At 38.9% G+C, this 258,997-nt stretch overlaps 24 protein-coding genes, 3 long non-coding RNA genes, 1 other non-coding gene and 1 pseudogene across 36 annotated transcripts in view; 12 read left to right on the top strand and 17 right to left on the bottom strand.

Annotated features, from left to right (window-relative positions):
* The first annotated feature begins 9,798 nt into the window (after nt 1-9,798).
* Nucleotides 9,799-14,350, top strand: LOC116252559 (lysine histidine transporter-like 8). Its single transcript, XM_031626907.2, has 5 exons — nt 9,799-10,880; nt 11,888-12,021; nt 12,101-12,528; nt 12,629-12,760; nt 13,743-14,350. The coding sequence occupies exons 1-5, from the start codon at nt 10,411-10,413 to the stop codon at nt 14,226-14,228; spliced, it is 1,650 nt and encodes a 549-aa protein (XP_031482767.1). The 5' UTR covers nt 9,799-10,410; the 3' UTR covers nt 14,229-14,350.
* Nucleotides 14,351-15,978: 1,628 nt separating this feature from the next.
* LOC116252560 (uncharacterized) lies at nt 15,979-26,011 on the bottom strand. 6 transcript variants are annotated; one of them, XR_007573161.1, is made up of 5 exons: nt 25,823-26,011; nt 25,225-25,733; nt 25,055-25,095; nt 17,506-20,995; nt 15,979-16,677 (listed from the first exon to the last, which is right to left on the bottom strand). It is a non-coding gene; the product is annotated as an uncharacterized LOC116252560 (long non-coding RNA). The 6 variants fall into 6 exon arrangements; XR_007573160.1 differs by lacking the exon at nt 15,979-16,677 and adding an exon at nt 17,165-17,391; XR_007573159.1 differs by lacking the exon at nt 15,979-16,677 and adding an exon at nt 17,165-17,310.
* Nucleotides 26,012-30,537: 4,526 nt separating this feature from the next.
* Nucleotides 30,538-33,099, bottom strand: LOC116253016 (dof zinc finger protein DOF3.1-like). Its single transcript, XM_031627722.2, has one exon. It carries the CDS (start codon nt 31,633-31,635, stop codon nt 30,919-30,921), a length of 717 nt encoding a protein of 238 aa, XP_031483582.1. The 5' UTR covers nt 31,636-33,099; the 3' UTR covers nt 30,538-30,918.
* Nucleotides 33,100-37,527: 4,428 nt separating this feature from the next.
* Nucleotides 37,528-45,815, bottom strand: LOC116253724 (uncharacterized). Its single transcript, XM_031628699.2, has 9 exons — nt 45,643-45,815; nt 45,010-45,207; nt 44,187-44,284; nt 42,044-42,134; nt 41,764-41,967; nt 41,419-41,675; nt 39,204-39,294; nt 38,897-39,116; nt 37,528-37,887 (listed from the first exon to the last, which is right to left on the bottom strand). The coding sequence occupies exons 1-9, from the start codon at nt 45,775-45,777 to the stop codon at nt 37,679-37,681; spliced, it is 1,503 nt and encodes a 500-aa protein (XP_031484559.1). The 5' UTR covers nt 45,778-45,815; the 3' UTR covers nt 37,528-37,678.
* Nucleotides 45,816-48,468: 2,653 nt separating this feature from the next.
* Nucleotides 48,469-51,364, bottom strand: LOC116253753 (CCG-binding protein 1). The gene is made up of 3 exons (XM_031628735.2): nt 51,081-51,364; nt 49,232-49,305; nt 48,469-49,012 (listed from the first exon to the last, which is right to left on the bottom strand). The coding sequence occupies exons 1-3, from the start codon at nt 51,298-51,300 to the stop codon at nt 48,695-48,697; spliced, it is 612 nt and encodes a 203-aa protein (XP_031484595.1). The 5' UTR covers nt 51,301-51,364; the 3' UTR covers nt 48,469-48,694.
* A 4,474-nt stretch (nt 51,365-55,838) lies between these two features.
* Nucleotides 55,839-73,673, top strand: LOC116252506 (uncharacterized). 2 transcript variants are annotated; one of them, XM_031626818.1, is made up of 16 exons: nt 55,839-56,063; nt 56,172-56,577; nt 57,076-57,253; nt 57,350-57,489; nt 58,865-59,366; nt 59,469-59,720; nt 62,457-62,557; nt 62,782-62,926; nt 63,009-63,077; nt 63,212-63,257; nt 63,990-64,435; nt 67,529-67,608; nt 69,414-69,549; nt 71,676-71,859; nt 72,686-72,768; nt 72,846-73,673. In XM_031626818.1, exons 1-16 carry the CDS (start codon nt 55,973-55,975, stop codon nt 72,957-72,959), a joined length of 2,973 nt encoding a protein of 990 aa, XP_031482678.1. In that variant the 5' UTR covers nt 55,839-55,972; the 3' UTR covers nt 72,960-73,673. The 2 variants fall into 2 exon arrangements, with proteins under 2 accessions (XP_031482678.1, XP_049933308.1); XM_050077351.1 differs by having other exon boundaries at nt 57,076-57,255; nt 57,337-57,489.
* A 10,126-nt stretch (nt 73,674-83,799) lies between these two features.
* LOC116252741 (uncharacterized) lies at nt 83,800-88,033 on the top strand. Its single transcript, XM_031627238.2, has 2 exons — nt 83,800-84,039; nt 84,315-88,033. The coding sequence occupies exon 2, from the start codon at nt 84,436-84,438 to the stop codon at nt 87,355-87,357; it is 2,922 nt and encodes a 973-aa protein (XP_031483098.1). The 5' UTR covers nt 83,800-84,039; nt 84,315-84,435; the 3' UTR covers nt 87,358-88,033.
* Nucleotides 88,034-90,618: 2,585 nt separating this feature from the next.
* On the top strand, nt 90,619-94,734 carry LOC116252417 (B3 domain-containing protein Os12g0591400-like). Its single transcript, XM_031626663.2, has 5 exons — nt 90,619-90,950; nt 91,776-92,139; nt 92,449-92,612; nt 94,250-94,557; nt 94,713-94,734. Exons 1-4 carry the CDS (start codon nt 90,846-90,848, stop codon nt 94,544-94,546), a joined length of 930 nt encoding a protein of 309 aa, XP_031482523.1. The 5' UTR covers nt 90,619-90,845; the 3' UTR covers nt 94,547-94,557; nt 94,713-94,734.
* A 195-nt stretch (nt 94,735-94,929) lies between these two features.
* On the top strand, nt 94,930-107,472 carry LOC116253197 (uncharacterized). Its single transcript, XM_050077596.1, has 9 exons — nt 94,930-100,499; nt 102,234-102,712; nt 104,349-104,466; nt 104,539-104,821; nt 104,919-105,605; nt 105,656-105,669; nt 106,439-106,572; nt 106,791-106,880; nt 107,172-107,472. The coding sequence occupies exons 2-9, from the start codon at nt 102,447-102,449 to the stop codon at nt 107,287-107,289; spliced, it is 1,710 nt and encodes a 569-aa protein (XP_049933553.1). The 5' UTR covers nt 94,930-100,499; nt 102,234-102,446; the 3' UTR covers nt 107,290-107,472.
* Nucleotides 107,473-113,559: 6,087 nt separating this feature from the next.
* On the bottom strand, nt 113,560-129,332 carry LOC116253196 (uncharacterized). The gene is made up of 10 exons (XM_050077595.1): nt 128,874-129,332; nt 126,772-127,128; nt 126,289-126,568; nt 123,247-123,353; nt 122,753-122,888; nt 120,467-120,572; nt 115,538-115,549; nt 114,808-114,892; nt 114,308-114,682; nt 113,560-114,044 (listed from the first exon to the last, which is right to left on the bottom strand). The coding sequence occupies exons 1-10, from the start codon at nt 129,105-129,107 to the stop codon at nt 113,808-113,810; spliced, it is 1,929 nt and encodes a 642-aa protein (XP_049933552.1). The 5' UTR covers nt 129,108-129,332; the 3' UTR covers nt 113,560-113,807.
* Nucleotides 118,221-121,482, bottom strand: LOC116252419 (uncharacterized). Of its 2 annotated transcripts, none has more exons than XR_004172162.2 (3): nt 121,063-121,482; nt 120,353-120,572; nt 118,221-118,752 (listed from the first exon to the last, which is right to left on the bottom strand). It is a non-coding gene; the product is annotated as an uncharacterized LOC116252419 (long non-coding RNA). The 2 variants fall into 2 exon arrangements; XR_004172161.2 differs by lacking the exon at nt 121,063-121,482 and adding an exon at nt 120,705-121,046.
* On the bottom strand, nt 122,513-125,009 carry LOC126409994 (uncharacterized). Its single transcript, XR_007573176.1, has 2 exons — nt 123,136-125,009; nt 122,513-122,888 (listed from the first exon to the last, which is right to left on the bottom strand). It is a non-coding gene; the product is annotated as an uncharacterized LOC126409994 (long non-coding RNA).
* A 2,578-nt stretch (nt 129,333-131,910) lies between the features above and the next one.
* LOC116252418 (B3 domain-containing protein Os11g0197600-like) lies at nt 131,911-139,542 on the top strand. Its single transcript, XM_031626664.2, has 4 exons — nt 131,911-132,312; nt 134,781-135,141; nt 135,347-135,540; nt 139,121-139,542. The coding sequence occupies exons 1-4, from the start codon at nt 132,175-132,177 to the stop codon at nt 139,409-139,411; spliced, it is 984 nt and encodes a 327-aa protein (XP_031482524.1). The 5' UTR covers nt 131,911-132,174; the 3' UTR covers nt 139,412-139,542.
* Nucleotides 139,543-142,547: 3,005 nt separating this feature from the next.
* LOC116253195 (putative B3 domain-containing protein Os03g0621600) lies at nt 142,548-144,624 on the top strand. The gene is made up of 4 exons (XM_050077664.1): nt 142,548-142,980; nt 143,744-144,124; nt 144,266-144,445; nt 144,528-144,624. Exons 1-4 carry the CDS (start codon nt 142,825-142,827, stop codon nt 144,531-144,533), a joined length of 723 nt encoding a protein of 240 aa, XP_049933621.1. The 5' UTR covers nt 142,548-142,824; the 3' UTR covers nt 144,534-144,624.
* On the top strand, nt 144,563-145,493 carry LOC126410024 (B3 domain-containing protein Os11g0197600-like). Its single transcript, XM_050077594.1, has 2 exons — nt 144,563-144,568; nt 145,182-145,493. Exons 1-2 carry the CDS (start codon nt 144,563-144,565, stop codon nt 145,491-145,493), a joined length of 318 nt encoding a protein of 105 aa, XP_049933551.1.
* Nucleotides 145,494-146,136: 643 nt separating this feature from the next.
* On the top strand, nt 146,137-148,484 carry LOC116253612 (pentatricopeptide repeat-containing protein At1g71060, mitochondrial-like). Its single transcript, XM_031628528.2, has one exon. The coding sequence runs from the start codon at nt 146,378-146,380 to the stop codon at nt 147,959-147,961; it is 1,584 nt and encodes a 527-aa protein (XP_031484388.1). The 5' UTR covers nt 146,137-146,377; the 3' UTR covers nt 147,962-148,484.
* Nucleotides 148,485-149,104: 620 nt separating this feature from the next.
* LOC126410048 (putative B3 domain-containing protein Os04g0347400) lies at nt 149,105-152,868 on the bottom strand. The gene is made up of 5 exons (XM_050077683.1): nt 152,856-152,868; nt 151,396-151,734; nt 151,071-151,234; nt 150,165-150,500; nt 149,105-149,227 (listed from the first exon to the last, which is right to left on the bottom strand). The coding sequence occupies exons 2-4, from the start codon at nt 151,682-151,684 to the stop codon at nt 150,195-150,197; spliced, it is 759 nt and encodes a 252-aa protein (XP_049933640.1). The 5' UTR covers nt 151,685-151,734; nt 152,856-152,868; the 3' UTR covers nt 149,105-149,227; nt 150,165-150,194.
* Nucleotides 152,869-154,294: 1,426 nt separating this feature from the next.
* Nucleotides 154,295-159,042, bottom strand: LOC126410023 (B3 domain-containing protein Os06g0194400-like). Its single transcript, XM_050077593.1, has 5 exons — nt 158,835-159,042; nt 155,642-155,846; nt 155,475-155,566; nt 154,621-154,793; nt 154,295-154,543 (listed from the first exon to the last, which is right to left on the bottom strand). Exons 1-5 carry the CDS (start codon nt 159,040-159,042, stop codon nt 154,295-154,297), a joined length of 927 nt encoding a protein of 308 aa, XP_049933550.1.
* Nucleotides 159,043-160,910: 1,868 nt separating this feature from the next.
* Nucleotides 160,911-161,696, top strand: LOC116252967 (uncharacterized). The gene is made up of 2 exons (XM_031627629.2): nt 160,911-161,071; nt 161,237-161,696. The coding sequence occupies exon 2, from the start codon at nt 161,239-161,241 to the stop codon at nt 161,599-161,601; it is 363 nt and encodes a 120-aa protein (XP_031483489.1). The 5' UTR covers nt 160,911-161,071; nt 161,237-161,238; the 3' UTR covers nt 161,602-161,696.
* A 2,946-nt stretch (nt 161,697-164,642) lies between these two features.
* On the bottom strand, nt 164,643-166,021 carry LOC116253089 (early nodulin-93-like). The gene is made up of 4 exons (XM_031627849.2): nt 165,575-166,021; nt 165,345-165,406; nt 165,172-165,247; nt 164,643-164,881 (listed from the first exon to the last, which is right to left on the bottom strand). The coding sequence occupies exons 1-4, from the start codon at nt 165,891-165,893 to the stop codon at nt 164,796-164,798; spliced, it is 543 nt and encodes a 180-aa protein (XP_031483709.1). The 5' UTR covers nt 165,894-166,021; the 3' UTR covers nt 164,643-164,795.
* Nucleotides 166,022-168,957: 2,936 nt separating this feature from the next.
* Nucleotides 168,958-169,076, bottom strand: LOC116253758 (5S ribosomal RNA). The gene has a single exon (XR_004172526.1). It is a non-coding gene; the product is annotated as a 5S ribosomal RNA (ribosomal RNA).
* A 19-nt stretch (nt 169,077-169,095) lies between these two features.
* Nucleotides 169,096-174,619, bottom strand: LOC116253487 (early nodulin-93-like). Of its 2 annotated transcripts, XM_031628311.2 has the most exons (5): nt 170,208-170,439; nt 170,021-170,082; nt 169,854-169,929; nt 169,395-169,497; nt 169,096-169,282 (listed from the first exon to the last, which is right to left on the bottom strand). In XM_031628311.2, the coding sequence occupies exons 1-4, from the start codon at nt 170,308-170,310 to the stop codon at nt 169,412-169,414; spliced, it is 327 nt and encodes a 108-aa protein (XP_031484171.1). In that variant the 5' UTR covers nt 170,311-170,439; the 3' UTR covers nt 169,096-169,282; nt 169,395-169,411. The 2 variants fall into 2 exon arrangements, with proteins under 2 accessions (XP_031484171.1, XP_031483480.1); XM_031627620.2 differs by lacking the exons at nt 169,096-169,282; nt 169,395-169,497; nt 169,854-169,929; nt 170,021-170,082; nt 170,208-170,439 and adding exons at nt 173,548-173,748; nt 174,025-174,100; nt 174,203-174,264; nt 174,368-174,619.
* A 1,832-nt stretch (nt 174,620-176,451) lies between these two features.
* LOC116252961 (early nodulin-93-like) lies at nt 176,452-177,516 on the bottom strand. The gene is made up of 4 exons (XM_031627621.2): nt 177,176-177,516; nt 176,975-177,036; nt 176,804-176,879; nt 176,452-176,689 (listed from the first exon to the last, which is right to left on the bottom strand). The coding sequence occupies exons 1-4, from the start codon at nt 177,273-177,275 to the stop codon at nt 176,604-176,606; spliced, it is 324 nt and encodes a 107-aa protein (XP_031483481.1). The 5' UTR covers nt 177,276-177,516; the 3' UTR covers nt 176,452-176,603.
* Nucleotides 177,517-180,640: 3,124 nt separating this feature from the next.
* LOC116252250 (early nodulin-93-like) lies at nt 180,641-181,795 on the bottom strand. Its single transcript, XM_031626394.2, has 4 exons — nt 181,498-181,795; nt 181,266-181,327; nt 181,101-181,176; nt 180,641-180,991 (listed from the first exon to the last, which is right to left on the bottom strand). Exons 1-4 carry the CDS (start codon nt 181,598-181,600, stop codon nt 180,906-180,908), a joined length of 327 nt encoding a protein of 108 aa, XP_031482254.1. The 5' UTR covers nt 181,601-181,795; the 3' UTR covers nt 180,641-180,905.
* A 2,482-nt stretch (nt 181,796-184,277) lies between these two features.
* Nucleotides 184,278-190,363, bottom strand: LOC116252252 (early nodulin-93-like). Its single transcript, XM_031626396.2, has 4 exons — nt 190,151-190,363; nt 184,668-184,729; nt 184,507-184,582; nt 184,278-184,363 (listed from the first exon to the last, which is right to left on the bottom strand). The coding sequence occupies exons 1-4, from the start codon at nt 190,251-190,253 to the stop codon at nt 184,278-184,280; spliced, it is 327 nt and encodes a 108-aa protein (XP_031482256.1). The 5' UTR covers nt 190,254-190,363.
* A 2,959-nt stretch (nt 190,364-193,322) lies between these two features.
* Nucleotides 193,323-194,413, bottom strand: LOC116252251 (early nodulin-93-like). Its single transcript, XM_031626395.2, has 4 exons — nt 194,060-194,413; nt 193,839-193,900; nt 193,674-193,749; nt 193,323-193,564 (listed from the first exon to the last, which is right to left on the bottom strand). The coding sequence occupies exons 1-4, from the start codon at nt 194,157-194,159 to the stop codon at nt 193,479-193,481; spliced, it is 324 nt and encodes a 107-aa protein (XP_031482255.1). The 5' UTR covers nt 194,160-194,413; the 3' UTR covers nt 193,323-193,478.
* A 15,769-nt stretch (nt 194,414-210,182) lies between these two features.
* On the top strand, nt 210,183-224,303 carry LOC116253194 (caffeic acid 3-O-methyltransferase 1-like). The gene is made up of 4 exons (XM_031627965.1): nt 210,183-210,655; nt 211,063-211,490; nt 211,819-211,883; nt 223,956-224,303. The coding sequence occupies exons 1-4, from the start codon at nt 210,399-210,401 to the stop codon at nt 224,301-224,303; spliced, it is 1,098 nt and encodes a 365-aa protein (XP_031483825.1). The 5' UTR covers nt 210,183-210,398.
* Nucleotides 224,304-227,787: 3,484 nt separating this feature from the next.
* On the bottom strand, nt 227,788-230,403 carry LOC116252916 (caffeic acid 3-O-methyltransferase 1-like; annotated as a pseudogene).
* A 27,128-nt stretch (nt 230,404-257,531) lies between these two features.
* LOC116253193 (caffeic acid 3-O-methyltransferase-like) overlaps nt 257,532-258,997 on the top strand; it is a 2,828-nt gene continuing 1,362 nt past the window's right edge. Inside the window, exons 1-2 of the mRNA XM_031627964.1 lie at nt 257,532-257,839; nt 258,661-258,997. The exon at nt 258,661-258,997 is cut by the window's right edge and continues 82 nt beyond it. Of these exons, the coding sequence (XP_031483824.1) occupies nt 257,532-257,839; nt 258,661-258,997 (645 nt within the window). The remainder of the gene's footprint in view (nt 257,840-258,660) is intronic.

Genomic DNA, 258,997 nt, shown 5'->3' with positions numbered 1-258,997 from the left:
AAAAGACCGCACGTGTGCCGTACAAACCCTAGAAGATCCTACTGCAATCTACCGTCTGCACCGTTCAGATGAATTCGGGTACGCTTCCACTATAGTTAGAGTTTCAATTCAATGATTTAGTATGAACATGATCCTGTTTAGGGCATATTCGTTTTTGTGTATGCATGAGGAATCTCCTCTTTAGAGCTTAATTTATATCTCTCATAAATTCTTTCTACCTTTTTGGTATTTTCGATGCTCACTTACATCCAATGACATGTTCAGCCACCGCTATTGGCGAGGCTATAACTTCATTTTACATAGCTAGAACCTAAAATTTTTTAGAGCCCTGTAAAGTACATCAGTTCTTTATCATGTTCAAACTCTGCAACAAAAGCGCTAAAAAATTCGATATTCTCTAGCGCATGATCTAGTTGAATGAAGATGCATTATGTTCATCAAAGAAAAGCAAATTGGACTGTGATCATGACTTTGTTGCTAATCAACACCCAACCCACAGGTTTGATGTCAAAAAGTACGCTTCAAACAATGTTTAGAAAGGGCAGCAGTGGCAGACTACCGGAAGGGGTTGAAGATCCTCCCAGTTGAAGATCCTCCTCCTATTTTCCCCTTGTCATTAAGGTCTAGAGCTCCTTTAAAATTTACACCTACAATTAAGGGAGCCACTGGACGTGATATTGGTATCTCTTTGTACTTTTCTATTTTATATCATATTCATCAAATGAGACGGATTTTTATTGAAAACAATGTTTATTAAAATACATATTTACCATTTTCTTAAAACTTTGACCCAAGGAGCATAGTGTAGCTTGTGAGAATGGAAACATCATTTTTATTCCTATAAGTGGTATTCCTCTAGCCTTATAGGGTAGGGTATAATACCACATCAAAGGTGCATTGTTTTCACTCATGTCCCAAAGCAACCTCGGACCATGGTGGCAAAAGGAAAACGATGAAATTCGGCTTCTGGTGCCAATTTGGCGTCATTTTCTTAAACTCATTCCACAATCTTCATGATGACCTCGTTCTTTTGTTTAATTATTTAATCTACATGTGTTTTTGGGTTATTAAGTATTAACTGATCTTCATTTAACCTCATATGTTTTGCTCCTATGGTAATTGAGGATGGGTGAAAGGAGGAGTTTGTTCAAGTTTTCCAAGGTGTTTGACTACAGTGATAAAAACATTATTGGGGCTATGTTTTCTAGATCAAGAGTCTCAAAATGGTGCCCCAGTTCAAATCTGTGAGTTATCATGCTTAGGCATGGGCACCAGACCGCGCTGCTGCCAGGTACTCGGTGTCTGACCCCACCCGAAGATCAAACGGGCCAGGCATCGGCGACCCGCTCCAAAACCCCAAGTATTTAATGATACAAAATTATCGGGCCGAGCTGGCCCGATGCCCGCATGCCTACACTTTATGGACTTTTTAATGTGATTAATATTAGCATTGGGCACCGTGGATGTGGGCTTATATCACATTTTTTCTGTTTGGTGCATGTAAAGTATTTTTTTTAATTAATTTTAATATAAAAAAGGAAAAAAGAAAAATGAGGTAACCCCATATCAACCATGCATCGTATCGGCAAGGAGCCAACACAACAAAAAATCATCTTAAGATATAGAACATCAAAGAACAAGCTTAACTTTGGATGGAACATAACCGAACTTAACATGAGGAAAAAGAGAAAGTTCTTTGGCTCTTGTGCGGTACATGAACCAAAAAGCGTATCTGTGGACACTGTTAGTCCGTGATTTTAAACGCGGAAAAGCCTTTTTTTTTTATCCTCGCAAGCGCTGGGATTTAGAACAACTAAATACATCGGAAGCTGTGTCTGCAGAGTCTGGTTTGATGGAAAAAATATAATTGCTGTTTGCCACTTCTGAACTGTTCCCCCAAGAAGAACGGCAGGATTTAGTGAGACTCATTTTTGTCGACGAAATCTTTCTGGTTAAGAGATCGAAGATAGGGAAATCATCACCACCACTTCCAAACATTCTTTGGCCGATCTTTGGAAGTGGGAAAACATTCACTAAACAAAAGTTTCTTTATTTATGTTTGAACTTTTGATTGATAAGATGAGTGTGTCAGTGTTGTATATGTTTTATGAGAAAAATAGATGGGAATGTGAATCTGTTTTATGCGTAGAGGCTAATGAGAAGAGATTTTAAGGGGAAAATGACAGTAAGCTGTAAAGACAACCCCGAGGGGTAGTAACAAACTGGGTGGCAAGGTGGTCCGGCTCATATAAGGACTAATGTTCGAATCTTAACATGGTCACTGTCACGTTTGAGTACATTTTACTTTTGGACTGTAAGGTTTTTTTTCTAGAAAAATGAAGCTTCTAAGTGAATTTTGGTACAGATGTTAGTGAATCTGGTTGAGAGGATTTGGTTTGAAAGTCGGATTCGGATTTGGTTGTGAACTTAAAAATAAGTTTTGGATCCAGATTATGAATTTGGATTCAGATATGGCATACACGTCTCTTCATTTGAACTGGACCAGAATTTGAACTTCAATATTTGTACATCCTTTAAAGCGGATATGCTAAAAGTTCATCTAATTCAACTCTGATTGATTGGCATCCCTAATTTTTTGGAAGCAAATACAACATATTATAAAATAAAAAGCTTTTTTGGGAAAATTTTTCAGATGGAAGAACTTTTGCTGGCTCATAAAAGCCGCTGGTTTTCGAAATTTTTTTGCTAGGAAAAATTTTTCTGTCGTTGAAATCCTTCAAAACTTTCCCATCGATTTTCCACTGTCAAATGTGCCTTGACTCTGGAGCCAAGCACCTCTGAAGTCGATCCATTTCCAGAAAACGCATCACGATTTCGCTGCTCTTCGTTCCTTATGCCATACTACTTACTACTCTATAGTACCTTTCTTCCCTACTTATTTCTTCATGTCAAACAAGCAAATCTGGTGCTAGGAAAATGTTTCTTTTCCTGGTAGACAATTTCCCACTTTCAAGCACATCCCCAAGTTCATCAAACGCCCACTTCCTGCATAGAAGTCACCTCCACTTTCTTGTCGATAGTGCGTGCACCCACGGTATGACTATCTGCTCATAAATGTCAAATAGTATTGCTGCTCATCTGATATGGCGAACATGATGATTAAATATGTAGAAATTTACTTCCGAATGTTCATGCACCACCGAAAGGTGAAAGTTACATGGCAATTTTTTTTCTACAGACAAAATGCTTGCAGGATAACTTTTTGCACTAATAAAATGATAAAGTTTGTTTGGAGTTTCAGTACTGCTGTTCTTAAGAGTAAGAGTGGGGATGTTAAAATATTTGATTTGAATCCGATATCTGATTGAACTATTCTGAAATAATTGGATATGAAAAAAAGTTAATATCCGATTCAAGATTAGATGGTGCCAGAAGAAAGCAAGAACTCGTAAGAAAGTGAAAGACAATTGGGATAGGATAAGAAAACGAGGTGGGAAAGCCGCAGTAATTCTTTGAAAAAGCCTGGTTAAGAAACGACATTCGATCGGATTTGGATCTTACTTCAGTTCGGATTTAGTTTTAAACAAATATACTATCTCCAATGGACTTACATTGTGAAAATTGACTAGATTCAGTTCAAAGTTTGGATTTGAATATGACTTTTCTTTGTTGGTATTCAAATACAAATTTGAATCTGAATATATGAATATTTGAAAAAGTGAATATAGTTAAGTGTATATCTCATTCGAATCTCATCCTATTCAAGCTTTTCGTCTAAAAAATTAGATCACCTTTTAAGGGGTGTTTGATAGTGAGAGACAATCTTTCCCTAGTGAGAGATCGAATATCGTCTAAAAAATTAGATCACCTTTTAAGGGGTGTTTGATAGTGAGAGACAATCTTTCCCTTGTGAGAGATCGAATATCGTCTAAAAAATTAGATCACCTTTTAAGGGGTGTTTGATAGTGAGAGACAATCTTTCCCTAGTGAGAGATCGAATGTTCTTCCCAATGTGCTACGCGAGTCCAACTGTTTTACTGCCGCAACTCATTGGCAGTGAAGAGCACCACAAAGGAGATCTCGCATCGTCATCAAACATCTCTTTAATTATCGCGACAACAAAGACAGCATTTGCTACAACTGCTTTGCACATGTAGCTGACTATCAGACTTTTAAAAAACATTGCCTGAATCCGATTATGAGGAATCGATTTAATCGGTCTTATTATTATAGTTTTCCAACTTTTTTTTTCTCAATCTCTCATTTACCTTCTCCCTCCTTTAATTTTTTATATTTTTGTTTCTTATGTGTGGCAGTGGCAGAGCCAGAAAATTTTTCTAAAGAAAAATACTTGTACTCATTCACTTATTTTTACATCTGAATGGCCACTCATATACATAACAAAGCAAATCTTTAATACACTAATTTGAAAATAAAGAAGCATTGGAAGCAGGTATAGGCAACTGCCCACACCAGCCCACATGCACCTCGGCCACCGCCACTGTGAGTGTGCGTTACTTGCACCCTATTTTTTTTATCGTTCTAAAAGGACCAGTATATGAAAGGGTCATTCATGCTTCATAAGAACATGATAAAAGATACACGGTTGGTTGGACAACTCTAAAGTATAAATGGACTTTAGCACTTTTTAAAATCTCCCTCTCTACACTCTCTCTCTCTCTCTCTCTCTCTCTATATATATATATATATATATATATATATATATATAACTTTTTACCACTATAGAAGGACCACCAAGAATGAAAAGGTCGTTCATGCTTCGTAACGTGATAAAAGGTAGCGGATTGGGTCAAATGGACAACTCTAAAGCATAAGAGGTTGATGAAGCTTTTGAATTCCTTATTATCATTTAATGGCAGCGAGGCGAAGTTGTCAGGATTGGCTGGGTGAGATGTTATAAAATAAAAGGCCATCATTTTCGTACTGTTGCATTGAATAATTGAAACCTCGTGAGCTTTACATAAATGCATAATTGTTCCACATATAATTTATTTCTTTGGTACGTCACACCAGAGCTTCAGTTAAATATAATTTTGTACAACGGTTGACTAAGTAATTAGTTATAATTTAGTGAGAGAACCAATGTGAGTAAGCATTATGATATAGTGTGACCCCAGTAGAGTCTTGCTATGATATTCGATCTTGGACTTGGCGTTGGCGTTCCATTTTATTTTATTTTATTCTGTTGAAGAATTTATAGGTTAAGTTTTTGAGTGTTGTTAAGGATCGGTTCTTGAACAGAATCGGCAGTGCTGCCAATTTAACTATTCAGTTGCATATTTGTCAAAAGTTTTTAAAAAATAAAAAAGTCACAAATTTAAATAAGATAAAATTAATAGTTAAAATATTTTAATACCATTAAATCGGCTAGCAAATTGAGACTGTTTCCAATAATATACAATTGGTTTTACATGGTAGAAGGCTGGTCTAACAACACTATGGATAGGCTCGAGGGGCGTAACATAACTGGTTGGCTTGAGGAACACATAAGTAATGTGCCATCAATTTGATTCACGTGAGTACTACTTTTCTGAAGTGCAAAAGATGATATATGCAACACTCAAGTTAAAGGGTGTATCATAAGACTAATAAGATCTACAAGCGAGGATGGAGTGGTTTTGCTTTTTGCATATAACTAGTAACATTGTGATGGTGAACTACAAAAGGATGTCTAGAAAGATGTGAAGCTCAAGAACCAATATTATTGGGTCCTTACAATGCCATCCTTTAGCCTGACCTTGTCTCATCTTCAGTTTTCTCTTTTTAAAAACTTTTTCCTCGTTCAAAGAATTAATAACACATTAAAATTGTTTAGTGATAATAAAAACATGCTTAATTTTTTGATATTGTTTAGAACATGCTCATACTTTTTTATTAACTATTCAAAAATTAAGTATGTTTTTAACAATATAAACATATTATAATTATCTTCGATCTTGTAAGTGTCAACAGATTTCCTAAAACGAATATAGAGAGCTGCAGTCTAAGTCTGAATTTATTGAGTGAGAGATTGTTGGTTCTTCTGATTCCGATTAATAATGCGCCATCCATCACTGACAAAATTCAAAAGATAAGAACTAAGAAAACATTTGAAAGTGTGAAGGGGCCCATAGGAAGACACATGAATCTTTGTGTTTGGTGCTGTTGGATTGTGATCTATCCATTCGCTAATGCTTTCAGATCAAACATCAATAAGGCTTGAAAATCGACGCTTCTTCCGTCGTCGTCTTGTTTTTCTTTCCCTGTTTCGTTTCTTTACGAGCCGCCGATGGAGAAGTTGGTGAGAAGGCAAGTTAGCTTGTTTCTTGTGCTGAATCTGTAAAGGGTTCAACTTTTCTACCTCCATTGTAATCCGGTGTGGTGGCACTGTTACTTTTCTTTATCTGCAGGCAAGTGGATCAGAGAGATGAAATTCATTAATTGGCTCTCTCTCTCTCTCTCTCTCTCTCTCTCTCTCTCTCTCACACACACACAGTCTCTCTCAGAGCGTGTGTTCATGCGGCAGACAGGCTTCCAAAAGTCAAGGATGGGCCAATCGGTCTAGACAAAGACTTTTACTTGTCCTACCCACTTGCTCACTGTCCCGTGCAGACCCCCTTATATATATATATATATATATATATATATATATATATATATATATATATATATATATATATATATATATATAAAGAGAGAGAGAGAGAGAGGGAAGCTGGTGCATGATAGATATTTAAATGTTATATGTACAAGGAACAATCTCACCTTTTGATCTTTGTCAAATTGATGGTTGAAAGAAAAAACATTAAGAAAATGTGAGAAATAATGCTTTATGAAGCAAATGTTGCATACCTTTTTCTCTCAATTGCTGATCTAAAAAAAATCAAGAGCTAAGATTTTTCTTATCCATAAGCATACAAGTGTCTAACACTTAAACTAGTTTTTGTACACGCACATACAAAAGAATGAGCAAGGTCAATCTTAAAGTAGAAAAGATTGCAATGCAAAGTCTAAGCAAAAAAAGAAAAAGAAAAAAGAGAAAGAAAGATTCTGAAAAAGTTGGTTCTAGTTCAGGCTACTTGCACCATTGAACTTAGCAATATGAACTATAAGATTGGGGTGTTTTTGGGTTCAAACTGCCTAATATGACACTCTCCATGGAATATATAAAACAAAAAAGCATATGTACAAGCCTACATATAAGGACCACCGCAATCTTAGTGCTTGTTCTGATCATATTTCACCATGCAGATGTGGCCTAGACGAAGTGAAGCATAAATGAGAGACATCTACTTGAGCTGGCGAGTTTGAGCTCAGTTTTTGCAGATCCAAAAACCCCAACCGGACCCAATGCCACTTAAAATGGGTTCGACCAAATCGAACTCAGACAAGAGAGTTTGACCCCAATCCTGTTCATGGCATGAGGTCTCATCCAACCATTTCCAGTGCAGACTGCGGGTCCTATGTGGTTCGGACATCGATCCGGTCCAATCATGTCCAGATCTGACCCATGGCCCCATAAAAAGGGAACTATCAATATCACTGATAGGCGCAATCCTGACCACCCACTATAAGTAAAGGAACGGTGGAGATTGTAGATCACTTTTAAAGGGTAATCTGCCATACTTCATGGGGCCTGGTGGTGGACCAGAGGTTGGTCTAAGTTGGGGCATTAGCTAAAGAAATGTATCTGCTTGATATGTCAACCTCACCACTCATGCTTTTGGGCCTCATGTCTGAAATCATGGAGGGGATGAGCCCTTTCTTTTTCTTTTAACTTTGCTTCACAATGACAGCACAATGCAAAGCCCTTCATCCTTATCATGGCTTCTTTTCATGTGGGCCCACACTCCCCACATGAAATGGAGGTACCCCCCCCCCATGCACATGCATTGTCAAATATTTTGATGGTGGGTCCCACAGCCTCCTATTCTTCCCCTTGGGAGGAAAAAAGAAAAGAAAGGGTTGGTGAGTGGGGAAATGAAGACCCAAACCCTAGCACACATGAATAAATATAATTCCTTGCTTAAAGGGACCTACTGCTTCTTCTTAGTATGGGGACTTGAAGACTATGAAATGACTAGATTGGCCTTGGCTCAGGCTTTGACCGAGCCTTTGACCTTTATTTTGGTCTGAACCGGTTTTGGGTCGGGTCTGGATTCGAACTATGCCGGGCAGAGCCGCAAATGTGTCTGATAAGCTAAGGGGAGCTTCTGTTGTCTTGGATCCGAACCGGATCCAAAGTTTGCTAATGTGTTTAGCTAATCTGTATCTCACCCATGTGCAAACCTAGTGTTGGCATGGACAGCAGCCCTACCCAAGTGGGTTAACAGCTGGATGGTGTCGTTCCATGTGATCATATGTGAAGCTAGCAGAGGCAGGCCAGGTCTAGCATGACCCTTGTCGGCCAGAATCCGGTGCCGGAGTTTGGTGGAGTTTCTCAAAGAGGTGCTGGTCAAGGTGGAGCTTGAATTCATGATGGTGTCAATCCATGTGATCATATGTGAAGCTAGTAGAGGTAGGCCAGGTCTAGCCTAACACTTGTCGGCCGGAATCCGGCGCCGGAGTTTGGTGGAGTTTCTCGAAGAGGTGGTGCTGGTCAAAGTGGAGGTTGAATTCATGAGAATTGGTCCATGGAGATCACGGGAGGAGCATGGCGGTCCGGTACCATAAATTAATGCAAGGCACCGACGGGCTGGCTAGTTTGACCATGGGCTGGGCAGTGAACCATTGGATTCCAAATGCCAAGAAACAAGAACCAAAATTATCACTTTGGCATTGTTCTCGCCCACGTACAATTTGCAGAATATTAAAAAGAAAGTGTCTGCCATTTTTCCAGAGATCATATCTCATCTGAGTCGGACTTCCATTGTGTTTAGCTGATTGGCATCTGAACAGTTTACGCCTATGAGTTATTCTCCATGTTTCGAACTCCAGCTTCACTCACGGTCTTGATAAAGGAAAAGCTCCAGAACCTACATATCAACTTCCTTAGGAAGTTGGGCTGGTTATATATATATATATATATATATATATATATATATACACCAACTTTTTTTTTATTCTTTGCCATCCAGCCAGTTCTCACAAATCTGAGTACATGGGTGTGATTAGATTGTCAAAAACTATATGTTTAAAGAAAAAGAAAAAAAGAAATCCGAACTTTAAATTAGATTATATGTCACAATCAACTCAAAAACATTAATTTTTTAATTTTATGAAATTTGATTTGTATGTTAGTTTTCATCGTATCTTTTCCAGCAAAACCATATCCATGCGGCTAGATTTGCCAAAAAAGTGCGCCATCATAATGTCGCCACATGGTAAGAGGACAACTGAACGACCATATGAGTGAGACGGCAAAATCGATGGATCCTTTATATATTAAGGCTCTGTTTCTAACGTTCGTTAGTTGAAACGAACTTTTATCCTTGAGAAAGATGCAACGCGAATCACTTATTAAATTCAAAATCTTAGCTTTTTCATGAAAAGATGGGCCATACTTCCCTGGAAGCAAACACCCCAAAATCCTATTCATAACGAGACATATTCTAATTTAAAGAATAATAAGTTTAACAGTAAATAATTGAATACTTTAACCGGTATTTCTTGTCCGGAAAAATATATGTGCTTCATATGCATAGTTATCCATTACAAATCAGATCAATTATTTGCTATGAACTGAAGAGCCCAAGAAAGTTCCTTAAGAATTGGTGATGAACTTTCTCTAGTTTTCTGCAATTTCTCCTCTTTTTTTTTTACTTAATCTAAGAATGGGAAGCTCCGCCGGTGGATTCCTTTCCAACTCCAGCCAGCCCACTGGGTTTGGTAGAGGGCCTTCCTGGCCACCGACATATGAAGAATCGACTCCATGAATGACTCGGTCAGTCACTGTGACATGCTGTTCGTGGCAGCACGCGTGCAGCGTGGCTTCGGGAAGAAGAAGAAGGAACACATGAAAAGGAAGAAAAAGGAGCAGTAAGAATGGCAGCAGAGCAGGGTCATGTTCGTGGACAGTGATGCGTGCCGACGACCCATCCCCAAGATCTCCTCAAATCACAATAAATTTGTCGGGAGGAATCTCTATGCTTGTTCAAGGAACCGCTTCTCTCTCTCTCCGAGTCGCAATCAGACTCGGTCTGCACTTAGTATAAGTAAGTTCTAGGGAAGATCCATCAGTGAGGAAACCAGGGAGATAGGGATTGATCGAGAAGGACTCGGTTTTTTTATTCATCCTTCACTTTAAACTCTGAATCGGGATGTGACACTGGTACTCTCATTAAGCGCCATTATTTCAAGTACCCCCACACTCTCACCACACCACTGCTCAGCGCACTGCTGCAAAAGTGTAGTCACCAAGCTACCTCAGGGAGAGAGAAGAGAGAGAGGAAAGGGGTAGTGAGCAGGTCGTTTCAATCTGATCAGAAAGACAGAGACAAAGACAGGAGGATGGAAGAGAGAGGAGGAGGTGGTGGTGCCGCTGCTGGGGGAGAGTCTGAGTTGGTGTCGATTCCGGCGACCCCACGGGTGGCGACGCCGCCATTCACGCCGGACATCCTGTCGACGTCCCACTCGAGGGCGCTGACGCCGTCGGGGCAGCGTTCCCCTCGTCAGATGTCCTCCTCCCTGGTGTCGCCGGCGGGGGGTGTGAAGACGCCCAGGACGCCGTGGACGCCGTCCTCCCTCATCTCCCCACGCTTCCTCAGCCCGATTGGCACCCCCATGAAGCGCGTTCTCATCAACATGAAGGGCTACCTGGAGGAGGTTGGACACCTCACTAAGCTCAACCCGCAGGATGCCTGGCTTCCCATCACCGAGTCCAGGAATGGCAACGCCCATTACTCTGCCTTCCACAACCTCAATGCCGGCATTGGCTTCCAGGCCCTTCTCCTACCCGTCGCCTTCGCCTTCCTTGGTTGGTATGTCATTCTCTAAAACATATCAGTCCTTTCTGATCTGGATCATACTCGCACAGAGACAGAGAGAGAGAGAAAGAGGTTTTATTAGTATCATTAACTCAAGAACCCACTCGACAATGTGGGGAAGTTGTAACTATCATCTACTAAAATCTGTTAGCTCTTACTTAAGCACATACTAAGTACTTTGGGTAATTTTTCATGTGTTTAAGTTGGTGGTGAACTTGTGTTGTATGGTCGTAACTCACTCTCTCTCTCTCTCTCTCTCTCTGTTCCTTTTTTCATAAAAAAATGGTTCATAAGTTTCTTTGATCAAGTACGGAGTTTTAGGAAAACCAGTTCTTCTTATTCTGTTAATCACCTGTTAGATGTGTGCTCAATATAGTCAAGTCCATGTGAGCGACATTCGAATGTACCCATGCGTTGAGATACTAGTTGTCAACTTCACTCATCGTTTCCTTCAGATGATTCTTTTCCAGTTTTGAGAGGAAAGGAATTTTTTTCTTGTAGTCCATATTTTTTTTCCCTTTTCCCTTCTATGTGCCTAGTTGTAAACTGGTAAACTGCTCTGTTTGTTGAATACCTGTTCCGTTTCAGACACCGATCTTGAGTACTAGTTTCATGTTATTCCATTAATCACTCATGATCTCGTGGATTTTGTGTTTTAATTGCAACTTGTTAAGAATTTGTCCTTGGTCCTCTTTACATATTATCTACCCTTATGTGTGGGAGATTACTTTATGGTTTGTACTTGTATTAAATGTTGCTATTTTAATAAGATAGGTGGTTTATAATTTGAGTGGCTTAAGTACCCAAAAGTGGTTCGTATTCTTGGATTAGGCCATGGCGCTTTTCCACTGAGGCCGTTTGGGGATGTGATGCATTCCTTTTAGTTGCTGTTCTTTTATTCATCGATGCTAATTTCCTGGGTTTGATTTATTTTCTCTTTTAGTGAAAGTAACACTGCTTGATTATTCCAAGTTAATCCTTCCTTCCTGTTAAAATCTCAGGACATGGGGAATTTTATCTTTAACCATTGCGTATTTTTGGCAACTTTACACGTTATGGTTGCTAGTGAGATTGCATGAAGCTGTTCCTGGAAGGAGGTATAACAGATATGTCGAGCTAGCACAGGCAGCTTTCGGTAAGCTAACTTTCTTCAGTTAGACACTTAAACAGTCAACACCCAAAAAGATTAACAGAGAAGGTATCAAAACTTGCAGGGGAAAGACTTGGTGTCTGGCTTGCACTCTTCCCAACAGTCTATTTATCTGCGGGGACAGCAACAGCCATAATCTTGATTGGTGGGGAGACCATGAAACTCTTCTTTCAGATTGTCTGTGGTCCTGTTTGCCAAACCAACCCTTTATCTACAATTGAATGGTATTTGGTTTTCACGTCACTCTGCATTGTTCTTTCCCAGCTACCAAATCTAAACTCCATTGCTGGCCTGTCACTCATTGGAGCAGTGACTGCCATTACTTATACTACCATGGCTTGGGTTCTGTCTGTTAGTCAACCGAGATCCCCTACGATCTCCTACCAGCCCCTTAGCCTTCCTTCTTTCTCTGCCTCGTCATTCACAGTATTGAATGCACTTGGCATTGTCGCCTTCGCATTTAGAGGTCACAACCTAGCGTTAGAGATCCAAGTAAGAACTTCCTCTTTTCTAATATTTTTAGTTTATTTGTGACCCTTGTGTAACTGGTAAGTAACAACTGACCTACGGCTAATGCAATTTGGGTGTGCAGGCAACAATGCCATCAACATTCAAACATCCAGCGTATGTACCAATGTGGAGAGGAGCCAAGGTAGCATATGCTTTCATTGGCATGTGCCTCTTTCCTATAGCAATTGGTGGATTCTGGGCCTACGGTAATCAGGTCAAGCCTCTCCCTCGCTCGCTGTTCTTTGCTCTTATTTTGTCTGCGGTCCCTTTTTGATGTTTTTTGCATCTTCTTTCATCTTTACAAGAAATAAGCAGACGACAAAAATGGATGTGATTTCTTTGAACACTGCCACATTTCTTTTGCCACAGAAGGACCTGCGGTCCCTGCCGGCATAATTAGGCAAAGGACCTAAAAGGTCCTGTCTTGTTACAAGAACTTTTACTCCATCAGACCAGTCAGCCAGCAGGAAGACCTTGGTTCACAACCAAATAGAACCAAAGTTAGCCCCGGTCTGATACGACTTGAAATGGGCTTCTGCCAACTGGAACAATGAGTCCAAAGGGTAGAGCAGTGGCTTTTGCCGGTTTTGGAAAATGCCTGCTGGGCTTTGCTAGGCAGGCCAAAGACGCTGAACAAGAAACCTGGTGTAGCGTTGCCATAGAGGGCTAACTACAGTAGGTGAGGTAGACCTGCTTCACCCATTTGCTCCTTACTAGTGTCCAAGATGAATAAGAGGATTCTGTCGGTTCCTGGGTGCATGGGCCATGCCCTACTAAGGAGCTGAGACATCCGTGCAACTTACAGTGACTGTATGCTGCAGAATTATTTACACAGTAGTAAATATATTGATGAACAATGATGCAGTACGGCGTCATGCATCATTCTCCATTGCCATCTGTATGCAAAGATGGCTTGAACCTATGTACTCCGTAGTGGTCCTGTTAGGAACGAGGCCATCTCTCTCTCTTAAAGAAGAGAAGGAAAAAGAAAACACAAGGATTTTCCTACGTCCACAGCCACAACAGAGTTTTTCTCTACCAGAGAAAGAAAGTGAATACAAGAAACCGCCCCCCGTTTAAACATAGGGATTTAAGGCAAACCTGCAAAATGTAAGATTTACATAAATTAGCTAAGCCTATTAAGTCTATATTTCGGCTTGACAATTGACAAGGGCTTCCTTCCTTTCTTTCTACAGATGCCTCAGGGGGGCATATTGAGTGCACTTTATGCTTTCCACATCCAGGACATTCCTCGTGGGCTCCTTGCCACCACCTTCTTGCTAGTGGTATTCAATTGCTTGAGCAGTTTCCAGATCTACTCAATGCCGGTTTTCGACAGCTTTGAAGCGGGCTACACCGGCCGAACCAACCGTCCATGCTCACTCTGGGTCCGGTGCGGCTTCCGAGTCTTTTATGGCTTCATTTCCTTCTTCATCGGTATAGCTCTTCCCTTCCTTTCTAGTATTGCAGGCCTGCTTGGAGGCCTGACCCTGCCGGTCACATTTGCATACCCTTGCTTCATGTGGGTTCTCATCAAGAAGCCCCGCAGATACACCTTCAATTGGTATCTTAACTGGACCCTTGGCATACTTGGTACTGGATTTAGCTTGGCCTTCTCCGCTGGTGGTGTGTGGAGTATGGTGAACAGTGGGCTCAAGCTTAAATTCTTCAAGCCAAACTAAGATTGTGTTTATCACCATATTGAGCTTGTATGCACCACTTTGCCGGGTGTTTAATCTACATTCAAGATGCTTGTAGTACCATCGTATAAATAAATATCCACAAAGAAGTTGCTGTGTTTGCATACCTCTCTCTCACAACCAGCCCTATATCTTTATATATGGGTAGGTACATTAACGGCACCTCGGTAGAATATTAAACATTCTTCAAGCCGGCCTTTTGACCCCAAAAAATAAGACAGATCTGATTTAATTAGATATACCCTTAGGTATATTTGTTTTTATGTATATATATTCACATATTTGGATTCAAATACTAATAAAGACCTATCATATTTGAATTCAAAATCCAATTTCACAATTCGATCCGATTTTTATATTTATATTCCAATTTAAATCCAAATTTTGAGTTCTTGTTGAAAATGTAAAAAACATAGGATATAAGATATTCATTTAAAATTTAAATTGGCCCAAATCCAAATCCAACCAGGTATTTATGTACATATGAATCAGTGGCTTCTTATTCTTCTAATAGTTGGACGGTTACTTTTAACTTTTCTAATAACAACAGTACAATTACTTGATCTAGGCCTGGGCGTCGTGCTGGGAAAAACCTGACCCGGGCTGGGCTCAGGTCAGCTCGGCCCGACCTGTTTAGATTTTTTTTTTTGTTTTAATAATATATATTTATTATTATTAAATATATTTTATATTTAAAAAATTATTTTAAAATTTTAAATGAGCCGGGCCGAGACCGGGTCAAGACCGGCCGGGACCAGGCCAGCCCAGCCCGATCCACCCTTAGATATCTGGGTCAAAACTTAAACTAACGGCACGTATATTGTTTTTATAAAAAGTGGCCGTCAAAGTTGGGCTAGCGCTTTCCAATCAACAGAAAACCCGTCAAGAGGGACGTGTAGCACAGGGAAGTCTGGTTTATTGAACCTGCTTCCGAAGGTTCCAGTTCTAATGCAAAACAATGAACTTGATCTTCAAATAACTTACTCTGCTTTTGACAAATATCAGACAAGTAACTTAGAAAGAGTTGTTATATGAGAAGAGTTTCGTTTATTTATTGTCTTTTTAAACTAAAAAGAAAAGGCTTTAGAAGGGCATTAATTTCACACTGTGTAATAGTGTTCGCCTTTACAAAATCATACTTACCGTTTGAAGGAACAGAAGGTTGGTGCACTCTCACATTCGAAGCTTCTCCATTAAGCTGCTTGAATTAAACATGAAAAAGTGTCCAAGTGAGACAAGTATGAAATTTTCTAGTATTACTAAAACTTAGGTGATTTTCTGAGTTTTGCGCTTTTACTGGGTTTGTCGTCGATAAGTATATATGATCAGGTTTACTTTTCAAATTAAGGCTAAACAGATGGACCTCCGAAGAAACTTAATTTCTCACAAATTGCTAATTACCTCGCCCTTAAATATTTAAGTTGCAATGAAAGTCTTTCACTGGAAAACAGAGTCATCCATCCACTTACAGCGCTGAATTACTGAAACATGGTGTTACTTGAACCGTGACATAATTAATAAAATTGAACGTTTTACAACATGCCAAGAACATAAATTTTTAACAATAAAAATAAATTTGTATTCAATAAAAAAAAAATCAGAAGTGTGAAGAAAAGCTCTCGAGCCGATCCTCGTACGTGCTAGTTTTTTTTTTTCGTGATTTTTTTCTAAAATATCTTGATATTTTGCTCAGTTAAAGCAAAAACTGAAAGGTTGGTAATCGATAGGGATATACAAATGACGTATCCGGAGTCTGGGCGGCCCGATAAGCCCACCTGAATAGTTTAGCTCGTTTAAATTAAAAAATATATTTTTTAAATTTTTTTGTTTTAATAATATATATTTAATATTAATAAATATATTTTATAATTAAAAAAATATTTTTTAATTTTAAATGGACCCGGTGAACCCGGGCTTTCGGGCCGGGGCCGGACCCGATGGTGCGGCCCAGTGGCGAAAGTTGAGATGGCGCCCCAGTAGGTCCAGACCCGGTTTGAATGTTGATAAAAAAACATTCCACACACAGACGCTTCCACTTGGTGTCTCATCAACACACGGCAGTCAAAATGAAAGACCAACGGACAACACTTGTGGCCGCCAGCGGCGATGCATGACTCCTACTAGGTGACTTCATCACCTCCTAGACTTAGCAACCGAATCGCCAGAGGCAAGTCTAAGCCGGTGAAAACTAAGTGGCTCAGGTCCAGCTCAAGCCCGACAGTGATCAGGCCAGGCCCGAATCAAGATTGAACCTTCCTTTGGAGGGTGTCCGCCTACCAACATCAACCCCTTAACAACCCAAACGAGCCAAAGAGTTACATCTCCAACAACTGCCCGCGGCTTTGCTGAGCTTGCTGAACCCACTCAAAGGTCAGCCAAACAAAACCGTGCTCAAAGTATATTATCCATCCCTACATCCTGCGCTTTGAATCTACAAAAGAACAATAGAAATCGTCAGCTCTCTCATTTTCTTTTCTGTTTCGAAATAATCCCGGACTTACAGGGCAATTAACCAACTATTCTTGCCCTTATTATGAACGAACAATTGCTCATTCACATTTTCTTTCCCAGAACAAATATTTTCTTTTGCAAATTTAATCCCGATAGTTATCTACTCGACGAAATGAGCTTAGATTGAAACGATTGTTTCTTCTTTTCATTTTGATATATACGCAATTCTGTTAAAGGAAAACTTTTTTTTGTTTTTTTGTTTTTTTGTTTTTGACAATCATAACTTGAAGAATTAACTTTTTAAAAGGAACTTCAAGAACTAACACTTGGGAATGCTCCAGAAAAGGTCGGGATGGATTTTTAGAAAAATATATCCATGTTAATAGCCCACAGTGCTGGTAAAAATCTTTAGAATACACCGGTTCAACTTCACTTGAAGCAGTGAAAACGAAGCATCGGGCACATGACTAAAAGAATCATTGTTCTCATTTTCCAAATATAATTCCCGTATTTATTCTTTAATAATGATTACTTATACATTCTTACATACATGATCAAGCTAAAAGGAATACCGTACATAAAGTTTTCCATCTCCTCACATTTTCTGGCATTTCTGAAAAAAGAAAATCAATCATTTAATTTCCCCAGTTTGAGACTGATCATCGTTCTGTTCGATTTGCTAATTTTCTCAATCCTTGTAGAGAAAATAATTCAAATTTAGTATCCTGAAATAAGAGAAGATGAAGCTACCAATGGCTGTGACTGTGGGAGATAGGAACTATGTCTTTCTAGGCGACGGTTTGCTTACCATGTGCTAATGCAGTCTGCAGCCTCTGCACCAGCACAAGCATTTCCTTCGTCTCTCTCTTCCTCCTCCTGTGCGGTCCTCCTATTAGCCAACCCAAAGACCATGCCCTTTTAGGGAAAAAGAAACAGGAAATTTTTTTCTTCCAGTGTGCTGGCTGACAAGCTAACAGGGATCTCCCTTGAAAGCCTGGCAACGAGATTCGCCCTTAATGACAACCATTTTTCTCTACTTCATCCTTTTGAAACTCAGACACCAATAGATATTTACTGTCTAACTAAACAAGCATTTACCTATTGGTTTGAAATCATAATTCATAAATTTCTCTCTAAAAGGTTCAGCGCATCTGAGATATGATGATATTTGGTTTCTTGACATATTCATGGGCACAGTAACATTTTTAGTGCAAACTACTACAGATTTGGAATCTATTCTACACTCCTGTCCGTCTAGTCTAGTTCTTCGAATAGCTAGAAAAAAATAGCAGAGAATTTATAATAAAATTATAAAGAAGGAGAATTGAATGAAAACATATCAGAGGGCAAGATGGATGGATCTTTTTATTCATATAGGAAACCAATGTATTCGTCATATACAAAAAGATACGTTTATGTATTTTCTTTTTATTTTTGTGATACGAAACTCGCCTTCGTTGGCCAATATTTACATTATACATGTGAATCTGTCTTTATCGGCCGATGCGTGTCTATGGATCCTAAATATCGGCTGATACAGGGTTTCAGACATCAGCCAATACTTGACCTATGTCGGCAGAATCAACAGTCTCAACCTTTATCAGGCCCTTATTCAATAAAAAGGTAAAATAATAATCATATAATCTTGGTATTTTAGAGTAAAACTATCACAAAATAACAGTACAGGGCTACAGGCCGGTTAGATGGCGCCAGGTCAGGGTACTTCTTCTGTATCTTTTGCAAAGGGATTCCCCTCGAATACTACCATTGACAAAATTGTTGTGGATAACTGTCATCTGGAAGTCTAATTTAAAGCCTGCCATCTTGACATATGTAAAATTTCTAGTTACAGCCTATACATAAATTCCAAGAATGTAACTTTTTCCTTCAATTATATAGCACGCAAATTTCCCCAGAGCATAATCAGAGAACGTGTCAAAGTCCTGCAAACTTTGTTCAGAGGCCACTCTAGGTTCACATAATCACATCTCATGGCAGCATGCCCAACAAGACAGAGACTCAAATAAAGGCTCTGAAAATCTCTCACTCGCACATCTCATGGCAGTATGGCCAACAAGACACAGACTCAAATAAAGGCTCTGAAAATCTCTCACTCGCACATCTCATGGCAGTATGGCCAACAAGACACAGACTCAAATAAAGGCTCTGAAAATCTTTCAGTCGGATGGAGAAAAAGAGAACGATTCCACCTGAAAAGCAATATTCCACATGGCGGAAGTGTACATCAGGCCTAAGACTGCCGCTGGTGCACCTCTTATCAAAGGGCCTACTGAAATGACATCCCTGCCTTGCTAACCTGACTAGTTCTTCCTTCTCAGAGACCGATCACGGTTCCCCGACTACGTCTTGGGGCAGTGTCCTGCCATGGCTACCATGAAGGCAACCATTTAGTTTTAGTAGGTATCATTACTCATTGTGCAAAAGGAAACTAAGCATACAACTTAGGGACCGAGAAGTAAAGCCACGGGATTTTACTGTTCTTCCAAGAGATCTCAGGTCTGATCTTTCTTTCAAACTCCTCGAGGCCTATCTGGTTACTTGAGATTTTAGATACATAAACCTCAATGGCATGCTTTTGCTTAATTCATCCCTATCTGGTTGCTTGAGATTTTAGATACATAAACCTCAATGGCATGCTTTTGCATAATTCATCAAAACTATTCACACTTGAAATTTTCATTTTAATTTTTGCATTGAGAAAAGATAGAAGATCAAAGGAGAAGGCCTAATCTTAGATCCATTGATTTCAAATCCTAAGATCACATATCAGAACGGATCAACGGCAAGCAAATGCTCTAAAGGAAAGACGGACGAGGTGCCTTGGAGCATAAGCAGATTTGCATGTCCCAACGTCTGTCGGATTCATAATATGGAACGTGCAGCTCCGGCTCGTACATCATATATAAGCTGTACAAAATGGTACATGGTTGGGCTCTTCTTGGCTTTAAGTAGGATATTGTGTTTGTGTTACATGCGATTGCATTTACAGGTCTGCGGTCCAAATATTTAAAAATATCTAGAAAGTAAAGAAATCAGGCTGCGCATCCCATAAATCAGATACCGCGTAATTCAACTTGGTGCTGGACTCAGATGCAGCATACTTAATCCAATTTTTGACATATAATTAGATTCAGATATCTATCAGATCCGTAGCAAAAACATAAAAAAGAATATGTTGCCTACAGCCGCTTTTTCAAAGTGGATGGCATCTGATCCATTATCCCCTGACAAACTTTAAAACACCAATCATACACACACAGAGAGAAAGCCGCAGGATTCTTTTCTAAGTGGATGGTGCCAGACCCATTATCCCCTAGCAAACCTAAAAACCAACTCTCAGACACACACACGCAACCCATTTTAAGAAAAAAGTCAGCTTGTGGCCAGCTCCTAAGGTTTCATCCTTAATGAGCCCGGGCTCAGTTTGACACCACTCAGGTTTTGACTAGTTCATGAAACAACTACAAGCAAGGATTTCACCATAACAAGCCTTACCCAACAATCTGATCTCAGCTGGTTCAGCTGGTATTAGGTCCTAAGTCCTAACTAAACCACGTACAACCTAGTCTAAGCTGCTGATCTTTCTTATGTAGTTTGGATTTTATTCAAGTGTCGTGGTTTTGAATTCACAAATACTGCATGATTTCCAATCTTACCTAAACAACCCAATCTCAGCTTGTTCAGCTGGTCTCGTCCTAAGTTCCTAACTACAGTATGCACACAAGCTAGCCCAAACTGCTGAGATATGGACACACATGCATGCACACATTTTGGATTCTTTCAAGTTCCACGCCTTTGAGTTCAAAATCACGGCATGATTTCACAGCCTAGATTGAAGGAAGAAAACAGATTGGAGAAATCGAAATTAAGCCTCAGGAACTGAAATTGACAACAGTAACAGAAGTATTATCATTTGTGAAACATGGGCCACACATATTCTTTCTACACTCAAAGATTTGACTTTGTATGACTTTATCCTACTATTACCCCTTAGAATATTGAGGACAAAACGAGGTGAATAATTTCAGCTTTACTTTCTAAAAGCTAAGACTTTAACAACTATTGTAATGAAAAGCAAGAAAAGGAAGAGGACAGCTCTACTAAAGCTACAAAACATCAATAAAGTTACCTTTCCATCCATAAGAAAGCATCTCAAAGAAGTGCGTGAACTGACCTCAGGATAATCCACGAGCCCACTTTGGAGATCCCAAGAAAAGTTGATACTGTTGCTCAAGACAGAATTGCTCCCTTAATAAGCATGCTGTCACCATCCGCCCCTGTGTGTATGTCAGCGAGAATTTTACTTTTCATCCCACTTCAACATTCTTGTTTTAAAGGTCAATCAGAATGCACAAGAATAATGTGCTTTAAGTTCAAGATACAATTACAACCAAAAGCTTCCATAAAGAAAACAAGGCTCACAAATCACCACTGATCATTGACATCACAATAACCTAGGGTGGGAAAGGGCTTAATTGAACAAACCATCAAACCACAACCAAAAGCCTATAAATACCAACCTCAGCTGGGGAAACAAAGAATAACCATGTTTCTCTTAACCAAGACCTCTTTCCTCAAAAGCCTCCATTTCTTTGTACAAATCAAACACATGGTTCCTATGCATAGATATTGCTGTGAAATACATGGGTTTGTGGTCTATTCCATCTCTTGCACACTGGAACTGCAAAATCAGAGCAGACTGGTGTGCAGGAGACGGAATACATCATCTAACCATGCAATTAAGAGGGCATCAGGTTAAACAATAGCGAGAAAGCTATGTCAACACGGGGCCCACCAAGGTAAGCTGTTTCTGTTTCATAAGAAAAAATAACATTTATTTGTGGGTTTATTTGCTCTCTGTGTGAATGTATTCTTAATCTCTTTTTCAGTTTGTGAATGCATGTTTAATCTCTTCTTCAGTTCTGCTTAGGAAGTCGAATAGCAAGGGAGCATATTAATGGCACTTGTGCTATATTAATCTAAAGCCAAGGAATGGAACGAAATGCCACCACCTGCATCCAAGTCATTGAAGATACTGCCAATAAGCAAAGAAGGGCATCACAGAAACTGTGGCACTGATTTTTGTTTAAAAGGATGCATTAATACCATGTCTTGATGGTGCATATCTATGCACTGGTTGTTAAGCTGGAAAATGGATTACAGAAAAGTAATTCACCAGAGCATCTGGCTAAGTAAATATACCTTGTAAACAAGCAAAATTGTGAAGTATGCATTTATCTGCAGTAACGCTTGGTAGAAGTATGTCAAACGTTCACAAATATACAAGTATTCAGAATTTCCAACATTCTTAAAAGGGGACAGAGAAACAGTTTGTAAAATTCAAATCAAGGTGAATTTATGGTAAATACTTGTTTCAATTTTAGATGGAAAATCATGTAAAGTTCAAGTAGAATCTCCAAAAATTACATTACATATTCAATGATCTCTGATTACAATAAGCAAATAAAACATCTCATAATCATTAGATAGAGATTCATCTTCACAAAGTCAACTACTAATCAAGGGAAGAGAAAGAACATGCAGTAAAGCTACACTTACAAAAAATAAAATAAAGAAAAAGGAAATCATGAGAAATTACAACATGGCAGCACAAATATTAAGGACAAAGTCCAAGCCATGGGGCACAATCAATCAAAGTAAGTTCTGATTTTTCATCAAGAAACACAATTAGGATCCAATTAAAAAACAGGATGTCTTTGGGAAAGCAAGAAAATGGCTTCCAGCATGTAAAGTTATTCTCACACAGCACATATTGCAACTAATCTCAGTTAAGCTTGAGAAGTCCCCAAACTCAGGTCAGTTTATTCAACACTATCATCTTCTAATCCAGTCATGCATGTGCACACACGGGGGAGAGAAATAGACAGAGAGAGAGCTGGTTGGATGGCATGCTTGGTTTAACAAAGCACCAGCTGCATTTTCCCAGAGAAGACCAAGTCTTCATTTTCTGAGATCTGAATATCCAGAACCAATCAATACATTCAAGTTCAAACGTTCCATTAATCTTGTTCCCTTTCCAAAATAATGCCTTCACAGTGCAACATAATTTCATATTCTGCCCAACTTCAGAGAAACAAGGCCTTTTCTTTCAGCTCCCCTCGTCCCTAACTTTATCGCTCTCTGTTTTTGCTTTTTCCTTTTCTTTCCATCGATTCACCAGTCTTGGTTAAATGAAGGAAAGGCCCTGATCTATATTGTAATTTCCATTGATGATTTAAAAAAACAAAGCAAAATATATTATTCTAACAAAGTACAGCAGGTTTTATATGAAGAAAAATCCAGAAACAAAGGAAAGAAGGAAAACAATTACCCATTTCCCATATTCATCTCTGTTGCTCCACATTTCTTGTCATCCTTGGTACTAGTTTTAGAAAAAACAAATGAAAAGTGCTACTTTATTGTTGGTTAATTGCATTTGTTTATTCCATTCTTAACTGCCCTCAAGGATTTTAAGTTTAATTTGGTAATCTCCTATGTCTCACCAAAATAGCATGATTCATTTATAACTTGCAAGCTGAGCATAAGTGAGATGTTGCAGTGTCGAGGATTTTCACAATTCTATAGATGGATGAAAGTGAAACACATAAGCAACTTTCAATATAAACAAACAAACTCTTAGTACAAACTATATGCTGTTCAAATTTTCAAATTGCAGCTTTGTATACATGGCCAGGTGTGTTTGTGGACAAGATTCAAGTTGAAGAAGGTCATGAATTTGATACCTGGGTGTCCTTTGCATGGTCTGTTTGTCAGGGACCTGCCAAGCCCCAGCTTAACCCCAAAAAAAGAATAATAATAAAATTGATATAAAACATTTCAAGCTATACCTGGACTTGTCCGTGAAGCAAAAATTACACAACTAGTAATTGCGGGATCATAGAAACCCTAAACATATCACATATGAATTTTCTAACCATACATCTTCAATCAAGAGCCACGAACTTGGCCAACACAAGCATCTTTAAGTTCACCATCTTAGTCATTATTTGGTAGTTTACACTAACTGCCCTCCTGGAATAATTGTGTACGCGTGCACTATATTTCTAATGCAGTTTTTGTTGGAAATGGGTTACTTTACATCATCTGTATTTTCAAAATAATTTTCACTTTAAGTGGGAGAGTTAAGATAGCAATTATTGTCTGATCAAAGTAGATAACTCACAGAGAATGGATCCCGTAAAACAATTATTCCTAATGATTTTTATTGTTTGCCTATTTTAACAATTAAAACAATGCAAAAATACTACCAACTCTAGGTACAATCTATGTTTAAGAATCCACTTCCATATCCCACACTAGGTCAGATGCAAAGACTTCCTATTCCCCTGCGGCTTGCTCCTTCTAGACTCTCAGGCGTTCAGGCACTTTTCCTGCCATCCTCAATCAACAACTTTGTGCCATGATCAAATGGTAGAATTTTGTCCATGAAACAAAATCCTGCTTATAACTTTGTAAACTGGAACACATTTTTTTTCTATGAGGTCCCATTTGTTGATCTTTAATATCAGAATCCCACTTGTGTTGCTATCAGCTACTTAAGCTCCAAATGGATCAACATTGGTTGTTCTTCCATCAAAATCACTATGGCATCACTTCCACGAGTTCGGAGCAATATAGCATGTTGAGTTCAATGTCGCTGGATTCAGAATGGCCACAAGTAGTTTCTTTTTAATCTCACAATAGAAACAGCAACCACCTTGGAAGAGGCTGCTCAACCATTCATCATTGTGAAACACGAAGTAGGAACGTAGAAAAAATTCACTGAGTTTTCCCGTGGTTTCTCGTTTGAAAAATATTGTGAACAATAAGTTTGTGTCTTAGTGGCCAAAAACTTGGAAAACTTCATTTAGTTTTAAGGGGTCTACCGATTAGCCACCAGCTAGTGCTTTTGACTCCATGCACACGCACATACACACTAAAATGTGATCCAAAGGCTCTTTTTCTCCGTATTTGAGCGTTGTATAAGTTATCATCTACAGTTCAGTTAGCAACGAATTTTAGGTTATAGAGTTTTGTAATTTGCATATGCTTTCTATCATTCTATGCCACGGAAAACCAATGGCATAAATGCATCTATGTATTACGACATACAGCCCGGTCATCGTCAAACATAAAATATGCAGAGAAAATAAACTCCGGGTTTTGTCTGGATTGCAGATATGGAACAGGTTTTACCACTGAATTTTGGGACCTGAACATCGATTTTCTGATTAACATATGCTTCAATAAAAAGCCTTAAGTGAAATACGACAAAAGAACTAACGATTTAAATAAACAATTAGAGAAAGAGACCAGAAAGAGAGCGAGAGAATTACTACGGAATGTTACTTTACTAATTGAAGCTTGCCTCGGCTCTCTGCAAACAGAAGACCAGAAAGTAGTTAAGAACAGGAAAGCCTAAACTCTAGAAGCACATACTCAAATACTCCAATTGCTCGAAGGAAACACAAAGGATCCCGGCAAAATAATGATAGACAAAACGTACACAACAGAAAACATCGGAAACAGGGCCGCAACTCCGCTTCTGAACAGATCTCTCCGGTTCGAACAGCCATTTCACCCAAGATTACCAGATTTCGGATTGAAATTGAGGAAGCAGGAAACCGAGAAAGGCGAAGGAGAAGTCGCCACCGAAGAGGCTGAATGAGCACTATTCAAGATAAGTTTCGGAGTCTTTCTCCATTTCGCCGTAGTCGCGAAATAACTGACACCAAGTTAAAACGAGAGAGGGACAGAGATGATTGAAAACCTCCGACGACGAATTGTGCCAGCCCTTTCGACTGCCGTGGATCGCCGGGAAACGTGCCCACCGGTATTAACGTTCATCTGACGCCGTGAGGCCGTTCCCTGCCTTACGGCCAGACTGACACGAGTTCAATGCCGCCAATTTTTGGGGGACACGCAGCGGGAATTCGAGTCACCGCTTCCCGCGGGAGAAAACGCGCGCCCTTTTACCCCCACCCGCTGGATCATCTCTGTTACTTGGACTTGGCTCTGAATGGAGAACAATAAATCGGTCAAAGTGTCGCGCATCAATTGTTTACAATTCACACAAAAACAATGCTTATAAACATTAAACTGACTAGCAAACTTTCACCGCCGTTCCGTTCAACAAGCTACGTTATTCTCCTCCAAGCAAAAGATTCAAAGTCGAACACATTAACGGTTAAAACCTTCCGGCCTTGCATTCCACCTCGTTCTTGTGTTTCTTTTTTCAAAAATTTCCCATTTTTTTTTGCTTACTTTGTCATCTTTTTACAAGATCCTGTAATTTTTTTTGTTTTATAAAGGAAGAAACAACTCCCGTCATGCTTTCTCGTTTAGAACATCTCTTTTATTTTTCATGTGAAGCGAACTGATTGTGCTCTTTAGGCTATTTGCTGTCCCGTCTCCGAACATTGTTACCTAACCTTCCGATTCCTAAGGGCGAAATCTTTTCAAGAAAAAGAACTCCGTCTTTGATTGCAGCCGAAGCGTTGGAGATAAGATTTGAATAGAAATTGCATCCCCTGATAAATCAAACGCACTTTTAGGGATCACAAGAGAGAGAGAGAGAGAGAGCGCTTTCATTTTATTTTATTTTATTTTATTTAAACATCAATTTTTTTCTAATTATGCTAAAATTAACTGTACCATACATGTTCTAAAGCGATCTAATTTTGGACCAATACTGGTATGAATTAGTGCTCCGACGACCAAAATTTTTAACTCCAATACTGGTATGGACTACTCCCACCGAATCTCACTGTGAATATAAATAATACTTTGGGATGTTTTATTGGTGATCTTTCAAAAGTAAGAGGACCAATCTTGTCAAACTATCAAAGTACTAGAATATATGAATGTTTATGGGGTTGCTAAGTGGTTGTTGGTTGTCTTGGTTTCTATCTTTTTAAAGTTGAACTGAGACTGCTACGAATATATGGATGAGATTGTTATTGCTGGAGACAATGAAAGCGCCATTACAGAAGTGAAAATGTATCTCAATCCAAAATGAGTTTGACATCGGAGATCCAGTAAGGCTCAAATATTTCTGAGGAATTCAGGTTGCAACATCCAAAAACATATTCTTATAGCAATTGCGGTATATCCTTGATGTCCTAAAAAAACCAAGATATTGAGAATCAATTGGAGCAGAGGCACCCATGGAAACGAACATGAAAGTAGAAATGGAAGAAAGAAAACTAACTGAGGATGTCAAAGGCAAACTCATCATAATATACTCCATTAACATTCTAAGCCCGTTCATGCATGCCCACAGGACACTCCACCTCGAGATGGCACACTGGTTGTGTTAGGAACAACACACAATAAACTCTCCTCTCTTACATTCTCAAGAGGGGGTTAGAAGCAATAAGAAAGAAGACAACGATTTACGTGGTTCGGAGCAATAATCTCCTACGTCCACGGTCACACAGACCTCTTTTTTTCTCACTATTGGAAGAACACACAGACGGACACTAACAAACTGCGGCCATCCTCAAAACATAAGGATTAGGGCAAACCCGTATTTGTACAAAATGACATATATGCCCTTACATAAGGAAAAAAATTTCATCGAGGACTAACGCCCCCGAACCCCCAAGCAAGGGGGCGCTGCCCCCTGCAACCTCCAGCCAACTTACCACGAAATTGGATCCGCGGTATTGTAAATGAGTGTTCCGTATGGATCAAGTTCCATACACCAACAGGTTGCTCATGTATTTGAAAGGTAACTAACTCTAAGAAAGGCATACTCATGAAGATGGAAATCTAGTCGCATGGAAGAGTAAGAAGCAAAGGGTTGTTGCTTGATCTAGCACAGACACACAAGCCAAATATCGAGCAATGGTGCCAGCTACCAACGAGCTTACATGAAAGAGATCAATTCCCAAGGGGATGAACATTTGCACCGTCCAATGGAAGAGTAAGAAGCCAAGCATCGTCGCTTGGTCTAGAATAGAAGCCAAATCTCATCAACTACCAATGAACTAACATGGGTGGAGATCAATTCTCAAAGAGATGAACATCTGCACAACCAATCTCACGATATCAAAGCTTGTTAACAGTGTCGCCATTTACATCGGCGCTGATCCGGTTTTCTACAAAATAGTGGAACACATAAAGGTTGACTATCACTTCATGCGTGAAATCCAAACTTACGAGCACATAGAAAATGAAGAGTGAAGAGCAAGCAGCCGACAGATTCACAAAGGCCACAGGCCGAGACATGGTCTTAAGGAACCTCAGCAAGTTCGGGGTCGTCGAAATCCACTTCCATCTTAAGTGGGGTGTTGAGGAAGAAGGAAGCTTCCAGCATTGTATTTTAAAAACTAGTGGGGTTTGAGAAACAAAGTTGTCCACAGAGGGGAACAGATTGTCCTTGGACAGATCAGGAATGCTTGTCAGGTCTAGTTGGTGGATGCTTTCATGGCCCAAAAATGGAATGTGGTGGATGAAGCTGTAAAAGTGTGGATCGGCAGAGGACTGGTAGGAAGGTAACCGGGGAGAACTGCTGAGGAGGCAGTGGAAGTGCAGATGCTTGTCATACGTGATGGATGGGTACCAAGACGGTATCAGAATAGAAGACCTTCCCTTTAGCTCGAATGAGCTGGAATGGAGCCCATTTCGAGGAAGATATCAGTGATGATCACCAGCAATGTTTCACTTGAAGTGCAAGTATGTGCCTACAAGTAATTGTGAAACATTATACATTATGCACCACTTGTAGGAGATGGAGCTGGTTATGGGTGAGTGGTGGAGATTCTGGGGACACCTCACCTAGCATAAGGCCTACCCAACCCATTGTTCCCCTAAGGTAGCTGAACGTACCAACCAACCCTTCGTCCCCCTAAGGTATGGGACTTGGTTTCAATGCATCTGGGTAGTGTGTTTGCATCTCTGTCTTCATAGTGCTTTAGTTTGCCTGTCAGTTTTTACAGCAGTTGAAAACAAAATCCCCATAATTGGAAACAAAGACTGACAGCCTACCAACCTCTACCCCCTTCGGGACAAGAGATAGAGTTGCTTGCTTTCTCCTAAATAAACTTGAGGGAGTTGGATTGGTCAGTGATGCAAAAGGACAAGATGGCAATGCAACTCCTCTCCCAAAACTATAATTCACCGCTGTTTTGAATGGATAATCAAAATAATGCACTGCTTTTGTGACTCAGCGTGTTGTAAGAACATCATTCATTCTTAGCAACACCAAGGTACAAACTGAAAACTAAAAGGTGACTCGTTGGAATAACACATTAATGCTCCTCCTAAACATAGCCTTATTGGTATCTATCTTATAAAGACGTTAAAACCAGGTTTTAACCAGCCAAGCCGAGACCAGTAACTACTGCCAAGTTCATTTGCCATCCCCACATTGGAGAGTAGTTAGTCTACCAGCCCTTCCAACCGCTTCCAACCAGCAAAGCCACCTCGACCGTTGGGTTCATTTACCAGCCCCCTACCATCAAAAGCTGTTCATCTACCAGCCCTCCCATGGATAGAAGCTGGCTTACTTTTTGATATCAGAAACAAAACCTAGCAGTTTACCAAAGATTGAAAGTGTGAGAACTAAGATCAGGTACTGATCATCATAGCTGCACTCCATGGAGGAAGCTGGGAACTGAAATCGCCACTCATTGTTCTAGACAATCAACAACCATGATCTTGACAGACAAACAAATCTATTTTCACATTGTCAAATAATTAAAGCATGTGACTTGGGCATAGGTGGCCAAAATAAAAAGAAAGCTAGGAAGGAGGCCTTTCTATAACTTAGGACAAGAACCAAACTGTTTCTAAGAATGAGGACAAGGGAAAAAGATCAAAACCCAGATGGATTGGAAGAAGACAACAAGCGCTAGAAACTTCATATGTTGGAACAAGTATGTATGTGTTAAAACTCAATACGATCAATCCTTTTTCTGTTTCCACTTTTATCATAACTCATTGTGAAGTACGAAGCCAAAGATAAGGTCAGCATGAACACCCATATCAGGATTGAGAACCACCAAGATCCAAATAGAAATTATGCCCAAAAGACACAACGAAAAGGCCCATTCAGCACCAAGACTAAATCTCCTGGTGCCTAACATGTGGATCGTGTGTACACGAGGCAAACCCAAGGAGATGACCTGATTAATAACTAGGAAGGCGTCATCACTAGGCCCAAACACGGCAGATGGAACAAGGACTAGAATAGAGAGAAACTAGGCCCAAACATGGCAGATGGAACAAGGACTAGAATAGAGAGAAAGACAGACAAAGAGAACTATAGAGAGAGAGAGAGAGAGAGAGAGAGAAAGAGAGGCTAGCTAGTACATGCTCATCCACAGTAAAGCTACCAGGCTAGAATCGTCCACTTCTAAGCAGATGAAGGCCAAATCCTCTTCACCATAGCCCACGGTAGAGCCGTACCCAGATGCTAAAACTGCAAAACCGACAAGACTATACCAGGCTGAACTAAGCCTACGTCCAAAATCAGCTGAATACACCAAACCTTGTGAGGTAGGCATATGAAAAATGGGTACCAGAAAATTCAGCAATGTAGGCGCCGCTAACAAGGAAAAGGAAACAATGTGCCTCAGTCCATGAAACCTGACACGCCCATGGCAGACCTGCAACGCCCATTGAGATACAGTAATTTGCCTGAAATGTCGTATGAGGAATACCAAGTTTACATGGAAGGAATTATGTCAAATTGTCACAGCAACCTTCGTTCGGGTTGCTTCGCTTTCTCATTCACGGTTACTGTGTTTTAATCCATTAAAGAATGTGAGGGTCGATAACCATCAGATGAAGGATAGATCATCAAGTTTTCAGGTGAAAAACAAACCACAAAATCGAAAGGTTTCATAAGCTTGGACGAGAAACAACGATGATGCTAAAGTGGAAAAGGTTTTACAGTAGGCGGACGCGAAAGAAGGTGAAACCAGAACGACCATTACACCCATTTCTTTTCTTCATCAGTAAGAGTGAAACGAAGCCCGCCTTCGTATTGTAACACAGACACCAAAAATCCTTACGAGAGATCTTGACATATAAATCTCCTTCACTCTCTCTGTCTCTCCCTCGCTCTCGCTCTCTCTCTCTCTCTCTCTACAAAAATAAAAAACCACCAACTCTATAGACAAGCAAGGGAGTAGAAACCAAGGCAACTAAAAAGTAGCGCTTCAGTTTCTCTACGTTCCCTACAAGGACTGTCTCACCGACAGCTATTCCTAGGAGCAGGAATCGCAAAATCCGACCACCCGTTCGCTCCCCAATACTCGCTTTCAATTATGTCGCCTCCTACGCCTTGCCAGAACGCTCCGTCGTCGGATTCCGGCAAGCCAAAACAGGATTTCCCGATACCCACCTCGTCAAACGTCGGCGGGTGAACGTCTAACATGCTTGAGGGCCATCCAAGCAATCCGAGCGGCTCGCTCAAGCTTCCGCTGGATTCCAGCAGAGAGCTGAAGGTGCCAGTGATGTCAAGGAGACTGTCGCCGCCTAGCTCGTCGGGAACGGGCGTTCCCACCATGGAGAGATCGTATCCACCGCCGGCTTTCGGGGGGTTGGACGTATATTGAGTAGTATGAGGGGACTCCTTCATTTCCTGGTCCTGAGAAGATTGCTTGGGCTTCGTCCGCCGCGAGTTCCTCCGGCTGCCTCCACCTACAGGAATGTTTCTCAGCGCGCCACCAAGAGTCCAGTACCGCCGGCAAGACTTGCAGAAGTGACGCGGCTGCGAGAGATTGTAATTGTTGTAGTAGCAGAACTTGGTGTTGATGGAGTGGCAGCGCGGGCACTTTTGAGGCTCCTCCTCCGGCACGGGCTGCGGCTTTGCCAGCCGCCGGTCACCCCCACCATCCCCCTGCATTTTGCCACCTCCAGGAGGCATGAGAAGGGGCAGATGCGGATGCATTTCTACCTCACCCATATCACCGCTCTCTCTCTCTCTCTCTCTTGTGTGTCTGTCTCGAATGAGGAAGTGGGCACGGGCTATTTAGTACAGTGATGTCATTTTAAAGATAGGGGTTGAGTGAGGAGAGGAGATTCTGTTTTCTGAATATCTTGATGGGAATGTGAATTTTTGTGGGGAAATTGTTTTTTATGAAGAGAGAGAGAGAGAGAGATAGATCGATCTATAATTGAAACAGTAAAAAACATATAAGTTCTGAATACAGATAGAAATATTTATGATACAAGGGGAGAGAGAGACTGTGAGAGGGTTTTGATTAGAGATGGAAATAAAATGATAGGTGATCAAACATTCCTTGATTCACGCAACCACAGGCGGCAAATGCTTGAAAGCAGAGGTGTCTAGAGATAGGGTTCAGAGGACTGCCTTAGAAAAACAGATACTGTGACTCACGTCTACACACGCAATGCCCTTCCTCGGGCTGCCCTAAACCCCGCCTGCTAGGCGCCCCCAGAGCAGCTGCTTCTTCTAGCTAGCCTTTCCTTTGACAGTGACATGGCCTTTTGTCCTTTGACGCATTTGGCCAACAACCAAACCGACTCTCACTGAATCAGCAGGCCATTTTCTCTTCTTCTTTTTCTCTTTCGGTTGGTAACTGTAAAAACACAACCGAGGGCTTGGTTTGGTGGCATAATGATCAAATCATATCCACGTATTTGCTTATGATTTGATTTCTAGGAGGTTAACAAAGACAACGCATATGAGGTTCTTCCCATGCTCAGCACGCGAAGACCAACCTATTCAGAAATTTGTTTCCCCTCTTCATTTATCCCATATGCATTCAAAGGAACACATGGATTTCAATCCTGAAGAAGGAAAACGAAAAGAAATGTAGCGATGGCAGGAACAGAGGGTTGGCTTTTAACGCCTGCGGAGAGACTGTCAAGGATGGTGCGGGAAGTGTAGGACTCGAGGCCGACCTAACCCGAGACAATAAGGCAGGTGAGTCAGGAAAGAGAGAGAGAGGTCATTCTGAGCTCTCTGAGATCGAGATCATGGTGAGATCCGAGAGAAAGAGAGAGAGGGATCATTCTGATGATCTGAGAGAGAGGGCGAGGGCGCATGCGCTGGGAAAATCCAGAGAAAATAAAATTGTGAAGGGAGAGAGGAAGTGAAATCTAACCATCGATAAACAGGGTTGGCTGCGAGCCGACAACTTCATCGTGTCGGGCAGTGTGGGGAGGCAATTATTGGGCAGTCTCAACTCTCTCTCTCTCTTCCTCCTCTGTGTTCTGACCGCAACATTCGTCTCTTGTCTCTCTTCCCTTCATCTCTTCGTCTGTTTTGAACCAGACACTGAGCTATGTCTCTCTCCCTCTATACAGATACTGTATCCCCATCTCCTCTCTCTGTTTCTGCTTTCCATGGACGAGGATTGTAACTTCGTTTAGGAACCATTCCCTGAAAACTGATCCCTCCATGTTGTCTAAGATCGATATGAATAACACGCAGTTCGGCGTTTCCTGCCTAATAAAAAAAATACTTTCAGTTGCCTTCATATAAATCTAATTTTCTGAAAGAACTATAAATTCTTAGTTATGAATTATGATTGAAGATTCCTGAAGTTCCTGGAGTGCTCAACTCGCTGTCCATAACTGAATGATTGGTAATGAACAAAGCAGTTGACGTTCAAACGGATAAATTTTAAGAACACAAAAGTGAAAGCCCAATGATACATATAACTGCAGAAATCAGGCACTAAAAACCCTGTCTAACTTAGAAAACAAACCCACCTCTCTCTCTCTCTCTCTCTCTCTCTCTCTCTCTCTGAGTCATGCATCAACCGTGCAGAATTTTTTAGAGAGAGAATATAAGGGCAGACAAAACACTGATCTAGAAAAAGAAAGAGGGTTCGTACTGGAGATGGCAGGTATCTTGGTTAACGTGAGGCATTGGGGCAGGTGGGGAGGGAGAGCGGCAGCCCCTCCCCGCCCGTCCAGTTGCTCTCTTGGTCAGGAAGGAGGTCTGCCCGTGTCGACACGCGTCATCACGGGCAGAGCGTCGGCCGTGGATTTCGTTGGATTCTGTCGGCCGGATTTTCTCACGTCCCTTTCTCTATCCCCACCACCACCGTCCAATCAATCCATTCGATGCCGTACTCCATCGCTTACCTGGTGGCGCTGACGGTGGCGATACCGGCGGTGGTGGTGGCGGTACGACATCCATTCAACAGTCCGAACGAATTCAGATTCGATTGGAAGAAAGAAAATGAAATTGGACTGATGCTGAGGTTGAAGCTTTGATTCAATAATCAGTAGAGGGTAGCGTTTAATTTAGATCTTCTTGAGGTCGCTTGAACCCTTTTCCCATACTTCTGTGAGAAAATATCTCTTTGGTATTGCTTTTCTCTGCTCTTTTGGAGTTTATCTGTTGAATGACATGCACCAACGTTGACAGAAACGGTTTTGGATGCGCTTGACAGGAATGAGGAATCTAGATTCGATGCCAAGCAAATAAAAGAAAGTAGTGATCGGATGAATTACTAAGGGGTTGGAAGTTGAGAACATTTCGTTGCTCGAGATCTTGATTTGATTACCTTGAGATCTGATTCCAGATTTTTAGATGTACAAACTTAAACATCACATGTTCCCGCTTTCATTCTGATCAGACACTTTGGCAACGCGGAAGAACAAATGAGGTTCTTAAATGTAAATCTTTGATCCGATATGAGACGAATAGTTTGTTAAGCTACAAATTTTAGTGTACAGGGTGTCGCCAGATTATATCAATGGGTTCAATGACGTCGGCTTTCATGCACAACTGGAAGACTTTTGTGAAGGTTCGGGAAGACGAATGATCACGTACCACCCCTCTTTAACGCAGAGCAGAGCGGTTTCCTATTTGTTATTATTAGAACATGAGAGATGAATTCAGTAAAAATAACAGGCAAGTACTTTTTCAAAGCGCATATAAAAAATGAATCCATCATCAAAACGTTTAACATCGAGTGAAGAACACTTAAGTTCTTTTATGGTTAATAAAAATGCTCACAAGTTTATTTATGCGGAGTCAGTTGTTGAGTAACTGAAAAAAAAAACATTTTATTTTGCAGATAGAAATAAGTTTTTTTTTAATAAGTAGTGAATTAACATATATAATTAAACATCTTTGAGGGAGTTGACACAATGATTGGGAAAGGCTGGTTGGTCAGTCTTTATTTCGAACTTTCCGTGCTTCATAAGTTGTCACCCGAGGAGCTTTCCGTGCTTCATAAGTTGTGACATCACCCGAAGCACCGAAAGCAAGTTTAGTACGGAAGGTTATGAGGGAATGGTGGAGTTTGACTCAACTGTTGGGTGGTAACTTATGAATGTTTAAACATGACTTGACTGTATGACTCCAATGCAAACTAATCAACATGAAATTTGCTTAACGATGAAAATTTTCACAGGTTTTAGGAGTATGAAAAAGTTAGGTCAATTTGTTATCGCCAAAAGTTTAGGTGTATTCTTCAAAATTTTGCAACTCTCTCTCTCTCTCTCTCTCTCTCTATATATATATATATATATATATATATATATATAGGATATGCACTACCATTTTGGCCCAATAATTTTGAAAGACACCATATCTGGCCATACTGGTAGGAAGCATCGACCGGATTCTAGGGAAGATGATATGGGCACCGATAGTGGCAGCGAATACAAGTTGCAGGATCAGAGGCGTTTTATATAATAACGATAGAGGGAGATAACTGTAGCCTTCTCCAGCAGACGTAAGACTGAGCCATGAACAAAGCACATAATGCCAGCAACTGAGCTTGCTTCCTCCACAATGCAATTGCCTTTTAAAAAGAGAGGCACCATGAATGCAATGGCTAAGGTCGGCAATCAGCACAGAGAATCGGATTCTGCCCAGCTAGAAAAAGGCAAAACTCCTATATTGGATCTGATGCAATGTCATGGGGTAGAACATCTACGAGTTCAATTTTCAACCTTTCACCTTCACGTGAATAGTGGTAAAACCTGACAGCCGCATGACATTTATATAAAACAAGATGCCACTTATTTAAACTGTTGAATAATGATATCGAAATAATTGTATAAGCATTAGAATATGTTCAATCTCAAACAAATAATGCGCCTGTCATTTCCCATATGAGCAAAGTGATAGAAAGACTCTGCCGTAGGACGAGAAGTTTATCAAGAAAACGGTCACCAGGAAGTGGAGCCATACGTGGGATAGTGTGAACAGTGGCCCACAACATCCGACACAATTTATTTCCTTACATATTAGTTGTTTCCAACCACTTGCTTATTCGTATGTTGGTGTCTTTGGGGGGTGTTTGAAAAACAATAACAGTTCATTACTGTTTTATGAATATAGTCAAAGATTTGAGCTAGAACATTGTTAGGAGTGTTCTACCAATCTGCCCAATCTTTCCTGGGACAATAATAATCTGTTCTCATTATCAAACAGCCCCTGAAGGGTCTAAAGATTTTTTGAATTAGTAACTCGGCCAAAAGTCTGCGGCTACACCTGTCAATAGGACCATTTTGTTTCTCTACCATAAGAAATTCATCAGCTATTAGTAGTATATTAGCAGAACTGTCAGGGAGAGATATGTTGTCTGTAGTGCAAGATACGTATGACACAAGGTGACCTCATGCCTACCCTACAAGAGAGTGGATGGCTGGGTCAAGTTGGCCGCGTCTCTATCTAATCTCCACTTCCCATCTTTTGCTTTGTCTGCTACGTAGTTCCTGTTGGAGCTCGCTCTAGGTTCATCTCCTACTAGTCCATCAAGTGGTTGGATCTTTATCTGGTACCTTGTAAAACAAAATAAGAAAGCATTTGTCGAATTTCAAAAAGATAGTCTCTTGTGTGATTAGATTCTCACCTAGTCGTGAGCAGGCATTGCACAATTTGCACAGCGTAAACTGCCTTTGAGAAATAGCAAAAAGAAATTGCCCGCTGGTCCTTTCCAACGGTGCTGAATGGCAGTAGATCGTTCTGAAACATGTGTACAAAACAGACAGTAGCATCACTGTTGTTGATTAATTCAGAAGGAAACCTTCGGGAAATAGAGGCTCCAATAGAATGTATCAGTTCAGGTGCACATAGGACCGAACAAGTGGGCTGGCCAAGCCAGGCCAGGTCTGAATTCTCCCTTTTGGAAACCCGGGCTCAACTGAAGCGCACCTGTTAGTTTTAGGCTGTGGTAGGCCTGAGCCAGCTTTGCACATGCACTGTGGTAGGTCAATTTCCTCCAGTTCTTCGGCCTGAGTCGATGCCCACTCCCATGTTCAAGCATGGCCCGCCCGTCTTGACTAAGGTGGTTTTCTCTGCAAGAACAGTTGGTTTTCCACCCTATCTTTGCGTATGAGAAAGGGTTTCCAAAAGGCAGAACTGTGACATTGACCAGCAGCAGGCAGAGCTTATACCTATCGGTTCAGAATGTTCACGTATCGAAATCAGGTTTACCTCGTGTTGAATACCACTGGCACCATGAATCTTATATATGCCAACAGCTCGCCAGTACACTTGGAAGAAAAATGAATGATACAGCTGACAGTTCACATGGTTGAATTGCAATAGTAAGTGAACTGATTTAGAAGCATTGAGTTAAAATACACGGTGAAGTGAAGTACAGTCACTGCACATGCAGTCAAAATACCGAGTGACCGATTTGACTCCCTGTAGTGGACTCGTACGTTAAGTCATATTTGGTGTTCTGCTTGTTCAAGGCCTAGTGACAAGAGTAGGACCTCATTACCAGTTCGGCATTTGGCGAGTTCCCTATTGGAAGAACATCGACCACATATTCTTCAGATAGAAAGCTCAGAGAGTGGTTTCACTACGTATAAATTTGCGTATCTAGCTGGCGTTAAGGCCAAAAAGAAGCCCATATCTGATATTTTTGCGCAAGCTAGCAACAAATAGTAAGCAACTTTCCAATGTACAATATAATGGAACTGAATCGATGGATGCAAGTAAAAATTATATACACAATGCACGGAGAATCGTGACAACATAAAGCGGTGGATTGGTTTAACTTCTTTTAGGCAGTTGTCATGGAGGTGGAAATGACAATATATGCCAAATATTGCAATCCATCCTGGATCTTGTCAATCGCAGTAGCTTTGTCGGCATGCAGGTAATCAGAGATAGCATGAGCTTTATCATGGATGGAGCTATTTTGCAGAAGCCCACTGTCGGTAGATGCCTTCTTTACTGCAGCTACATAGGCTTCTAGCACATCTGAAATGCCTGCACAATTGCATCTTGTTATATAATGAATAAAAAAAAAACAGCCTACCATTCAACAATCAATAAACTTGCATGTTCCCTCTGAATAGATTCAGATAACAATATCAAGTAAAGCACTAGTGAGATTACCAACAAACTTACAAGACAACAAAAGGCAGCATGCTGCTTCAGCTCCTCTCAGTGCCACTCAAAGAAATGACGATGTTTTCGAAGAAAATGGACTATTAAATTTATTAAAGACAAGTAGACATGGTCTAAAGATGCCATGGACAATGCACAAGTAAAGTTTGTAAAGCCCATATTAACCAAGAGACTATTATTGGACCAATATCCTTTGTCTTCTTAAGCATGCTTTACATAAAATGGATATTTCAGTTGGTTATTAAAGACAAGAAAAATAGAAGAGCTCAATCCATGACAAAAATGATACCATCAGAGCCCTTTATGTATAAACTCCAGACATTGTTAAAATGGCACAACCCAGACAATAATACTCAGCATTTGCTTCACCAGAAGTAAATTTCCTCACAAAAGCTAGTAGGATAGTTCACCATGTGGGATTCTCCCGTATCAACTAGGGACGTATTACTAATCAATAATGAAGCCAATTCTTTCCCCACCTGAGGACGCCTAATCATATTCTTTCCTACCTAAAGGATGATTATCTTTCACTTGAAAAGTGTTCTAATACCACACACGAACAAGCATTCACCATAAATATTCTAATTAAAAATTTCACTATTGAAAGGCAAAATCACAGTTTGACATGTTCCTTAATTGTCCACACCTGTTGCCAGGATATTAAGGTTGTGACATCATGAATTTGTTGATAGGGTGAAATTGTCTATGTTATTGAAACTTGTTGCACCAATCAGAACAGGCAATGAATAAAAGATTCATCAATGATTTTAAACTTGGAGCAGGGTTTGAACCATTCATATAAAGAACTTCACATATCAAACAACTGTTTAAAATGTATAGTCAAGACAATTACATGGCAACAACTTACCTGTTACAAAACTGTTAGAGACTGCTGCCACATCTCCAGTGATTGCCTGTGCTTTCAACCTAATGAGCTTTGCTTTCGAGATGGAATCATTAGGCCACTCAATTTTGTCACCACCATCCTCCTCAATTTCATCATCCTGTGACTTGTTAACACTTGACATCATAGATTTTCCAAGCATCAAAAGTTGTGAAACTCCAAAGCAGCATAGTTCTGAGAGACGCTGCATAATGACCCAGAAAATTCCTTTCAGCATATAGCACATGCAAAAAGAACACAAGATAACCAAATTACAACATAAGCAATTTACATGTACGCCCTCTGAATGAATTGCTTCAAGTCTGCCTGTAGTGCGCTGAATTATTTCGTTTGCAGCAATTCCCTCAAGAGCTGCTGCAAACCTGCACAAATGACGATCAGCATATGACATCTTTTAGCAACCGTAAGAAACAAAACAATTGCACATCTAAAAACACACAATTTTTTTAGTAAATAAAAAAATAGATAAAAAATAAGATCCAGATTTGCATTTGATGTATATACAAGTATTCCAAAGTGATAAAAATGACATATATAACAGAATCACAAAAAGTAATTTAAAGTGATACCAAGCATCATGTGACATAGGATTGTCAGTCTAAAGGAAACAAGAAAAGGAAGGCATATACGTAAAATCACAAATATCGCAGAAAAAAAAATACTAACACAAAATAATGTAGAGAAAAGGAATATATGGCATAACAAAGAACACAAATTTAGCCACCACATTCCATCGCTTTCTCTCCACCAGCAAGTCTACCATGACAGAACGAGTTTGTTCTTCAAGAATAAAATTTGATTTGCATGTACTAGCATACAGCTAGTAGGATTAAACCCTATGAGGTGGACTATGCCTGGTAAAGGTAGAATGCAGTGAACCAGAAGCACACTTTAAAAATAGTTGTAAAATTTGCAGCACGTTTTGTGTGGCATAAGGTGTTAAGAACAAATCCCTCTTGCACCCTCGAGATTAAGAAGAAGAGATGGAAGCAAACACACAAGAACATCAGGTTTTTGTGGTTCAGAAAGACTAAGGTCTTTCTACATCCACGGCCAGACTCAGTTCAGTCCCCACTATTCCACAGAACAGTTAGAAGAGACATAGCCCTCTAATAAAGCTTAGGGCAACACTGCAAAAGGGAACGAATTACAATAACGCCACAGGGGAAGACTCTTAAGTTGGGATCAGGCTCCACACTCTAACACAAGGTGGTATGGATTAAGAAAGAATTAACATCAGCATAGAGAACTAGCTCCAGAAACAGAGAAAATAAGATAAATTCTCACCATCAAGAAAAGCCAAACAAAACAATAGAATGAGGTAAAATTTAAAATGGTGGTTTTATAGTTCTTCTAGACAAATAAATTATCCAAGCAACATACTTAATGTTGGGTGGAAATTTCCATAAGCTATGATTTGCTTTTTCTATGAACCATATAAAAACTTTGGACTCACTGACAAAGGGAAAATAGTGTCAAACCAATGTTATATGTATTGCACTATATGGAGCCATATCATACAATACATATCGTATAGGTTGAAAAAGTTTATACGATATGGGTACGATACACAAAATGCTTGTGTATTGTGCCTGTATTAGCTGTACCTTATAATATGGTCCCTGTATTGTACGGTACAGCCGATACGGTCTGTTTTTTAAAAGAGGTTTGATTCTCCTTATTTTGAGGTATCTATTGAAAAATTGTCTCTCCTTTCATTTTCAATGTTCCCAAAAGCTGTGGGAAAAGGGAGTTTTTGTCATTTTAAAGAGAAATTGCCAAGAAAGCATCAATTTAAGAGAGAAATCACCAGTTTGAAAGGATGATGATGAAGATGAAGAAGACGATAATTATTGTATTGATTGATGACAATCATGATGCTAATTAATCATAATTTCAATTCTTATTTGACATTGAACAATTATGAATTGTATGTTTTATTGGTGATGTAGAAGACTTTAAAGTTTAAACTTTATTTTATTAGTGTGTCGTTACTTATAAATGATGAATCATGAATATTCATTATTTGTGTGATAATTTTTTTATATAGAACACATTTTATTTATTTTTCAATATTTTTCAATATTTTTCCATATTTCTCCTATTTTTTCTGATCTTTTATGAATTAAAAAAAAAAACTTTAGGATACATTACGATATGAGTATAGATCGGCCTAACCGATACATGTTACAAATGCCTTTTACAGCATTGGTGCCAACACTAGACAGCGCAGAACTGATAATATTTTTATGATAATTTGAACAAAAAAAAAAATTCAAGAAAAGTGTAAAAATCAAATGCAGCAAGTACAAATACAGGCTTAAAAGTTGTACATAAGGTTTCACGTGCACTTATCCAGAATATTTTGACTTTGAAGTTTCAAAATCCATACTATTGTTGCTTCATGTTGGAAGAATCGTTAACAGATTTTGGTGCTTACAGAAGAACCAAAAACTTTTCCAAGTAAAGATGGTGGAAGGGCTTACCCAGCAGCCATTTCAGCAGCTTTGCTGACACTTGATTCACATAATGCTTTCATCTCACTACCATCAGCCACCTCAATCGTCTCAACCGTCTTTCCCTTGTCTAGATCCAAGCTGCTACCATCGTTTTCAGTATTTAAAGTTAAAATCAGTTTAACCTGCTTGAGCTCCCCATCATACAAGGCCTTCTGCGCAGGTGGCAATTTTGTCTTCTTACGGTTAAACAGAAGCATGTGATGATTGGATAAAGCTTCAAGTTCCTAGCATGCACAAACAAATTTGTCATCTGACTGCTTCTGGAACCATCAGGTATGAGGGTTCAGTCAATAAAGGTTCTAAGTTTCTAACCTCGAGCTGCTCCGGACCACCATAAATGTAAAAACATCGATCAAATGAAATGTCATCAGAAAACTGCTCCTCTTCATCATGTTGCTCGGCTTCACTCGGGTCCTTATCAACTTCAATCCCAGTTTCATCAATCAACAAGTCTATAGTCTCCTTGCCAACAAACTCTAACACTTGCATTCCCTTTGCTGTAAAAGCTTTCCCAGTCTAAAACACAAACAAGAGTGTAACTGGTAAGCTTGGCTTTATAGAACAGCCACAATAACAGAAAAAAATATAGTACCTCTATTATAGAAGGTGCAAGGGAAGACGCATTTACAGGTAGACCACCATGTTGGATGGAATCAGCAAGGTTTGTAGCAGAACTCTCAAGCCTGGAAATCAAATTAACCTAATCATTAAGAAAAGCATGATAAATTTAACCAAAGAAAAAAAATTACAACCCACTCCCAAAAAATTGGAAAATGCTATATAATGGAGTGATGTAAAAAAAGAAATAATTCATCACCACCAGGCCATCAAATATCAAATGTGGATACTGCTTCTCAATCATATATGTATCCAAAAGAAAAAGGAGAAAAAAACACATAAAGAAACCATGTTCATGTCCAGCTAATGCCAGATATATTCCCGTCTTTTGGCAGAATTAGAGTTATAATCTTGAAAGGTACCTTAAAGAAGAATAAGATTTTGTTCCCCTAAAATAAAGCACAAATATCAACTTGTTTGAAAAATGAAATAAACAAATTTTTCAAAATCTAGATGTCCTTAACCTGTTCTCTATATTTCCTTGCTCTAGGATCGTTTTCCTTCAGCAGTTAGCTTAGTTGTAAAAACCCCCACTAGTCAGCCAACCAGTTCAACTAGTCAATTGAGTAAGTTATCAACCAACCTGTGTTCAAAATTCAAACCAGCAACTAGTTGGCCAAATTACTTAATTAGTCAACCTCATCATTGGTCAACAGACTACTTTCTGACCTATAACTACATACTTGCATTCTTTGTATAGATATAGTGATATACATGTTTCAACTCGTTTCTGCATAGTATGTGTTTATTTATTTATGGTCAATTGGCTTGGAACAAGTCGTCCCAACTGGTCCCAATTGGTCCTTTTAGGTTTTGTCAACTTTGACTTACATTTTTAACAATTTAGGTGGATAGCATCCTTCGGCTTTTATCTTTACTCCCATTCATTTTTTAATATGCAAAGGAAACTCCTTAAAATTTCCTTCTTTAACACAGATGAATTTTCTTCATCAGCTTTTATCAATTTATTTGATCAACTGGAACAACCTTAGTAAGATCGTTGTATCAATTTTACATATAGAAAGGAATCACATCACCATTTCATACACGACAAAGAAACAAACAATCTAAAAAACTCATCACATGTTGATATTTTTAAGAAGCTTTGCTAGTTCATACACACGACAACATCATGATTTCATCATTCAATTTGATCAAGCATTTTCAAACCATATCAAAGGGTCAACCTTACGAGATCTTAAAAGCTTTTCTGTTATTTTGGAAGAATATCATAATATTTCATCATTCAATTTGATCAAGCATTTTCAAACCATATAAAAGGGTCAACCTTAAGACAAAAATCATGACATTGTTCCAAGAATATCATAATATTTTGGAAGAAAGTCCTATATATACTTCAAGTATATGTTCTGTTTTTCTGTTATCTCCTGTTTAATAACTCTAATAATGGCCTTTTATGTCTTCAATTAAAAATACTGTTCTGAGCTGTTTCTAATTTTACTTACATTTTACATTCATGGAATATCCAATATATGCAGAAAAAATTGTTTTTTGGGAAAAAAACCCAAAATGCTAACGTATCACATTCTAAATTTCTTGAAAATGTACATATTATTGAGAACCAATGAACAAAAGTACTAACTTATCAAAATTAACAAAATTCTGAATACAGCACATTTTTATCTGTTGAGGTCTTTAAAAGTAATTATTCGGTTAGCCATTTCTTATGCTCTTTGAACCTTTTATAGTTTTACAATTCTTCAATGTTTTTTTTCTTCCTTTTCACACTTTAAACAAGTTTCTGTGAACTTCTTAAGCATAAACAGTATGAAGTCTAATCAACCAGTGCCTATTATTAGGTGCTATGAATCTAACACTCAATGAGAACAAAATTCAGTTCCACACCCATGTATATGGTTTCTGGGGACCTACACTGTAATGAAAGTTTTCCTCAAAATGTTCAAGTTGCAATTGTTGTTAATCTCACACGTCCCTGTGTTTTCTACTTTGTTTGACAGGAAAGAAAAATAGTGCAATATGAATAATAAAATAATCAGGGATAATCATTACGTGAGAAATGAATCCTATGCCCAATGTAGCTAAACTAAAGACCATTATATCTACCATCAAACTAATGAACGTTGCATGGTACTTACTTGTGCACCAAAGTTGAGCCACCTTTCCAAGCACTGCTTAGTGCTTGCCATGCTCCAGATGTAATGTTTTCAACTGAACTATCAAGAACTTTGAGCCCCTGCAAATGAGAAAGGTTTCCATAAAGTATATTAATCAAAGGTTGAAGTCTGCTAATGCTCCAGCTCAAGAGTACAATTAACAACAGAAACCAGCAACAGTCATAAATCAACTTGACTCCTGCATGACAGAATGAGCGCAATGACCCAGGGTATTGCCTTGTTAAGCAAGGACAGATTGGTTAAGGAGTAAGTAGTTAGGACGAGCAGACAGATGGGTGGCCGGAAAGGCCAAGAACCCCATAGATTGGTGAGTTTGGAAATGATGATAATGCACAAACTCAGCAAAGAATCTGAAGATCAAGTTATAAATATGCATATGCTGCTTTTGTCTCAAGGGCAGGACAGCAAGACACCTGGCATGTAAGTTGTATCAAGCTTCTACACGCAAGGATAGATAACAATGAAACACTAGAGACGCATATGTGCTAGGAAAATTGCAAACGCGAAGTTAATACCACAATCATGGTACGATGTTGAAAAGGATAAATTTTTGCACTACTTTTTCATCTTAATAAGAACTGTCAGTTGCTAACCCGACTAATAATAAGACTAGACAAGAAAGTCAGTTTCTGGATTTATTACGATGAAATGCATCAGTTAATTACAAAATGCTACAACAATTTCTACCTATTAATTAATTTCGATATCTCAATTTACGACGAGAACCAATTAGAAAGAACAGGAGCAGAAAATTCATGTGGACGGGATTCCACTCAATACTTGCCTGACTTAAAACTGAATCTTCACTAGCCTTCTCAAGCTTGTCTAGAGCCAACTTCCTCAATTTTTCCGTTTCACTTTCTGCGGCCTCTTTGATTTCACTTTCCTCCGATTTTCCCTCAGCCAATAATCCAGGCTCGGTCTCAGCAACACTCTGCAATTCCGAGATTCCCTTCGCTGCAGTCTTCGCAACTTCAACAGCCTATTGCCACCAAAAAGATAAAGAAAGACAATTATTATAATGGTAAACCTTGAGCCAAGTTCCTAACTTAATGGATACCGAAAACCAAACCACACCAAACTCAACTAAACCTCCCTCCAATCCTGCACACATATAAATGAGTTCCCCTTTTCTCGTTCAACAACACTCCATCACATTGAAGTCACGCCAAAGGAACTTTCAAGTCTTAACGGTTTCACCATCCCAGAGACACTGATAAACCAAATACATTAAAGAACCAGACAATGGCGTTGAACACGAACTAATATCGATCAGTAACAAGAGGAAAAAAGACACCTAGTCCCGAGATCTGAAACAAGGGCCACGAATGAAGAGAGAACAGAGATCGATTGCAAGAACGAGATCCAAGAAATCAAAAAATGGAATCCATCGACAGAAAACGAAGAGAGGACATACGTTCTTGGAGATCTCCTCAGCGGCATTGGAGGCAGCCTTCTGGATGTCGGAGAGGACAGCGAAGGCAGAAGAGAATCCCCACCCTCCCCATCCCTTTGTCGGCTCCTCCAACTTTGGGGAAGAGCTATCCGCCATTCTCTCTCTCTCTCCCTCTCTCTCCCCCGCGACTGATATTTCAGGGAACGGCGAAGTGCGAAAGAAAAAAAAAATTGTTGCTACAAGGAACTAACTTCATCCAATTTAACTGACATAAACCTTGGATTCTAGAAAATTTGAAAAAGTGCTCATTTTTTTGTGAAATTGTTGAATATGTGTTTGTTTGTAATATGGGTCGAAGATTGAGAGGCTGGCGAGGGCCTATGAACTGCTTTGCTAGATATCTGTATGTTCTTTGACATTTACAGGTTATGCTAAGTTGCTAACAAAAAAATGCAGTTTGTATGCTAAATTTTTAACCTTTAGGACAGATACATGAAAATGTTATTGTTGCGAAATACCCCCAAGTAGACCATGTCCTAACTCTTAAAGTATATAAGGTGATATGAACAGAGATTGTTTTATCATACACATGAGGGACTATAGTCCTGCTGTTAGAAAACTACCTCCACTTAAAGCATCTTTAAACATGTCACTAATTCATGTTGCATTTGTTTTTCTGTTTCAATCTCAATCCTCTAACCATAAATAGGGCTGGCACATAAGTTGAACAAACCAGACTAGCTTTGCGCAAGCTTACACACAGTGTGCATAATACTTGTCTGTTAACTCATATGATCAGTGCTCGAAGTCTATCAAAATCAACTGTGAGCAAATTAGTTTTTCCTTGACCAGTTTAACATAGAAAACATACATATATGTATACAACTGCTTAAATTAATCATAGATGCGACTTAAACACATATATAACACACATACATACACACACAAATACACCCTGACAATGAGGGCGGCTAGGATTTTGTGCACCCCAAGTGCAACTAAGTCTCATTACCCAACTGCAGTCTACTTGTATAGGAAACAAAAAGTGTATGTCAAAATTTAAACAAAGTTTAAGCGGGTCTCCATAATTGTTGAAAGGAATCAGAGGATCCGGAATAAAGAGTAAAATATTGGTCTGTTGGTGAAATTTAACTGTTATCTTCAATTTCGCGACCTACCGTGCTACCGCCTTCAGCTAGTTGACTTCAGATGCCCCTGACGTTCTCTTAAATTACTAAATGCCCGGCCCCCTGCGGCCCTGCGTCCCGTGCTGTGCGAGTCACGGCAAAGTTTCGAAAAGTAGGGTTCTTTGGGCCTTGACTTTTGAATTAATTGCTTAGAACAAAAGGAATTGAAATGGATCGGATCCCAGGGACAGAAGCTTGATCCGACTAACTTTTTCTCATTTTTTTGTTTGAATTGCTTGATTATTGATAACAAAATGCACACAACTTACGATCAGCGCATTTCGATATCAGTATTTTCCAAAGTTTCATGGTAAACAATTGCGTGTTAAGTCATTCCCCGGTCGTATAATGCCATGTGTTTTTTTTAGTATAATGCCATGTGTTTTTTTAGTGGTTAAGGTATTCTATGGTCGTAGATGAAATACCGTTAACAAATAGTCTATTCATGTATAAGTGTGTATGAGCAATCAGGAACGGAGTCATGATTTTTTTCAGGGATGGGCAAACAGTTCAACCTCTACATCTGGGTGGGTCAAACTAAATATGAATCCACACAATACATGGCGCAACTAAAAATTTTCACTTTTTTAATGTAATTTTTTATTTCAATTGGCTGGGATGGGGCCATGGCTTAGCCAGACACTTCCGCCCCTGATGTCTTGCGACAATTTACTTATTTATACATTAAACCGCTTAAAGTTTAAATTTAAATTAGTATTCGACCTTAACTATAGACTTTAAGCTCTGCCACTAGTAAGTGATGAAAAGCTAGAAAAAATAGGTAAAACAGTTAGGCCATCATGAGGCTACCATAGATCTGTGGAGATCTTAAAACTGCAGATCAAACCTCAGACCTGCAGCTACGATGAAATCCTCACGGCTTGTTTAAGTCGTGGATTGCACTTAATGTGGATTTGGATGTCAGCCTCCCTATCAAGCATTAGCTAGCCTAAGCTGAGAAATGTTGATACTGTTCAAGTAAATCTTGTTGCTTGAGAGGAGAACATCCAATATGTTCTGCTTGTTCTGACAAAAACAGAATGGAATGTCTTGTTTCGCTTGTTACAAGAACAGAGAACGAAACATACTCTTAAAAGTGAAGGTCGACCGGACATCGTCTTAAAAAGGGCAGTAATAGTTTCTCAAATTGGGTCTCTACCTGAATTGGCCGATTGCATCACAACACAATGCCTTACCGCAGATACGAAAGCAAATCAGCGAACTTATTCGTAGATTAGATGACACTTAAAAAGGTAAAATTTGGTTGTTAAGTGCGGTAATACACTGGGTTGGGAGAGCTAAACAAAAAGTAAAACGATCTCAATTCCATAGCCAAAAGGAAATTCACATTTCCCCATGAACGCAAAGCTCCCACACAAAGCCTTTAATCATAAAAAAACCGGCAGGCTTCGACTAACCAGACTCAATTCTACTGCTTCCGGATTACCACACGTCATTGAAACTTACATAACATATTGTGGATTCGCTTTACTAAGTTTTGATAACACCACAGTCCCTTTCACCAAAAGATTGACGAGTCGGTGCACAGAAAACCCAACCAGTTGGAACGGCCGGTTAAGTGACACAACCGAACTTGTACTAAGACTAATTTAGTTCAAAATCAAGAGAGAGAGAGAGAGGATAAGGATGAAAATTAGTGTAGACTAAGAAAGGCAAAAATCCCTGCACTACCAGCCAACTAGATGGGACACCTAACCAGCTGTATGGATAATTACAGAAGGCGCCTGTACAATGACCATGTGGGCCAATCACCTGAATACCAGCTCACAAATCAAACATGCAAGACAAGCCACATGGATATTCTATATATATCATGTATATACGTCTCAAACCAGGTAACATTTTGATATCGTCTGTAACAAATTCTAGTCGGTTTCATGGTCAGGAGCCTGAGAATACCAAGCTGGGTGCCGGCCCTTGCTGCGCAGAAGCCTGGTGAAGGGAGAGTCGGGCATTCTGGCAGCCTCCTCTTCCTCAAGCTCCTCCTGTGTCTTCGGTAACCCGTCAGGAATCGGACACGTGCTGTCTGCGCGCTTTCTAGGCGCAGGCTTGGTCTCGTTCTCGCGAATTTCTGGGTGAGGTTTTTCGCGTGCTGCAGTGACAGCATGCAGGCAACCGATAAGGGACTTGACTCCCTCCGTCTGAATCACCAGCGACTCGACTTCGTCCTTTGGAAGTTGCTTCTGCACAGGCAAAATTTTGTTTAGAATTCGTTCATGTTACAGGCATCGCACTTTTGGATGCTTTAAATTAGAACTCTGCATAGGGCCCAAGACATGAAATAGAGGAAAACAAGCATCATCAACGTGTTGGTGGTACTAGCCTTGCACCTTCAAGAGGGGAACTGAAATTTGAAAAAAAAGTAAGAAACAGGAACATGGCAGAGAAACAGAGGAACTTACTTCCAAATCCTTGAGCTCAAAGTACGCTCTCCAGCAGCGGTATGACTCGTCCCCTTCAAGAGTGGAGCAGTAATCTGCAGAATACAGAAAGAGGAGCAATCATTACATTTGCACAAGGCATACTGGACAGTGAATAGCCACCGCTTAGACGCACGAAAGCCACAAGCACGTTTCACGTATGGGTGTGAGAAAATGATACAGAAAGGTGGAATCGAAAATAAAAGGGCAAGTCTCTTACTATTTCAAATATAAAAGCAAAATCCCGCTGCCAAAAACTACTTAGAGCTAGAAAAAGATTCTTCAATCCATGTTGAGGTGGGGTCTGTTCTGGCAGAACTTCGTACTATGTTATCCCTCCTATCGTGTTTTGTGGATCCTACGGATTTTTTTTCCCTATCCATTTATGCCATGTCAACGATCAGAGATTTTTTCAACTGAAAAGCTCTGATAGGAGAATTTCTCTTTTCCAGAATATTTTCTCACTAATACGCGAACTTAGAAATACCAAATCCCAGTAAACAAGAATAGCGTTGTCCAGCGGCTCTCAAAATATCGATCGACATGGAAAGAGTAAATTGATCAGTTGACTTCTTTCAAGAAAAAGAAAGAAAACCGTCCATGGAAACAAACAAAACAGACACAAAACACGGTATAAACCAGAGGTAAAGATGAACACGAATCATCATACTTGAAAACTTGATCTACTTGCATATGTTTTCTTAATTAATCCTACAAATAGACCAAACCTCGAAAAGGAAAGAAATTTCTCGGAAAAATATACGAAAAGATAAAGCCCCTGTTTCACCTCCACGGCTCCACCCACAACCGCTCTAATTTAAAAACACCAGAGCTGCCTCTCAGAACTTTACGGCGGTTATGAATCAAACAGAAACCAAATTAAAGGTGTTGTTGTAACATCACAAGTCACAACTAGTTACTACAGAGAAAAAAAATAACAATAACAAAACTAATTTTGACACTCAAATCAAGCTTGGAACAACTAGCACAGTTTTCACGAAATCACCCGAAAGCAGGCAGTAAGAATCTATTCGGAAGAATTAAAATAACCAAATAAACTTAGAAAGATCCAGGTTTGCCCCTGTGGTTATGGTGTTAACCAAGAGAGGCTTTTGACGGAAAAATATCATCTTCCTCCAGAAAAGAAGCCATAGTAACATCCCGTATTCTCCCCTCTGTCATGAAGGACAACTATTTCAAGGAAGAAATAAAAGGAAATAACAAGGAACACGAAAGCCAACGTTGGCTCGGGGTTCAGATATGAAAGAAACCATGAAACCACAAAGCGAATTGGCAAAATTCACGCAAAAACTCAGATCGAGGGGCCCGTGATTGATTATTCTTCTAATTTTGTTCATTCTTCATGTAAATTTCCAGTGATTCCTGTATTAACTTAGTTTAACATGGATCAGGACATGGTTTGCAAATCTGGCTCAATCTTGGAGCATCGAAACAAAAAGTCGATAAATTTCGAAAACTGAGGGTTTTCCTTTAATTCCTTCTTATCGCATATTTGTTGGATATCTATTTAGCCTAATTGAGTAGAGCTCGACCAATACTTTTCCGGATCTTCGTGATCTCCATGTATCAAACAAAGAACTGTAAAAAGTTGATAATTCTTTGGTAAAAAACGGCTCAAAACCAACAAACTCTTTCTTGACTCCAAGGAAAAGGAGAAAATAAAGAAATCTCGAGCAAGACAGGTCGAAATCAACAAATCCCCCCTAAAGTATGAGCGGAAAAGCAAAAACGAGACAAAATAACAAGAAAAGATAGAGGAAAAGGAGAAAGAGGAAGTCGAGAGATCTATCAAGAGCGCCATCAACCGTACCTAAAATTGCGTTCTCGGACTTCTGAAGGAGAGAAGGCTCCTTGAGTCCCCTCTCGATCTTGCTCCTGCTGAAGGGCTCGAGCTTCGGGATGGCTTCGCTCCTCCGCGCACTGCAGATGACGGAGGCCCGCGCCGTCGAGGACGCCCTCGACTGGCGATCGAACGCCTCGAGCAGGCAAGCCGACGACGCTCTGAGACTCAGCAACCGGATCGCACTCATACTCGTTCGCTTCCTCTTCCTTCTCCCACGTTCGGTCTTCTTCAGGGCAGAAATAATAAAGAGCGGTAACGGAAGCGGAAGGATTTTTATACGGAGCAAAGCCCCCAGCACACCGGATAAGGTTGGACTTTTTAGTCAAATTACTTATCCATCCCCTTCTCAAAAGACATGTATAGCCTCAAAGTCGACCAAAATACCCTTGTGAAATGATCGAATGTCCATGCACATGACCGGCCGTTCTGCAGCCGCCTCTTTCAGTTTATGGATAAGGACGGAGGTATAAAAAGAAAATCCGATGCACTTTTTCTCATTTTGGTTACTTGAACTTGGTCCGGATCTGAGACAACGCAAAGAGTCCAGGAACGGAGCGTCGAGAAGGGGAGCTCGATGACATAAATCTTTTAAACAAGGGCAAAATCGCGATCTTAGGGGCGTAATCGTCTTTACGGTAAAAGCGTCCCGAAACCGGAGGCAGCAGGAGGCCGATTCTGAATCCATTGTTTGATATTTTAGAGCCCCGCGTTACTTTTCCAGATGCAGGGCCCGCCCCTGGATATTTTTCCCCTCCCCCACAACGACGAGCTCCTTTCACACGGATGACTCCCCTACGTTACAAACGTCCGGACGTTTTTCTCCCTTTAGATCTTTAGATGAACGGTGGAAAATCAATCCTCGATTGCTTGCGTAAGGCATGCGCGCTATAGAAACGGGTTGTTTGGGCTCGCGGTTTTGTACTAAAAGAACAAAACCACGGTCTTGACCGTCCGCATCCCGCGCGATGGACGGCTGGCGTGCCTCCTGTTTTCCCTTAAGCCGGTTTGGTGTGATATCTGTGGGTTGGTCGGGTCTCGGGTCGGTCCATTGGAGTTTATTTCCTGGGGGCCACGGAGACGTGCCTGAGTGATTAATTAATTCAAACCACAGTCTGAAGTGTAATCTGTTTGCTGATTGCAGCAGATTATGAGTGAATAACTAACTTATTTAAGTAATCATTAAGACTGCTTTAACAATTAACCATCTTTGTCTTTATTGTATTAATTTATTGCCCAGCAACACGAATAATTTAGTTTGATTCAGGGTGCGAAACCGTACCTCCTTTTCAAGATTTTGCTATAAAATTTTAGTCAAAGCAGAGAAGGAGAGATCGCTCCTTTATTTAATTAATTATTTATTTTTGTAGTTTAAATGAGTAACAGAATCAAACTGAAGATTTAACATTCACCAGTTACCAACCTAACCAAGCTATGCTCAACGGAATGGTAAAAAAAATATATGGTGTTTCAAACGCAAGATACCATATTATATATATTGATACACTAGTTTGCTTGCTTTTTAGTGTATAAATCTTTTTGGCATGATTTACTCACGATGGTAATAAGTTTAATAAGTTTTAGTGAACTAAAGAATTTTGGAATTTGAGTATGTTGTAAGACAATAGTTAGAAAGACAAATTTAGTTTAAAAAGTCGGACTTATTTTGATACGTAAAAATAATGAGATGCCAATCACGTACAAGAAAAGAAAATGTCATGTGAAGGTACATCATGGTAAAAAAAGTTTACTGCTTAATGATATAATTGAGCTGCAATCCCCATTACTCTATGTCCCCCACTTTTTTCTATAATTTTGGGTTTATGTCTTGCGGTGGCAATTTAAATGGTAAATTGAACTCAAATAAGCACTTGTTACCAAAAAAGTAAATAAAATAGAAAGGTTTATAAAACTATGTTTTTATGCCATATATGACTTAATTTAACGATTTACAAGAACAAAGTAAAGGAATTTCAGATAAATATTATTCATGGTTTTGGCGCCAAAAATGGGCGTTAAATATAGCATTCATTCAACAAAGCCATACCACATGAATACAAAAATCAAACGCAGGGCCTTTGTTCTTATGCATGTTGTAGATAAGCTTGATTTCCCTGTCACGTTTTGTCAAATATAATGCTCATGGAATCTCATATGATTTGACGGTCTGATGAGCTCTTCTCTATATGTGATAGATTAGTTTTCCCTTTTTAAAATCTTTCAAAATCTTTCAAGCTACAAATGGGTCTCAAATAAGTCATCAAACTTATTACTAGATTAGGTATAATATATTCATTGTTAGAAAGTTAATGTATCTATCCATGCTCGTGTTAGAGGGGGTAGCATAACTGGTCGGGATAGTAGGCCAATAAAAGATCAAATATCAGTTCTATTTTTATGGAAACTATTCCTTTAAACTACAAATGGTGGATGCGCTACTACTCAATTGATAGATGTCTTGCTTCCCAACTAAGTCCTGAAGCAGCGTTGAACCTCTAGGGTAGGGATTTATATTGATAGTAGTTTTGACCTCTTATTGAATCGCCTAATGTGTCTGCTCATGAACAACATCACTATTTGCAGTCACTTAGTCAGTTCCAATAAGTAGCTTTGCATTCTTGAGATGCCAGTTCCGATGTCAACAACACAACAACTTTAAACTAATGCTTCATAAAAGGATGTAAGCAACCATTGGTGAGATTGCCATCTTCTCTAAGGGTCTCTTTGGTTGGTTCCCTCCATTTCCCTCCAACCAAACAGGGCGTAAAACAAACGCCAAGAATTTACAAGGCCAAATCAAACCGAGTGTTTGAAATTTAACACCCATATATTTGTGAAAGTTTGGCAATGGAAAGGTATTGATATTTCTCAATAGTTTTGGTGCCTTAGCTCGATGTTCAGAACTGCCATAGGAGATTACAAAGAGCAACCAATAATTGAATGTAAATATAACGCAGTTTGGTATGAATTTCTGGAATATGCTGAAGTAATCTATTCACGTTGAATGGTTGAAACACAAAAGCCCAAGCAGAAGCATACCTGAATCCATCTACGAGATAGTAGTGGCAGAAGTCTATATGTAGTATAAAGTCTCTATCATATAAGAAAGACAAGACCCTGAAAAAAATGTATTCCTCTACATATGACCTAGGGCACCATTACCCTTTTTATATTAAGAGCAATTTTATGTTCAGCCCATCATAAAACTCAAAAATATGCACAAGTATCTATATTTATATATATGAAATTTACCATATTCCATATGAAATGACCGAATGGTCAACTTAATTGATCATTTAATAGATATCCCCACATAATGTCCGAAATTGCGCTAGCGCTAGACATACACATAATGATTCCAACATTTTGTTAAAAAAAAATGAACTAACGGTGGTGGATCTATTCAAATCGATGGTGATCATCACAACAACAGATATTTCGCAACAAGATTACTTGTTTACATAACAATAATATCCCATCTGCACAAATCTACGAACATTAGCTATCTATGTAATGGTGCCCTGTCTACCATCGTCAACCATAGATTGGCCACTGACGATGAGGCTGATAAATTAATGCCTGAGAATACATGTATATATGATCTAACATATAGTTTATAGATGTGTTTCCCTCTCTGAGATTGCGTGCGTGCTATCATATGACTCAGACAAGTGATGCTGTTCTCCCGGGTCAGTCACAACTTTTTAAATCTGTACTCAAAAGAAATTGTTCAATTTCTAACTTTATATTACATAATTCATATAATTTTAAGATTCGAACCTGTAAAGAAGATTCATTTCTGCATCTACAATTTTGTACATGCTCCATCCAACACTGGTAACATTCACAGAAGACAACTTGTGATAAAGTTAAACAACAAAGATTATCAATGAAGAAACTGCATTCGGTCCAAGCAACAAGATAAGATTTGGGCTTTTAAGCTTTTAAACCTGCTCTTGAAGTATCTTGGTTGATTATATTGACGACGAGTGTAATTGATGACCATGATGAGTTACTCGAGTTTTTATTGAATCATATTGGTTAGTTATTTTTTTTTAAATTTACATCTAAATTTTAGAAATTTTATTTGTTTTATATAAAAATTTTGAAAAATGATATTTCGAGTTTAATCAAATTTAGAAACTTTTACTTGATGAAAAATTTTTGCCTCCAAAATGACATCAATGTGAGATGACTTGTTTATGACTGAAAGGATAATAAGTAAAAATGACTCGTTACTTTAACTCAAAGGAAAAAGACAACATGAAAGAGTTCATGGGACTTCCCCTCACAAGTAAACTCGGCTACTCGAGACAGTTCCGGTTCATGTCTGACCTGGAAAACACCAACGCAACACGCTTTTGAGTCGGCCTCTCATGTCAAGTCTTCCATATTCTATTTTACATTTCGGTGCCTCTCCTACGCCGTAATATGAGGAAACAAGTATAAAAAATCTATTGTATGATAGTTAAAAAGAACATTTTATTTTATTTTATAGACTTATATTCATATGCATTCACTGAAAAAAAGTTGCCAATGTTGTTTCGTTTAATGCGTTTTAGTTTTGCGAAGAAAAAAGCAGGGAGGCTGCCGGAAAAGTGTATGCACGAAAAGATTGAGGAAGCCAGGATTTCTTCGGACGTTATTCGTAAAATGAAGGGGTCGGAATGAAAAATTCTCTATATCATGATGCTGCGAGGGAAATGGGGAAAAGGTTTTCGAGGGAAAACGGGAATAACGCACATCTCGTCGTGGCCATTCCGGACGTGATTTGCGACGATGGTGATGGCCTGAGAGGGTTAATTTTCGTGAGGGAATTCTGCGCGGGAGGAATCCCGAATCCCTCAGGCAAGACGAAGGCCATGGAGTCGCTTCAGGATCTGATCGAAGAGGCCAAGCTCCGAGTTGTCTGGTGGGCCGTCTGCATCATCTTCGTCTCCTACATCCTCTCCTGTGAGAGCCCCCCATTTCTCTCTCTCTCTCTCTCTCTCTCTCTCTCTTGCTCCAAATATATGAGAACCAGCGTTTTCCGCGTCTGAATATATTGGATTTGTGGCGCAGTAACGAGCCGATCGACGTGGATGAACATCCCGATCGCGGCGATCGCTTTGGCGGTCGTCCGGATGCTTTCGAGGGAGGTCGAGTTCCGGTGGAAGGCCCGGCCGGCGCCGCGGAAAGGATACCTCGCCCACCTGGAGAAGAAGCAGCTCGCTGTGGACGATCCCATTCTTTCCACGTCGCCTTCGGTGGCGATCAATTGGGTGCGCAAGATCGATTCTCCGTTGGTCGAGGCAGCGCTGGACGAGTTCATTGGCAAGGTTTTGAAGGATTTCGTGGTCGATATGTGGTATTCGTCGATCACACCGGATACGGAGGCGCCCGAATTAATCAGGGCAATCGTGAACGACGTGTTTGGCGAGATCGCTGAGAGGGCGAGGGATGTCAATCTCGTGAATTTGTTGACGAGGTAGGTTTATTTGTATCCAATTCTTTGTATTACACCGATAAGAACAGATACTACAGATGGTGGTTTAATGGCGTGAGTGTTTAGTATCTAATATGGATGGTTGTTTCGCACTATCATTTTCTTGAGAAAACATTGTCAGAGCTGTTAATGGAATCTTGATGTTTAGTGCGGTTTCCGGAGTCTTAGTCTAGAGAGAGTCCAAAAGAAACAGTACGAGTCGAAGACTCACCGTTCAAAACTTACTAAATTTTTTATTTTCAAAAGTTTGTTCATGCTTTTATGTATCACTCTTGTGGCTTAAAGCGCGAGAAATATAAGGTTTTCAACTTCTTACGAGCTTTGGATGCTCTGATTTACCGTTTGAAACTTTTCACTGTTGTCCCTCTGGCTGGAGTATTGACTATTAATACCGGATAATCACCGTCGTCATCCTTTATTGCCATTTTTCTTGTTGCATTATTCTGTTGTTTGATAATAAATGCTCCTTTGACGTTACAGGGATATTGTGAAATTAATAGGGAACCATCTAGATCTTTATAGAAGAAACCAATCGGCAATTGGTGTAGAACTCTTGTCAACATTGTCATTGGATGCAAGAGATGAAAAGTTGAGGCGCCATCTTTTTGCTTCTAAGGAGCTTCATCCAGCTTTGATATCACCCGAGTGTGAGTACAAGGTGTGAGTGGGAGTTCTAACAAATGCTGATGTCATCTTCCTTGTTTTTAAGGCAGGTAGTTGATTTTGTAATTTGGCTAATAGAGACTTTAGTCAGGTTCTCCAACAAATGATGGGAGCAGTGTTAGCTGTAGTCTTGAGACCACGGGAAGCACAATGCCCACTTGTTCGATGCATGAGTAGAGAACTTCTAACCTGCTTGGTCATGCAGCCTGTCATGAACCTTGTGAATCCTGGGTAAGCCTCTGCATAGTTGCTAACATGCACCTTTCACCAGTTATTAATGTTATTGATCAAATACATTCTTTGAGAAAAAAAATAGAAGAGTCCTTGCTTATATTTGTGATAATTTATCTGTCCAAAGTCCACTCTTAGGTTTTCTATTTTGGGTGCTTAATCGAAAGCAAGATAAAGTGAGAAATCCAAAACTTTGGTTGCTTACACTAAAAGTGAAGGATTCATTATTCTCTGAGGAGTAAAATGAATAGGCTAATATTTTTTCTGTCCATATGAATTATTTTGCACTGGATCTCTTGACTCTTCGGTTTTTGGCTTTAGTGAAAATGTATGGTGCTCTTCACCTTTTAGATAGTTAAACTTTTTTTCTCCTACTCTTAGAATACTATAAAACATACTCTATTTGAGATGTTAACCACAAAACAGAAGAGGGTTTTTCCAGTTATGGATCTACCTCATAAGGGCTCAATAAGAGAAATAACCATTTTGTTTGTTGTTTCAATGTTTCTTGAGACGATGATAGTAAATACTGATTGTCATCTTAATTGTATATTGAACTAATTGTAAGATATATATTAATGTATCTGTAGCAATTGATTTGGCTATTTCCCTTTGTGTTCCTCTTTCTTTGGTTGGCCTTTACTACTCAACTTCAACTTCCTTTGGTTATCTTTTTCTTTCTTTCAGTCAAGATGGACCTTCTCTGAAGTTAAAGGCAATATTTTTCTGAATATTGTTTTATTCCTGTTTATCTTTGAGTTCACTGAGCTGCACATAGGCTAGATTGTCACCCACATTGCTAATCTTACTTCTTTTTGATTTTTTTTTATACTAAACTGGTTTGTCTCAGTATGCCTTTCCATCCCATAATACATGGAAACTCTGCTACGCAGCTGATTAATTTTCCACTTTGTACATGCTTGTTCTCTCAATAGTATTATTAAGGGTTATATTCAACATGACATAAGCATGCTCTTTATAACATCTCACAAAGAAGAACATTAGTTCAAATGGTAACTCTTGTGTGAATGCATAATGAAGACAGCCAGTTCGTGATGTTTATGAGCATCTAAAGCATTCATTCAGTATGGCTATTGTCAAGGTGAGAAGCTAATCGAACTATCACCTATTCATCCTTGGGGGGAGGATTTTCGTCATCCTCTGCCCTGTGTTGCTGCATTTTTATGAGTTGGATCCATTGCTTATTTTCCAGCAGTAGTCTATTTGGTGCAAAAAGATGATAAATTCAAAATAGACCAATGCTTCATGCATAAAAGAAGATGCTGATATTCTTCCCAGTAGTTTTTTCGTCACTTTCTCTCTCTCACTTTTTTCAGTGCACTGCAGTTTTCAAATTTAGAATTCTTTCTGTCAGGTACATCAATGAGTTAATTGAGTATATTCTTCTCACAAAAAAGGATGATAGAGAATTAGATGCTGGGAAGCCATCTCATGTTGCCAGCCAAAATGAACAAACTGCTATGGCATCAGCACATTCCAAAGATAAACGAGATCCTGGAGAACTAGTATCTTCTGCTAACCAAGGGGATCTGGCAAATTTAGTTAGAATTGATGGCAGTGCTGAAGCTTCCTCAAGTATGGCGAGTCATGTCAAGTTAATCTCCTCCCAAACAGAATCAGAGCATCATCTGCCTTCACGTACTGCAGAGTGGGCCAGAGGATTTGAAGCTGCAAGGGAGAGAAGAACTGAAGTTCTTGCTCCTGAAAATCTTGAAAACCTCTGGACAAAGGGAAGAAATTATAAAGCCAAATTTGATGCTCATGATAACCCAGGACCTAGAGAAGCAAAACCACCAATTAAGGCTGCTGGAAGTTCTAATATCACAGGCCATGAAAGGAACCTGGAGAGGGAAATGGTGAGCAATGCACCCTTAGTTAATATGAATTGATAATTCTTTATCAGCGATATGCATAAATAGTGAATGAATGACATGATGATCAATCCTTCTATTGTACAGGGGAAAGAAGGATCTCTGAATGTGAAAAGCAGCAAACCTCAACTTAAGCGTTCAAAAAGTAGTTCATTTATTACTAAGAATGATGTGGGGATTTGTGAAGCATCTACCTCTAGAATCAGTCATGCCGTGACTTATGAAGAGTCTAACTGCATGGATTTGGGCAAGCCTCATGAAGAAACAAATCCAAAGAGCACCTCTGAACTAGTGTTTAATAAGGAACAGTCATCATATCTACCAAAGTTCAAGTGTCGGGTGAGAATTTGTCTGGATTTTTTCTTAAAGTACATATTTAATTTTCTAATACAATTTTCTTAAAGATGATAAGCCTACATTTTTTCCCCTTGGTGAATGTGGATGACTGGATATCATTTATTGTCTTTGGTTGTCTTCTTGTATCATGCAAATCTTATTGATATCCTTCTTAAGATGCTTGTAAATGTGCTATGCTTGGTTTTCCATTTTTGTGCATATGGATGTGTAGCTGTTGAAAATGGTGTAGCTTACCTTTTATATCTTTATCGCATTATGTAGTTCTATTAACTCACAGGTTTCGAATTTTGATTGTAAACCATGGTGTCTGTTATAGACCCATTGTTTCAGAAGTTGATTCAGCCAACTCAAAAGATCTTTATCTTCTTCTCAGCAATTTCAATTGTCCAAAGACTCCAACCCATATAGAATGTGTGACCTTTCCCTAGCCCCTATGCAAATGGAGACTTGTGTATCATTCTCACCACTACCATGTGTAAATGGACCAAGTATCTCAAACGTGTTTAATATCCAAAGATGCTGTAGAGAAGGTTGAACTTGTAGGTAGAATGCATAGGTCTGAGAGAGAGAGTGTGTGTGTCTTTGAATGCAGGCTAAGTAGTAAAAAACAATGTTGTAAAAGGCGAATCATAATGGGTATCGGTCGGGCCGACCTATACACTATATCGTAACGTATCGTAAACGTAGCGTAGCACATTGTAAATTAATTTTTTAATTCATCAAAATTTTAAAAATAGAAAAAATAGAGAAAACATTTAAAAAATGGTAAAATCAGGAAAATAAAGAAAATTTAAAAAAAAAAGTGTTCTATATAAAAAAACTCATCATATCATTCATAAGCCATAATATATTAACAACACATTTAGAAATGAGAAATAAGAAATTCATAATAACGTAATAAGCATCCATCACAACTTTAAAGTTTAAACTTAGAGTGGTTTAGATTACATTACAAGTTCACAACATATAATATATCATGATTATCATCAATCAAGGTCTCAGTCCCCACAAGCCAGAAGGCCACGAGCAAACCTTCTTCTCCAGAAGCGACTTCTCCCCTAAATCGAAAATTTATCACATAAATGGGCAATTTGTGTAGAAAAACTAGTAAAACTTTCCCCTTTCACAATTTTTACATCTGTTTAGAAAGAGGGAGAGAGAGGTTTCTTTGGAAAAAAACATAAAAATCATCTTATTCCCGTATCGTATGATACATGGGTGTATCGGCCGTATCGTACGATATGGGCGATACGCCTATGATACACAAGCATATGGTGTATCGTAGGCATATCGTAGGAAATACATATCGCACGATATGGGCCCATATCGTGCGATAAAGATAACACTGGTCAAAAACACTACTTCTGGTACTACCCTGGATCTGAAAAGAAAAATCAACTTAAGAAGCTAGAAATTCCAAGAGCATAGGTCTTGCCACATCCCATTTAGGGGTAGAGATGTCTCAGAAGTCAGGTCAGATCCCTGCTGAAACTATATGGTTCAGAGTTCAAACTCATGTCCAGCTAAGGGATATGGTTGCTGCAGCTGGATCCAGATCCGGTTGGATTAGTCGCATCTAAGAGTACCATGCCTGGGTCCGATGATGTAAAACATACCCAGCCTGTAGCCAACAGAAAATTGATTTCCCTTTTTCTAATTGAAAAAGTTTCTGATCTTAGTTGGAACCACAGTTGCAAATATTGTTCTCGGAAAGATTTTCCTCAGAAGTTCATTTGAATTTTCTTTTTCTCAGGAACATCTTTAGAAAATCTTGAAAGTCCTAAAATTTTAGAATATCGATGATAACAGAAAAATTTAGTGCATGTCCACATTAGTTGTCTGCCTGCTAGGTATTTTACTGTATGGGACAAGACAATGGAATGTAGAAGGAAGGGAGTAAGCAATGGTTGCATGATTATGTGAGGCATTTGTTATAGATTTCCAAAGAGCTAGTCTAGAAGCTATTCGAGAAAAAGCATATGGATTTCAATTACTTAAAAAGTCTATGATGAGGACGAAGGATAGAGATTCAATTTGGACATGATGGCTATTTATATCTTGATGAGCTGGGAAAAAATTTTGTGCACAAGAAGTTTTTGAATTTTTCAGCTGTCTTTGTAGACTTCAGATTACCAAATGTGTTGGAAAGTTTCCTTGGTCTTCAAAGGAAAAGGTGGCCATGATTGGAGTTGGAACGACTGGTCTGTCTGTATCATTAGTATGGTTGTTCATCAGTAATTTGGTCTTGGTTCACGATTCTATCTTCTTCATTTCAGAAGCCACTTTAACAGTAATTAACTTTATCCTTCCTCGGAAAGTCCCGAATACTTCTGGTCCTAGAGATTTTCTTTCCACTCCTGACAGTCCCACAGAAAGATGGTCATTCCATTCAGTCATCTGCTGACTGCTGTTAGCCTTCCTTTCGACCAATTTTCATCTCAAGTTCTAGCGTAAGATATCATGATTTGTTCTATTTGACCAAATGTACTTGTATGGATTTAGTGGTTGAAGCCCAATTCATGTGATGTTTATGATTCCTTCTCTCTGCCTTTTATTTTGAATAAATCTTCTACCTTTTTGTATTTGATGAAAAATGATTTTGTTGTTCTTTCTTTCTTTTTTTCAATAAATCCTCTGCTTTTGGTAATTTGATGAAAAATGATTTCGTTGTTTTCTATTGCTTTATTACTTCTTAACACTCACATCCAATTTTGGCAGGTTGTTGGAGCTTATTTTGAAAAAGGTGGATCTAAATCTTTTGCAGTTTATTCAATTGCCGTGGCAAGTGTAGACAATGAAACATGGTTTGTCAAAAGAAGGTAGTTGCTGCATTTGATGTTTGAGTTAATAAGTAAAGGAATATTTAGCTTGCTAAGTTTTGCACATAACCATATTTCCTGGTTGTCATTTTTTTTCATTTTATAACAAGACTAAAAATGTAATATTTGATAATGAAGTTTACTCCAAAGTAATTTATGCAATAATGATTTCTTATATTTTTCTAGGAGATCTGGCTGATCCTTTGATGCTTCATAACCTACAGGTACAGAAACTTTGAGAGATTGCATCGCCACCTAAAGGATATGCCAAACTATTCTTTACAACTGCCCCCTAAGCGGTTTCTCTCATCAAGTATTGATGACTATTTTGTTCATCAACGTTGTATTCTGCTAGACAAATATTTGCAGGTTTGCTCTAAAATGTGTTTTCATCAAGTTGATTTTTTTTTTTTTTGCTTTCAGTTGCTCTTATTTGTCCTGGGTATTGCAGGATCTTTTGTCAATTCCCAATGTTGCAGAACAGCATGAAGTGTGGGACTTTTTAAGCGCTTCATCAAAGGTTCCTTTTCTCCTCAGTGCACCCCTCATCTGCCGAAATTCAAGTCAAATTCCTTTCTGTTAGGTTGGTTATGGACCTACGGTCATCTTTTGAGCTGATGCTTGCAATTATATCTCTTTTTCCTCCTTCTACAGAATTACTCGTTTGGAAAGTCAACATCAGTCATGAAAACGTTGGCAGGTTTCTGATTCTCTTTCCTTAGAACTATTTTCAGTTGTGTGTGTTTTTGGTCCACTCTGTTTCCTTTATGTCACACTTTCCTTTTTTCTAGTTGCGTGTCATTAAGCATTATACCTCCTGTTACTGGTCTGATTATCTCAATAACAGTTAAATGCTATATCTGCACCACAGTAAGGATACCATACTTAGCGTTACTATTGTTACAGAATTGTTCCTTTATACTGCATTCCACCTTTGTTCAAGATAATTCTATCTGCTTTCTACTACTCAAGAAGATATCTTTATCTATGAGCAAAATAAGCTCCGAAGTTGAATCATGCCTTGCACGATTACATTTGTCACTATTGGAGTATGCCATGGTGTGTAGATTCTGAATCAACTTTTGGTCCACTTGAACAATTGGCTTGTGTTCCTTTCAATCATGTGATTAATTGCTTCACTGCTTGCACATGTAATGCTCTAGGCTCACATGTAAATTAGACTTATACAGCATCTGGACTTTTCAAACTCAAATATTAGAGTAGACTTTTTATCCTCTTATGCTACTAAGCGTGGTGGCACTGACCAAGCATGAATGCTGACGTATGGTGCACCTGTTTTTCATGTTCGGATCCTATTTGTCATTCAAATTCAGCAATTCACAAATAGTGCTTGTTCATTAGCATCCCTTTGTTTGATTAGTTTCACCTTTCATATTTTCAAACTCAAGTCTTTGCAATTTGCATTGAGCAGTTAATGTAGATGATGCAATGGATGACATTGTTCGTCAGTTCAAAGGGGTGAATGGACTCATACGCAAAGTAGTTGGTTCACCTGATAGTTCTTCATTAACAACAAGAAGTTCTGGAATCTCTCTGACTGAAGACCTACAACAGCAAAGCTTAAGCTATAGCCAGAGGGAAATATCTCGTAGTGCATCTGAAGATGAGGACCATGTAAGTGGGGCTACCCTTGAAGAAATGGGGTCAAGTTCCCGACCTAATGGATGGCACTCAGACAATGAATTGGATTCTAGGCAGTTTCCACCACGAGTAGTCAAACGATATGATAGTTCAAGAAGATATGATAGTTCAAGTAGCATGGGCTCTTTGAGAAATCAGCAGTCTGACACACATCGTGTAGTAGATACAGTTATACCATCCCATCTTTTGGAAGATCCTACCAGAGTACCACCTGAGGTAGATATGTTCCTTAAACTGTAAAGTTTATTGATTGAGCAATGCTTTTTGCATTGCAGTTTCTGTTCTAATTTCTAATACAAAGACATATAAATCGTTTTGTTAGAATGTTCTTCACTTTGCAGCTATTGTATATCTGTTTCAGTTCTTGTAACTGCACGTTGAAATTTCTTGAGTGCTTATGATAACATCATTGTCTTATCCATAAAAAAAAAGGATTAGACTAAAAGTCACTCATCCATTTTCTTACCCTTAATTTAGACAGATAATGCATATCATATTGACAATTCTTTTGGCAACATTGTATTTTAGCTTTTAGCAGGTTAAAAATTATCCATGGGTAAGGAAATTGGTGCAACCTATAACCCACACCATGAGTGGATGTTTGTCAAACGTAAGACACAAGAACCACATTTGAATACTATATATAATATAGTGTTTGAGCTCCAAATTATTATTTTGCAACTGAATAAAGATAATCACAGTTTACATATTAAGAATTCTGAGACCAACTAATTTTTAATTGACTTCAAAATGAATGACATGATCATGAAAGGGCAGACAAGTGTCTAATATGGGTTTAATATTCTCCATGAAGGGCTTGTCTAGGATCTTTGTCAGTTTCATATTTGCTTCAAGTTATATGCATGCTATATCTGCATGACGTGGATTTGTGAGGTCAAATATTACATATTAGCTATGTTCTAGAGTGGGTGTGGCATGTAATTCCAAGATGACCTTCTGTTTGGGCACATTTTCTCAACTTTTTCGAGCAGTGCAATCATGGGGGACAACATGGGTATGAAGATTGAAATGGATGACCATCAAAATCTTTTGAAAAAAAAAGTGCGGAGGCTAATATGGGAATATAATAGCTGCAAACATTCACACAGTGGATGAAACTTTGATTACTTGTTTATTTACATGGGTGTGGATGCAGATACGTAAGGAACATTTTCAAGGACCTTGGGTGTGGGGACACTTTACATACAATTGTAAAAATAAGATTTTGAAGTTATTAACAACACATAATAAAGAAGTCGTAATTAAAAGGTTGAAGAAGATAATAATAGAATGAGTCAAAATAATATTAAAAGGTTTCAGAAAAAAAGTTATGCGAAAAGTGGACATTGATCCTGGATAAATTTGAATGAAGCTAACATCAGAAAAGAAAATAACTTGGTGCATTGGTGCTATCAAAGATGGCTTTGACCATATATTGGCAGTGCTAAGGGCTGCACCTATGTCCCAAAAAGTTGACATAGGTGTGTCACCCTTTTAGGAGGAACCACATGAATTTAGGTTGCAATTTTGTTCTCATAGATCAGGTCTACATTGTATATATCTGCATCCAATAGGCATTAATGTTTGTATTGCTAGATTGGACGCATGGGTAGGTTTTTCTAGTGAAAATTCATGGCTGTAATTCCACCAAAGTTTCATGATGTTGAAGTGTTTCTATTGAAAAAGTCTAATGCAGTGGTTAGTTTCTAGTAGACTTTTATCACACTGAAGATTTCTGTACCATCTGATTGAGTCAGTAAGATGCAGTCACGAAATGCAATGGTTCTTATATAGGATATATTTATTTATTCAGAACTAATTCATTGAGATCGTGCACCTTCTCTGTTATTAGATTGCAATAGCAAAAGATGAAGTGCTAGTGGTTGATTCCAGCGTATTGAAATACACAACTCACACACACTCCCTTTCCAGAAAAGATCAATACACCATACACTAAAGTTAAATTCTTAGATTTGTTGCTACTATGTATCAGTATTAAGCCCAAAACTCCTGGCAGATGGCCAATGGCCGAAAAAAGAAAAAAGCAAAAGAATCGGTAAGATTGTTCATATGCTCTCCTTTTATTTTATGGAGAGGAATAGGACTAACAAAATAACAAAAAGATCATCCTTGTTTGAAACACTTCATTCCTATGATCACTTCTTCCTTGAGTCATGGCTTCTCAGCTAGATTATAGTATTATACATTTATCAGTTATAACAAATGTCACATGTTTAGGTGTATCTTTGAGACTTCAAGGATTTTACAAATTCCGCGCAGTTATGGTGCATTTTGTGAAATCCTCCAACTGTGAAGTTATTGGATGTTGACCATAAACTGAAAGCTGAAATACATTACTAACAATTAATGAAAAGATATATAATTCACTTGAACCCTTGTCATCCTGCATGTTGATCAAAGCTGGTCAGTGAAATGGTCTAGTTATGGTTTCAGATTCTGTTAATCCTGTAATATCATCCTTGGTGACACCATACCATGTGAATGCAAGGTCCTATGGAAGTAGTGCTGCAGCCCGGTCAGATCACACCTAAATACATTTGTAGTCAGGTCGGAACTAAATCCAGTACAAAAAGGAGTGATGCAAATCTTATACTACATCTGGCCCATTTGCAACATGATGGAGAAGTGCCAATATAGTATCAAAAATAGTTCAAGGAGTTTGGAAAAGAGATTGTAGGATTTAGTTGTATATGAAGTTATGAACATATTGTCTTGCATATAGTTTCAAGTAAAATTGGTTTTCACATGCTTGGTATCTATTTCCTTTTAGCATCATGTATGTATGAGATGCAAAGGCAATTCAGTTTGGGAAATTTACTGTAGCAAAGAAAAGGGTCATTTTAAGATCTATTAGCTGGTCAGAAAAGTAGAGTGATGCTGCTGTTAAAAGCTCAATTCTTGATCCAGCTAATATCTAATATAATATAATCAAATGTTTAGATTCTATAGTCTTTACATTATATGAGCTTCCTATGACTGTTTGTTGTAGAGAATGTAATAATTAATAACTTTGACTTATCTGTTTTACGTATTCATGGTAATGTATTAAGTTTGACAAGATTCCTGATATAAACAAAAATTTGTTTGTCCTCGTAATTCTTTGTGCCTTAGCACCTACTTGAATGTCCGAACATGCCAACCAATGATTTTGAGGAAAAAAATTCTTCCTATATTGCTTCTATACATTCCAATCACTCAAATGTATTTTTAATATTACCTCCTAGAAGTATTTCTGTTGTGATGCTTTTATGTCTTTTGCATTGCATTCTTACATTCCTGTTCTTCCAGTGGACACCACCTAATGTGAGCATACCGCTGTTGGATCTAGTTGATACAATCTTTCAACTTAAGCAGCGTGGTTGGTTGAGGTGAGGCACGCTTGGTAATGGTGACTATCATGTTAATGTTATTTTCGTGTGTATGCTGGGCTGTTGGTGTTATTTTGAATGATGATGAATAAATTTTTCTGGATGATTCATGCAGCATTGGGGCTAAGTTTGGAACAATTTGCATATGGTTAGAGGCTATTCCTTGTTGGTTCATATGATAGGAGGCAGTTAATGAATTGTTCAGAAATGGCTGTTGGTTTTCTTTGCTTGTTGATGGACCGTGTTCTCTTCTTTCTGAGTGGATTTTACAGTTAGATCAGTTTGCAGCTATAAGACATATGTAGCAGGTTTTAGTGGCCCATTTTTGTTTAAAGCCATTCTGGGGACACCTGTAGGAACATATACCTGTAAACCTGATGCGTAACTAGGCTCTTGGCCACTTAGTTATGGTGCTCTTTCTAGGTGGTATTGGTACCTCGTAGTATGCATGATGATTCATGTTCTATGCCAATGCTTGTCATGTATTCTAGAGGAGTACAAGCCAAGTACAAGGGGGAAACCAGATGAAAAAAAAAAAATTGTTCCATTGGAATCGAATTGTAATCCAGTACTTCCAGTCGCTACTTAGGAAGGCATGAAGGGTGATGAAGAAATTTACTTTCTGTTCCTTGGGATAATCATTCACATAAAATAGAATCAATAAAAAGGGAAGCTAGAACATGAATGAAGTGTCAGTCAGTGAGATATGGGAAGAACCAAACGTTAAATGCAGGAATTGTATTCCCAACACAACATAGTAAAAAAGAAAAGGATTCTGATCTCAAAAATGGATACTGATAGCTTGTGCTTCTTCAATTATCAATGGCCAACTTCATCCATAATGATATGTATTGTATGCTGCTCTCGGTTTGGTAGTATTTGCAGATATCTCAGTTTTTTATGAGAATAGATCCTACTACTTCTAGTCCCAAAATCTCAACAGTTGTGGAAAAAAATTCAGGGACTTATTTTTTCAAATCATTGGTCTGCTACTAGATGTAGCTTACCCTGAGGAAGATGCCCAGTGCTTGCAACTCTTTGGGTATTTAAGGGCAGGATACCACTTGTCAGGAAATTAATGTGATTGTGTGACACACAACAATTATTAGGAAATGGTTGAGCTAAAAAATATCTTTAAGTGCTAAAAATGGACTGATGAGAGTAATGTAAGTGATTGACATCAAGCCTATTTAAGTGTTCCACTTGTTGGGGCTGCTCTAGGATGAATTTTCAATGTACTTGAAGAACCTGTTGATAAATTTAGGTTGTCTAGGTACTTGCACAACATGTCCTGTTCATAGACCCAACTCAGTTGAGCAAATGAAATTATTGCAATGAACTTGTAATTTTCAATAAAAGATTTTTCACATTTTCTGGGTTAAAAAGTGGAAATGTTGGGTTTTTAGGCATATCAAAATCTTTATTAATATGATTATCTTATTATACTTTATAATCTCATTGTTTTTGTCAAACTTAGAGTTCAAGCTTTCTTTGTTTTTCTATCCTAGTTTCGAGTGAACGTAGCATAGGGATGATTTCTAGGGTGTTTCATCCATAGGGATCTGTATTATCTATGCCATTCAATGGACCACCGTTGCTCCACCATTAAATTGAAAGAAGCAGTATTTCAGAGTGGTTGTAGATTTGTTTTTCTAGCTTTTGTGCCTTTTATTTGAAACAAGTTATGATTCTAATTTATATTTGCTGAACACATGAATCATAAACATCAAAACAAGTAAAGAAGTGCTTTAAGCAAGGTTGATCTCTCCTTCAATGGGTGACTGTACATGTTATATGCCTTGCAGAAGGCAAGTTTTCTGGATGTCAAAGCAGATTTTACAGTTGCTGATGGAGGACGCTATTGATGATTGGTTGTTGAGACAAATCCATTGGCTTCGGAGAGAGGATGTTATTGCACAAGGGATAAAATGGCTTCAAGATGTAAGTCTGTATGTTATAATGTGTTCAACTTCTTATTTTCTCGTAAAGCATTTTGCTACACTTCTAAATTGTGCATCATAAGCATATCCTTGTCATGTATAAGCTGTTATGTTATAAGAAATGCATTGCAGCGTCCTCTTGAAAAAGACAATATTGTAGTGGTAGGGATGTGCGTCCATTGCATGCTCACTTTTATAAATGACAAAGTTATAGACTAGTAATGGCTTCTTATCTTAATGGAATGGTGCTAAAATCCTGAAATAAGATAGAGATGGGCCCCTTGCAATTGCATGGTTGCTCCTTGCTGTTTAGAAGGGACCTCAAGCTTTTGTATATCTTTTTAATATTGTGGACTGGAGATTATTACTTTGATGCCTGCCGACGAGAAATCCTATAAGGATTCTTACATAGGCTTTCTATGCCATCCATGCTTTACCCATCTGTTAGTTATTGGAGGTTTTTGCATCTTCCATGGTTAAGAATAAGATAATTGGGAAGGAAGAGAAAGAATAAAAAACTCTAGTGCCCATGTTAATGGTAGACCAACAATACCATAAAATCGGGTAAATTGTCCATTTATTATTGTGTAGCTAATTTAGCTATTTAAATAAATTGTTACACAAAAGTTTACCAACATACTGTGCACCTAGCTAAGATTAAAAGGAATAGCTACCCAACTCAGGCCCGCTAAGTCAATCCAGTAACACCACAACCAACCGGTCCAAGCGGTCCAACCAGTCCAACCAGTAAAAGACGTTTTGATTTATCTTGGTAACTGATGAGTTGGAGCCTAAAAGGGTAAAGAAACAGAATGAAAGAAGAGAAGTACATGACCATTTTGTGGCTTGTGACTAACTTTAGATGATGGGGTAATATCCAAGCAAGATGCTTTCTGACCAATGAACAAAGAAATGTCTACATGTCTTCCAGGGAAAAAGGGAAGACATTTGATGTGTTCTGGCAGAAAGCTTAATGGCAAAGGGCTAGGTTGATGGCCTTCATGCTGGACACCTCCAGCTTGGTCATTTTGTAGCTGGTCCAGCAAATGGTTAATATATTTCTGGCCTAATAATGTGTGTTTACAGTTTACACACAGCCACACATGTTTGACACTGTATAAGCAAATTCTTTGTGGCCATTTTCATCTAGTGGCCATCTGGAGCAACACTTTTGTGGGAAGCCAGTGCCAATCTGACCATATGCCAGCCGATGACGTCTTGCATCCATAATGGACCTAACAAAAACTGTTTGTAGCTAATCTAATTATTTTTTTCCCTTTCCCATTTTGGCTTCATTAAGAATTTAAGACGCACTTGATTGGCAAGAGAAATTGTCTCGGACCACCTGCATGACCACAGCTCGACCTATTTGCGTTTAGCCACTTGGCTTCATTGATTCAAAAGTTGGTTAAAGAATAAGCTCATGATTCTGGGGAGGCTCTAAAACTGCTCAGAGTACCCAGTTGGTTAATTCAATGATTTAAAACAGAAGGTTGGCCTCAAAAATGTTCTGAAACAAGAACTGCAATTGCTAAAAACTAGTCGTATGCTTTCTTATTCTTCTAGTCATTCCACTGATTCTGTTTGCTTCGTCGTCTGAGGGTCAATTGAAACTTGAACCGATCAGAGATGAGAGAAGATGGAAATGGAAGGTGGGCACTGTCCAGTCTGATATGCATCACTCAGTTAATTTTATAGTTCATTTTATATCACCCCACCACTACCTCCCACGTCTCCATTCAAGTCTTTTGTGATCTTCCGCTTTTTTTGACTCCATTGAGTACAACCCATCTTATGGTGCTATGGTAGGTCCTAAATATCCTAAATATGAAAGTATTTCTGGCAACCAAAATGGTGTTTACACACACACACACACACATATCATAGCTGCACACACAGTGCAGTTAGTGCACATGGTACAGCAGACTATTTGCAGCACCTGTATGGCATGGTGCCAAATAGTTCGCTGATAATGCCTTCGGTCTGTGTTGGATGTTATTCTGGATGATGTATGAAGTATGTGCAATGCATCCCATCGTTTTCCAGGTAATTATGATTGTGATGGAAAATGTTAGAGCCTTTTGCATCATCTTCTTATTTTTCTTGCTAAATTGCATCCATTCCTAGGTTCTGTGGCCCGAGGGAACTTTTTTTCTGAAGCTGCGCAATGATGAAGACAAAGACAACGGGGAATCTTATCAGAGCCTTGAGAAAACTGGAGGTTCAAGTGGTAGTAATTCTTCACCTGTTTCCTTTGAGATGCAGCGTGAGGCTGCTCGCAGGGCAAGTGATGTTAAAAAGATGATCCTTGGTGAGTGCTTATATACGATCTTTGAGATGTATTTAGTTGTTGTAAACTGCCATTATGGAGCTATAACTTCTAGGTCTTGTTTCCTATAGAGATTGGATTTTTTAAATCTCTGAACATATGTAGCTGGTTGGTGATCATTATCTTTGTGACTGCCGTGATTCAGAAAAAAAGAAACGTGAATAAAACATGAACCTTTTTGGCTAAGATGTTGGATTCAGTTACTATGCTAGATCTAGGTCGTCAGTTTATATGGGATAAATTCCACGACGATGCCTCTATAGCCATTTAGGGCAAACTGAGCTTCAATCTTGACTGAAGGTAACAACACAAATAGTTCAACACCTGTAACCATCCTGCAGAACGCTTATGCATCAGTCATTCATTTTGTGTGTCTAGTTCCCCTGCATACCGTGCAGATACCTTTCAGAATTAACTGGTTTTGTGCTTGCAACGTTCTTTTAGCATGTCCTGTGTTTGCCACTTTATGTTAGTGCTCACTGCTCAAGCATGGGTACATAAGCATGGTACTTCAACTAGTATAACCTTATAGTTTTCTTGGCATTAACTTCATGTCTTCACAGTTTTAGCCACAGCCAGAGCTCTAATTTTCATGTGAAACAAATAAATGGAAATGTGAATGATGCTTAGACATTCAAGTTGTGAATTAGGAGAAAATGTTCTGAAATTTGTCACGAGTCCATGACATGTTCATGCCATTGTTTTGTCCTTATATTTTTTTTACCTTTTTCCTTTTCCTTTTTCTAGTTGAAACAGAGCAAAAGCATAAAAAATCAGAATTTGATGTCACTTGTTTTACGGCTGGCAGGAGGTGCTCCATACACTCTGGTCAATCTGATAGGGCAGAAACAATATCAGCGGTGTGCAAAGGATATTTACTTTTTCCTGCAGGCAAGTCTTCTTCGGTTTAATGGTATCCGTCAAGTGTCAATATTTTTCTCTTGACCCTGTGTTTGTTACATTACCAGTCTACAACATGTCTGAAGCAGCTAGCATACAGTATTTTGGAGCTGTTATTGGTTTCGGTGTTCCCTGAATTGAATGACGTCATCCTAGATATACACAAGAAGGCCTTTCACTAACATGACTTGCCTAAGGAGTTGGATAGAGCTATGTTGATAAGAGAACTAGATCCTTCTCGTTCCATTTAGTTAGTACAGATGATAAAGTTGAACTTTGATATCTTTGCGACGTGCGACAGAGCATCTGCCATTTCCTATCAGTTGATTGGCTCTTCTTAAGATCCCATTTCCAAGCCATTGCAAAAATGTTGGAGCAGAGAAGATTTGGTGCACTGGTTTGCTGATGGAGAGTCATGTGGCTGTGCGAGGAATGTTGGAGTAGTTACTTGATGACTGTCGTTCCAATTTTGTATGTCATGCTTCACATCTGTATACTAGCACAGAGAGGTGGTGGCCAAACAAAACGGTGAACCTATTACTTTGTATAGGGTAAAAAGCTTCCTTGTATGTGTTTCGGTTAAATTTGTTTCATTTTTTTGCCTTGGGCTTGTATATTTATGTAACTTTATGTACATGAATTGCTAAATGCAGCTTTTGGAGTATCGAAGGATGGAAATGTTCGCATCCACCATAATAACATCCTTCCCTCGTCTGTTCCACTCTACGGAATTCTTAGTAGCTGCTCTTACACAACCTAGATCGTGGAACTGAGATCTTCTTTGGCCTGCGTGCCTAGATGGCTGTGTTCGTCCCTGAACTTCTATATGTACCACCAACTAGATTAAAACAAAATCTCCAACAGTTGTGAAGATACATTATCCAGCTTCCTTGTCATCCATCTCTTAGATCAGATACCTTTTCATTTCCATTGTGTCATTTGATGTATATCGTTGCCTATGAATATCCAGATATGTTTAGGAACTTCACATTTCAAGAACAGATGTCTCGCCTTCTCCGCTTTTTCTTCACGTAGGCCACATCTCGATGCCATTTGATACCCAAGTGTTTTTAGCCGATGTTTAGTAAGCGACTTTTGCAGCATAAAGAGAGAGAGGCCATAATGCTCTCAGGTGTTGATGGTTGACCCATATAAGTGGCCGCCATTTTCCACCAGCTGCTTCATTTCTAATTGTCTCCCCAAAACTGCTTCTCTGGGTCTTCTTCCTTCCATGATTTGACTAAAAAAAAAAGTTTGACATCTACGCCAGATACAAGGCTTGGAAAATCTTTCGCTGTATTCTTTCCTAGAAGCCCATAAATCCAATTTATGGAGTAAAGGTTAATCATCTCTTCATTGAGTACTTCATAGTGGCTTCCACTTGTTGGTACTTCTTTCCTAAAAAACCGTCTATATGACGCGTATCTAACCACTTGTATGCCAGAAGCTGACTTTGCTGCGAACCCCAATTTTCCAAACTAAACAATTATTTGTCATTTTCCAAGCTTTGAGAAAAGCGCTGGAAAAACTATACTTGGACCAGAGTTATAGGTTTATGATATTTTTTTTAATAACCGTTGTATTATCCTAAACTTGTCACCTCCTTCCTCCTTTGGCTTGCATTACTTGTCCCAGCTAGGCCTGGACCACGGGTACCCGGCCCGGGAAAACCCGGAACCAGGCCGAGCCCGGGCCCGATGGTGTGGTCCGGCCTATCTAAATCCAGCCCATTAACAATTTGAAAAATATTTTTAATTATTTTTTAAATTTAATAATATGTATTTTATTATAAAAAATAAATTTTATATTATAAAAAAGTTATTTTATAATTTAAAGAATTATTTTTTTTTATTGTCAAACGGGCTGGGTTGGGCCTGGGCCGAGATCCGGGATATCAGGCCAGGCCTGGGCACGGGCCGAGCCAGGCCGGCCCAACGCCGACCCTTAGTCCCAGCTGATTAAATGAAGTTGTTGACCTTCAGGAAATCAACACAAAGTTTATCTGAGTAGTGTTGGCAGGTAGCTTCAAGACCATACACCAATATTCTGGCAACTTAAGCAAAACATGCGCGATAAGACAAGCCCTACCTGTATAAAACAAAACATTTAGTTTCCAACTTGCTGGCCTTTTCTCTACCTCTTTTTTGAATGGAAGGCAAACATTGATCATCCTTTAAACAATCAGGTTTTAACAGGAGACAAAAATATTTTTGTGGAAGCCTTGCAGATGTCGCGAGATTTTCAAAAGTATCACGATAGTCATGAGAAAAACAAATAAAATGAAAATATCAGGAAAAGTTCTTGAGATTTTGAAAATCTTGGCAAAAATGAATCTCCTGATTCCCTTGTGATTTTCTCATGATTTTTAGATAAAATTTCACTTATTAATTTTTAGATTTTTTTACTTTCTAAAAACTTACCGAGATCTTTTCTGAAATTTTTATGAGAAAAACAGCTTAGCCAAAAAAAATCAAGAAAAACCTTATCGGCATTTTCCTAAGAACGATGTTTGTGACAATATTTTGAAGAAATTCCAAATTCATTGACAGGCCAACTCCAAATTCCGTCTCGTTTTATGATTTGCCTCGCATAATCTATACTCGACCTATTTGTTTTGACAATCATCAACATAAAGTATTGCACCGACCTTCTCACTTTTAGTTCCAAAACCAGTACTTTAATCCTCTTATGTTGAATTTTAGCCTCCAGACTTTTCGAAAGCATCTCCATAGCTATTAGAAAGGGCATAGAGATAAGGGGTCAATTGCTGGCCCCTATTTGTTAGAAACTAGGCCTGGGCCAGCCCGGTCGGGCACGGGATCGGGCTTGATGGTGCGGCTTAGGACAGCCCGGCTCGGTCCATTAACAATTTAAAAAATATTTTTTTATTAATTTTATTTTAATAACATGTATTTTATTATAAAAAATAAATTTTATATGACAAAAATTTTATTTTATAATTTAAAAATTATTTTTTATTGTCAAACGAGCCGGGCCGGGTTGGGCCCGAGACAAGACTGGGGATATCGGGCCGGCCCGACAGGCCAACCAGGGCCGAGTCGTATCGGGTTGGGCCGGGCCGGCCCAACACCCACCCTTAGAAGCTCAATCTACTTAGAAGCGATTTTCAATCTAGCGATGCCTGATGCTTGGGCGCCAATTAAATCTTAAGGCTTGGCATTTAAGATTAATTTGCAAGATGTGATACTTAAGATAATCAAAGTGTTAAAATGTAGGACTTATGTCGATGCTACTAAAATTGGTGTCTATGTTAACATACCAATTCATATCGCGTGTGAGGGCCCATTAGATATTTTACTTTGACATGTAACTCTAGTCGCCATCTTCATATCTGGTTTACTTGTAAGCTTTGCGGGGTATGCCTTATATGTTGCTTTAGGGCAACCCTCTACAACAACTAAGAGATCCATTTGAGGAACATGGGGACTACTTATCAATTGAGATGATGAAAAATCATTTCATCTTTATTGTCCCTTAAATAGTTATACCAACTAAGAGGACGACCCATCAAAGAAGGAACTATATGTGGTTCATATAGTAGTTATCCCTTCAACATATGTCATCAAAAGGATCTTGGATGACTTCCCAAAGCACGAAAGCCATGATCTTTGGGAAAATTAAATTCCTATTAGAAGACTGCATCGATAAGTTCATGCCAACCCATCAATTCGGGATCCAATTTGGGATTTTCCTCGAGACGTATCGGGAAAGAATTGAATGTTATAATATTGATTCTTATAGAAGAAAATTGATTCAAATGTTGTACCTATGGGATAAATTCCTCATTGGTAGCGAATATGGGATAAATTCCTCATTGGTAGCGAATGGTTCTCCATTAAGCGGGGAAACAATATTTAAAATGCAGAAAATTATATTGATGCTCTGAAAAAGCTCACATATTTGCTTTCAAGTTAATTATCTCTAGGCTGTAGCATGTCTGGTGGGATTGGCAGACTAGCAAAGATTTGGTTGTCATTTCGATTATCAGGGGCACTATCCTCACTTCCACCTCTTTGGATTATTCCCCCACAACGAGTTATTTTTTTCAGTTGAAATTAGCTTATAAATGTTTGAAATAATAAAAATTGTTTTCTAGCGTATAAAGTTGAAAATTTGCACCTACATTTGCTAATCAAGGGGAAAAATTTGAATGAGCTAATAAAAGTTTTCTTGTTTCTACATTTGCTAATCAAAATTCGCTTGTCAAAACCCTCGATCTAATTGTTTCAGGTGAGCAGGAGGTTATTCCCACCACCCAAGCGAAGGCCAACACTTTCCCTCTCCTCCCCACCACACTCACCCACCACCCACAAGGATCAAGGGCTGCTTTGTGGTGTCTTAGGGATGCTTCCACTATGCTTTAACTTGTATATTGATAACCCCCTTGTAGCACGAAAGATTGATGTCATAAAAGTTTAAAACAAAGACTGACCACCTACCAGCCCCCTACATGGCCGTCGCACCAACCCTTAGAACTCACTATGGTATTGCATGGGAAATTCAATAACAAGAAGGCAACCTAAAAAGTGAAAAAAAAAAAGTAAGTTCAACTCATTTATAGACTGTATTGCGTACTACTGTTGGCCTTTAATCACGCTTGAAAATCTATGCAGAGGTACCTTGTCCCGTCCTAATCTGGATCCGTCATTGAGGCCGCTCCTGACCTGCATTTATCTTTGGACGCGGGACCTGAACTGCCGACTCGTGATCTGGTCTAAAGCGGGTCTGGTTCCGCTCAAGGCATGCATGGGCTTTAGAATTAAAAGGGGTGTTTGGATGACATCCATACTGGAGTTTTGGAGGAAAAATCTATTTTTACTTCAAAAACCAGGTTTTTCGAGTGTTTGAATGACATCAAAACTGAGTTTGAGAAAAACTTAGTTCTTACAAAACCTTGTTTTACAAAAGGGCGAAAAACTTGACCCCCACAAGTTATTTATGAAAAACTAGGTTTTGAATGGGTCACACAAACAAATAAACTAAGCATTACAAAGCTCATTAAAAGACTTGTTTATCATAAAACCAAGTTTAGACTAGGATGTCACCCACACGTCCCCTTATGTTTTACACCACAAACAAGCAAAGAAATTTCTCAACCCAAGTGTGGTTTCCCACAAAAGAAACTTGAACATGAAGCTGGGTAGGGTTCTGTTACCTCAAGTCCTTGCGTTTAACTTGAGATTCTTGGTTTGATGAACTTGGACTTTGCAAATCTCTTTCGATATGAGCAATATCAGGTCACATTAAGTTAAATACATGCATGTAGTCTGTGAGTTTCTACTATAGACACGCTCTTTTTTATAAGCCCTTAAACCAACCAGCTATGATATTTCCCTTGAATTGTGTTGCTTTTTTTGAGAATATGAAAAATCCAATGACACACATCATAAAAAAAAACTTTACATCATGAAACATTATGAATCCTGTTTTTTTTTTATTTACTTAAAAAAGGAAAGGACTCGGTATTAAAAAATCATGATCTAAATCATGTTCTCTTTTAAACGAATGGAGAAATCCAACAGTTAAAGCACGATTAATACAAGAGTCACCAGCCGTTGTTTGTCAAAAACATTACAAGTTGCTTTGGTTGCACAAGCCAAGCAATGGTAGAGCCAAAAATTTTTATCAACCCAATTATATAAGCTTTGAGACCAAGAGTATTTCATCTGACTTGGCTTACTATTGAAAATAAGGGTTTTTGTGTATGAATGAATATTTCTGGTTTTTTTTTTTTTAAGTGTGAATGGTTCATTTCATCGCTCTTAAGAGAGGCCACTGGCCCCTTTCATGTACCCGCCCCCCTTGGGTTTTCATAGAGCATGTTTCAAGACCTACGGTCCATAGGTAAAGTGCATGACGTGACAGTGACTACTTCAGAACTCTAACCTAAGTTCTTAAAGGAGTCGAACCACCTTGATGCCCAGTACGTTACCAATAAATATAGACAAAAGATTTCCAAACAAAAGATGAATGATGGATGGGAAAAGAAGGGGCATACTTTTGTGCAGAACAGTTTTGACATTCAGTCGCAGCATCGTGTCATTAAATTGTCAAATTAGAATTTGCAAGCCCTACCGCTGGAGTGAAAGCTGACTCTCCCTTTCCAGAAAAGCTTCATTCACCTAGATAAGAAGTTACATCTAAAAACAGGTTCCAAAGTTGAGCAAATTACTCACACCCCACATCATTCACCCAATTAAACTGTCAACAAGAGCCCCAGCCATCTAGCAACTCCTTTTACCTTTTTAGAAAGAGGTCAAAAGTTCAATAATTGAGGGAATCATTAGTAGGAATCTGCCTAACTGCAGCTTGGAAGGGTCAATTATGCATGGGTATTAAAGTAATTGCAGCACAAAAGCAGGTGGGCTGAGTAGACTGTAGGAAAATTGTGGTGGCGTTTGTTTGCCTGCGAAATTTTCGGGATAAACTTTCCCAACGGGACAAAACAGCGCGTTGACAGGTGGTTTGGGGTTTGCTGGCATTTTCATGATCATGCTTGTTCTGGGGGCGCTTTTTTATATCGAATTTAACGAGAAAAAAACAAGTCAAAATGGAACACAGCATCAATTTTATAATCATTTTATTACTCTTCCCCATTCAAAGTTGGATAGGATCCTCCCCATTCTGTCTACCATGATCACATGAAATGTGAAATTTAAAAAGAAAAAAAAAACCGCCGTTGATGTTGATGATGAACGGCCACCATTATAAGCGTTGGTGACAATATATTTTTTAAATATGGAAGATGAGATAAATTGGCCTTGGAGATTTTGTCCAACTAGTCATTGAACTCGAGCGTACTCTGGTACAGAAAGATGGAAAGATTGAATTGGGGATTGGAATTGAATAGGTGGTAAACTGATTTAGTTTCAATATGTTCGATTCCAGAGCGTCTTGTTTCGGTCTTTACATTTTTTAATAATTCAACAATTCATTATTTTTTTATTATTTTCAGTATTATTTTATTCATTTTTTCAGAAAATATTTTAATTATCTTCTTACTGATTTTCAATGGGAGTTTCACCGTATGGCATGTCCACCCATTTCTTCATTTAAAGAAATCGATACTCTAAACTAAAGACCACGGTAGGCCTTAATTGGTATAATAAAACTAAGATTAATGATATAATAAATGCACGATCAACGCTGCTCTGGTGTTTGATTATTGGTTGACATAAATAATGAAGTGTCAAAAGAATCTACATTTTGTTAATATCAAAATCATATTGGGCATAGAGTAAGTAGCATAACATGATCGATCCATTGCATTGAGGTTTACTATTACATGGTAGAGAGCCAACAATTAACATGCCCACTTGATATAGTTTAATCATCAAAATAAGAAAGAAAAATTTGCAATTTGAGTAGTAATAAAAATACTGACTTCTTGAAGTAGATTAAACATGCCTTAGTTTGCCTATGGTTAATTAAGAACAATTATGAGTTTATTTATGTCAGCTCACCTATGAACTCATTGAAGAATGCAACGAACATGCTTTACTTTACTTGAATGCAGCCAAGGTTTATGATCTTACCTAATCTTCTAGCATTATAAAAAAAAGTAATCCACCTAATTAAGTTAGATACTGATAAAAAAAAAATAACTTGAATATAGTTTAGTATGCACTTTGTTGGGGGTAGTTAGAGAGGTTAATGCAAACTAAGGACCAACCATTAAATGAAGCAGTTTATGTTGAGAGGCATCTTAATTTGTCATCTTACTCAATTTGGTCAACTTCGTTAGTGGTAAATAGGAGTTTTTTTTATTAACAGTTCAGGAGTTCTGAGTAAGCGGAAGGTTAGGCCACTGCCTAGAGTCAGGCCCCGAAGGCCCCTTCATTCTCTCCTGCTTCTAGGGTTTTGGACTGCATCTAGGTAGGGTACGGTACACCCTTTAGCTTGAGTGTTGCGATTCTACTTTTTACGATCCAAAAGAATAGCACACATGAGAATTGTCACCTGCCTCCTACATGCTTTCCTATCAAACCAACTATGTTACACCCTTAGCCGTTCAACAGTTAAGGTGTCTTTAAGAGGCCAAAAAACCAGGTTTTGTTTTCATATATATATATATATATATAATTTTTAAATTTGTAATTAGTTGGGCTCAAGCATTGGTAGGGTTAGATGTCTGTTAGGCTGCGCACTAGCAATCAAATTAACCATAACTTCAACTGAGAAGTCCTGAATCTAGAGAGGCATATATGCTGCTAGCCTAGCTTCCATGTGAGTCCATTACCATAATCCATATTAACTCAAAAACCCTGGAGGCATATTCCTATGATCAATCAAGCAAGCATGAGCCCAGTTTGTGTTTCTCCAGCTTCCCTCGGTTCATGGTAGGGCTTGAACAACTGTTCGCTTCATTGGGGCTTGTTCACCTGCGCTGCAGTTTTAAGAGAAAATTTGCAGCAGCAAGGAGACATAATAGTACAATTTAATTAACAAAGAGATTAACGGCCAAATCATAGCTAAGGATATTAAAGAAAGCAATATTATTAGTTAATAATTTAAGTGACTAACATGGATCATCCATGGCCTCAAGGGGCATAGCGTAGCTAGTCGGATTATGGGTTTGTCTCTAGTTTGATTTCCATGGGAGTTATGTTCCTATGTGTTAAGGTAGTAGGGCGCGACATCCAAGTTAAAGGATTATGTTCCTATGTGTTAAGGTAGTAGGGCGCGACATCCAAGTTAAAGGATATACTGTTACTATTGCTGACATCGACACAACTCAGAACCCTAAAGGCAGGAGGAATGGGGGAGCGTTCGAGCCTTTTTTGGTCGGTGAGATTAATACCTCTCGCTCACCAAAACATGGGTCATCCGAGAACTAATCAATTCAGATCCCAACAAAACAAAAAAACTATGATAGAAAGATGACAAGATATTGGATCCCAGTGGACGCCACAAAAAAAAGTCTTTGTTTCATGGGACCAACTTTTTGCCATTAATTCCACAAAAGGGTCTCACTTGATTTTTTTTATAGGGAGACATAAAGCTTTGGATGTAGAAAAAAATTGGAGCGGGATAAGGCACACCTTTCACACCTAACACAGGAATGTCCCCGAAATGATCCCTCACATATATGTCTGCTATATGAGATCGAGTTGGGTGCACCACGATGGTACATGCAATATATGTGCACCAAAAAAAAAAAAAAAGGAAGAGGGGGGTTGGTGTTTGAAGATTTTTCAACAAAAAAAAAAAATTATTTTTTTTGGTCCTATTAACTTTTTCACTACTTGTTTTTTTGTCCTTGTAAAATTATAAGGCTCCCTTTTTTGCTGGCTAGAGGGTATTATGGTCATTACTTATTTGTCCTTCTTCTGGTTCTACATTGGTCTTTTCATCCCCTTACTTTGGGATCCTTTTTGTTCTTCTTTGGTTTTTGTTCATCTTTGGTCTTTGTTGCAACAAAAATCTGTTGTTTGAAAGCAGTGGATCAGAAAAAACTGCACCTTTTAAAAATTAGAGATAAAATGTTGCTTCCAAATGAAATCTTTTGGCATCTTATTATGATTAGTTCAATCAACTTCCAAGGCAGTATTTAAAAAATATAAAATGTACGCATAAAAAAATGAAAGTTTTAGGTTCTGACATTTTGCCCCTACCGTCAGGCACCAAGTTCATGGATAGCATCCCCTTATTTTCTATGAAGAGAGATCTTAGATTATATCATCTCGGAATACTGATCCTCTGAAATTTCATTATTTTATGCTTTCACGTTGACACTGTGTATTTATTCTTATTATTGTTATTATTTGAAAACTTTGCTCGAAAGGTAAACTGAATCGATAAAATAAGTTTTTATTTGATGGTCATGAAAACCCAAAGTCAAATTGAGAGACTTAGGGCCTTCTTTTAGATTTAAAAAAATCTGAATGCTAAACCAAGAAAACTCTCTTAAAAAAAAAATTGGTTGCCTTTCTCATAGCTTCCAAGGAAGTGCAAAAGCAATGCTTTGAAGAAAGAAGCCGAAGTGTAGACAAAAACACAAGAAAAAACGTGCATGTCCTCTCTGTCTCCCTCTCCCAGCTTCCCCAAAACCAATCCTTCAAGAAAAGTAATTTTTATCTAATATTTACAATACATTATGGTAGAAAGAAAGGTGTTAAAAATCATATCTTTTGGGATGCGTATCAGCCAAGGTTGGTAGTCTTAGTTTCACTCATATACCTTGGCAAATTTGCATGTGTCAAGATTCAAAAACACTTTAAATGGTAAACTGTTTTATAAAAATCATGTGTTTACTAAAAAATGAGCTCGAATTCTCTTCACTTTCTAATGGGTCATTTGGCCATAAGAACAATAATTTGTCCCATAGATTATGACATAGTTATAGTAATATATTTATAAAATAATTTGTTACTGTACCAACTGCCAAACAACTCCTAAAGATTAAGATGGAGCCTAAGAGAAGTTGTGATAAATATACAGTTGCCAACAACAAAAATTTTAGTAATTTGGTTCGTATGTTAGCTCCCATTTTTTAAAATTCCTGTTTTTGATCCCGTTAAGATTCGTCGGTTTTAAAGCCTTAAGTGGATACCTCTCAGCCAATAAACCCAGATCTAGTGGGGAGCCCCTCACCTTTAAGAGCCGCTGTGAGTAGACAAAAGTGCAGAATATAGCAATAACAGTAAATGCCAAATCCGCATAAATGACCTCATAATTTGTTTCCTGAAGATGGCCTCGTAATTTGTTGATAGACTCCAGATCCTGACATCCAACTTCTAACAAGAAAGCCAAATGCCGCGAAAGAGAGGGAGAGAGATTGGTGGACAGAAAGTAGCTTTTTAAAGAATCAAGAACGCCATTTTGACTTCCCTGGCAGCAGAAACGTGCCAGACGCACTAAAGAAGGGTAATAATTTTTTATTAGTAAGCAGTTTAAAATATAAAATAATTGTGATAGATTGGAAAGGAAAAACCGAGATCGAACTGTGGAAGTCAATGTCTTTGTTTTGTTTTTTCTGAAACTTTTTACTGGTGGGGGTAAAAGGCAAAGAGGCGTCCTTGCAAGATCTGTGATTAACAGAGAGCGGGGAAATCAAATGCAGACCTGTATGGATTGGCCATGGGAGTGATGAGGCTGATTGTGGAGGGGGTTGCCTCTAATTAAGTCGGGGAAGGGAGTCGTTGGTGGTTTGACTGGTGCAAAAAGGTGAAAGAGGAAGAAAAGATCCAGAGAAAGAGAGTTCTCTTTTTTCTTCATTTTCTTCCGGGTGTCCCCTGTCGGGTAGGTGTCATTTGTGAGTTTTATCTCTCCCTGAAGGGCTCCCTTCGAGTTCATTTCATTTTTCGTTCTGTATTTTGTTTTTTGGGTGGATTTTGTTCTTAGGATTGGAAGGGCCGAATCCTTTGTTTTGGTTGGTATACATTCAGCTTTCTTTGGTATGGACTGAATCTAGAGTTTGAGCTTATAAGAAAGTCGGGAATCTTAGATGTATTCTCGTTCCATCTTCTCTGCATTGTCTGTCTTACATTTTTATTGTTCATATGGGTGGAGAGCAGGGTATTCTTTTGTTAAGAGACAGAGGTTTTTTGGGTTTCAATTTTCTGTCATATGCGATGTTGAATGGTCTGAAGGTTTGATTTGGATATCTTGGTCGTCGGTTTTTCGAGGGTAGCATTTATGCATCTCCCACTATGGAAGTCCATATCCCTCTGTGCTGCCCTTATCCTGGACAAGGGGAGGAGACATATAGACAGGGGTTTGACAGAGGAAGGCAAGAGGAAGCCCTCAATCCTGAGGCAGCTGCAAGAGCACAAGCTCAGGGAGGCCCTGCAAGAGGCATCTGAAGATGGGTCACTGGCCAAGTCCCAGGTTATGGACCCTGAGGGCTTTGGCAATGACCAAGAAGGCAGCTTTGGCAGGTCGAGGTCGCTAGCGAGGCTTCATGCCCAGAGGGAGTTCCTCAGGGCAACTGCCCTTGCTGCTGAAAAGATATATTACAGTGAGCATTCTATTCCTGACCTCAATGAGGCCTTCAACAAGTTTCTTACCATGTATCCGAAGTACCAAGACTCAGAAAAGATTGATCATTTAAGATCTGAAGAGTATTGGCATCTGACAGATATGGTTGCTAAGGTATGTTTAGATTACTGTGGTTTTGGGCTTTTCTCTTACACACAAGAAATGCAGTATTGGGAGTCCTGCTCATTTAGCTTGTCTGAGATTACCGCCAATCTCAGTAACCATGCGCTCTATGGTGGTGCTGAGAAAGGCACCTGTGAACATGACATCAAGACTAGGATCATGGACTACCTGAACGTACCTGAGAATGAATATGGTCTGGTTTTTACTGTTAGCAGGGGATCAGCTTTTAAGTTGCTATCAGAGTCTTACCCGTTCCAAACAAATAAAAGGCTTCTCACAATGTTTGATCATGAGAGTCAATCTGTGAATTGGATGGCTCAGAGTGCGAGAGAAAAGGGCGCTAAGGTGTATAGTGCCTGGTTCAAATGGCCGACCCTGAGACTCTGTTCTTCAGAGTTAAGGAAACGGATCTCTACTAGTAGGAGGAAGAGAAAGCAAGGTTCGGCTGTGGGGCTGTTCGTGTTTCCTGTACAGTCCAGGGTCACTGGTGCAAAGTACTCTTATCAGTGGATGGCATTGGCGCAGCAGAACAATTGGCATGTTCTGGTTGATGCCGGATCTCTGGGTCCTAAAGACATGGATTCGCTCGGGTTGTCACTTTTCCGTCCAGATTTTATTATCACTTCGTTTTATAGAGTGTTTGGATCAGATCCCTCAGGTTTTGGATGCCTCCTGATTAAGAAGTCAGTCATGGCCAGCTTGCAAAACCAGTGTGGAACTGCCGGTACTGGAATGGTGAGGATTGTCCCTGATTATCCACAGTATCTTAGCGATTCAATGGATGGTTTGGAAGGTTTGGCTGGAATTGAAGTTGAAAGTGATGATGGAAATGGAGAAACGCCTGAAAATGTTAAAGGAATGCAGTTGCCTGCTTTTTCAGGTGCATTCACGTCTGCACATGTTAGAGACGTATTTGAGACTGAGATGGAGCATGAAAACAGCTCTGATAGGGATGGGACGAGTACCATATTTGAGGAGACGGAGGAGAGTGCTTCGATTGGTGAGGTCATGAAAAGCCCTGTATTCAGTGAGGATGAGTCCTCTGACAACTCCTTCTGGATTGATCTGGGCCAGAGCCCATTTGGTTCTGATAACTCTGGACAGTTGAACAGGCCAAAGTTTGGATCTCCCTTGCCTCCCTCATGGTTTTCCAGCAGGAAGAATCATAAACGGCTTTCTCCAAAGCAGAATTCAACAATATCCAACAGCCCTCGCTATGACACCAGACACCTAAACTCAGGACCACGTGGTGTACTGTCATTTGATGCAGCGGTGCTATCAGTTTCCCAAGAGTTGGATCGTGTCAAGGAGGTCCCTGAAGAGGAGCAATCTTCGGAATTCGATGTTATACCAGAAACTGGCATAAAAGATTCTGAGCCAGATGCCCATTGCACTCGTTCTGGAATGCCAAACTCTGAAAATCATGGTCATGCTAACCAGATGTGTGGTGGGCAAGATGGTGCAGAAACAATTTTTTCTTCTGATGAGATCAGAGAGGAAACGACTTGCACTGGTGATGGTTTGCCTGATGTTGCTACGAAACCAAGATTTGATCATTGCAATAACAGTAACAGCTGTGATTCTACTGAGATATGTCTGGAGGGGGTGGAGGCTAAAGAAAGTGCGATAAGGAGAGAAACAGAAGGAGAGTTCAGGTTGGTACATAGGAGAGAATGGAACAAGCTTGCAGGGGGTAGATTTTTTGGTGTTGAGGATACAGAAAGAGCGGTGAGCATGGGAAGGAGGGTTTCCTTTACCATGGAAAACTACAAGGGAGGCCTGAGTCTTTCAGAAGGTGCGGAGGCTTCTGCTACCACAATGAATGATGATGATGATGCTATTAGCGATGGGGAAGCAAGAGACCAGGAGTGGGACCGAAGAGAGCCTGTGATGATATGCAGGCATCTCGACCATGTTAATATGTTGGGTCTAAACAAAACTACTCTTAGGCTACGATATCTGATCAATTGGCTTGTGACTTCATTGCTGCAACTCCGGTTACGAGATTCAAATGGTCGAACTGGAAGGTCATTAGTTCAAATTTATGGGCCTAAGATCAAGTATGAAAGAGGTGCAGCTGTGGCATTTAATATAAGGGACAAAAATGGACATATAATCAATCCTGAACTTGTTCAAAAGCTGGCAGAGAGGAGTGGTTTATCTATTGGCATCGGGTTTCTTAGCCATATTCGGATTATGGAGAACCAGAGGCCACTGCAGAAGTTGCTTGATGCTGAAAACATGTCCTTATGTGGGCCTATTTCAGATGATCATCATAATATGAAGAATCCCATGGTTCGGGTGCAGGTTATTACTGCCTCACTGGGCTTCTTGACAAATTTCGATGATGTCTATAAGATGTGGGCATTTGTGGCCAAGTTTCTTAACCCATCTTTCACTGTGACTGATGGATTAGCTACCATCCCCGAGTCTGGAGAAAACTCAAGTGTGTCCTGATGCTGTGATTTCATGCTTGAAGGGAGATTTAGGTTCTTCTCTTCTATCATCTATGCATATGAGAACCTGGACACTCTGAATTACCTTTTTTTTTTCTTTGTGATGTGCTTTTCTGCATGAAAGCAGAGGAGAAAGAAGTGAAGAGCTTTGCCCCTGGTTATTCTTTGTATATTTACTGCAACGGAATTCCTCAAGGCAGTTGTGCTTGAATTGACCAAGGAGCAAGTGGTGCCTGACTCGTTGAATGGGGTACATTCGTTCATTCTTGTCTTCATCATATGTTCTTTTTTTTTTGTATTCATGTAGATTCCACGTTAGGAATGCCTCACTTGGGGTCCTCTACAGTCTAATGTGGTTTGCAGGAAACGACAATCAGGAGGATGGACAAATGCATGTTGTTTCATAGAAAGAACCTCTTATTGTATTGATTACTCTTAAAAACCTGATTTTTCTACCGCTCACCGTTTCTTCCAGTTGTCTCTAATCATGGTTTCCGCTTCCTTCTTGTATCTCTGTGGCACTATTATGTGCTGGTAGCAGGACAATGAGCTCTGAGATTTAGGGCAATGCTTTCTTGATGCTCATGTAGTCCGTACCTGGTTTTGCTTTATTTGCATGTGTGGCTGCTCCCGTAATCTAAATGACAAGGTTGAGCCCTTCTCTTTTACTTGTCCAACTACGGTTTCTCCTTCCACTCGATAACCTTAACACCCTTCACAAGAAATTTGAAGATCTCATCAGTTCTCTATGCCCTTAGCTGTTGCAACATTGCCAAAGGCTAATTCATATGCTGTTTTGTGTAATCAATTTTTCTAATTCATTTGGGTTACTTCACGGGTGGTTCTGAAACAGTAGTTGTGCTCGTCACTGGGTTGCATCCATGCGGCAAAGAAAGCTTAGTGATTTTTTAGTGTTTACATGCGGGAGTTTGGAGTTCTCAATAAAGGTATTTTAGATTCTGTTTGACTGAACGGGGAGAGGCAAGGATGCATAGATTAGAATATGTTTATGTTTGATGTCCTGGCTGCTAGCCTGCTACAAGTTGAGGACGGTATCTGAACTTTCAATTTCAGTGTGGTAGCGTGATCGGCATTCTGACCCCAGCAATGATATTTCCTTGTTCATTTGTGTATCGATGCTTGGTAATAATAAGCAAATTTGTCAACTCTGTTGATGAAGTTTCTTGATGCCTGGCTACTACAAGTCGAGGACGGTATCTGAACTTTGATCGGCATTCTTACTTCAGCAATGATATTTCCTTGTTGATTTGTATATCGATGATTGGTAATAATAATAATAATAAGCAAATTTGTCAACTCTGTTGAGAAAGGCTCAAGACTTGATAAAGCACTTGAACTTGTGACATTCTATTGTTCTAATCTGGAGGCATATTTGTTTGTGCAAATGGTGAAATTCTCAATCTGCCGATGCAAGAACGTGGACAAAAGTCCTGAGGCGGGCTTTTCCTGCAAAGGGCTGGTTAGAACTCATTTCTCAGTACTCAGAATCCAAGAATCTGCTGAATTGAACGTTTAATTCCCTCTAACTTGATAGTCTTCACTCTAATGTGTTATTTCGTCACTCAATGACTCTATCCTACTGTCTCAACTTCGAAGGCTTAAGCAATCATTGATTGGACTTAGATGAATGCTCAATAACTGAATCATATAGGAAAACTGACAATTCGTGATACACAACCACCCCAGCAACTTAGCTCCATGTTCTTTGATCTTGTCAGTCAAAGCTCTGCTCAATCTTGTGCTCAAACAACGCTCAACCAGCCCTTGATAGTGGATGCTAGTGGAAGAGTTAAGGACTTGTTTAAGCTCATATATAATATCGAATGCATTCCACTACCTGTCACTGCTTTAGTTATCTTGCTTTGTTCATTAAGGGCAGGTGAGGTGATTTATGTTTTAAGCCTCTCCTTTTTTCCATGCCTCTCTGTTCTAAATCACTTCCTTGAAGCTAAGCTAAGCTAAGCTTGACAGCCTTGGCTTCACTGCTGCTCGGATCTACTCAAGTTGGAGCTGGAGCTGACGTTGGTTTTGTATGACGAACCATTTCTTGGAATGCTTGGTTGAGTTTAGGCTTTAGCTGTGTCCACACGCATCTTGGTTACAGTGGTGGAAGGGTACAACACGGTCCATTTTCATTAGTTCTGTCTGCCACATATAGCTTACCAAGTTTTACTAGCTATGGATATGTTGCTTTCTGGTGCACTGCTGGTTTCTTCAGCCTATAAAGTTGCTAGAGCTGCCTGTCTAAAAGGCTCTTGACATGCCAAAAGTAAGGGGCCTCTTCTCAACACCATGCTGTGAACTCGTTTCAGATGTGCCAAAATGCTACAGGTGCTGAATAAAGTAAAGCACCTGCTGCACCAGGCACTGATCTGCTTTTCCTTTTCACTGGATATTCGATGCTCTGTTCAAGATTGTCGTCTTTCTGTTAATGGTCAAAAAAGAAAAAAAGCAAAAGAATTTGATGTCTTCGTTCAAAATGAAAGATCTTTGCTCTCTCTCTCTCTCTGCCCCCTACTATTGAATGATCTCGAAATGACCCCATCAAGGGGATAAGGGTGTAAATGCATTTGGTCTAAATCAGCTAAGAATGCGGAGTTAGACTCAAATGAGATATAGTAAAAAATGATAAAACACCACTTGGGCAGGAATAATTTCAGCGGTTGAGTCCTATTTCCACCGATCCTTGCCTTCCCATTGTGCATATGATCTTTGACTGTACATCATGTGCGCCATGAATCTGCACAAATGGAATGTAGGTTGACCTTCAACAGTAGTTGGGTGAAGATCCCTGGTATTCGAGTTTTTTTTTTTCTTCTTTTCACCACGAGCTCTCGTGAATGCATTTCTTGGTAATTGGAATTAGATTTGGAGAGTTTTATTACTCGGGAGGACGGTCGTCAAATAAAGTTTAGTAGTGGAATGCAAGGTGCGGCTGTCGCTTTTAAATTGCTTTTACTTAACTCCACGGCACGCTTCCCAAGAGGAGTTTGGCTTTGAAATTTAGAAAAATTAAAGTGTAAATAATTGTTTTTAGCTTCTAGATTTTGTATTCAAGAGTTGTTTTTTTGTTGTTGGGGTTAACAAGCACAAAATCTAGGAAAGGGTGTCGCTGACGGGTTCATAACTCGACGTAGCAATTCAAAAATTCGAAAATAAGGCAGTGTAAATAAGCGCATAATGATACGCATGCATCAACGTGCCATACTGGTGCCTATATCAACATTTACAAATGTTGCCGTGTCCCACAACATTCTGTTCCCACGGTTCAGACAAGCCGGTCAAAGAATGAGAACCGGAACATTCGTTCAAACGGGACCTCTGTCCCTTGGGTCTTCGCCATCGTCTTCTTCCGGCACAAGACGAGGAGCCTGAGTTCTGCAGACGGCCGCCTCCTCTCTCTCTTTCTCTTTTGTACTGAGGGATCGTGTTGCGAGTTCTGGCCCTCCTTTCTTTGAGTGGGGTGTTATGGTTGTGTCTCGGAAGATGAGGGAAGCAGGTGACTCTGATGGCTGCGTTCGAAAGGAACCTCATTTCTTCAAAGTCATCCTAGAGGGTTCCCGGGAGAAGCTGGTACTCTCGCTCTTTCTATGTCTTCACTGATACGAAATGTCAACTTAGCCTCAGTTAGGATGCTGCTTATATCTGAAGATTTTTTTGTGTTCTTTCACGACCTCCTGTCCTAAAAGGTTTTGGACATGGTGGCTTGGCAATGTGGATGTTATCAGCCTCTATAAAATGAACTCCGGTTTCCTCCTTTTTTGCTTGGATCCTGTCTTGGGCCATGCAACTTATAGTGCAGCAATGAAGATCAATGTCTTAGTTACTTTTTCGTTTCTTCCTATCCGTAGAGCAAGAGAAAATTCACGTTTATACCTTGGAGCTAGCAAAAAGCTATGGAAACGGATCCTTTGGCTGGCAACCCGAATAAAAGAACAAAGTTAACTTGACTTTTAAGTAAACTATGGTAGCAAAAAATTTGTGGTTCTTAGTTTATTTTTCAACTTTGCCAGCATGGGTATTTATAGTATAGTTTGATCTGACAGTCATCAGTCCGTCGACTTAATCTGTTCTACAGGAATATCTATTTCAAATCGTCTGTCGTTTAGAGAAAAGACAATGATTGGCATGATCCCTGAAACGCTTACTATTTCTCAAATGGCAGAAATTTCCACCAGTCCCCGTTTCTTTTCCGCAACTGTTTCATGAAAATGGTGATTGTTTCTAGGCATCAGAAAGTCATGGTTTAGGTTAAGCATATCTTTTATTTTATTATTTTTATTGTTCTTTTTGGTTGTGTTCTTGCGTTCACTTTGAGCTCCCTTTTAACGAATTGATACAAAAACTACATGCCGTTAGGTATTTCTGCTGAAACTAATTGCCTCAGTAATCTTGCAGATGATCCCGCCTGCATTTGCTCATCACATCGAAAAGGAGTCTTCACGTGCAATATTGGAGAGCCCAGTGGTAAAAAATTGGCCTGTTGAATTAGTTCATGATGGGAATGGGTTAGTGTTTCGGAATGGTTGGAAGGAGTTCTTTAATCTTCACAGTTTGGAGGTAGGGGACTTTCTGGTATTTAGGTATGATGGCAATATGCACTTTACTGTACGTGTATTTGGTAAAAGCTGTTGCGAGTACAATTATGCTCTTATTGAAGAGCATACAGATGCTATTGGTCGTATAAGGCAGCCAGTTCGTATGCCAAGCCAGCATCCTGCACGTGATTATTCTGAAGCGTGTGAAAATGTTCATCATGTTGGTATATATTTTTCCTTTTTTCCTAACAACGCTTATTATTTTTTTGGTTAAGTTCACTAAGATTTATTGGGATCTTTCGTACTAGAAATTCCTGGTTTTTAGTATTTCTTGAAGTAAAAAAAAAAAATTGATGCTAATTATGTTCTTCTTTTGATTTTATTGAGGTTCACGTGGATCTAATAGGACCTTTGTTATTAGAAACTATTGTTTTGATTATTTCTTGAAGAATGAATATTTGGTGCCAACTTCTGTTTTCTTCTTTTCCTTTTTCACAATTGTTATTGAATAAAGAATTGTTATTCTTTGGCAGAAAATTTGAACCTATTCAGTGGCAATGATATTGCACATACCCATAGAAAGATTGTGAAGAAGCCTGATGTTGGGGTATCTATGAAGACTAGACAACTATTATCAGAAAATGATTCTTTTAAAGTTGTTATGAAACGGTGGGGAGGAAGAGTTCAAAGTAATGTGGTACGATTTTACTTCTAGCTCATGCACTGATGTATTTATGTGCATTTTAGGCTATACTTTTGGATTGTTATATCAAAATATGTTGTTTTTACAGCTTGAATGATGTAGCAAATCATATCAAGAACCATTTTAGTTCAAAGTGTATGTCTATGTCACTTGGACTTGCCTCATGTTGAAATGGCTCGATATGGATGCAGGACCCAGACACATATCTTATGAATACAAATTATAAATACATGTCTTGTTTTCTTTTCTACACAAACACACACACACACACACACACACACACACACACATGTGCACAGGTACATACTTTCTGGAGTATTTATTTGTCCTTGTTCATATCTATTAATGAGATAATGCCATCTAAATTTCAAAATACTACTTGAGATTTCTCTCCTTTCCTCTCATATGTTTGGATTTTGTACTTTATGGACTCATATTTGATCTCTTTCTGTATGGTGGATAGATTCTTATCAGCAAGCCTTGCTTATTTGTTGTTCTTCTTTTGTTGTGTATTGCTTTTTCTAGGAAGCATGAGAAGTAGTACTTTCTTTCCTCCCTTTTATTCTGATTAACAATCTCATATTTCACTAGTTCAATCGTGATAGGCAAGAGAGGTGCAAGCTTATGTGCTTATTGGATTGGATATTTCGGAGTTTCTGTGTTCCTCCATTTGACATTTTAACCTTAAACATGTTATGTTTTTCTTGTCTGAATTATTTACTATTACATGGGTGTTAAGAATTCCTTGAAGGAACTTAACCAGTCAGATCGGAAATTGTGAAGTTCTTGATTCCATCAATCAGGTTGTGGGTGCTGGGTTCTGTTAATTCTCTCACCAAATAGTTCACATTTCTCACATGATGAAAAATGAAAATAGCTTCATGACTCATGACTGTTTGGCACTGCAAGTCATGTGCTTATATTAACTCACAAAAAATGGGTATAGATCTCCTCCTCAATTTCCAATCCCGTGCTAACATTGGTGCTGTCAGTTCTTATACCAATAACCCCATACCAGCATCATGTTACAACAAGTGTAGCATGTGTTAACTGCATATTCTGACTACATCAAGCTGCATATCACAAAATTCTACTCATAATACAAGTGCGTAAAAATGGGATCCTTGACTGGTAATATTTTTAAATTCATATTTCAATCCACAATTAACGATCTTTTTTTTTTTATTGTGATTCACAGGCCTTCTACATGCCTGGTGCCTATCCAAAGGATGGCACTTTCTATACAGATTTAAATAGGAGACAGAGTCCAGTATTTCATGTGAAGTTGCCTATGAGTTCATATTATTGATGCATTCTCTGTAACTTAAAACATTCTTGCTGGTATCCGTTGTAGATAGACTGTTTCGCAACTTCTTGTGTTGTGGAAAATGGAATAATATTTTTCATTGAATCAAGATATGTTTCTGGTAGAAAATGGAATAAATATTTTTTAGCAAATCAGGATAACTTTTTGTTTATGTTATTTTTTCTATTTATGCCCTAGCAGAACTATTTTTACCAACCTTTTGTTGTGTCTTGTATGATATGTTCCAACTGAATTTTCCAGGACACATGGTCCTCATTCATAATTTACCAGACTAATTTAGTAAGTTCTGTTGTATCTACTGCAGTACGTTCCAGTAGGATTTACTAAAAAAATTGAAGAGCTAGCCCCTTCCTTCAAAGCTTCTCGAGGTAAAGTGATGGAAATTGACCTGTATAATGTAAGTGATCCAAGTGCCGAAGCATGCAAGGTTCACATTATTCCTAGAAAGAGCAAAGAAACGGCAGATGCGTATAAAATCTGTGGTGGTTGGCTCAAGTTTTGCAAAATAAACAAGCTGAAATATGGAGATGTATGTACCTTTGAACTTGATAGGGAAAGATCTCGGATTAATGTCTATATCAGTCGATATAGACCTAAATAGCATACTTCTTGGTAAGGCTCATCTCTTGACTATTTGTATGCTTACTATCTTGTGTTACTTCTGTTGCTGATGATATAATATCTAGATGGATGAACTCTCTTAGGTTGTAAATGTGTAGTTACTAACTTACTATTTTGACCTTTTCATGATGGAATGAATATTGCAGCTGGTGCTGCCAATGGACTGGATTCAGTGTGTCAATTTTACAAATTTTAGCTGTACTATCCTGGTACCATGTATTATCTGTTCTGTATCTAATTTGTAGCTGATCGGAATCCGATCCATATGCATTCTGTCTGGAAGGTATGGGGGTGCAACATGACGACGATCCATTTGCCTGTTCATTGCATGTGCGCACTATCTTCCTGGAGAAAGGCAAGAAGTCTTCAGGCTTTAGTGATTCTTTTTATTTCTTGTCTCCCTTCCTCACACAAGGTGTATCTGCATGTGCTTGTCCAGACATGGTTCCCTCAAATAATTACAATTGATAGCTTTTGAGTTTTGATCAAATGATTTGGATGTCCACTTGACACAATTTTGAAGTTTCCTTTCTCAGAGATAAAAAAAGGAGAATTAGAGGCATGTGCTTTTGGAAGGTACATTTTTTTTTTCTTGAAGAAAACAGGTTAGCTTCCTCATAAGTATGTAGGCATTCAAAAAACTGATTTGAAAACTCATGACAAGGGGAAGGGTACTAAGATTTAGAATTTGGATAATTTATGCGTATCTTTATCTGCGGATAGGGATTTGATTGTTATTTAAACAATGAGGTTTTTCTTGGGTATAATATGTGAAGCTTAAAAAAAGAGAGGAAAAAAGGTAAATTTTTAAAAATAAAAAAAAAACTAAAAATGGTGGAAAAATAAAATAAATGAGAAACTAATAGCACAAACATCAAAAGATAAGTAGATTTGCAACATATAAAAAAAAAATGAAAAAAAACTGTTTGGCATTAAAAAAATGAGAAAAGTGAAAAAACGTGAAAAAACACGTTTTTTCGTTTTTAATTTTATTTTTCAAAAAAACACGTCTTTTTAGTTTTAAACGACAATTTAATTTATTGCATTTTTTTCGAAAAAAAATGCGTTTTTTGTGACACTGGTTATTTATACATTTACATTGATGGGGTTGGTAAATCTAGCGCTTTACATATTAATACCTTCCAAAAGTGTTTTGGATGGACCAACTGACAAGATAGGATTTTAATAATCTGAATCTCCTTAGGAGGCTGATATAAGAAACTGTAACTTGAGGGTTTAACCATTACAGATGCAACGCCATTTCTGATTTCTGCATTTCAGACTAAAGATCCAGCTATTCGAACCATATTTATGATTTTATTGTATGATAACCTGATGGCTGCCTTCAGGTTATTCCAGGAAGTTCACATGTTCAATTCATCTGGCTTTTTATGAGTGTAAGATGACTTGTCAACTTTTACACCACCTTATACAGAAACACTAGCAATATCCACACAATGCATATAATTGGATTGATGATAACTAGTGGGATGTTGTGCGAGTAGTAGACGTCGCCAAGTTGACTGCAGTTTGTAGATTTATTCAGGTTGGTGCTTCTTTTGAAATTCTAGACTTTGTTTTTAGCTTCGCTTAGGGGGTGTTTGGTGTGGTGGGATTCTACTGTTAGTGGAAGAAAAATCTAAAAGTTGAAATTTTCTTCCTGCTGCAACAAATGGAGTTTCCCTATCAAGATTTTTGTTGAACCCCCTCTTAATCCAGAAAGCTTTATTAGCCTGTTAAGGCTGGGTTTTCTTTCTCCATCAGAGGTGTCCCCTATTCCTATGCAGCTGCACACCCCTCTTCTCCAGCTCTTTGTCCAAAAAATATTTCTGCTTGACTGCTTCATCTCGTTTGTTTTTCTTTTTCCCCTGTTTTGTTTCTTTCTTTTTGCTGATTGTGCCTCTTTATGTGATGCTCTAGAGTGGATTACGTTTACTTAAAGTTTAGATAAGATGCTTTTGTCAGAATTCAGACCTTGATGTCCAAAGTCATTCACCTGTGAAAAAGAAGAGACAAAGAAGGGATTCATTCTCTCACAATGTAACAGCAGCCTAGTCAGAGGCATGCCCTAACTTTGATTAGTTATAAAATAGAACTTTATGTGACTAAGTGATTCAATGTAAAATACAAAAATTACAAGATTGCCCCTGTCTACACATATAAAGCAAACACAACACATGATGCATGGTTTGGATCCTAAACAGAACAAATCCAAACCCAAAAATTCTAAACATGGCTTTTCACCTTCTACCTATGTCACATGGTTGCGGGTGCTGATGCAGCGGGGCTGTATATATGTGTGTGTAAATTATTTGTTACATTGCTATTTAACTGTTTAGTGGCCTTATTTATCTATGTTTACACTTTACATATAAATTTTTGTATTAGAGATAATTTAGTTATGTGCACATTTAAAATGGCCAGTTTTGACTCGGTTTGGCTGACCGAACCAAATATGCTGTGTCAGAGAAGCACCTGCACCAGCATCAGCACAGGTGTGGCACCATTTAGAAGCACCCATGTGACATAGCATTCGATGTTTTTTTTACAAAATAAGCATAAGAATAACATCTTAATAACTGAAAAAAGAATAATTATTTTCACACCAATTACTATGAGCAAAGCAAGGAAATATGCACTCACCTGTAAGGCCATCTGTTCAATTTATTCATTTTAGAGAACTGTTTAAACCAAGAAAGTACAGATGGTACTGAAAATATTTTCAGATGAAAGGTAAAACTGAAAATATAGTCGGCCATATTAGTGAGTTTGCCAATCATAACAGTATTTCTGTTTAACATATTTCCAACAGTAATTTCTTTTATCCTAGAAAACTTCTTCAGGTCCAACAAAGTTGCAAACAGAACAAATGACATTATGGAATTCTTCTTCCAGTATATCAATCACACCTTGCATTTGGAAAATGTCCAACCTTTTCTGGGCCATCAAGCACCCCCTTGGAATTCTGGGATTTGTTAACTTGATGAGGTAAAAAGTTGAAATGAAAATAGAATTTGAGATCATCTAGAAATGTCATCCTTCCAAAGGTTTGCATTCAATTGAATCATGGGACTCCAGAAATTCAGAAGTTACTATTTGCAATAATTACACAGTATTCTAGGCTTCTAGAGTTTCAACATCAGGTTACTACAAGACCTGGTTTCAAGTGTTGTCTAATGTTGCCTGATTCAAAAGCTTATTTTGGTAGAGTTCATGGTTCTGTGTTTACTTCTCCTGATTTGGCTCATTGGTGGATAAAAATTTTGACCTCATTTGTGCTTTGCAATTGATGAGATTACATTAAGCCTCATGAAAGCTAAAGTTCTGAATGGAAATCACATTGACTTATCTGTTTTCTAGCAAGCGTTGACTGTATAAAATACATAAGTGCATTTTTATGTTTCCAATTTGGGAAATGGATACCTTAAAATCTTAAAAAGTGGGAAGCAAGGAATGAATTGGAAGAAAATCGTGCATTAAATTAGGAATGGATTAAGAAGCAGACCGGAAGTTAATTAGGAATATAATTTTAAGGAATAGTATATGTTTTTGAACTTAAAGGAATATAATTTTAAGGAATAGTATATGTTTTTGAACTTGCTTGTTAGGCAAGAAAGTGAACTCCCATAGGAGAGCATGGGTGGAGGCAAGGTTCTTCCAAATGGGGAAGCAAGAAAGGAAGCATGCCTCCTCTATAAAAAAAAAAAACACTATACACCATGCCTCGGAAGAATTGGCTTTTGGTGACCCTAAAGGTATCCTGAGTTTGGGGCTGATTCATGGCCAATTTCAGCTCAGCTGGATGGGCTATCCTGAGCCTATGATCTGCCCAACTTGTTGCCCTCCCTCAAATTCTGCCCTCTGCTGTCCCATTTGAAGAGATTTGATGCTTGGCTTTTATTCTAGTAGGCTATTACACGTCTAGCATGTACTTTTCTTGTTCTAGATATGGAAAAATTCTCTCTTTCTGTTGCATGTACGGGTGGACTTCTTAATGAGTGCTTGTTGAGGTATGAATTTATTCTCTTTCCTCGGTTAATAATTATTGAAAATGAGCAAATGCTTCACTTTTTCTGTTCTAATTCAATATTTCTTTCTTTGCGTCATTCTTTCTGGTCGTTTTGGTGGAACCACAATTTCTTTCATACGATTTCAACTATTTTCTTGCCATCCCAAAAGTCTTTCCATGCTGAACAAGCTTACCAATAGTTCTATTGTTTGTGCTTTCAGTTGTCATTCATGTGTATCTAAAGTTGTGGGCGTATGGTAAGTTTTGGGTTCTTTTCCTTTCTTTTCCTCAGGATACTAATGTTTGTGATCTTCTGCAGCTATTTAGACTTGCATCTTCACTATGCAACCGATTGTCAATCTGCAGGATGTGCTTGTTGCTGATTCTCTCTCCTAGAGAAAGAGAGAGATTCTGATCTCTTTGATTTAAGTTTTGTTGGCATACATTACCCCCAAAGCCGTCATCCAAAGTTCCAAACCCAGTCTTCTTGACATCTAAATGTTGCCAGAAACTTTGCATTATGTGATTTACTTGAGATAATGTGACAGAGGTTATACTTTAGGTGTTAAAGGAAACTCCTGCGGTGCAAAGCAAATGATTGTTTTGATGAATACAGGAAATTCTATGAACGTGTGTATGTCTGCACACGCTCACTCATGCATGTCTTTAGCATGCAACGAAATTGCTGATACCCCTGCTAATACTACACCTGGGGATTTGCCTGATGTCATTCATGCATGTGATGAGTGATTTGCTGCAACACAGTTTCAGTTCTTGTCCTGGGCTTGCACACAGAGGGTTTTCATCATGGTGCAGGCCAAGGCATTTAGTGTGCAGTCGCTGTTCAACCTCCATGGGCGTTGGACGCTTGCACAAGCCTAAACATGCCTAGACCTTGGGTGCGGGGGGATGGTCCATTAGGTTTGCTATATTTCCAAGTTTTAGATTCTATATAGAAAGATTTTTCTAATTTTAGCTATATCCGTATCTAATTTTAAAATTTTAAGCAATGGACATTTACATTGGCACATCTATCATTGCTTTTTACTTGTGCGTTGAACTAAGCTTTGACAAGTTAGAATTTTTTAACAAAATGTGGATACTTCAAGGGTGTTTGCAAGAACATTGTATTCTTGGTAACACACATTTCAAAAACACTATATGTTTGTTTCAAGAACCATTATGTATCTTGTAACAAAAACCTGGTATTTTTAGATCATATATTGTAAGAACGTGTTTGAAGAACATGATGTTCTTATCGAACGCTTTCTAAGTAAATTATGCAAATTGCAAGCAGCTAATGGAATGACGTGAGTACATTTCCAAATTATGGAAACTCGTTTTCCTAATATACATTTTCGCTTACAATAATGCATAGATGAATGTATGATTGCCCATATGTGTGGTTACCTTCTAAGTGAAGTTCTAAAAAGCCGCTTATTAAGTGAAGTTTCTTCACTTCAACATCTCTGCAAAACTCTCCTTTTACCACTGCACTTTCCAAGGATGTGTGTGAAGTTTTGAAAGTGTTCCCAAGGCAAAATTCCAACCAATTTTAGGAATCTTCGCTTGCACCAAGTCAAAACAAGTTCGAAACTTTCAAAGAAATAGTGTCACCAAAAGCTAATTCTACCCTAAAATTTTCCACATCTACAAAAAGTTTAAACGTTTCCTAATAGGCCATTTTCTTACTCAAACGCAATAAGGTTTACTTCATTCAGTGTTATAAGATTTTTGAAATAAATTATAAATCGTTCATGATAATTTTGATTGAATCGCCAAGTAAAGCCTTCTTGAAAGCGCTCTTCTGCTGGCAAAGAAATCATTTTTTGGAGGTGTAATTTTTGGTGCGGGGTGACAGACGAAGGATTTAGACGACGTGGGTGGCCGTCGGGGACAGCAAATCTGAGCGCTCTTCTAAAAGGTCGGTTTTGTAGGCGGGGCTTTCGGAAAAGCTGTTGTGAACCATGCCCTCTTAGTCTCCCTCTTGTCAATCTATTTCTCTCGCTCTCGTCAATCTCCGACAGTGCGATCGAGACTTCCGACGAGGCGACCTATTAGTCTGGCCGTTCCTCCGGCCATACGCCCCCTTTTGGCACCCTCTTTGCCTCTTGTTTTCGGCTATTGTGATATCCCACTTTTTGTGATTATTTTACGAGTTTTTTTCTGTTGGGCACACCTTCTGAAAGATCACGCTAGAATGTTGGTTCTTGGGGTTCTTATGCATCGCTTTCGTTTTGCACAAATAGATCTCAGGGGCAATTGAAGGCGTTACGATGCCAATCAAGGCCTTCCTCTAGAAACTTAGGAGAAATTATGCCTTCGGAAAATGGCGGAAAATCTACTTATCGAGGTTTGCAATCTCGAATATATGATTCATGGAAAAAGTAGGAAAAGAGTGATGGAAACACAGATATTGTGTGTGTGTGTGTGGCTTATTTCTTTTTTTTTTTTTTTTTTTTTTTTTTTGCCGGGGTGTTTGGTGGGGGGATGGGGTGGGTTTGGCGGGGTTGTCCCAACTGCGGTTCCATTGTTTAATAGACTTCATAAACCATAAAAAATTTCCTTCGTTCGAATGTACGCCTCGGATATCTGGTAGTGTCTCATAGACCACGGTCGATATTTTTACTCCTTGTGATGTTTTTGTACTAATTTTCAACTAATGTCGTACGTCTTTGTGATCCATCAATGCTTTTGGTTTCTTAGAATGTGAACGTTTGATTCGTCTTGAGGCTTTAAATAGTAAAAATCTTCTAGAGGACATTCACAACTTTGTCAACCAGAGGTGGATTGGTTGCAAAGACTTTTCAAAATTCTCATGCTCACCTGTTTTGTAACGACAATCAGGTGGATAGGATACATGCTTGTAGTAAGTGTCCTTCTGTTTTAAGTGTATATGCTGTAATTTGGGAAATTGTACTTTTGAGCATTCAAATAGCCATAGCTGTATTCATGTCTGCTTCACAAAGTAACGTTAGATCTGCTTACATGAAGGTTCTAAAATTTGGCTTGGAAGTTCTTTTTGGAACTTAAAGGAATATAATTTTAAGGAATAGTATATGTTATTTGTGAATATCTAATGAAATTTTGCAGACTGGGCACATTATTATCCGGATAACATTTTTAAGAAACCAGGAGATATGTGGGGTATTAGTTGCTCTCCAAAATCCAAATACTATTCAGGCTCAGAATGTATTTTCACTTTGTTGAGTACACAGTTTCTAGACAAAAGTTTTACTTTCAAGGAGACCGATTTTCTAGAAAATGAGTTTTTCTGGGGCTGCCACTAAAAAAGGGATCAATCAGTTTCTAGAAAAGAATTTTCCTAGGGCTGTCATTTAACAAGGGGTTACCGGGTTAGTCTCAACTGCTGGAGGACCCTTTTGACTCTTGAATCCTTGATTGCTCCTATCTCATATTACAAGGCTTCCTTAGTAGCAACTATATCAAAATGTTCAAAATTTGCATTTGATAGTCTTGCCTTTCACATTCACAAGCAAGAGATAAAAGAAAATCAGTGGGATGGCTAGTAATGTGCATTAAATAAGCAATCTAAAATTGCTCTTGTTTTCTTTTCCTGAACTCATACTTACATCTTGTGATTATTCGGAAATTTCTCTCACTGACCATAGTGTATCCAACATTTTTATTTGGTTAGTCAATGCACGGGTATCACAGATTTGCAGCATACATGCTTGAGATCAGTTGAGAAGGTTTTGATGGTTATAAACCAATGCGGGGACCTGATGGATATGCAAGCAGTTTTCTGGTTTGACATATGAATCATCATTTTTTCCATGAACCTTTTTTGTGCTTGTGTACTTAAGTCTTAACATATTGTAATTGGTAATAATTCAGTTCCACAAATTGGATGTTCGTTGCAGAGAGTGATAGAGAGTTGGATGAATATGAAGAAGATGAACAGTACAAAGACAATGACCAGTATGAAGAGGAAGAAGAAGAAGCGGCATATAAAGATGAAAATAATGAGGAAGAAGATCCACAGCTCACCAAGGACCAGTTGGAATATTTGGAAAGGAGACAAAAGCTGAAGGAAATTGTAAGGCAGAAAATGAAAAAGGAGAATGACTTGGTTTTGGTATCAGCCAAAGAGAAGAAATCATCTTCCAGAGATAGGTATCACCCATGGCCCTTTTTGTGCTTCTGAAATGTGCCATCTTCTTTTCTTTCATTTGTATATTTTGAAGTTGGCTTGCATGGTGGAGGACTGATCTTAGTCTAGCCAACTAACATTCTTGTGTGGTGAATATCTTGCACTTGTTTTGGCATCTCTGCGTTTCTTGAAACCCTTATATGTTGCTTGCTGGCTAATGCACATGGATTTACAGTGAAATGTGAATATCATTCTTTTATATTTCTTTCTCCATGTTAAATTGGTACCCCGTCATCTTTCATGTAGGATCTGTCAAAAATGTTGGGCTTGTGGATCTGCAATTTAAACTGTATGCTTTGGTAACTTATATTAGTTCATGTTTCATTTTTGTAAAGAGGTTAAATGCAGAAGCCCAAAGACCTTTTTGTACATTAAAATTGTGAATGAACTGCCAAATTTTTTCTTCTGTTGGACTTGCCAGCCTAGGATGTGCATGTTGACTGCACAATGTACATATAAAAGATGTTATCTGTTCCATTGTACATTTTATCCTGAGGAATCAAAGGTGTCTCCTTTTTGGGATTCTGACTGGAACATTCTCAGTAAAAACAATTACACCAGACCAGAAAATGGAGACATTTATGAGAAATAAAACATCCGCTCTTATTCATGTACATACAATTAGACAACACATATAAGTTATAACCAGCTATGCTTTTCATCTTCCACTTCTCGTTTTGTTTGTCTATCGAGGAAAACTCCAGGGTGCGCTTACCTTGCCTATGAGGAGGTCTCTGGAGGAACCCTAGAATTCAATGCAGGTATGTACCCTGTGCCACAAAGGCCAAACAGGCTTGAAGCTGACATACCTAACCAGGTAATTTGCAGCCTTATGACCCTCTTTCCATAGCTGTGTGACAGAAAGGTATTTCAAAGTCTTGTTGTCTTCAGAGGATTGTTTTTCTCTCATCTGGACAGAAATAATAATTTCATGTTTGTAGTTCCTTTTCCTTTATATAAGCAAGCAACACCATCAGCATATTGGGGCATTGAATTTTGCATATCATCATAAGCTTAATTTCCACAATTGGAGTATGGACAGATCTTACATGATTTATTTTCAGAAGGGGCATTCTTGGATACAAATGAGATGGACCCTAACAGATCTCGCTGTTCCCTTGTGATGGGACTTGATTGGACTATGCAAGAAGATGTTCCGCAGCTTGCACTTCACACTTGATTCTTGCTTCTGCAATTTGATGAAATGCATAGTGTATGCATAGACCATGTGGATACCTAATTTTTACTACCATATTATACCACCTTATGTATAATGCGTGGTATGCAATTTCACCAAAATGTTGTTCTCTCATCTTTAGTCCTGTGAGATAGATAGTCTAAATAAAAAGTATCACTGTATGATGGTATGAACCAATTGCCATAACTTGCATTTAGTACTCCCTAAATAGGCTGGGCTTAAGGCTTGTGATTTGTGAATATAAAAATTTCATAATTTATTAAAATTGATAATCAGAACTTTGTGATAAAACCTTTATCATGCTGAGTATTGGTTTCTTTCTATCAATTTTGACATTAAGAAATAGTTTGTAATGATTATTTTATTTTAAGTTCCAAACTGATGACTGTTCTATTTTGCAGCTTTGGTTCTTTCTTTGGGCCTTCTCAGCCTGTTGTTGCAAAAAGAGTGATAGAAGAAAGGCGTGGTATGCTGGATTTACATCACATTACAATCAGTGGATCAAAGGCTGCTTCACAGGTATGAATGGGTGAGTGTGATCATTAGTTTGCATGTAACTGTCCTGCTGACTCACCTACTGAATGTTTCCAGCAGCAAAACAAGAATGTCCATAGCATGGCAAATGCACATAGAAGATCTACTGAAAGTAGGCCACCACCTAAGCCTGTTGACAAGGTATGGTGGTCAAAAAGGACTTGCCTACAACGATATGTAAATTTTACCTTGAAGAGGATTGCTCTGTGCTTGCAGACCAAGCTGAAAACACAGAAACTTAAAGAAGCCAGAGATTATTCATTCCTGTTGTCAGGAGATGCAGAATTTCCTGCACCTGCAAAGGATCCCATCCCTCAACCAAAAGTGCTTCCTACTTTTGGTGTGTTGATAGTGACGTTGTGTCCACTATCTTTGAGTTTATTCTTTCTTATATATTTTCACCAGGAGGATTTATTTAAGTTACTCTGATGTCTAAGATGCTTGGTCAAGCCAAGTGACTGCCAATCGAAAGCCATCACTGAGCAAGCCTGCGAACGCACTGCGTGCTGTCCATGGTAACCAAGAAACAGTTTCAGCTGGTAGGCTTCCACTTCACTTTGGCGCAGAAAAAGGTGCTCCTGCGAGCAACCTTAAATCATCTGGTGGGACTAGGAAAATTCCTGCTAGTATTTCTGGCAATGGTGAACCTAGGAAGCCTCCTGCTGGCAATGCAGGAAATGGTGGACATAGGAAGCTTCCTGCTTGTAATGCAGGAAATGGTGAACCTAGGAAGATAGCAACAGGAAATGGTGAACCTGGGAAGCTTCCTGCTGGTAATGCAGGAAATGGTGAACCTAGGAAGATAGCAGCAGGAAATGGTGAACCTGGGAAGCTTCCTGCTGGTAATGCAGGATATGGTGAACTTAGGAAGCTTCCTGCTGGTAATGCAAGGAAAGGTGAACCTGGGAAGCTTCCCGCTGGTAATGGAGGGAATGGACTTGGCCGGCCCATTGGAACAAAAGTGCCAGGTCAAAAGTTGCGTGGTGCTACATTGGACCACAGGAAGGCTATTAGTGCTACAAATAAGCATAAGCCTTCTGTTAGTGCACCAAAGACACCCTTACCAAAGCAGCAGGTGGTGGTTCAAAAGCAATACATAGAGCAGAAAAGGCTGAGCATGCAACTCCTAAAATGACTTCTCAACGACCGTTGCCTACAACCCAACACCCAAAAGTAATAGGAAAACAGGTTCTCTGACTCTCTCTCCTCTCTTCCTTACCACCCTCTCCTCTCTCTCTCTCTCTCTCACACACACACACATATGCTCATGCTTGCATGTATATATGCACATAATTTGTTTCTAAACCTTACCTAGTAACTTATATTTAATTGCATTCCATGACTGCATTTTTTCTCCCTCTCATAAGGAGTTTTCTTAAATGCTTCACTGGTTTACTTCTTAAGTGCATTTTGATGCAATAAGATTATGGAGATGCCGTGACTACTGCTACTAGGCTTAAGCACCTAGATTTTATACAGTCTTCTAGTGCATTTGTCCTGCCTTCTTCCGAAAACTTATATAGCTGGTCAGAGGAAGCCCTAAGGATTGCCATTTCCTGCTTAGTTAGTTGTTGGTATTCCATTTCGAACAAACCTGAAAACAACTGTTTCCTTCTTGTCTTTTGTTTATATTCCTGGAAACTTTAAATTAATTTTCAGACCTCAGAATAAACAGTTCGGGTGCTGTCATTTATTCACTTCTTTGGAGATATGTGCATAGTGCAAAATTGTGGAAGATTTTATGGAGAAAGGATGTTAATTTTATGTGGCAGCAGAATACAACTGCAAATGTGCCTGTGACTTGTGTTCTCTTGCATGTCATGATCTTGTTAGATAGATATGTAACTTACATAAAGGTGTGGGTAACTATTCTGTTATATTCCTCTGCATAGATGGCTTTAGCTTCTCTCTGTCTCTGTCTTTCTATCTCTCTCATCTAACTGTATTTTTCTTGTAGAATGGGAACCCTCAAAAGCAACTCCCTTCTTGGCCTACAAGCACCAAACGGCCAAAGAAGAGGCCTGCAGATGAACATTCTGATGACGAAGGGAGTGGAGGGGATTACCGAAGTTTGATTAGGCAAATGTTCAGGTATTTGCTTTTATATTACTTTAAAAATCAAACCTCTTTAAGTTGCTTCCATGAAAAGAATAAGCCTGTCCTGGAGCTTGGGCATTGATACTGGTCTGATCAGCCAAGTCTGTATCGCATTATCAATTCATAATTTTGAATCATCATAAATTTTAAAAATGGGTTGACAATGTATTTGGCTGACCTGTTACTCGGTGGTTTTCACGGATCTTGTACAGGTATGATCCTAATAGATATAGAGGGATGGACGAAGATGACAGTGACATGGAGGTAGATTTCAGACGCATTCAAGCAGAGGAAAGGCCAAGGTAATCACTTGCTCGTTTTATCTTGAACTTCTGACCTTGTTTGTTGTCATGTACTTGATCTTTCCAATTATGCAAAAAAGGAAGCCTGTAAGGTTTTATTGATGTAAAAGTAGTTTCCCGATTTTTTGATTTGTTTACCTGATGGTGTAGGACTTGGACTCGCGATGGTTTTGAGAGAAATCAGAAAAGTTAAGAACACATGTTTTGTTTGCAAGATCTGCAATCTGCAAGTTGAGATTGATAAATTTCTCCATCAGATTGATGAATTCATTTTCTCTTTTGGGTCTTTAGCGCAAGGATTGCAAAAGAGGAAGACGAGAGGGAACTTGCCCTCATTGAAGAGGAAGAGAGGAGAGAACGGGAGAGGAAGGAAGCAAAGAGGCGCAAGCTCATGAGCAGTCGGAGGTGAAGATAACACTGTAAAACAAGGGGGTTAATTTAACTTCTTGTGTTCCTGTAATCTCCGTTGAGAGAAGGCCAACATGCATTAGTCCGACTTCACTGTAATTGCACATATTTTTTCACTCATTTATGGTTGTAAACTTCTGTTTCATCCTTGAATAAAGAAATGTATGATGTGATTAATCTTTTATTCATTCCCAGTCTCTATCGATTGTTATTCCTTGTTGTTACCCTTTGATGCATTGCCATTCTCTATCCATTGATATTCCTTCTTGTCACCCTTCCATTGGCACATCCATCTGGAGGGCAAAATGCGGCTTTTCAATTGTTGGTTTGCTTGTTTCTTCTTTTGACACATGAATACATACAAAAGTGCAGTATCACCAAATTACCGACGGTTCTTTCCACCCTGTTTTGGATGAGCAAGGTTTAAATAAATGCTGCGTCTCGTCACGGCTCCTCTTTCGGGGAGCCGCTAGGTTGCACGTCAACTCGCTCTCGGGGTCGCTAAAGACAGTGTTTCCGTTCAACACTTGCCCGGCTGCATTGGTGAAGAGAAGGATAAAAGAATGAGTCCAATCCGATTCCCTTAAGTAACGCCTTAGCGAAATCGAAAAGCGGGCGTTGCGTATCCATTTCGGTTAAAATTTCGGGAGCTCACCATAATTGAATCCTCCCAGGAAGGCGTTTGCGGTGGGCTCGTGCTGCTGCTGCAACTCGGCAAGCAACGCATCCCTCGACCTGCGGACCACCAAGCAGAAAGCACAGGGTTAAAGAAGAGGAAGCAGGAGCAAAGCAATCAGGGAGGAATGGGTGCAATACCATTTTCTGAAATCGAGCAATAAAGAGTTGGACGCGTAGTATTATTTCCAGGCAAACCAAGTTCATCCAAAACAGAGTGGAAAGAACCATCGGTAATTTGGTGATACTGCGCACTTTTGTATGTATTCATGTGTCAAAAGAGAAGCAAGCAAACCAACAATTGAAAAGCAGCATGTTGCCCTCCAGATGGTTTGCTTGGAAATAATACTAAGCGTCCAACTCTTTATTGCCCGATTTCAGAAAACGGTATTGCACCCCTTCCTCCCTTCATTTCTTTCCTCCCTGATTGCTTTGCTCCTGCTTCCTCCTCTTAACCCCGTGCTTTCTGCTTGGTGGTCCGCAGGTCGAGGGATGCTTTGCTTGCCGAGTTGCAGTTGCAGCAGCAGCACGAGCCCACCGCAAACGCCTTCCTGGGAGGATTCAATTACGGTGAGCTCCCGAAATTTTAACCGAAATGGATACGCAACGCCCGCTTTTCGATGTCGCTAAGGCGTTAATGGAATCGGATTGGACTCATTCTTTTATCCTTCTCTTCACCAATGCAGCCGGGCAAGTGTTGAACGAAAACACTGTCTTTAGCGACCCCGAGAGCGAGTTGACGTGCAACCTATAGGCTCCTCCGAACAGGAGTCGTGACGAGACGCAGCATTTAAACCTTGCTCACCCAAAACAGGGTGGAAAGAACCGTCGCTAATTTGGTGATACTGCACTTGTGTATGTACCCATGTGTCAAAAGAAGAGGCAAGCAAACCAACAATTGAAAAACAGCAATTTGCCCTCCAGGTGGATGTGCCAACTATACATCATTGACCGTTTCCGGACCAAATATGTGAGACTGGGAATGAATCACATCAAATATTTCTTTATTCATGGATGAATATTTTTAGATCATTGAAGGAGGGCCGTGTAAGTTGGTGGTGGGCAAGTGAATGCCAATTTTTTCAATTCTTTTTTTTTCATTTGCTTTAGTTTTTAAAGTCTGTTCTTAAATGAACATAGTGAAAAATAAACAAATTCACCCTCAATTCAACGGGGCTGATACAGCACTATCTTACGTATCATTTCATATAATCATATGCCTCTAATACGGATGTTGATATCATTGTAAGTTTTGTTTTCTTTTAATATTTACTTGTGGAAAAACCTGCAATGTGAAAATTTTAAATTAAATCATACCCTAACATTATGAGGTCTAGTAGACGCATCATCTGTGTGTTGCGCTTACTATCATTTACAACTCAAAAAAGTAACATGCTAGAGGGTGACTGCGACCATAGAATTCAAATCTCATATCCCTTTAAATATAAGTTGCCTTGTCACCCAAGTACTTTACGCATCAAAGTTTTGGTGGTAATATATGAAAATATTAACATCAAAATAAGTGAAGTTTGTAAGGTTAGGGTGACAAATGCTCACACTAGCCACCATGTGGCTCCGCCACTGCTTTGTTGGTGTAAGCGTTTGTCTTTTTCCTTTAATATTTATTTCAAACATTTTTCCTTTTGGCAGATGCAAAAACTTGTGATACCTTTTGTTCATCAAATGGTGGGTTGTATATATGGGTTTAATGTCTTTTATTAAACGTGCATGGTTTGTCACCATGAAAAGCCACCATGAGTGTTGGTTAAAATTGTTGAAGTTCCTATAATCTTGGCGTTGAAGTTCCTATAATCTTGGCAACGATAAACTTGAGAAACTAAATCTGATTTTTGTGAAAAGATTTTCTTTTTCTTTTATCATTAATTTTGAATGATCTTGCTGGGATTCTTTCCTTGAATATCTTTAGAATGGTTGTTTTTCAACTTTATCGTTAACATCCTTTCTCAAATTGGATGATGGATCTAAAAGTCCAAGTTTGCTACAAAACTTTGTAAAAGGTGATCATGTCGTTTCTTTGGCAGTGATTCGGCGAGCCCAAATTTGCTTCATGAAGTTTTTGTAAAGGTAGATCGTGCTTTGTCAGCGATTCGAAAAACCCAAGTTTGATTCCTCAAGATTTTCTTCATAAGATCGATTCTTCGCTTTGGTGAAGAAGGCATCGATGTATTTGGTCATCTGCAAGTCATCTATGAGCTTCATTCTTATTATTCAAGCATCATGCTTTGATACCAAGTAAGAAAAACAAATAAAAACCAACAATGAAAAGATTTTTTTCATTAAACGTGCATAGTTTTTCACTATAGAAGGTCACCATGAGTGTTGGTTACATAATGCATAGAAAGAGTTTAAATAGTTAAAGTTCACAACGATAAACAAGGGAAACTAAATTTGATTTTTTGTGGAAAGATTTTTTTCCCTTTATCATTAATTTTGATTGATCTTATTAGATTCTTTCCTTAATTTCTCTAAAATGGTTGTCTTTCAACCTTATCTTTAACACTATAATCTTGGCAACAATAAATATAGGAAACTAAATCTGATTTTTGTGAAAAGATTTTTTTTTAATCATTAATTTTGATTGATGTTGTTGGGATTCTTTCCTTGAATATCTTTAAAATGGTTGTTTCAACCTTATCGTAGAACAAGACAAGGGTAGCATAATATATTTACTTTTCAAAAATTACTTAGCTTTTTGGATATGGACACTCTAAAGACGTGGGAAGTAGGATCAGGTGGACACTATCAGAAATCAAAAGAAAAATCTCAAAGTGCTTTCCTCTCACCATCATGTCTTAAAAGGAATGGTGTTCTTAGAGGTCAAAATACGATCTCTTCATATAACTCGGGCGAGCCGATAACTGTTGTTTAACATACAAAACGTTGGATCATTCCTAGAAGTTGCACATTGCCAATAGTGCTGGTCGTTTACCCAAACGAGTTAAACTTACCTTTTTGAAGCTCTCTCGCAGCTCAATTTTTGGAAGATCAACAGGAGCTGATTTTCTTTAAGGTTTATCTCTTCTTCTCACAAAACTCACTGCATGTTATATATATATATATATATATATATATATATATATATATATATATATATATATATATATATATGATTTTTGAATTTCTCCATCCAGATTTGAGCATCTTCTAGTTAAACCCACCCGAACATGGGGTGACTGTATTTAATCTGGCTCGAGCGCAGCCATAGGTTTCTTTAGCAGTACAAGGATATCCAAGTCAAAATAAGGAGGAAAAAACAAGGTCTAATGGTAGGTACTTGCTGCCTGTGATATAATTCTTCAACGGGCCATGTCAATGAGCCTTGGACACTCAAACCAGTGACCACTTATGATCTTCACCATCAATGGAGGCTGGAGCCACAACCCAGCCGATAATAGCACTTGCGCCCAGTGTAAAAGATGAGTCGGCAGCCTGAAACAGAGAGCCATCTCATGTCGCATGTCCCAGCGGCGGATCGGCGGATGTTGGATCACGATGACAGAGAAAATCATAGCATAATGCCGATAGCAAGTTATCGGTATTGATAGACGTCAGCATAAAGGCGCTTCTACCTTTACCCATCCCATCCCATTTCCACGAAGCTTTTTGCGGAATGCATTTCGGCGGGAAAACGGCGTTTTGATGTCTCCTTGATTATCAAGAACGAGACGGCCACAACGAGGTACTAACTGTAGCTTTGTATTGTCATAGTGAATCTGTAGATTTACCAGCAGTTACGACAAAATGGGAACTCGGTCGCTTTCCCCGGCCGCTCATCTTAAGCGCAACTCCAGACTGAGGGTCCAAGCTCCCTGTCTTTTTTGGTTTCTCAAGTTCCGAGTAGAAACAAGAGACAGAGAGTGCACGGAGGAGAGAGAGGTAGAGGCAGATAATGGCAGCGCCGCGTGCGTCCTCTTCTTTTCTTACTATAGCTGCCGCAGAGAGACTCAGAGAGGAGTGGAAGAAAGAAACTAAAAAAAGAGATCCGGTGCCGTCGATGGCAGCGCCGCGTGCGTCTTCTCTTCTCTTGCTGCTGTAGCTGCCGCTGCAGGTCTGCTTTTATTGCTACAGCGACCTGCACTCTGCCACACATACTCTCTGTCTCTGCAATTGGCTTCTCCCGGAGAAAGAAGTGTTAGAAATTCTGCAATTGGTATGTCATTGTTCCCTTATTTTGGCTTCCAGTTAACCTTTACATAGTTATGTGCGATTATCAGGAAAGGTTCTCGTTTTATTGTCTTTCTGAGGAAACGAGTGTTTGATGCCAACCTTTGTGCTTCTTTTTGCTTTCCTTTTCCCTTGGCAGAGCAACGCATGCCAAGTTTCCAACCTCTGGGAAGGTTGTCAGAAAGGCTCAGCTTGAGGCTGCTCCTCGGTCGAACACTTCTTATCAAGCAACCCTTTTTTATTCTTTTAACGTTGTCATTAGATGGCAAGGCTCAAGCGTTCAAAGATATGTGGTATGCTTTATCAGCTAACCTACTCTATGCATATATACGCACATACATTGTGTGTTTATATCATAACATGGAGTTAGAAGCCACGGTTTCAAACTAACCTATAGCTTTGATTATTGGAGTGTGGAAGCTCCATAGCAGGCTCCATATCAGACCTACCAGCTGGATTTCATTTTCTAGGATGGTGCGTGTGTTTTTTGAGAAATGGGGATCTTTTCTTCTAAAAGAGCATTCTGTGTTTGACAAAACATGGAAGCCCCGCTAGTTGTTTCCATTCCCGTCCGCGTTTATTGGCTACAAAAAAAAAAAACTGCAAATTCTATGCAATATGAAGCATTCTATCTGGAACAAGTTGTGAGGTATAAATTATGTCCTGGAAACTGCATGTTGTACAGTAAAATGGAAAAATTCGGCTTAAGATGAGGATATGTTCTGGTTATGCTATTCATTTGTCCGACTAAAATTATTTTTAACAAGTATTCTTTTGTCTTCAACACTAATAGTCCGGACAATTTTTTTACGAGTTACACGTTTCTTTTTATTTACAATGTGCCAATATTTATTTTGATGCATACTTTAGTGCATCTTGTACAGCATATCCCGATCGAATTTGCAAGGGAACTTGGAAAATTGGCACCTAGCACAGAGTCTACAGTAACTTTAAGTCTTTAACACTGCGACGGAAGTACTCCAGGCGTATAGGTATTTAACATTAGACTTCTTCATAGGATAAGGTTCAGGGCATCTGTTCGTATAGTCACCGGTGGTTGGACCACGTTTTGCAAAGATAACATATGCTAAAAGCTGGAGACAAATGTATCTTCAAACTCAACAGCAAAAAGTCAGGCACTAATGCCTATATCAATCGCATGAGCCTAAACGCGGATGGTTCCTGCTCTGTGGGACTTGAGCCTGAGCTCCCTTAGATGCAATATTCTTTTGCAAAAAACTCATCTTATGTATACCTGCTTTCTGCAACACCCCTATAGCTGATGAAGAAATACAATCAATTTTCTCTTTCTTAGCCTGTGATGCTACAGTTACTGCTCTCTCTTTTTTTATCAGATAAACAAATAAACAATGGTATCACCTTGCCAAACAGGGCTCAGGATCTTTTCTTTCTTCTAACTTGTGTCATGTTCTTGAAGGATATAAAGTGGCATGAGCCCCATACAAATCATGTCTGTAAAATTTCCCCGTCAGTGGAATTGGTTCAATCTTCCGAAACATGTATAACGAAAATATGTGAGAAAGGATGGGAGAGATGATTGACATGCGAAAATAAAAGTTGTGTATGACAGAAGCTAATGAACTATAAGTTGTGTATGACAGATGTCTTCTTCATTGAACGGAAGATGGGAGGCCATAGTCAGGCTTTGCGTAGAAAATGGACCCTGAAACTTCTCTGCCCGTTAAGCTCAAACACGCAGACATCTCCTGCCTTCAAGTTATTTGCAGTGCAGAAGGCGTGCCAGCCAGTCCTTAGTGAACTTCTTTTTGTTGAATAGGCATATGCAACACTCCATTCCTTGCCGTCAGAATTCTGGAGTTTCAGCGAGCATGGCTCTTTAAGCAAGTATTCGTCTGAAAAGTCCTGGGGAATGTGCTGAAATTAAATAAGAAAAATGTGTAAGCTTTTGTCTCCTGAGATAAGTTTAAGCGTTGGCAACTTATACTTGGCTATACTGTGTGGAACTTTTCAAATTATTATTACAGATCATCAGTAAAATTCCGCTTCATTATCCTTTGTTACGATGCTTCAGGTTACTTAGCAAGAAATTTTCATTCACTAATGTTTAGTTTATTAAGGAACGGCCGTATGAACGTTGTGGGATATGTGAACCAAAGAAAAGATGCAAGAACACTAACCAAAACTTCATGCTTCAAACCTCTGATCTTCTTCATGAACGACGGCTTTCTAGTTTTGAATGAGTTGGCTGCATCCCGTGATTTGGCATTTCTAGAAGCCTCACCGACGTACACTTTTTTCTCACAGTTGCTGTGATCGAAGACCCGAGCCATGAAATTAAAGTTTCCGTAGTATTGAAAGACCAGGAAGTCTCCGATCTCTAGCCTGTGACCCATCACAAATTCCATCCAACTTTTTCCTGAGAGTGATACCGAACCATTGATCGTCTTCACCAAGTCCATGTGCCAGAGTTTACCACTATGGTCTTCCACTGTGGCTCTTTCAGTGGATCCATTAATTTTCAGATGGTTCAAGACAAAGGCTGGTGGGAGTTTCTGTAATGGCAGAGCAAAAGCATGGATGCCGTGAGAGAGAGAGAAAGAGAGAGAGAATGAGCTGCTATGTTACCTCGAAAGAAAATCTATCATGGCGAAGAGGAGAAAAAATGAATGGAACTTACCAGAGTCTCCTTATAGCCATCCATCATAACTTTGAAGAATTTCTTCGCCTTCCAAGGGCAGGCATCACAATTTCCTTCCATAGTTCTGCTCATAACAAAAGCACCACTTTGGAGCTTCAGTATCACGTCAACCACAAAATGAGGAAGGCAATAGAGGCACATGATGAGAAGCAAAAACACACGCACAGAGAGAGAGAGAGAGAGAGAGAGAGAGAGAGAGAGAGAGAGAGAGATGTCAATGACTCAAGGCATGTGTCAACAGTCAAACCACATTCGCTCACCAATTCTGTACTTACCATACAAGGTTTTAGAATGTGTCAGGTTGTAGTGAACCCATGAAACCGGAAGAAGAGTTAAGCGGGGGCCGGTTGCCATGTTCAGTTGGCAACCAATCAGAGTCCCGAAGTATATTTTCCACGTAAAACTAAAGAATGCAATCTTTATTTCAAAAAAAACATAAGAATAGGCTCAAAACATGTTTCTCTCAGGTGTGCATATACAATTTTATCAGCCAAAAAAGTTTCCGGCAATTAATTCGTGGATTTATACAAAAATCTAGTGTGCACATCAAAGCAGCATATGATATTTGTGTCGATTCCTGGCCTTGCAAATATGCAGATCACATCTACCTAGTTTGTTTTTATAAAATATCCAGTTGCTGATATGAAGGTTCAGCTTCAGGCCACGTATCCTGTTTAAACTTTAAACTGATCCTTTTGCAGTAGCTTACAGTAAGTTCGATTAAGCAGCCTTCAACTCAGTCGTCTGCAAACTACTCCCAACCAGCCTCATCCCTTCTTGCTTTCATGGTTCCAATGTTGATGGCACTGTTGCCTTCTGCAAAGTCATGAACAGTAGAGCATTTCTAGGTAACTCAGAGTCTCTTCAAGCTACTCTCGTATAATTAAGCCCACCCAATTCTTTTCCGTCTTCGGAAGTTGTATAAATAAAAAATTCTAAATGAAGAAACAAACCGATATCATTTATAGGAGCCACTGCAAAAAGGTGGCTTTACATATCAAGGACGACTTGCACTCATTTACAAATGTAACATGTTCTTCGCTTTAGCGAAGGCATATTTTTCTGATAGTCTTGCCACACATTCTATGGTAGGAAATTAAGGTATTGAATTTTCCGGCACATACCTGGAGTTAATTCCCAAGCAAGACCCTTTTGATTAAATTTGTGTAATTAGAAACCAGTGGAAAACCTGCAAGACTGCAACCGTTGCAAGCCTTAGTTTTGTGCTTCAGTCTTGCGAAACGCGCGCCCTTTTAAACTGCAAAAGAAAAACAATGAAAGGAGCATTTGTCATTTCAGAAACAATCGATAAAGTTCTAAAAGATAATTGGTAAAATATTGGCGTTTTCAACCTTACCGTTTACACCAGAGAACTAGTAATGAGGCCCTCCTCAATCAATATTGTAAGAGGTAATTGATATCATAAAATAATTTGAAGCCATTAAAGCGGACTCCATTTTTTATTTTTCGGGAAAAATTCCAGGTACCAAACTGAAAAGTAGGACAAATTTGAAAATTAGCACCATGTTGCAAGGTGTACAAGGAGGACACATTTCATCTGCCGAGTACACCATGAAAATCTTCTGGTCTCTCCGGTAAAACTCCTGCCGGAGGAACAGGCCCTCTTCCTTTTACTGACCGAAAAAACAGCTATTTACATGAACAAGATGAGACTCGCACGGAGGAGCAGAGCCTACAGTGTAGCCTCTGATATGGGTTCCAACTACTATCCTAGAGAACCCCGTTCCTTTAAACTAAGTATTTTCTAACTTCACAAAGGTAATGCGCATACATACCTCTAGCGACGGAGCTGCAGCGTCTACCACCATCCTCCTCCTGATTTGCGACGTACCTGGTTGTTCAGATCTCCGGCAACAGTCATCTCTTGTCCTCCTCCACAACCAGCCCTTCCAGCTTATGTAGCTTGACTGGATTAGAATTGCGCCTAGCTTCTCATGGCAACCTGTTGGTCCCTCTCAAACGCCCCATCTAAGGACATACTTTATGGAAGCAGGTGCACAAGAGAATCCCAGTTATAGCATACAGGTCTACAACTGCAGGAACAGATGCACATGAGAAACCCAGCTATAGTATCCATCTGCAACCATGGCTTACCCACACAACATGGTAGTGTCGCAAAAATGGGTCTGCCATGGTAATAAGAGGTCTGCCGACTGCCATTTATAGTTCCAAAACATCTGAATCTGATACTATTCTGTGTGTCACTCCGAACCAATTTGCACCTCCATCTTAGATACTTCAAGTTGATGATATTAACGCTAAATTTGACACCCTTATGCGTGCATGACATAATCTGGTGCTATATCGTCATTTCATCGGATTATGCAATTCAGAAGAACCATTTGGAGGAGCAGTTGAGCGGCTTCCAAAAGCATGGACTCAGTTTATGGAAAGTGGAAAGGGAAGCAGAGGAGTTTCAAGTGAATGGGTACTCTGAGATAGAACAAGAAAAGTTTCCATCTAATCAATGTATGCGATTAGAAAGACAAGTGAAGCTTCAATTTGGCGGCCCATTTTTGAGGCAGGAACCTCAACAGCAGGTCTTGTATGTCTGGATCTACAGATATAGGTTTTACCTTTCACTAAGAACATCAACTAGTAGGCTGCTTTTATTGTTGCCATTGTGTGTCAGGTGAAATACAAAAAACATAGGGGTGTAAAGAGTTGTTGATTTTGATTTATAATGCATTTAAAAACATGCTAGCGGCGGCTTCACCACTCTTTCAAGCTTCGTGGTGGACATTGCTACTCTTGTGAAGGTAAATAGTTACTTGTTTAATTTGATTTATAACGAACATTAAACATGCTAGTGGCGAACGGCTTCACCAGTTGATATGTGTTTCATCTTTCAAACTTCGTGGTGGATGTTGCTAATCATGTGAAGGTGGAGCCGGCAAAGACATCCCTCCGTTGAAGGCTTGCCTGCAAGGCCCTGGCGTCTTCACTGGTACGTATCATTATCAGTTACATACAAAAGGGTATCAAACATAGGAAAAAGGAGGAATAGTTATCCAAGGAGCTGTCGTTCAATTGGACTTGTGGAGGTCAGACTGTAGAACCTGAAAATTTTCTTCAAGATTAGGCCACTCAGGAAAAAGAAATCAAGTCATGAAGCACACCTTTAATCTTATTTAAGTTTTGCTTCTTCTCATGTCAGAAATCTAGTCAACCATGTCCTTTTATTGCTCAAGTTTCTCCATAGTTTTTTTTCCTCATAAGAATTGGTGGTCAGAACTCCCTGTTGTCTTAAAAAATTTGGCAGCAGCAAGCAGGGTCCCGCACAACTGCTTCCTTTAGGCCCAACTGGGCACCTCACTCCAGTGACACCAACTGCCATGAAAAGAGAGAGAGAGAGAGAGATGATACCAGACTTTCACAAGTCAAAAGGAGTTTACTAATCCAATGCAAATGGAAGATCATGGATCCACATTTTGCATAGTCCTCTTGCAGGTCGCAAAATGCCACACAGAGGCACTAAAACAGGTCAAATGGTATGAGAATGCAAAATCCAATCAAACTCTTGCTAACCTCCTTTATATGTAGGATTTTACAAAATATACAACACTCAGATGCAGAGATACTCATAGAGGTAATATACAGCAGCAAGCTTTTGGTTGCATTACTGACAGGAGCTTGGATTGTAACTCGCATGCATGACGCATTCATGTTGCACTGTCACCAAAGATATGAACATTGAATTCGCGCTCTCTGTTTATTAACTCAAAATCGCAGACAGGCCTTTTCTTCAAGTGATTTTCAAGAGAGAAATGTTGCCACCCAGTGGTTAGTGCTCACAATCTAATGTTGCATTTGACGTCCACAGTTCCACTGCATACCATGCTGGTTTCGAAGCTTCACCCAATTTTTTGCTAAGTATGCAGATGAAAAGGAAAGAGGAACTTTCTGCATCAAGCGAAACGAAGAGATCAGCAACAATAACTTGACGTCATTTAGGATCATGAAAAAAAAAAAGAAAAAGAAAAGATTAACGGCAATGGACAAGTATCCATGCCGTCTAATATGGATCAATCTTCATATTGATGACAGTAAATCTGTATGTCTCATGCTTGCAGTCCAAGGCACTCAGGTAGCAGTAACTGCAACACTGCTTCAGAAAATCACCTAACGTTACATGCTCGTCCTTTTGGCTGTAGTGTGGCGTTTTACTGTACACTAATTCTAAATGTGATCAAGCATTGCTCCATGTAAAGGGACAGGTTTCTACAGCATTGTTTTGTGCATTTTCCAGTATGTGAAATTTAGAAAAAGAAGGACGAATTTACTCGATAAACAAGAACATGCTATTTATACAATAAACATACGATAAAAACAAGCACCAAGTAGCACCAATGTCATGATGAACAGATAGACCATACAGTCAAGAAGCTTTGGAGAACATAGAGATCCTTCTAAATGGATGGACCTTCGCCAGTTTGAACAATCCTGTACTTTTTCGCTCCAAAAGAAAAAATAAAATTAAGACAAAGAAGAGTACAAAGGGAAAGTAAAGACTCCCCGTACTGTAAGTTTGTAACCTCTGGGTTCTGTCACCAACTTCTTGAAAGTAGGGCTAGCACTTAGCAGACTTGAACGAAGGAGCTGCATCCCAAGCGTTAGATGATGCAGATCTTCCCTTTTCCTCCTTATGAGATGGTTAGAGCGTGTATTCTCCATGGTCTTGATGATGAATGAAGTCAATACTAGGATTTCGCAGAAAAATCACCACTATTAGGTCCTTTCCGGCAGGCGCCTTTGTAAAAAAAATAGTGACCGTAAAACGCAATTCCCCCTCATATCGGAAAACCAAAAAGTCCCCTGTTTCCAAGTCATTCTCTCAACAAATTTCTCCCACCCTTTTCTGATCATATCATTACCATTTACCAGCCCCAAAAATTTCAAAGCCCCAACATCTACTGAACTGGTCTTTTACCACCGCTCTTCCTGATTCCTAAATTGCAAGATGCTTCATAAAAGCAGGTGGAATTCTCTGTCACAGCATGCAGTTACCAACATTTATGATCAACCTAACCACCCACTAGCGGCTCAAAATTCAAATAAATTCATTCTAATAGAAATATAGAATGGCATAAGGAGAATAAAAGAATGAATGAACAGTCGACCAAAATGAAGGACTACAAGGAATCGAAAAGCGGAACCCTAGGTAATCCATGAAACGCACCAACCACTAGAACAATAAAAAAATACGTATGTCTTTGGTAGGGAATTGACCGGAGATTCCATAAAACTTAAGTCCTAAAAAACCATTCCCCTTCTCTTTGTTTTAGGAAAGGATAAAAAAGATGGACAAACCAGGAAGTGAAGCAAAAAACTAAAAACAAAGATACTACTAATAAGAGAAAATGAGTAGGCATAGCAACTTAAAAGATTGCAGAAGAAGCAAGCAAGATAATAACGTGGTGCAAGCACTGAAAAGGAAGAAAAAACAAGAAGATGAGGAATGATTAATCTCAGAACGGAAAGAAGAAAATGATAGAATCATCACCAGTCTCTCTTTAAAATCTCCAATCAGCACCTTGAAGAAGTGTGGCTTCTTCCCTGAACATCCTTCGCCTTGGGTTCGATCTTCCCCTCTCTACCGTCTGTGCTTCGTTCTTACAGCTCAGGAGGAAAGGGGCGGCCAGAGAGCACTGTCCCACCACCCTCTACCTCTGCTTCTGCCTCTCTCAGTCTCTTGCGCTGGAGCATTTCCTCACATGCATCATCTGTCACAGAACACGAAAAGATGCATTCTCAGTTCACACCGCAAGATCAAATCGCCGTCAGGATTCCTGACTGCACGGAGATGCAGCCGAACACCATGAAAATTATGATAGGCCAAACTTTTACGATAATACCATGTCAGAAGCAAATTTCTTTGTGAATCATCTGACATACACTTGTATTTTTCCTGATAATAAAAAATATTGAAAGAAAGAACTTCGTGTTAAACTTCTGCTAGAAACTCAACGACAGAAACCAAACTAGAGAGCGTTGAAATCCCATCGATGTCTCTGGAAATAAACTCCATGCATATCGGAAGACGATCGAATCTGAACAGATTAAGATGAACCAGCACTCACGAAATGCAGATACATCAAATCTGGAAACTATTGGGAATAGCAGTCATATTGAGGCATTCAAAACGATGTAAAACTATTTCCAAACCTATAGGAGAAATCAAAGGACACAGCAGCAGAGAAAAGATATATAAACCTTCTCTGGTACAATTAGAATCCTATCTCTCTGGTCCAATGGTGGGAAAGATCGAAAGGAATTGCGGCCTCGGGATGCAGCTTATCTACATTCACTATTGCTTAACGAAGATTTTTTTCCCATGGATTTCTCAAAGGTCTCCTTATATTCGAGCGGGTTATATGTTTAGGCATCAATGGAAAATGGTGATGTTGAAATCTCTATGGATATCAGATCCCAATATTAGAGGTCCAAGGTGCAAAGCTGCCGGTAGAACATATTTCGGAGACTCAGTCTGACAATATCAAGTTTTACATTATGATATTTGGGAGAACACAGAAATGCCAGCACGCTAACTCATGCTCAACTTGTATGTGAATACATCCACGGAGCGTTGCCAATGATTATGTTCAAATGCTATCTAAAACACATTGATATTATCTATGGATTTTTGCCACCGAATCGTTGGAGACAAGAATCAGAACCTTCTATGAGATGATTCAGTTAAGATCAAGAAAGCTATTACTGATAGGTATGGAGCTGTTATTGATCCTGATAACACAACAAATAATAGAAACAAAGCAGCAAATAGTGAAGAACATCAGAACTATTGTAAAATCGCCTAAAATCAAGGATCAATGACCATTAGTAACATCCCTTATATCTATGAGGGACTTTATCTACTTGGATATCAAGGCTAAGCCTTCCATGGTGAAAAAAACGATGCATGATTAATGAAAATAATCATTTTATTTCGCTTATTTTATTTTTTTCAACATGGTATTAGAGCGGGGCTTCCTGAAGAAAAACTTGTGTCCCAAATGAAGGCATTTTTTGGATGATGGAAAACGATCACCGACTTCTTCACCAAAGCAATATTGACTCTATCCAGTTTTACAACAAGACGCAAACTGAGACTTAGCAATGATGAAGGCATTGATGCTGCGCATGGGCTCAATGAAAATGGTAAGTCATATGAACAGCGAATGAATACGTTCAAACGCTGTTCGAGTGATCCTATATAAAGATGCAGATCTTTGTTGACAAATATTTTTCTTCATACTGGTCGATTGTTTCAAATGATAAACACTATCACCTGGCACTTTCATATTTGTATAAAATTGAACGTATATACTTACAAACACTGGGATGTGAACAGAAAATAGCTGGTTCTTAAATCCCATACTAATCATGTGGGATTTAAGGACTACTTTCTCGAGTTACTTTCTGTTTGCATCGCTAATGTGAAGCATGCGTGAATTAAGAACTCTTTCTCGAGTTGCTTCTGTTTACATCCTGTAAATATGCTAAATTTTATAATAATATGAAAGTGCTAGGTAAAGATGCTAGGTGCCAGTTAAGGTTTATCATTTGAAACAATCGGAAGAAAAATACTTGGCAAAACAGACCTGTATCTTTATATAGGATCACATAAACAGCATTTGAACATATTCAATGGCAAAAAGTCACAGATAATAACAATGTCTTTTAGATAGCATTTGAACATAAGCACTGACAACGCTCCACTGATATATGATCGTCATTCTGTCAATTAAATTGCATACAAATGTTCATTATGTTCCGTCCCGAAAAATGTGGACATTGAATAGGTTCTTTCCTGCTATAAATTCAAAAACACAGACATCTCGTTTCTTCAGGCAATTTTCTTCAAAGAAGTTGCGCCACCCAGAACCCATTGATCTTCGCATACGAGGCAATGCATGAGCTCGCTTGGAGTTGATACCCATCATGAATTTAACGGGCCATTGCCTATCATCAGGATCCTCAAGCTTCACCTGACAAGTCTTATTTGGCAAACTTGCATTTGGAGCGTCAGCTGGAATATGCTGACAAAAGAAAAAACATACAACAGTAGTTTACAGATCATTTGATCAAGAAAAAAAAAAGAATAGATAATGGGGAATGGTAGACAAAATTCCTGGTTAAATTAATGTTGAGCATAAGAAAGCAACTGTAAGCATTCCCACACGTAACAGGAGGGAAGGAGGAAGACCATCACCATCACTGTGTCAGTGCAGTGAATGCTTACCAAAATGAAATTGAAAGAAGACAGCCACAGGAATTGACGCTTACCATACGATATGAGTCGCTTTCTGTCACCATCTTCTTGAATGTTAGTCATTAGTGAAGATGCAGCATCCCATGCTTCCGTTCTTGTGCATTTTTCTTCCATGTCCACATCACAACAGACTGCCAATGCTCTTCATCAGCAATCAAATCCGCAGTGGGAGTTGCAGGAGACTCATCAACACATTGAAGCTTCTCACACGAGCTTCTGTCGAAGATGGTGACTGTAAAATGCAACTCTCCATCATATCGGAAAGCCAAAAAGTAACTTGTGTCTAAGCCATTCTCCTCAACAAATTCCTTCCATCCCTACTCAAATATTATACGGTCACCCACCCTCAACAATTTAATATTCCAAGATCTACCAGAATGGTCTTTGACAATGGCTGCTCCAGATTCACCAACTCTCAGATGCTTCACAAACGCCGGTGGAATTTGCTGAGAAGAAATAACTAGAAAGCTTTATAATCTCCTGGAATGGAACTAGTAGCACACCTACCGAACTGAAACTCTATTCTAGGCAGGGGCAGAGCCAAGATTTCTTGCTTGGGGGGGCCGAGCTGTCCACAGACAAACCATAATACGCACACAAAAAAAAACATATGTATAATCAAAATATCTAGAAAATATATACATATATAATATATGCTTCTCATGTGTCCAATTTCTCTATTATTACACTTCTTATCTCTGCCTTAAATAAATACTAAAAAAGTTTCCATGAAAGAACATAATGAAAGAGGGTTCCCCAGCGTATGTGTACACTATAAATGTCGGTGTTTTGTGTATGTGAATATTGACTTTGTTTTCATATCTTTTCTCCTTAAATGCTAAGCAAAAACTATTTCAGCAACCAAAAAATAAACACAAGTGACTATCCACAGAATGTGTCGCACAGCATGATCTGCAAGAAACATTTTCCTCGTATTGCCTAAAACAATAATGGCTGTTCCTCTCATGCCCACAACCGACAAATTGCCTAATTCAATTAGCACCAAGAATAGAAAATGGCTCACAAAACAGTCTATAAACAAGAAAGAGAAGCAAAAAAGAACGCAGAAGAGAACCCAAAGGCGGCGAGGGCTAAAAGCCGAAATATGAGAGTTCAATGTTGTTTTCCAGAGGCTGATGCAGTGCCACGGATGTTCATAGAAAAAGCCACACTTCTTCAAAGAGTTGGTTGAAGATTTTCGCGAGAGCTTGGTGATTGTAAGGACATGATTGTAAGGACAAGAATGGAGACAAAAGAAAAAATGAAAAAGAGATAAAAACAGATAGGAGGCAATCCAGAAATTGAGGAGTAAATTAGTAAACAAGATGAAGGAATAACAAAACAACCACAAAACAATCACCAAGCTCTGGTAAAAATCTTCAACCTAACTCTTTCTATGAACATTCTCCTCGTTAGCCTTTAAAAAACAACATGGAACTATCGTTTTTCACCTTCTTACCCTCACCTTTTTGGTCACCCTCGCCTTTTCCGACCAACTGTCTCTCATGTCCGCTGGGGTGGGGTGAAGAAGAGGAGAAGGAGGGGAAGAAAAAAAGAATGCCGCGCGTACAACTGTTCATTTTTTTGCCGTCGAGTAGCTTTCGCTCAGCAGGTGTACGGTGGATGATAATGATATGACCGAAAGAAGAATCGGCGCGCGAAGTGTTCATTTTTTGTCATCGAGTAGCTTTCGCTCAGCAGGTGTGCGGTGTACCGCCGTTAATCCCATGATAGTGATGATGACCCACTACCGTTTGACTACAGGACCATTCCTTCCTCTTTATCCGGCGAATACCTTTCGTCGGCAGGTGTACGGAGTATACCGCCATTTGTCCATGATGGTGGTATGGAAACTGAGAAAAGCAAGAGATTCTTTTGTTGGCTACACGGAAATTGACATGTCGAGCTCGATTAGGTGCCGTTGATGGCAGCTAGGATAACACCTTTTTTTCAGTCGTGGAATTGGGTACCCACAAGGCAGTGGCGATCCCATCCTTAGAATATTTTTGAAACCTTTTGGTAATTGTCGATTGTTTGTTATTTTTTAGATTACTGCTTCCTTCCAAGTTTTCCAAATTCCTGGCTCACTCGGTCCTAACTTGGGCGGTTAGTGAAGGAAAGAAAAAGGAATATCTTATAATCTCTCCTCGTGATTCATACCTTAAGCTAACCGAAGCCAGTAATACCAACGAAATGGGAATTCAGTTATCACGGGGACAAGATGTCCATGCAGCTAACAAAGGCAGAAAAAGAAAACAACACGGAGAGACTTTTTTGATGGCATGCGGGTGAGCTCGACAGGCGCGATAAATGAATACCACTCGAACACTTCTGACAAAAAAAATGTATTTTCATCATGAAAACAAAAAAAAATGAAAAAACATTGAAATGTACATAAAATCCCACCCACAAGAATTTGATTTTTCAGCTTCAACATGAGACGTGCATAGCTAGAAGTAGCATGCTGCAACCTAAGATTCCAATCTGAGGTTGATTTTTGAAGTCTCCATCCACCATGACTTTGATATCGAATAATGCACGCAGAGCCAGGATATCAGGGTGCTCTGGTGCTGCTGGTAGAGTAGCCAGGAATACAAATAGTGTCAGGAAAGAGGTTGCTGGGGGAGCAGGACCCCCATCATCATTTTATTTATCAACAAAATTCATGCACAGAAAAAAAAAAAAAAAGGATCCCAAAAAGGTGATCTATACAGATTCAAATACCATCCTTTGTACACCATTCTGTTAACGCTAGACCAAAATTTTCAATGAGGATCATCATTGCCTACCAAAATCTCCATTTGAAGCTCAGCGCCTAGATTTGGCAGATTAGGTTGGCCTTGATTTTTGACTTCTCCTCCAGTTCATGTTGTTGGTAACGATCAAAATGCCGCCAGTGATGTCGTCATGGTATCATTCTGCAATTCTCTCTTTACTGCAGAGAGGCACTCCTTCAGTATATTGCCTTCCTTTGTCATTAATACCTGTTCCCTCCCACGAAACGCATGCATAGATGGTTAAACTTTACAAAAGAAAGCGAATCACTTAAATAACATTTGACATATTCATCGGCACTGTTCTATTGATATATTCATATGTTTTAACTAATAGCACTTTAGATAACGATACGGTATTGATGCTTCATTACCGTTGTGTTTGAGCTTAGCATAAAAGACGTTGATTCTTCTCGTCTGGAAAAACATGGACTTTGAATACATTATTTTCTCTTATAAGCTCAAAAACTAACACATCTCCCTTCTTCAAGCAACTTTCAACAGAAAATTTGCGCCAACCAGCACTTAGTGATCTTTGCACATGATCTCGGCCATTACGGGAGAGCACGGTCTTCATGTATTTAACAAACCACTGACGACCAACCGAATCTTCAAGCGTCACCCAACATGATTCCTTTGGCAAATTTGCCACTGGAAAACCACCAGGAATATACTGAGAAAACAAGAGGGGTTAGCACCCGTTGGTCAGAATCATTTGATCATGAGAGGAAAAAAGGTCAATAAAAATTTGTAGGGAACATTCAACGATAAACTGTGAATGTAAGACAGCAACTCCAAAAGTTCTCCATATAAAAGATGCAAGGGCCAAATTATGAAGGAGGAAGGCCATCTCTGAGTTACTGTAGTGAACGTTACCAGAGAATAACGGCGATTCGTCATCACTATCTTGAATGATGGATTAGTGGTCTTGAATGAAGATGATGCTGCATCCTGTGCTTTGATTCTTGGGCACCTTTTTTCCGTGAACTTCTCACATGAGCTTTTGTCAAAGATAGTGACTGTAAAGTGTAAGTCTCCATCATATCGGAAAACCAAAAAGTCCCCTGTTTCTAAGTCATTCTCCACAACAAATTGCTTCCATCCCTTGCTAAATATCATACCATTATCCCTCCTCAACAATTCAAAATCCCAACACCTATTGGACTGGTCTTTGACAACAGCTGCTCCAGATTCCCCAACCATTAGTTGTTTCAGAAATGCCGGTGGAAGTGTCTGCCAGCAAATAACTGGTGAGTAAGATTGCATAATGGAAGACAACAAACTAATTCATCTTCACAAAATCCAGCATCTCCACATCCTTTATGCATTGCATGATCCAAGATAACCGCAAGACCATGAATACTAGAACATAATAAAAAGCCATAAGAAATATTCAATCCATTCCTTCCCCATGGAAAGAATACAAATCCATGGACTGGATCATTCATAGGTTGTTGGTTGAAGCTTTATGTTAAGCATGAAGAACAGGTGCAGATTAAACAAAAGAGAGAGAAACACGAATAAATAGAGATGTGGCTTAATTAGCAGTATTCTCTCCCCTAGAAAAATTATGTAAAACATTGAAATAATTAAAAATGGGAAACAAGACCAGTTATCCAGTTGCCAAGCAGTTATCTCAAGAAAGAATGGATGAATGTTCACTAATGTTGAAGAGATCAAAACAGGTGGTCTAGCAGCATCCTGCTCCCAGAAAAATTATGTAACGTTAAGAAATCACAAAAGAATGGGAAATAAGACTAGCTGTCAGTTGTCGTGAAGCAGTCATTTTAGCAAAGAATGGATAAATATTCATTAATTCTAAAGAATAGCTCCAGCATTTGTGATACATCATGGTCTCCTCCATTCAAACTTGTAAATCTCCAAAAGCCACGTTTCAGTAAGGAACATTCACCTGTTGTTCTGCCAACCTCTTGAAGACGAGGAATCAAAAGAAATTCATCTGATAATCTTGCCATCAAGGTAAAGTCGAGCATCGAAGAACTGAACAACTTAAGACTTGGAACGATACCTGCCATCTTGTTAGTTGTTACAATGCCAAAAACTAAGAGGATGGGGATCAAGCAGCCTCTGTAAAAGGAGGAGACAAAACTTCAGCATTTTATATAGCAGATTTCAGCACCATGACTGTCTGGCTGTTGCTTGTTGATCTGCTTATCTACAGTATATGTATTGCATTCATTTGGTGTTACTCAAATAAGTTACATGGCTCACTTGCTCAACCTCGAAGCAACAATAAAGACGATTATCCTCCAGACAGGAATACATGATTGCAGAGATCATCTTCCGTCACAAGCACGAGGCATATCTCAATCTCCACAATGCACAGCAGACTTACTAGGTGGCAGCGCAGAGTAAGTGATTAAGGTTCTTATCTAGATGGATATTCAATATTGAAACGTTTTTTAGGGGCATTTGGTATATAGGTGGATTAATATATATATTGTTTGAGCCTTGTTATGATACTATTATATAAAGAATCGCCTGAAGGGACCTGAACTTAGACGAATGACGATGCTATTGCTTAGAGAAATAACTCAACGATTGAGCGGTTAATGACCACATAAAGAAATTACATGATTCGTCTATCTAGATCTATGATTTATGCTAGTGCTATGTTTTCTTTAAGCAGTGCTATGATTCCCTAATCATAGCACAGGTTAAAGAAATCAGTGAACTGTAAGCTATCTGCAATATAGATAAACCATTACTCTGTTAGTATGTTTGTTGACAATTAAACGACATAGAGGAAAAAGGAAAACCTACTTATCCGTGTCGTAAAGACAACAATCCTAAACCAAATTAGTATATAATATTTTAAGAAGAAACTATTGAGCAGAAGGAAGGTTAAGGGGAAACGAAAACAAGAGGAAGCAATGAAGAAAGGAGGAGGTGGGGAGTGAGAGTGAGAACGTCGAAAGAAGACGAAAGATGACGAAAGAAGAAGAAAAGGCCATCACCAATCTCTCGCGGAAAGCTCCAATCAACACTTTGAAGAAGTGGGGATTCTTCCACAAGCATTCCCTGCACAGCTGTCTCTTGTCAGCGTCTGCTAGACGACGTTGAACTCCCATACCCCAGCTTCTGGTTTTCGGATTCTCGGACCAGTTCTTCCTCTCCTCTGGTTCCACCAATAAGACGGAAGAAGAAGAAGCAGAGGGAGAAGAGGAGGAAGGGCCGCCCTTGCGTTTCATCTTCACCTTTGAGTGATTGTCACGAAGCGGTGTGCAGTGCCCCCACCACCCGCTTCTCTCTCTCTCTCTCTCTCCCCCTCACTCTCTCTTTCTCTTCTTAATGCACCATTTCTTCTTCATGGTCAGACGAAATCCATGGTGGATTAATGGTGGTGGCGAAAACTTCCCCGAAAAGCTAATGGATTCTGTCGTTGGCATCCGCAGAGTCAAACTCGTTCGGGTCCTGTTGACGCTTGATGCATTAGGGGAGAGGACTTTCACACCAAAGTGTCGCTTTTTAGTTTTCTCCATAATGATACCTATATTTTAATAAATTTACTTCATTTCGAGTTTTGATTCTTGAAGCTCATTCACCCTTCCGTCCAAAACTTCGGCTGCTTAGTATAAAAGGAAACAAAAAAAAAAGGAACTTTAAATCCTTCTTCATATTAAAAGTTTAATGAAGATTAGGGTTGGACGAAAAATACAAGCACCGAAACTCTTTTTGTAGTGCGTGAATTGTATATTTATTTTGATGAAGAAACGTAAGATTTAATTACATGTACAAAAATAATGAAGTATGTTCTTGAAGTCTCTTTTACAGTTCTTGGTTCAAGTCACCCTCTCTCTAAATATTTAAAGCATTAACATGCCATTCTCATATATCACAGAGTGATTAAAAAACTATGTAAAAGCCTTTTCTCCTGCACAAGTATCCTAATTGTTTAAGTGTATTGTACTGTTGTTATGATGATTGTTTCAAGTCACACAAAATGTTTTTTAGTAAAGCATGAATGATGAACGATCTTTCTTTCCAACAACTTTCAACCCTCGATCATATCTTGCAACTACATGTAAAGGAAGTGAAGGGTCGAACACTGGTGTAGGAAGTGAAGGGTCGAACACTGGTGTGTGTGTCTAAGAGTAGACATGTAACGCTCCAAAAGTTTAGTATTTAAAGATTGTGAAAAATCTTCAAGGACTTAAAAAATTAGTAATTGATGAGATTTTTGAGGCTAGAGCCGAAACTATTAAACCAAGAGCTCAAACATAGGAATGAGTCAGGTTGTTACAAGCCAGCTCGAGCCTCTGAGTTGTGGGTGGCCAAATTTTCTTGGCATCAACTTGATTTTCATGGGCACTACTATGTCTCCATACCAACCACATATAAATGCTATATTATAAACTCAGACTTTATAGCCGTTAAAGGAAAAGAACAAGAGAGCTTTCTAGTTATTGCTGGATGAAAAGGACTACACTGTTTCAAGGCGAGCTCTCACCTGCACGAATGACAAATTAATATCAGAACTTCAGAAGGCGTAGAAAAGAATTTTACAAAGACACTCATCCTAAAAATGGAGACAGAAGATCAATTCTGTCTTCTTAAAAGCTCTCTAATACAAGGCTCTCCTTATGCATCCCTTTGTCAAGAAGTTTCTTTTCCATGTTAAGATTTTACAGCTCCTGAAGAGGTAACAAAAACACGTTCAGCTTTGAATATGCTAGACTTAACCAGATAAATTAAATTTAAGAATTTCTTTGTTCTCCCACCTGTTTTCTATATTTTTTATATTTCTGGAACAAGGAATGTATATTTAATGAGACGCTTGAGTGTCTTGAAAACTGTGCTGTAGCAGCCCCTACATCAGGTGGTATACGACTGACAACTATAATGGCGCATTTAATTACTTCGGGTTTGAAAACCATGAATTTTTTTTTATTGATATGACAAAGGATCTGTGATAAAAGTTATGGTGCATCAAACTAATTAAGAATCTGACATAAGGTTCATATTTAAGATTCCTATTTTACTTCTTTGCATTGAAACAAATGTAAGATATAAAATAAGAGGAGAAAGGGTCTGATTTTAAATCCACTGTTCTTAAATAGAATGCCATCAAACACTCCTTAAATCTCCAGTTTTTTCTTGTTCTGTCTTAAATGCCATAAAGGCTTAAGCGTGGGCAAGCTTGATCAAAATTGATTTCCTTGTTAACAATTTTCACAATGACATGATGTCCACTAAACAAGTCGCCACTCAAAATTGCTCAAATTTAAGTTATTTTACAAGAGTAATAACTCTTCATAAATGCCATAGTTCTCTTTACCCATGGTAAGACATCGCCCTAATGGGATTTATTTGAAGTGTAAAGTTAGTTAATATCTAATTATTATGAACAAGAATTTTCCTCTTTTAAAGTAAAAACGCTTTCGAAGGACAACGGTAAAGTAATGGGTATAGAAACCTACAAAGGTAAAACTTTTGGGCCATCTATAAAAGTGAAATCTCAGTGCAATCTGCAGTTCCCTGTGACCCTAACATTTTAAGAAGAAACATCATCTTCTTTCCGGCGGTGTTCAAAAGGAAGTAAAGGTTTTTTCTTTTTCCAAAAAACGGTGAGATGAATGTGAGCAGGCCCTGCAACATTATGTACATCGAGTCCAACTGGTAGTACGGACAGAAAAGAAAGCTCAGTAACTTTTTGTCATGTTCCATCCATTTGCAAGAATATATTCATGGCGTGTTTGAAAACTTGGATTTTCCTGCCAAGATTTGCCGCCGTGTGCTTTTGCTTAAAGAATGCTTAACCCAGAATCATTTTCGTGGCCCTTTTTTTTTAATTTTAAGGATTAAAGCCTGTATAATCGCAAAAAGAAAATCTTGGATAAAAAGGTATTTGTTTGAACATTTATATAGCGGGATAATCTGTCACGAATAGGAGGTTATGGCATAGCGAAAACTATTTTTTGGTTATTTTTCTACTACTTTTATTGAAGAAATTTAACATAAATTGGTGCACGGCCTGTCCCTCGCCGTGCTCCTGGATTATCCTTAGCCTATCTCACCTCGCGGGCGTATCTGTCTTGTTAATTGTCAGCGCGACAAGGAGCCCGAGCTCGCTAGTCTCGGCGCTTGTCCACGGTAAGTCTTAGGCCTTAAAGTTGGGAAGGAGAGCGGGAGGTGAGGTTCTTTTGCAAAGCCTGGTGAACTCGCTTGGTGCACTTGTTGTTGTTGGTCCATCATATATCCTTAGGGGGAAGAGTAGAAGCCCTGCTACATCGTTCTCTTGTTGTGGGGCTGGGGAGGATGCCGATGCCGCCAGGTGATGATCATGGTGATTCGTCTGTGGACTCGGAGGAGATGCAGGCTCGCTTCTGTGAAGAATGCAGGGAAGACAAGCCTCATTTCTTCAAGATCATGACAAATGGCTCTGCTAAGCGACTCGTTAGCATCTCTTTCTCTCTATCTCTCTCTCTTATTTTTTGCAAAATCCTGCCATACACATTTTACCATTTGTTTTCTGTTTGAAGAGCTACAAAATAACCTTGAAAGTTCATGCATTGCTCATGGCATATTTTTTCTCTGGATTTGAGTGTTGATTGGGTAGGGGACGTCGTCTTTGGGGGCCTAGAGAAGGTATCTGTTATGGTCCGGATATTTAATCTTCAAATAGATTTGATTTTGATAGATTCTTGATTTGCCGAATGTGCTGGTTGAGTAAAAGTTTCATTCTCCTTTAGCAACTGCCACTTTCTTGTTTGGGACTAAAAAGCAATTGCATGCTGCAGCTACTTGTACCTTCTGATCACTAGTTTGCAATTTTTCTCTCTACTTATTTGGCTTGGTATGTTTATCGGCCAAGATGAAAGCTTGGTTTAACAGTGACTAAACAAGACGGGGTGGTCTTGGGTTCTCTGTGGTTGTGTCGAAGGAGTTTTCTTGCAACCCTTTTCCCGTGGACATCTCTTTGGGGAAATGACAGATCATGCTTCGATAGAGGAGTCTTTTTTTTTTTTTGGAGCATGCATTTGTGTGGTACTAGAACTAGATTTGCTTCGTAAAGAACTTATGAAGTTGCAGATATACATTTTTTCCTAAGCTTTCAAAGAGAAAATGGGTACCTGAACCCTCTTGGGAGCAGTGCTAAAACCTTCTAGATGCACCTTTCTAATTTTGTAAGCTTTGGCTTGCGCAAAAAAATGAGACTCTTGAAGCCCCGGTCCACCCAGCTTTTTGGTCTAGATGCATAAATGCTTAAATATGTTATAAGAGTTCAGTTTTTTAATTTCTTCGTGAAGTTATGACCATGTGATCCATCGCTAATTTAGAATTTCTTAAAAATGTGTCTGAACGTTTTGTTAGGTCAAGGCAATCTCTCCCTGCATATTGACTAGTCTCTAGTTGAAAAAACCCTTGCAAGCACTCCTTCTACGAGGAATGTGCTCAGCCTTGTCCTTGTGGTAGAGAAACCCCCATTTTGAACTCATGACAGCCCATCACTCGTCTGATATTCACAAGTTGGCTTACCAGATGAGTGGAGCCCTTGTGAGCAATAGATTGGAATTTCACCTTGTATATAAGCAAGTCAAACTGGTTACTTTTTCCTATTTTCTTTAGTTAAATTTCTTTTTCTTAGGAAGCTTTTTTTGATATTGAGCTCATACTTGATAGTGGTTGGTGCAATTGCTAGCTGTGACTGTAAGACCATCACAAATACTAGTCTTTCCAGGGGCTGCAGTGAGGAGAAACGACCTCATTCTTAGTGCATTCTCAGATGAATTCTGCAGATCCTTTCCTGAAAGAGTGAAATGTTTACATATTTCTGTGACTTGGTCTCTAAATTGTTTCACTACACATTTACTACCATGTATATTGTGCATATCTCGTGCATGTCAAGTAGGCTGATTCCGCATCAGCAGTAAAGTGTTTTGGTATGGCTTCTGAAACCTGATTTTAATATAAACAGGCTTCAAATATTTTCTTTTTCATCACTGAAAGTTGCAATTACGCCTGGGAATCTCCTGTACTTCTGCTTAGATATGTATTTGATATGGTTACTTTTTAGATCTTAAAATACTGGAATTATCCCCACCCCCAAGACGTTCATTGCAGTCAAGACGATGGTAACCATTCTTATAATCGAACTTACCTACATGTTTCTTTTAGAAGTTATTTATGGTTCATGTGAGAAAGACTCATTGAGTCACTGTGATTCATAAATTTGGAAACCTCCTATAACTCCATCTTACTAACAAGAAGTCAAGAACTCTTCAAGAAAGTTGCTGCACCTGAGTCGATGCAGAGCTTGTTAATTATTAATTTTGTTGTTTGTGGACAACCATATAACAAATTATTTATTTGTTGCTATATATATACATGCATGCCATACGTACACACACACATACACACATATATACATACATATGTATGTGTATGTTTATATGTATTATATATGTACATACTCTCCACATGTTCGCCCTATGCTTCTTGAACTATGATGCACCCCATCCTGCAGCTGTGTGACATAGAACTCCATTTATAAATGTGCTTCTGTTCCAGATCCTGAAGTACTGTTTTAGCCATTGGGATTTGCAGTATCCATTGCAATCAACAAATAATAGTGTTAATGTTTGTGCATCACTAAGTTTCAGAGCAGTCTATGTATTTATATGTATTTTCCACATTGTTATAGGGCCAATAAACAAAATCTCAATCTAATCTAGAGATTTGGTTTTTTTTGTGGTGCACCCAATATTGGAGCATGGCACCCTAGGTTTCTCTTTTACTCTCAATTTTGCGATGCAAAGTTGCACATGTATGGTTGTAACTATATTTTGTATATGTGATATTTGTTGATGTGAAGTTCTGAGTACTGAATTTACACATAAAAAATTTGTGATTATGTTTTGCAGAGGATACCACCTTCATTTTTAGAACATATTAATGTATCTTCTCATCACGCCATATTGAAGGGGCCAAGTAATAATATCTGGCGTGTGGAAATAAAGCAAATTTGTCATGGCACGATCTTCAGGAAAGGCTGGAAGAGGTTTCGTAGAGATCATTGCTTAGAATTTGGTGATTTTCTAGTTTTCAGATATGATGGCAACATGCATTTTAGTGTTCAGATATTTGATAGATCTGCATGTGAGAAAGAAAGTGCATTTCATGTGAAAAATTCAAAAGGAAATGTCCCACCCACAGAATGTCAGGTTGGATTTGAAAGTGGAAAAAACATGCGAGCAGCATACTGGGCATCAGAACATAAGAAAGGTACTTCTCATTTTTTTGTGGAGCCAAATGGAGACAAATATAAAATGCCATGTCATGCTAGTTAATCTGTAATGGTCTTGCTATATTATTGTCATCTTAAATGGAAGGATCTATTCTTGTTGTTGCTATTATTTCTGCTTTTTTTGGCAAGCTACCTATGAAAGCATTTCATTGAGGAACTAGAAAGATCTTTTCCTTGTCTCAGGTTCAAATGGTACTGTAGAAAAATCAAAAGAACAAGCTGAACGCCCCCTTCGACGTGGTATTATTTCACAAAGGAGAGCTATCACAGATGAAGAAAAAGAAAGGGTACTTGCAGCTGCAAGTTCATTTCGGTCAGATAGGCCTTATTGTAGAATAGTTATGGCGCCATCTTATGTTTATTTTGGGTTTTTTATGGTAAGAGCTTTGGTTGACTTTTTTTTTTTTTTTTTTTTTAGCAAGCTTCTTCCACACATGCTTTGTAGTTCTAGTATCTGTTATATTTGTTCTAAGTTTATGTTCTTAGAAGCAAAATATGTGCTTTATTTTCCCTACATCATTCAATCTTGTCAATTGTCAATACTATGTATTTGTTGCTTGTTTGTGTTCAGAACTATTATGGAAGGATAGGACATAGGCTGTCTCACATGGGTACAGGTATGATTCGGGTAGGGGTACAGAGATAAGGGTACTGACACAATAACTTTAAAAAATGTGGGTGTGGGTATGGCAGGATATATATGTACATATGCAAAATAACACAAAAGAATCAAAATGAAAGCAACATTTAAATAACAAGTGATATAACTAAGTGCAAACATTATATGTTAATGAACAATAACTCTAAAATACAGAATGAAAACTGGGTTAGAAAAAATTAAATAAAGTAAAATAAAGTATTTTGGATCAGCGTCGAGCTAAAAAGTACTTAAATGTGCCCAAGTTCCCACTTTAGCTACGGGTGCAATGCCATGGGTTGTGGACCATACTGTAGTACACATGTGACTTAGGACATAGGTATTTGCTAGTTATTGAATTATTATTTTCAATATACATATGTTGCAATCCAAGAATTAGACTTTTGGTGCTTCTGGATTCAGAGCTGGCTTTGTAATAATATAGTTGATTTTTGAAAGAGAAGGATAATTTTAAAGGATCAAGTGTAAAAGTAAAATAGCATTGGTTTATTCTGGAATTCTTGTCATGCAGACACTATTTATTTGTATTACATGTTTTCTCTCAATTTTGTACAAACAAAGGAAAATTTGCAAGGGAATTCCAGGCGAATGATAGTAGCGAGAGAGACAGAGATAGAGAGAGAGAGAGAGAGAGAGAGAGAGAGAGAGAGAGAGATGTATATGCGGGATGCTCACTTCCCAGATGAAAATGGAGCCGTTGGATTTGCTATTATTAAACGGCTGATTTTAAGGGCGCCCCTTTCTACTTTTTATTTCCAGTTTTACCCACTAAAAAGAGGATAAGGGAACCCCTTCTTTTCTTCCCTATTCTGTGTAGGCTCATGTATTCTCCACCTCTCCCTCCTCGTTGCCATTCATGCAAGTATATGTCTCTCTCTCTCTCTCTCTCTCTCTCTCTCTCTCTCTCTCTCCCCTTGCTTGCACCATCAGATATGGCTGACCAAAATCCCAAATTAGGAGCCATACTTAGCATTTCATTACAGAAAAAAATAGCTATGGGTTGTAAATTTGGTTACTGTAAAAATCCCTTAATAGACCCAATGGGTTATCCAGTTTCCATTACACTGTGATGCTAAGTTCTGATAAACTAAGGATACTCCAAATGTTTAGTTGATTATTTAGTCCAGTCATTCAGTCTTTCTTTTATACAACGGTTTTCATATGTTGATTAAGCAGCAAAGGAATGTAAATCTGTTGTCCAGTAAGAAGGCTTGAAGGAAAATATACTTGGTCAATTTTAAAGCTATCTCACAATATACATCCAACGGAAATGTAATGCATCCCACGATCTGTTCTCATCTCTTCCCAGCAAAATAAGCTTAAAAAACTTAAAAGGTTTCATGAAATCCAAAAATTGCTGTGAGTGTTGGTTAGACATTTTCTGTTGGACAAAAAAAATAGAGGCGCTCTGTCAGTGTGAGGGCTGTGTTGAGAGAAAGGGAGAGAGAGAGAGAGAGGGAGGTAGCCATCCCCTGCCTCGCTGCATTGGGCATTTGCATCGGCACCCTTTTGCTCTTTAAGTAAGGGAAACCAGGACATGAAAATAAGGAAGGGGCACCCTTAAAGTCAGCCATTCTTCCATGACAAATCCAACGGATCAAAGGGTTTCATTCTCATCGGGGAAGTAAGCATTCCACATATACCTGTCTCTTTGAAATCCTTTGGCTATCTGTCCATCCAGATGTCCCATACATGCAGCCCTATGCAATGCATTGGGCTGCATGTGAGAGACATCTAATTGGCCAGATGGCCGGAGGAATCCCAATATATATATATATATATATATATATATATATATATATATATATATAGGCAGCCATGCCCATGCAACAAAGCAGGACACGGACAAGGTCAAGGCCATGTTGGCTGCAGTTGATGCATTTTGTGCCTTTCCTGCCCTATTTTAGAATAATCCTTTTAAAACTACTTAATGTTCTTTCCATTTGGTCAGTTGTATTTTTGTTTCCTGTTTAGAACTTTTAATCAATATTGGTTTCATGCTACATAGAGTAAAAGGTATGAAAGAGAGAGCGTTTTGCTAATTAGTAAGTTATCTTATGTTAAATCATCTTTTCATGCTTATTTATTTTGAAATACTTTTCATAATGGAAAACAAGTATATTTTTTCTCCTTTGCCTCTTGGCTGTAGGATTAAATTGGATTCAACCACTTAAAAGAGGATCAATGCAGCAGGAGCGCCTTTATATATATATATATATATATATATATATATATATATATTATAATTATGTATATATTATAATTATATATATATACTGGGTCTTGGATTTACTCATCCAAGGCAATCTGCCTGCTGTTTCATCAGGTATTTTGAGCCTTTTCTTAAAGCAAGTCTAACTGCTAGATGGACCCATGTTATATAGATAATTTACTGGACAGTTGAAGATGGCTTTGGTCAACTTGCAGTCTGGGATCTTTTTACAGTTAACAGGTTGTTCATTTACGTGCATCAAGGTTCCCATGTGGGATAATTAATTAATCTGGTGTGAGACCTTGTCAGTCAAGGAGTCATTGATGCTAGTGGGATTTGGAAAGGTAGACCTCATTGTAGAAAAAGTGTTTGAGCATGTACAAATTTCAGCTTTAGGGCCTTCTTTTGATTGCTAGAGTTCCAAGGGTAGTGTACAGTAGTCAGAGGAAAAATTAAAACTGTTCTTTTGAATCAGCTAAAAAAGATAAATTTAGAATTCCAGCTGTTAGGGAGAAATCTCTCTTCTAGTAGGTCAAGCTCCTTGTGGTTTTCTCAGACAAGCTACTTTTTAAACTATGACCGGTCATCTCTCTTTCTAAATGTATGCGATATTTTTTGAGATTTATATTTTCTCGTACTGATCAAAGTGTGGGTTATGGTAAAGAAGCAAGTTGCTTCATCCAGTTTTGCACTAGCATTTTCAAGGCGAGTTGAAAGTAGAAACTGTAATTTGTGATCATGTTGGCTTCCTTTGGTTGTTTTTGACTTTGTTTTTGCCTACTCTCTGCTTTCTAATCTTTTTCTGGATTTTTTTTTTTAAATAGATGCATCTCTTTTCTTTCATTGTTTGCTGCTTGTCCAATCAGTAGATCTTAATCACTAGGCTTTTATCTGTAGACGGTTAAATGAGCAAATTTTATGTGCACTTTCTTGTGGTGTCATGGACACTGTCTAAATGTAACATGTTTGGTTGCTTTTGTTATGAGAAATGTTATGCTGTGCAACTATCTATCTTTCAATACATGTCTTCTGACACACACTTTATGTACTTGAAACAAGTTCACCAATACTTTTGTTGTGAATGCAGCATCTTCCTACCAAGTTTAGAAACTATCTTCCTTCCACTGCTAGTGATTTGACTCTTTGGGACCCGAGTGGAAAACCATGGCCTGTACGCTATGTATGTTCTTCCCTTTATGGAGGACTAAGTGGAGGATGGGTAAAATTTACTCTTCACCATAACATTGAAGAGGGAGATGTATGCATCTTTGAGCTTATTAAAGAGAAGGAGTTGAAAGTGCATATTTTCCGAGTTGTAGAAGAAATTGTTCCTCTACAGAGGAAGAGGAGCACCCGCAACCATTGTTTCGTTAGTTGATGCTTTTGCTAAGCCTTCCAATGGTGTTGTTTCATTTGAAAACTGCATGTTAGTCTTCTAAATTGTGGTACTTTCTTATTGATGTGAAAATAAGCCAATGAGTGAAGTCTGACTAGGCTTTTATTAATCAATTTTTTGTGTGCTTTTTTGAGTCACAACCTTTTCTGCATTGAAGGTTGCGACAGTTTCTTGTAAAAAAGGGGTTTCTGCAAAAATGTCTCTATGATGGAACTGTGCAAGTTTAGTTTCCTGTTTGTCCTTTTCCAGGTAAGGAGGTTAACAACCCATTACCTAGAAAAGTGGCCTGAAGGACCTCGGGGTCTTGGGCCATGTCAGTACTTGGGTGGGGTATGATATACCTCTCAACTAGAGGGTTGCAATCCCACCATTTTATAATGCAGCGGAGTAGCATCCATAGGAATTGAACTGATGACATGCTTTGGCCGCCTGCTCGGCCAGGTACCTTGGGGCTTCCTATTTGTCCTTTTAGTTAAAGGTGCTGCGCAGGGATTTGAACAAAATGAGCAGTCTGTTTCAGTACGCTTGCACACGCATATGCATGCTTGGCAATTTCATAGCTAAGGTTCTTCTTAGAAGTTTTGTCAAAATGTGGTTTCCTAAGAAAAACTTATAACTTCTAAAATTGAATGGCATGATAATAACCCCAAAGTTATGAATATTAGGTTTTGTTAGTTGTGAGAGAAAGCAGACACTTAAATATATGAAATTAACACAAAACGTGTCAAAAATACATTGAGATAACGAAAATATGTGTAGCGATGCTTTAGATATCACTATATTTTGCCATTAGTGTATGGGTACATCAAAAGTAATGGAGATACTTTCCTCCCTCAAACGACTAAAAGAAAACTACTTTGGTTCTGTGGATCCTTCAATGATTTTACTATTATCATTTTCAATGATTTTACTATTATCATTAACTATGCATCACTTGTAAATTATCCATATAAGAGCTCATGTGGGTGCGACTTGCATGTTATGCTCCGTTAAATATTGTTTAGCTTTTGGAACACTCACATGAATTTGGCTGGGGCAGATTTACCAAACACTTGGTTGTAGTGTTTCTTGGTTGGTTGTATTGTTTAGCTTTTGGAACAGTCACATGAATTTGGCTGGGGCAGATTTACCAAACATTTGGTTGTAGTGTTTCTTGGTTGGTTGTAGTGTTTCTTGGTTGTAGTGTTTCATAAGTCTGCGCCAATCTATAAAAATATATTCGTATTCATATAACACTCAGTGTTTCAGTTGCCAAACAACTCCCCACGGAACGTGTCTAAGGGTTGCATCTGAGGTGCTGCCCCTTTTCATACTTTTCACACTGCTTTTCACAAAGAGCATAACAAATAACCTGCTCCCATTTCATGCAACCTGGCTTCAGGAGGAATATTGGGTGATGTAGCTGATCTAAGCTTTTTCTTTGGATGTGAGGTATCGAACTTCCACTGAGACGTTTATTGGCATCAAGCCCATTGCAAGTGGTCTGAGATCTAAAGACCTCTCTAGTCTCTTCTTCCCTTTGCTTTGGTAGATATCACGTCAGCTTGCTGATTTTAGCTTTATCTGACTATGCGTCTGCTTCTGCCTGATGAAACATATCCTCATTCTGACAAGAAAATCAGAGGTCATTTATTTGACAAACATGTGCCAAATGCATCCATCTCACAAGTTTCACTTGTCAATTTTAACTACACTTTTTGTTTCACATCGATATGTGAGTGCATTTGAATATCTGCACATTTATCTGTCCCAATCGACCCATGCAACTGAGCTTGATCAGGGGAGGCTTGAATCCTTTCTTAATTGCGAAAGCGAAGCTGAAGCTCATAAAGAAATCAGGTTAAACGAGCCAATCTTGGGCGACTTGTTAGAAGAATCATAATTTTCTTAGTTAGAAATAATAGTATTTAACTTTGCAAAACAAGTGCTTCCAAGTTATTTTGCATCAATATCATATATAAAAGTGTTAATTTATCCAACGAGCTTGCACAAATTAAAACGAACCAAGCACCGCTGGCTGTTGAGCTCATTTTTTGCGTTTGAACGACGACTCTGAATCAAACGCGGGTCAAGCCATGGGCGTCAGTTTTTTCTTTTCCAGCCATTGATGCAATGGCATGAGATTTAATTAATTTTGGGTCGCTTTTCTTCCACAATATTTCGTTCATGTCAGAATTATAGAAAATATCGAGTCAGTGAGAAAGTAATGCTTTCTCACCAACTTGGAACAAACATTCCGGTTAATCCAGTTTTTTAATTTCGAGAAACAGAGAGCTTATATACATTGAAAAACTAGCGTTCGAGTTCAGTTCAGGTCAATTAAACATGTCAATCAAGCTGAAGCGGACGAGATTAAGCCAAATTGGTTTCAATCTTTTCGGAAGCCGTAGGAATTGTGAACGACTGGTTTATTGTATCTGTATAGAACTCGATCTCGGTTTCTCTTTGCACTCAAGTTGAAAGTATGAGCTCAAACTCGATTAGTTTAGCCAAAGTACGCCGTTTGTTGATTTGCAACATTATCCCATCTTTTTAAGGAAAAAAGAAAGTAAACGAAATCTCCATTAGCTAATCAAATGGGGATTGAATCAGCTGAATCTTTTATGAAGCAGCAGAAGACATTATTATGTGGATTCTATAAATAAAAAAAAAAGAACAGGAAAAACAATTAATAAATAAAAAAAACTTGAATGTCAACGACATAGTCGTACGTCATGGATCTGATTTTTATAAAAAATTATTAATTTGTGTCATCCGATTTGTGAGCTTTGTAATTCTGACGTCTAACACTCCAAACTGTATGTGGTACAAAAAAAAAAGAAACACCGAGCGATAAATTATCCAAATATCTAAATATAAGCAGATTTATTGAAGAAGAGATTTAGAAAATGAGTACTTGATTGCATTAACATAGAATCACAACGAAGAGAAATGGGACGAATAGCGTTCATTGTCTAATGGATAGGACAGAGGTCTTCCAAACTTTTGGCATACGTTCAAATCCAGTGGTTACTTCATAAACGGTGAATGCGTGTAGGACGTGTGCGTGGCCGGGCCTGTCCCGTGACCGGTCAAGTTGGTGAATTGGGGTCTTTTCAGTTCAATTAGGACCGACGTGAACTCCTCTGTTGTTGCAGAGGTCTGCATGGACATGTGGAACATGGAGTCTGATTTTTAAGCTGCAAAATCCTTCAGGTCGATCCTCACGTCCCTTACTAGGATTGATTCAGACACTGAAGGTGATTACTCGTCTTACTGTCATGGCGGATTTCCCTCCATGAGTGCTTAGATTCTCGTGGGGAGTCGAGCTTTTTGAAATCTGAGCTCTGTGGTGGAGTTGGGTATAAGAGATTTTGGTGCGAGGTGGAGTTGTCGCCATTTCCTAGCCTCCGGTGATGGTGAACTCCCAAAGAGAGAAAAAGTCTTTAGGGAATGTCGGGAAGAAACGCGGAGAATGTGGTTGGTTTGCAGAAGGGATCCAAAAGAAAGGGAAGGAGGCGGTGGGAATGTGCTTCTTTAAGATTATGATCGGGGATTTTGCTTCCAAATTAGTAAGAAAAAGAATTGTCACATCTCCTGTTTTCTTTCATTCCTAACTTTTCTGAAATACTGAATGTTGGTCTCCGTTGGTTTCCCTGCAATTTCTGGGTGGTGGTTGTTTGTTATTTACTTCCTTCGGAAAGCATTTCCTGGAAATATGGTGCCTGTGTGATATAGTGTTTTGATATGTCATGGGAAAATTTTATGCATCTTCAAGCGTGTCTGTCTTTTCCCTTTGTAGGCAGTGAGCTTTTAGGTTCTGTCTAGTTAGTAACTCAGTGCAGATGCATTTTGTATGGCTATTTTGTATATATTTGTTACTGCAAGTGTATCATGTATGCTTTTCTGTTCGGCTGTTAGCAGCTAGGTTTTAGTGTGTGTTTTTAATGGTTAGTAACTTAGTATAGAAGTATTACGTAGTAACTGTTTTATAATGTTATATAACTTAGTATAGATGTATCGTGTTTAATTTATACTAGTAGACATTTTGTGGTATGAAAAGATAACACCTATAAATTATTGTAAACACCATAAGTCTATACTAAGTACTATAAAATGATATAACTTTGGCTACGTAGCAATTTAGTATAGTAAGTTATATAAAATCAAAATCTTTCATCTTAAAGAACCGGTCATGATGATAGTAACCTCAAATATTACTTCCTGTCTCAAAACACTTGATGCATGTAGCATTCTAGATCAGATGAGAAATCTGGATATATGTGATATGGATCTCACCTTCAGTGTTAAATTGCTTGCTTTTTGCTTTTGCAGTGCATTCCTCCAGCCATGGCAAAGCACATCAAGATCTACAGATTTGCCAACGCCACCATAAAAAGCCACACTGGTAGCCCCTGGCCTGTGAAACTGTACAGATGTAACAGTGCTGTCTTCATTGGCAATGGTTGGCCAGCATTTGTTGCATGTCATTCCCTACAATTTGGAGACTTTCTAATGTTCAGATACAACGATTACTTGGATTTTGATGTCAAGATATTTGATAGGAGTGGATGTGAAAGAGCACCTGCATATCTTCACAAGAACGTCAGGATAGGCAAGAAGGAACATGAAGAACATTATGATCCACGTGGAGATCCTTCAAATGGCCTTCGTGTTTGGAGAGGAACTCAGAGCGAAATTGTGAATCATCAAGAGGTTGAAGAGACCAACTAGAAAACATCTTGTCCTGGTGCTTTTATATTTTGAAATTGATAGGTTTAGTATGATAAATTTTCCTAATTAGCAATTCAGACAACCAGGGAAAATCTTCTAATTTGAACTTGCTTCATCAAATAGGTACCTTGTCATTCTGATAAACTTGCGACAATGGGATCATATTGTTATGCTTCAAAAAGACAACCTGTGATTCAGAAAGAAAGAGACAGAGCACTTAGCGCTGCCGCATCATTGAAGCTAAGTCGGCCTCATTTTCTTTCTAAGATGGTTCGGACAAATGTCTATGAGATTTTTGCATTGGTAAGTTTTCCCTAAATGCCTTCCTTCTTGCAATATGCTCCATTTTTGCTTCGAATAAAGGTCAATTCCTCATATTTTGCAGTCATAGTCAACTTACCTGGCCCTATTAAGTACAAGATGTTGGTATGCACATGTACGTGAATTTACATTGGCTGCCAAATGGGAGCTTTTCTGATTCAGAGAACAAGCAGCAGAAGTTGATTCTGCATTTTTTGAAAGGTTCTACTCGTATGTGGCTTACGAAAGAGAATAAGCTCGTCTTTACACACAGAAATAAGTTTGGTTGACAGATTGAAGTGTTAGTGGGTAGGGTCCTGCTGAAATCAGAATAAGGAGATTGGCAGAAACTAGGCTTGCAACTACACCAAAGTGCAGATTATCAGTCTCGTTCACTTCATTGCCTGCTTCCACCTTTGGTTCTTGGATTGATGAGTCAATAGTTTTGAACTCCACCTTACTAACATTTTGAACTCGGGCAGCACTCGGGCAGATAGGATGGAATCTTCAAAATCTATTTCTGACAGTCGGTTCCTTGCTATATGTTTGGCTGGTGGCAGTTTCTATGCTGCTAACTAACAAGAAAAACGCCCTAGAGCAGATCTTCACTTGAGCAGTTCATGTGTTGAACTTTTTATGTCATTCTTTTGCTGTTTACCTGAATGATGAGCTTGATTCCTACTTCTGTCTTTCTCTAACGAGTTCTAACTGTTACTTGAACAATGACATTGTTCTGCAGAACATTCCTAGATCATTCTTGCGTGAAGTAGACTTGAGGCACGGTGCTGCGGTAGCTCTTCGGGGTCCTAGTGGCATGAAATGGGCAGCTAAAGTTTCTCGAAGGCCTTCTGATCATCGTGGTCAGATTCGCCATGGCTGGGGTCCCTTTTCAGTTGCTCATAATCTGGAAGAAGGGGATGTCTGCGTCTTCGAATTAACTGAACATGTGTACCCCATGATCGATGTGCATATTTTCAGGGTGGTGGAAGAAATAACTCCACTTCAATTCAAAGAACACAAACGTGGACTCAGGGCAGGAAACAAAAAATGATCGACGTGTAATGTTTGTGAACATTCGCTTAATTTTTTGGATCCAATTTCACTGCAGATAGTTGGTTTGCTGCATGCTGTTATTTGGTGGTTATTTGTCCCTTAGATCTGTAGTTATCTGCCTCTCCTAGGTCTGTAATTATCTGTTTCTACAAACAGCTGCTCTGTTCTATTATCTCTCTCTCTCTCTCCCTACCCTAATTATTCTTTGTTAACATGGGGTTTGAAATTACTAGGTGATCAATTTTCTCTACACATCCACATCTAAGTATCATCGAACTAACTACTTATTGATTATATTTGAAAATCTAAGAAAGTATTGATTTATTGAAAGTTCATGTAACATGAGTAAACCGTTAACATTGTTGGTGTACGGCATCTGAAATTACGAAAAGCATAGGTCTCTCGTCTCCTCGAATAGTTAAAACTAGCAATAGAGAGACCTTGATTGGTGTAATAAACTTAGCTGAAATGCTACTAACGAATCTGATGGGTTGTTTGTTCCATAAATCTAAGGGCAGATTCATGAACACCTAAGTTTAGTTCTTTACGCATCTACTCCGATTGGGGTCGTTTGTTCCATAAATCTATTCCAAGATGAGGCCAGATTCAAGAACGAATACACAAGTTTGGTGCTATAAGTATCTACTCCAACCATTGGGTAGTGGAGTAAATTCATAGAATCATTGAGTAGTGAAGTAAATTCAAGAGTCCTCAGAATCAATCCCAGTTGTCACTTTTGGGCATTCATCTTCAACGCTCGCCCCGAAGTTTTTATTCTTGAAGATTTCTTGTTCATCAAATGAATTGTAAAATTATTAGTTGTACACCAAAGTGTTGATAATATATCGAAGAGACGAACCAATCTCTCTGGTTTCAGCGAAGATGAGGCGTTTTAGGGTTTCCACCGTCGTCCGCTGTCTCCCCAAATCGTCCTCCTTTTCCTCTGTCTCTCCGTCGTCTATCCTGGGGCAGTCCTGCTATCCCGCTATCCCTGCAAACCCCATCAAAACCCTAATAGTCCACCGAGAAACAGCGGCCGTACATCTGGAGCTTGGGTTCCCTCCCCGCTCTTTCCATGGAGTTCCTGAGCGGCCGGAGGGTTCCATCCCCGAAGACGCCAGTGGCATATGCAGGTTGCTGGCGGGGCAGACAGACAGCGCCGGCGTCGCCTCGGTGCTTGACCGGTCGGGCGCCACCGTGAGCACAGAGCTCGCTGAGGAGGTTCTGAAGAGGCTCGGGAATGCCGGGATGCTCGCGTTGGGGTTCTTTCGGTGGGCCGAGAAGCAGGCAGGGTTCCGTTACACGGCCGGATCGTTCCACGCCCTGATTGACGCCCTCGGCAAGATTAAGCAGTTTAGATTGATCTGGTCCCTCGTGGAATCCATGCACAAGCTTGGTGTCCTGAGCAGAGACACCTTCCTATTGATCGCCCGCCGGTACGCGCGGGCGAGGAAGCCTGACGAGGCCGTCCAGGCTTTCGACCGGATGCGGGAGTTCGGGCTCGAGCCTGGGATCGCCGACTATAACCGCCTCATCGACACGATCGCGAAGTCCCGGAACGTCGCTAGGGCTCAGAGGGTCTTCGAACAGGCCAAGAAGAAAGGGTTTCAGCCCGATCTGAAGACCTACACGATCCTGATGGAGGCGTGGGGGAGCGAGAATGATCTGCAGAAGGTAAGAGAGATCTACCGCGGTGTGAAGGCCGCCGGTTTCGAGCCCGACGTCGTCACCCACGGCATCCTGATAAACGCCCTCTGCAAAGACCGGCGTTACGATGCTGCCGTGCGGGAATTCCGGCAGATGCAGGCAAAGAACCGTCAGCTGAGCCCGCACCTCTACTGCACTCTGATCAACGGGCTGGGATCGGCGAAGCGGCTCGACGAGGCGATCGGATTCTTCGAAGAATCGAAAGCGAAGGGATTCGTTGCTGGGCTTCCTACATACAACGCGCTCGTGGGGGCTTACTGCTGGGCAATGCAGTTCGACGACGCGTTCAGAGTGATAGCGGAAATGCGGAATTCAGGCGTTCCGCCGAGCTCCCGTACCTATAGCATCGTTCTGCGCCATCTGATCAAGTCAGGGCGATCGGCAGAGGCGTACGAGGTGTTCAAGGAGATGGAAGAAGGCGGGTGTGAGCCTGATCTGGATACGTACACCATGCTGGTGACCATGTTCTGTGGGGCTGAGCAGGTGGACATGGCAATGAAAGTGTGGAAGAAGATGATTGAAAGGGGCGTAATGCCGTGCATGCACATGTTCTCGGCGCTGATCGGCGGGCTCTGTAACGAAAATCGGATGGAGGAAGCCTGTGATTACTTTCAGGAGATGCTGCAGAAGGGGATTCGGCCGCCAGGGCCGATGTTCAGCAAGCTGAAGCAGTGTCTCTTGGATGATGGAAAGAAGGATCTGGCTTTCAATCTGACCATGAAGATGGAAAGACTGAGGAAAGTCCCTCTTTATGGTTGATTACTAATGTGAGTAATTCTGATGGGCAACTAAAAAATGAGACGAGGATGAGAGTTTTGGGATCAGAGGCCGTTCAAGTTGCTCCATTGATGATCAGGGAAGCCGCCTCTGCAGGCAACTCCGATAAAGGAGTCAAGAAACAAGGTAAACTCCTTGTTCTTCAGCGTGGAAGGTGACCTGAGGTAGCAGGAGTTGCATTCTCTCCGATGCAACCAGAAGGGCCAAAAATGGGGATTTTTTTAGTTTAGCAACACGAGGAAACCTCTCCTGCTGGTGGCGTAAGATCCTCAGCCGGACGTTCATGGAAGCCTAACCACGTCGATGGGAATTAGGACTGCTTTGAATTAAGGAAATTATCAGCAAAACCAGGGTAACTTGAGATTTTGAATGGTGTATGTCGCATGATCTGACTATGTTGGATTATGGTCATGTCTTGAATCCTTGGTTGTGAGGTGTAGTTGCCCATTTACTTGGGTAAGTGAATTTCACGAAAAGAAATATATCACCAATGCTTCTTTAGTTCTTTTGGGCCTTTGGCGTTTAAAAACAGCGTGGATAGCTCGTGATAGTCTTTGTTCATGATGTGTAATTTTGCAAATCGAGAAAGATGACTGAAAAAATGGCAGAAGCAAAATATAGAAAAAACGAAAAAATTTAGCAGGTTTTCAGTCGTAAGCACTTTCATTGCTTAGAAGAAACAAAAGAATGCAAGAAATGAAGGTTTGAGAAGCCATGATATTTGTAAGATGAATAAAAGGCCGAAGAGTAGATGGAGTGCATCTATCGGGACACTTCTCTACCATCTAAACTTGGCGTAGCAGAAGGCAGCTGTTGCTCGCATTCGCACTCTTCACATTCTCATGGCGCGGATCCATGCATAAGCATGCATATACAGGTATTGCATCCATACTTATGAACACAACAGTTCGTTTCAGTAAGACAAGCTACATTGATGCTCCACCATTGGAGCTTCCTAAAACAACCAAAATGAGGACCTCCATTACAAGAATCCGTTCAAGCTCAGGAAAAGACAAAAGCTTCTCCATCCTTCACTCCCACCATGACTGCTGAGACCTGGCGGATGGAGGTGTCTGACAGGATAGTGAACAGCATGTAGCTAAAAAGCCTTCCGCAGAATGTACTGACAAACTTGTTGCTTTGACTTGTCGAAAACGCATTCAAGCTTTGAAGGAAAGGCGAACAACACCACAGGAACATAAAAGACACCGATCGTGATATATGCAGAGGTGGACCGCATCGAACACTCTGAGGTCAAGTCAAAAGCACCCAAAACGGAAAGCAGGATAGCAGTTAGACAGCACACAAAACGACTACGCAATCCAAAAACCAAGCATAAGTATCTTGGAGAAAGAACAAGCACTAATGTCAATGTCGAAAGTTCAGATGGTAGCCTTATTGACCGAGCTAATATTTTATGATAGTTGAACAAAAGCCAGCAATTTTCGTTACAAACAGTTCTTTCACTGGAAGGGTTTTTACAACAAGAAATTATCATTTCCACTCATCAAAAGAAAGATGAACCTTGAAGCCAAGTACGAATCTCGGAGGAAGTTCAATAATACATAGAACAGGACAGTTCAAGAGTCGCATTATCATCATAAGAAACCATGCAGATTCGAACAGGAGACCAGCAAAAGCAGCAGTCATACTTTATTGGTAAAGGAAAGCTATATAAACACGCCAAGAAAGTTTCAACCTTTTTTCCAATATGACACAAAAAAAAATGGCAAACGCATGCTCATATGCAGCATTAAACTTCTTTGTTTACTTGCATATATGAAGTACAACTAGAACAATTTCGATTTTCTTCTATAATCTGAATCTGTACTCGTACTTCATATCAATTATCTTCTCAAATCTTTATTTGCTAAGCTTCTAAATTGAGATGGTACTATGTTGGGCTTTTCCTGTTAATGCAGCAACAGTAAAAATGTAAGCAGACATGGCACAAAGCAGAGCAACTTACCCTGCTAAACAAACATGTAGCATAATGATATTCCGAAGACAATTAGAACAAAAATTAGTTCAATTTCCTTTATTTGATCACTATATGTTTGTGGTTAATAGGGTGAAATCACTAACTGTTCTTCATCAGCCCTACATGTAAACTAAGCTTGAGCATACATGCACCAACAATTGAAGAGAGTATTGCATCCAAAGATGGCTACGAGACGAGACTTACAAACGATATAATCAACCAGAAGTATTTCTGTTAGCGTCTGCCCCGATGAACATAAACATTAAAGCCTGATCTTTCACCAGTGAGTTCGAAAGTGCATGTGTCTCCACATCTTAGCCTGCTCTTCTTGCAAAATTTTGGCCAACCACCAGAGATCCTATAATCTTCCACCTTGTATTTGGTTGTTCTTGCAACCAGTCGAGCATTGCAAACTTCAACACTCGGATCACTTTGATTACAAAGGGTTACTTTAACTGCCCGACGTCCCGGTCGCTTTTCAGTGGGTTTGGGTTCCAGTTCTCCGACCATGTATTTCCTTGCGAATGAAGTTGGAACATACTGTAGAGGACACGTAAGCATTACTGAAAGAAGCCCTAGCGTATTATCAATTGACTGTACAACGTAAACAGGAATTTGTCTTCATTGCTACAGGAGATTCCGCTGGTTTACATAATGCATACTTAATAATCCAAAGAATTCAGTTTTTTGTGGAACAAATAGTAAGAGCTTCATACAAAATACTAGAAGCATCCGAAATGTGTGCATATACATTATCAATTGAGTGTACAACTGAAATTGTCTTCATAACTGCAGGAGATTCTTCTGGTTTATCCTAATCATTCAAAGAACTTGCACTTTCTGTGCAACAAATAGCACGAGTTTTATGCAAAATACTAGAAGCATCCAAAATGTGTACATGTACTGATGTACATGAACCACTACCATAAAGGACAAGCTACGAATTCATATTGCTGATTTAGATAGGCTGCAGGAACATCACTCAAAACAAAACTAAGCCACCATTCTATGATTAGCTGCATGAACATATGTGTATGCCATGTTCATCAAACTCAATGCTTACATGCCATAACATATTAATTCAATGATTATCAGTGAAAGAACACATACCACATTCCTTTGAACGTGTTCGCCTTCCCGCTTAAGAACGATTTTGAAAGAAGGATATCCTGGCAAAAATTTTTTACGATCAACCGAGGCCTTGGAGTCTGGCTTCTTCACAATTTTACCACTTGCGCGCGCAATGCCACTTCCACGGCACGTGCTGCACAGCTCTGGAAAAAGTAAATTTGGCATGAATGAAAGTGAATGAGACAGAATAAGCACACATACTGCAATCAGTATGCTTTTCATGAAACAAATATTTCAGAACAGAAGTTTCTCATAAGATCCCGAAGCTGAATAAATTTGAATAATAGAGATAAATAACTCATACCAACACAATCATCTTCATCATCACCGCCTTGTGGCCTGAGACTTGGCAGGTGAACTGGCATGTCCAAATGGTTCATACCTCCCTGATGTTCATCCGTAAGAATATAACTATCCTCACAATAACTTCTACCATATATACGAACGCTAAAGTGCATGTTCCCGTTGTATCTGAATATCAGAAAATCACCTGTCTCCAAACTATGATGTTTATAAAAGTCTTCCCAGCCATTCTTAAATACCAAACCACTGCTATCATTGGTTAACTCAACTGGCCAGCTTTTAATAGCCATAGTTTCAAGTATGACAGGTGATGACACCTTCCCAATATGATGGGCAAATGCTGGGGGGAGCCGCTGAAAGATAAAGATTAGTTTTGAACCTTAAATTAAACCATACTGCAACAAGAGGAATAGCGAAAACGTTTTCAAAAATATTACATCAGGATAGAATTCTGGGAATGAACATAAAGTAACCAAATCAGCTGCAGAGACGGATTTCATAAAAGGGAAGCAAGTTTCTGTGACTACGAGCGTAACATGTACCAAAATGTTCATGACCAGTCCAAGAAAGAACAATTTTCTCACAAAATACATTAAGATTCGAGTAAATGAGAACTAGACAAACTACTTTAAGGACTCGAGTAAATGAGAGAACTAGATCTTAATAAAAATATCACGAAGTTACAGGGGGTTTAAAATTTAAAAACATGAAGTTTGCATGAAACGCAGGGCATGACAGTGCAACAAACATCTGTGAGAAACTTCACCAAAACGTCACCTAGGAGCAAAACAAAGGTCGGAAAGCAATATTAAAATTTGGTAAATAAACAGAGTTGGAGGATCCGACAGCCAAGTCGGTAAGCGATCGATGGTACAGTTCAAATTACGCAAACAACTCATTTTGTCCAATCGCGATAGCAGTCTTTTCCTGCCCAATTTTTTCTGTGAATTTAAACCAAAGAAAAGTTTCACATGCACTGTGTCATTGAGGTAATTAAGGTTTCACTTCATCATTCAGGGAGACGAGTAAGAGAATATGCACATCCAACGCTTAACAAAAGCATGCGCAGAAAATATTAGCTGTAAGAAAAATCCACAATGTTTTCGTTTCTGAATTACAAATTCAATGTGATGAACAGGGGATGAAAGAAAAAAAAAAGGAACACACCAAAAGTTGGACGCAAAAGTTGGTTCCTGGCAAACCATGTTCAAAAATGAAAGCGACATTCTTCCTTGCATGAAACGTTTGAGATGAGAAGCAACGAAAGAAGCTATCAAACTTCTTATTTGACGAAAGGAAAAAGAAGAAGAAGCAAAAGAAGAAGAAGAAGAAGAAGAAGAAGAAGAAGAAGAAGAAGAAGGAGAAACCCCGGCATGGTGTGCCGGAAATTGTTGTTTTGGCGATTTTTATGTGACATTCCCGGAAAACCAAATGGCGAAAAAAAGAAAAACTGGATGGTACCAGTTGCGCCCGGGAGGTCTCTAAAAGGACTTTGAAGAAGTGAGGCCTCTTCCTCCGCACGCAGCCATCACATTCACAAGTTTCCACCATTTCTCTACCCTGAATCCTCTCCAAGGCAATTCACCACGAAACAAAAAGAGAAAGCAGAAGGGTCTGCCTCTCACATCAAAGAAGTAATAAATAGCGAAGGTCGAAGGCTGAGAGAGAGTGAGAGGGGAGATTGTACTAATAAATGAAACCATTAATAGAAAGAAGCTCGTGGTAATTATGGCATGGTAGAGAAGGCGGACGGGAGACACTTGCTAGAGAAACGGAAAGAAGGAAGCGATTCTTCTCATCATCATCATGGTTTAAGGGACGGTTGTCTTCTACATCACTTCTCCTGCCAGACAGCCGTAAGAGGGAGGATCTTGCCTTTGGCCTCTGTAATTCAGCGTTCTGTTTTGGCGGGTTATCCTTGGTTAGTTGGACTGAAGCGACAAACCATAAGTATCTCCCTCCCTCCCTCCCTTCCTCTCCCTCTTTGATTAATTTTGCCATATTCATCCTTGTTAAGTTCTTTCCAAAGTTTTATGGACATGTTTTACAATTAAAGCTCATTTTTAAAAATTTGGACGCTAGATCTTGGCCAAAGGTATTGAGGTGTTAATATATGTCTGTATTGAATTTCTTCATGAAATTTTAATGAACTCGACACAAGTTACTTAAAATTCTGTCCCATCATTAAGCGAGCGACGTGAATGCTCACCAGCAATGATGGCTTAACTATTTTCATCATTCACCTTTCTTATAAGCACTATTTTGATAGCAGCATATGTATAAGCTTTTTCAAATATATAAATCGATCGAACTCATGTGGACTAATAATTAGCTATGCGATCAACCTTATTGAAAATTGTTAATGTTTGATAGGCAGTTTATGTACTAGTTTTTTGGAACACGGAATTAATTAAACATAATGATTATATAAATTTATAATTAGTTATTCAACCAGCTTGATTGATGGTCCTTTAAGTGTTATGTGGTTGATAATTCATAAATTGTTGAGAAGATTACCTTGGAAAGATTATTGGGCGGGTTTCACTTACTATGGTTAACTGGGTGGTGGTCAGTGCGAGCAGTCCTTTGAAAATTAAATTATAATGTAGGCACCTAAATATAGTTTGCCAAAGACTAGTCCTGCAAATATAAAGTAGGCTACATGTTGAGCTCATTTTCGTAAAATTTTCCAAAATGTTTTGAAAAAGCAGCAAGGTTTTACGTTTCCAGCATAACAGATACTTTAATTATAGTAATGATGCATGAGAAAGCAGCAAGATTTTACGTTTCCAGCATAGCAGACACAATCTGAATTTGCAGTCTGATCAATGTCAAAACAAATGTGCGAAGCATAACAGAAATCTAAGCCATTTAGCATTCTCCTCTACACGAGCATAGTTTCATCCTGCCATTCTGTATATGATGACATTCAGAACCAAACCTTCTTCTTCAAGAAGCTCGAAAACACAAGCATCACCTTCCACCAGAGAATGTGCACGAACAAAACCTGGCCAGCCCGCAGACAACATATGTCCTCGTTTCTCGTCATAGTAGCAGGAAACTGGCCATTCTCCGGACATTGCATTTCGAAGGATGCCTTTCGTGTTCTTCATAACGAGATGCGCTTTAGCAAACTTGGCTGGTATATGCTGCAAGTGCACAAAAGCAGGAACATCAAGGTAAAAATCTTTCATGGTGGAGACAGGAAGAGAAGCAAAGATGTTACCAGCTTAAATGGGTCGGAAACACTTGATCGGCGCATGGGAGAAATAAAGAAGGGATGCCGAGAGTGGAAGGAACTAGCCATTATCAGAGTTCTTGATTTCTCTTCCATAGTTGCAGGTGGCCTTATAATTGACAGGGAGGAGGTGCCCGTTTGGTTCTGCCGACCAACTTCAGCTGCATCAGAATGGAAACAAATCCTAAAATAATTTTTATAATGATTTGAATCCCCATAAACTAATTCTAAGTTCTGAGATGTGGACACTGGACTCATAAAAAACACGGTCAAGGATATATAGATAAGCCAATCACCAACGGACCAGAAAGAAAATCTGAGAATCAAATAGTAGATGGATTGTGGCGTTACAGGAGCTTGACTAAAGGGACCTGCTTTCATATATCATAGCTTGTTATCCTTAGAAAAACTCAGTGAACAAAAGACAAATAGTTAAAATCCCCATTATGGAAAAGTATTGACCCATGGTTGATATGGTTATATAGGTGTATGCTTTCTGCATATATTTGCATTCACAGGAACCCAAATGAAGAATTCCATGCGTTGTTCAATTCAAGATTAAAAGCTCGACTTCTGAAGGGAAATTTTCTCAAGGACTGATGACTTAGTTGCCTGCTCATGAAACTACCAACTTGATGAAAAGGTGATTAGATTAAATATGAGTCCTACATCTTTGTAGATGGGAGAAAGTCTTTTATTTATAGTTTGACTTCAGCAGTACACGTATCGTCTTTACTTGACTAACACTCTATGGCACGAAAACTGATCATATAATTCCTGATTTTGTTATTCATCCTCTAGTAGGTGTTATTTTAACGTGATTGAGCAAAGAAATTTCATACCGCCAGATGCATATCTGCAACCAACTTTTGCAACTTTCTCATTTTCTTTCCACCTTTGGGATCTATAAACGGGATGCTTCCTGCAATCTGATCTGCAAAAGTCCACACATGCCATCATTTTCGGAGAATATCCACACAAGACTTTTAGCTTAGAAACCAATGAATACCTTTCGGATTGTTCACACAAGGGATTAATGTAATTGTCTCTACCCTGCAAAGCTGCTTCGTCTGGCTTCGGGATGACCTCCGATGAGTATCCGCTTAGTTTTCCTTGCTTCTGATGGCTACTGGTTTCCCCTCTTCCCATTGAGATGGAATCAACATAAGCCTCATTGGATATACTTTTCCCTGCATTCTGCCGCTTGTTCTGTTCTTCATTTTTATCCGCATTTGCCCTGTTTCTAACAAAAATGCGTCCTCTCTCTCACACCCACTGCTGTCAAATATTAGCACATTAAATTCCAAAGCATCATCATATGTGAACATCAAAAAATCCGCTGTATTTAGTCGATGTTGTCTGGCAAATCTTTTCCAACCCTTTCCAAAGAAGAATCTGCAACCCTTCCTCTTCAACAAAACATTCCAAACATCACCACCAGGACCCCTTAAGATGGCCCTGCCTGTTATGAGATAGTCCGCAAAACATGGTGGAATCCACTGCATGAGAAGATGAAGGTTACAATTCTTTCACTTAACAACAATGAGATAAAGCTGCAATTTCTAATAAAACTCAAAGCTGCGACCAACATCTAATTCGCGCGTTGCTACGTAGCATACACAGAAACCGGGAGAAAAGCTGACTTACCAACTTCTTTGTGAAATCGCCTATAAGCAATGTGAAGAAGCACGGTCGACTGTCCCGGCCATTGCTCTGGGAAGAGTTGCCTACCTCTTTCCTGCAATCCATGCAGCACCTTCTCATGCACACTCGTTAGGCTGCCCGCCAAGGAACTCCTTGAAAATGGTGGACCGTGTCCTTTAGCAGAACAGAAAAGTTCCTTCAAAAATAGAAGAGAAGCATCGAGTACAGCCACCGCTGGTGCGACCCCTCAAATAACCTCCCACGGTACAGTCTCTCGTACGAGGAATTTTTTTTAAAAGAAAAACTATTATCCAACAATTTTCATCTGTCCAATTTCAGATCCTTAAAAGAAAGTCAGATTTGAGGGCCACCAATATTAATAAAGTAAATTGTATGGAGTCATTAACATATAAATAAACTAAATTATAAGAGCCCACCAGCCTCTGACAATATTATTGTTACTACTGGCCTCAGATATGGTTTCCATGTAAAGGCGATGCACTTCATGTTGCCTGTTAAAAAGAACGCCCTGCAATTTCTTCTACACTATTCTTACAGCTCAACAATTACAGCTGTCAACAGGTTAACAAATGAAGGCTAGAAGGCTCTCTGCAACTAACCAAGTTAAACGCTGTTATTGCCCTGTTTCCACTCCATTTCAGTTCAATGCATAATATAGCACAGAACTTGTCATAACTCAGCCTTGTGCTTGTCTTGCTTGTTACACAACACGGAAGATGTCACTACAAACTACCAGTCTTCCAAACGTCATCATGAATCGACACCATGCTTTCATAAACTTCTACATAATAAAATTAAGAAACCAGTCTCTGGCTATACGGGAAAACACATACACATGCAAAGACACGTATATGCGTAGATAGATGCAGTTTTTTAGGACTTGGGCAATCCTCTAAAACAGTTTGAAGCAAATAACAAAGAAAAACATGAAGCTCAGAAGAAGTTGAAGCAAATAATACAGAAAAAGATGAAGTTCAGAAGGAGGAGGAGGAGAAGGGTGAAGTAAACATGGCGGAGAAAAGGAAGTCGGCGGGAGGCCCTACCTCACACACCAGGACACAAGGTCCCTCCACTTTGCTGTTCCGTCGACTGTCAATACATGAGAATCGCAAGGAATATGCCAAAGACGCGCTTCGCGTGACCCGTAAACTTGTTCTTCTAGGAAGCAATGCAGACGATGAGCGCCTCTTTCCTTTCTTATCACTTCACTTCTTTCCCCTTTCAAGTCTCTTCATACACAGACTCCCCACATGCAGACCTACGCTTTCTAATCGCAGGTACAGAGCACGTCCTCCGGCTGGACACAAACAGATACATCCTCGCAGTTGGGATGTAATCGAGTTCGTGTCCGAAGTTTAATACATAGCAACTCGGATTCTGTAAAAAAGAAACCAAAATAAAGGATTCTTTTCAGGTTTATTTCTGTTTTCTTCTTTTATCGGGACTTGGTGTTGCACCAAGATAAAGAGACCTGTAGAGAGCGAGAGAATCTTGAATTTATACATGTTTTCATTGGTTTAAAGCCTTAAACAGCTGCTACTTGTTATTACGGTGCTTGGTTTAAATAATAGGGATCATGGTAAGATTAACAAATTCACTTATTAATATTCACTTGTAAGACATTCATGTTTTTGTTATTCTAACGATGAGACTCTATCCCTCTTGGCTCGAACCCGACGCCAATCACAGCTGAGCCAACCCAAGCCAAAGTTTGATATGGCAGTTTCCTCCCTTTATTTAAATTGAGAGCCTAAATCTTATTTTTATTAATATAAATTAAAAGATATAACTTGGAATTCTTTTTTTTTTATGATTTCTAAGGAGCAAGGCCTCCTTTCCGATTGAGTAATGGACATTTGCCTGGAATGGAAGGTGTTGCACAGGAATCAGCACGCATCAGTCAGACGGTGAAAATGGAAATGATGCAGAGATCTGGCGGGTGTCTGTGGAAAAATATTCCTCCTGTCCCTCTCTCTCTCTCTCTGCGCCAGAGGATGCGGATCGTGAATCAGGTTGGAGGCCAATCATGAGTCATGACAGGGGACTGTCACGGATTCGCAGGACTCTGCGCCACGATCGCGTGCCAATCAGAATCAGGTCGGAGGCCGAGAGGAACAGAAGCGAGGCAGAGATGGGCAGCCACGCGATCGGCCTTTATGGCAGGCGTCGGCCAACATTGCTTCGTACGCCACCACCTCGCAATCTGAAATTCCCTTTCTCCGATCATAAAACTTCGCAGCTAATCGATCCTTCCCAGGTCTTAAAGGAACAGTGCCGACCGAATGGATTTTCAGCTGAGCTTTTGCAAAGGGGCGCCGGAAATAGCAGGTCAAATCAATTTTTTCTGTTTCATCGAAAACATTGCGAAGGCATTTCCGTGGTTCATGTTAATTTTGGATAATAAGATGATGACTAGAGACCAAATTTCACGATTTCGTCCTATATGTATCCTTGGTACAATACGGAAAAGTGTTGGAATGGAGGCGTAGACCACCTGTTTCACAGCTTATTGCCCCACTACAATTGCCTTTTCTTACCGTCATAGAGAAGGTTTTCTGATGCCGTAGGAAAATCTGCCAGTATCATCCCTGATGAGTCCAGCAGCACCAACTTGACCATCACAGACCTTACAAACCAGAAGCAGGTTGAATTGAACATTTCCTTGCAGGTACACAGTCCCCATGGTAGACCTAAGTTCCTAACTCCGGCCAGTCCAAAATTGGCTTCATCTGTTTCCCCTTCCATTACCCGGAAAGAAAGTGCTCTTGACGCAACTTCCAGGCATTGTTGACACTTGACAGCATCCATAGAGATGGCTTTCATAAGCAAGGGTTTATAAATGCCATAGAGATGGCTCACTGCATGCAGTCTAGTAGGCGGCCATAATGTATGCTAAGGATTGGCTTTTTCAGGTCTGGGCTTTTGATTCCTCATCGTCATCATTTATCTTGTTCGTTATCGACATTTGCCGGATGAAGGAAAGCTAGGAGCTCTGTGCGGTTCACCATGCTTTCCTCGGTATCGTCTCCAGAGGGTGTAGGACTGCGAAGGAATGGAGGAAAGCACCACCACCATCAATTAAAAGTTGGTGTGCGAGAAAAGGGTTGTTGAAATTCTCAATCTTCTTTTTTTGAAAAATTCTCAGGCAGACTGCATTAAAATTCTCAATCTTCGGTACCAATTTCTATCAGGCCATCGACAGGTGAAGCCAGACTACTTTCTACTCAATGTCATTAAAATCAGTCGTTATTGAAATCAATTTCTAAAAATTTCAAGTAATCAGCCGAATTGATTCAAAACTGAAGTTATGTTTGAATTGGGAAGAAGCCATTTCCGGACTTTTTCAATTAAAAATGAATCCGCAAAAGATAACATCACAAAAGTCAGATTGCATTAAACATTCTCAAATCGAAAAGTACAACCATATTTTTTATTTAACAAGGATGGGAACGACACGTCGATTTGAGAGATATGGTTTTAACATTATACTTGTGCTTCAAAATTCATGGATCTGGAAGTAGGGTATAACATAATCTCCATAAATTTCACAATGCAAACCCAGTTAAAGCAAAAAGGTTGCTTTCATGCTAAAACTTAGTTACTATCATGATTCACAAATCATCAGTCATAATTAATTTATAGTATGGCAAGTTCTCTTAAATGTTCATATAAAACAAATGACAGTCTACTGCGTCCTCGCTAGTTACAATCAGCTGGAATCAATTGTAGGCAAAACTTCACAAAATTTTGACGACTGCCAGAATCAGGTAGACGGAGATGGAGTGAACCAAAAAAAAGATTAAAAAAAAAAAAGAACTTCTGCTACCAACGATTCAAGAACATTACTGAGCATCAACGAACAAGCAGTGAGGATGTTAAGGTGCTGATAATCTACAACGAGATACATGGTTAGATACTGAAAACATTGGATGCCTGCACAAGACTATACCGAGTGTCTTCCGAAAAGAAAAGGGATAAAGAAACTCAGCCTGTTACAAACATGGCTTAGTTATAGATCGAGTCAATAAGCCACAAAATTCTGGCTGAAGCATGAAGAAAATTTGGCAAAAGAAACAACCATTAGACCAAAGCTTATCAGCACTAAGCATTTCAGAAGTCCACCTACAGGAGTTTCACAACTTAATTATATGTTCAGTTCTCTTCATCTTCCATCCAAGTACATGAAATGGAGATTGGTATGCGAAATTACCTGATGTAGCATCGGCAACACCAGCCTGGTTAAGGAGGGAGTTGCCCAACTTGGGTAGTTGAAGAATCCAAGTCCTCAAGACCCAATTTGCAAAATCAAATGCTCGTCGGTCCGAATCTGCCTAGCCCAGCCAGCAACCCCTTAATTGGATCCGGATATGGATCACCTTATATTAAAGAGGTCCAACCCGACGATGTGATTGATGCTGCGATGTACTCTTCATCTCATCTCACGTACTTCATAGTACTGCCATTAGGAATGAGTCCCACAAGGAGGCTCTAGATTTAGACCGTTAGATTACGAAGATGTGAGGCTCAAGCTTCAGGCTTGTTGCCTATATAGTGAATACAGTCATCTATGAGGAGAATTTGGAGACCGATTGTATTGGCCGCAAAGGAAAAGGTTATTTCCAACGAGAGGATCAGAAGGCTTGTGCCCACCACACATCTACCTTCGTCTTATCCACAGGCTTCCTTCTCATACTTAGCACCCTTACGCTTCTCAATCTGCAAATTCAGGAAGAAGCACAGAAAGCAAGCAAGGCACCCATCAGTTCTTACTAAGGTGAACTGATCTTCCTTTCCCATCTGAACTTGTTCGTCCTATATGTTTTCTCTACGCATTTTAGTTTCCAATTTCTACTACTTTCAAAAGCAAGTCAGGGGTGTTGGATTCGGTTATGCCCTTCAGTTGCTTGTGAGTGATTGACTACTTTTAATTGGATTGCAGAGATGGCGACCGCCTCTGCGACGGCATCTCAGGCACTGCTTACTTGCAGCAGGGTTTGCAGCAGCTCTGCTAAGAGGAAGGGCACCCGGGTGAACTACATTGGTGGCATCAGTCCTTTTGGAGGATTGAAGGCTGAGAATCAGATCAGCTGCCTGGGGCTGCCCGTCTGCACCCAAAAGGCTTTCGCGATGGTGCTTGACTCCACGAAAGCCAAAGGAAGAAGCGGTGGTGGGGCTCTTTCATCAACCTGCAATGCTGTTTCTGAGATCTTCCGAATTGCTGCAATCATGAATGGCCTTGTTCTGGTCGGCGTGGCGGTGGGTTTCATTCTTCTCCGAGTGGAAGCGTCACTTGAAGAAGAGTAATGAAACAAATTGCAAGAAAGCTATTATTTTCATGGAAGTTTGCTGTTGATCCACTCCCATTTTGGTTTCTTTGCCTATAAATAGTTTTTGATTTATCAGAGTGCATGAATTTTCTTTCCAATGAACTGGTTCGTAAGAAGCATAGGCCTGCAAGAACTGGTTCATTCCCCATTATAGCCTGCAAAATTGATGACGGAGATTGAATCAGGAGGTTTTTTGATCGCCTCCATCGCTGCCAATTAAATGCATAATTGGTGGTGGCGGAGGGACAGAAAATCACGATGCTAACAGGCAACAAATGCTCAAGTGCCAGTTGAGTGACCGACACTGGCAGTACCAAGAAATGCAATCGCTTCCTTGCAATGGTTGCTTGGTATAGATGTTCATGTTATATCTTTTAGAAGTCCATGAAGTACCATGCCTTTTCCATTTTTTCTTGGCCGTTGTTGTTGTTTTTTTTTTTTTTTTTTTAATGACTAAAATCGCCGGTATATACAACTTCATAAAATCACCTTCAATGGCCGATTAAGACGGGAGATACACGTCCTTTCTCACAAGGCTGAATACCTGGAAGATACTCTACCAAGTTATGGAACACTGCCTTTGAGGAGAACATATGCAGCAACCAATAAATGAGTCTCATGGTAGTAGAAAGCTAATGCTGTAGAGCAGGCCACTTGGACTTTAAACAGGAACTGGCAGGATGAGAATAATTTGTTTACCAAAGTCTCAATTGCTTAAGCCACCACTGTATCATGTGAATGACGAAATCTCAGCAACTCTATTGTTTGCTCTTAAAAATTTTCTTCCTTGCCAAGAAAAAGTAAGCATGATACTGCCACATAATGAAAGACGTATGTCATATTTCACTTGCAGCAAAGATTTTGTCATAAACAGGGTTCTTGATCGGATGATTTGATGGTTTGTAGCATCTATATCCAACGAAGGGCTCTGTTATCGTATGCCCATCTTGAACCAAGTCCATGTTGCATCTTTTATCCATGTCTAAGTCTGTCTAATCTCGGTAGCATGCTTTTGAAAGTAATTTCTTACATGACTCTTCACAGCTAGCCTAACAAACATCAATCCACTAAACCACTGTTTCATCACCTATCGCCACTGTATAAACATTGAGTTACAAGAGAGGATTTTCTATTAGCAGAGAGAAAGGGTCCCTCAACCATTACCCCTTTGTTAAGTAATGAAGGCATTTAACATTTATAAATCAAGTTAGGAGATTAAATTCTCAAACATTCTCGTTTATGAGAAGTGTTTTTCATATGAATGAACATTTTAGAAGCCGGCAGAAGCATGAGCCCAAATACTGCCGAGAAATCGCCGGTGTTCGAACTTCAAATACGTCGTATTTTTTCCTTCTGTCCTTCAAAAATGCCTACTAGCACATATAGAATTTAATCCATGGCAAAGGACATGAAACCATGTCACAACTCTGGATGATGGTATATTGGAAGGCGCATATGCTACAGATATGACGCAGTTGTATAAATGGGAGTTGACAGGTGTCACAACTTTCACGACACTACGTGACATAAACACACCGAGTGTATATGATAGGACCTAAATGCATATGAAAGATGCATTTTATTCAAGTACTTGCGGACCTTTTCAAACATATCGCATCACATTCTTTTCTTGCAGCACCAAAGACAAACTGCAAGCAGTCGGAAGAATGATAGACGATAAACTGAGCTTTTTCAAGTTCCATGTTACATAGGCCTGAAAAAGTAACAAATTCAGGTGTGAAACGACAGGAAAATACTCTAATCCACCTAACAGAGCACTGATAGTGGAATTGATACCAAAAGTTGGGATAGAACGGAGATCCGATAAGGATCAAATCTGTCATTCCAAGGTACTCCAAGAAAGTTAGCCTGCCAGCAACCCACATCACAATAGATAAGAGTTTTCTTGAAAAACCTAGGAACAAGCTGTACTGAAATATTTGGATTCTAGAACATGTGACATGATGTAGAAATGAAGAGAACACTGATCTGAAAATCTTAGCAGTAAGTACGTTCGACAGTTAGAGTCTTGACACGAATTTGCCAAACCAGAAACTCACATTGGAAAGGCAACGGAGTATGTTAGGGTGAGGGGAGATACACATTTTTGTGTTGACTACAGTTCAGGAGGCAAAACCTCCCTCATTCTTAAACATCAAAACCTCCATCCGTAAACATCATCTTACTGCACCAAACTGATTGCTCTACACCTGATCATAAATTGTGTTTGCCTAAATCCTCTAGAGATAGTCATCTTGAGGGTGTTTCACATTAACAAAATCGCCCGATATATGACGAATTAACACCAAATGGCAAAACAGGGCATGCTAAACATACATCGTGACATGGTAAGCGTGATGCAGAGTACCAGGATGCTTCGTTTGCCAATTAATGCTAGGAGATATATGGAACGACCATACAATTATGTACAATTACTAAGTAACAATTTTATATTGAATTCTTGTACCGAGTCTGACTAAGCAGTAACCAAATACATCAGTTCAGTTGTTGGTCTCAACCCAAGTAGACTAGAACTTAAACGCTGATCTCAACCCGGGCCAAGTATGAATAGAATCTAAATTTACAAATTTTAAAACATGTTTGGAATATGATTGGATTTTGTTCTAATGATCGACATCTGGAAATAATTTCTGGAATGACAAACTGGGTTTTCTTCGTGATAAAATATCAAATAATGTGCATTCGGGTAATCGACGTGTCTGGTTTAATATCGTGAGGTTATCCAATTCAATTTTCTTGGAAGTGGCAGATCAAAAAGTTTCGAAGAACAGGTTACAAAAGAATCCGAAGGTGTTACCATTCTGGAGGCTGATTTTTTTTTGTCTCGTGGTTGCGGCCAGCCATGGCCCATACAGGTTGTACTCGCCCTTGGCTTTCCTCTGGAAAGGCAGACCCTTTAATTTAGTTGCAGGTCCTTAAGGTTCTTTAGATTAGAACTAAAGAATTCAGTTTCCGGAGTAAATAATTGGTTGTGCATGCATTCCAATTGATCAGAAAGGCTTTTGAAATATTGCCAGCTCGATAATATATTTCTGTCTGATGAAACCTGTACATAGTACTGACTTTAGAGCCATGAAATAACCCAACGACAAACACTAGCAGATGCTGTATAAAATTTGTAGCAGGAAAAGATACAAAGTAAAGTTTAATCTAGAGCTGCATGTTCTTGAAGGAGTTCCTTCTTGCTGTAGTCAGGACAGTCTTGTCCGCGACAATGAAGAATGCCGAGCCAGCCACTGCAACCAAATCAAATACCAACCAACCACAGTTGGGAAACAGAAACAACAAAAAAAATTATCTCGATATCGTGAAGAGATGGTCTGAGAAACGGACACAGACTCCGAAGCAGGTTAATTTTTTTAGTGGCCTGTTATGGGCGGATCAGGACCCAAACAGGACCACAGAAGATCGGGGAACAGAGGACCTGTTTTAATACCAAACAGGATCTGGAGGCACCCTTTCTTTCTTTCTTTGCTTGTTTGTCCATGAGATGAGAAGACGGGTTGTTTGGGGCATTGATTTATACCTAAGGAGACGATGAGGGCCTGAGCTGTGGGGTTGAGGTTGCGCCTTGCCCATGGTACCATTCTCACGCTTGCCAACTGCCATTTCATGTAACGCCATCATCAGTAAGCTTCTCATTGCAAATACAGAGGGAAAAGTGAGCTCAGAGAGAGAGAGACAGAGAAAGGTAATTACAGTGGGGACTGCACTAGCAACAGTTGCAACCACAGCTGCTCTTGCTCCTGCTACCACTCCCTCTGTCATCACCAAATACAGTATACATTAGTCCTCTTTAGAAAGCAGCACAATGTAGCCCTCAGATCAAGAATACGAGAGACCATATCAGTTTCCTTGAGCCAAAAAAAAAAGAAACCCATCTCAGAGGACGAAAATGTATAAGATGATGAGAGTGGGAAAAGCGTTACCATGGCCACAGCGCTTCGCCATAGCCAGTTTCTGGTCAAGAGGTCCGAAACCTTTCATCTCCAGCGGAGATGAAGCCTGCACACTAGACTCACCAGCCATAGTAGGTGTGAATTGAGAGTAAAAAAAGAAAGAAAGGTCTAGTGAAGAAGCAAGAAGAAAACTTGGGTTGGAAGCAGGAAAGTTGGAAGGAGGGACAGAGGATTGTGATGTGTGGGTGGTCGAGGGAAGGGCAGTAGTTGGTACAATATATAATGCCCAAAAGGAAACAGCAGAGGCCCGAAGTTCTCTGGTTTTCGAGAAACACAAAGGAGAAAACATGGGTCGGCCCCCTGCAAAGCCCCCATCAGCCTCTGGTTTTTTCTTCTTCTTCTCTTAGTACAATACAATTACCATTCGTCCCACAGCTTTGGTGAAGTCATGATCACTAAGATCTTCATAAAATGCATTATGCGCCTCAGATTTAAAGAGAGAGAGAGAGGGAGAGATGCTTAACTAGAAAGCAATAAATGAAAGAAACGTGGTTTATGAATTCGAGATCACAAGTCCAATAATACAGGCGAAAGTTAAATCAGAGGAAGCTTTTGAGAAAGAAGAAAAAAAAAAAGGGATAGTGTTGGAAGGATGGCTAGATGCACGTGGCCCCATTTTCTTTGGTGATTCGTACGATGATATTGATGCCAGCCTAACCTTTCCTCCCTTTGAAACGACGGCAGCTCTCGGGATTCAGGAAAGTTAGAAAAAGTAGGAAAGGAAACGGTGGAAGCCACCCATGGTTTCTGCTCAGTGCTGCTCTTGTGCACTATATAATTACTGCATAATTGTTGATAATCTTATCTAATCAGTCATGTAATAAGAGATACGTGTTTATATTATTCTACAATGCTTGTAACAAAAAATATATATGTTAGGGCACTTCACAATTCAAATACAACAACAATATTTTAAGATAACTTTGCTGGTTGAAAATATTTCAATCATCCATGTTAGCAAATAAGTGGATCTAGAGGTCAGGTGCTGTGCATAGTTAAACATAAATATTTCTCGTTAAAAAGTAGCTGCAAACATTAATGATTGTTTATAATGTAATTAGCAGTTCGTAGTGTTTTTAGCAATTTTTTGTACACTTTTCACCTAGCAATGTAGATAAAATTTGGTTTTAAACCGCCTATGATAACCTATGAGATACATTATCAGAAATACGAGTGTATTTTAAATTAACATTAAAAATTGGTGTGCAGGTGATTTTTTTTTTTTTTTTTATCTTTTTAGGCCACGTATAAAAAAAAGCGCAGAAATCTCATTTCTGTGTGTAAATATGAGCACGCTCTGAAATGCATGCGTACATGAGGATGTGCAGCGTGCAGTTCACCGAATTTGGACATTGCAGCATTTCTGTGGGTATCAAAATTTTCATACGCTCCTGTGTCTTTTCACAAAAGAATAAATTATATAGTATTTCAGTTTCATCTTTGGAAGAGCTGGGTTTGACTCACGGCTGAAAAAAAAGCAAAAGGTCGGACCGACCTTGGTGCTGGCAACTTCCATGTCAGTTTGAAACAGGTCTCTACCTAATACCGTTGTACCAACCCAGTTAAGATTTTTGTTTCACCCTTCATTGGCTCTCAATGCATTACGAGTCTCCCTTCCTGAATGACCTTCGGGCCACAATGCCTTTTTTTGTATTTTTTATTACAAATATAATTAAATACATGTCCAAGGCGTCATCAAGTTTGATGCTTGCGACGAAAGTGTTCGTCATTTATCATTGTCGCTACAATCGGCATTGTTAAGTGTTAATTAGGGGTGAACAAGCTGGACTGGTTAAAGCTAGCTCATGAAAGAGTTTGAGGTGAGTCATTTGCATAACAACTCGAGCTCGAGTTCATTAAATAATCGAGTTGATTTCTAGCTTAACACGTAATTGTTGAGTTGAGCTCGAGCCTTAATCGAGTTTGTCGAACCTTAATCAGGTCCATATATTTAAACGAGTTTACGAGTTTGTTGAGCCTTAATCGAGTTGAGCTCGAACTCAATATATAAAGTTGAATATCAATTTTATTCAAACGAGTTTGTAGAGTTTTAATAGAGTCAAGTTCAAGCTTAACGCGTAACGATAAATATCAATTCTATAAACGAATTTGTCAAGTCTTAATCTAATCCACCTTCAACTTAACACGGAACTATAGAGTGGAGCTCAAGTTGTTTGTGTCCAGCAACTATTCTGGAGCTCAAGCAGCAAGCTCGAGGTTTCGCTGTTCACCCCTAGTTAAGCCGTGCTTGTGCTCGTATTCGTTCAACGACACGGAGCCCGATCCGGCGCCATTCTTTTTTTATTCGAAACTAAATAAAGGCCGCAGCTCTACAGATCCGGCGTTACAGCTTGATTTTGCCGACCAGAGAAAAGTATTCATGAAAAAATATATAAATAAAATATTATTTTAGTAATGAACAACTCGCAATATCTTTGCATCACAACTACACTGCCTACCATGGCACTTTTTTTTTTGCATTTTCAGAAGTCTGACAATAATTGTAGAGAATAATGTAAGAGGGCATCCATTGCAGGAGTCATTTAATTTTATATTTTTTTGTTTAAGTACTGATAGGAGTAGGGGCAGGAGGGGAGATATCCAAGGTGGTGGAAGCTCTTCTCTCTTGCGTTATCTTATTGATCCAAAGCTATTTTGGAACCTGAGTAGAACCATGCACTCACAATTTGCAGTCCAGTCTAAAAAAATAACACTACAAATACTCTTACGTGCTTAAAAAAACCACATTATTCAATATGACGCAATTGAACATATAAATCGTGTTCAAGACTTCTCTGCCGAAACGCATAAAGCACGTTAGCAAATCGAGAAACGTTGAGTCGAATACAATGTCAGTCCAACATGACCCTGGGAACCAAGCCCACTTGGCTTGGCTAGGCTCGATACTTACTCTTTACGGTCCTTATTGGCCAACAAAATTAGATCACTTCGTTTTTTATCAGTAGTAAGAAATTGTCGTTCCATTTTAGTTTCACTAATTAGGCGACAAAAAAGTTTGAGGTTGTGCAGGGTTCACTCATGCTCATCAAAATCGATCTATGATTTGATCTTCCAAAAAATCTGAACCCAGATCGGCTAATATGCTTTTGTCGTTAGACCATTTTTTTTTTTATCTTATCAGTAATAGGAGATGGTTTCAGGTGACAAAAGAGTATCTGGTTGTGCGGTGTCCAACAATGCTTATCAAAATGAATCTTATATATATATATATATATATATATATATATATATATATATATATATATATATATATATAAAGAGAGAGAGAAAGAAAGAGAGCCGATAAAATGGGAATATATAACAAAATTTGGGGACAAGATGTCCCCTCTCTGGGGATGCAACACGAGGACTTTTCAGGAGGTCACCCATCCCAGTACTACACTCGCCCAAGCACGCTTAACTTCGGAGTTCTGATGGGATCCGGTGCGTTAGTGCTGGTATGATCGCACCCAGAGAGAGAGAGAGAAAGCCAATAAAATGGGAATATATAACAAAATTTGGGGACAAGAGGTCTCCTAAATACAAAAACAATCTGCAAAGAACAAAATTACACAAAAAACACAAGTAGGAGGAACAAATATACAATACAATGCACAGAAAAATAAGAGAAAAGAGGAAAGACGGCACAGTCATCAGGCGGCGGCGCTTTAACCGAATCTGTGGTAAGAGAGAGAGAGAGAGAGAGAGAGAGGTGAAAAAATCTGTGGTAAATGAACAAACCAAGACAAGTAGGAAATGAAAACGATATTATGTATACAGATTTAGTTACCAGTACATGAGCTAGTTCTATGGTTGCAAGGGCCGGAAGGAGTTCTTCCTTGCTGTGGCCAAGACCGTCTTGTCTGCCGCAATGAAGTAGGCCGAGCCAGCCACTGCAATTAAACCGGACGTCCATGATCAGAAAATAAGAAAGAATGAAGAGACAGGGATGAAGATGATGATTTATATTTGGTTTTGTGGGAAATGAAAGCCTCATAAATAAGAGCATGTATGCCTGCAAAGGCTTTTCCCGACTAGTGGTAACAGTAGGGATCCGTCAAGGTAAAATTTCTGAACATTAACGCGCAAACAGGACCACAAAAGATCAGGACCTAAGGCTTGTTTCACCACCAAACAGGATCTGCTGTTACCCTGTGCTTGTTTGACCACAAAATACATTCTATTGGAAGCTGGAGGGATCCAGGTTTATTGTCAGTTATCATTTAGTGTCAATTTCTTTGAATGTTACCTAATGAAACAATGAGGGCTTGAGCAGTGGGGTTGAGGTTGCGCTTTGCCCATGGTGACATCCTCACACTTGCCAACTGCCATTGAACGCACCAAAAAGCATGCATATTTCAGATGTTGGTCACGTTAATAATGTCAGGAAAGATGAGAGAGAGAAACTGAGATTACAGTAGGAACTGCACTGGCAATGGTAGCAAGCACAGCTGCTCTTGTTCCTGCCACCACTCCCTCTGCACCCACATTCATTTCATTTCCCATGAAGAAATTATTAGTCTAGACTTCATGAGCAAAGGAGAAAACCCCCAAAAAGAAAACGGGGAATAATTTCACAGAGACATTGGTAATGAAGTCCTACCATGGCCATAGCGCTTTGCCATAACTAGCTTCTGGTCAAGAGGTCCAAGACCATTCATCTCCAGTGGAGATGAAGCCTGAACGTTGGACAGATCGCCAGCCATTGTGAGCTTCAAGAACAGAGATCAGGAGAGATTTGAGGAAGAAGAATTGAGTCGCAAACAGACGATCAATGCAGGTTCTGAGTACTGAAGAGCAGTGGATGGTGCAATTTATAATACCAAAAGCAAGAGAAGAGGGTGAGATTCCGCCGGTTTGTGAAAGGAATTCTGGGGGTCGGCCCCCCCGGCCACAGCCAGCGGTTTTGCTCACTTTCTGCTGGCCATTCTAAAGTTTGTATAAGAGTTTTTGGGTCGTAAGTTGTGAGAACTGTAATATCTTGTGCCGAGTTCAGTAAAAGTAGGATAAATTTTTTCAAAAGTTTCGTTCCTGGTTGTCGGTGTCGGTCTCTCATTCTTTCAATTTTCGATTTTAAACGAGTGGAACTTGAGCTTCTATTTGGCTGATCAAGTCTAGCTCGAGCTGCTCAACCCGAGCTTGAGCCAAACTCGAGCCCAATGATCCATGAGTCGACTCTACTAGACTTGTGTTCAGCGTTAGAACTTACCAATCGGCTAGGGATTGTCCTCTTGTTGGGCCACAAGTTGGAATTCAACGGAGTCAGCACCAAAACTGGTTCACTCGGCCAGGAATCAATTGACTCGATGGATTGGTAACTTGGATCGGAGTCACTCCAATTTGGTTCTAATTGTTTTAAAGCGTAAAATTTCATCTTAAGTTATTTTCCATTTTTTTTTTAATTCTCATGAAAGTTTTTATTAGGGACATGACAGGTTTTAACTAGCCAACCATTTGCAAACATGTTTTGAGCATGAATGTCTAAATGTCCGAGGCACATGGAGAATTAGATGGTTGACATAGCGAGAGATAAATACAAGTTGAACAAGTGTTTTTAGATTCATGACCTCTTCTATAGTTCAAATTGTTGGCAAATCATAACCAAGATCATATTACTTTAAATTGTGTGGGAAGGCAATAGATTATAATAAAAGTATACTATAAAAATTTACAACCTGAGTTGACATTAAAAATATACTTCAATTAATTATGTGGCTGTATACATTTTGGGGGCAGTCACGAGCTGTGGCCCGGTACGTGCGTGATGCTCAACCTTAATTAAGGTATCATATCGTTGCTTCTTTCTAAAATTAAAATAAAATTATGCGCATCCAAGAAAGAATTGAAAGCCAATGCAAAAATAAAGGTTAATTAGCAAATACAAACATAAAGCAAAAATATAATAAAATGGCTTTGCTTGATATATTTGACAAAAAATAAAATCCAAGCTCCGCAAGTGGTTTTGCAAATGTGAACTACTATAAAGACACAGGTTGAATTAGATAAGTTAAAAAAAGAAAAAACTTGATATAGAGCATTAATTACAGCCCAGCAAAGTAAGAATCTATGCACATTATCAATCTAGGTGTCCTGGTCACATCGTTCTTTTCTATAATTTTATTCAAACCAATTCACATCCTGCAAGTCCATAGAAAAGAACGCTTGGTGATTATGAATGATTAGTTAGCATCAGGAGCAGAATTAGAAATTTTTCATGAGGTGGAGCAAATTAAAGTTTCCAAATTTTTGAAATATTAATTTTCAAAATTTTTATATAAGACAATTAAAATTTATAAAATTTATATGTAAACTTTTTAATTCTTTTTTTTTATGTCATGATTAGCATGTTTTAGAAAACCAAGTTAGACGTTTATCCTCCAGGGTGCCTGGGCCCCATGAAACTCTGATAAAAGAATACGTTATATACATATTTCAGCATCACCTTTTAGTACCTTTAAACTTAGCAATCTCAAGGCATATATGTATAAATTATTTTAAAATTTTGTCTTTTCAAACTTTACTAAAAAAATATGCCATGCGTTATGAGCCTCTGATATTCGGCCCATCTGTCTTTTTCTGCAAATGTTTGTTTCTTTCACAAACAATTAAATACACATCCAAGACAACATCAAGTTTGATGCTCACGACGAAAGTGGACGTCGTTCATCACTGCATAGTTACGTATCGGCTGATACGCATCGTTCAACGATATGAAGCCCGATTCGGCCACCTCCTTTTATGGGGAATGGAATAAACGCCGCACCTTTGCAGATCCGGCGTCACAGCCCGATTTTGCCGACCAGTGCAACTCATTCATGAAGAAAGTATAAAAATAAAATATGATGATTTTAGTCATGGACAACACAGGCCGATACCTAACAACGGATGTCTTATGCGCTGCATTATTTAGGGTTCTGATAGCAATATCTTTTCATTATTGCTTATCATGGCAATTTTTTTTTTTAATTTCATTTCGGGCCCAACTATTCCATTCAATTATTGAAAAATTAAAATCTTTTTCAAGCTATGAATTTCGGGGCATGAGTTACACCCCCACAAAAGTAAGAAGCCAAACTACTAATCTAGGTTTCCTCACGCTGTTACATTCTTTCTAACAAACTTGTGCACATTCACATTCACAAATTAGCGTGTGGATGATCAAGTTCTGTATGAATTTGGGTGAATAATTGTTTTTATTAGTTGTTGTCAGGGGAAAGATTTTGGTCATAGGTCTTCAGGCAGCTTGATCAACGATCTATTAAGCAATTTTTTCTTTTTTACAATCTAGGTAGCTTGAGTTAACGATCTATTAAGCAATTTTTTCGTTATTTAAATTCAAAGTTTAAAGATGTTTATTACGAGGGAGAAAGATTGATTGTAACGACCAAACTCACACCGAGCTCGAGTAACTGGTCCGATGAATCTCAACCCACTTTTTAACAGTTTTAATTACAACCCAAGAAATACTGGCAACCAAGATAACTAATCACTTTAGCAAACCCATATATACAATCTTAAATATAAAGTACATTTAGAATCTTACATAAAAGTTAACATAAACATGTTCTCTTAGGGATGAAAATTTTTAGTAACGCTAAATGGCATGGCCAGCAACCAGGGGGCGGATGTTCTTCCTGCGCCGCATGTATAGCGTATGCATTGGTGCATTGCATTTGGACACAGCTGCTCAACTTTTGATAACAAAACAATGGGTTATTGAAAGTATGGAAAAACCCGTGGGTCAGAATTCCTCTGCTTCTTAATTTGGAAGAATAAAATCTCACTCCCACATGACCTTGCTACTCGGTTCACTTTAAGGACATTATTAGCCAACTTAATTAGACCACTTCTTCTTATCAGTAACAATAGGCTGTTCCATTTTGGTTTCATTAATTAGGCGATAAAAAACCTTGTGGTTGTGCAGCGTCCACTAATGCTTATCAAGATCAAACTGTGATTATATATATATACATACGTGATAAATGAACAAAACAGGACAAGTAGGAAAGCAGAAAGATATTAGATATACAGATTTATTTCCCAGTACATGATCTAGTTCTATGGTTGCCAGTGTTGGAAGGAGTTCTTCCTTGCTGTGGCCAAGACCGTCTTGTCTGCAACGATGAAGTACGCCGACCCAGCCACTGCAATGAAAATGTACTTCCAAAATTAAAGAAGGTAGAAAGAAGAGACTGTGATGAAGATGATGATTCAAGTGAGAACTGAAGACTCATAGTTAAGAGCTTTTTTTCTCTTTCAAAGGCTTGTCCGCCCTAGATGGCAGCATAGGAATCCGTAAGGCAAGATTTTTGGCGCATTAGCGCCAAACAGGATCCCAAAAGAACATGACCTAGGGAAAAGATGGAGGGATCCATGTTTATTTTCGGTTATCATTTACTGTCAATTTCTTTGAAGATTACCTAATGAAACGATGAGGGCCTGAGCTGTGGGGTTGAGGTTGCGCTTTGCCCATGGTGACATCCTCACACTTGCCAACTGACATTGAACGCACCAAAAAAGCATACATATTTCAGATGTTGTTCGCATTAATAATGTAAGGAAAGATGAGAGAGATATAAAGAAAGAAAGAGATCTTACAGTAGGAACTGCACTAGCAATGGTAGCAAGCACAGCTGCTCTTGTTCCTGCCACTACTCCTTCTGCATAAGAAATTATTAGTTAGACTTCATGAGCAAAAGAGAAAAAACCCCAAAAAGAGAAAGGGGAATAATTTCACAGAGACATTTGGTAATGAAGTCCTACCATGGCCGCAGCGCTTTGCCATAACTATCTTCTGATCAAGAGGTCCAAGACCCTTCATCTCCAGTGGAGATGAAGCCTGAACGTTGGACCGATCACCAGCCATTGTGAGCTTGAAGAACAGAGATCAGGAGAGATTTAAGGAAGAAGAATTCAGTCGCAAACAGAAGATCAATGCAGGTTCTGAGTACTGAAGAGCAGTGGATGGTGCAATTTATAATACCAAAGGCAAGAGAAGAGAGTGAGATTCCGCTGGTTTATGAAAGGAATTCTAGGGGTCGGCCCCCCGGCCACAGCCAGTGGTTTCGCTCACTTTCTGGCGGCCATACTAAAGTTTAACTGTAATATATTTTACCTGTGCAGAAGTCGTAGTAATAATCTGAGAACGTTAATTATACACATGAACATTCAGAAAGATAATTACTGATCCCTGCTTCGTTATTACTGGTGTAAAAACGAGAAGAACAGACAGCAGCTCACCATCACAGGTGAAAACTCTCCCTCCATGCTAAAAGGAGACTAGGACCAGAAACCTTTGGAGCGACGGAATGCATGGAGATGTTCCCATGTGGCTCCTTTGCATCGTTACAAGGAACGTCGGTGTCACAGAATTTCCTTTAGCAACGGAAGCTTTCAGTTTAATTTAGTGGAAAATCATCAGAATTTGAGGTAGGCACAGATTGCATGTTTTGCTGTTTTGCCCGTTACTATTGATGGAAAAATTATCGACTTAAAGTAGTACGACTGTTTTTTGGAACATGAGTGCATGTGCCCAGCTTAAAATAATTTTACAAAATTAATACCTTGTGGATGTTTAGTACGACGGTTGATTGGGAGACGAAGTGCATGTGCCCTGCTTCAGATGCTTTTTCAAAATTAATGCCTTATAGATGTTTTCATATCTTATGGATGTTAAATTAAATTAATCGGATGACCTGTAATCACTGTACACGTTGCTAAAATACAGTATATTTTTCATATATGAATGATGACTTTCAATTTTTAAATTCATCCGGCCATTTTATCAGGGCAGTTCATTTGAAACAGGTAAGAGAAAAAAAAAAGTGTTAACTAATTATACAAGGCAAAAATATCTATCATTTTTTTCTTAACAGTCTATCATATTGTATTGAAAGGTCTGAAGTAGATGGATGAGTGACTCTTTTTAATGCAGAATACGAACACATATATATATATAAAGATGATGACGTCCATGAGTGGAAGAATCAAATTATAAGGATTGCCCGAAATAAAGGCTGAAATACTGGCATTGGAAAACTGCCCTCGTGCTACCCACAAGTGGGAGCTCATGGTTTTCTTAAATATCCAGCTCTTACGCTCCTCTACTCCATCATTATTCCTTTGGCTGGTGGAAAGGTGGCACCGTTCGATTTTTTCCTAACTTGTTGCTGATAGTTGTTGGGTAGGTGAAGAATGACAGTGATGGAAGGAATAATTTTTCTAATTAAGAGTTAATGGGCCAAAAGCCTGGGGAGAAAATGTTTCCTATTGGCATAAGGGAGTTGGAATCCACTACAATCCTAGTTATATATAGCATCATCCATAATTGACTAATATCCCAATATTTTAAGATGTTTACAATCTCGTACATAGTTATCCGTCGTCATCAAACTTTTAATGGTAAAGTGGAATTTCCAGATATCACGAACACTTTGCAGGAGGTGCGTCGTTTTCTGATTTCAAACAGTAGCGTACATTTCATGGAAAATTCAGAAAATTTGAGACGCCCACTGAAATTGATGTTGGTTCATTGTCTGTAAGTGGAATTTCCTTGATTTCGTCCTTTGGCGACGGCAATGGTGGGGGGTGCGTTGTATTTAGCCGGTCCGGCGTTTCTGGGGGTGGTGTTGTCCTCTTGTCAACCAGGAGGAGGAAACAGAGGTGCTAATTAAGAATGATGGATGTCAAAGAAGGGGACCCTCTGTTTACTGGGAGAACTAAAATATTGCAGGCAATTATGAGCCTTCCTAAAACTTAGGCTTGGCTTGGCTCCAAGGCCGCTCGGTTCGGCTCTCTCCTTCTCTCTCTCATTCGCATGGAGCAGATGCACCAACCAAGAATATTGGTGAAGAAACATCAATCTTAATATTTATACATATGGGGAAAGCGGTTATACATTGCTCGTACAGGTCGATAAACAACGCCAGTAGAAAAGAGGGAATCAAAAGACACGACGATACATAAACATTTCTGTATGAATGGCCGGCCGTTGCTCTCATCAAGAATGGTGGTGCCGGAAAGAGTTCTTCCTTGCCGTGGTCAGCACCGTCTTGTCTGCAACTATGAAGAACGCCGAGCCTGCCACTGCAATCAAATCCAACCAACCACAGTCAAGAAACAGCATGACTGACTATCATGACACGATACATACTGTAAGGAGGCTGTGGTCTGTGAAGAATGGAGATGTCTTTTTTGTACCTAAGGAGACGATGAGGGCCTGAGCGGTGGGGTTGAGGTTGCGCCTTGCCCATGGCAACATTCTCACGCTTGCCAACTGCCATATCATGTAACGCCATCGCCAGTAAGCTTCGTATTACAAATACAGAAGAAAAAGAGAGATGATAGAGAGAGAGAGAAAGAGGCAATTACAGTGGGGACTGCACTAGCAACAGTTGCAACCACTGCGGCTCTTGCTCCTGCAACCACGCCCTCTGTCATCACCAAACACCATATTAGTTTAGTCCCCTTTATAGTTTGCAGAAAAACAGAAGTACATTCAGTCCCCTTGAGCCAATAAAAACGAAACCCCCGGAAGAATGACAATGAGTAGGTGAGAATGGGAAGCGTTACCATGGCCGCATCGCTTTGCCATAGCAAGCTTCTGGTCGAAAGGTCCGAGGCCTTTCATCTCCAGAGGAGACGATGCCTGCACGCTAGACTCACCGGCCATAGTGATTGATAAGATCTGAATCGAGGGAAGAAAAGAAAGGTTTAATGAAGAAGGAAATGGATCGGAAGAAGAATGCTGCGAGGTGATGAGGGGAAGGGCAGTGGTTGGTCCAATATATAATGGCCAGACGGAAAGGGGAGAGGGCGGAGGTTCCTTTGCAGCATCAAGTAATAGAAAAGAGAAAACAGGGGTCGGCCCCCTGCATGCCCTTCTCAGCCTCCGGTTTCATCTTTCTTTCTTTAGTAGTACAGTAGCCCTTCGTCCCACAGCTTTGATCCAAGTTAAGATATTCACAAATTCATTACATGGCTTATAAACTGGAGCATATTGATAAATCACCGTTGCGAGTGCAAAGGAAGGAAAAAAAAAAAAGAGTAGGTTTGAGAAGGTAGCAGAAACAAAGGGAGTGTGGTGGATATAGGGTAAGGCGCATCAGGCCGGACATCTAAAATTCAGGCCCGGGCTCGGCCGGACTCAAAAACCTGAGCTTGACTCAATTCGGCCAGATGCTCAGGCTTAATATAGGGTTGAAACAATGAATGGAGCGACTCAAACTCACTGGTATAAGGTCTATTCATTTATTAAATAAGTTGGGATCGAACTTAACTTAAAGCTTTAGCTATTAAGCGAGTTGACCACTCAAATTAACCATATCATCGACTCATTGAAATATTGAGTTTAAGAAAATTAGGATAAGATTTTTCATAGTTTTGCTCCACAGCCAGCCAGCTACCAACGTGAGTCTCTTGGTTTCTCGAGCTTAAACCAGTCCAGTTTGATCTGACATTGTGAAACTCGATTGGAGCTTGATTGCTAAAATACTCTTGGTTCACACCGAAAAAGAAAATTCTTTGTAAAGATCAAACTAAAAATGAAAATAAATAAAAAGACTACGAAAAACATTTTTTTAATAAATTATAAAAATATCTTTCCCTTCTTTTACTTTACTGTGCACGGTGCGCTCTGCTCTCGCACTTAACTTGTCTACCTCAACGTGGCCCCAACGGCCAACTTTGAATCGTACAATAATACCGATGCCACTTGCCTTTTACCGGGAACTCAAAAAAAGTTGGAAAAAATTGCAGGCAAAAGGGATGGAAGGCACCCACTGTTTTGCTCTTTACTCTTCGATCAATTATTCGGCCATATACCTTTTCGATATTATGGAATATATATATATATAAAGTATTTATATATATAAACTTTTGAATAACCTTAACCAAGTCATTAGCAGAGAGATATGCATCTTGTAATCACGGTAGTTGTTGGCCCAGTTCTTTTTTCTATGTTTATGAAAAAATTAATTTAAAGATTAGTTAAAAAACACTCCCTCCTACTCACTTATTGATAACATTGGTTCCATATTCTTTTTTCTATGAATCAAACAGGAAAACAAAACGACAATATAAAGCGGTTCATGGCAGTGGAATTACGAATACAAAAGTGTTCAGATTCAGATTAATGTTGTTAAGGCGACCGACGGTTCATTTGAATGGCCGCTAGCGCCCTAACCCGTGATCGGAAACATCAAAAATATCTAGAAATGTGAGGGTATTTGAATTTAATGCTAAAGAATGAGTCCGCAGTGAAAAGTTAGTCTGTGTGCGTACGTGATTGAGTACATGCATGCACGCAGCTCCAAATGAATGGGGCCGCATCTCAGTATTTGCTTCTTTCTATAAATTAAATGATTGAAAGCAAACGCAAAAAATAAAGGTTAATTGGCAAATACAAAAATATAGTTAAAATAAATTAAAATGGGGCTACTTGATGTCGAGACAAAAAAAGGTTAAATCCAAACTCCGCAAGTGGTTTTGTAAATGTGAACCACCATAAAGCCACAGGTTCCTTCGATAACCTCGATCAATGAACGAGACAACACAAGTAGGAAGGCAGAATGATAATATATATATATATATATAGTTCTCAGTACATGATCTGATTCTCTGGTTGCAAGCGTCGCAAATTTGGAAGAAGTTCTTCCTCTTGTGTGGCCAAGACAGTGTTGTCTGCTGCAATGAATGAAGAACGTCGAGCCAGCCAGTGCCATTAAAATGTTCCTCATGTTCCTCCCGTGATCAGAAAAGAAGGAAGCAAGAAGAGACGGTGATGAAGATGATGATTTATGTATGGTTATGTGAGAATTGAAAGCCTCATAATTAAGAGCTTGTTTAGGCTTTTCCAAGTTAAGGGGATAGTAAGATCAGTCACGGTAAGATTTCTGCATATTGGTAGGAATGTCAATATATTCGATTTGAATCCAATGTTTGACCAAACCATTTGGAAAGAATCAGATATGAAAAAATAATTAATATTGATTGAAAAATATTATACATAAATATCCGATCAGATATATTATGATCGAATTGAATTTTAAATAAATATAGTATATCCTACATGTTTACATTTTGAAAATCGGGAAGGTTCTGCAATTCATATGTGAATGAAAAAAAATCAGATTTTAGACTCAGATTCATATACGGGTTTTCTTTGCTCGTAGAATTATAATTCCAAACATGTAATTTGAATAGCAGAAAATGTGGATATAATTAAAGGTAAATCCACTTCATTGTCATCGTATTAGCACCTACGTACACACACAGGACCAGAAAAGCTGATATTGTAAATTATTACAAACACCAAACACACAAAAGGGTGTGTCCAAAAACATCCTTGATTCAAGTTGTTTGTTTTATGTAAAAAAGAAAGTTTTTACTATCAAAATTTTGATGCTATGGAAGCCGTTCATTTTTGCTTATTGAATAAGTACTTTTAATTTTTAAAGTCCAAAAAATGATCACCATAATATATATTTTCCATCAACCTATGCTTGAGAGCATATTCTCAAGGTTAAATTTCCATAAAAAAAAAAATATTTTACCCGTTACAATGATCTGGTTTTTGTCTCTAGCTTAATGATAACGATACGAGAGCTACCAATTTCTTCCTTATATATATATGGATGAACCTGATTGAAAATCCAGAGAAGTGACGTTAAAAACGTTATCAGCGCAGGAAAGGCCCCCGTTCTCATCTTCCTCCTTTTCGATTCTTTTGGGTTGATGCGAAGGGGGAGCCGTTTCTTTGTATTTGGACGGGTTCATCAATGGTGGGAGGACGTTGTATTTAGTCGATCCGGCGTTTCTGGGGGCAGGAGCGTGCGTGCGTGGGAACCCCATCCTTGTCCTCTTCCCTGCGATCATCGAGAAGAAGAAAACAGTGGGTGTGGCCGTCCAGGGGGTCCCCTCCGTTTACGAGCAACGAATTATGAGCCCGCCTGAATCATACCAGTGGCTCGGCTCTAGCTCCGCTTGGCTTCTCTCTCTGCCTCTCTCATATTAAACATAGACCAATACTACCAAAAATATTGGTGAAGAAACAAGCTTCATTAATTATCAGCATTTGTACATATGCGCAGAGCTATATATATTGCTCATACAGGCAAATAACAGCTGAACTGGATTGAAATTACAATATAAACTTAGATAAGCATTTCCACAGAGCTATATACATTGCTCATACAGGTATATAACAACTCAAGTAGGCTCGAATTACATGTAAACTTAGACAATCATTTCCAAATTCCATCATATATCATATATGTGTATGCATGGCCGGCGGTTGCTGTAACTAAGGATGGGAGTGCCCGAAAGAGTTCTTCCTTGCCGTGGTCAGCACCGTCTTGTCTGCAACTATGAAGAACGCCGAGCCTGCCACTGCAATCAAATCCAACCAAACACAGTCAAGGACCAGCAACAAACACCCATGATTAACTATCATGATACAGAGCCTGTGGTCTGTGAGGAATGGACACATCTTTTGTACCTAAGGAGACGATGAGGGCCTGAGCGGTGGGGTTGAGGTTGCGCCTTGCCCATGGTATCATTCTCACGCTTGCCAACTGCCATTTCATGTAACTCCCTCATCAGTAGGCTTCTTATTACAACTACAGAGGAAAAAGTGAGATGAAAGAGAGAAAGAGGTAATTACAGTGGGTACAGCACTAGCAACAGCTGCAACCACAGCTGCTCTTGCTCCTGCTGCCACTCCCTCTGTTAGCACCAAATACAGTATACGTTAAGCCCCTTCACAAACCATTAAAATTTTTCCTCCTCCATTCTCAAGAAAACCAAAGACCATATCAGCTCCTTTAGCACAGAAAATGAAACCATGAAAAGCATAACAATGTGGAGATGATGTGGGTGGGAGGAGTTATATATACCATGGCCGTAGCGGTCTGCCGTGGCCAGCTTCTCGTCGAATGGTCCAAGCTGGCCATTCATCTCCAATGGAGATGAGAGCTGAACATTAGACTTGCCGGCCATTGGAATAAGACCTGAATTGAAAGGAGAGGAAAAGAGGTTTAGAGATAAAGAACAAAGAGGGATTGGAAGCAGAAGGCTGGAAGGAGGGAAAGGTGGTTGTGATGCCGGGTTGGTGAATGGGTTGGTGAATGGAAGAGCAATAGTTGGAACAATATATAGTGACCAGAAGGAAAGAAAGATCGGTGGGCTGAGATTCTGTGCGTGTCTGGGAAATACCGAAAAGAAATCAGGGGTCGGCAGGCTGTGGTTTCATGCACTTGATGAACTCTAATGCATTCCTCTGTCCCACACCTTCATTAATTTAATCCACATGACCATTAAGATCTTCACAAATCTTGTTGTGGATGATAAAACAATAAATGAAAGTAACATGAGTTCTAATAAATGTGTGGAAATTGCTGATTACGAAGTCCAATACAGGCGAAAATTTATCACTGTTGCCAGACAAAGGAAGAAGCAATGTAGGCAGCTTTTGACAAAGAAGAAACTGACGTCCCTTTCCTTTTTTCTTTCGAAACGGCAGCTAGCTTCCGGAATTCAGAAAGGTCAAGAAAAAGCTGGGGAAGAAAATAAGCCCAGTTTGAGTCACCCATGGATTTATTATCTCTCTTGCCCATCGATCAATTGTGGGAAAACATCCATTTCATGCGCCCGGGCTGTTGCAAACACTAGTCTGCATAATGTGTTCATAATGCTTGTCACAAAAAGAAACAAAATATTAGGCACTTCTATAATGCAAACAATGATATTTTTGAAATATATTTGTTTTTAGTCGAAGACATTTTAATTATACATGATGTTTATTTATTTGATGATGGAAAGTTGGTAGACGCAATTTTGATATATATTATTTAACGAGTTGTTTCTAACCCGTTCATTTGTATAACTTTTATCAAATATCAGAAATGTGAGTGTATATAAAATTAACAATAAAGAATTCTCCTGCAGCTGAAAAGCTTTCATCTTTTTAGGAAAATTATAGAAAAAAAAATTCTAAGTTTTATGTGTGCATGTGCGAGCACGCGTTCATATGCATGGGGGTACGTGTGCATGTGCAACATGCATGTTCATAGTGCGGCGTATTTGGACATTTCAGCATTTCTAGGTCGGGCTTCATATCATTGCTTCGTTTATAATATAAAAATAAAGGTCCGTTAAATTAAATTGGTTGTTTTATGTTGAGACAATAAGCAAATCCAAAACTCGGCAAGTGGGGTTGTTTTATATAAAATTAAAAAGGACGGTAGCCGTTGCCATCTATAATTTTATTAAAATTTGTCTATTATTCCATATTTTCCTAAACAAAAATAACATAACATTAAATGAGCCTCCTTAGTCACTGTCCCACATATATGTATAGACATATCATTGATAATTTGTAGTTTGTGCGCAAGTGGTGGAGCTTGCAAATGATAAATAATAAATACATGTCCATGACGTGTGTATTATTTTTTCATCCGTTCATTCTTTTGTACATAAAAATCTCTTGAGCTCCACCCAGCAACTTCCCATTGAAAATACATGTCCATGACGTCATCAAGTTTGATATTCATGAAAAAAAAGTATCATTGTTGTCACGGTCAGTTCTATGTTACAAATATAGTGATATGTGCATGAGTACGAGAGATGGATACATGCACAACAATTTTAAAAATTGTGAATAAAGGAATACAGTAATTAGGTATATATATATATATGCAAACTTTCACAAAAACTTGCCCAAATTAATACAAAAAGGTTGAGAAAAACGCAAAACAGTTGAAAAAAATAGATTCCATATGCAAAAATAATACGCGAAGCTTTAAAATTAATACGAAAAGCACAAAAGTTAACATGTATTTTTTAGAAAACATGTCAAAGCATCTCTTGCAACTTTTAAAACACAGATGCGGCAAGCACTATAATGGCATGGCCGGCAACCGGGACATCAGATCGGTGTGACGTCCCCACGTAGAGATCTGCCCACTGGTACATTTGCTTTTAGATGGAAAACAATGGGGCACCTTCGTAGAGTGTCTTAATTCCTCTGCTTCTTTGGGGAACAAAATCTCACTGAACCGAAACCCACTTGGCTTTGCCTTGGCTGGGCTCGGTACTCGAGCCACTTTACTAGAAATATTAAGTAAACTCACTTTTTTTACACTTGGCTGGGCTCGGTACTCGAGCCACTTTACTAGAAATATTAACCAAACTCACTCCTTTTTACACTTGGCTTTGCCTTAGCTGGGCTCGGTACTCGGGCCACCTTACTAGAAATATTAACCAAACTCACCCCTTTTCACATAGTCGAAGGAGAAAATCAGTAACACGGGACTGTTACATTAATTTGGTTTTATTAAATAGGTGCACCAAGTTTCGGGCTGTGCAGCCTCCACCTAACGCTTATCAAAATCAATCCTGTGATTTGACCGCCTGACCGGGCCAGATCGAGTCGATGTCATTGTCTTTGTTGCTTTTATATATATATATATATATATATATATAGATGTACACCTTGATCAATTGACAAAACAACTCCCGCAGTGCAGGAAATTAAGCAGAATGATATTATATATACAGATTTAATTCTACGGGTGCAACCTCATACGTCTCCAGTACAAAAGCCTGAATCAAAAGATACGTAGACACATAGACATTTCCATCATATATGTGTATGAATGGCCGGCCGTTGCTCTAATCAAGGATGGAAGTGCTCGAAAGAGTTCTTCCTTGCAGTGGCCAAGACCGTCTTGTCTGCCACTATGAAGTACGCTGAGCCAGCCACTGCAAAAAAAGTGTTCCTTCCATGATCAGAAAAGATGCAAGACTGAAGAGAAAGATAATGGTATATGTAGTGATGCAATAATTGAAAACCTATGTATTTTCAATTTATCAGTTACTTCGTTCCAACTTCTTTGAATGATTACCTAAGGAAACAATGAGAGCCTGAGCTGTGGGGTTGAGGTTGCGCTTTGCCCATGGTGACATCCTCACACTTGCCAACTGCCATTGCACGCAACAGATATAATCAGCTGTTGGTAACCTGAATAATGGAAAAGAGAGAGAGAGAAAGCGTGTGTGTGTGTACAGTAGGAATTGCACTAGCAATGGTAGCCACCACAGCTGCTCGTGCTCCTGCCACCACTCCCTCTGCACACATTAATTTTCAATCACCAAACAAAGATTATGTCATAATTGTAGAGTCATCACCGACTCTCCCACCGACTCTCTTGAGATGAGTCGAGAAGACTCATGAGGCTTTGAGCCTCTCCTTTAAGTCGGTGGTTATAATGTCGGTGCTGATTAAAAAGAAAGAAAAATAATTAAAAAAGAAACAATGTGGAAATCGGTGGAAGCTTCATCCACCGACCTCCTCTCCTATAAATAGGGGATGATGGTTGAGGGGTATGTGTGAAAAATTGTGAGGTGGATTGAGCATTGTGAGTTGAGTTGAGGTTTAGTGTGTGCTCACTTTGTGAGCTGGTGAGTGCTGGTGTGTTCACTTCGTGAACTCAAGTGTTGAAGTTTCAAGGGCGTTGGGTGTATTAGCTCACTGCGTGCGCCGAGGTGAGTTTTCTTAAGTCTTCTTTTGTAATATCCAGTTTGATGAATAAATAGTTTGTTTGTTTAAGTATACTTTGCCAAGTTATTATTGAGCATCAGTTTGGACGTCGAGACTCTGCTGGATTTTCTCCGCATAAATTTGAGTTTGTAGCTGAGTTAGGGCCCGCATTACATTTTCCAACAATTGGTATCAGAGCAAGGTTCTGTTCGAGGGCCGATTTATTGAATAGTTATATCCTGAAATTATGGCGGCATTAGCAGTTGCATTAAACAATATTGAGAAACTTAACAATAGCAATTATGGCTATTGGAAATCATGTATGGAGTCGTATTTTCTAGGACAGGAATTATGGGAGATAGTATTGGGATCTGACAGTAATATTCCTGTCGATGAAGAAGCTAAAAAGAAATGGATGATCAAAGCAGGGAAAGCTCTATTTGCAATTAAAGTATCAATTGAGAAAGATTTATTAGAGCATATACGAGATGCTACGACTCCTAAAGAAGCATGGGATGCTTTTGCAACCCTATTTTCTCGAGCTAATGATGCCCGCCTACAATTATTAGAAAATGATTTAGCTACATTAACTCAGGGAAGCATGTCGATAGCAGAATATTTTATGAAGGTTAAAAATCTTTGTAGAGAAATATCTCAAATCGACCCTGAGTCTAAAATTAGTGAGGCCCGTATGCGGAGAATCCTTATTCGTGGACTTCGTCCAGAATTTGGTAGTTTTATAATTGGTGTTCAAGGCTGGCCAGTTCAACCAACTTTGTTGGAGTTAGAAAATCTCTTGATCAATCAAGAAACATTAGCAAAGCAGATGGCTGGACTTTCTCTCAAGGAAAATAATGAGGAAGCTTTGTTTAGTAAGGGTCAGAGATCACGATGGCCAGCTAAGCCAGTCATTCGGTCTCCAAGTAGGAATATTGCTGAAAAGAAAGAGAAAAATATAGAAAAGAAAACAAGAGAAACTACACAGCAGTGGAGACCAAAAGTGAAATGTTTTAGATGTGGGAAATTGGGTCATATTGCTCGTGACTGCAGAGTCAGAATCAATGAAGGAAATGCAGTCATGACAAGTAAACAAAATGGGGGAGCTAATGAAGTTGTACAGAAAAATTCATTTCTGTACTCAATGGAGGTTAAAGAAGATATTACACAAGAAAGATGCAATTCCGCTCATACAAAACCCGTAAAAGAAAAAGAAGAGAAGATCAATTATCAAACTGATTGGATAATTGATTCTGGATGCTCAAATCATATGACTGGTGATGAGAGCAAGTTTGTAAGTATGAAAGAATATGATGGAAATCGAGTTGTTGTTACTGCTAACAACACAAAGCTCCCGGTGGCACATATTGGAGAAGCAGAGGTTGTAGCCAACTTCGGTAAAGACCGGATTTTACGGAACGTTTACCATGTTCCAGGAATGACAAAAAATTTGTTGTCTGTGCCACAACTAACAGCTTTGGGGCACTATGTTTTGTTCGGCCCAAATGATGTAAAAGTTTATAAAGATGAAGATGTTCAAGGAACTCCCATGTTTGAAGGAAGGAAAGTTGAGTCAATATATGTCTTGTCCGCAGAAACAACATATATTGACAAAACAAAGAAGCATGACACAGCAGATATCTGGCATGAGAGACTCGCTCATGTTGGATACAACAAACTTCGGGAGATGTCTAATAAGGGGCAGTTGATTGGTCTGCCCAAGCTTGAGGTACGAATAGATAAAGTATGCCCAGGATGTCAGTATGGAAAGGCGCACAGGAAGCCATACAAAGAATCAAAATATAGAGCTAAAGCGCCATTCGAGCTTGTGCATTCAGACGTATTCGGCAAAGTAGCAGACCCATCAGTTGGAGGTAAGTGGTACTTCATCACTTTTATTGATGATTTTTCGAGATATACTTGGGTCTATTTTATGAAAGAAAAGTCTGAAGCACTTGAAAAATTTAAGGAGTTTCACCAGATGGTGAAAAAAGAACTTGGGCATAGAATTCGGTGTCTACGAACCGATAATGGTGGCGAATATACATCCAATATGTTTATGACATACACGAGGCAACATGGTATTCAAAGACAATTCACATGTGCCTATACGCCACAGCAAAATGGAGTGGCAGAACGGAAAAATCGTCACATAGCAGAAACATGTCGAAGCATGATGCATGCAAAGAACATGCCACCAAGATTTTGGGCCGAGTGTGTCAGCACCGCTGTACACGTAATCAATCGATTACCAAAGCCGAGATTTAATTTTAAGTCTCCATATGAAATGCTCCATAAAAAGAAGCCATCTGTGAGTTATTTTAAAGTATTTGGTTGTGTATGTTATGTTTTTATATCTGAGCAGCACAGGACTAAGTTCGACAAAAAGGCACAGAGGTGTGTCTTTGTCGGATATGACCCATATCGGAAAGGATGGAGATGTGCTAATCCTAGCACAGGACAAGTTTATGTTTCTCGCGACGTCATCTTCGATGAAGCATCATCGTGGTGGTCAGAAGAGAAGAAGACGCTTCCAGACTCTCCAGTTCTTGAAAGAGACGTTCAAAACAAAATACAGTTTGAGATGAATCAAGGAGAGCCTCAGTCTGAAGACATAGAAGTAAGACAACTAGAGAAGCCAGATGCCTGAACATAGTCCAAGACGAGAAGAACGTATAGATCCATGGAGAACTGGAGTCAGTCCAGTCCAACAAAGAAGTACAGAAAAAGAAAGACCATCACAATTTGAAGAGCCAGAAGAAGCACCCATGACACTAAGAAGATCAACAAGAATACCAAAACCAAATCCCAAGTATGTAGATGCAGACTGTGCCATCATGGAGGAGATCGAGCCAGCTTCTTTTGAAGAAGCAAAAGATGTTGAAAAGTGGCAATCAGCAATGAAAGATGAAATAAAGGCATTGGAGCATAACGAAACCTGGGAGCTCGTACCAAAGCCTGCAGGAGTAAAGCCCATTACTTGTAAATGGGTTTACAAAATAAAAAGAAAGACAGATGGCTCAGTTGATAGATATAAGGCTCGACTAGTCGCGAGAGGATTTTCTCAGCAGTATAATATTGATTTTGAAGAAACTTTTAGTCCTGTTGCGAAAATCACATCCGTAAGTGTTCTGATAGCCATTGCTGCAAGTAAATCCTGGAAGTTATGGCAAATGGATGTGAAAAATGCATTCTTATATGGAGATCTCGACCATGAAATCTATATGGAGCAATCTGAAGGATTCAAATCTCCAAACAAGCCAGACTAAGTCTGCAAGTTAAGAAAAGCACTCTATGGACTAAAACAAGCACCAAGAGCATGGTACGGAAAAATAGCTGAATTTTTGGTGTTTAGTGGATTTCAAGTCTCTTCAGCAGATTCAAGTCTCTTCATCAAGACAAGAGGTACGAAACTTACTATCTTGTTAATTTATGTTGATGATTTAATTATCACTGGAGATGACAATGAAGAAATTAATCTCATTCGTGAACATCTCACGGTGAGATTTGAAATGAAAGAGCTGGGAGAGTTGCGACACTTCCTTGGATTAGAAATTGATTATGAATCTCAAGGACTATTTTTAAGTCAAAAGAAGTATGCTCATGACTTACTACGTAAGTATGGTATGCTCGGATGTAAACCTATCTCAACACCAATTGAGATAAATGCAAAGCTTAGAACTGACGAAGGAGACAAGCTAGAAGACGTTACTATGTATCGGCAACTGGTTGGAAGCCTAATTTACTTAACATTAACAAGACCAGACATTGCCTATGCAGTTGGTGTTGTGAGCAGGTTTATGCAAACTCCAAGGAAGCCACATTTAGAAGCACTAAAAAGAATATTAAGGTATATCAAAGGAACTCTTGACTTTGGTATACTTTATGAGAAGGGACCAACTTGTCAAGTTGTTGGTCATTGTGATGCGGATTATGCTGGAGACTTATCAACTCGAAGATCGACCACTGGATATACATTCAGTCTTGGAAGTGGTGCAATTTCATGGTGCAGCAAGAGACAACCGACAGTTTCACTGTCTACAACAGAAGCTGAATATAGAGCAGCATCTCAAGCAGCACAAGAATGTGTGTGGTTGATGCGACTGCTGAAAGACATTAAACAAGACGTGGATTATACAGTGAGACTCTATTGCGATAATCAAAGTGCAGTCAGACTTGCAGAAAATCCTGTCTTCCATGCTCGAACAAAACACATAGAAGTAGAACATCATTTTATCAGAGAAAAGGTACTCAGAGGAGAAATTCAATTGCAGCCAATCGCTTCAGAAGATCAAGTTGCTGACATCTTTACCAAAAGCCTGCCAGTGCAAACGTTCACCAAGTTTCGAAGAATGTTAGGAGTCATAAGTAGAGAGTCGGTAATGAGGGGGAGATTGTAGAGTCATCACCGACTCTCCCACCGACTCTCTTGAGATGAGTCGAGAAGACTCATGAGGCTTTGAGCCTCTCCTTTAAGTCGGTGGTTATAATGTCGGTGCTGATTAAAAAGAAAGAAAAATAATTAAAAAAGAAACAATGTGGAAATCGGTGGAAGCTTCATCCACCGACCTCCTCTCCTATAAATAGGGGATGATGGTTGAGGGGTATGTGTGAAAAATTGTGAGGTGGATTGAGCATTGTGAGTTGAGTTGAGGTTTAGTGTGTGCTCACTTTGTGAGCTGGTGAGTGCTGGTGTGTTCACTTCGTGAACTCAAGTGTTGAAGTTTCAAGGGCGTTGGGTGTATTAGCTCACTGCGTGCGCCGAGGTGAGTTTTCTTAAGTCTTCTTTTGTAATATCCAGTTTGATGAATAAATAGTTTGTTTGTTTAAGTATACTTTGCCAAGTTATTATTGAGCATCAGTTTGGACGTCGAGACTCTGCTGGATTTTCTCCGCATAAATTTGAGTTTGTAGCTGAGTTAGGGCTCGCATTACATTTTCCAACAATAATTAGTCTTCTTGATCAGCAAAAGAGAACTCGCAAGCGGAGATAGTTTCTAACTAAGTACTACCATGGCCATATCGCTTTGCCATAGCAAGCTTCTGGTCAAGGGGTCCGAGACCGTTCACCTCCAGTGGAGATGAAGCCTGCACGTTCGTCTTATCACCAGCCATTTTCTGCCGCTTCAAATCGAGAAAGCAGGAGGGATTTAACGACGAAGAGTTAAGTCAAACAGAAGAAAGCAGTGAGGTTCTGATGTGGGAGTACTGAAGGGCAGCAGTGGATGGAGAGATTTATGGTGCCAAAGAAAAGAGAAGTGGATGAGTTCCCGCCGGTTTGTGAATTTCGGGGTTCGGCCGGTGGTTTCGCTCACTCCCTGCCGGCAGTCTAAAACTTATCTAAGATTCCATTTTGTAGCATTCCGACTTGTGCGAACAGTTTTCAGATTTTTTACTACTGCAGAAGTCACAGTAAAAGGTTGAAAACGTGAATTATACACACCAAAATTCAGGAAGGGAAAATTACTGGCCACTTCCTTAATCGTTACCGGCGTGAAAACTAGAAAAGTCGCCTGGAGCTTTACCATCTCCGGTGAAAACTCTCTGTTCCATGGCAAAAGGACAGGGCCTTAATAAAGAAGTGGGAGAGAGAGGACTAGAAGCCTTTGGAGCGATCGGATGCATGAACGGATGAACTAACGTCGATGTCATATAATTTCCTTTGGAGACAGAAGCTTTCGGTTTTAGTGGAAAATCCGGACAAGTTGAGAAGCGAGAAGGGGTAAGGGACCCATCGTTTTGCTACTTTGCCGTCATCATTGATAGACAAAAAATATCCATTTAGTACGACAGCTTATTCGAAAACATAGCATTAATTCCCTTGCTCATTTTTGCGATTAATTTGCATCATCTTTTATAACCGGAAACAAATAGGATTTTAAATAATGCTGTGCCTTAAAATTATAAAAATTAATTTTAGTTCTTCAGTTTGTACTTGTATCAATGCATCTTATTTTTATAGATTTAATTTTCAAATGTCGGATTTAATCATGCACTTATTGAGTGCACACACACATATATATATATATATATACACAGAGAGAGACGATTGAGTAACAAAGAAAAACCAAACCTCTTAAATTTATCTTAAAAAATGTTTTAAACAAAATGTGAACCTCCTCATGTGTTTATAAATACTAATTTTATATAAATAGTAATTTACTTCAAATCCTTTGTTAAACAAAAAAAGAATTTTGTATTATGAAAATTTTAACTTTTTAAAAACCATTTATTCGTCGATTATTAAAAATTATTATTAAAGTAAGAAAAATGACTAACAAGCTTAAGGTCGTATCTATGAAAGTTAAATTACAAAAAAAAAAAAAAGTTTAATAATTAATTTTAATGAATTTGGTTTTTGTGGTTCAATATATATATTGAAACCGATAATGCAGGGTAAGAACAGAAAGAGAAAAAGAAAGAGAAAACACACAGTGATCATGGAAGAAACAAAGCCCTTGTGCCATGAAGCGCAATAATGGGTGATACAAAGCTGCGCCCTCCTGCTATCCAGATGTGGGAGGCCATGGTTTTCCTATACACGCAGCTTTTAAGCCCCAAGTATTATTGGTCGATCCATTATTCTCTTGGCTGGTGGATTGGTGGCAGGCCCTCTTTTTACTATTTTTCTGCTCATGAGTTGATAGGAAGGTGTAGAAATGAAAGCGATAGGAGGAAAAATTTTTCAAATCGAGGGTTAATAGTATGTCCTAAGGGATCAGTTAGAACCAACACAATCCTTGCACGTAAACAAGATTATCTAGTATTAAATTGACTAAAATCTCAATATTTTAATCTTCTTTGTGATGGTGATTTCTGTGGTTTGCTTGCCGAGAATAAGCCTTTAAACAACAGCACCTGCACATGAGATCGATTCTTATCAACTCAGATTCCATTTAGCTTTGGTTCGTATTAATGATCTCAATAAATCCGTTTCGGTGAAACTGCTGCGCATTTGGACATGAGATAAAAATTGGGTTTCTTATATTCATGTTAAAACAAAATATGATATTTCTACATAGTCACAAATAACTTCTCCGAATTTTAAGACAAATTCAAGGTTTTTTTTTAGTATAATATGGAGATTGTGAAAAAAAAAGTATTTTTTTAAAAAATTTAAAACTAAAAATAGAGAAAAATCAAATAAGTGAGAAAATAATAATACAAAGTAGATTTGCAACAAATAAAAAATAAAAAATTACAAAAAAACCTGTTTGGTATTAAAAAATAAAAAAATGCGAAAAAACATGTTTTTTTTAAAAAAAAGGGTTTTTTAAAGTTTTAAACGGCATTTCATGTTCACTTTTTTTTTTATAAATACTAATTTAATAAAACATGCTTTACTTGAGTTAATTTTTGAAAAAAAAAATGATTCGTTGTTGACGATTAAAAAGCATTATTTAAGTAAGAAAATGACTAACTTAATATTCGTTTTCCCTCAACTCACTTTTCTTAAATCATGACAAATCGCTTTTTAAAATCACATCAGATATAAAGTTAGATCGTATCTAAAAATAAATCAGCCTATACGATATGAATCCGATGGAAGTCGTATGCATTAACTAATTAAATCTTATATCAGTTGATAATTTGGCATGGGAATCAAATAACGGGACATTAGAAATGATCTAACAGTGTGGACTGTGTTTCTCTTATAAATATATATTGTGAATTTGTAAATCGTGACCCTCTCTCTCTCTCCTTATCCGTTTGGACATGATATTTCCTAAAATTTCCTTTTTTGCGCATTCTTTTCGTTTTCAATGATTGCCTAGCTTCAGTATTTGACTGTCAAAAACCCAAGCACCTGCTCGGAAATACACGAAAAGTATGAGGGGCCACGTTGAATTAATGGTAAAAGATTATACGTAGATAAAATTTCCCATTTTTACTTCTTGAGGCCGCAAAGCAGGGGGTTGTACCTGGAAGGGCCCACCAATTTTGGAGGATTGCGTTGTGGGGTCCACAGTTACGATGAGGAGAAAACAACGGGTGGTGGGCCCGCGCATGTTAAAAGATGAGGACAAATCAGGGGGTCCTCTGTTTTCTTGGAGAACCAAAATAATGCAGGGGAATCATCACTCTACCAACGCCATACTGCCTTCGTTGGCTCAACCTTGGCTCGGCTCAGCGCGGCTACTCTCTCTCTGGATTCAATTCAAAAAGAGTCGAACAACCAAACTGTTGGGAAGAAAGATCATTCGTATTTATACATATGGAGGAGAGCTGTTATACATTGCTCATACGGGTTGAGAACAACTCCAGTAGAAAAAGCCTGAAGCAAAAGATACGTAGAGACATAAAACATTTCCATTGTATGTGCATGAATGGCCTGATGATTCAGGGATGGAGGTTCTGGAAAGAGTTCTTCCTTGCTGTGGCCAGCACCGTCTTGTCTGCAACTATGAAGTACGCCGAGCCTGCCACTGCAATCAAACCAAACCAAACACAGTCAAGAACCAGCAACTAACACCCATGATTAACTATCATGATACAGAGCCTGTGGTCTGTGAGGAATGGACACATCTTTCGTACCTAAGGAGACGATGAGGGCCTGAGCGGTGGGGTTGAGGTTGCGCCTTGCCCATGGTATCATTCTCACGCTTGCCAACTGCCATTTCATGTAACGCCGTCGTCAGTAAGCTTCGTATTACAAATACAGAAGAAAAAGTGAGATGATAGAAAGAAAGAGGTAATTACAGTGGGGACTGCGCTAGCAACAGTTGCAACCACAGCGGCTCTTGCTCCGGCAACCACGCCCTCTGTCATCACCAAATACCATATTAGATTAGTCCCATTTGCACACAAACAACATATATAACCCTCAGATCCAGACTACCAAAAAGCACATTAGTTCTTTTAAACCAGGAAAACGAAACCAAATCATAGGAAGAAGGATGGATAAATGAGAGAAGCATTACCATGGCCGCAGCGCTTTGCCATAGAAAGCTTCTGGTCCAAAGGTCCTAGGCCTGTCAACTCCAATGGAGATGAAGCCTGCACATTAGACTCGCCAGCCATTATTGTAGTCTTAGAATTTAGAGAACTGGAGGAAAGATTTGACAGGAAGAAGGAGAGAAAGGAGATCTGATGGAAACCAAAACCAAAGACAGAGGAATGCACATGACCGTGAAGATGGAAGGGGAGCGAGTGGTGCAATTTATAGCGCCCAAGAGGGAGGGAGAAGAGGGTAAACTTGTATGGGTTTGTGAGAGGAAGGAAATCAGGGGTCGGCCCGCCGCTCGCTCACCCACTGGTTTCTTCTTGCTGCTGGTAACAAGAACCCACCCCAGTTAAAGAAACTGAAGAGCACATTTCCATTTCAGTAGTAAATGCTTTTTGGTTTACAAGGATAGGTGGACGACCGACGGTGAAAGGTGAAAGAAACAATTGAAAGAAATAAAAAGAAAAACCGGAGAAACAAAAAAAAAAGATCAAAAGAATTAGCCTGCGACTTCATCATTACATGTAAAAAACAGTAATTTACTAACCATTTCAACACCATCACTGTTGAAGAGTTACACTTGTCAAAAGAAGTACTAAGGAAGTGGCAGATATTTATTAAAGAAGTGAAAGGCGCGGTGGCCCATTACGTTACCTCCTGCAGAATAATATGTCAGTGTCATAAAAAATTTCCTTCGTACGTAACAGTCGCTAATTTTAGTTTTCATAGAAGCTAAACCCGAAAAGAAGACAGCCGAAGGCCTGCCCCTGGTTTTGCTTTTTTGCCGTCTCAAGGAAAAGAACTACACCTGCTTAATTACATTCCAAATCCTATCCATCATAAAAATTGGGATGGTAACAAGACAATAAAATAAAATAAAATAGCAAGTCTAACCAAAGTGGCTCCCGTGAATCAGGTTTATTTCCGGGTGAATCAGGTTTATTTGGTTGAAACTATCTTGATAGAAAATGCGTTTTTTTTTTAAAAAAAGCAAAAAAACGCAATAAATTAAATGACTATTTAAAATTAAAAAAACGTGTTTTTTAAAAAAAGTTAAAAACGAAAAAGGTGTTTTTAAAGCATTTTTTTATTTTTTCAGTTTTTTTAATGCCAAACAGTTTTTTTTTAATTTTTTTCTTGTTGCAATTCTTTGTGTTATTAGTTTCTTATTTATTTTATTTTCTTCTTACTTTTAGTTTTTTAAAATTTTTAAAAATTTATTGTACTGTTTTGTTTTTTTATATTTTTTATTGAAACAATTTGAACTATATATTACAATTTTCTTCAACTTTCTTCGGTAGAAGCAAGACACATTTACTGCACTAGTCTACTAAAGCATATCATATTGAGTTGGTTGACAGATTGTCTTCGACCCATTTCAAGCTTTGATCTATTTGATCAAAGAAAATATTGTTTATTAAAGGGTTTTTAAAGCTTCTTCAAGAACGACTAGCAGTCTCAACTCTCAAGCTAATGGAATTGATAAACAGTATTTGTATAACAAAGAATTATTGAACCGATATCAAGCAATGTCGGGTGAGCATAAAAAATACTTCATCTTTCTATGAAAAAAAAAGAAAGAGCGCTAAACAGTTTTCACTCTCTCTGCACTTGTTTTGCGCAATTTCTGTGGATTTCTTTGATCCTCGATCGGGGACAAGCTGCTGTTGCTGCTATGGGCTGCTTTCTGAAGGCTTTAATTTCACTTTATGTTGTTCTCTGTGCATCCAGATTCTTCTGCCCCAGCACCTCATCCCACCTCCCCCATCTTGTCCCGAAGCACTGAACCTCGTTTGTGGGAACTGGAAGTCCAGGCTGTTTGAATCCACGGATCGAAATCAGCACCCCATCCCATCCCACTAGTTAATGAAGCTCCTTGAGAAGCAAACGCTGGGCATATGGAACACGCCCTTGCACAGCTCCTGCGAATACTGCAATCTGCTGTTCCAAAATACGGCATTGCAAAAAATTTAATGGATGTGTTCCCCTGTGTTTGTGTATATACAATGGTGGTTTACAGTACAGTGGCTATTGGTGTTTTTATGTTCACATGTAAGGAAACACCTTCCCACGGGTTCAAGGGTCTATGTTTTGAAATTCCTTGTTTTGGAGTTGGACAGAAGAATCTTTGTATAAGCCTTCTGCTCTGCACCATCATAAGTAAAGTCGAGTTAATATCCTTGCTCCCATTTCTCTGCGATAACAGTCTTTCAAATCAAATGAAACAGCTCATCACGAATTATTTTTTCCTTTAAGCTTGTGGCGGATTGAAGGACTGTCGAACCGCATGAACAGAGGAACACCTAATCCTGTAAATTAGCAATTAAGATAACACTCATCTGAATCTGCACATTTGTTTCCTATCTATTTCGCTGATCGATTCTAGCAATGTTGGCTTTTCTAGTTGTACCAAACCCGATTTGTTAGGTATTTAGCTGATCTAATCTTATGTCATCTGGTTGAGTGGGCAGGTCTTCTAGAATGAAAGTGACGCGCTATAGTTTATTTAGAATCGTAGGTCTGTCTGTACCATTCACCTGCATATGAATTAGAAATGAAAAAGGGCGCAGATCTAACATTTCCACCAACTAATGGGGCAGTAGACGTCTTATTAACCATTTTAATGGATCATATTTGAATTAGATGTACCCTTAATTAACCTACTAATTGGGCATTCACGTTTATGGATTTGAATGCACATTCTAAAAAGTCCATAACATATCCGAATCTGATTTGTACAAATGAATAAAACGTCCATAACTTTCAAATTCGCATCTAAATTAACTTCCATATAATATTTACTTCCATATATGATTTGGAAAATGTTTGGAAGTGTCCCAAGTGCTATAAAGTTGGATTTCGGTCCGACTTTAAATTCCGTCAGGCCTCTTGTGTCCGAACGGAAGAGTTCACATCATAACGTATGTCGGTATGTGCAGTGGCATCGCAGGGTTCAGTGAATCTGGAAGCAATCTGAAAACCTTATCTCCATATCTACATATATATAGAAATATATTCCACGGGTGGCGTTCCTGACGCCTTCGGTGGGGACAATACGTGTCATAATTAATGTCAAAAACTTCAGTAAAGTATGGAGCTGGTTTTGGAATTTTAGGTAAAAATCGGGTCATCATTTCAAACTTCTTTTATTCATTTAACGTTGTACGGACTACAGAAGCGTCGGGAATTTTGTCCACATTCGTCACGCCAACGGTACTCTTGCGCCACATTTTCGTTTTTGTATCGATTATTTCTAAATTTTCCTACAAGTGTAATTTTTTTTAAAAATTGCATAGAACGGGTTCATTCATGTAAGGTGAGAGAGAAGCAAGCCCGAGGTTTCAATGGGCCAATGTAGGGTGCCACAGTTGTTGTTTTAATAATTTAGAGTTGCTGTTATTTTTCGTTAGTCCATATGTATTTTCGTTCATTTGTTAAAAAATAAACACAATAATTTTTTTTTTATGGCGCATATTCGATATTGGAATGAGAAAACAAACTCACAGGTAGCATTGTTCAAGACGGAACACCTCTGTGCTCTTCTTTGAATAAAATCGGGGGACATTAATCCCCTGCAGATGGTTTCCGGTAGATGGAAGATCTCCAAATAATGGATATCATTCTCAGTGAGGGAAGATTTATGGCCCGGTATCATGAATTTCGAAAACATACATCATCTATTTGAAATAAAGAGGAAAATTGGTGCCTCGGGAAAAACATTGGCCAACGGGAATGGGTGGGGAAGGACGCCCCTAGTGTTCGTTTCCTTTACACGGTACGTTGTTTCGGGATTTTTTTTGTTAATAGTGAGTAAATTATTTTAAAAAATAGTATATTAAATATATTATATTTTTAAAACTTTCTTATTCAACTGAATACAATGGGTTGGAGAAATCAAGGGGACTTCTATGTGCCGTAACTTGTGATTTGAAGAAGGTGGCGGTGCCCACGTTGGTCCCCGGACGCCAAGGCCCGACCTTCCGTATCTGCCCCTATATTTGAGTTTCAATATTATTCATCTATTTGTTTTATAGATTTATTTATATAATATGAAAACGATCTGAAGAATTTATGACCATTAGTTATTAGAACCTTAATTAGAAATTTGACTGGTGTATTTTATTTACCGATTTTTATAAATTTAAATATGTCATGTTGATCTATAAAGTTGAAATATTCATGAATAATGTTCGACAGCAAACAAAAATGGCCACGTCAATGTGGGAAGGGTGACAAGCTTCTACAGCAAATCTTCAAATTATATATGTTAACTGTTTAACGGCATTAACTAATTGTGACACCTAGAAATGACATAGACTAAAATATATCTCTTTTTCTTTTTTGACGTCTTTTTGTCATTTTATAAACGTACTTATAAGTTATAACTGGTCTTTTTCATGTTAATCATTATTAATTCAATGACTTTTAACTTGCGCAGATGCCACTATTAAATGACTGACAGATTATAAAAAATATGTATATGTATATATTCATGTTTTTTCATTTCCTTAGTCTTAGGGTTGATTTAGGAGACCGACATCTAACATTTATGAGTTAAAATGCATCAAATTCTTTATTAGTCTTTCCATACAAAAAAAAAAAAAAGGAAAACCCTGCTCACAAATACCCAGACTAATAATTGCATATACAACTGAAATACCATAAAAGTAGCAGGCTATAACGTTCTTTTTCTTTAATCAAATTTTGAATCATTGGTCTCAAATCAGGTTTCAATCTAGTGAGCCAGGAAAGAAGATTATTATTTGTTGTCGGCTGACATGCAGCTTAATTGCTCGGTGATTCTTGAGCTGATATAAATTCATGGGATCTTTTAATGGGATGCTAAGATAAAATATTCCGAGTTCGACATTAATTAAGCAGCCTTTTCAATTAGGGGGATTTTTTTTATCCTCAGATCTCAGGTTAAATGATGGGAGATCCGAGGGTATAAGAAGCTCCACTACTTAGATCTGCACACTTGAGATTCCCTGAAATTCAGGGATATATATATCTCATGCTACGAGAGATTGGACTTCATGCCCGGGAAGTCTTTCCTGTATAAGAAGCTCTCCCTGTGTATGGCCTGGTGATGTCAATTGGCCACACCAACCCCACATTTTTTTTTTCCATATTACTTTAATGGGTAGTTTGGCAACAAAAATACACATCAGAAAATAGCACCATATTTTGTTTCATAAATGTAACTTTAATTTTTGGAATTTATGAAAGAGTTTACAGATGTTTGTGCAAACTTCCACCATGTATTTTCTACCTAAAAATTCAATTCATGCAAACGTTCACATTTGTCACTTGGGCCATATTTTCATATAAGTATGCGACAAGGTTTAACTCCAAATAGATGCTGCGAGTATTCAGGCACCCTCAAGCATCGGTAAGCAAACAAGATACACTTTTTACATGTTTGGGCGTGGTTGGTTAACATAACAATCCTTTTGATTGACACATGAATCTCTCTCTCTCTCCCTCTCTCTGTTAAAATCCTGAATCTAATGGTGTGTCAAGCTAGAGAAGAAAAAACAGGGGCAAGATTTACGTGGTTCGGCTTGAATGCCTACATCCACGGGAGAAGTCACAAATTTTTTTATTTCTGTTACATTCTTTTGCTCGTTGCAGTGATACTCTTTATTTGGAGTTTACAACGGCTAAAGAGCTAAGAGAGGAAACAACGAGAGGAAGGAAAGAAGACAACGTTCATTTCTTCAACGTTCTTTTAGGAGTTGTCTTTCCATAACAAAATAAGGCAACTCATGAGGTGATTTTCTCTAATCTGTAACAATCTCCCCCTCAAGTTGGTGCACAGATGTCAATCTGTCCCAACTTGTTTGAAATGTATTGGTGCTTGTTTCGTCCAAGGGTCTTCGTCAAAATATCTGCAAGTTGATTGTCACTGTTAACATATGGAGTTTCTATAGTCCCGTCTTGAATTTTTTCTCTGATAAAGTGACAGTCAACTTCTATATGCTTTGTCCTCTCATGAAAAACTGGATTTGCTCCAATGTGAATTGCTGCCATGTTGTCACAAAGAAGTTTCATGGGAATCTTTACGTCCACAAGCATGTCTTTCAGTAACGATTTCAACCACACCAGTTCACATGTGCAAGATGCCATAGCCCTATACTCTGCCTCTGCGCTTGATCGAGCTACGACTGACTGTTTTTTGCTTCTCCATGTTACTAGATTTCCTCCAACAAATGTGCAATAGCCTGATGTAGATCTTCTGTCATTGGGATTACCAGCCCAGTCTGCATCGGAGTATCCAAAGACATCAAAAGATTTGTTTCTTTTCATTAAAAATTCCTTTTCCAGGAGACCCCTTTAGATACCTTACTATTCTATGAGCTGCTTCCACATGTGTTGATCTTGGTTTATGCATGAATTGACTTATAAGGCTAACTGCATAAGTAATATCCGGACGAGTGACAGTTAGGTAAATTAGCTTGCCAACTAATTTTTGGAAGCTATGGACATTTTTCACTATTTCACCATCGTCATGTGTGAGTTTGTAGTTGAGTTCCAATGGAGTGTCGACTGGCTTAGCTCCCATGCATCCGGTTTCCTGAAGGAGATCCAAGACATATTTCCGTTGACACAAGAAAATTCTTTTATCTGAATGTGCCACTTCTATACCCAGAAAGTACCTTAATATGCCTAAATCTTTTATTTCAAATTGGCTGTGAAGGTACTTTTTGACTCGACTCATGAAGTCAGTGTCGTCTCCTGTCATAATGATGTCGTCAACATACACAAGAAGAATTGTGATCTTCGAATCTCGTGTGGAAACAAACATAGTGTAATCAGCGGAGCTTCTTTTGAATCCAATCTTGGCAAGCGCATCACTAAGACGAGAAAACCATGCACGTGGAGATTGCTTAAGTCCATAGAGGGCCTTTTTTAATCGACACACATAGCCCATCTTGCTTTCAATGCCTTGAGGGACCTCCATGTAGACCTCTTCATTGATGTTTCCATGCAAAAATGCATTTTTTACGTCAAGTTGCATAATATCCCATTCTTTATTTGCAGCAACTGAGAGCAATGTTCTGACCGAATTCATTTTTGCAACTGGTGCAAAAGTTTCAGTGTAATCTTCTCCTTCAGTCTGAGTAAATCCTTTTGCTACTAGTCGGGCTTTAAAACGTTCAATAGAACCATCACTTTTATATTTTACCTTGTAGATCCATTTGCACCCAACGATCTTCTTTCCATCTGGCAATGGTACTAGGTCCCAAGTGTTATTTTTCTGTAGTGCTGAAATTTCCTCTGTCATGGCATCCCTCCACTGTTTATTTTTGCTAGCCTCCTCATAGTTTTTTGGTTCTTGGATAGAATAGGTTTTTAGGATATAGTCTTTGTAGGATTTAGACATGTTGTCAAAGGTAAAGTAGTTGTCGATGGAGTGAGAGTTGTGGGTGGACAGATAAGTGTAATAGTCACTAAGCTTTGATGGAGGTTTATGTAGTCTTGATGATTTCCTAGGGTTTTCCGTAGTGATGGACTCAAGGGGTCTTGTTTGTTGGTTCACTACAGGTTGGTTTGACTGAATGGTAGGTTCAGGTTGAGGAGCTAATTCAGTTGACTCGGGTTCATAAAGGTTTTGGTGTAGCACTTCATTGGAGGCATTTTCATCGACAAGAGGCTCAGGAGCCGTATGATAAGATCCATGAACTTCATCAAAAATTCTAAGTAGTGGACGAATAGAGTTGTCGTCTTTTGTGGAACTTGTTTCTCCCTGTCTAGAAAAAACATAATATGGCTCTTGCTCGAAGAATTTGACGTCTCGAGTCACAAAATATTTTTTTTGAATGAGGATCATAACATTTGTATCCCTTTTTTCTACTAGAATAACCAAGAAAAATACATTTCATAGCTCTTTTGTCAAATTTATTTCGAAAACCTGCTTGTATGTGAGCAAAACACTTGCATCCAAACACTTTTAAGTGTTGGATGGAAATTTTTCGATTTAACAAGATTTCAAGAGGAATTTTGTAGTCAATACTAGAACTTGGAATTCTATTGGCGAGGTAGCAGGCTGTTCCAATAGCATCAGTCCAAAAATGTTGGGGAACGTTCATGTGTATCATGAGAGAACGGGCAATATTGAGTAATTGCCGATTTTTGCGTTCCGCCACTCCGTTTTGTTGCGGAGTTCCGGCACAAGAGTTTTGTGGTTGAATTCCGCGTTTTCTCATGAACTCTTTTAAAGTTTCGTGCATGTATTCCCCACCATTGTCAGACCGAAGCTTTTTTATTTTAATTCCATATTGTGTAAAAATCATGTTATAAAATTCTTCAAAAATTTGTGGTACTTCACTTTTGAATTTTAGAAAAAATAACCATGTAACACGAGACTTGTCATCAATGAAAGTCACATAATATTTATAACCCAAATAAGAGTCTACCGGGGCTGGTCCCCAAACATCGGAATGCACCAAATCAAAGAATTCAGCAGATCGTTCAGCAGTATGATGAAAAGGTAATCTAACTGACTTAGCAAATTCACATGCATCGCAAGCAAAATTACCAACATGAACATTAGGAAACAAAAGTTTAAAAGTACGGTCTGAAATATGCCCCAAACGTGAGTGCCATTTATGATATTCTGAAAAACATGCATTCTTGGAGTAGGTAAGAAGGCTAGAGTCTGGCTGATCCAACACGTACAGCCCATTGAGTTCACGCCCCCTACCAATCTCCCTCCTCGTTGTAAGGTCCTGAAAGATCACTTCCTTTGGAGAAAAAGTAACCAGACAGTTGTGAGATTTTGTTAATTTACTAACAGAAATGAAACTAGCAGAAATTTGGGGCACATATAAAATTGTAGAGCATGCTTTATTCTCAAGCAAAGAAGTTTTTCCAATCCCTTTGACGGCAATAGGGGCTCCATTAGCAGTAAAAACAGGACCCCTTTTTACATTTTCTAAATTAGCTAGTTTTAAAGAGTCACTCGTCATGTGATCTGTAGCACCGGAATCAATAATCCAAGGAGATTCATTAGAAAAAGTGTAAAGAGCATGAGACGTACCTTCTTTGTTGTGGACAGGTTGGGAGGAAACTAAATTAGTCTTGGAAAATTGTTGAAAAAATTTTTCCAGATCTCCTTTGGTGACGAAATTTGCTGCGTCACTTTCCTTGGACGTGGGTACCTTCTCCCTAGTAGGACGTCCAACCAATTCCCAGCATTTCTCACGGATATGACCAAGTTTTTTGCAATGAGTGCACTTGATCTTGTTCCGATTTCTTTGGTAGTTGCTGCTGCTATTTTGATTTTTGGAGTTGGTAGCATCGTTGAGAGCAAGATAAGCCATCTTCTCAGATGATTCCTCACTGGTTTGGGTATTGGGCAATTGATTCATGACCTTGCGCCTAGAGTGTTCTCGTTGTATAGCTTGACATACACTATTGAAACTAGGAAGGGGAGTAGTCATAAGAATTTGACTTCTGAATCCTTCATAGTCACTGCCAAGGCCAGCAAGAATTTTGAACACCTTGTCTTCCTCAACACGTTGTTTGTAAATTTCTGGATCTGAGGTCGGTGGTCTATATTGCATAAGTTCTTCCCACAAACTGCGATTTTGGCTCAAGTACATGTGTAAAGGCTTGTCTCCAAGGATTAGCTTAGCAATTTCGACCTGAATCTGATAGACTCTAGCAGCATTATTTTGTTCACTAAAAAGATCTTTCAAAGTTTCCCATATTTCTTTTGCAGTCTCTTGATATAAAAGTGTATCAGATATATGAGATTCCATAGAGTTTAAGAGCCAGGACATTACCAGATCGTTCTCAGATTCCCATCCTTTGTATTGCGGATCTGTCTTGGGTGGCTGTTTGATGTCGCCATTTATGTACCCAATCTTTGATCTGCCGCTGAGGAAGAGTCGAGCTGCTCTAGCCCAGCTGAGGTAGTTTGCTCCATTCAGCAACGTTGAGGTGATCTTCAGAGTATGATTGCTGTGATCATCCTTTGACGTTTTGGATGAATCTCTGCTCTCGTTACCATGGGATTCTGCCATAGGTATGAGCAGAGGATGTTCTTGATAACAGGAGGAAAAAGAGCAGGGCCTTATGCAGAGATGCGCTCTGATACCATGTTAAAATCCTGAATCTAATGGTGTGTCAAGCTAGAGAAGAAAAAACAGGGGCAAGATTTACGTGGTTCGGCTTGAATGCCTACATCCACGGGAGAAGTCACAAATTTTTTTATTTCTGTTACATTCTTTTGCTCGTTGCAGTGATACTCTTTATTTGGAGTTTACAACGGCTAAAGAGCTAAGAGAGGAAACAACGAGAGGAAGGAAAGAAGACAACGTTCATTTCTTCAACGTTCTTTTAGGAGTTGTCTTTCCATAACAAAATAAGGCAACTCATGAGGTGATTTTCTCTAATCTGTAACACTCTCTCCCTCTCTTTCTCTCTCTACACACACACACACATGTATTGCCAGTCCAAATGGCGTAAACTTCTTAAAATGAAGGCCATAACTTTGTTATTCTTCCTTCGCTATTAATAAAGGTCGGGGAAGCCTTACCCCCAGCAGAGTTGCTTCGGGAGGCCTTCATTTTGAATCCCCATGCTTGATGAAAACTATGAGTCTTTGCTTAAAAAAAAGGAGTTAGAGTGTGTTGTAAATGAAGAAGAAGAATGGTTTTAGGGACCTGAGTCCAAGGCGATGTGGTTAATTAAATGAACTGGGCTCTTTCAGAACACCTGCAGCTTGAAGAACAGTATATATAGTGATTTGCTTGCCAACACATCATGAATCAAAAAAATTAAAAAAGAAAAAGAAAAAACCCATGATGAAACCGTGTTGATATGTACATGATAAAAGAGAGAGAGAGAAATAAACCATGGTTGATACATACACAAACGGTGGAAAAAAAAAAAACATGATGAAACCATGGTTGATACACGTACACATAAACCGTGGTTGATACAGCGTTGGTGTAGATGACGAACCGGTAGAACAAAGAGATTCCTCCCCTAGATTTGGGGCAGCTGCCAACCTAGACACCAAAATCCTTGCAGTTTTAATGAAATCTGTAGATGCGTCAGAGAAGAAGAATTGATTTGCGGCAGAAAAAAAATAAGGTTTACATACCTCGGATTCGAGGCTTATGGTAACGTCAATAGTAGGTGTTGTTGAGGTAACCCGTTTGAAAAGTGCTAAAGGCATAAAAGAGGAACTAAAACAAAGCAGCAGGTATATGTATATGTGAAAGGTGATCGATTCTAAGGAAGGAAACAAATTGATGCTTCAACTTCTGGACGCAAAAAAAAAAAAAAAAATTGGGCCCAAAAAGTATAATATCAACGTATACCAGTAATATGGTTACCTTGTCACCTAGAGTAGCTGTGAACAACCTGCAGTACTTTGTTTGAAACTATACTTGTTAAGGGCTAAGCTTAGGCAAGAGAACAACGTGCGAAAAACGACTGTTTGAGGCCGTACAAGACTTTCTTAAGCTTGCATGCATGGCCACTTTTAATCTTGACACCTTGTAGTACTTCCATGAATACCTCCTCACTCAATTCTCCATGAAGTGTTTTTAACTTGAAGTTGCATAAAATGCCATCGTTTTATGAAAGCAACTGCAAGAAGAGCCCTTACCATATTCATTTTTGCGATTTGAGCAAATGTTTTAGTGTAATCAATCTCTTCAGTTTGAATGAACCCCTTTGCAACAAGCCGGTCTTTGTACTTCTTTACTTCTCCATTATTTTTGAATTTGATTTTATAGATCCATTAACACCCAACAAGTTTCTTTCCCTCACGATGAGGTGCAAAATCTCAAGTTTGGTTTTTTTTCAAGAGCTATAAGTTCTTCTTTCATGGCATCTTTTCATTTTACATCTTTATTCGCCTCCTCAAAATTTTTTGGTTCTTGTAACAAGTAAGTCACATGGACATAATGTTTGAAAAAATTACACATTTCATCAGACGTCAAATATTTTTCAATAGAGTGGATATTATCAGCGGACAAGTATGTATAGTAGTCACTTAACCAGACCGTTGGCCTGCACTGGCGAGATGAATGTCTTACTTGAGGAAGGGAGCTGGTGATGTTGGTGGATGGGGTTTGAGAACCTTCTTCATTATTTATCTCCTTCTCATCAGCAACTTTTTCATTAGAAGGAAGCTGGTTTGGCTCATCATGTGGTCAGCATGTGATCTGATTGAAGGCGTCGATCAAAGGAAGAAGGATGTTGCAGTTTTGCTCAATGGGCTGAAAAATCTACTCCCTTTATCGAGCACCAGCAAAATAATTTTCAGTTTCAAAAAAATTTACACCCCTTAAGACCATCATCTTCTTTGTAATGGGATCAAGACATTAGTATTAAAAATGCACTTGACAACAAATTTATGAAACTTATTTTTGAATTTTTCCTGCATATGGACGTAACATTTGCACCCGAACACCTTGAGGTGTTTAATAGATATTGGCCGGTTGAGAATGAGCTCAAGAGAGACCCTTCCATCAATGCTAGAGTTAGGGATCCGGTTAGATATATAGCAAGCAGTTCCAATAGCTTTATTTCAATATTTTTGTGGTACATTCATGTGTATCAAAGAGCACGGGCAATGTTCTAGAGTTGACGATTTTCTCTTTCGGCAATGTCGTTTTGCTTTGGGGGGGGGGGGGGGGTTTCCAGCACATGAATATTGAGGTTATATGCCTTTCCTTCTCATAAACTCTATAAGATGATCATTAACATACTCACCTCCATTATAAGAACAAAGTTTTTTAATATTGGTTCCATATTGAGTATGAATGAGATTGTGAAATTCTTCAAATATATTTGGTACCTCACCTTTATTCTTGAGAAAATAAATCGAAGTTACTAGGGTCATACCATTTATAAAAGAAACATAGTATCTATATCTTGTATGAAATATTTCAGGAGCAAACCCCCCCCCCCCCCCCCCCCCCCCCCATATCAGAATGAATAAGATCAGAAGCTTGTAATGACTTTTCTATAGTTGGCTGAAACAGAGGTCATGTGAACTTGGAAAACTCACAAGTGTTGCAGGACCAATTTTCAATAATGAGATGAAGGGCAAGCTACTTGAGACTTCAATCTGAAATGTGACTGAATCGGCGTGCCATGTGCAATATTCAAAATCTCTTCTCTTGTTTTGGTTGGTGAGGAGGCTAATATAATCATCATCAAGCACATACAGGCCTCTTTGTAGATGACTTTTACCAATCACTTTCTTCGAGTTCAATTCCTAAAAGGTTACGTCATTGAGAGAGAAAATTACCAAAGCTTGTGTGTTGTTATTAACAGAGATTAAATTCGCTGCAAGTTTGGGAACAATAAGAGCTTTAGACATATCTTTTCCAAAGAACATGACTGTACTAGCACCCTCGACATATATGGAAGAACCATCGGCAGTGAACACCGGCTATTTATAAACTTTGGTAAGTTCACTAAGTTTGGATGATTCACTAATCATGTGATCGGTAGCCCCTGAATCAACAATCTAAGTATCATTTTTTGCATAAAGAAGGTTACAGCCTTACCTTCTGAGAATGCACTGACTAGTTGAGAGGAGACGAGTTGGTATCAGAGAATTTTTGAAAAAAATTCTCTAGATCCTCCTTTGTAACAAAGTTAGCCATGTTGATGTCCTTAGATTTTTCCTTGTCAGGTCGAGTGTGACCTGTTTGGTTGTGATGAGTGCACTTTAATTTACTGCATTTCCTTGTATTGTTTAATCCACTTCTTTGTCCTCATTGAGAATAAGAAATATATTCCATTGTTTCGGAATTTTCTTTTGGACCTTCATTTTTGGTGGATGAGTTCACAACTCGCTGCCTAGAAACTTCTTTTCGAATAATTTGACAAGCTGTATTGAACGTTGGAAGAGGAGACGAGTTCAAGATTTGGCTGCGCAATTTCTCTTAGTCTTCACTTAGACCAGCCAAAACTTTAAATATTTTGTCTTTCGAAGACAGTAGGATCAGCGTTGGTACTGAAGGAGTTGTCATAAAAGACTGCAAAGTCGGCCGATGTAGAGATGAACATCCTGGTCTCCCACCGTGATTGTAGCAATGTCACATTGTATTTGGAATATTCCACGATTATTTTGCTCACTAAATAACTCTTTGACAGACTCCCATATGCCTTGAGTTGTACTTTGATACATGAACACATTTACTATTAATGGCTCCATTGAATTGATCAGCCACGACATAACCATGTCGTTTTTAGATTTTCATTTTTCATACTTGGAATCATTAATGACTGAAGGTTTGATTTTAACGTTGATGTAACCAGCCTTAGCTCTCCCACTAAGAAATAAACGCACAACTTTGACCCACCTAAGATAGTTTATGCCATTGAGAAGGGTGGACATGTTCTTGGATGTGTTGCCATGCTGATAGGAGGCTTTTGATCCTCAAAATTTTCGTCTCTTCAAGTAACTCCAATTTGAACGTCAGCCATTGGAGAGAGGACCAATACACTGGAATCTAATTTGAATGGAATGGGGTGGAATGGACCTTTTTTTTCATCCATTTCAATTTAATTTAGGTTATGTTTTTATTTTATGAACCCAGAAAATATTTATAAAGAAATGTTCGAGTGCTTGATCAACATGTTAAAATTTCCTCCACAAAATTCTAAATCAGCCGTCTAAAAATTACATAATATTAAGAGCCATAACAAAAACTAAATTTTACGACAATTATAACATACAGAAACTCAGTGAAAGCATGTGTTAGTGTCAATTATAGTCTTCTGAAACGCATTTTGGGATTGCGTTAGTGTTTGCTGCTGTTCTAACGCATTTCTCTTCTGCGTTAAGGAAACCTATAGAACATTCCTTTTCTCAAATTTCACTCCCCTTCTCCCGCGAAGTTTCTGCTCGGCTTCCTGTCCATCTGTCAAACTTATTTCATCTCCGCTCCTGTGAAGCTCTCGCTTCCAATGTCTGGCTGTTCATTTGTCATAATTACATAGGACATAATTACATATGCTTATCACTCTCACTGTCAGTTCTACGTTCCCTTGTTTATTAAAAACAGAAAAGCTACCCCTAATTCGTTGACACATTGTGTTTCAACATTCTTAATAAGCATAACCGAAGAAGAGTTGAAGCAAAATAACAAAAGCGCGCCATGAATACCTTCAAGTCGAGGATGGTCAGGAGTTCAAGATCAGAAGCGAGTCTCTACTGGGTTTCAGCCTTGTTGACCCAAATTAAAAAAGAAAAAAAAAAGGGAGCAAAAAAAGAAAGTAGAGATCCAAGTGCATGGAAGATGCTTGTCCTCTTATTAACAGGCAGCCAAAGCAGTTATCACAACACGTGCTGTTCTTTCTTTTTGTTTTTTTAAATTGGCAACTTGGGGTTGGGCAAAACCCCATTGAGATCTTTCCAAGAAACTTAGCAAAATCAAAATAATGTAACCTGTTCTGCCTCCTTCAATCTGAAGTTTGTCAATGCAATTTATGCAGAGCTGTCTATGGTTTGTTGAACACTGAATTTCACTGAGAAGGGTTCATGAATCTACTTAAACTGGTCACCAATTTGTCTATGTATAGAGTCTTGTATATCCAGAAGTCTAAGCAGCCTCTTTTTGAAGAATGTTTCACAAGGTAGCATAATTTTTACTGATCTGTTTTGAATCAAATATGTCTTTCATAAACTGTGGTGGCCCTCTTGATCGAGCTATCACGTTCAAAGCAAGTACGATCTGTCTGATCTCAATAACCCTTTCAACGCACATCACTGTTCGTCTGACCAAAGCTTCAGCGCTACCAACTAATGCCAAGTACTAGAAATTGAATAGCCAAATTGGTCCTCCATCCTAAAAAAGAAGAGATTCCATGCCCTTTCTTAAAGTTAGAAGCAATGCATGTTTCTTGTCTATGGAAGCACATGATTTGGCTTGTGAGGTTAAAGCTGATTATTTGTTATGAAATTGAGTATTGTGGGCACTCCATGTGAAAAGATGTTGGACCGATTAAATTGCTGCAACGATGATTGCCCCCAGCAGTAATAGGCGCCTTGTGGCCTTAACCGGCCTTTTCTATAAAGATTAGGATGAGAGGTCTTACGAGGAGCCACACTTTTTAGCTTCAAAGAGGTTCAGCTTAGAGCTCTCAGCTTTCAAGATTCAGAAATGAAAGGGAGAACGACACCCGATCCAGGCATATTGTCAGTGAAGTAAACACAAAAGGAGGTCACCTGCCTTGCTGCAAATTCGTAGATTTGATTGCCTTTGCCTTTTGTCTAGCAGATTAATGGAGAGCCGTCAGATCATGAGCACCACCAGTGGGTTGGAAGAAGAAGCATGCCTATCAGCGTGGCAACTGGCGAGTGCTGCTGTGCTGCTATAGAGTTGGGCATCTTAGAGGTGATGGCCGAAGCTAGTAAGGGGGAGGGATCAACACTGCTTACCTCTGAAGAGATAGCAGAACGACTGTGTGCAAAGAATCCGGATGCGCCGCCCCTGATAGAGCGCCTGCTCCGACTGCTTATAAGCTACTCAATCCTCACCTGCTCTGCCACCACCAACACCAACAACAATCACGATTTCAGGACCCAGCGGTGATAATCTTCACTTTTCCTCTCCTTCAGTTTCCCTCTTTACATACAGAGATGTGAGAAACGACGCCAACAGCGCGTCGTCCATCACATGCCCTCTTCCAGAACCGTCCACTTCGAGAGGCAGCGACCTCTTCGAGGGAATTTTCTGTTGTTGAGAGGGAGGCACTTGCCTCCCCAAAAATGCCGGCAGTGGTCCTCAACCACCGGCGCTTGTGGGGCTGTTCCTTTGCATTTTTCTTTTTTTTAGCTTGCAAACCCACAAGGAGCTTTATTCCATCCAGCTATCAAGCGTCGGGTGTGAGTGGCTGGAGGTATATGGACGATTGGACAAATAAATAGGGGAATTCTATGTGGTTTTGTGCATGCGATGGCTAAAAAACAAATATGGGTGGGGATGTTGTGAACAGGAGATATGGGCTGGGAAATAAATCGGGGTTCTTGTTCGGAGATGAGAGTGGTGATTCCTTTGGACCTCCGGTTCTCATGTTGCAAGACAAGGTGTACATGGAGCCATGGTATCATCTCAAGGACGCAGTGTTGGATGGTGGCATCCCCTTCCACAGGGCCTACGGCATGAACTGCTTTGGTTACCATCGGAAGGACCCACGCTTCAATGAGCTGTTCAACAAGAGCATGCACCATCACTCGGCCATCATCATGAAGAAGATCCTGGAGACGTATACTGGCTTCCATGGCCTCCGCTCCCTGGTGGACGTTGGGGGAGGGACTGGTGGCAACCTGAGCCTCATTACAGCAAAGTACCCCCACATCAAGGGCACCAACTTCGACTCACCACTTGTCATTGAAGAAGCTCCAACATATCCTGGCCTGGTAGGTAACCATTATGCGTCAGATTTACCTTTTTGGTCAAGATGGAATGAAATTAATTCAAATTAATAACTCAAATTGCCACATTTTTATACAGAAAAGAAATAATTAGCAAACTGAGGTATATATATCCTGCAGTATTGATCAACAAACCAAAACAGCTTATATGTTGGTGTTGGGACCCCTTCGGCTTTTGAGCTCAGCTTACCAAACCAAAGAAAAGCCAGATTTGCCGACCTAGCTACACCAAATTATTTGACATAGTGTGTGCTCATGAGTCTGGCAACCTGTGTGCTCATTCATGGATGCTCGTTTTCTGCTGTCATGTAATGCAGGCGTTCAACATGTTCAAGGCGATATGTTTGCTAGCGTACCAACTGGCGATGCCATCTTCATGAAGGTTCTGCCTTCTCTCTTCCTGTCTCACTCTTTCACGTTGAAACTAATTTTTTGATATTCGATGTTTTCTGCTTGGTTCCAACTATCCTTGATTATAGCAAGATAGACACACATATACACATATATGACTGAAAATTTAAGCACTAACAATTTATTAATCTATTATTCTAATATGCCATGATCACTAAATATGTTGCAGTCAATCCTTCATGACTGGGATGATGATCATTGCCTGAAACTGCTAGAGAATTGTTGGAAGGCACTGCTAGAGAATGGCAAGGTGATTGCTGTGGAGATGGTTTTGCCGGAGACTGTAGATAACAGGTTAAGCACATCTGCGGCGTTGCAGTTCGATGTCTTGATGTTGGCACTAAATCATGGAGGGAAGGAGAGGACGGAGGAGGAGTTTAAGGGTTTGGCGAGGGCTGCTGGGTTTGCAGGGATCAAGGCCTTATGTTGCGCTTACAATTTCTCGGTCACTGAATTCTACAAGAACAAGAGCACCGATTGCCTCTAGTATGAGTACTGTTTCAAGAATGAACATTTCCATTTAAAACCATGTAGTAGTATAGATGGCTTTGAAATGAATTAATGTGGATCAGTGTGAAGCTCCTCATTGTTGAGGGAGACGGGATGCCCTCAAGCACATTGTGCATTCATTGGTTGGGCTCTTGGGCGTTCCATCCATAAAGTTTTTATTGTATTGTGATTGCAAGCACATACTCTCTATTGCTTAGTTGTATTTCAATTCTATATAAATAAGACAATTTATGTGGGCTGGTATGGACAATGGCGGCATCAGCCAAATCCTACCTCTGCCACCGTTCTGAGTGCCCCAAGTAATTTTATGTGTCGGGGTTCTGACCTTTATTAGTTCCATTAATATGGATTTTGCTTTTCTTTAATGTGACAAATTCTAGTTCCTTTCTATTTTGCCGATCATTCTGGCGATGAGAATATTTTGCCTTTTTTTTTTACTTGTATAAAATCCAATTCCTTACTTTTTGGCCGGTCTTATCTTACATCCATTATCTTGGAGCATTTGCCGCATCTGCTCCATGACAAAAAAAATCTTATCTAGCTCCTTTAGTCAGCATGCGACCAACAATCTAAAATCTGAGGTGATTTGCGATCAACAAATCAAATCGCCCTAGTTCCATTGCTTTTTAATGAAAAGGAACTTCAAAACCATGCATCTTCTCGATACTCCATGCCGATATATTCTTATATCCATATATAGGAGGGTAGAGGTGCCTTAGGTGGAGGAGAGCAGTTTTTCCAACAAAACATTTCAGCCTCCCACTTCAAAGCGAAGAAAGTACTGAAACCCAATATGAACTAACCTTGTTAAAGGTAGATTACTTCGTGAAAGAAGGGAACCATATGTCGGCAGATTTCCCTATTTACTAGAGTCTTGTCACGTGGTTTTACCACCTCATTTCTATCAGAAGTTAATAGCTGTTTGGAAACTTTCTTTGGACCAAATTAAAGTTTCTCACCTTATGTTCTCATCCTCAAAATTATTGGTATTTGGAGTGCTTCAGAAAAGTGAGATTTTATTTTGAAAATGAGAGAGAAAGAGACTCGCCCGTCGGTACAACGATCAACCGTTCCCGACACCTTTACTGGGGGTAATCAATCTAATGACTATGTTTACCATTGATGCATTTCATTTTATCTTAAATATCTTTTTCATTTTATATGCGGTATAGTGTTTGAGAAAAATGTTAAAAGTTTGATGTTTCAAACTTTTGAAAAGATTCTTGAAAAATCACTTGATAATTTGAAACATTTTGATTTGAGAATATCTTTACAAACATTGTTTGAAATCTTTTGAAGATCATTTTTTAGAAATCATTTTGGTGTTCTCTTAATATTTTAAGTAGGTTTGAGATCTTGCTCTAATTCGATTACCTCGTAGTTAGAGCTCCATCTCCTCTTACTTAAGTTTTTTAGAGTGGTGCTTGTGATCACAAGTGATGTTAAATAAGTGTAATGCATGATTGCATTAATCCTATATGATTAAAACATTCATACCATAATATTCATCTAAAAGGCATTTTTACCACAACATATATTTAAGATTTTTATTTTCTTATAGTTAAAATAAATGTTTATGAAGAAAGACAAGTTTTGAAAATAGATTGGGACTATAAACCATCAAGCATGAATCTAATATTGGGTCATTACTTGAATTTTGGTCCTGCTGAAGTCGGTAAAAAATTATGAAAAAGATGTTTAAAAGAATGGAAAAGATGAAACACTCTCATAAAAGAAAGAGAGAGAGAGAGAGAAGGAGACTTCAAAGATTACTAGATGAAAGACCTTTGAAAGAGGAGGAGATTACATATATAAGCTTATCATATTTTCTCTCTATAGAATCTTTTCTTTCTCTTTTGAAATGCCTTCATCTAGAAATTTCTTTTATATATATATATATATATATATATATATATATATATATATGCATTCATATTGATATAAAAATTTTTAAAATAAAATATGTAAACATAGAGAGAGAAATGGAATCATCATAAGAAATGACTTAAAATAACCGACTTTAAGTTTGATATAGGTCGGAGGGTAGCTTAGACTCATGCAAGAGCCTAAGCTAAGACTCCAAAGCCACATTAGAGAGGGTTCGTTCGAAAAAGTTTTGGAAAACATGATCTCAAATATTTTTATATATGAACATATAATATAGTTATTTCATTTCTTATAAAGAAATATGTTTCTTCCACCGTTGGATATGGAAGAAAACCAAACCACACAATAAGGCATATATTAGGGTTCCTAATCAGGTGATTAAAAGGAAACTAACGCGAAATGATATGAAAATAAACTTTAACATGTGTAAATTTGTGAAGGTTTTTCTCGGGTTGGACAAGCCCCAACCTCAAAATTTAATCAACACAATAATAAAGAGAGAATCCCAAACCACACTCTCATATATATATGAAATAGAAAAAAATTAAGCAACTATGAATAATGTCTTTAAAATAAAGCAACATTCAAGTAGTAGAGAGAACATATTTAATCATAGAATGCAATATCATCTCATCTTCTCATGCTCTTGGTGCACTCGAGCATAGTTTCTTAACTCTAAAATAGAAATTTGAGAGCTATCTCATATGGCCATGGGGAGATGAAAAAGATTGAAAATAATGGAATCACAACAACACTATATTCAAGAAAAGAGTGAACATCATTCAATTATTAAATGAAAGATCATGTCATCTTCTCATGCTCCCGGTGCACCTCGATCATAACTTCTCGACTCTAAAGTAGAGATTCAAAAGCTATATCATATGACCATGGTGTAAAACCCACAATTTCTCCTTTGTTTCCTTAATTATTGAAATGTTAATGTTGGGAGGAGTTAAAAATGGTAGACTGAAGGGTGGCAAGGAATAACTAAAAACTGTCAAGGGGACATATTGGAAAGAAACAAACGTATTGCCGAAGTTAAACATGACTGAGAGTAAGTAACTGAAAAGATTAAATGGCAAGAGGGAAAACTGAAAAATCATTCCATACTCGAGAGAAACTGAAAACAAAATTCGTATGGCAAGGAGGGAGGCCGTGTAGAAGGTGTATTTAACCCTATTTTGCAGCAATTAATCACTCATTTTGCTGCAGCCATAGAGAGGAATGCCCAATAGCAGGGAATTCGAGAGAAAGAGGGAAAAAGAGACGGAAAGATCCTCATCTTGGCTCTCTTACGGTTGAGATCAAGGGAAGAGACTATTGGAAAAGTACCAGAAGCATAAAAGGATTGCTGCTGGAAATTTATATCGGACTTTACAGGTATGGAAATGTTCAACTATGATTGCAGCATGTAGCCCTTGTACCTTTGATGCTTGTAGATATATATAGATATGCATGTTATAATAGTGAATCTATGTACTTACACAGAGTGCTCTTGGTCTCAGCTATCTCTGATTTCCGATATGCATGTTATATAAATATGCACGTTAGATATATAATAGATATGAATTGAGATGTAAGGTGTTGTATGCTGGAACCGATATGAAGTGCTCTTGGTGTCAGCTATCTCTGATTTCTTGAAAATGAAAATATATATATGCATGCATGAGATGTAATTAAATGTGTACAGAAAGTAAAAAGGGTATATTGAGGGCAATACCATGAGGCTCGGCCTGGTTAAATGCCCTCAGGTGATCCCTGTTTCAGGCGTCACTCAGGGAGGACAGAAATCGCATAATATTTAAAAATCAATACTCGCTCCATTTCAGATGAAACTTGGGCAGCATCTTGTGTCACCGGTGAGGATGGGATACCTTGAAGCTCAGCTTTAAACTAGCTTTCTAGATGAAACACGTCAAGGAGGTAGATCACTGGTCGTCTGCGATTTCCTGCTTCCCACCCGCGGTCCTCTGTTTCACAGCAGAGGTGACTCCCAGGGTCAATTCCACCCAATGGGATCAACAAACACACATGAACTGCTTGTGAAAGAATATATAATAGGGTACTCGGTTCATAATATGGTTATACGAAACTTGCTGAGGCACCCTTATGTTGGAATTGTTCGTAAAATGTGTTTCTAGTACCATGGAGACCTAAGTATACTGAAGTTGATGATATGCACATATGACAGTTGTACATGTTCCGTTTGAAGAATGAAACATTCTGAATTCAAAGGTTTTAGACAGTAAAGGTTACAAAGGGGCTGACTCTCATGTAACATAGACATAGGCTACTGTTTGATTTAGACAGTCCTACCCGTATGCTTAATTAGAGAAAAGAGATTCTCATGTTGCAAAAGACTATAAGGAAATCACAGGACAAAAAAAAAAAAACTGAGGTGAATTCTATGAGTATACTGATGAAACAAGGCTACACTGACCCTCAACTAGCCTTCGTACTCACACCTCTAACTAGTATCACCCTACCTTATGAACCCTATCGTACCTCGGACAGTTGCAAAGTTGAAAGTATAAGTAAAAACTGGGAAGATGAGCTGTTTAATCTTAAGAAAGAAACTGTTAGTGTCAATTCTACTACCAAAGTAGTTAAATGAATTCTAGACTGACCATCTGAAAACTACGTCAGATTCCAGCGACCAGCGCTATCAGCTCTGGTGTCAGAAAATAATGAGTAAAGGCTCCTTGGATTTTTGCGAAGACTCTCCCTATAAAATTTCATTATTTTTGGAGCCACCGATGAAAAGATATGGATTTTTGAATGACTGCCTGTTGCTGGAGTGCTTTCAGCGAAAGAAAATCTAAAAAATACATCAGATTCCAGCAGCCGGCGCTGTCAGGTTCGGCGTCGGAAAATAACCAGTAAAAGCTCGTTGGCTTCGTCTGTTTCTGAAGATTATTCCTGTAAAAGTTCATAATTTTTGGGTAAGCGGTTGAGGAGACACTGATTTTAGAGTGACCGCCTGTCCTTAGAATGCTTTCATGTGAAACCAGAAACTGAACCAGATTCCAGCGGCCGACACTGTCAGCTCCGGTGTCGGAAAATGTCGAGTAAGAGCTCATTGGATTCATCTGCTTCTGAAAATTTTCTCTATAAAATTTCATAATTTTTGGAAAAGCGGAGGAAGAAGGTCGCATTATAAGGATTTAAAACATTAATCTCTTGCTTCTAAATGATGATTATATTATGTGAGATTTCTTGAATTGATATTCTCTATGTTATTTCCTGTCTAGTCGACTTTGCTTTGTTGTCATTAAATTAAGTTAGAAAATAGCTTATTGCTTATGTTTAAAAAACTCAGCTTGAGGGTGCTTTCTGTGAGAGGTAATAGACGATGTCTAGTAATGATAAACCCTCACATTTGAGGTTCATAGGCGAAACATGGACTGTGTATGCATTGTATATGCGAGTGCGAGCTTGTGTTTTTACCAAGTGTTTGGTTTTGTCTCGAGAGGTAGTGGTGCACGTGAGCTCACTGTTGTCACACACTCCTCTATCTACATTGGAGGGCTCAGAAGGTATTGAGCGGCACAAGGGCCCGGGATTTTGTTATGTTTATGTTGGAAACTATGTCACAATGGTAGGCCCATTCGGGGGGCGTACCCATACCGGTACGCCGGTATGACAATACCAGTACGCAAGTACGGGCTGGTACGTTTGGATTTGGTTCCAATTGAAACCAGATCCAAACCATATTTTTAAAACGTAAAACTAAAATCGCGCAACCTTCCTTCTCTTTCTCTTCTCGACTTTCTTGCTTCCCTCAGTGCCAGTGGTGAGTTCTTGCATTTGCAGCAACCTTGGGCAGCGATGGCGGATGGCGACTGCATGGCGATGGGTCGGTGACTGGTTGGAAACTGGACGGTGACAGACGGTCGCTTCTTTGTTTAGGGCTTTGTCTTGAATGTTGATGTTCGATTTTGTGATTAATGAAATCAATGTTTTGTCTTTCCATGGTTTCAAAGAAGATTAACCATCTGCATTGCCCAGATTTTTGAGGGAAAACCAACACTTTAGTCGGTGACTGATTACCTTGCTGGCTGTCTTTTTGTTTTTCAAATGGAACCGCTGGCCTTGGCTGATAGTTTGGGAGAGAAAGGGCGTAAGAGTTTGAACCTCCTTTTTTCCAGCAAAAAAAGGTTGCATCCAAACCCTCATTTTCTGCAATGACTTGCTCACTTTTACGTGTCCCTGAATCCATGTGCTATGTCTTTGAAAATGGCTCCTTCTTTGAAGCTCCTGCCAAGTCCATGTATGTTTTATGACGTTGATTCATGGAAGGAACATTGTAAGTTTTATATGGATTCATGGAAGGATCTTTGTGTGTTTTATGAGATTATCTTGATCCATGGGATAAATATTTTTGAATTAAAAATATATAATAATATATATAATAGTCGCGTACCCGTACCAAGATTTACAAAAATGCCATACTAGTACCAGTACCCCCGTACCCATACCCGCACCATTGTGACATAGGTTGGAGAGCAAGGCGTCTCTTGGTCCTTCAGCTCGGGTGCCTAGAGGGGCCGATCTACCACTTCAGATAACACTGGTGGTTGGATCTTGCTGTTGCAGCGGCGATCTAAGATATCTCAGGATATGTTCGGTTCTGCCTGTGAATTGTGCCCACAGGGTTTTCTGTTGTTGCTCGACACGATGACCATACCCATTGTAATGATAGGCCATGGATGAAAGTCTACGAATATTTGGAGGTTGTGAACACCTCGTTTTTGAAGATGAGACGTACCTCTAATGTATGATAAGATTTGATGACTTATGGGTGTTGACCATAAGGTCCCCTTATGAATTATAAATTTGTGTGACGAGACCAAATAGTACTTTGTAGGGCCATGTTCATTCATGGCTAGATTTTTTCAAACTCAGAGGAATTCTGAATCATCTTTCTTTCTCTACAAGTAGTTCTTGAGAGATTTTAGCTCATGGAGTGACGATCTCAGTCTTGTGATGGACGGGCATTGACAGTCTGGACATTGCGTCGGTTTTGGGCTTTGTGGTTTCTTTAGTTGATTGAGTCCACTCTTTAATACAATGTGTTTGATTCGGTTTTGGTCATGACATAATGTTAGTTTCGCTATTATAAAAAAAAAAGATTGGTGTCAAAAAAATTGGGTCGTAACACATGGGAAGATGAAGAAGATAGAAAATAAAGAAACAAAAACAAGGTTATATTGAAGAAAAGAAAGAATGATTCAATAAAATGGAACATTACTTCGTCCTCTCACGCTCCCGGTACGCTCAAGAATTACTTTTGAACTCCAAAATAAAGATTTTAAAGTAATCTTGTATGGCCATGGGGAGATGAAGAAGGAAAGAAACAAGGAAAAGAAAAGAAAGAGATGATAGACTACTTACCTCTAATGAGAACGATTTTTGAAAAATGAACACCTTAACTTGGAACGATCCTACATCCCATTTGAGTGAATCTCTAATATGATGCCTCTAAGAGAGTTGTAGCGTAATGAATCTTGCTTAAGTTAAAGAAGAAATGAGAAAGAGAAAAAGAAAGATGAAGAGGGAAATGAAGGAAAAGAGTTAAGGAAAAAACTCCAGTCTTCAAAGGAAAATACAGTAGAGTTTCTCCAAAGACTAGCTCATATCCAAGATGGAGGATTGTGGAAGTATTTAAAGAGAGTTTTGGAGCCAAAACTCAAAATTTGAATTTTTTTTGAATTTATTTTCATCTGAATTTCACATAATTTTTAATTATTTTCATTTTTTGTAAAAGAAAATAAACTTTGACTAAATGAGATTGGCCATTAGCCCTTCAAACACCCATTTGGACTGTGGGCAGGGCTATTGCCCACCCAACAGAGCTAAAACTACCTTTGGGAGGTGGTTTTTATCAATGAAATGAGCCTATGCCGTTTACAGGCCCCAGCTCAGCCACAGACATGCGCTAGGCGCATGTCAGGATCTCTATTGTCGCACGGGATCGTGCTCGACGCGTGATCGCACGTCGTGCAGCCCACGTTTGTGTGCGATTTTATATCGCCCGGGCGCACAACATCTTGTCGCAGGTGCCTCTCCTTCTTTTTTCTCTAAAGTTTATGATAAAAAATCCCTTTTTTGTTTAATTTATTAAAAAAAGTATATAAAATTGATTTTTTTTTGTATCAAAAGAGTGGTCGGCTTCGTTTTAGGTAAAAACATATTTTGGTGCGAGGACAAACCATAAAACGGGGAGAGGTTTGTGCATGCGCGCACAGCGCTTATAGGACCAGATTCTGTTGTTTTGAACTCAATTTTGGATTTTGAGTTTCAAATACTCTATTTGGATCTAAAATTGAGTTTTAGATCTAATTTGGACCTGAAAGTTGGATCTTGGATTTGAATCTTGCGTTTGAATTTGGGTTTCTTAAAATAACATATATATATATTTTTTTAAAAAAAATTGGGGTGATTTCACTTTATCAGCTGGGACAAATTGTCATATCCTTGCTTGGCTGGAAAGAGATGGCAGCCATTTTAAAAAATTTTTTGGAAGGCCTGGAATCGACATAGGGTTGCCTGAATCGGCTGACGACCAATCAGACTTGCTAGTATGGTCTGATGACAAAAAAGAGACCATTATTAATAGATGAATTATTTTGGAATGTGATCAGTATTTCCTGTACATTATAAAGTATTTCTGTACTTACAAGTATGTTAATTAAGTGTGCTTAAGGGGGTTAAATCTGTTGGAGATGATGGATGCTGCTGAATGACTAAAACGAAAAAACTTATCACTACAAAAAACAATTACAACACGAGCATTAGTGACGATTACATGAGATCTGGATTTGGTTTGATTGTGAAACTATATACCACAATTCGAATTTGACCATTAGCCGGATCCAAATCTTTTTACCAGATCCAGTTAAGCAAATTCAAAAGGAAGTTGGTAATGGACCCGTTAGCCCCTATTCGCAGCCAAAAAAGCCACGTTCAGATTCATCCTTGCCCATATTGACGCGTCAAATGAATCCAAACATATAATCCTTTTTCTAATTGGCAAATCCGGTTTTACCATTTGTACATTACGAACAAATTAGTTTTTTAACTTCATTTGTTGAGCTACGTTGACGGAGCCACGTGTGGGGTACAAATTTCCACCTTCAGCTTTCAGATTATTTAGTTTAAGAAAATAACACCATAAAAAAGAATAATTAAAGAGTATCCCCATAGTTTTCCAGGGACCTTTTATTTGCCTTCAAATGAAAGGGTTCAACATTTGTAAAAAGGCAAAGGACCACTTCAGAGCATCTATCGTTGTGTGTATGACAAATGTTATAATAGCAAAAAATAAGGACCTATTAAGTGCTTTTTCTTACAATTGATTGTCATATTTTTACTAAAATGATATATAAGATCTAATTAATTAATTTTTGCTCTTATATGATATCAACTTGAGTCACAGTTTTACTATGCTGGTATTAAAAACAATCAGACGTGGTCATTTTTTTTATTTTAATTGTCTCTCTTGTACATTGAAACTGATTTTTGGGTATTCGATGCTTTCTGCTTTGGTCCAACTATCATTGGTTCCATCTTTTATTACACATTATCTTGTAGCATTTGCCGCATCTGCTCCATGACAAAAAATCTTATCTAGCTCCTTTAGTCAGCATTCGACCACCAATCTAAAATCTGAGGTGATTTGAGATCCACAATTCAAATCGCCTTAGATCCATTGCTTTTTAATGAAAAGGAATTTGAAAACCATGCATCTTCTCTATACTCCATGCCGATATATTCTTATATCCATATATAGGAGGGTAGAAGTGTTTCGCCATCCTTAAGATTTAAGAAGTGTATGAGTGAACTCAAAATGCTCAGGCTTGTCGGTAAGTGCCTTAGAGTGGAGGAGAGCAGATCTTCCAACATAACATTTGGGCCTCCCGCTTCAAAGCGAAGAAATTACTGAACCCCAATATGAACTAATCTTGTTAAAGGTGAATTACTGAATTGAAGAAGAGAATGTTTTCATACGTCGGCAGATCTCTCTATTTACGAGAGTCTTGTCACTTGATTTTACCGCCTCATTTCTGTCAGAAGTTAGATAGGTGTTCGGTAACTTTCTTTGGTGCGACAGAAGTGAGAACAAATTAAAGTTTCTCAACTTATCAGATGGGACATATTGTCATATCCTTGGCTGGAAAGAGATGGCTGCCATGTGTAGGCCTAACTTAAATTTTTTTTAATATAAAATATATATTATCATTAAATAAAAATAAAAAAAATAAATCGGATCCAATCGAGCCCCGTTGGACCAACTGGGGCTGGCTTTTTCGCGCCCGGGGACCATGCCCAAGCCATGTGAAGAAATTTTTGGAAGGCCTGCAATTGATGTATGGTTGCCTGAATGGGCTAACGACCAATCAGACTTGCTAGTAAGGTCTAATAACAACAAATAGACCATTAATAGAAGAAGTATTTGGAATGTGATCAGTGTTTCCTGCACATTATAAAGTAATTATGCACTAAAGAGTATGTTAATTTAATGTGCTAAGGAGATTAAAATATGTTGGAGATGATGGATGCTGCCGGATGACTAAAACGAAAAACTAAAACAATTACAACACAAGCATTAGTGACGATTATATGAGATTGGATTTGGTTTGATTATGAAACTGTATACCAAAATTCGAATTTGACCACTAACCGGATCCAAATCTTATTACCAGATGCAGTTCAACATTCAAAAGGAGGTTGGTAATGAACCCGTTAGCATCCCCATTCCAAAAAAGGCACGTCAAATTAATCCTTGCCCATATTGACGGGTCAAATGAATCCAAACATATTATCCTTTTTCAAATTGACAAATCCGTTTTTACCATTTGTACATTACGAACAAATTAGTTTTTTACCTTAATTTGTTGAGCTACGTTGACGGAGCCACCTGTGGCGTACAAATTTCCACCTTCTGCTTTCAGATTATTTAGTTTAAGAAAATAACACCGTAGAATAATTAAAGAGTATCCCCGTAGCTTTTCGGGGATCTTTTATTTGCCTACAAATGAAAGGCTTCAAAATTTGTGCAAAGGCAAAGGACCACTTGAGATCATCTATCGTTGTGGGTGTGACAAATGTTTTAATAACAAAAAATAAGGACCTATTAAGTGTTTTTTCTTACAATTGATTGTCATATTTTTACTAAAATGATGTACAAGATCTAGTTAATTTATTTTTTGCTCTCATATGATATCATCTTGAGTCGTAGTTTTACTATGCTGGAATTAAAAACAATCGGAAGTGGTCATTTTTTTTTATTTTAATTGTCTCTCTCTTGTACATTGGAACTGATTTTGCCAACTATCATTGCTTCCATCTTTTACACATACATAGATATAGATACAGACACACACACACACACACATGCACATATTGACTTAAAATTTAAGCGCCTAAAAATTTATTAATCCATTATTCTAAGATGTCATAATCATTAAATATGTCGCAGTGGATCCTTCATGACCGGGATGATGATCATTGCCAGAAACAGCTAGACAATTAGCATGGTATGCAAGATATTAATTAAAATATTGATAACGATGGGCTTGTCAAGCACATCGTCGTGGACCTCAGGAAGGAGCAGAATCAATAATGCACAATAAATATGTTGCAGTGGATCCTTCATGGCTGGGATGATGATCATTGCCTGAAACTGCTAAAGAATTGTTGGAAGGCACTGCCAGAGAATGGCAAGGTGATTGCTGTGGAGATGGTTTTGCCGGAGACTGTAGATAACAGGTTAAGCACATCTGCGGCGTTTCAGCTCGATGTCTTGATGTTGGCACTAAATCATGGAGGGAAGGAGAGGACGGAGAAGGAGTTTAAGGGTTTGGCGATGGCTGCTGGGTTTACAGGGATCAAGGCCATATGTTGCGCTTACAATTTCTGGGTCATTGAATTCTACAAGAACATGAGCACCAATTGCCTCCTCGTTGTTGAGGGAGACGGGATGTCCCCATGAACATTTCCATTTGAAACAGTGTAGTAATAACTAATATAGATGGCTTTGAAATAAAATAGTGTGGAAGAAGGTGAATCTCCTCGTTGTTGAGGGAGACGGGATGCCCCCAAGAACACTGTGCATTCATTGGGTTCTTGGGCATTCCATCCATAAAATTTTTATTGTATTTTGTGATTGCAAGTACATGCTCTCTTTTGCTTAGTTGTATTTCAACACTATATAAATAAGACAATTTACGTCGGCCGGTATGGACAATGGCCGCATCAGCCTACTCCTACCTCTGCTGCCGTTTTGATTGACCCAAGTAATTTCATGAGGCTCGGTTCTGACCTTTGTCAGTTCCATGAATAAGGATTTTGCTTTTCTTTAATGTGACAAGTTCTAGTCCCTTTGTATTTCGCCGATCATTTCCAGTTCCTTATTTTTTGGCCGGTCTGATCTTATATATATAATGTAGCATTTGCCCCATCTGCTCCATGACAAAAAATCTTATCAATATCACACACCCTCCAGTCGACTTTCGGTCGTTCAAACAATCTGCCCAATCAGTCGATCAGCTTCGATGTAGGGTTAGAGAGTCAATGGGTTTGTGGTTCATTTAAAATATCCTATCATTCTTTTGACCGCTTTTCAGTGATCAGCAGTGGATGATGCATGCATTGACATACTTTATTGACTGAAAAAAGAAAGATTCGACTTGGTGAAGCACGCATATTGAAGTGCTCGAACGAGATAGAAAGTGTCATTTTCATAAGGAATTCCATCCTTATGAAGTTAAGTGTGGTGCTCATAGGTGTAGCCGATGCCTTGGCATTCTCCATGTGGGTTTGTTTAAGGATATTGAGTAGGTAATTCCTTTGACTAAAATAAATGCAATCATTTTTATAAAGGACATCAATTTGTTGTTTGAGTCATGAATCACATTGAATATTACCTCGTTAGATGAACATATTACTAGTAGGTTGTTGACATCGACAAGCAAGAAGGCTTTGCATCCTTTAGAAATGAATAAGGATGGATATGCCGTAGAGATCTGAAAACCAAGGTATTGGAGAATTGACTGAGGCACATGTACCGGGCATGTGGCGCCTGTTTCTTGCAGTTTAAGGCCTTCACAAGACAGCACAGATAATTGGGGTGGTTGGGGTCTTCTAAACTGCAACATATAAACTTCTTTGATTAGAAATCCATTTAAGAAAGTATTATCAAAACTTATTTTTTCCCCTCATTTTTTTCATCACGCCTGACCTTATTCTTTCCCCATTTGTTTTCCTTTCATTGGTTTTATGCGAGAAACTTCGGTGGAACTGTTTATAATGCGTAAGCGTTGGTTGGCATACTCTTTCATGCGCCTTCTATTTGTCCTGATAAATTATAAGTAATAGTTTTGATATTCCGCTAAATGCTAATACTGCACCTGTGTAGAGGTCATTCCAACGGTTTATTGATTCTGCTCCTTCCTGAGGTCCACGACGATGTGCTCGACAAGCCCATCCTTATCAACATTTTAATTTATAACTTGCGTAGCATGCCAATTGTCAAGCAGTTTCTGGCAATGATCATCATCCCAGACATGAATCTGCAACATATTTATGATCATGGCATCTTAGAATAATGGATTAATAAATAATTTGGCGCTTAAATTTTAAAGTCAATGTGTGTGTGTGTGTGTGTGCGCGCGTCTCTATCTATATATGTATAATAAAAGATGGAATTAATGATAGTTAGACCAAAGCAGAAAACATCGAATACCCAAAAATCAGTTTCAATGTACAAGAGAGAGACAATTAAAATACAAAAAAAAGACCACGTCCGATTGTTTTTAATACCAGCATAGTTAAACTGTGACTCAAGTTGATATAATATAAGAGCAAAAATTAATTAATTAGATCTTATATATCATTTTAGTAAAAATATGACAATCAATTGTAAGAAAAAGCACTTAATAGGTCCTTATTTTTTGCTATTAAAACATTTGTCACACCCACAACGGTAGATGCTCTCAAGTGGTCCTTTGCCTTTGCAAAAAATTTGAAGCCTTTCATTTCTAGGCAAATAAAAGATCCCCGGAAAACTATGGGGATACTCTTTAATTATTCTATCGTGGTTATTTTCTTAAACTAAATAATCTGAAAGCTGAAGGTAGAAATTTGTACTCTACACAGGGCTCCGTCAAAGTAGCTCAACAAATTATGGTAAAAAACTAATTTGTTCGTAATGTACAAATGGTAAAAACGGATTTGTCAATTAGAAAAAGGATAATATGTGGTGGATTAATTTGACGCGCAATATGGGCAAGGATGAATTTGACGTGGCTTTTTTGGCTGCAAATAAGGATGCTAACTACCAACCTCCTTTTGAATCTGCTTAATTGGATCTGGTAAAAAGATTTGGATCCGGTTAGTGGTCAAATTCGAATTTTGGTATATAGTTTCATAATCAAACCAAAACCAGATCTCATATAATCGTCACTATGCTGGTGTTGTAATTGTTTTGTGGTGTTGCAATTGTTTCGTTGTAATTCTTTTTAGTAGTGATAAGTTTTTTAGTTTTAGTCACCCGACAGCATCCATCGTCTCCATCAGATTTTAACCCCCTTACCACACTTAATTAACATACTTTTTAGTGCAGAATTACTTTATAATGTGCAGACAATACTGTTCACATTCCAACTACTTCTTCTATTAATAATGGTCTCTTTGTTGTCATCAGACCATACTAGCAAGTCTGATTGGTCGTCAGCCGATTCAGGCAAACGTATATCAATTCCAGGCCTTTCAAAAACTTCTGTACATGGCTGCCATCTCTCTCCAGCCAAGCAAGGATATCACACCAAAGAAAGTTACCAAACAGCTGTCTAACCACGTGACAAGACTCTAGTAAATAGGGAGATCTGCCGACATATGACAACATTACCTTCTTCCACTCAGTAATTCACCTTTAACAAGGTTAGTTCATATTGGGTTTCAGTAATTTCTTGGCTTTGAAGTGGGAAGCCCAAATGTTTTGTTGGAAGATCTGCTCTCCCCCACCCTAACGCACTTACCGACAAGCCTGAGCATTCCTGAATTAATTCATGCACTTCTTAAGGATGGTGAAACACTTCTACCTTCCTATATATGGATATAAGAATATATCGGCATGGAGTATAGAGAAGATGCTTGGTTTTCAAATTCCTTTTCATTAGAAAGCAATGCATCTAGGTTGATTTGAATTGTGGATCTCAAATCACCACATATATAGGGTTGGAAGGGTTGGAGGTCGAATGCTGACTAAAGGAGCCAGATAAGATTTTTTGTCATGGAGCAGAGCGGCAAATGCTACATTATATATAAGATCAGACCGGCCAAAAAATAAGGAATTGGAATGATCGGCGAAATACAAAGGGACTATAACTTGTCACGTTAAATAAAAGCAAAATCCTTATTCATGGAACTGACAAAGGTCAGAACCGCGCCTCACAAAATTACTTGGGTCAATCAAAACGGCAGCACAGGTAGGAGTAGGCTGATGCGGCCATTGTCCATACCAGCCCACATAAATTGTCTTATTTATATAGTGTCGAAATACAACTAAGCAATAGAGAGCATGTACTTGCAATCACAATACAATAAAAGTTTTATGGATGGAATGCCCAAGAACCCAATGAATGCACAGTGTTCTTGGGGGCATCCCGTCTCCCTCAACAACGAGGAGATTCACCTTGTTCCACACTATTTTATTTCAAAGCCATCTATATTACTACACTGTTTCAAAAGGAAATGTTCATGGTTCTTGAAACAGTACTCATACTAGAGGCAATTGGTGTTCATGTTCTTGTAGAATTCAATGACCCAGAAATTGTAAGCGCAACATATGGCCTTGATCCCTGTAAACCCAGCAGCCTTCGCCAAACCCTTAAACTCCTTCTCCGTCCTCTCCTTCCCTCCATGATTTACTGCCAACATCAAGACATCGAGCTGAAACGCCGCAGATGTGCTTAACCTGTTATCTACAGTCTCCGGCAAAACCATCTCCACAGCAATCACCTTGCCATTCTCTGGCAGTGCCTTCCAACAATTCTTTAGCAGTTTCAGGCAATGATCATCATCCCAGTCATGAAGGATCCACTGCAGCATATTTAGTCATCATGCATATTAGAATAATAGATTAATAAATCGTTAGCTATATATATGTATATATAAAAGATGGAATATTTAATCAAGGATAGTTGGACCAAAGCAGAAAAAATCGAATACCAAAAATTAGTTTCAATGTGAAAGAGAGAGAAAGAGAGAGGATGAAGACAGAACCTTCATGAAGATGGCATCGCCCCTTGGTACGCTAACAAACATGTCACCTTGAACATGTTGAACGCCTACATTACATGACAGCAGAAAACGTGCAATCAGCACACAGGATGTCAGACTCATGCCACACACTATGTCAAATAATTTGGCATAGCTAGGTCGGCACAACTTTACCAACAGTCTCTTGGGCCTAAATCTGGCTTTCCATGGTTGGTTTGGTAAGCTAACCTCAAAAGCCGAGGGGCCCAAACACCACCATGTAAGCTGGTTCGGTTTGTTAATCAGTACTGCAGGATATGTATACCTCAGTTTATTAATTATTTCTTTTTATGTATAAAAACGTGGCAAAATTGAGTTATTAATTTGAATTAATTTCATTCCATCAACCAAAAAGGTATATCTGACGCATAATGGTTACCTACCAGGATATTCTGGAGCTTCTTCAATGACATGTGGTGAATCGAAGTTGGTGCCCTTGATGTGGGGGTACTTTGCTGTAATGAGGCTCAGGTTGCCACCAGTCCCTCCCCCAACGTCCACCAGGGAGTGGAGGCCATGGAAGCCAGTATACGTCTCCAGGATCTTCTTCATGATGATGGCCGAGTGATGGTGCATGCTTTTGTTAAATAGCTCATTGAAGCGTGGGTCCTTCCCATGGTAATCAAAGCAGTTCATGCCGTAGGCCCTGTGGAAGGGGATGCCACCATCCAACACTACGTCCTTGAGATGATACCACGGCTCCATGTACACCTTGTCTTGCAACATGAGAAGCAGAGGTCCAAAGGAATCACCATTCTCATCTCCGAACAAGAACCTCGATTTATTTCCCAGCCCATATCTCCTGTTCACAACATCCCCACCCATTGCATTTTAGTGACATATATTTGTTTTTTAGACATGGCATGCACAACAACACATAGAATTCCCCTATATTTTTGTCCAATCGTCCAAATACCTGCAGCCATTCACACACGACGCTTGATAGCTGGATGGAATAAAGCTCCTTGTGGGGCTGCAAACCAAAAAAAAAAAAAAAATGCAAAGGAACAGCCCCACAAGGGGTCGCCGGTGGTTGAGGACCACTGCCGGCATTTCTGGAGGCAAGTGCCTCCCTCTCAACAACAGAAAATTCCATCGAAGAGATCGCTGACTCTCGAAATGGACGGCTCTAGAAGAGGGCATGTGATTGACGACGCGCTGTTGGCGTCGTTCCTCACATCTCCCGTATGTAAAGAGAGAAACTAAAGGGGAGGAAAAGTGAAGATTATCACCGCTGCGTCCTGCAATCGTGATTGTTGTTGGTGTTGGTGGTGGCAGAGCAGGTGAGAATTGAGTGGCTTGTAAGCAGTCGGAGCAGGCGCTCTATCAGGGCCGGTGCATCCGGATTCTTTGCACACAGTCGTGCCGCTATCTCTTCGGAGGTAAGCAGTGTTGATCCCTCCCCCTTACTAGCTTCGGCCATCACCTCTAAGATGCCCAGCTCTATGGCAGCCCTGAGGGCCATGGGCAGCACAGCAGCACTCGCCAGTTGCCAAGCAGATAGGCATGCTTGCTCATCCGACCCACTGATGGTGCTCATGATCGGACGGCTCTCCACTAATCTGCTAGACAAAAGGCAAAAGAATTTGCAGCAAGGCAGGTGACCTCCTTTTGTGTTTACTTCACTGAGAATATGCCTAGATCGGGTGTCGGGCTCCCTTTCTTTTCTGAATCTTGGAAGCTGAGAGATCTAAGCTGAACCTCTTTGTAGCTTAAAAGTGTGGCTCCTCATAATAATCTTTATAGACAAGGGGACACACACAGCACATACAATTATTCAAACCGCTTTGCAATTGGCATGAATGTTCCCACCGAAACATAACAAATGCAGTCGATGGCTAAAAACGTGTAAAAGAAAATGAATGAAGCACAGTGTCCACGCGAAAAGAAATACTTTTAGACAATAATGAACGAAGTTCTCATGGTCACATGATAAAAAGGTTACAAGAAAAGAACACGCCAAAATCGTGCCGGTGAACCATAAATTATCTGGTGAAAGATGGTCTAAACAGTAGTATTCACATCTCGTGGCTGTTTCTGTGTGCAGCCACGCGATATAAGTGTGTTTTGGCCACAGTTTTTGCCCCTTCCTAATGTCAGGCCATGAAAAAGATCAATCATCCTAGTTCAAGCAAAATACCGGTCATGAAAAAGAACAATCGTTCTAGTTTAGCTGACAATCAGAAATGAAATAACCGCCCAATGAAAAAGGAATTCACAACAGCAAAACATTAAGTATGCACATTGTTAACACCCCAAATTTTTTCACATCAAAATTGAAGCAAAGTGAAAATTTCATAAAAGAATTGTGAAAATTTGCAATTTCAAAGCCAATTTCGAATCTAAAGAACAATTAGATTCAAATCGTGAATTTAACCCGAGACACGAATCCCAATGTAGGATTACGAGTCCAAATCCAATTGCAAATGTCATTTGAAATCCAAATCCAATTGCAAATGTCATTTGAAATTCAAATCCAATTGCAAAATTCAAATTTTGACTTAGATCCAAGAATTGGATCTAATTCAGTCTACAATGCTACGTGGGACTCACGTGTGGGCCCACCTAGCCCGTGTGGTCAAGAGCCCCCCAGGGGCCATGCCCCTTCCATTTAAAAAAATAAAATAAATAAAAAAAATATTTTATCTCAAATTAATTGAAGAAAAGACATTTTCAAGAAGAAATAAAGGAGAAACCTAGGAAAAGGGAGACATTTATGTCTCTCTCTCTTCTTTAACCAGGTCCTCTTTAAAGAAAAAATCATTTTCAACGAAGCAATTACTAGACTGGTCAAACTCACATAACCTACTTAATGCAAGTAGGTTCGACCCTAGTGCACCCAAATCTTAGCTAGGCTCAGTCAACATGAGCTCAGCTCGGCCAAAAAGTAGGTCTGTCTCACAATCCAAGTTTTGGACGAAAATAGACTTTGACCGAACCAAACCCACTTTGACTAAACTCAGTCAAAGTACAATTTAGCTCAATTAAGAGCTTTCCTGATCCAAATTTATCAAATTACCTCAAATAAAGTCAAACTACTCGCAAATGAGCTTTGACTTTGGTCAATTGATCGAAATTGATCAATTTGGACAATTTTGCCCTTCTGCGGTCAAATTAAGATTAAAAAGCCTAAATTGGTTTATGAAAGGCAAATAAACATTTGAATTTGTCAAATGCATGAATCAAATACCAAATTTAAATTGAATTTCTTCAAGTGAAAGTTTGATTGAGTTGAAATCCATTTTCAATCAAGTTTTGGACGAAAATACCCTTTTCGAATCAAATTTGATAAAATTTTTGAAGTTTATTAAATTTAAATTGAATTATCATAATTCAATGGCATTTAGAGCTTAGTAACTAGGTTTTAACCTTACAAGCTCGATTTCAAACAAAAAATAAATAAATAGTACAAAATAAGAGCAAAACCCTGTGCAAGGGCATATTTGTCCAAAATTTTGGTCAAGATGGTCACCTAGGTCTGAACCTATGTTGACCAAACCTAGCCCAGCCCACCTAGCTCGTGAAAATGGGCTGAGAAATGGTCAATTGGGAACTTTAAAGCCTATTTAACTCATTTTACAAGTCCCCAAGGTCTTAAGCAAGTTCCCAAGGTGAGTTAAGAATGTGGTTGAACTCACCTCCTCCTCTATATAAACCTCCCTTTGGCCACCAAGGGGAAGGACGAAATTTTGGAGCATTCTATCAAATTGCTACAGCCAAGGAGCTAGGAGGGAGAAGCCAAGGAAGAGAGAAGAGGTTCGTCCAAACCCTCTTCCCTTTTTTCTCCCATTCTCTTGTTCGCTTTCTTCTATTCTCCCCATTGATTTTGCTAAGTTAGGGTGCTTAAGTGAACCCTTACTTAGGATTTTCATGGTGAGAAGCCCTCTTTACCACTCCAAATTCCAGCAAGCAAGCTATTTCTTATTCTATCTTTGCTAAGCTTGAATCCACGATTGGATTCTTGCTTAGGATTGCTTGAGTTAGAAAACAAGTGAAGACGAAGGACAAACATCAAAACCGACCGCAAGGTAGGTGATCTTAACTCATTTCTCTTCTACTTTAGCTTATTGTTGATTTGTTTTGATTCCAGCAATTCGTGGGAGGGTTTAATTTCATTTGCTTACGGCTGGGAATGATGTCCAGCTAAGGGAAATCTACGCTTCAATGTACATGTTAATGCATAATGCATACATATGTCGTTTTTTTCTTAAATATAAACCCAAGTATCAAATTTTGAAATGGGCCCCCAAGGCCACGTCCCTTTCAAAGGAACCAACTTAATACCATTTTGAACTTCCTACCATGAGAGAATCCCACGGTGAGAGAGTGGTTTTGCTGCACCATGTATGATGAAAATGCCTATAAGGGATGGATACGTTTTTATGAATGTGATCCACCATTGCATGGCGAAATGATGGACGAAAGCTTGAGCATTGTTTTATTTTCTTTCTTATTCATAGTCATTTTGATTCATGTCTTTCAATTTAATTGATCAAGGGTAGTAGGGAAGATTTGAAACAAGTTTTCAATCTTCCTATATAAAAGAACCCAGCCATGAATCATCATGATTCATGAGTCATGCGGTCCCTTGATAAAATTTCATTTTGAAGAGTAAGGTACGTATATATATATACGTTGTTATATATATATACATACATGTGTCCAATCTCTTGTTGAAAATCATTTTTCTTCTCTTAAAATCAGGTTGGAATACGTTTCCAAACTGGTTTTAAGAAGGATGATCGTTTTGATTGATTTTCATAGTGCAAGGCTATGAAATCATTTTCATTTCATTTTTACTTAATTTCAGCAAACTCATACGTAAGATGTATGTATGTTGTTGAAATCAAACCATGTTTCATAGGAATTGGTTTAAGAATATCAAAATTTACATATTTGAAATACCAACCATTCTAGAATCATCCAAAGGAGTTGATAATTTCATTACTACGAAATCTGGAATTTGAATAGATTTGAAAAACTCATTGTTTCTATCTAAGAAACAAGTCCTTATTGGAATCAATGTCCACAATTTTCAACTATTTAAATCAACACAAGGTCTGATTTTTAGCTATTTTGAGACAAAAGTGGACGTCATCCATGTCTCCCATCCATTTCAAATATTGAACTTGACATCATTTATATATTTTCATCATTTTGATAATTTTATGTCAAGCCTCAAGCTTATGGACTATATCTCTAATTCATGTCTTTAATCATATAATGAGCACATATAGAGAAAGTCCTACATTTTAATCAATCTTCATGTATAGATTGTATGACGTGCAATATGAATTTTGAGAGATTATGAGAGAGTGAAGAATGTATGTTTCATATGAATGAATTTTGAGAGATTATGAGAGAGTGAAGAATGAATGTTTCATATAGTTTCCCTTCTCGTTTCGTGCATTCACTTTCACTCAAAATCAATAGCACCACATGCACATTCTCAAGAAATTAAGTGATTCAAATTTGAGTTGCAAAAAGTGACCAAGTCATATTGCAATGAGAATTTGTAAACCTCACTTAACTTCAAAAGAAAACACAAGCAATGCATTCATAATCTTTGGGCCAAAGTGCATTTGAAAAACAACATGTTTTCTAACAATTTGGAATCTATATTCTTTCAAAAGAATGAATTCTACAAATTACATGATTTGACAAAAGAAGAGTTCAAAATCAAATTTTATCATAAGATGATCATCATCATCTAGAGTTCACAACAAAGAACTCAATTCCAAATCTTCAAAATCCTCAAGAATTATGTGTTTCAAATAACACCAAAACAAAGGTTTTTAAACCAACTTGAAAACCTCCAATATTCAAATGAATTTCAGTTCTTGAATCCAAAAACCTCAATGCATAAGCATATAGGATTTGCATCAATAACTCGTATATGATCCAAATGATCCTTAGTCCTTAGTCTAATTACCCCTGTTAAAGGCGGCAGGAATGGTTGGACCTCGTACGGATGGGCGAATCCCTTTCTCTTGAAAACTTTCTCAAAACCCCAAATTCTAAAAGAATTTTGCTGACTCGCATTTTGACCTCCTTGAAAAAGGGGTGGGGTGCGAACACACATATCTTTTATGTTATGCAACTGAAAATTTGTCAAAAAAAAACAAACAAATGTACCTTCATTTCTATTCAATTGCATTTAAGCAAGGAAAAAGGTACTAAAAGTAATACATTTGCTTTACTGATTTGTAGTGAAGATCCAACGGTTAAGGCCGGCTTAATTTTGTTTTACTTATGAAACGGTGGTTAAAGCTATGTTCCTCATTTTTTATAACTAGCACGATTTGATGGAAGCCAACATGCCTCAAAACCTACTGCATAATTTCTGATGCACTGATCGTTGCCATTGCCGACACGCGACGCATCAAGTGATTATGTCAATTTATTGATGACACAACTATAGTCTATGTCATTGAAGATCACCAGTTTGTCTTTACTGTGCATGTTCCAATAATGGCAAAGTTCATGTACCTCGCTCAAGGGGCATACCATATGTGGTTGAGCTAAGCTAGGGGCAAGGGGCATAATATATGTGGTTTAGTTGGGGGCGCATCTCGGTTTCATTTTCATGGGCGCTGGACTTTATATCTTTACGTTTTAAAGTGATGGAGCACAAGTTGCAGGATATAGTGTATCACAAAGCAGCTTCCTCCTCGAACAGAAACAATCTAGACGCAAACTTGTCACTCATTCAGCGCTGGCCGTCCCTATGTGTCAAATCAGCGCTCATCCATATAGCAGCAGCTCTCTAGCTTTTCTCCTTTATTTCTTGACGCAGATACAAACGTTGGAGAACAAGCGACCAGGGTCTCCCTAATCACATCCCCGACAGAAATCCCAGTATGCTTTTTTCAGCAGCTTTACAAATAAAACATCAGTTAGCTAGCAGAGTTCTCTTCTTTCTTTGCTTCATTATTGTAAAAAAAAAAACATGAACATGAGTATAATATGGTAAAGTTGTATATGTTGATAATAAAACCGAAAAATCTGGGTATAAATCTTAAAAATTATAAAAAAATAAAAAATAATAAAAAATATAAATAAATGCAAAAGACAGGTATAATATGCATTTTTTTTACTTTTTTTGATATTTAAAAAAATATATTTTGTATGGATATTATACAGCTGCTTTATCGTATTATAGAAGTTTTTTTTCCAATAAAACGCTTTGTTTTTTTTGAGACAGTGTGAGTCCATCTATCCAACGAGCGCATGCTCCCATTGACAACTACATACACAAACCACCTGCCCCTTAAGGGGACTTCCTTAAACCAAATCCATTCCCTTTATTCTTACACTTTTCCACAACGCCAATCGCGACTGATCACCTTCCTTGAAAAGATTTTTTTTTTCCTCAACTGAAAATGCGAAAACATAGCACGTGCCACATAGCCGATGCGCCCGGAATAAAACAGAAGTCCATACCGAACTTTTCTGTGCGTGTGCATTGTCAGGAGCGAAGCTGGTCACGTGCACACCTCATAAGATTTTAATATTTTAATACTTATAATTTTTTAAGGTTGTTTTTATCATTTTTAATTTTTTCAAATCTCTCCATATTTTCTGATGTTATTTTCTGAAAAGAATAACTTTTCCATGACCTACCCAACAAAAACCTCACTAATACTTTCCTAAGAACGATACTTATGACAACATTAAAAAGCGTTTTAAACAATATGACAATCTCTTAAATGTGTCTACAAATATTAATTTACTATAAATCACGTTTTGGTTCTAAGTTACTCTTCTAAAAAAAAATTATCTTAAGAATTATTGAAGTATAAAAAAAAGTCACTAACTCAATATATGTTTCTCACGAAATCATTCCTAAGATCATTCAATAAGGTTAGATCGCAGAAAAAGTATTTTAATAATTAATCTTAATGGGTTGAATTAACTACAAGAAAAAAGACATTTACTAAGCACTACTGCATTAGTAAAAGTCTTTCCTAACACAGCGCTTACGTTTTATTAAAGGTCTCGTTTCAAAAACTTCTCTTACAAAATTACTGTATTAATTATTAGTAATGCAGATTTGTAATCATTACTAACACACGGTCTTTGTTACACATTGATTATTACTAACGCAGGGCCTGCGTTACTAAATATTATTATTATTAAGCTTTGGCCTCCCAAAATGGGTGCCTACCTGTTTCTCACAGGTCTAACATTGCTAGATTCAAATGATATCAGTGGTCTGGAAAGAAAATTCGTCAATAATACATTCAACAACCCATAAAATTTAGAGAGAGAGAGAGACGGACAGACATTTGCTCAAATCTTATCATTTCAATTCTAAATGAACAGTTCTTTAGAACTAATTTTTTCCTAGACGAAGTCATGTTTTACACTCTCCCAACTTAATTCACAACGAAAATCATATCCAAGAACACAAGCTCTTCCTCTCTCAGATAGACTGTCATTTTTTTCCTCGTTTGCGATATGACCTTCGAATGTGTCGAACCGCAACATGGCCTCATTTTTTTCCTCGTTTGCGATATGTCCGTTCCCTACATTTCAAAATTTGGTTGATGATCAAATACGGGTTCTACATTTCACACATAGTTAGTTCTATAGGACATAAGTTCCCTAGGCAAACCAATTTTTGGCAACTCTGTTTTTCATGAGGTCAAGGCATGACATAGTCTAATAGAACCACCAACATGTAACATAACCCACTAAAAAGAAATAAAACAACTTAAGGTGATAACAACAACATGTAACATAACATTTGGGCTTCCCACTTCAAAGCTAAGAAATTACTGAAGCCCAATATGAACTAATCTTGTTAAAGGTGAATTACTGTATGGAAGAAGAGAATGTTGTCATACGTCGGCAGATCTCCCTATTTACTAGAGTCTTGTCACGTGATTTTACCGCCTCATTCTGTCATAAGTTAGATAGCTGTTTGGTAACTTTCTTTGGTGTGACACAGGAGAAACCAAATTGAAGTTTTGTCACCTTATAAGCTGGGACACCCTTCCTTGGCTGGAAAGAAATGGCAGCCAGTGCAGAAGGCCTGGAATTGATACACGGCCAATCAGATTTAAGCCTTGGCATTAGCTTGCCTCGGCTCGGCCCGACGATTGACATTCAAAATCCACATTCGGGCTCGGTCCGATTAAATTAAAAATAAATATATTTAATATAAAATAATATATTAATAATAAATATTATAATTATATGTAAAAATTAATAAAATATATATTAAAAAGATATAATCAGGACCACCAGCCCGGGCACGATACCAGGCTAACTGGACAATTGGCATGGTACGCAAGATATTAATTAAAATATTGATAAGGACGGGCTTGTCAAGCACATCGTCGTGGGCGACAGGAAGGAGCAAAATCAATAATGCACCGTTGGAATGACCTCTACACAGGTGCAGTTTTAGCTGTTAGCGGAATATCAAAACTATTACTTATAATTTGTCAGGACAAATAAAAGGCGCATGAAACAGTATGCCTACCAACGCTTAAGCATTATAAGCAGTTCCACCAAAGTTTCTCGCAAAAAACCAATGAAAAGGAAACAAATGGGGAAAGGATAGGAATCCTTTTCACATTTTGGTCTTCTCCAGCTTTTCTTTAAGCTCGTGTGATAAACTTGTAATGGTAAATAACAAGGAAGAATAGAGAAAGAAAGCTTTCACTTGCTTGTATTCATGACAGATCTCCATATTTATAATGGATGATACATAACTTTGGGTAAATCTCTAAAAAAGATAACAGAGATTTTCTAGGGATTGGATCAAGCTATTGCTTAGCTATGATAAAGATAAACAAAAACTGTTGTGATATTTTGTTATAGAAAGCTTATCTTTGATCTTCTTTCCAACACTCCCCTTCAAGTTGGCGTTCCTGGATTGAAGAGTGCCAACTTGCTTCTTAATATTTGGAACACTTCTTGTCCTAGTGACTTAGTGAATACGTCTGCAACTTGCTGAGATGAGGGCACAAACTGAGTTTGAATCTCTCCACTTAGAATTTTGTTTATAACAATATGACAGTCAACTTCAATATGTTTGGTCCGTTCGTGAAATACAGGATTGGCTGCTATGTGCATTGCGGCTTGATTATCGCAAAATAAAGTGATAGGCTGTGTGTGAGATATCCCAAAATCCTGTAGAAGAGCTTTAAGCCATGTGAGTTCACATGTTGCAAGTGCCATGGATCGGTATTCAGCAGAAGACCTAGAAATTGTTGCTTGTTTCTTAGTTTTCCATGTAATGGGACTGTTGCCGATCATAGTGCAATATCCACTTGTCGATCTTCGAGTCATGGGACATGATGTCCAATCTGATTCACAATATGCCTTAAGTTGGATGGGACCAACTGAAGACAATAATACCCCATAGCCTGCAGTTCCCTTTAGGTACTTTAGATGACGATTCATCGCTTCTCTATGTGGGATGCGAGGTTTGCTCATAAATTAACTTAATATATGTACCGTATGTATGATGTCAGGTCTAGTTATAGTCAAATATATGAGCTTACCAATGATTTTTCTGTATTGACTGGCATCTTTGAGGACCTCTCCTTCTTCATTATCAAGCTTCAAGTGTTGTTCCATGGGGGAGTCATATAGTTTTGCTCCCATATAGCCTGTTTCATGTAAAATATTGAGAAGATATTTCTTCTGAGATAAAAATATCCATTTTTCAGATCTTGCGACTTCAATGCCAAGCATGTATCTAAGCTTTCCCAAGTCTTTTAACTTGAATCTCTCATTCATCACATATTTGAGATTCTTGATTCCCAATAAATCATCGCCTGCAATAATTATATCATCTACATAGATCACTAGAAATATACTTCCTCTAGTCGTGATTTTGGAAAATAAGGAGTAATCTGCCTTTAATTGCTAAAAACCCAAGCTTTTGAGAAATGTTGTCAATTTAGAGAACCAATTTCGTGATGATTGCTTAAGTCCATAAATTGATTTGTTCAATCGACACACTATATCTTTCTCCCCTTGTCGAGTGAACCCAGGTGACAACTGCATATATACTTCTTCAACCAAGTCGCCATGAAGAAATGTGTTATTAACATCAACCTAAAATAGATGCCACTGTTTAATGACTGCAAGGGCGAGCAAACAACGGATGGTAGAAGTTTTGGCAACAGGGGCAAATGTCTCATTATAATCAACACCTTCAGTTTGAGTGTATCCTTTGGCAACAAGGCGGGCCTTGTATCTTTCAACTGCAGATTGGTATTTGATCTTGAACACCCATTTAAAACTGATGGGGGTTTTGCCGGAAGGTAGATTGGTGAGGGTCCAAGTCTGGTTTTCTTGCAATGCATCAATTTCAGCACACATGGCGTCGCACCACTTTGGGTCTTGCATAGCTTGGGAAAAGGATGAAGGCTCACGTTGCTCAGATACGGTAGTCATGAAACATTGATAATGAGAGGTGAAATTGGAATGATCAATATATGAAGCAATTGGATAACGTGTACCTTTTGTTATTGTTGAACCATCACTCGATAACAACTTGTTGGAAATGGGTAGAGCAGAAAAACACTTGTAATTTTTAAGATGATTGGGCATGTATCTTGGGCGGGAAGACCAATGTCTTGGATTTGGTTGTCTAGTTCATCACTAGGTTGCATATTGTGGTTGACATGGTTTGTTGGCAAGTTAAGGATAGGGGGATCTTGGTGTTGGGCAGGATTTGAGAAGATCTCATGCTCGCCTAAAATTTGATCACTGAATGGTAAAGGAAGCACAACCATTTCATCTCCACTAGAAATATTTTCATTTTTGTAAGGAAAATAGTTTTCATAAAAACGAACATCCCTACTGGTGAATAAAACATTGTTTTCAAGATCATAAACTTGATATGCCGCTTGTCCGTATGGGTATCCAAGAAAGATACATCTTCTTGCACACATATCAAATTTATGCTTTTTGTAAATATTATGGGCATAACATAAACATCCAAACACGCGTAAGTGTTTGTAATTGGGGGTTTGTTTGAACAAGATTTCATAAGGCATTTTATTGTGAAGTGCATCAATGGGCAACCTATTTAGCAAATAGGCTGCCGTGGTAATACACTCTCCCCAAAATTTTATGGGCAAATTTGCTTGAAAAAGAAGTGATCGAGCCATGTTTAAAAGATCTCGATGCTTGCGTTCAACTACTCCATTTTGTTGTGGTGTAGCAACACAACTATGTTGACGATCAATGCCCTTTTCATGAAGAAAATTTTGCATATCTTGAGAAAAAAATTCAGTTCCATTATCACTCCTAATAATTTTGATTCTTGTTTGAAATTGGTTTTCTATAAGAGTGACAAAATTTCTAATCATGCAAAATACTTCAAATTTGTGTCTCATAAGATAGACCCACGTAGATCGAGAGAAATCATCTACTATTGTTAAGAAATAATGTGCGCCACTTAATGAAGGTGTTTGGTAGCCTCCCCAAACATCAGAGTGAATCAATTCAAAAGGTGCATGAGTAGAGATGGAACTAATTGGAAAAGGAAGTCTAGTACTTTTTGCAACAAAACAAGTATCACAATTATCAAATGACATATAGGAATCAATGAGTTTCAAGTGAGACAACGTAAGAAGTTTGGGATTAGAAGCGTGCCCAAGTCTGAGATGCCAAGGTATAGGTTTGGTTGTGGTTGTGCTAACAGCAACTCTTTCTTCATTGAGGACGTACAACCCGTTTTTCAGTCTACCCTTTCCAATCGTAGTCGTCGAGTGGCGGTCCTGCAATAGACAAAAGTTCTCATTAAATTTTGCATCACATTTTGAGTCACTACAAAGCTTAGGTATGGAAATGAGATTGAAATTGAATGCTGGGACATATAACACATTTTTGAGTGTGATGGTGGGAGAAATAATCACATCTCCTATATGTGATATAGGAGTTTTAGAGCCATTGGGTAGGCTGATTGGTAGATGATTTATGGTTACAGGTTGGTCGAGATTAGATAAAACATTGGTGATGTGGTGGGTTGCTCCGGTGTCAAGAATCCATGATTGGCTGGTTGTGGCACAAGTAATGAGTGGTGGTAGCTTTCTTGAAAGATTTATTTTGGGGTCATTGGTACCTCGGCTTGAGTTTTCCATGAACTCAAGAAATTTTTGAAATAGCTGAGTTTGGGACTGATCGATAGCAGGGGACCTTGCGGCATTCACCTTCAGCCTTGTTGGTGCATTGTAAGAACCTGACTTGTTAGGAAAACCAACGAGGAAATAACACTTTGCCTTGATGTGACTGAGTTTCCCGCAATGCTCACAGTTTAGTGGAGGTCTTCCCTTCTCCTTGATTTGATTGCGTTTGTCTCCATCATTGGATTGAACAGCAAAAATAAAAGTCTTTTCATCATTTTGAATCATATTGATGTCTCTTTGTTTTTCTTCTTGGATGAGAAGAGAGTACGCCTGGCTATGGTTGGAAGAGGATCCATTAATAAGAGTTGACTTCTAACAGCTGCATAACTATCATTGAGCCCCATTAAAAATTGCATAAGATGGTCCTGTTGACGAAGATCTGTAATAACTTTCATGGACCCACAAGAACAATTAAGAACGTCAACATATAATAATGCTAGTTCATCCCACAAGCCCTTCATCTTGGTGTAGTAAGCTGCAATAGATGATTGATGTTGTCTGCAATTTATGATTTGTTGTTGTATTAGGTATATGCGAGGTCCATTCGTTTGGGTGAATCTGGCCTCAAGGTCCCTCCAAACTTCTGTTGCCGACGTGGCATGGATCGCACTAACAGTCAAGTCTTTATGGATCGAATTCAAGATCGATGGACAAGATTGTTACATCGCTCCCACGTGAGTTTGAGACTTGGAGGACTCTCGGGCTTGGAGAGTGACCCATCCACAAAGCCAAGCTTGTTTTTGGCACTAAGGGCCATCATCATAACCTTGGGCCACATAGTGTAATTTTCTCCAGTCAAAAGATGAGATACAAAGAGGACTACCTGGTCCATCTGAATGATGGATATAATATGGACTTGAGGCATTAAGCTCGTTGGCATAACTTGTTGTTGCATCGCTTCTTTCTGCCATTCTCCTTTGATTAAAATGCTTCTGATTAGAGAAATTTACGAAGACCCAAACAACAGGCAGACAGCTTTAAACTCTGCCCCAGTCTGTGAGAGAAAGGGGAAAGGCGGAAGGTCAGATCCTTCCTCTGGTCCCGTAGCAGCAAACCCAAAACAACGCCCTCTCCTCCTCCATCTCTGTAATTGGATATGGTGAAGGTGCCCTATTCCAGCCCTGCACTTATGCCCTGGGAGAGTAGGGTTTGGGGGACGCGCCGCCAATCTCTTGCATCGGGCGAGGAGATCTAAGAGTAAAAGGGACCTCCGATCTGTGCTTCTTTCTGAGCGGTAATTGCAGATGGGAAAGAAGCTGGAGATGGTGAGGCAGCAGCTGCAGTCTTCCTACATGGTTGAGCAACTCATTGTCGTAAACCCGTACAATGCCCTCTCCTCCTCCATCTCTGTAATTGGGTCTGGTGAAAGTGCCCTATTCCAGTGGTTGGCTAGAGGTTGGAAAGGGGAGTGAGGGGTTTACAGGATGTACACACGGAAGTAGAGGATATAGAGGATGAGAAGCTCATTGATGAGAATAGGTTGGATAAACACCCGCTCTGATACCATGATAAACTTGTAATGGTAAAGAACAAGGAAGAACAGAGAAAGAAAGCTTTCACTTGCTTGTATTCATGACAGATCTCCATATTTATAATGGACGATACATAACCTTGGGTAAATCTCTAAAAGAGATAACAGAGATTTTCTAAGGATTGGATCACGCTATTGCTTAGCTATGATAAAGATAAACAAAAACTGTTGTGATATTTTGTTATAGAAAGCTTATCTTAGATCTTCTTTCCAACACTGTGTTATTCACGTGAAACTTCATTCATCATGTCTAGGCAGGAACTTTCTAACCAATTGTAAAGGGATCTAGCACTTGGATAATTAACGGAAGAGAAGTAGTTCCGTCCTCCGACACGATTTCTGCTGCAAAGCCTGCCGGGGGAATCCCCATCATTTATTAACAAAAGAATCGATTTATGTACAATAAAAAACAGGAAGAGAATCACTCTAGCTACAGGGTAGAGTGTCCCAAAACAATCTCCGCCCCTACAGGGCAGGGTTTGAACAAAAGTGCAGAGATTGTAACAGCAGGGCAACAATGAGTTAGACAGAACATATTTCTGTAGTAGAAAGGCAGAAAGTTCCTGGTTGAAGCGCACGCTGGACGGGTCAAATGTCGATTGATGCAATTTCTCTACCCACGAAATCCTACCATGAGGGAAATGCCATTCCATAGGGAGGGAGTCTTCAGGATGATTTCTTCTACCACACGAAGCCATTGGTCAGTCCTGGTCACCTTTCAGACTCTGAGCGCCCCTCTTCCTAAACACCTTCGGAGTTGAAAAGCCCAGAAGCCACTTTGAAAATGCCATTTGACAGCTGACTGGCTAGGTGCACAGAGAAAGGGCGGTGAGGTCTGATTTGGGTTTCACCCGGTTCAATATTGAAGTAGAACCAAACCATTGCCTCATTCCATTGACGCGTGCCGTGTAGTCGTCTTCCCATAAGATCCTCAGATCCTTACAAATGAAAGTAGCAAAACACCTTGGTGGAGGGAGGTGTTGTCCGTGGTGTACTTCGTTCCTTCCGGTGCTGCTTACAATGATTGGGAGAGTAGAGTGCCAGACGTTGGATAGTCAGCCTCTCCTAAAGCTTGTGGCCTTTCATTTGATGACGGTTTCTATTATCTCCTGTTCAGGAGCAACATCTTTGTTAAACCTCCCTGGTATCCATTTCCAGACCTGTCAGCTTCAAGAACAGTGTAAGAAAATATGTTGGTTAATTTCTTCACAGAAGGTGCATGAGAGGCAGTTATTAGCGATGGCTATGCCAGTCATCTTGCATTTGTCCAAAGTGTAGAGTCTGTCGTGGCAAGCCAGCATGGCAAACCATGCAGCGCTCGGAGGGGCCTGGCTCTTCCACAGGTCTGTAACGCCCAACTTGGACACTAAAAACTTGAACTGGTTCCTTTCTAATGCTTTGTGAATATGTCGGCAATTTGCATCTTGGTAGAGATGTATTCTGACTTGATGATACCAGCTTGTATTTTTTTTTAAATTAAATGAAATAGTAGATTTGGGGCGATGTGAAGTGCAATTGTCACAATGTAATTACATGGGCGTTTCATGTTTAAAGCCAAACTCTTCTAGCGATGCCTTCAACCAAATGAGTTCACATCTAGTAGATGTCATAGATCTATACTCAACTTCGGATGAACGTGCCATTGTGTTTTGCTTTTTAGTTTTTCATGAAACTGAATTTTGTCCCATCATGACAAGGTAACTAGAGGTGGACATGCGTGTCATTGGGAAAATCGCCCAATCTTAATTGCAATATGCTTCCAAGTTGAATTTCACTTTTTTAATGATAGCAATATTCCATACCTTGTAGTGGTCTTCAGATATCCTAAGATACGATCTGCTACGACAATGTGAAGCTGTGGTGTTTGCATGAACTGGCTCAAAATCAGGACAAGTAACTATTATGTATATGAGACGCTCTACTAATCTCCAATGTTTTGAGGGATCATTAGGAGGTTCACATACGTTAGTAGTCAAGCAAAGTTTCTGATCAATTGAAAATTCACATGGGCTAGCTCCAAGAGGACCAGCATTTGTAAGATTGTCTAATGCATAATTTCTTTGGCATAGAAATATCCGTTGGGAAGACCTTGCAAGTTCAATTTCAAGAAAATATTTTAAAATGTCCAAATCTTTGATGTGGAACTGAGTTTCTAAATCTAGTTTTAAAGATGCTGTATGTGTAACATGATTACCTACAACAATATTATCTGCGATAAGTAAACAAAGTATAGGCGGCCTTGGATTGGATAAATCCTGCAGCTTTAAAGCTTGTTCCAACTTACTCAACCAGTTTATTGATCATTGTTTGAACCCATATAATGATTTTTTCAACAAACAAACCTGATACCCCCTTTGCGTGGGACTCTAAGTGGAAGTTCCGTATAGATTTCTTTGTCCAGTTTACCATGAATGAAGGTGTTGCCGATGTCTAACTGAGATAATTCCCAACCCGATATGGTAGCATGAGAAAGGAGACAACTCATAGTGGCGAATTTGGCAAAAGGGGTAAATTTCTGATGATAATCCAAACCCTTGACTTGGATATATACTTTAGCGACAAGCCCATATTTGTAGCGATTGATGAAACTGTGAGGATGTTGCTTTATTTTATAGACCCATTTGCAACCAATAGCACATTTGTTGGTAGGCAAGTCAATGATCTCCCAAGTGCCATTGCCTTCTAGGGCACGAATTTCTTCAGCCATGGCTGCTTACCAATGTAGATTTATGGAGGCATCATTGAAGCTTGTAGGTGCCATTTCACATAATAGGGAATAAGAAAAGCACGGTGAGAATGAGAAAACTTAGGAAAGGGAAGATATTCATGAATAGGATATAGAGCCGTATCATGAGATGTGGGTTGAGTGCTAGAAGCATTGCACACGAAATTCAAGAGGAAATTAGAGTGATAGTGAGGTTTGTTGGAGCAATGAAGAGGTGGGGGGTTGGGCACAATAGTGTTGTCTTGGATGTAATTATCACCATTAAGAGGGGTAGTGACTAAGATAGCACCTGGATTATCCATGTAGTGTAAATAAAATGATGAAGTTAGCGACGAGTCCACACCATTCACACCGGAATCATTGAAGAAAGGGATGTATATTGTATCTCAATTCTTATATGGTCTAACGTTCCCTTTAACTTTACAATGCCTATATTGGAAAAAAACACGTTTTATTGAAAAAGAAAAAAGTTAAACTCGCGTTTTTTCACTTTATTTATTTATTTTTTTTGTTTTCAATGCCAAACAGTTTCTTTTTTTATTTTTTTTTAAAATTTGTTGTAAATCTACTTATCTTTTGATGTTTGTGTTGTTAGTTTCTCACTTATTTTATTTTTTCTTTATTTTTAGTGTTTTAAAATATTTAAAAATTTACCATATTTTGCCAGTTTTTCTCGCCATTTAAAAGTTTGAGACATTATTTGTGCTTATGTTCTGTACTCTGTTATACAAAGAAAACACATTTTATAATAGTCTATCCTTATCAAAATGTAACCGTTGTAACTGTTGCGATGATCTTAAGTTGGCCTCTCATTTTCACTAAATCTGCACCATCTAGGTAAGCATTGCACACGACTGATGCTAGTTTTATTGGATCAATGGTATTGTCTTCATTAACAGAGGTCACATATTATCAAGACAACTGCAATTCTCTTCTTAGTGAGCTTTATTTAGTAGAGGTAAGTTTTATTTTTTTAATATTTTCCACGTTTTGAAGCACATTTGTTGTACGAAAATGTGATCATTTTGCTTGTACTGTTTTTGGGCTGCTTTCTTCAAAGTCTATATCATCGTAAAAGTCAATTGGTTTAGGGGAATCTTGAACTGCATATATCATCAAGAAAGTCAGTTTGGTACATATCTCATCTTCTTGGTACAAAGATGCATCAGTATGGATGTTTCGTTACACCATGCCCCTCAAAAATATATTGGCAAAGCAAAATACAAAATTGTGGTCTTCTAGTCGAGAGAATATTAGACTATGTCATGCCCAGGGAACTTATGTCCTATAGACCTATGTGTGAAATGTAGAACCCGTATTTGATCATAAGATTGTGACCATCCAACTCTTTGCCAAGAGGCCATGTTGCGGTTCGACACATTGGAAGGTCATGGGAGAGTAAAACATCACTTCGTCTTGGAAAGACTTTTAGCAGCGCAATGGTGCGTTAGTAAATGTTTTTTTTCTCGTAGTTAATTAAACCCATTAAGATTAATTATTAGAAGATTTTTTCTGCAATCTAACCTTATAGATATAATTTTAAGAATGATTTGCTGAGAAACATATATTGAGTTAGTGATTTTTTTTGCTTTATTATTTCTTAAGATCAACTTTTTTTTTTACAAAAGTAACTTGAACTAAAACATGATTTATAATAAATTAATATTTGTAGACACATTTAAGAGATTGTCATATTGTTTAAAACACATCTTAGCATGACAGATCAAACTGATGCCCAATCTGGAGCTGATCCTGGTGGACAAAAACGTGCTGATAAAAATGGAAAAAAAATTGAGGAAAGTAGAAATCAACAAACTCTTGATTACAGCAATGAGAAAAGAGAAACTATCAAACCAGCAAGGAAAATTCAATCCCAATACATTGATCAATCAATTTGTAAACCAAGCGAAGATATCTTTGCAGAAATGGCTTGATGTAACATTTTCTATATATATTAGTGGAACCTCACCTAACGAAATTACGGCGAGAGAGATCGTCGTGGATGTAGGAGAAAATTCTCCGAACCACGTTAAATTGTGAGTGACTCATATTTTTGCGTATGCTTGAATTTTAACATGGTATCAGAGCATACATTTGCCAGAAATAGGTCGCGAAACTTAGCCGGCGTTGTCAGCTCCGACGACTATAGAGGTTGAACAAGAGCTCTGTAGAATCAACAACATTTGAGAATACTACCAGCAAAATTTCAGGTTTTTTGGAATAGGCGTTGAGGAGATATGATTTTTTGAACGACCTACTGTTGCTGTTTCAAAAACCGGCAAAACAGGGCGTTTTCAGGCGCCAGGTGTGACTTCCAAGGTGGTGCGTTTTTCAAAGGAGTTGAATTAGAGGTCGAATAAGGTAGCGTTGGATTTGGGCAGATGTCTAGTATTTTTTGGTCAAATTTTCACATTTTTTAGATAATCTTGTGAGGAGCTACAGATTTTACAAGTGCCGCAGGTTTGTGTAGTTCTCTACAACCTCCTTCGAGTCCCCTATTTTCTTCCCATTTCTGCTTAAGAATTGGGAGCAGACGTCACTCCGCTTGATCGACTGGAAATAAGCATCACTCTGCCTCTGCCGCGTGTGTTCACCTTCGTTTGGTGCTTGGTTCTTTTCATTAAACGGCATCCTCTCCTTGGTTCATCATGCAACTCGAGGAACAACTGCAAGGTCTTAGAAAAGGGAACTTAGCTATGGACGACTATTTCTATAAAACCAAGATGTTGGCTCACCAACTTGCCATTGCTTCAAAACCAGTAGAAGAGGAAGATTTAATCATGCATATCCTGCGAGGACTTCCTCGTGAATACTCGGCCTTCAAAACATCTCTGACCACTCGTATAGATCCGATATCCCTTAGTGATTTGCATGAGCTTCTTCTCCCACAAGAGACGCAACTTAAAGAACAAGATCTGGATCATGAAACTTTTACTCCTGCTGCTCATTATGCCCAACTATATTCAGCTGGAAGAGAAAATTTTAGACGGCCCTCAACACTTTATAGAGGTCGTGGCTGAGGCCGAGGCAGGGCTGATTTCAGACATGGCGGATCTGATTACAATGGAAGAAATTGTATTATTTGTCAGTTTTGTGATAAAATGGGCCATGGTGCCAAGAATTGCTTTAAAATAGCAAAAAAATATCACACCGGAGCATAAACTATCAACTCGAATGTGTCATCATCCTCAAATGCTCAGGTATATTACTCCACTTTTCATATGTTAGATGATGCAAATTGGATCCCTGACACAGGAGCAACTCATCACATCACCATTTCTCTTGGATCGATGACAATGCATTAGCCTTATGAAGGCAACAACACCGTTAAGTTTGGGGACAGATCAGGTGTGTGTATTCAAAACATTGGGTAGGCTCTTTTTCATCTTCCTAAATCTATTGTTGCTCTGCGAGATATTCTTTGTGCTCCTAAAATGATTCATAATTTGTTATCTATGAATAAATTCTGCAAGGATAATCAAGTTGTGTTTGATTTTTCTGCAAATCATTGTGTGGTGAAAGACCAGTGCACAGGAGTGGTGATCCTACAAGGAAGGAGTAACAATGGCCTCTATCATTTCCAACTCCCACAACTAGAAAGCAAAAACTTGTCAATCTGGAAACTTATCATTTAAACTACCTTTTGAGTATGATGACAAAAAAAAAAACTTTTGTGATGCTTGTCAATCTGGAAAATCACATACTCTTCTTTTTACTCAATCTGATCACAAAGCCACTAAACCACTTGAAGTGGTTCAGTTGGATATATGGGGTCTGGCTCCCTTGATTTACAAAGACAGATATCGATACTATGTCTACTTTGTGTATGGATACTCGAAGTTTACATGGATTTATTTTTTGGCATATAAAATTGACACTGAAAAGACTTTTAAAGCGTTCAAGGTGAAAGTCAAAAATATTTTTGATTCAAAAATAAATTTTTTTCAGTCTGATGGCGGTGGTGAGTATGCAGTTCTTAACAAGTTCTTTCAAGATCATGGTATCAAAAGAAAAATTTCCTGTCCTCATACACATGAGCAGAATCACACAGCTGAAAGGAAACATCGCACCCTTGTTGAAACAGGCCTCTCGCTTCTTAAACATAGAGGCGTTCCAACAGATTTTTGGACACCGCGTTCCTACAATAGGTCTCAAAGGCAAGTCTTCGTTTGAAATTTTATTCCAAATACCTCCAAATTTTCAATTCTTACGAGTGTTTGGCTGCACCGCATATCCAAACTTACAACTTTATCACCAACACAAGCTTCAACCTAAGTCCTCCAAACACACCTTTCTTGGATACTCAAATGTTCACAAGGGCTATCTATGCTACAACCTCCAAAATTCTAAAATCATTATCAGCCGAAATGTTGTGTTCAATGAATCAGACTTTCCATTTTTTGAACAACCAAAACCATTCCATTATACCCATAGTAACACTGCTCTGATATCCATTTTTTTTACCTATACTACCTACCACAACCAACTATCCCTCAAATCACCCAACACCATAATCTCAAACCACCCCTCCACGTAATTCAACTACCACTCCAGCTACACCTCTTATTCTAGACGAGTCAGCCACTCCTCCTCCTTTAACCATGCCCCCTCTTCGAGCCAATAACATGATCAACCGCTCATAAGATGGCACGAGAAGACCGAAATCCGCATTTTCAACAGCCTACCCACTTTCCACTGCTCTTGTCACCCAATCTTACTCCGACCAGGAACCAAGAACTTATGTTCAAGCCCTCAAACTATCCATTGGCAAGAGACTATGCCAAAGGAGATGCAAGCTCTTCATCAAAATGGAACGTGGACTCTTGTTCCACCAGACCGGACCATTCCTATTATCGGGTGCAAATGGATCTTCAAGATTAAACGTAAAGCTGATGGAACTTTGGAACACTACAAAGCTCGACTAGTCGCTAAAGGCTATGATCAAATGGAAGGCATTGACTACTTTGAAACATTAAGTCCTGTTGTAAAGTTAGCTACTATACACACAGTTTTATCTCTCGCTTCTTCTCTTCGATGGTCTATAAAACAACTCGGCGTCAATAATGTGTTTCTACATGGGGATCTTACTGAAGATGTATATATGGCTCAGCCTCCAGGATTTGAAGATCAATGCCACCCAAGTTATGTGTGCAAACTTCATAAAGCACTCTATGGACAAAAGCAACCCTCAAGAGAATGGTATCATCGTCTCAGTCAGTCACTCCTACATATGAGTTTTAAAATGTCTCACGTGGACAACTCCTTGTTCACCTTGACTACAGGTCAGGTTAGGATTTTTGTTACCAGGAATTTTACTAATCAAGTTACTCAGTTGGTTCATCATCGCAGTGCTGTCTTCTCTCTCAAAGATTTCAGATCTTTACATTATTTCTTGGGTATTCAGGCCATTCCAACGTCAGAAGGATTGCTTCTCTCACAACAAAAATATATTATTGACATTCTGGCTAAAACAAATATGGTTGGTGCCAAGCCTATCTCTACACCCCTACCGGCACACTCCTCACTGACAAAGGTTGGAACACCATCTTCAGATGCCACTCTATATCGCCAAACTGTTGGGGCACTTCAATATCTCCCCATCACTAGCCCTAATCATTCCTACGCAGTCAATAAAGTGTGTTGATTCATGAACACACCTACAACTGAACACTGAAATGCTGTAAAACGCATATTACGCTATGTTAAAGCCACCATCCATCATGGCCCTCTCCTCCACCAAAACTCATCAACTCCGCTTCATGCTTACTCTAATGCAGACTGGGCTAGTTGTCCATATGACCGCAAATCCACTGGGGCCTATGCTATTTTCCTTGGCCGCAAATTGATCTCTTGGAGTTTGAAGAAACAACCTACTGTCGCCTGATCCTCTACTGAAGCTGAGTATCGGGCTATCGCCAATACCGCTGCAGAGTTCATTTGGCATAACTATTTAGAGTTCATTTGGCATAACTATTTGTTACAAGATATGGGCATCTCTCCTTCAGAACCACCAACACTTTGGTGCAATAACATTAATACCACCTATATGACGGCGAATCTAGTTCTTCATCAGAAAGGTTAACATATTGAACTAGATGTACACTTCGTTCGAGATCTTGTTGCACGCAGACAACTCTCTATCAAATACGTTCCCGCCTCTCATCAATTGGCGGACCTTCTCACCAAAGCTCTACCCACAAATGCTTTTGTTCGAGGACGGAAACTCAACATTCACTCAGGACCATTGAGTTTGAGGGGGGATCTTAGCATGACAAATCAAACTGACGCCCAATCTGGAGCTGATTCTTGTGGACAAAAACGTGCTGATGAAAATGGAAAGAAAATTGAAGAGAGTAGAAATCAACTATCCCTTCATTACAGCAATAAGAAAAGAGAAACTGTCAAACCAGCAAAGGAAATTCAATCCCAACGCATGGATCAATCAATTTGTAAACCAAGGAAAGATATCTTTCCAAGAGTGGCTTGATGTAACATTTCCTATACATATTAGTGGAACCTCACCTAACCAAATTAAGGTGAGAGAGATCGTCGTCAATGTAGGAGAACAATACTTTGAACCACGTTAAATCGTGAGTGACTTATATTTTTGCCTATGCTTGAATTCTAACAATACACATATATGACTGACAATTTAAACGCTAAACAATTTATTAATCTATTATATTTAAGATGTCACGATCATTAAATATGTTGCAGTGGATCCTGCATGATTGGGATGATGATCATTGCCTGAAACAGGTAGAGAATTGTTGGAAGGCATTGCCGGTGAATGGCAAGGTAATTGTTGTGGATATGGTTTTGCCGGAGACTGTAGATAACAGGTTAAGCACATGTGCGGTGTTTCAGCGTTTCAGCTCGATATCTTGATGTTGGCACTGAATCATGGATGGAAGGAGAGGACAGAGAAGGAGTTTGAGGGTTTGGTGAAGGCTGCTGAATTTACATGGATCAAGGCCATATGTTGCATTTCTGGGTCATTGAATTCTACAAGAACAAGAGCACCGATTGCCTCTAGTATGACTGTTTCAAGAGCCATGAACATTTCCGTTTTGAACCAGTGTGGTAATGTAGAAGGCTTTCAAATAAATTAATATTGTGGACCAGTGTGATGCTCGCTCCTCGATGTTGAGGGAGGCCTCTCTATTGCTTGTATTTCACTAGATTATACTTGGGATCCATTTTTCATTTTATTGATCAATTTTCTATCATTTTAATTGGTGGAGGTATAAATATCTCTCTTTGAGTGATTAACTGCTTTTTTTTTTCTTTTTCTTTTTTAGAATTGAAAGAAAAAGCCAACGTGAGTTTAATTTTTTGTCGAGGTTTGTCTTTGTCCTTAGATTAGAACTTTGGTTTTTCATTATCAATTCTAGTTCATCTATTTGTGATTCGCAAGTGACAATCTTCTCTCCGTCAGCCTCCCACTTCAAAGCAGAGCGATTACTGAAGCGCAGTATGAACCGATCTTGTTAAAGGTGAATTACTGTACTGAATGGAAGAAGAGAATGTCGTCATACGCCGGCAGATATCCCTATTTATTGGAGTCTTGTCACGTGGTTTTAGCACCTCAATTCTGCCAGAATTTAGATCAGCTGTCAAGTAATTTTCTTTGGTGTGACACAGGTGAGACCAGATTAAAGTTGACACCTTATCAGCTGGGACAAATTGTCCTATCGTTAGCTGGAAAGAGATGTCAGCCATGTGCAGAAATCTTTGGAAGGCCTGGAATTGATTTACGGTTGCTTGAATTGCCGAACAATATGGTCAGCTAACAACAAAGAGACCATTAATAGATCTATGAACTATTTGGAATGCGAATAGTACTACCTGCACATATAAAGTAATTCTGCGCTAAAAAATGTGTTATAAGTGTGGTAAGGGGTTAAAATCTGTTGAGGATGGCGGATGATGCTGGATGATTAAAAATAAAAAATCTGTCATTATTAAAGACAATTACAACGCAAGCATTAGAGATTGTTTATAGTAGTACAAGAACAGTTAATGATACTTTTAATAATCGTTTATGGTGATTCTGATATGAATTTCTAATTTGTAGCTATCTGACAACTTGCGGTATTTGGCATATTTGAATCTCCCCGGTGGAAGGTTTTAGCTGATTTAATTAGATTTGGAATTTAATTTCTCTTGTACCCAAACGAAGGAGTTTTCACATCTTAAATCATGTGCAATGGCATTCACTAGAAAGCAATCTGAAAACCTTATCTCCATATCTACATATTCCAAGAGCACAGGAATGGTCTCCACTTTTCTTATGGGCCGGTTTTAGAATTTGACGGAAAAAGCATGTAGGCCACCATTTGAAACTTGTTTTACCCGTTTGACCATGTACAGAATGTTCGCAGATTTTCCTATATGCACCATGTCAATAAATACAACAATCTTAGGTTTTTCTCGACCGACGAATTTTTCACTTGTTCGCTTTAGTGACAAAGATAAAGGTGCTGTCATAAATTTTTATAGGTTTTTCCAATTTATGCTACATATGTTTTTTCATACTTAAAAATTATATATTATATATAATATATATTTTTTGTCAATTCAAATGAATATCAGCCAAGCCAATTCAACGGAAGACAGGTTTTACTTTCAAAGCTTTGGACCAAGCATGCACTAGCAAAGTAAGTTTATAGTGAAGACTTTGCTCGCGAGGTGATTGCATAAATCACTTGCTTTGCTTTTCTGTGTTCATGATGTACAATTGACATCGTGAGCATTGAAAACCGACAACTCTAATCACTGCTACCGAGAAATTCATGTCTAAATTTTTAGACACGGAGGATAACTCCCCCGCTACAAACCCTATTACCTCATATTATTTTCTCTACCGACGATTTTTTTACTTGTTCGCTTCACTGACCAAGATAAAGGTGCCGTCACTATCTTTTATTTTTATTATTTTTAAGGTTTTTCCAATTTATGCTACATCTGTTTTTAATACTTAAAAATTATATATTATATATAATATAAATTTTTTGCCAATTCAAATGAATATCAGCCAAGCCAATTCAACGGAAGGCACGTTTTACTTTCGAAGCTTTGGACAAAGCATGCACTAGCAACTTTATCGTGAAGACTTTGCTCGTGAGGTGATTGCATAAATCATTTGCTTTGCTTTTCCGTGTTCATGATGCACAATTGACACCGTGAGCCTTGAAAACCGAGTACTCTAATCACTGCTACCTAAAAATTCATGTCTAAATTTTTAGAGACAGAGCTATTACCTCATACTCATTTTCTCTTCCGACTATTGTTTTACTTGTCCGCTTTAGTGACAAAAATAAAGGTGCCGTCATTATTTTTTATTTTTATTATTTTTAAGATTTTTCCAATTTATTGTACATATGTTTTTAATACTTAAAAATTATATTATATATAATATATATTTTTTTGCCCATTCAAATGAATATCAGGCAAGCCAATTCAACAGAAGACACGTTCATTCTTCTTTCAAAGCTTTGGACAAAGCGTGCACTAACAAAGTAAAGTTTATCCTGAAGACTTTGTTGGAGGTGATTGTAAATCACTTGCTTTGCTTTTCTGTGTCCATGATGTACAATTGACATCGTGAGCATTGAGAACCGAGTACTCTGAACATCGTGAGCATTGAGAACCGTGTACTTGATCACTGCTACGGAAAAATTCATGTCCAACTTTTCAGAGACGGAGGACAACTTCCCTGCTACAAATCCTATTACCTCATAATCATTTTCTCGATCGACGATTACTTGTTCGCTTCAGTGACAAAGATAAAGGTCCCGTCAATTTTATTGTTATTATTTTTAAGGTTTTTCTAATTTATGCTACATATATTTTTAATGCTTAAAAATTATATATTACACAGACTGATTAGCTTGTATGCAACCACAAAAAGAAAAAAGGACAACATTGATATTTAACAAGCACTGGAAAAAAAAAAGGAACATTAGCATTTAACATGCGTTCCACAATGCACAACCTTGTGAGCAAGTTATTTGGTTCCACATTGCATAAATAGGGTGTAAAGCTGGTTATGTGCATCGCTTCATCCACAATTTACCTTACAGAAACTGATTATGTGTAGGCTTCTACTCACAAAAAATTGTACACAGTGATATGCAATGACCAAAATACTTTTTGTTTATACTATATAAAATCATTTTCAAAAGATAAAAAAATATGAAAAGTTTACTAAAATAAACATTACTTTTTAAAAACGTTTTACCCATCCCTCCAATTTTTTTTTTAAAACTTTGGCGTGCATATGCTATTCGATCTATTTCGGACGTTGCAAAAATAAAAAAGTTATTTCTCGACAAAAAGAGATAACCTTCCTCCCTTCCTCGCATAGTCAAGTAAGTGAACCACGGTTCTTCCTCCCACGCTAATGACCAGATCGGGTAACCACGCCACTTTTGTAACGAACAATATTTTTCTTGCAGTTTTTATCTTTTTTATAAGGCCCCGTTCAATGCACAGGAATTTTATATGCATCAGGAAACTTGCTGTTTTTTTACGGATTTTCACTTTAAAATCGAACACAAAAAAAATTATCCGGCTGAAATAGATAGATTAAGGTAATTTTACTTGCAAAAAAGTTGGACCCTATAGGGTCTGACTTTTGTTAATAATTTTTTTTTCATACTAAATTTACCATTCCAATTTTTTATCTGCCATCAAACTCAGTAAAAAAGAAACTTGTGTGGCTAACGGTAGAACAACTTCGTCCCAAATTCCTCTGTGGCTTTTTCTTCTTCAAAAAGGGCCTCGTTCATAACACTTGCTCACGAAGTAGCTCATCTTGTGAAATGAGCAAATCTACTGGTATTATATATATATAGAACAATTCATGTCTATAAGGTTTAGAGTACCACAAACTATTAAGCACGATGAAGCTAACAACATCTGTATTTAGTGATCTTTTTTAGTTATTATCCATGCACAAGGTGTTAAAGGGTGACGGCAGGGGGCTATGGCCTTTGATTAGATTTTTAAAAATTATGTAAATTTTAATTTAACTTATATAAAAATTATAAAAAATTATATTTTACTTCTTTTTAAAATTTTGAAACCATAATTATTGTTCAGTCTTAATGTAAAAAACTTTAATTTTTGTTAAAATTTTAAAACTATAGTTCAGTTTCTACAATAAAACAAATTCCTGCATCTACCCCTACCCAAGCAGCTGCCACTGTGGTGTCGTTCAGACTTGTGTATTGGCTCGAAACCCAACTGTGGTCTCTCCTCAAAGCGAAGCTAATTACGTGTGCTTCTGCGCAGACTTTCATTTGTTATTATGGTTGATTGACTAAAATACATTTAGTTTATTAATTTTTTTATAAATACAAAAATAAAATATAAAATACAAAAACATATCTTCTTAACAAATTACCAAAATATCTTTACTACCTTGCTCTTGTCACCATTATAAGAAGACAGTTCATCTTTAATTGTAACAAGCGTCCGACCATGAGCACCAGCAGTGGGTTGGAAGAGGAAGCATGCCTATCAGCGTGGCAACTGGCGACTGCTGCTGTGCTGCCCATGGCTCTGAGGGCTGTTATAGAGCTGGGCATCTTAGAAGTGATGGCGGAAGCTAGTATGGGGGAGGGATCAACACTGCTTACATCTGGAGAGATAGCAGCTCGACTGTGTGCAAAGAATCCGGATGCACCGGCCCTGATAGAGCGCCTGCTCCGACTGCTTGCTAGCTACTCAATCCTCAACTGCTCGGCCACCACCAACACTAACCAAAATCACGATGGCAGGATCCACTGGTGATAATCTTGTCTTTTCCTCTCCCTTAATTTCTCTCTTTACATGTAGGACATGTGAGGAACTCGCTAACAGCGAGTCGTCCATTACATGCCCCCTTGTAGAGATAAAAAGTCAGGAAAGAAAGATATTTTGATAATTTACTAAAAAAATGTCCTTCATAGTATTTTGTTTTTTATTTTCAATTTTGTTGTTACAAACAAAACTTTTTAATGTAAGCTAAATGTATTTTAGTCATTAACCTTACTCATCGGTATTAAGACACATATATCCAAGTTCGCCTTCTAAAGCCGTCCATTTCTTTTAAAAAACGACGACGTCTCGTGAGAGTAAGGCACTCCCCTCCCTTTGCGATTTTTGTTTTTCTGGAACCTTCTGTTTCCGCTGCAAGGAGCTTTATCGATCCAGTCATCAAGCTACTCGTGTGAGAGGCTACTGGTTTATGGATGATTGGAGAAATATGTAGGGAAACTTTTTATGTTGTGACGGTTTATGATGGTTGACAATGCTTTTAACAACAGTTCATCGTATTTTACTGATGGCTAAAAAGTAAAACAACAATCCGGTGTATTTTACTGATTCCTAAAAAGTAAAAGTATGTCATTAAAAATCGATTATAACAACAGCACTAGTGATAATTTATAGTATAGCGATGGATCATGGCATTTTTAGTAACGGCTTACGAAACCTTTTTAGCAATGGTTTTCCAGTTATTTGGTCATTTTGCAACATCAGACATCCGATAGATTTGGATCCTTCTGCATTCACACATGCACACATTCCCTAGTTAAAATATGATATAGTGGGTGGGCATGATGAACAGGGGATATGGGCTCGGGGAGAAATCAAGGTTCCTGTTGGGAGACGACAATGGAGGTTCCTTCGGCCCGCTGCTTCTAACCGTGCAAGACAAGGTGTACATGGAGCCATGGTATCACCTCAAAGATGCAGTGCTGGAAGGCGGCATCCCCTTCCACAGGGCCTACGGTATGAATCATTTTGACTACCATGGAAAGGACCTACGCTTGAATAGGCTGTTCAACAACGGAATGTACCATCACTCAACTATCATCATGAAGAAGATCCTTGAGATCTACACCGGCTTCCATGGCCTCCATTCACTGGTGGATGTCGGGGGAGGGACTGGTGCCAACTTGAGC

Source organism: Nymphaea colorata, chromosome 4 (assembly GCF_008831285.2).
Source record: "Nymphaea colorata isolate Beijing-Zhang1983 chromosome 4, ASM883128v2, whole genome shotgun sequence".
Lineage (NCBI taxonomy): Eukaryota > Viridiplantae > Streptophyta > Magnoliopsida > Nymphaeales > Nymphaeaceae > Nymphaea > Nymphaea colorata.
This window is presented reverse-complemented; position numbering and strand designations above follow the sequence as displayed.

Excerpts from the sequence above, each read along its gene's own strand:
- LOC116252559 (XM_031626907.2), top strand. The coding sequence starts at position 10,411 with ATGGAAGAGAGAGGAGGAGGTGGTGGTGCCGCTGCTGGGGGAGAGTCT. Across the intron at positions 12,529-12,628 it reads ACCTAGCGTTAGAGATCCAA|GCAACAATGCCATCAACATT; the intron begins GTAAGAACTTCC and ends TTGGGTGTGCAG. Across the intron at positions 12,761-13,742 it reads TCTGGGCCTACGGTAATCAG|ATGCCTCAGGGGGGCATATT; the intron begins GTCAAGCCTCTC and ends TTCTTTCTACAG.
- LOC116253016 (XM_031627722.2), bottom strand. The coding sequence starts at position 31,635 with ATGGGTGAGGTAGAAATGCATCCGCATCTGCCCCTTCTCATGCCTCCT.
- LOC116253724 (XM_031628699.2), bottom strand. The coding sequence starts at position 45,777 with ATGGCGGATAGCTCTTCCCCAAAGTTGGAGGAGCCGACAAAGGGATGG. Across the intron at positions 41,968-42,043 it reads TTGCACCTTCTATAATAGAG|ACTGGGAAAGCTTTTACAGC; the intron begins GTACTATATTTT and ends TTTGTGTTTTAG. Across the intron at positions 39,117-39,203 it reads TTCATTCAGAGGGCGTACAT|CGTCTCTCAGAACTATGCTG; the intron begins GTAAATTGCTTA and ends GTCATTATGCAG.
- LOC116253753 (XM_031628735.2), bottom strand. The coding sequence starts at position 51,300 with ATGAGTGCGATCCGGTTGCTGAGTCTCAGAGCGTCGTCGGCTTGCCTG. Across the intron at positions 49,306-51,080 it reads GTCCGAGAACGCAATTTTAG|ATTACTGCTCCACTCTTGAA; the intron begins GTACGGTTGATG and ends TGTATTCTGCAG. Across the intron at positions 49,013-49,231 it reads TTGAGCTCAAGGATTTGGAA|AAGCAACTTCCAAAGGACGA; the intron begins GTAAGTTCCTCT and ends TTGCCTGTGCAG.
- LOC116252506 (XM_050077351.1), top strand. The coding sequence starts at position 55,973 with ATGGAGTCGCTTCAGGATCTGATCGAAGAGGCCAAGCTCCGAGTTGTC. Across the intron at positions 56,578-57,075 it reads CTCGTGAATTTGTTGACGAG|GGATATTGTGAAATTAATAG; the intron begins GTAGGTTTATTT and ends TTGACGTTACAG. Across the intron at positions 71,860-72,685 it reads TGTTAAAAAGATGATCCTTG|GAGGTGCTCCATACACTCTG; the intron begins GTGAGTGCTTAT and ends TACGGCTGGCAG.
- LOC116252741 (XM_031627238.2), top strand. The coding sequence starts at position 84,436 with ATGCATCTCCCACTATGGAAGTCCATATCCCTCTGTGCTGCCCTTATC.
- LOC116252417 (XM_031626663.2), top strand. The coding sequence starts at position 90,846 with ATGGTTGTGTCTCGGAAGATGAGGGAAGCAGGTGACTCTGATGGCTGC. Across the intron at positions 90,951-91,775 it reads AGGGTTCCCGGGAGAAGCTG|ATGATCCCGCCTGCATTTGC; the intron begins GTACTCTCGCTC and ends GTAATCTTGCAG. Across the intron at positions 92,140-92,448 it reads TGAAAATGTTCATCATGTTG|AAAATTTGAACCTATTCAGT; the intron begins GTATATATTTTT and ends ATTCTTTGGCAG.
- LOC116253197 (XM_050077596.1), top strand. The coding sequence starts at position 102,447 with ATGTTCGTTGCAGAGAGTGATAGAGAGTTGGATGAATATGAAGAAGAT. Across the intron at positions 102,713-104,348 it reads AAATCATCTTCCAGAGATAG|CTTTGGTTCTTTCTTTGGGC; the intron begins GTATCACCCATG and ends TCTATTTTGCAG. Across the intron at positions 106,881-107,171 it reads CAAGCAGAGGAAAGGCCAAG|CGCAAGGATTGCAAAAGAGG; the intron begins GTAATCACTTGC and ends TTGGGTCTTTAG.
- LOC116253196 (XM_050077595.1), bottom strand. The coding sequence starts at position 129,107 with ATGAAACGCAAGGGCGGCCCTTCCTCCTCTTCTCCCTCTGCTTCTTCT. Across the intron at positions 123,354-126,288 it reads GAAGAATCAACGTCTTTTAT|TCACCATCTTCGACAGAAGC; the intron begins GCTAAGCTCAAA and ends TGCATTTTACAG. Across the intron at positions 114,045-114,307 it reads GTTTGAAGCATGAAGTTTTG|CACATTCCCCAGGACTTTTC; the intron begins GTTAGTGTTCTT and ends ATTTAATTTCAG.
- LOC116252418 (XM_031626664.2), top strand. The coding sequence starts at position 132,175 with ATGCCGATGCCGCCAGGTGATGATCATGGTGATTCGTCTGTGGACTCG. Across the intron at positions 132,313-134,780 it reads ATGGCTCTGCTAAGCGACTC|AGGATACCACCTTCATTTTT; the intron begins GTTAGCATCTCT and ends TATGTTTTGCAG. Across the intron at positions 135,142-135,346 it reads GGCATCAGAACATAAGAAAG|GTTCAAATGGTACTGTAGAA; the intron begins GTACTTCTCATT and ends TCCTTGTCTCAG.
- LOC116253195 (XM_050077664.1), top strand. The coding sequence starts at position 142,825 with ATGGTGAACTCCCAAAGAGAGAAAAAGTCTTTAGGGAATGTCGGGAAG. Across the intron at positions 142,981-143,743 it reads GGGATTTTGCTTCCAAATTA|TGCATTCCTCCAGCCATGGC; the intron begins GTAAGAAAAAGA and ends TTGCTTTTGCAG. Across the intron at positions 144,125-144,265 it reads AAATTGTGAATCATCAAGAG|GTACCTTGTCATTCTGATAA; the intron begins GTTGAAGAGACC and ends TTCATCAAATAG.
- LOC116253612 (XM_031628528.2), top strand. The coding sequence starts at position 146,378 with ATGAGGCGTTTTAGGGTTTCCACCGTCGTCCGCTGTCTCCCCAAATCG.
- LOC126410048 (XM_050077683.1), bottom strand. The coding sequence starts at position 151,684 with ATGGCTATTAAAAGCTGGCCAGTTGAGTTAACCAATGATAGCAGTGGT. Across the intron at positions 151,235-151,395 it reads TGATGAAGATGATTGTGTTG|AGCTGTGCAGCACGTGCCGT; the intron begins GTATGAGTTATT and ends TACTTTTTCCAG. Across the intron at positions 150,501-151,070 it reads AACACGTTCAAAGGAATGTG|TATGTTCCAACTTCATTCGC; the intron begins GTATGTGTTCTT and ends TGTCCTCTACAG.
- LOC126410023 (XM_050077593.1), bottom strand. The coding sequence starts at position 159,042 with ATGGAAGGGGAAACAGATGAAGCCAATTTTGGACTGGCCGGAGTTAGG. Across the intron at positions 155,567-155,641 it reads TTGTGTGAACAATCCGAAAG|ATCAGATTGCAGGAAGCATC; the intron begins GTATTCATTGGT and ends GGACTTTTGCAG. Across the intron at positions 154,544-154,620 it reads TTTCCGACCCATTTAAGCTG|CATATACCAGCCAAGTTTGC; the intron begins GTAACATCTTTG and ends GTGCACTTGCAG.
- LOC116252967 (XM_031627629.2), top strand. The coding sequence starts at position 161,239 with ATGGCGACCGCCTCTGCGACGGCATCTCAGGCACTGCTTACTTGCAGC.
- LOC116253089 (XM_031627849.2), bottom strand. The coding sequence starts at position 165,893 with ATGTTTTCTCCTTTGTGTTTCTCGAAAACCAGAGAACTTCGGGCCTCT. Across the intron at positions 165,407-165,574 it reads GGCGAAGCGCTGTGGCCATG|AGGGAGTGGTAGCAGGAGCA; the intron begins GTAACGCTTTTC and ends TGGTGATGACAG. Across the intron at positions 165,248-165,344 it reads TTGCTAGTGCAGTCCCCACT|TTGGCAAGCGTGAGAATGGT; the intron begins GTAATTACCTTT and ends ATGAAATGGCAG.
- LOC116253487 (XM_031627620.2), bottom strand. The coding sequence starts at position 174,470 with ATGGCTGGTGATCGGTCCAACGTTCAGGCTTCATCTCCACTGGAGATG. Across the intron at positions 174,265-174,367 it reads GGCAAAGCGCTGCGGCCATG|AAGGAGTAGTGGCAGGAACA; the intron begins GTAGGACTTCAT and ends TTTCTTATGCAG. Across the intron at positions 173,749-174,024 it reads GGCCCTCATCGTTTCATTAG|TGGCTGGGTCGGCGTACTTC; the intron begins GTAATCTTCAAA and ends TTTTCATTGCAG.
- LOC116252961 (XM_031627621.2), bottom strand. The coding sequence starts at position 177,275 with ATGGCCGGTGAGTCTAGCGTGCAGGCATCGTCTCCTCTGGAGATGAAA. Across the intron at positions 176,880-176,974 it reads TTGCTAGTGCAGTCCCCACT|TTGGCAAGCGTGAGAATGTT; the intron begins GTAATTGCCTCT and ends ATGATATGGCAG. Across the intron at positions 176,690-176,803 it reads GGCCCTCATCGTCTCCTTAG|TGGCAGGCTCGGCGTTCTTC; the intron begins GTACAAAAAAGA and ends ATTTGATTGCAG.
- LOC116252250 (XM_031626394.2), bottom strand. The coding sequence starts at position 181,600 with ATGGCCGGCAAGTCTAATGTTCAGCTCTCATCTCCATTGGAGATGAAT. Across the intron at positions 181,177-181,265 it reads TTGCTAGTGCTGTACCCACT|TTGGCAAGCGTGAGAATGAT; the intron begins GTAATTACCTCT and ends ATGAAATGGCAG. Across the intron at positions 180,992-181,100 it reads GGCCCTCATCGTCTCCTTAG|TGGCAGGCTCGGCGTTCTTC; the intron begins GTACAAAAGATG and ends ATTTGATTGCAG.
- LOC116252252 (XM_031626396.2), bottom strand. The coding sequence starts at position 190,253 with ATGGCTGGTGATAAGACGAACGTGCAGGCTTCATCTCCACTGGAGGTG. Across the intron at positions 184,730-190,150 it reads GGCAAAGCGATATGGCCATG|AGGGAGTGGTGGCAGGAGCA; the intron begins GTAGTACTTAGT and ends TAATGTGTGCAG. Across the intron at positions 184,583-184,667 it reads TTGCTAGTGCAATTCCTACT|TTGGCAAGTGTGAGGATGTC; the intron begins GTACACACACAC and ends GTGCAATGGCAG.
- LOC116252251 (XM_031626395.2), bottom strand. The coding sequence starts at position 194,159 with ATGGCTGGCGAGTCTAATGTGCAGGCTTCATCTCCATTGGAGTTGACA. Across the intron at positions 193,901-194,059 it reads GGCAAAGCGCTGCGGCCATG|AGGGCGTGGTTGCCGGAGCA; the intron begins GTAATGCTTCTC and ends TGGTGATGACAG. Across the intron at positions 193,565-193,673 it reads GGCCCTCATCGTCTCCTTAG|TGGCAGGCTCGGCGTACTTC; the intron begins GTACGAAAGATG and ends GTTTGATTGCAG.
- LOC116253194 (XM_031627965.1), top strand. The coding sequence starts at position 210,399 with ATGCCTATCAGCGTGGCAACTGGCGAGTGCTGCTGTGCTGCTATAGAG. Across the intron at positions 210,656-211,062 it reads CACGATTTCAGGACCCAGCG|GAGATATGGGCTGGGAAATA; the intron begins GTGATAATCTTC and ends TGTTGTGAACAG. Across the intron at positions 211,884-223,955 it reads GCGATGCCATCTTCATGAAG|TGGATCCTTCATGGCTGGGA; the intron begins GTTCTGCCTTCT and ends AATATGTTGCAG.